The following is a 252,313-nucleotide window of genomic DNA, read 5'->3' as shown; positions in this document are numbered from 1 at the left end:
ACCGAGTTACTCGGGGCAGGCTTACAACACGGTAGAGTCCTGCGGGACCCGCCGCAAAGCAGTGCGGCGCGGGACAAATTTTGAAAGCTCATTGCGGGCGCGGGCGGGATCGGAAGTGCACATATGCGCGCGCGAGCGGGAGTGCACATATGCGGCGCGGGCGGGAGCGGTGATAAGCTGCAGTCCCGCTAACTAAAAACATGTTTGAAATAAAATTTATAAATTATTAATTTATGTCTATCATATATAATTTGTGCTGGATATTTTATTTGGCATTAATAAAAACATTTTAAGATGCCTAAATTTGCAGAGAGAGTCAGATTGCCAGATTGAGTGAGGAATGGCATCTTAAATTTGCCATTGATCACCCTAACGGGAAATCCTTTGATCACTCTAATGACTCGCAGTTCACACCCAGCTAGCAAGAGAACCATGAGTGAAGTGATTTACTGCTTGCATTAGTCTACAACTCTAATCAGAGAGACAGGTTACACAGTGACGGTAGGCTTGACTCAATGCTATCCCAGAAATCCTTCCTGTAATATGCAAATTTGGCTGTCCAATCAGAGGCGGCCAAATTTGCATATTACAGGAAGGATTTCTGGGATAGCATTGAGTCAAGCCTACCGTCACTGTGTAACCTGTCTCTCTGATTAGAGTTGTAGACTAACTCAAGCAGTAAATCAATTCACTTCTCTTACTAGCTCTGCTTTGCAATAAAAAATAAAAAAAAAAAAACACCATTGGTACAAAGCAAGCCCATTCACTTTTTTATGCTGATCAGAGAATTACAATGGTTTCTCATGTGATAAAAATGTGCGATTCGCGATTAAATATTTTAATGACTTGACAGCACTAATTATTATTATTATTATTAGAGACACTACATGCTGAATTCAGAAAAAAGGTAAATAATAACAAACGTGAACGTGAGCTGTAGATATTTATGCTCAAATCCACTCAAAGTAGGGGGCGGGGCACCATCACGCTGTGTCAAGACAAGAACTTTCCTGAGAAATAACGCGAACGTCTGCATCATGCGGGATTTGCGGGCGGGAGCGGGACAAAATCATAATTCTTTGCGGGCGGGAGCGGGACTGCACAATGCGTGCACGCGCGGGAGCGGGACTGAAAAATCCGACCCGCGCAGACCTCTACAACACGGTGCTGAATTGAACAGTTTACAAATAACATGAAAGGGAACGATCGATAGTGATTCAGGGAGCAGTTTGCTTTCTTCGTTCAACACGGAGCTCCCACTGTAAAGCCCCGTATCTGTAATATTTAATTTACATGCACGACACTTTCCACCTGAAACACATGATTTTTTAAAGGACTCAGTCTTCCCGTGGATGTACAATGAATCAAATTTAACTCTGATTCAGATTAGAAAACCAGATCGATCAGTGTGAAAGCGTTTTTGAAATAAATGAAGCTCTGAGAAAGACTTGTCTGAGATATGATTTTAATAATAATAATATATTTCCCGTGTGTGTGTGCAGAAACTCCTGAAGTGTTTGAGTTCGTTTCAGTTTGTTGTAACCTCTTCACCTTCTGGATGGTGGTGCTGAAGTGAACTCGGGAGCCGTGAGACGTAAAATGGGCGACGATCGACCTTTCGTGTGCTCCGCCCCCGGATGTGGACAGGTGAGACCTTTCATAAAGGTGTACTCTGGACAGCAGGACAGATGTTGTTGTGTGGATAAGCGTTTAAATTGCATGAACATAAAACTAGGAATTGTTCCTCCTGAGAAGGTAGTCCTGGTCACTATGTTTCCCTGAAGGTGTTCCTCCACCACTTGAGCCACACAACTACACGAGGAAGTAGTTCTGGTATCTTTATACCTTCCTGAAGGTTTTGTGTTCTTACGCCATCAGGGACACACATCTCCCACAGGTTCTTATCTCTGTTGCTGGTTCCTGAACAGCTTCCTGTTGTGTGTTTGTGTGTTAGCGGTTTACAAATGAAGATCACCTGGCGGTACATAAGCACAAACATGAGATGACGCTAAAGTTTGGACAGACTCGAACGGACACGGTGATTATTGCAGGTGTGTGATGATTCATGTGTCGTGACTTTATTTAACACACCACGCCCAGCTCCATGAGCAACCCAGGAGGAAATCCAGCTTGTGTGTGTGTGTGTGTTACAGATCAGACCCCGACTCCCACCCGTTTCCTGAAGAACTGTGAGGAGGTGGGCTTATTCAGTGAGCTCGATGGCTCCTTCGAACATGAGCTCCGTAAATCCCAGGAGGAAGAGGAGCAGCGGAGAACCAAAAGCACGGTGAGATGTGGTGCTGTGCATTAGTATTCGCCCTGTTGTGAAGTTCTTCACATTGTTCTCATGTTACAACCTGGAACTGAAACGGAGTGATGGAGGTGAAGGTCTGTCATTCCCACTGTGAAGGAAGGTGGTGGGAGCATCGTGATGTGGAGATGCTTTTCATCATCTGGGAAAGGGGTGGAGACGCAGACAGGACACTTATAGGGGGGAAAATCTATTCCAGAGACTGGGGGCAGAGCTTCTACTCCAAGAACCCTGAATGTGTTCAGATCAAAGCTCCGAGGTCTGATCTGATTCAGAATCTGCTGTAAGACTTTCACGTTACTGTTTAGCACCAACAGAGCTCAGTCAATTTTACTAGCAGGATGGACACACAAAAATCGGCATCCAGGTGTGCAAAGCTGATGGAGATGCATCTCAGAAGACCTGCAGCTGGAATACAGACAAAGGTGGTTCGTTAGAAATCACAATCCCAGTTTCAGTTCCGTGCTGTAATATGACAAAATGGCGAAAAGTCCAGTGGAGGTGAAAACTTATGCACAGCACCGTATAAAGTATAAAAGTCTTCACTCATCTGTCACATGACTCTCCTTGTTTAATAAATTTTATATAAAATGTTTTTAAATCATTAAAATTATATTAACACAATTTTAACCTTTATATATCCCTGTTTAAGGTGAAGTTTACAGAAAAAAATTTAAATAATATTTAAGAAAATAAACATAAAAAAAACCCTGGTTCTTTGTTGGTGTACAGCACTTTGATCAGCGTTGTAAGTTTATTATTAGTCATAATCCTGCACAAGATGCTTTTTAAATCCTGATTGTATTAATTTATTCGTTTTGGGGCGGAGCTTGAGCGTGATTCCATGCTGAAGCGTGTTTCTGATCCTTCAAATGTTTGATCGGACTGAATTGTGGGATTGATCTTCACTCTTACGGGTCAGCGTTGTCGTTCTTTGTTCTCATCCAGCTTTCTACTGCTCCTCCCTCTGAGATGAAGGAAAGAGACGGCCCTCTGGAGATCGACTCTTCTCCTCCGGACAGTCCTTCCTCTGCCTCCAGCATGACCGACTCCAAGGACTCGGAGACGCTGGTGAAGGAGCCTGTTCCCATCAGGAAGAACAAGGTGAGGCTGAGAGGCGGGGATATCCACAGGTGAGGGGTGTGACGTGTTCTCCATGTGTTCTCCTGGGCACTGCCGTATTCCCCAAATAGCACCTCTATACTAAACCCACGTCACATCGTGTGGGTGTGACAGTTTAATATTTAATTAAATAAATCTTTTGTGTTGAATAAAAGTATAATCAGTTCAGTTCTTGCTCATAAATCATGGAAGAACATTCTTCATTTGCTGCTGTTGTAGACCAGTGAAGCTAAACTCTCCTTTTAGAAGTTAAATAATTTTTTTTTCTTCTTTCTTGTAAACAGGAAGTGCCCCCAAGGACAGCAGCAGCAAGTGCCACGCCCACACCCACCATTGTACGCCCTGGGTCACTCCCTCTGCATTTAGGATACGATGCTATAAACCCCACTCAGCCATCACCCACATCCGTCATCACCCGGACTCCGCCTTCCAACAGACTCAGGTACGCTACACACTCATTTAACATCTCATGAGCATTTATTATTCATTTAGAAATATGGTAATTACCACGAGGTGCTTCTCTCTGCAGTTCTCCCTCGGCTTCCTTTCCCATGATGATGCAACTTCCTAACGGTCAGACCGTCCCTCTGCTCCCCAGTCCCGGGCAAACATCTGTAATATCGGTGCGTCTCACACACACCTGGGGTTTTTATTTTTTGCCTACCTGTGTGTTTTGAATCTGTGTGTGTGTGTGTGTGTGTGTGTGTGTGTGTGTGTGTGTGTGTGTAGGTGGCCAGGTCATCAAATCCAGTGCCCAATATTCCAGGAATTCCTGGTCCTCCCATTGGTGGAAGCAGCAGTGGCTCCTCCTCTCCATCTGGATACAACTCACATAATGATACCAAGATGGTGAGCAACACACACATCATCATCAGCGATCACTCGTAACGAGTATGATTGTCCTCCTGACGGTGGGTCTGGTCACTTGTGGGTCGTCAGGTGGCGGTTGAGGCCAATCCTCGATCCACGGTCTCTATTGCAATGGGGGCATATGTAGATTGTTGTCCTGGAGGTGGTAGTTTGGGTTTGGGGAGCCGTTTTGGTGGTGGTTCTCTCCTTCCTCAGTTGCCTTTTAGTTTCTGTGGCACGGTGGAGGTCCTCTTCTTGGTGTGCTGCACCCTCATGGACCATCCTTCTCCACTCATCTCTTTTGAGGGCAGCCTCCTCCCATTTATTGAGATTGAAGTGACACTTTCTGAGGTGTACTTTGATCATGTCTTTGTACCGCTTCTTCTGCCCCCCTTTAGTTGGCCATATAGAATCTGTTTTGGAAGGTGGTAATTGGGCATGCGTACTACATGACCTGTCCACCGTAGCTGGTGCCTAGTGATAGTTGAGGTGATGCTGGCGATGGTTGGCTTCCTTTAAGACACTGATATTAGTCCGTCTATCTTCCCAGCTGATCCTGAGAATCTTGCGTAGGCATCGCTGGTGATACTGCTCCAGGGCTTTCAGATGTCTACTGTAGGTAGTCCAGCTATCAGCTCCATAGAGCAGGGTGGGAAGAATGACGGCTTGATAGACCAGGAGTTTGGTTTTGGTCAGGATTTCGCAGTTGTCAAAGACCCTGTCTCTCAGCCTAGCAAAAGCTGCGCTGGCACACCCTATGCGGTGGTGGATTTCTGCATCAATGTCAGCTCTTGTGGATAGAAGACTGCCAAGATACATGAATCGGTCCACATTTTCCAGGGTGGTGTCGTCCACATGGATTGCTGGGGCCATGGAGGGTGTGTCAGGGGCTGGTTGGTACAGTATCTGAGTTTTCCTGATGTTAATATCAAGTCCCAGGAGTTGGTAGGCTCTGGCAAAGGCGTCCATGATGCTCTGGAGGTCCGCTTCAGAAAGAGCCACTAGGGCGTTATCGTCAGCATATTGGAGCTCCATGATGGAGGATGTGAGCACCTTGCTTTTTGCCCTGAACCTGTTGATGTTGAAGAGCCTGCTGTCTGTCCTGTATATGAACTTGAGACCCTCAGGTAGGTTTTGGCTGGTGAGGTGGAGGATGGTGGCAATGAAGATGGAGAAGAGGGTTGGTGCAATGATGCAGCCCTGCTTGACACCGGTGTGCACTTTGAAAGGGGCTGTTTCACAGCCACCATTTCCAACTACGGTTGCGGTCATGTCATCATGTAGTAGGCGCAAGATCTTCAGATACTTGTCTGGGCATCCGATCTTGGATAGAACACACCAGAGGGCAGGTCTGTTCACGGAATCAAAGGCCTTTGTAAGATCGATGAATGCCATGTACAGGGGTAGGTGTTGCTCTCGACATTTCTCCTGCAGCTTGCAAGCTGTGAAAATCATGTCGGAGGTTCCTCTGGCGGGGCGGAAGCCACACTGTGACTCTGGGAGGATCACTTCTGACAGTGGCAGTAGTCGGTTGGCCAAAATACGGGCCAGTACTTTGCCTGTGGTGGATAGGAGGGAGATGCCCCTGTAGTTGCCACAGTCTGCTTTATCTCCCTTCTTGAATATGGTGACAATCAGGGTGTCCCGGAGTTCGGCAGGGATTTTCTCCTCCTCCCAGATCTTAGAAAGGAGGCTGTGGATGTGACTGAGGAGTTTGGGCCGGCCTTGCTTGAGGATTTCTGCTGGAATCTCATCTGGTCCAGAGGCCTTGTTGTTACTCAATCTCCTGATGGCACCCAAGACCTCACTTTCAGTGGGAGGGTCATCCAAATGCTCCATGATGGGCTGCTGAGGAATTTGGTTGATGGTTTCTGAGTCAACTGTGGTGTTTCGGTTCAGGAGCTCCCGGAAGTGTTCTTCCCATCTGGAGCTGATCCCTTCCTCGTCCTTCAGCAGGGTTTGCCCATCTTTGGAGCGGAGGGGGATTGAGGCCTCGATAACTTGGGCCATACACAGCTTTGGTGGCATTGAAGAAGCCCCTGGTGTCACCCGAGTCAGCAAGCCTCTGGATCTCCAAGGCCTTCTCTGTCCACCACTGGTTCTTTAACTCTCGCACCCTGCGCTGGACAAGTGCCTTTGCCTTGGAGTGGGCCTGTCTTTTAGCCTTACAATTGATGTCATTCTGCCAGGAACAAAAGGCTTTCCTTTTGGCATCAATTAGCTGTCCTATTTCGGTGTCATTGTCGTCAAACCAGTCTTGATGTTTCCTGTTCTTGTAGCCAAGGGTGTCCATGCAGGTCTCGAGTAAGATGGTCTTAAGGGTCTTCCAGTGTTCTTCCACATCCTCAGGATATTCTTCAGGGAGTCGTTCAAGTAGGGTCTTCTGAAGTTGTTGCACTCTTTCTGTATCCCCCAAGCTGTCGATGTTGAATTTAGGACGTGTTTGCTTCCTTTGGGTCCTCCTTTTCTGATGTAGCTGGATGTTCATTGTGGAGCGGGTTAGGCAATGGTCTGTCCAACAATCATCCGCACAGGTCATGGCCCTGGTGATGTTAACATCCTTGCGATCTCTCGCCCTGACAATCACATAGTCATTGAGATGCCAGCACTTTGATCAAGGGTGCATCCAGGAGGTTTTGAACCTGTTTCTCTGGCGGAAAAGGGTGTTTGTTATGACCAGCTCATGTTCAGCACACTTTGACAGTAGGAGGGTTCCATTGGAGTTGATATTTCCAACACCCTCTTTGCCTAGGGTGCCTTTTCAGAGCTTGTGATCCTTGCCAACCCTGGCATTGAAATCCCCGAGTAGGAGGATCTTGTCTTCCTTCAGGATGTTCGATAGGACCTGGTCAAGGGATGCATAGAAGGCCTCCTTGTCTTCATCCTGTGAGTCCAAGGTTGGTGCGTAGGCACTCGCAGTGGTGGCCATCTGGTTGTTTGAGAGCCTCAGGCGCAGTGTCATGAGACATTCATTGATGCCTACTGGAGATTCAAAGAGTTGGGAGATGAGGCGGTTCTTGATGGCGAATCCCACTCTGTGGATTCTGGCTTCATCAGCTGGCTTTCCCTTCCAGAAGAAGGTGTATCCACCTTTCTCCTCCTTCAGTTGCCCCTCATCGGCCAGGCAGGTTTCAGACAGGGCAGCAATGTCGATGTTAAACCTTTTCAGCTCCCTAGCAATTATTGCAGATCTTTTTTCGGGGCGATCGTTGGGGGCCCTGTCCATAAGAGTCCTCACATTCCAGGCTCCAATGTTCATTGTTTTTTTGTTTTCAACCGCTATGAGGTGAACCCACTGGGTGCGGTATTCCAGCCAGGTTTGAGAGGCAGGCTATTTTTAGGGCACCTTTTCTAGCCCCTTCTCCATTGTGGGGTGAGCAGAGCAGATCCTTAATAGGGCTGCTCAGACGTGAGTGCTGCTACCGAGATGCTCTCTCTGCCTCAGTCCAAGAGCAAAACGACTGAATCAGACACCCACCGCCTATGTGCCAGTGCATGACTAGGAGCTCCCAGACTTCACTGTCCTGCTCCCGTTACCATTTCCTGATCGCCATAGGACTTGAAGGGGGGGGTCAGGAGAACACCTGTGCGTGGAATCGTTTAGAGTGGGGAGACTGGTGCACTGGCAGCCACCACACTGTTCTTGGCAGAGAGAGAGCCAGACTCCAATGGCATGAAGATCAAGACGATTGGTGGCCTCTCTTTGCTGCAGCCTTCTTCCGCCTTTGTGACCGTTGTGGTGCACTTCTGCCACCTTCCTCCGCCCACTCTGCTGTTGAAGGACTTGTTTGGGTCGCTCTTCGTCTGGAACCTCCCCTTTGACCTTGCTGCCATACGACTGAATCAGCTCCTACCAGGAGCTTAGGCTCCAGACGGCTTTGGCCTCAGGTTCATCGGAACACACAAGGCTCTCCACCACAGCAAGGTGGCGACCCAGGGAGAACAACACATATGCACACAAATATTGATAGAGTATATATAATGTATTGTAATATAAGATACATACATTGGGGTGTGTGCGTGTCCACTTCTAGAGGCTGAAAGCTGCACTGTCACCGCAGTGTGTTAGTGGACCAACACCAAGCCAGAAACCTGAACCCAGTGAGACTCTTTCACCTGCACAGCCACAGGTACATCTGCTCAGCCACAGGCACACCTGTACACCTGCACAGGCACATCTGCACAGCCACAGGCACACCTGTACACCTGCACAGCCACAGGCACATCTGCACAGCCACAGGCACACCTGTACACCTGCACAGCCACAGGCACATCTGCGCAGCCACAGGCACACCTGTACACCTGCACAGGCACATCTGCACAGCCACAGGCACACCTGCACAGGCACATCTGCACACATGCATATCTGTACACCTGCCCAGCCACAGGCACACCTGCGCATGCACATCTGCACACCTGCACAGGCACATCTGCACAGGCACACCTGTGACCACACCTGTACTCATAAAATAATCAACAGAAAGCGGAGGTGCTGCTCCCACACTCACTTATTTGGTCATTTTATTCCTCTTATACCACAGCAGTTTGCCAGTGATTACAGTGTTTTTATTAAAGCATGACCTCGTACTGTCGTTTTATAGTTCCACTGACGTGTTATTTCCTGTTCCTGTGTTATAGCAGCTATAAACAGTCATTCTCTCGTCACACTATGGTGTAATTTGTGTTAACACACGTCTCTCTGTCTCTTCCTGTCTTTCATGTTCTCTCTGTAGGTGTCTCCTGCAGCTCCGAGAGGTGGGCGTCGGCGTCGTGGGGCGGAGATCGAGCCTGACGAGCGTAGACGGCGTTTTCTGGAGCGGAACCGAGCAGCTGCATATCGCTGCAGACAGAAAAGGAAAGTGTGGGTCAACGCCCTGGAAAAGCGTGCAGAGGAACTTGCTACTGCTAACGTCACACTCACGGTAACACACACACACACACACACACACACACACACACACACACACACACACACACAGGTGGATGAGAGAGTATAGCCCCATGCATGGGGAATGTCTTTAATTGTGTGTGTGTGAGACAGAACGAAGTGTCTCTGCTCAGAGGTGAGGTGACGCGCCTGAAGGAGCTCCTGCTGGCCCATAAAGACTGTCCTGTTACTGCCATGCAGAAAAAAGCCTACCTGGGTAAGCGCTGATGTATTTACCTGTCAGAACACCACAATAAATACAGTTTCTGCTTCCCACATGGTGCCTCAGAAAGACATTGGTCCCGTTGTCTGGCAATTCAGAGTTCCTGTCCCACCCATGCCACACCCAAAAGTCCAGGACAGCAAAATTTGCCGTGCTCTCAGGAAGGAAGGGATGGCAGATGTTCACGTTCCTGTCAATCATAAAGACACGAGCCAATCCTGTGTATCTGTGTGCTCATGTCTGAGAAAGAGAGCAGATAGCGCGTTCCTCCTCGTGTGTTATGGCGCCCCCTGATGCAGCAGATCAGAAAGATGCGTTTGGCGGCTCAGAGGAAACGCGCATTAATGTAACTCCGGGGAGTCATGTGACAGGGAGAGCTGAGTGGCGGGTGGGACCTGGCCAAGACCTAAACTATAGAAAAGATCCAAATTAAATAAATAATTATAATTAGAAAGGGAGCTGCAAGCAGCCATGTCGGGGCCAAGCACTTTATCCATCTGTGCGCATTTCTGAGGAAATGTTCTACATCTGAAGGCGGAGATATTGCCACACTTCCTGTTTTTGAGTCCTGATTTCTGTTTCACATATTGGACAAGTTAATTCCTGTTTACTGAAAAACTCGTCATGCGTCTTTGTGCATTCTGGAAGAACTGTCTCTCATGTCAACAATCAGAGTAAAGACTGATCTGGCTGGTCTTCTGATGCTGCGATCCGAATTTCGTGATGATGATGATGATGATGATGATGATTTGGACAAATTGTTGACAAGAAGAAGCAAAAAGACAGATTTTGTTCATTCAGAATGGTGGAAAATCCACTATGGCAGAAACTTTTGGACCATAAACCCAAACTGTTTTGTCGTTGAGACGGTCCTCTGTCCTCGGTCACGGTCTCTCACGTGTCCTGTGGGATCCCCTGGACTATAACGTAGAAGTAAAGAAGAAGAAAAAGGAGCTTGGGTCCATAATTACAGGCTGAAATGTGTAACCGGAGAAGATGCAGAGAAATAGGAAATAATTTAATTAATGCATTAATTAATTAAGAAATTAGTGTTCCATAATGAAATTAAAGTGTGCAGGTGGTTGGTTGATTAGTTAGTTTGTTAGTTAGACTCCGCCCCCATGTCCCTGATGTCACCTCCCCCCTGTTTTGGGTCCCACAGGAACAGTTACTCTGTCTGCTTATAATTAATAATTGATGTATAAATTACTTTGATTTCTGAGCTGAGACGTGTAATCTGAAATAAAACGGGGAAAAAAAATAAAATTAGAAAATGTCTCATCAGAATCAGCAGAATATTCTGGGGGAAAGGGGCGGGGTTAGGTGTCATGGCGATGGAGTGGCGCTGCCCTCTGTTCCTGAAGTCACCCTCTGCGTTTTGGTGCTGCAGGAACGGTTCTAGATTGGGTTCTGTGATTTTTCTTAATGGGCTTTTATCTGTTATTAGAGGCAATTAATTAATTTTTTAAATTTTGATTTTAATCAATCTTTAATCACACAATTAATTAAATAATTTGGTCTTGGAATTTATGCAATCTAACTAATTAGTGAATTGGTTATATTAACTAATGAAATTAAATGCTTCACTGATTTAAAAAAAAAAAAAGTTTCATAATTAATCTCACCTAATTAATTAGAATTCCAGAATGAGTAAATACTTGAAACCTTTAGTTTAAATTCTGAGTGTGTTAGACTCTGCCCCACATCCCTGACACACACACCCCGTGTTTTGGTTCTGCATGTCTGGTTCTAGACCGGGTTCTGTGCTAGGCCTTTGCTCTGTCTGTGTGTGAAGCTGCAGGTGTGGATGAGAGCTCGGTGTCGGCGCTGGTTCTGCCCGTCTCGGTTCCGGCTCCGGTCTCCGTTAACGGACTGAGTGTGCGAGCAGCGGAGGCCGTAGCTGTGTTGGCAGGGATGGGGTCGGGCCAGTGGAGCGGCGCGGGAGCAGGTGGAGACACGCCTACTCAGTCACAGCCCACCTCCAGATGATGACCATGCGCTGAAGCCAATGGGAGGTGGGCGTGTCTCGATGGGAGGAGCACATTGTTGAACTGTTTAAACCACTCCCCGCTATTCACTCTCACGTTTTCTCCGGACTTTTAAGTGTGTGACGTGTCACGTGATGTCGCTGGCAGACTATACAGACTCGGACGCACTGCATGAGAAAACACACACACAGAGCTTATATCATGTACTTTCTTAGGTTGTGTTTGAATAACCCTGCTCTCCTTGGTGTTCGTGACTGCATGATTCATTCAGACCGGCTCACACTCGCAGGCAACAACTCGCTCATGTCACTAGTGGGCGACAACTCGCTCATGTCACTAGTGGGCGTGGCCGGTCCTGCATTCCAATGAGAAACAGTAGTAGCATATTTTAGACACACATTAAATAACCCACTGATCAGTGTGAAAATCGAAACGGTTGTGTGATTCACATGTTACGCGCTCGGATTCGTTCTCGGATTAGATTAGCAAAGCGAGCTCACTGTATTAGCAATGTACATATACACTCACCAGAGATACCAAAGCTCTCTGCTACTTCCTTCCAAGTTTTATTTTACTTCTTAATATCTCTGTCACACTTAGTGCAAAGTCATATATGACAGGAGGAGATGAAACGACATTAAACGCATTTCTCCTGCAGGTAGGAGCGAAAGTGTGCCTCAGGATTGGATTGAGGACGCGTTCAAGCTCATTAATTTACAGCATCGTGCGTAATTCCATAGAATTATTGAGAGAGATGTTGCTGAAATCTCCATACGCGGTAAAACAGACCTGTTGCTTTGTCACTCGCTAGTGTTAATGTAGGTTTAGACATTGGCTCCGCCTCTGAGACTCCGCCTCTCCTCTCTTTACACTTCCTTCCTATTGTCTGAAAAACTCTGAATAGTGACAGTGAAGTCGTTCCACAGAGAAACAGCCGTGTACTTTTATATCTGAGTGTTAATATCAGTGTGTGTGTGTGTGTGTGTGTGTACACACGGTGAGAATAAACCAGTCACGTGATCATGTTCATTTAGCCAATATATCCACTCCTGTCATTTGTGTGATGTACAGGTTTCAAAGTCATTTTAGAATCTCAGGACACACACACACACACACACGTGCACTTGATGCGCATATATATATATATGCACACACAGTATATATGCAGCAGTGCTTTTAATTTGTCACAGCTGGTTTTATACTCGTGCGCATTGTCGGATTATCATGCAGCCAAAAATCATGCTAATCATTAAAACTAGCATGAATTGCTATTGAACTGGTTTTTGTTCACCGAAGTGCTGTGTTTCAGCAGTTCATCACAGTGACGCGCTTTAAATGTGTAGGTGTGATTACAGTACAGTCGAGAATGAAATCTCACTCAGAGCGGAAGTGTAAGGAGCAGACGCCAAACGTATTCATCACACTTCGATAAAGTCTTCAGGTAAAGGTATTTTTGTAAATAAATGAAGCTGTAAATGTGTCGAATCGCTCCTTTCAGAGACGGAACTGCTTTTGTTCTGGCGTAGTGATACCACAAAACCTTCAGGAAAGTCTAAAGTTAAAAAATCAGAACTTGTTTTTACCGTATTGCTGCAACATTGGAAAGTTCTTGTCTGTACTAATCTCACACACACACACACACACACACACACACACACACACACACACACACACACACACGAGAAACCATATCCTCATATTCAATATTTATTAGGTCTGGAGTCTGTGAGGCCCTGCCCTGTTCTGCTCCGCCCTCATATCCAGGTGTGTGTGTGTGTGTTGTGCTTTATGAATATGAATGAAGAGTGTATCCTCTGTGTGTATCACTAACTGAGCGTGTGAAAGTGTTGCTCTTCAGCTGAACTCTTTACGGAGCTGTAAATATCAGTGGGTATATATAATAAAATAAGTGTCGCAGCATCGCTGTCTGTATATGAACTAAATGAAATGGTCCTGAAGATATATTGTAATAAATAAACATTCGATGGAACTCAAGAGTTGATGGTTTTCACTTTGCAGCACTGTTCTTTACTCACAGACAGCAATAATCACCATAATGATGTGATTTAAATCAGAATTTTGAAATATTAGTTCTAATTTTGAAATACCCAGTCAGAATTGTCAGAACTCTATATCGAACAATAGACATGGTTCTCATCATACACTGCATTTACACTTTTGTGTTGTGTGAATTTATATGATTTAATTCTCATTTATTATTAAAACAAGATTTTGGTTTCTTGTAGTAACTAGCCCAATTTGGCATTTAAAAAAAATAATCTAGCAACCCTGTTGTTAACTGTCCTGTCCGGTGCTCCTCCTCTGAACATGGGGCAGCAGGAGTCCCGCCCCAGTGGGTCAGTATTCGCACCTGATTGTTGCAGTTATAATAATAATCACCATCATCTTTATTTCTTAAGCTAAAGACACACCTATCTTAAGTTATAAACATTAAACAGCTAAAAACATTTAAAATATAGACAAAATGCAAAAAAAACCCTAAAAATATCCTGTTTACAATTTATACTTAAAAATTAGTCTACTGACAAAAGAATTCTTAAATCTATTGGAATTTATTTGTGAGTTATGTGATGTTTCGTTCCTTTTTGGTAAAATAGTGTGTAACATTTTACCAGTTCTCATTTTGACCACTGGGGGCAGTAATAAATCAGTGGACATGAAGGAGGCAGTCAGCAGACTGCGCTAAGCTTACACGACATCCAGAAAGGTGAGTAAAAAAACACAACCCTGAATTAAATTTTACTTTATAACAGTTTTAGCAATAGACATTGTCACAAGGCAGCTTTACAGAAATTTATAAATTTAAAATTATAGATTTCAAACAGGGCAGCACGGTGGTGTAGTGGTTAGCGCTGTCGCCTCACAGCAAGAAGGTCCTGGGTTCGAGCCCCGTGGCCGGCGAGGGCCTTTCTGTGCGGAGTTTGCATGTTCTCCCCGTGTCCGCGTGGGTTTCCTCCGGGTGCTCCGGTTTCCCCCACAGTCCAAAGACATGCAGGTTAGGTTAACTGGTGACTCTAAATTGAGCGTAGGTGTGAATGTGAATGTGAATGGTTGTCTGTGTCTATGTGTCAGCCCTGTGATGACCTGGCGACTTGTCCAGGGTGTACCCCGCCTTTCGCCCGTAGGCAGCTGGGATAGGCTCCAGCTTGCCTGCGACCCTGTAGAAGGATAAAGTGGCTACAGATAATGAGATGAGATGAGATTTCAAACACATGAATTAATCAATTTATCTCTAATGATGAAGCCTGTGGCGACAGTGGTGAGGAAAAACTCCCTCAGACAACACAAGGAAGAAACCTTGAGAGGAACCAGACTCAAAAGGGAACCCATCCTCATCTGGGTGATAACAGATAGCGTGATTATAAATGACTCGCTTCTGTAACTATCCTATAGAGTCACAGAGTACAGCTGTGGAACCAGGAAATTCATTATAGTTTAACAGGAAGTCTGTTTTGTTGCTTATAAACTGTTCATTGATGGAGACTTGAGTGTAAAACTGTTCATGATGACTGCAGTCCTAAAGTTACCGTAGTGATTTGTACATATGGGGTGCTCCTCAGCAGGAGTGAGATATAGAAACTCCAGCATCACTTGTATCTGTCAAATACCAACATATAAAAAAAATTTTTTATTGGATTTCATCTACTCACTTTACACAGTACAATAATAAAAACAAAAGACAGAGACATACAATAAATAACTAACAAAACTTAAATATGCGCATAGATGAGGGGCGAACTAACAGACTCAAGGTCCCATAAGGTAAGCCCCATTTACAAAACCCCCCCCAAAAAAACCAAAAATTATATACACTACAAAAAATACAACATAACAGCGTGACTCACGCGCAGCAATTCATTCTCTGTGTTGATCTGCAGTACGGGCATATGGTTTTCCAGGAGCGTACATGCTGGGGGTGAAAAACAGATTTTAATTTTTCAAGATAGTGAACTCTAACACGGTCTTTAAAAAGAAGATAGCTTCCAGATTGTCTAATTGGGAGAGGGAGATTATTCCAGATTGGTACAATCCTGTTAAAATAGGAATCTCTAAACAGTGAGGTGCGAAAAGGCATAGACTTGAGATTTAAATTTGTAGATGCACTTCTGGTTCGGCCGCTTGATAAGAGAAAATGGTTATTATGATGAAAACTCACTAGATTGTTTAGACATTTAAAGAAAAAACTAAGATCTCTGCATTCTAACCAGTAAGAAATTGGCAGCATATTCAGTTTAAGTAAGCGCGTTTCATAATCCGGCCTTAATTGATGGTAGGGATGGCACCCCAGGATGAAGCGGGTTGCGCGCCTCTGGATGCTCTCCAGTAACTTAAGATTAGTAATAGATGACTGGGGCACCCAGACTTTGCTAGCATAGCCAAGATTACTACGCACAAAACACAGGTAGAGCAGTTTCTTGCGGTCAGCCCCTATAAAACTATTACAATGACGATGCAAAAAACCAAGCACGCGATTAGCCTTTGTGACAATGATGGAAATGTGCAAGCTCCAAGTAAGCTTGCATGAGATTGTGACCCCAAGGTCCTTCTGGGAAGGCACAACTGTCAAGACGTGACCTCCCAGGGTATAGGGACTGGCCGCAATAGACGGAATGTTGCTGTAAGCTCTCTGAGGTGTGGGTGGACCACAGAGGATGGCAGGACAAAGCTTCAGGTACGAAATAGGCTTTTATTGCCAGACTTTTCAGTATAACAAAAAGCGTTATTCTCATAAACACACACACACGCTGTGTTCTTGTCCTGGGATGAGCTCTCCTCTGCTCTCCCTCTGCCTCCTTAAATAGGGCGCGGTTACTGGGAAGACACACAAACACAGGTTAATTACTGCCAGGTGTAGTGATTCTGCCACTCACCTTCCCTGGCTCCGCCCTCCTGTCACAAACCGGTGCTTGACCACGCCCCCGCTGCCACATACCCCCACCGCCCGACTCAGGCCGGGCGCCCGTCCGGCCCGCAGCCGACACCCCCCCCCCCCCTTGACGGGAGAGGAAGTCCGCCACGACCATCTGCGCCCCCGGCCTGTGGACCACCTTGAAATTGAATGGTTGGAGTGCCAGATACCAACGGGTGATCCGCGCGTTGGCATCTTTCATGCGGTGGAGCCACTGGAGGGGCGCGTGGTCCGAACAGAGGGTGAAAGGGCGCCCCAGCAGGTAGTAACGGAGGGCGAGGACCGCCCACTTGATCGCCAGGCATTCTTTCTCAATAGTGCTGTAGCGCCCCTCACGCACTGACAGCTTCCTGTTAATGTACAGGATGGGGCGGTCCTCCCCCTCCACCTCCTGGGACAACACCGCCCCCAGACCTCTGTCCAACGCGTCGGTCTGCAACACAAAAGGGAGAGAGAAGTCAGGGGAGTGTAATAGTGGCCCCCCACACAGTGCAGCCTTTACCTCAGAGAAAGCCCGCTGGCACTGCTCCGTCCACTGGACCGGATCTGGCGCCCCCTTTTTAGTGAGGTCAGTCAGCGGGCTGGTGACGTCCGAATAATTAGGTATAAACCTACGATAGTAGCCAGCCAGCCCCAGGAACTGTCTCACCCCCTTTTTGGTCTTGGGCCTCGGGCAGGCCACAATCGCTGCTGTCTTATTAATTTGGGGACGCACCTGCCCGTTGCCCAAGTGGAATCCCAGATACCGTACTTCCACCCGCCCAATCGCACACTTCTTCGGGTTGGCAGTGAGACCTGCCCGCCTCAGCGAACTAAGGACGGCCCTCAGGTGTTGCAGGTGCCGCTGCCAGTCGTTACTATAAATAATAATGTCATCAAGATATGCGGCCGCATAGGTGGCGTAGCGGGCGCCCCAAACAGCCCAAAAGGAAGCGTGACAAATTGGTGTAAGCCGAACGGTGTGGAAAAGGCCGTTTTTTCCCGGGATAATGGAGTCAAGGGGATCTGCCAATATCCCTTCGTCAAATCCAGTGTCGAGTAAAAGCGAGCCGTGCCTAGTCAATCGAGCAGCTCGTCAATACGAGGCATTGGGTACGCGTCGAATTTAGACACCGCGTTGACTTTTCTATAGTCCACACAGAACTGGACCGACCCGTCGGCCTTGGGTACCAAGACCACCGGGCTGCTCCAGTCACTGTGGGACTCCTCGATGATGCCCATTTCGAGCATGGCCTCGAGTTCTTCCTGAACCACCTTTTTCTTGTGTTCGGGTAACCTGTAAGGGCGGCTACGCACTACCACCCCCGGGGGCGTCTCTATGTGGTGTTCTATGAGGTTAGTGCGACCGGGCAGGGGCGAGAACACATCCGAAAACTTGGCCTGCAACTGGGCGACCTCCGTGAGTTGGGTCGGGGAGAGGTGGTTTCCACAGGGAACCGGAGAGGTACGTGATGCCAATGTCCCTTTTTGAACCTCCGGCCCCAGCTCCGCCTTCTCCGGAACTACCGACACCAATGCCACGGGGACCTCCTAGTTCCAGAGTTTAAGCAGATTGAAGTGGTAGATCTGTAGCGCCCCCTCCCTGTCCATTTGCCTTACCTCATAGTCGACGTCCCCGACTTGCCTTGTGACCTCAAAGGGTCCTTGCCACTTGGCGATTAATTTGGAGCTCGACGTGGGCAACAGTACGAGTACCTTCTCTCCCGGAGTGAACTCTCTAAGGCGCATGCCCTTGTTGTACAGGCGGGCTTGCCGTTCCTGGGCCTGCCGCAAATTCTCCTGAGTTAGGTGTGTGAGCGTGTGGAGTTTTGCGCGCAGGTCCATAACGTACTGAATTTTGTTTTTACTTTGTGAAGGTCCCTCCTTCCAATTTTCACGTAGCACATCTAAAATGCCGTGCGGCTTACGCCCGTATAACAATTCAAACGGGGAGAACCCCGTGGAGGCTTGGGGGACCTCTCGCACTGCAAACAACAAGGGTTCGAGCCATTTATCCCAGTTACGTGCGTCCTCACTTACGAATTTTTAAATTATATTCTTGAGGGTGCGATTGAACCGTTCGACTAAACCGTCCGTTTGTGGGTGATAAACACTGGTGCGGATCGGCTTAATACCTAATAGCCCATACAGTTCGCTCAGTGTTCGTGACATAAACGAGGTGCCTTGGTCAGTCAGAATCTCTTTCGGGATTCCAACCCGGGAGATGACGTGGAAGAGGGCCTCCGCAATACTGCGTGCTGAGATATTGCGAAGAGGCACCGCTTCCGGGTATCGCGTTGCATAGTCCACCAGAACCAATATAAAGCGGTACCCTCGTGTTGACCGATCTAATGGCCCGACGAGATCCATCCCAATTCTTTCGAATGGGGTCTCGATTAATGGTAGGGGGCGCAAAGGTGCTTTTGGAATGGCCGCTGGATTTACTAACTGGCATTCGCGGCATGCCGTACACCACTTATGGACATCGCCGCGAATCCCCGGCCAATAGAATCGGGCCATTATCCGGGCTAGTGTCTTATCCTGCCCTAGGTGTCCAGCCATGGGATTAAAGTAAGCCGCCTGAAATACCAATTCCCAGCGGCTCTTTGGAATTAACAGCTGTGTGACTCGCTCTTTCGTCTGAGTGTCCTGCGTCACTCGGTATAATCTATCCTTGATAATAGAAAAATAGGGGAAGGACGGGGTGGCGTTCGGCTGGAGCGTTTGACTATCAATTACTCTCACTTGGTCAAACGCATGTCGCAGAGTCTCGTCTCGCGATTGTTCTAATGGGAAATCCGCGAGGGATTCCCCAACAGAAAGAGGAGGAGCCGGCGGCTCCTCACTCTGTTGCGGAGATGACATAGACGGCTCTGCGACAGCAGCTCCAGCCAAAACGACACCGGGACCTCCCCCTGTCAAATGGCAGGACCCACTCTTTACTAGGCGTGTCATTAAACCCCGAAATCCCGGCCAATCAGTCCCCAAAATTAAAGAGTGGGTAAGGCGAGGATTAACCGCCGCCTTCACTATAGATTTTTCCCCTCTGAAATATATGTGGACTGACACCAAAGGGTAGCTGTGAACATCCCCGTGCACACACAACACCTTCACCCCCTGTGCTCCCCCCAATGCCTCGTCTTGCACCAGGCTTTGGCGGATCGAGGTCTGATTGCAACCAGAATCCACCAACGCCTGATATGTAGCCCCTTGGACACTCACCGGTATGCGATACACTCCGGCCCGATCGAGGGCAGCTTCTGGCGCGTCGGGGATCCGTACCACCGCGCCCACCTCCATTGCTGCGCACTGTTATTGCAGGTGGCCCGGCTCCCCGCAGCGCCATCAAACTGGCCCGGGCTTTCCCTCTGCACCTGTGCTCTGGGGCTCACTCACCTGAGGCGGGGGAGAGACAGACACAGAAGGGAGAAACAGGAGGGCACCACGGGTGCGGCGGGCCAGCTGGGGTGGAGCCGGCCCCCGCCTCCGTGGTGGGGTAATGGGGCGAGGATGGGACACAGAAGGGAGGGGAGAAGAGAAGACGTCGTCGGTTGTCCTGCTGCCGGAACAGCTGCCAAATGATCCTCCGCCAGTCCTACTGCCTGATCCAGCGACACCGGGTGGTGGCACTGGACCCACTCCGCGGTTCCGGCTGGTAAGCATGCAATGAACTGCTCCAGCACCACCTGATCAATGATTCCCTCGGCGTCGCGATCGTCGGCCCTCAGCCACCGCCAGCAGGCGTCCCGGAGCTGCTGGCCGAACGCGAACAGCCGGCCGACTTCCTCCAACCGCAGCGCGCGGAAGTGCTGGCGCTGTTGTTCTGGTGTGCGCCCCATGCGCTGGAGGACGGCCTGGCGAAGGTCTGCGTAGGCCAGCCGGCGGTCGGCGGGGAGCTGTAGCACGGCCAGCTGTGCCTCTCCCGTCAGGAGGGGGAGGAGGCGCGCCGCGCGCTGCTCCATCGGCCACCCCGAGGCTTCGGTGACCTGTTCGAACAATGTGAGGAACTCCTCGGGGTCATCCTGCGGGCCCATCTTGGTCACGGTGAGGGGAGACGGGCCCACGGCCGGGGCGCTGGTGGACCCCGCCGACGCGAGGAGATGCCGGAACGCCTCGCGATCTTCCTGCTGGGCCAGCACCAGGGCTTCGAAGCGCCGCTCTTGCTCCTTTTGGAGCATGACGAGTGCCTAGTGCTGGCTTTGCTGAGCTGTGGCAAGGGCGTGGACCAGGTCCGTGAATGGGGAGGATTCCATGGGGCTGCGGGGTTGGTGCTCCACTTTTTTCCTGGGGTTCGGCACCACTGTAAGCTCTCTGAGGTGTGGGTGGAGCACAGAGGACGGCAGGACAAAGCTTCAGGTACGAAATAGGCTTTTATTGCCAGACTTTTCAGTATAACAAAAGCGTTATTTTCATAAACACACACACGCTGTGTTCTTGTCCTGGGAAGAGCTCTCCTCTGCTCTCCCTCTGCCTCCTTAAATAGGGCACGGTTACTGGGAAGACACACAAACACAGGTTAATTACCGTCAGGTGTAGTGATTCTGCCACTCACCTTCCCTGGCTCCGCCCTCCTGTCACAAACCGGCGCTTGACCACGCCCCCGCTGCCACAGTTGCTTTTGCGTTTTCTTGAAATTCTAAGACATTCGCACTTATCTACATTAAATGAGACCCCCCAGAGCTCAGTCCATTTAAACATAAAACACAGGTCATGCTGCAACAATTCACAGTCGTTAGCTGTCCTTACAACCCTGTAGCACTTGGCATCATCAGCATAAAGAGCCATTTTGGTGTTGGTGCTTATCACTTCAGGGAGATCATTTATATAAAGAAGAAACAAGAACGGTGCTAGCAGGCTGCCTTGAGGAACCCCAGAGGTAACTCTCGCCCATGGTGAAAAAGCCCCATCCAAGAGAACACGCTGAATTCTACAACCAAGGTAGTCCGCAAACCAGCTATGTAGAGAGCCCGTGATACCAAACAAGGAAAGTTTGTGAAGAAGGCGACTGTGAGGGACTGAGTCGAATGCTTTACTGAAATCGAGATAGAGCAGATCGATTTCCTGTCCAGCATCCAACGCCGTCCCTAATTCGTGCAAGACCCCAAGAAGCTGTGTTACACAAGATCTTCCTTCAATAAAACCATGTTGCAGCAACGATAACAGATCAATAAGCTCTGGGACCAATTTGCATAAAACGCAACGTTCACAGAGCTTACTAATGATGGACAAAAGGGAGATCTGCCTATAGTTCGAAATGTCTGCTTTGTCACTTTTTTTGTATAGAGGACAGATGTGAGCACACTTCCACTTGCAAGGTAACCTTGCAGAGCTTAGTGACTGGTTGAAGAGCATACAAAGTGAAGGCGCGAGCTCGCAAGAACACTCCTTTAAGATCTTGGGATGGATATTGTCTGGTCCAGGAGTCTTAAATGGATCAAGGCGATTAAGTGCTGACAGTACGTCTTCCTCAGATAGAATAATGGACTCCAAACGTAAATCCGTGAAAGGCGTTGACGGCAGATTGTTGGGGATAGAAAAATCGTCATTGAACACGGACGAGAAGTAATTATTGAAAGCATTTGCCTTCTCTTTACCTTCGGTGAATGAACACCCATTCAGGTTGACTGTTTCCAGTATCGAAGAACTTTTAGATAGTGTAGGTGGAATTGGGATTAATTAAATTATAAATTATGTAATTGATAATTGAATTAATCAATTTATAAATAAAGATCAGTCTCATAAAATCTTAAATTATTAATCTTAATACTCACCGTGAATGGTTACATTCAAGATTAATGGTAGCTCTGCATTAGATGGGAAACCCAGTTGTATACAAAAGCTAAATTTTGAAGGAAAAAGGAGTTCTAAATAGTTGACCTTGTGAATAAACAACAGGAACAAGTAAAATGTAATTCAATTTGATTAGCTTTTATTTGTCTACTACTCACTAATAATAATCTCACAAAATACATTCAATGTCGGGCAAAGGTAATAACAAGACAAAACAATGGAACAATTACACCTGGGCCATAAATTTGAGGGAAAGAGAGAGAGAGAGAAAGAGATAGGAAAAGAGAATCCCTTGTGTGTGCGTGTGTGTAGGTGTGTGTGTGTATGTGTGTATGTGTGAGAGACTAGGGCAAGCCGATGCATGCGTGTGTGTAGGTGTGTATGTATCTGTGGGCAGATGCTAACGACTAGCCACTCTGGCAATGCTTAAACAAAATGGCGGTCAGTGCCTAGGTGTCGTATCACAGGTAACTCAATGAGGGAGGTACCAAAATGGCGTCGGGAAATATGGCGCCTGCAGGCCTAGTCGAGAACACAAGCCTACCAGCTAGCGTATCACCCTGAGGTAGCTAGCAATAAGTTGCTAAGGAGAATCTGACCACGTTACAGCTGGATCCAAACACTGTACTTAACAACAATTTCCAACAGACTATCTAGGCAAAGAACTCAACGCGAGAGAGAGAGAGAGAGAGAGAGTGTGTGTGTAATAGGTGTTGGATGGAGAGAACTAGGCCTTGTAGCGGTCCAGCCTCGGAGTTTAAAATAACAAACTTGTCGCTGCGCTGCTAATCAGATAGGGAAGCTAGCAATGGAGTTAAGGAAAGATATCATGCAAGATACCCTGTCTAACAAGTTCAAAGAAAAAAACAGAACCAAAACAAACAATAAAAAAAAAAAAAACACCTTCCGTGTCTGAGCGGGTATGCTAAACAGCTCAAAGCTTAAACATGACCCTAACAACCATCTGAATAAGCTACAAATTAAAATTTGCCCAAGTGCCTACTCAATGCGATGGAAGTTCGTTCTCCGATGTCCGCGCTGAGGGTCGTGGTCCGAGGAGAGGAGGTTAGCGGCGAGTTGCGTCCAACCGCGACTAACGAAGCAGGGAGATGGAGGCCTAGCTGGCCCACGGTGCTTCGGGAGAAACCTCCGGTGATGCGTCGACGAGAAAAAGGCTGAGAGGAGCGAAGCTGTCCGCAAATGCCTCTTAGCGTGGAAAACTACTTAACTGTAGTTAAACTTTGCAAAGGTTTAGAATCAAAACCACTATATCACTGAAACTTAGTGGGTCGTTCAAAAGTTCGACCGAAACTAATTTGAACAGGCTGTTCTCAGACAATAGCGGTTAGTCTCAACACTGTAGGCGAGTGTGCCAACAGTCTGTCTGACCACTCCAGTAGCCAGAACATGAGAGGACGAATCGAGGCGCTCTCGATACAGTTAAAGCAGTTCCACTTTACGTCACATCCGGGTGGAGCGCGCAAGGAATTGTGGGATCGTTATAGGGGGCACTGGCAAGTTACCAACATTCCCCCCCTTGGCCATAGGTGCTGAAAGGAGTGATATCCTATGGGCACATGGTGCTTAGTCCGCGACCCACGGTCCCTGGTAGTTCCACAAAGAGGTAGTTCCACAAAGAGGTAGTTCCACAATGAGGTAGTTCCAAGGGTCCTTTCTGTGAAAAGTCTTTCAGACACAGTTCAACAGTTCAATTCATTTCATACAGTCCATAAGATGCATAGGCTCTTGGGCATGAAAGCATAGGCACTTGGACATGAAAACAATTACACTATGGCTACTTAACTACTTTCTACATACAACATTTCACACAGCAAACAAAACAAAACAAAAAATAATCAAAACTCCATAAAAGAAAATGGAAAAGAGGGGTTAGTTAGCGTGTTAGCAAGCCTACTCTTCAAGAAAGTTAGTGGAGGCCTTAGGCCTGATGGAGAATTGGACAATGCCACGATCTAATTTCTCAGGTGCGTAAATCGTTTTGTCCAGTTTGCGGTGTAGTGTCAGTATGTATCTATGTAGAGTGATGGCTATGAAGACTGTGATAACCCAACCGCTAGCTAGAAATCCCAGCGCAATTCGGCTTATTAAAGATCCTTGTTCGGACGAGGGGTTTGCGCAGTTATTCAAGAAAGTGGTAGCGATGCCAGTGGGCTTAAGATTGAATTGCACGGTTTTGGTCCCTTCCAGCAGTAGTTGTGCTTGGAGGGTGGTGTTTATCTCAAGTTCGTGACCTGGGAAGGCATCGGGCATTTCTATCACGGTCTCATACTGGTCAGCGCTAAGGTGATGGAGGGTGATGTCACCCACGTGAACAGTGGCTCCTAGTGGGACACTTAGGAGAGAGGTTTCGTTAGGGATCTTCATTCTAGTGGCAGTGTTATGTTGATCATAGGATATCAGAATCTCAGTTTGGGGAGTGTTGATTAGCCACCGATTACCAGCTCTTTCTACTCTAGTTCCTATTCCTTCATCTTTAATAGACAATTTGCCTGCACACTTCTGATCGGGGACTTTTGTCAATCCACAGAGACGGTCTGTGGTGTCTCGGATAAAGGGATTGCTGGGGCAGACCCAGTGGATATCTTTGGTAGAGGTGCACATGTCTAAGTTAGGGATGAGGTAGATAGAGGGGTTGTCATCGTGATAGGCTATGGTGGGAGGTGTCTGCAAACGTACGTGTACGTCATTGTTCCAGAAACCTACATTAAGGACAGATTTGATTCTGTATATGTTTTGCCGTTCAATAACGGGGAGATTGAGGATGAAGCCTATTTCTAGGTTTTGAGGGTTCACAAAAATGGGAATAGCACTGCCAAGACTATAAGCCAGATGAATCTGTGATGAGTAAACGTTAGTCGTGGTAGTAGATCGGAGTATGCTGTCAACCATGCTGAGGGGTATCAAATATGGTGGGATTTTACCTCCACTCAGGGTGCTGAGAGAGCTACTTACTTCTCTCATCAGGTCCTGCATTAGGTCTCGGATTACTCGGACATACTTGACTTCGCTTCTCATGATTGTCGCTAGCCTGTCTACGGCATGTACTGTGTTCTTGATTAATGTAGAATGCATGTTAACGGTTAGTATGGTTCCCTGCAGGGTTTTGCCTAGGCCCTGCAGCTCCTCCTGTTGAGTTAGTAGTCTACCCTGGATTTCTGGCATTTCTTCCTTAAGAATGTTCATTTCTCGTTTGACTGCGGTCAGGCTAACGGTGTTAACGGCAGAGAGGCCCATTGAGAACAGAGAGCCGATGGCAGATGCAGCAGTAAGTAGTCCTCCGAGGAACCGTTTAGGGCGTGTTTTGCCACTGAGTTCCTCCTCAGTGACTATGAACTTCTGTAACTGTTTGAGCATGTGAGCTGTGGTACGCTTGGCGTGTTCGATGTTGGACCCAATCTCGGAGTCAGGCCCGGTTTCGAGGTTTGTTTGTGTGGGTGACCTAAAATGCTTACGATACACGTCCCAAGGATCAAGGCGGGTGTACACGCGCTGGGTGTGGACGCGGCAATTGGTGAGGAGCAGTCCTGGGGCATCTTGGAGAACGATGCCGCTCGGCGGACCTGGTTCCACTATGTTACCGGCCAATGTGGTCTGCAGGACTAGGAAGATGCCGAGGATCCAGAGAGGGGCCATTCTGCAACATACAGGAGTTTGTTATTCCGATTTGAGTGGTAACAAGGGTGGTTACTTATAGATGCACGCTTATGGATTGAGAGGCATGCAACTAAGTTGGGCAGGCTATAACTTATTGTTTGTCCACCCCCCTATGGAGTGTGGACTGCTCAAAGAGCTTTATTTAGTTGCTATGGACCCATCTATACGAAGGCGCCTGGCTGGGCTTCGAAGTTTTGTTGCGGTAGGCGACGGGGGACAATTTACCGACGATTTTGAAAGGACCGGACCAACGGGGTAAGAATTTTCTGGCTACTCCTACCGGTTTGGTGAAATTGAAGTATAGGACTCTGTCACCTACTTCGTACTCACGGTGTGTCGCCTTTCTGTCGTAGTAAGCTTTCTGGCCTTTTGCACTCTTTTCGAGGTGTTCCTGGGCCCACACAAATGTGGCCTGCAAGTGGCGTTGCAAGTCGGTGATGTACTGGTGTGCGGTTTACGCAGTGGCAACGCTTAGGTCCTCTGGTCGGTAGAGGGAGGTGTAAGGGAAGAACCATTTCACGGCCAGTCATCATTTCGAACGGGGTGACTCCGGTGGTGCGGTGAGGAGTGGACCTAATGGCCATCAGCACCAGAGGGAGTTTGATGTCCCAATCTTTGCCATGGTGGCTGACATACTTGCAAAGCATGCTCACGATGGTTTGGTTGGCACGTTCGACCTGACCGGAAGACTGAGGATGATACGCGATGTGGAATTTTGCCTCGACTCCGAGCATCTCCCACAACACTCTCATGACCTCTGCGGTGAAATGAGTACCTCGGTCGGAATCAATGGATAGGGGCAAGCCCCAACGGCTGAACACATGGTTCATAAGGAGGAGAGCGGTGGTCTCTGCGGTTTCGTTCGGGGCAGGCAAGCATTCCACCCACTTCGTGAACGCGCAAGTGACGGTCAGGAGGTACTTATTACCTCGAGCCGATTTCGGCACCGGTCCGACCCAATCTATCTGGAGATTAGACCAGGGGAATGAGATGCCTTTGCTTTGCAGTGGGGCACGGTTCAACGGTTGGGCTGGTCGGAATTGGCAGCAAATCAAGCACCCTTTGACATACTCGGTAACATCCTGAATCATGAAGGGCCAATAGACAATCTTTTGGAGTGTCTGGTAGGTCGCCTGAGCGTTCCTATGGCTCCCGCACGGGCTGTCGTGAGCGTACTGCAACATGACCCCCCTATGATCTGTGGGCACGACCCACCGGGGAGGTCCCTGGTTGCGTGGTGTGTACACCAGGAGTCCTTTCTCGAGTTTTAAGCCGTTTTTGAGATTGTGAAGGTGATTTAAGTCTCGGGACTGTTGCAACTCTTGTGGGGAAATTGGGAACGCCACGGGGTCCGCAAGGAACTTACGGATTTGGTGGATTACAGGATCCCTTTCCTGCATAGACACCAGGTCGGCATCCTGGGGCAGTCGGCCGAGTTGCACTGTTCCTGCTTGGGGTACTGCGTCAGTTTGACCTGCTCTAGCCTGTCGGCGAGTAATCGCGGTTACGTTATGGCGTGGCATCTCGGGAAGCCATGACGGCTGGAATTCCCAAAGGGGGCCGTCTACGGCTCCCGCTTTGGTGAGGCCATCTGCCTCATCGTTACCGACTTTGTCAGGTCCTGGGACTTGAGAATGTCCCTTCACCTTCTTCCAGTAGACGCACATTCCCTGTTCGGTTACGAGTCGATCGCATACTAGGAAAAGTTCGGAGTGTTTCACTTCCTTGCCCCTTGCGTTTTTCATGTCCTTCACCTTCCACGAGGGAAAGTGTGAGACGAAGCTATGCCTGGCATAGTTTGAATCAGAGCAGAGAACTAACCGCTTGATGTTCGCACGGGCAGCTTGTTGTAGGACGATGAGCACGGCTGCTACCTCCGCATATTGGCTAGTCTTAGCCCCGAGTCGATGTTGGTATTTCCCTAGTATAGGGCCGTTCGCCCATACGATACCGACACCGGCTTGGACTTTGCGTTCATGATGGAATGAGCATCCATCTATGTAAGCGGTGGGGAGGTCTTTGCAGACGTTCTCGTCATAGTAGTGGTGGTCGGAGGGGAGAGCAGGTACGGTTGTTAGTTCGGTTTGATCCGGACTATTCTCGCAGTCGCAATGCTGGCATTCCGCCAGGCCTCGGCCAAGCGCCATCTTGTGGTTCTGGGCGTACTTCACCTCGACATCGTAGCCCTGTAATGCCATCATCCAAGCTGCGATGCGACTGTTCAAAACTCTTCCCTCTCTCAGCCTCTGGCTGTTCAAGAACGAGACCGGTTGATGATTGGTCTCTATCACCACCTTCTGGCCACCAATGTAACTGCGAAAGTGTTCAACGGCCCAGACCGTGGCCAGCAGGGCTTTTTCGCAGTCTGAAAATTTCAACTCCACAGCACTGAGGGGCCGACTGGCGTATGCTACGACACGGCGATCTTTGTCATGCTGCTGTGACAGTGCGGCGCTCAGGCAGTGGGTGGAGAAACTAGCCTCCAAGAAGAACGGTTTGTCTTTGTCGGGATATGCGAGGCAGGGAGCGGAGCAGAGCTTCTGCTTCATGCTCTTGAACGCGAGTTCTTGAGGGTCACTCCACTGGAAGGGTTTATCTTTTCGGAGGAGCTCGGTGAGCGGTCGTGCTATCTCCGCGTAGTCCTCGATGAACTGTCGGGAGTAGTTGCAGACCCCTAAGAAGCTCCTGAGTTCGGTTACGTTGGATGGGGCTTTGATGTCTTGGATAGCCCGCACCCTCCCCGACTGGGGTTCAATGCCATCTGGCCTGACGCACAGTCCAACGTATTCGACTTTGGTGCGACACCACTGCCCTTTGGTGACAGAGAGCTTCGCTCCTGCTCTGGACAGCTGAGACAGAACATGGCGTATCTCTTCGAGGTGTGCATCAAAAGTCTGTGACCTAATGAGGATGTCATCGACATAGATCAAGTTGCCACGAGCTGCGGCATCGCTCATTGCCTTATGCAAGAAGATGTTGAATTCAGCGGGGGAGTTCGCGTAGCCGAACGGACATCGGTTGAAAGTTAGCTGGCGGTTCCCAAAGGAAAAGGCCAGCTTGAGCTGGTCAGCTGGATCCACGCGCATGGTCCAGAATCCGCTTGCCACGTCGGCGGTGGAGAAGAACTTTGCACCCTTCACCTTGGCAAGTTCTTGATCCAGATGGATCATGGGCCATCTTGACAAGGGCACTTGCTTGTTCAGCTGCCTATAGTCAATGGTGAGACGCCACTTGCCGTTCGGTTTCAGCACCGGCCACAAGGGGGAGTTGTAAGTCGAGTTACACTCGCGAATGATCTGCTTTTCCAGCAGAGTGTCCAGTGTTTCTTGTATCGAGTCGTGTGCGGCTAATGGGATTTTGTATTGCCGCACGAACGTCAGTGGAGCGTTCGGATCTGTTGGGATTCGGACGGTGTGGATGTCTGTGACTCCGCAATCATTGGAATCTCGCGCCCAGATCGCCTTGAAGTCATAGAACAGTTCACGGAGCTGTCGTCTCTGGGCGTCCGTGGTCAGGCTGTCAGCTTTCACCAGCTGTTGTTGAACTTCTCGTTCGAAGCCTGGGTACGGTTCACCTAAAGCTGAATCAACGACCTCAGTTGCAGGGGTGACGTTGCTCGATTGTGTGGCAAGAGCATACACCAGCATGTGTTTCGGGGTGTCAGTTTTGGTCATGACTATGCGCTTGTCGCGAAGCATGTCGTGAGGTTCGACGCGGATCATTTTGAAAGGAAGAGTAACCCAGAGAGGTTCCACTGGATCAGAATGAGTGTCCGGCGTTGGCAGCTCACCGATGACTGGAATGGTGAGTTCAAAGTCATGGAATGCCTGGTCTATCAGAAGGCCTAAAGGCCGACGGGCGGGGATCGTGATGGCATCCCGCGTGGAGTTTTGAACCAGGAGGTAAGCGGAACGATGACTCACTTCAAGCAGCAGAGTCCCACACACGGCTAAGTCGAGCTCCATGAAGAATCTGAGAGGCTGGAAGAATGCCTGGGAGCTACGAAACTGTTGGTCTTTCATGATGACCAGCTTAAGAGGGGAACCAGCAGTCCTAGCGGGAATGACAACGTCGAATTCGCTAGCGACATGGCAGGCTTGGGGAATCGTTTGTCCTGACCGCATTTGTTCCGGGTCAGCTTGGAACGGGTGCTTAGCGGTGTCAGCTTGGGTCCAGATGACCCGGTTGACTAGGTCCAGTTGGGCTCCCAGTCTGACCAAGATGTCTGCCCCGATGACCAGTGAGTCAGGAAGTCCGGGGACGACACTCAAGAAATGAAGAAATTCTCTCTGACCGATGGTGAGCGACATGGCGCAGACGCCCGTGGCTTTGGTGGGGCTCTGTGGTTGTTCGGCTGACAGTAGCCGGTGGCTCTTCTGCACAAAGACAGGGGAAGGAGTGCTCTGACGCACTATGTCGAACCACGTTTGGCTGATGGCTGACTTCTCTGACCAAAGCGCTAACCTGACGCCCGGTGCCGTGATGCTGTTTACAGTAATGTTGCCAGATATCCAGGGGTAGTACCTGGTTGGGGCAGATTCGCTAAGAAAGCAAAGGAAAGACGGGTGGCCATCAAGCGCGTTGCGGTTGAGAAGAGTGTCGGTTGAGTTTGGTGCTTCTTGACTCGGCTCAGGGTGGAGCGGAGTGGTCTCGAGGTTCTCAGGGACCTGCCCTGACTCAGCTATCAGTGGAGTAGCATCCACGCTAACTTCATCACAACGGGCTCGATCATGACGACGAGGATCTGGGGTCTGTGGGGACGCGACCTAGGCCCACAGTTGCCCACGACGACAGTCAATGAGGGGCGCTAGCCTATCTAGTAGGTCTTGGCCAATGAGGAACGGTTCTACCCCAACAGAGCAGATGTAAGTGGGGTGAGTGATGGACATGCCCTGGAACGTGAGTTCTAACCATGCAATGGTTGTTACTGGGGCTTGATTCTGGGTGAAGCTAACCAAGTTGACGTCACAACGTTCGGTTCTGATGGGTCTACCTTGCGCACGCCGCGCATCAGAAACCTCTGCGAAGACTTTGGAACACATCAGGGTGATTTCCGACCCGGTATCCAAGAGAGCTTGGAGGGAAACGTTGCCTTCTACCACCACTGGGGTATAGATACGCTTGGCGTTGCCTTTCCTAACCAAATCTCCAAGAAACTGCGTCAGGGGTGCATCCTGCGGGTCAGGCTTCACTACCGGGGGGGGGGGGGGTGGTTTCAACTCATCGCTGCCTATTGGGCAGGGGTCCTTTCCCCACCCCACGAGGTAGACACGTGGTGGTGGGGATGGGTCCCGGCCTAGTCATGCTGACGGTTCGTCCCTGTCCTTGCTCGGCTTACCCTTCCTGTTCTTATTGCTCAGCAGTTGTTTAATACGTGCTAGTTCGGTCCTCAGTTCTGCCATCCCAAGCGGCTCTTGGTTGGCTTGTTTAATCCGTGCTAGTTCGGCCCTCAGTTCTGCCATCCCAAGTGGCTCTTGGTTGGCTTGTTTAGCGGTAGCTAGCTTAGGGCTCTGCTCCCTTCGAGAGGAGTTGCGATGGGGCCTTGACTGTCCGCTATTCTGAGATTTAGGGCCGTGACTGCCAGGTTTGCGGTTACCTTGCCCTTTGGCGTTGGGGCCCTGTTCCCCCTTGGCTCCAGCTTGTCGAACTTTCCAGTTACCTTTGGGTTGACTCGACGTCTGGTGGCCGGGGTTTGGGTTCGCCCAAGGGGGTCCGCGGTTTGGGGCTTCACCCCCTTCTAGGCCTAAGGACTGACCTCCCTGCTCATATAGGCTGAGGACTCTGGGATCGTCCTCGTGGCGGTTCGTGGGTCGGACGAACGTCTCCCACGTTAGTTGTGCAGTGCAACGCATTTCTCTCATAGTATGGGGGCGCTGGCGACACGCGAGTGTTACTTGGTTACGGATGCACGGGTGAAGGTTATGGAGGAAGAGGGACTTGAAGTTGCGATCTCCCTCTAGCCCGGGCTCGCTTCTGCCCTGAAAGTATACCGCGCGGAGCCGACGATAGTACTCGCGAGGGTGTTCGCTTCGTGTCTGTCTGATTAGAATGGCACCCATCGTCACAGCAGTCTTGTCCTCGTACAACGAGTATTCCTCTTTCAAGTACTTACGTATTTTCTTGTAGTTGTCGAGGACTGACTGCGGTAGGGTCTCAACGAATGCTCGTACGCCACTACCTAAAGTTTTCCAGACTAGTCTGGCCTTTTCATGCGACGTAGCCTCTGGCAGGTCCAGGAGGCTACGTTCGATTTCCCGGAAATAATCATTAACGCTTCGGTGTCTATGATTTTCCAGCTCAAAACGCTCTATGTCTTTCGCAAGGACGTCGATTTGGCGGATCCTAGTTTTGCGTTCTGCGACGAGGCGTTTTGATTTTGACCCGTAGGGGTCCTCGCTGTCTTCGCTACTTGAGCTGCTCTCATATCGCCTATGTCTGCGTTTCGACTTGTAGGCGGCCTCTCCGTCAGAGGAGTCTGAGGGTACGTAGCGCGGCGTTTTCTGCAGGCTAGAGGCTGCAGCGATATTGAAGCACGAGGGGGTGTAGTGGGGAGTAAAGTAAAAACTCCCAGCGCCACGAGGTGGCGATCGCGCGGCTTTCACGCGAGTTGAGCTTGAGTGCGGTGTCTGATCTACCGTTCTAAGCTCAGGTTCTTCCTCCTCCAGAGCGGAACTCTGTTCTTGGGAGGGTTTGGCCGATCCCTCATCTGAGCGACGTGCTTGCGTCACTTCTTCTCTGAGGCATTCTATTTCGCGCTTTAGTTCAACTTGTGTGGCTCTCAGGCCCACGAGGCTACTCTCCGCACTTTCTGCTCTCCTTTGAGCTTCGGCCAGTTGTCGTTTTAGTGTTCTTTTCTCTTGTTCGAGGGTCATACACACATGTTCCATTTCCTTATAGTAGATCATGAACAATTTGGGTAGCCCTTCTGGGAGAGTCATAGCACGCTCCTTAAGTTCCCTAATGGCTATGTGTATTTCATCAAAGCGAGCCTTTTGGTCCAGATCACAGAAGTAATTTCTCCTATCCTCCGGGACTTGGCTTAAATCGCCTACAACGTCGAAGAGAGAGAGGAGGGGCCCTTCTGACTCACTTGATGGGGAATGCGACATTTTGTTCGAAATGTATTAATTAACTTAAAGGATATTAATACTAGGTGTTGATTAGGTTAGAATTTAATTTAATCCAAGTTGCTAAATAATTGATTTGTGGTTTCTTAGCTACTTTGTTTTTCACTAATGTTTCACTTGTATTAATTAGCTCAATTAATATTAGTTAACAATAATGATTATTATTAATAATATTAATTAAGTACTTGGATTAGATATTACTCTAATGTACTAATCAATTAAACCAGTTTATCAGCTAACTGTGGTTGACAGCTGAATTTCAGTTCTGTGATTAACACACTGTTAATGATTCACCATTAAAGTCACCTGTGTTATACCTTGGCAGTTGATTTTGGGTATACAGCAGTTTACAAGTTATTGTTGAGAAATTCACAAGGTCATTAAACTATTCCTCACACGGGCCACCACTTTAATGTAGGTGGAATTGGGATTAATTAAATTATAAATTATGTAATTGATAATTGAATTAATCAATTTATAAATAAAGATCAGTCTCATAAAATCTTAAATTATTAATCTTAATACTCACCGTGAATGGTTACATTCAAGATTAATGGTAGCTCTGCATTAGATGGGAAACCCAGTTGTATACAAAAGCTAAATTTTTGAAGGAAAAAGGAGTTCTAAATAGTTGACCTTGTGAATAAACAACAGGAACAAGTAAAATGTAATTCAATTTGATTAGCTTTTATTTGTCTACTACTCACTAATAATAATCTCACAAAATACATTCAATGTCGGGCAAAGGTAATAACAAGACAAAACAATGGAACAATTACACCTGGGCCATAAATTTGAGGGAAAGAGAGAGAGAGAAAGAGATAGGAAAAGAGAATCCCTTGTGTGTGCGTGTGTAGGGGTGTGTGTGTGAGAGAGAGACTAGGGCAAGCCGATGCGTGCGTGTGTGTGTAGGTGTGTATGTATCTGTGGGCAGATGCTAACGACTAGCCACTCTGGCAATGCTTAAACAAAATGGCGGTCAGTGCCTAGGTGTCGTATCACAGGTAACTCAATGAGGGAGGTACCAAAATGGTGTCGGGAAATATGGCGCCTGCAGGTCTAGTCGAGAACACAAGCCTACCAGCTAGCGTATCACCCTGAGGTAGCTAGCAATAAGTTGCTAAGGAGAATCTGACCACGTTACAGCTGGATCCAAACACTGTACTTAACAACAATTTCCAACAGACTATCTAGGCAAAGAACTCAATGCGAGAGAGAGAGAGAGAGTGTGTGTGTGTGTGTGTAAAATAGGTGTTGGATGGAGAGAACTAGGCCTTGTAGCGGTCCAGCCTCGGAGCTTAAAATAACAAACTTGTCGCTGCGCTGCTAATCAGATAGGGAAGCTAGCAATGGAGTTAAGGAAAGATATCATGCAAGATACCCTGTCTAACAAGTTCAAAGAAAAAAACAGAACCAAAACAAACAATAAAAAAAACCAAACACCTTCCGTGTCTGAGCGGGTATGCTAAACAGCTCAAAGCTTAAACATGACCCTAACAACCATCTGAATAAGCTACAAATTAAAATTTGCCCAAGTGCCTACTCAATGCGATGGAAGTTCGTTCTCCGATGTCCGCGCTGAGGGTCGCGGTCCGAGGAGAGGAGGTTAGCGGCGAGTTGCATCCAACCGCGGCTAACGAAGCAGGGAGATGGAGGCCTAGCTGGCCCACGGTGCTTCGGGAGAAACCTCCGGTGATGCGTCGACGAGAAAAAGGCTGAGAGGAGCGAAGCTGTCCGCAAATGCCTCTTAGCGTGGAAAACTACTTAACTGTAGTTAAACTTTGCAAAGGTTTAGAATCAAAACCACTATATCACTGAAACTTAGCGGGTCATTCAAAAGTTCGGCCGAAACTAATTTGAACAGGCTGTTCTCAGACAATAGCGGTTAGTCTCAACACTGTAGGCGAGTGTGCCAACAGTCCGTCTGACCACTCCAGTAGCCAGAACATGAGAGGACGAATCGAGGCGCTCTCGATACAGTTAAAGCAGTTCCACTTTACGTCACATCCGGGTGGAGTGCGCAAGGAATTGTGGGACCGTTATAGGGGGCGCTGGCAGGTTACCAACAATAGACGACTGAAATAACTCCAAAAATGCTTAGGCTGAGAAAAACACGAGTCCAAGATATCTTTCTAAGATGCACGTTTAACCCATACTAGATATTTAAGGTCTTTGCGTAACGAGCGAAATTTATCCCACAGGCTCAAGCTGTCCTTGCGAATGGCCTTTTTCCTTGCTGTATTCTTTTTGTGAAGCGTGTGAAGTACTTCTTCGTCGAACCAGGGCGGCATAACAAACTTCCTTATTTTCCGTTTTGGAAATTGTGGGTCACTAAAAGGAGGTGATTAGTATTTAAAATGAATTTAAAGATTAAATATGTTGAATGGCTGATATAAAGCAACGGGGATCTGAAGCAATTGACCCTGTGGACGAGCCGGCACTGGTTCTGTTGGTTCTGATTTGTTAAAGTCTCAAAACCATAGTTATGATTTATATATTTGTGGCAGCGGGGGAGTGGTCAAGTGTCAGTCTGTGAATGGAGGGCGGAGTTAGGGAAGGTAAGTGGCAGAATCACTACACCTGATGGGAATTAACCTGTGTTTGTGTGTCTTCCCCAGTGACCGCGCCCTATAAAGAGGAGAGGGAGAGCAGAGGAAGGGAGCTCTCCCCCAACCTGGACGCTTGTGTGCATGTATGTGAGAAAGTGAATATAAAAGCTGAAAAGCTAAAATAAGAGTTTTGAGAACTCAGTTCTGGCCTGCTGTGCTTCTGTGCCCCACCCACCTAGAACGCTTGCGACAATATTTTAAAAAGGAAATCTTTGCTACTGGAAGTTCAACCTGTGTCATATCAGATTACTGGATTTCCTTCAGGATCTATCTATCTACCCTACATTTCATATATACACAGCTCTGGAAAAAATTAAGAGACCACTTCAATTTTTTCTTAAATCAGCATCTCTATGTCTGGCAGCCGTTTTATTTCAGTGTCTGTGCTGGAATTCCAACACAAGCACACCTCATTTTACTTAATGAGGTACTGATTAGATGTCACCTGAACCAAATCTTATTTAACGAGGAAAAGTATAAAAAACACAGCTGTGGTCATCACTATCCTCTTGCAACAGGACCAGTTTGGATGGAAAAAACAGTGCTAGTCGTACCTTAAATTTAATTGGAATACAAAAATATCTATTCAAAGGAGTTAAAAAGAAAAGTTTTGAGTGAGAAAAAGAAGGGTTCAGTTCTGGCTTTAGTGACCAAGAGATACAGTGAGCATCAGGTTCCTTCCATCCTCAAAATTACAAAGACGGCAGTTCATAAGGTCAAGCAGCAGATGTTGGGGACAAAGTTACAGACTGGCAGAGGGTGAAAATGACTCTCCATTGACCGGGATGATCATCAACTCCTTTTAATGTCACTCAACAACCGTAGGATGACATCAAGTGACCAACAAAAAGAATGGCAAACGGCAGCTGGGGTTAAGTGTACAATAAGGACAGTTTGAAACTGGCTCCTCTGGGCAGGGTTGAAGTCCTGCAAATCTATTTTTTAAAAGCCCTTCATCAGTGAGAAACAAAGAAAAGTCAGGCTGAGGTTTGCTAAAAACCATAAGGATTGGACCGTAGAGGACTGAAGTAAGGTCATCTTCTCTGATGAGTCCAATTTTCAGGTTTTCCCATCATGTGGTCATCTAATGGTTAGATGGAGACCTGGAGAGGCCCAAAAGCCACAGTGTGTCACACCTGTTGTGAAATGTGGTGGTGGCTCAGTGATGATCTGGGGGTGTTTCAGCAAGGCTGGAATTGCATTACATTACAGGCATTTAGCAGATGCTCTTATCCAGAGCGACATACAAGTGGAAAAGTCAGGGACAAGAAGTGCTGAACTTCTAGACAAGAAAGTTCTAGTGCCAACTGAACAAGTGACAGAATAACACTTAGTGTAATATTCTGTTGAAATACCAATACTTAACAAACAGCCAAGGAAACCAAGCAACCATACAAATGAACTGACAAAGAGAAAAAAAAACCTCCAGCAGCTAACCCCAGGCTAGACATCACACAGCCTGGGTTGGTCTATACCGAAATGCAGTTACACAGTGGGTAGGGAAGAAGGGGAGAGGTGCAGCCTGAAGAGGTGAGTCTTCAGTCTGCACTTGAAGGTGGGCAAGGAGTTGGCAGTTCTGACCTCAATCGGAAAGTCATTCTACTAACGTGGAACCAGGACAGATAGCAACCTCGGGTGGGCTGGGCAGGAGCAGAGAGGAGGAGGGGCCAGGCGACCAATAGTAACAGAGTGTAGGGATCTGGATGGCATGTAGAGACAGATCAGACTCTGGAGGTATGCTGGTCCTAATCCCTTGAGAGCCTGGTAAGCTAGCACCAATGTCTTAAATTTGATGCAAGCTGCAACAGGTAGCCAGTGCAGGTCAGCAAGCAGAGGGGTGACATGGGAAGAACAAGGGAGGTTGTAGACCAGGCGAGCCACAGCATTCTGGATGAGCTGCAGGGATCTGATGGCAGAAGCTGGAAGGCCAGCAAGGAGAGAGTTGCAGTGGTCCAAGTGGGAAAGGATCAGTGCTTGAACCAGGAGCTGAATAGAGTAGGTGGTGAGGAATGGGCAGATCCTTCGGATGTTATAGAGGAGGAATCTATATGTCCGGGTCACTGCAGTGATGTTTGCTGAGGAGAAGGGTCTATCGTCAAACACAACTCCTAGGTTCTTTGCGCTGGATGAAGGAGACCTAGAGATGTCCCCTATGGAAAGGACAATGACCAGGAGTGGAGAGGATGGAGCAGGAATGTAGATGACCTCTGTCTTGCCTGAGCTGAGCTTCAGGTGATGGTTGTCCATCCAGCTCTGGATGTCATGCAGGCAAGCAGAGATGCAACCGGAGATCTGTGTGTCTGAAGGAGGAAAAGAGAGAAACAGTTGGGTGTCATCAGCATAGCAGTGGTAGGATAGACCATGAGCAGAGATAATTGGGCCAAGAGACTGGGTGTAGAGGAAGAAGAGAAATGGACCAACGACTGAACATTGAGGAACACCAGTGGTAAGTGGGTATGGTGCTGATACAGTACTAGACCAGGTAAACTGGAAGGAGTGACCAGAGAGGTAGGACTTGAACCAGTCTAGGGCTGTCCCACAGATCCCCAGAGCTGACAGGGATGATAGGAAGATGGGGTGATCAACAGTGTCAAATGCAGCAGAAAGGTCAAGGAGAATCAGGACAGAGGAGAGGGAGGCAGCACATTCTGCATGAAATGCCTCACTGACAGAGAGAAGCGTGGTCTCGGTTGAGTGTCCAGCTCGGAAGCCGAACTGGTGAGGATCCAGGAGATTGTTCTGTGAGAGAAAAGAGGAGAGTTGGTTAACAACAGCACATTCAAGCATCTTTAACAGGAAGGGGACGACAGAAACAGGGCAGTAGTTCTAGATGACAGAGAGATCTAGGGTGGGTTTTTTTTATCAGAGGGGTGGTGTGGGCCCGTTTGAAGCTGGAGGAAAAGTATCCAGAAGACAAGGAGGAGTTTACAAGGGAGACGATAAATGGGAGGATGTCAGGAGTGATAGACTGGAGGAGAGATGAGGGGGTAAGGTCAAGGACACAGGTAGTCGGACTGTGAGAGAGCAGGAGCTGGGAGACATCAGAAGTGGAAAGAGGGGGAAAAAGCAGAGAGCAGGGGGGAAGCTGGAGTTGTTGGAGGAGGAGGCAGGAGTGGTGAAGGAGTTGTGGATAGCCATGATCTTTTCCTCAAAAAAAGACCACGAAGTCCTCTACAGTGATTGAAGACTGAGGTGCAAATTTTTGTTTGTGAAGGACACATGAATCAGACCATGTACAAGGTTATCCTGGAAGAAAACTTGCTTCCTTCTGCTGTGACAATGTTCCCTAACTCTGAGGATTGGGTTTTCTGGCAGGAAAATGCTCCATGCCACACAGCCAGGCCAATCAAGGTGTGGATAGAGGACCACATGATCAAGACCCTGTCATGGCCAGCCCAATCTCCAGACCTGAGCCCCACTGAAAACCTCTGGAATGTGATCACGAGGAAGATGGATGATCACAAGCTATCAAACAAAGTTGAGGTGATTGAATTTTTGCACCAGAAGTGGCATAAAGTCACCCAAGAGCAACGTGAAAGACTGGTGCAAAGCATGGCAAGATGCAGGAAAGCTGTGATTAAATGTCAGAGTTATTCCACCAAATATTGATTTCTGAACTCGTCCTAAGTTCAAATATTAGTATTGTGTTGTTTAAAATGGAACGTGATCTTGATTTCTTTGAATTATTCAAGGTCTGAAAATACTTCATCTTTTTGTTATTTTGATCAGTTGTCATTTTCTGCAATTAAATGCTCTAAGTGACAATATTTTTTATGTGGAATTTGGGGGAAATATATTGCCTTCTCAATGAGTTTGAGATCAAACAGTAAATAATAAAAAGACAGTAAATAGCCCTGTTCCACAACTGTCAAATCAAAGTTCTTCCCATGCCACATCAGGTGGTCTCTGTTTCAGTGGCCCTTGGTCTCTCGCCTATTGCATAGCTAGGGTTACAGTGTGTGTGTGTGTGTGTGTGTGTGTGTGTGGGGTCCTCTGGGAGCTGCAAGGGTTTGATTCCCTACTCACATGTGTATTGTAGCGCCTTGGCAGATGGCAGTAGGTACCATTTTTATGATGGTCTTTGGTATGACCCAAGCACAAGGAGAATTCACGATCTCCCGGTGGAGAGGTGGACATGCTAAACACTTGGCCAACTCATGGTGCTCCACAGCTTTAGTAACCCAGATCATGTCAAGAACTGAACAATTACATCAAGAGAAACAACATCCATCATGACTAAGACATGAAGTGATTTTTAATGAATAAAATAAAGAAAAAACTCTGTGTCCAAACTTTTGATTGGTACTGAATATATATATTTTTTCTTGAATGTAATTTATTTCTGTTTCTTTACCTGTTTTAGAGATGTGGGATATAGTTCAGTTATAACCTTCAAAATTCATATTCAGTCATTTTTGTCAGTTTCCGAGCACCATACACAAAACTGACCATTGTTGGTGTTTGCTTGGGTCTTTGTTTTTGATGTTTCTTTTGGTGTTTTAGTGTTTTGGTGTTTTATTATTTGTGTTTTGGTGTTTTAGTGTTTGTGTTTTGGTGTTTGGTGTTTTAGTGTTTGGTGTTTTAGTGTTTGGTGTTTTAGTGTTTGTGTTTTGGTGTTTGGTGTTTTAGTGTTTGTGTTTTAGTGTTTGTGTTTTGGTGTTTGTGTTTTGGTGTTTTAGTGTTTGTGTTTTGGTGTTTGTGTTTTGGTGTTTTAGTGTTTTGGTGTTTTAGTGTTTGTGTTTTGGTGTTCTAGTGTTTGGTGTTTGTGTTTGGTGCTTTAGTGTTTGTGTTTTGGTGTTCTAGTGTTTGTGTTTTGGTGTTTTAGTGTTTGGTGTTTTAGTGTTTGTGTTTTAGTGTTTGGTATTTTAGTGCTTGTGTTTTGGTGTTTTAGTGTTTGGTGTTTTAGTGTTTTGGTGTTTTAGTGTTTTAATGTTTGGTGCTTTAGTGTTTGTGTTTTGGTGTTTTAGTGTTTGTGTTTTGGTGTTCTAGTGTTTGGTGTTTTAGTGTTTGGTGCTTTAGTGTTTGTGTTTTGGTGTTTTAGTGTTTGGTGTTTTAGTGTTTGGTGTTGTAGTGTCTGTGTTTTGGTGTTTTAGTGTTTGGTGCTTTAGTGTTTGTGTTTGGTGTTTTAGTGTTTGTGTTTTGATGTTTTAGTGTTTGTGTTTTGGTGTTCTAGTGTTTGGTGTTTTAGTGTTTGGTGCTTTAGTGTTTGTGTTTTGGTGTTCTAGTGTTTGGTGTTTTAGTGTTTGGTGCTTTAGTGTTTGTGTTTTGGTGTTTTAGTGTTTGGTGTTTTAGTGTTTGGTGTTGTAGTGTCTGTGTTTTGGTGTTTTAGTGTTTGGTGCTTTAGTGTTTGTGTTGTTTTAGTGTTTGTGTTTTGGTGTTTTAGTGTTTGGTGTTTTAGTGTTTGTGTTTTGGTGTATGTGTTTTGGTGTTTGTGTTTTGGTGTATTAGTGTTTGTGTTTTGGTGTTTTAGTGTTTGGTGCTTTAGTATTTGTGTTTTGGTGTTTTAGTGTTTGGTGTTTTAGTGTTTGGTGCTTTAGTGTTTGTGTTTTGGTGTTTTAGTGTTTGTGTTTTGGTGTTTGGTGTTTTAGTGTTCGTGTTTTGGTGTTTTAGTGTTTGTGTTGTTTTAGTGTTTGTGTTTTGGTGTTTTAGTGTTTGGTGTTTTAGTGTTTGTGTTTTGGTGTATGTGTTTTGGTGTTTGTGTTTTGGTGTATTAGTGTTTGTGTTTTGGTGTTTTAGTGTTTGGTGCTTTAGTATTTGTGTTTTGGTGTTTTAGTGTTTGGTGTTTTAGTGTTTGGTGCTTTAGTGTTTGTGTTTTGGTGTTTTAGTGTTTGTGTTTTGGTGTTTTAGTGTTTGGTGTTTTAGTGTTTGGTGTTTTAGTGTTTGGTGTTGTAGTGTCTGTGTTTTGGTGTTTTAGTGTTTGGTGCTTTAGTGTTTGGTGTTTTAGTGTTTGTGTTTTGATGTTTTAGTGTTTGTGTTTTGGTGTTTTAGTGTTTGTGTTTTGGTGTTTTAGTGTTTGTTGTTTTAGTGTTTGTGTTTTGGTGTTTGTGTTTTGGTGTTTTAGTGTTTGAGTTTTGGTGTTCTAGTGTTTGTGTTTTGATGTTTTAGTGTTTGGTGTTTTAGTTTGGGTGTTTTAGTGTTTGTGTTTTGGTGTTTTAGTGTTTGGTGTTTTAATGTTAGTGTTTTGGTGTTTGTGTTTTGGTGTTTGTGTTTTGGTGTTTTAGTGTTTGGTGCTTTAGTGTTTGTGTTTTGGTGTTTTAGTGTTTGTGTTTTGGTGTTTGGTGTTTTAGTGTTCGTGTTTTGGTGTTTTAGTGTTTGTGTTGTTTTAGTGTTTGTGTTTTGGTGTTTTAGTGTTTGGTGTTTTAGTGTTTGTGTTTTGGTGTATGTGTTTTGGTGTTTGTGTTTTGGTGTATTAGTGTTTGTGTTTTGGTGTTTTAGTGTTTGGTGCTTTAGTATTTGTGTTTTGGTGTTTTAGTGTTTGGTGTTTTAGTGTTTGGTGCTTTAGTGTTTGTGTTTTGGTGTTTTGGTGTTTTAGTGTTTGTGTTTTGGTGTTTTAGTGTTTGGTGTTTTAGTGTTTGGTGTTGTAGTGTCTGTGTTTTGGTGTTTTAGTGTTTGGTGCTTTAGTGTTTGTGTTTTGGTGTTCTAGTGTTTGTGTTTTAGTGTTTGTGTTTTGGTTTTTGTGTTTTGGTGTTTTAGTGTTTGGTGTTTTAGTGTTTGTGTTTTAGTGTTTGTGTTTTGGTGTTTGGTGCTTTAGTGTTTGTGTTTTGGTGTTCTAGTGTTTGTGTTTTGATGTTTTAGTGTTTGGTGTTTTAGTTTGGGTGTTTTAGTGTTTGTGTTTTGGTGTTTTAGTGTTTGGTGCTTTAGTATTTGTGTTTTGGTGTTTTAGTGTTTGGTGTTTTAGTGTTTGGTGCTTTAGTGTTTGTGTTTTGGTGTTTTAGTGTTTGTGTTTTGGTGTTTTAGTGTTTGGTGTTTTAGTGTTTGGTGTTGTAGTGTGTGTTTTGGTGTTTTAGTGTTTGGTGCTTTAGTGTTTGTGTTTGGTGTTTTAGTGTTTGTGTTTTGATGTTTTAGTGTTTGTGTTTTGGTGTTCTAGTGTTTGGTGTTTTAGTGTTTGGTGCTTTAGTGTTTGTGTTTTGGTGTTCTAGTGTTTGGTGTTTTAGTGTTTGGTGCTTTAGTGTTTGTGTTTTGGTGTTTTAGTGTTTGGTGTTTTAGTGTTTGGTGTTGTAGTGTCTGTGTTTTGGTGTTTTAGTGTTTGGTGCTTTAGTGTTTGTGTTTGGCGTTTTAGTGTTTGTGTTTTGATGTTTTAGTGTTTGTGTTTTGGTGTTTTAGTGTTTGTGTTTTGGTGTTTTAGTGTTTGTTGTTTTAGTGTTTGTGTTTTGGTGTTTTAGTGTTTGGTGTTTTAGTGTTTGGTGTTGTAGTGTCTGTGTTTTGGTGTTTTAGTGTTTGGTGCTTTAGTGTTTGTGTTTTGGTGTTCTAGTGTTTGTGTTTTAGTGTTTGTGTTTTGGTGTTTGTGTTTTGGTGTTTTAGTGTTTGGTGTTTTAGTGTTTGTGTTTTAGTGTTTGTGTTTTGGTGTTTGGTGCTTTAGTGTTTGTGTTTTGGTGTTCTAGTGTTTGTGTTTTGATGTTTTAGTGTTTGGTGTTTTAGTTTGGGTGTTTTAGTGTTTGTGTTTTGGTGTTTTAGTGTTTGGTGTTTTAATGTTTGTGTTTTAGTGTTTGTGTTTTGGTGTTTGGTGCTTTAGTGTTTGTGTTTTGGTGTTCTAGTGTTTGTGTTTTGATGTTTTAGTGTTTGGTGTTTTAGTTTGGGTGTTTTAGTGTTTGTGTTTTGGTGTTTTAATGTTTGTGTTTTGGTGTTTGTGTTTTGGTGTTTGTGTTTTGGTGTTTTAGTGTTTGTGTTTTGATGTTTTAGTGTTTGGTGTTTTAGTTTGGGTGTTTTAGTGTTTGTGTTTTGGTGTTCTAGTGTTTGTGTTTTGGTGTTTTAGTGTTTGTGTTTTAGTGTTTGGTGCTTTAGTGTTTGTGTTTTGGTGTTTTAGTGTTTGTGTTTTGGTGTTTGTGTTTTGGTGTTTTAGTGTTTGGTACTTTAGTGTTTTAGTGTTTGTGTTTTGATGTTTTAGTGTTTGGTGTTTTAGTTTGGGTGTTTGTGTTTGTGTTTTGGTGTTTTAGTGTTTGTGTTTTGGTGTTCTAGTGTTTGTGTTTTGGTGTTTTAGTGTTTGTGTTTTAGTGTTTGGTGCTTTAGTGTTTGTGTTTTGGTGTTCTAGTATTTTGGTGTTTGTGTTTTGGTGTTTTAGTGTTTGTGTTTGGTGTTTTAGTGTTTGTGTTTTGATGTTTTAGTGTTTGGTGTTTTAGTTTGGGTGTTTTAGTGTTTGTGTTTTGGTGCTTTAGTGTTTGTGTTTTGGTGTTCTAGTGTTTGGTGCTTTAGTGTTTGTGTTTTGGTGTTCTAGTGTTTGTGTTTTGATGTTTTAGTGTTTGGTGTTTTAGTTTGCGTGTTTTAGTGTTTGTGTTTTGGTGTTTGTGTTTTGGTGTTTTAGTGTTTGTGTTTTGGTGTTTTAGTGTTTGTGTTTTGGTGTTTGGTGCTTTAGTGTTTGTGTTTTGGTGTTCTAGTGTTTGTGTTTTGATGTTTTAGTGTTTGGTGTTTTAGTTTGGGTGTTTTAGTGTTTGGTGTTTTAATGTTTGTGTTTTGGTGTTTGTGTTTTGGTGTTTTAGTGTTTGGTGTTTTAGTGTTTGTGTTTTGGTGTTTTAGTGTTTGGTGTTTTAGTGTTTGGCGTTTGTGTTTTGGTGTTTTAGTGTTTGTGTTTTGGTGTTTTAGTGTTTGGTGTTTTACTGTTTGTGTTTTGGTGTTTTAGTGTTTGTGTTTTGGTGTTTTAGTGTTTGGTGTTTTAGTGTTTGTGTTTTGGTGTTTGGTGCTTTAGTGTTTGTGTTTTGGTGTTCTAGTGTTTGTGTTTTGATGTTTTAGTGTTTGGTGTTTTAGTTTGGGTGTTTTAGTGTTTGTGTTTTGGTGTTTTAGTGTTTGGTGTTTTAATGTTTGTGTTTTGGTGTTTGTGTTTTGGTGTTTTAGTGTTTGTGTTTTGGTGTTTTAGTGTTTGGTGTTTTAGTGTTTGTGTTTTGGTGTTTTAGTGTTTGGTGTTTTAGTGTTTGGTGTTTGTGTTTTGGTGTTTTATTGTTTGTGTTTTAGTTTTTGGTGTTTTAGCATTTGGTGTTTTAGTGTTTGTGTTTTGGTGTTTGTGTTTTGGTGTTTTAGTGTTTGGTGCTTTAGTGTTTGTGTTTTGGTGTTCTAGTGTTTGTGTTTTGGTGTTTTAGTGTTTGGTGTTTTAGTGTTTGTGTTTTGGTGTTCTAGTGTTTGTGTTTTGGTGTTTTAGTGTTTGGTGTTTTAGTGTTTGTGTTTTGGTGTTTTAGTGTTTGGTGTTTTAGTGTTTGTGTTTTGGTCCGTCCCCCCGATGATGAAGATGGAACTCTGTTCCTGATGTCCTGTCTGTAATCTGCCTTCAGATTGCCGGCTCTCCGGACTCCACTCTGTTACTCCGTTTACACGCAGCCGGGTATTTATGAAAACGGGTATCTTCTCCTCCCCGGACTAGAAAATAATTCCGTTTACACAATGCTCAAAAACAGCCAGGGAGGGCTGTCAGAAACATGTCAAACAAATAGAAAGCCAACCAGAGATCTGAAAGCCAGGGAGGAGGGGCCGTCAGATCACAGTGCGGAAACTCCGGTTCCACTGTTTACACGCAGCATGAAAACGGAGTTTCACAAATCCCCACTTCGCCCGGAGTTTCCGAAAGCAGCCGTTTTCAGTGACTGAAGCCTCTTTTCCGGGTAAATGACGGTGCAACCGCATAAATAAACCTCGGTTTCCATGGATACCCGGCTGCGTGTAGGCGGGGTCTGAGCAGCAGAGGGAGCGCCGACACTACAGGCGCGAGCCCCGGACTGTGTCACGTGACCCTCCCCACCGGTCCCGGGTCTCTCCCCCCTCCTCCCCCCCCATGGCGGAGCCGCTTCCCGGATGGAGCTCGCTGTTGTCGCGCTGCTGCTGAGCCGTTTACCGAGAGCAGCCGGAAGCGGATTATTGTTTGTCCGGTGCGGTTTCCGGGGAAGCCGCGGTTTGATCCCGGAGAGATGATGGCGGAGAGGCCCGTGGATGTGAGCGCTCTGCCGCCGGAGGTCCGGGAGCAGCTGGCTGAGCTCGACCTGGAGCTGTCTGAGGGTGAGAGCTCGCACACACACACACACACACACACACACACACACACCATCATCATCATCATCATCTGAACACACAGCATCATCATCATCATCTGAACACACACACACCATCATCATCATCATCATCTGAACACACACACCATCATCATCATCATCTGAACACACACAACATCATCATCATCTGAACACACACCATCATCATCATCTGAACACACAGCATCATCATCATCATCTGAACACACACCATCATCATCATCTGAACACACAGCATCATCATCATCATCTGAACACACACACACCATCATCATCATCATCATCTGAACACACACCATCATCATCATCATCATCATCTGAACACACACCATCATCATCATCATCATCTGAACACACACAGCATCATCATCATCATCTGAACACACACCATCATCATCATCATCATCTGAACACACACAGCATCATCATCATCATCATCATCTGAACACACACCATCATCATCATCATCATCTGAACACACACCATCATCATCATCATCATCATCTGAACACACACCATCATCATCATCATCATCTGAACACACACAGCATCATCATCATCATCTGAACACACACCATCATCATCATCATCATCTGAACACACAGCCTGCGCACCTTTCACACTCCAGGTTGTGTAACAGTGAGACTCCTCACACCGGGATTAATGTCACACTGACCTCCTTACCGTCTCCTCCTCATCCCCAGCACACACACACACACACAGCCAGGTTTATTTACATTGCTTTATTTTACATCACTGTCCCTCTCTCCTGCAGAAACAGGGTTTTCTCTTTTTGTTTTTTTAAAAAATATATCTCAGTAAACGGCCTTGTTTTTGACGCGCGCGGCCTGTCTCTGTGCACACGTGGGATCAGTTTGTTTGTTTATTTATTTATTTATTGATGGTGTTTATTTCCACATCTCGCTGCGCCCTGTGCTCATTACTGACTCATGATGAATAAATTAATTCTTGGTTCTGTTGAACATGACTCTCAGATCCACACCATCACACATTCAGGAATCATCTCTCTGACATTTACTCTCTACCTTCACACACACTATCACAATAACACTATCACACACACTATCACAATAACACTATCACACACACTATCACAATAACACTATCACACACACTATCACAATAACACTGTCACACACACTATCACAATAACACTATCACACACACTATCACAATAACACTATCACACACTATCACAATAACACTATCACACACTATCACAATAACACTATCACACACTATCACAATAACACTATCACACACTATCACAATAACACTATCACACACACTATCACAATAACACTATCACACACACTATCACAATAACACTATCACACACACTATTACAATAACACTATCACAATAACACTATCACACACTATCACAATAACACTATCACACACACTATCACAATAACACTATCACACACACTATCACAATAACACTATCACACACACTATTACAATAACACTATCACAATAACACTATCACACACACTATTACAATAACACTATCACAATAATACTATCACACACACTATCACAATAACACTATCACACACACTATCACACACTATCACAATAACACTATCACACACTATCACAATAACACTATCACACACACTATCACAATAACACTATCACAATAACACTATCACACACTATTATAATAACACTATCACACACACTATTACAATAACACTATCACACACTATCACAATAACACTATCACACACACTATTACAATAACACTATCACACACTATCACAATAACACTATCACACACTATTATAATAACACTATCTCACACACTATTACAATAACACTATCACACACACTATTACAATAACACTATCACACACACTATCACAATACCACTATCACAATACCACTATCACACACACTATCACAATAACACTATCACAATAACACTATCACAATACCACTATCACACACACTATTACAATAACACTATCACAATAACACTATCACACACACTATCACAATAGCACTATCACAAACTATTATAATAACACTATCACAATAACACTATCACACACACTATCACAATAACACTATCGCACACACTATCACAATAACACTATCACAATAACACTATCACACACACTATCACAATACCACAATCACAATACCACTATCACACACACTATCACAATAACACTATCACACACACTATCACAATACCACTATCACACACACTATCACAATAGCACTATCACACACACTATCACAATAACACTATCACACACACTATCACACACACTATCACAATACCACTATCACACACACTATCACACACTATCACAATAACACTATCACAATAACACTATCACACACTATTATAATAACACTATCACAATAACACTATCACACACACTATTACAATAACACTATCACACACACTATCACAATTACACTATCACAAACCCTATCACAATAACACTATCACAATAACACTATCACACACACTATCACAATAATACTATCACAAACCCTATCACAATAACACTATCACAATAACACTATCACACACACTATTACAATAACACTATCACAATAATACTATCACACACACTATCACAATAACACTATCACAATAACACTATCACAATAACACTATCACACACACTATCACAATAACACTATCACACACACTATCACAATAACACTATCACAATAACACTCACAATAATACTATCACACACACTATCACAATAACACTATCACAATAACACTATCACACACACTATTACAATAACACTATCACAATAATACTATCACACACACTATCACAATAACACTATCACAATAACACTATCACAATAACACTGTCACACACACTATCACAATAACACTATCACACACACTATCACAATAACACTATCACAATAACACTATCACAATAACACTCACAATAATACTATCACACACACTATCACAATAACACTATCACAATAACACTATCACAATAACACTCACAATAATACTATCACACACACTATCACAATAATACTATCACACACTATCACAATAACACTATCACAATAACACTATCACAATAACACTATCACAATAACACTCACAATAATACTATCACACACACTATCACAATAATACTATCACACACACTATCACAATAACACTATCACAATAACACTATCACAATAACACTCACAATAATACTATCACACACACTATCACAATAATACTATCACACACACTATCACAATAACACTATCACAATAACACTATCACAATAACACTATCACACACACTATCACAATAACACTATCACACACACTATCACAATAATACTATCACAAACCCTATCACAATAACACTATTACAATAACACTATCACACACACTATTACAATAACACTATCACAATAATACTATCACACACACTATCACAATAACACTATCACAATAACACTATCACAATAACACTATCACACACACTATTACAATAACACTATCACACACACTATCACAATAATACTATCACAAACCCTATCACAATAACACTATTACAATAACACTATCACACACACTATTACAATAACACTATCACAATAATACTATCACACACACTATCACAATAACACTATCACAATAACACTATCACAATAACACTATCACACACACTATCACAATAACACTATCACACACACTATCACAATAACACTATCAGACACACTATCACAATACCACTATCACACACTATTATAATAACACGATCACAATAACACTATCACACACACTATTACAATAACACTATCACAATAACACTATCACACACACTATCACAATAACATTATCACACACTATTATAATAACACTATCACAATAACACTATCACACACACTATTACAATAACACTATCACACAGACTATCACAATAACATTATCACACACTATTATAATAACACTATCACAATAACACTATCACACACACTATTACAATAACACTATCACAATAATACTATCACACACACTATCTCACACACTATCACAATAACACTGTCACACACACTATCACAATAACACTGTCACACACACTATCACACACACTATCACACACACTATCACACACACTATCACAATAACACTATCACAATAACACTATCACACACACTATCACAATAACATTATCACACACTATTATAATAACACTATCACAATAACACTATCACACACACTATTACAATAACACTATCACACACACTATTACAATAACACTATCACAATAATACTATCACACACACTATCACACACACTATCACACACACTATCACAATAACACTGTCACACACACACTATCACTAACACTATCACACACACTATCACAATAACACTATCACACACACTATCACACACACTATCACACACACTATCACAATAACACTCACAAACACTATCACAATAACACTATCACACACACTATCACAATAACACTATCACAATAACACTATCACACACACTATCACAATAACACTATCACACACACTATCACAATAACACTATCACAATACCACTATCACAATAACACTATCACACACACTATCACAATAACACTATCACACACACTGTCACAATAACACTATCACACACACTATCACAATAACACTATCACAATACCACTATCACACACACTATCACACACACTATCACAATAACACTATCACAATACCACTATCACAATAACACTATCACACACACTATTACAATACCACTATCACAATACCACTATCACACACACTATCACAATAACACTATCACACACACTATCACACACACTATCACAATTACACTATCACACACACTATCACAATAACACTATCACACACTATCACAATTACACTATCACACACACTATCACAATAACACTATCACACACACTATCACAATTACACTATCACACACACTATCACAATAACACTATCACACACTATCACAATTACACTATCACACACACTATCACAATAACACTATCACACACACTATCACAATAACACTTTCACAATAACACTATCACACACACTATCACACACTATCACAATACCACTATCACACACACTATCACAATTACACTATCACACACACTATCACAATAACACTATCACACACACTATCACAATAACACTGTCACACACACTATCACAATAACACTATCACACACACTATCACAATTACACTATCACACACACTATCACAATAACACTGTCACACACACTATCACAATAACACGATCACACACACTATCACAATACCACTGTTACACACACTATCACAATAACACTATCACAATAACACTATCACACACACTATCACACACTATCACAATACCACTATCACACACACTATCACAATTACACTATCACACACACTATCACAATAACACTATCACACACACTATCACACACACTATCACAATTACACTATCACACACACTATCACAATTACACTATCACACACACTATCACAATAACACTATCACACACACTATCACACACACTATCACAATAACACGATCACACACACTATCACAATACCACTGTCACACACACTATCACACACACTATCACAATACCACTATCACACACACTATTACAATAACACTATCACACACACTATCAAAATAACACTATCACAATAACACTATCACACACACTATCACACACACTATCACAATACCACTATCACACACACTATCACAATAACACTATCACACACACTATCACAATTACACTATCACACACACTATCACACACACTATCACAATACCACTGTCACACACACTATCACACACACTATCACAATAACACTATCACACACACTATCACACACACTATCACAATACCACTATCACACACACTATCACAATAACACTATCACACACACTATCACAATACCACTGTCACACACACTATCACACACACTATCACAATACCACTGTCACACACACTATCACACACACTATCACAATAACACTATCACACACACTATCACACACTATCACAATAACACTATCACAATACCACTATCACACACACTATCACAATAACACTATCACAATAATACTATCACAATAACACTATCACACACACTATCACAATAACACTATCACACACACTATCACAATAATACTATCACACACACTATCACACACTATCACAATAACACTATCACAATAACACTATCACACACACTATCACAATAACACTATCACAATAATACTATCACAATAACACTATCACACACACTATCACAATAACACTATCACACACACTATCACAATAACACTATCACAATAACACTATCACAATAACACTATCACAATAACACTATCAGAGTACCACTGTCACACACACAATCACACACACTATCACAATACCACTGTCACACACACTATCACACATTATCACAATAACACTATCACACACACTATCACAATAACACTATCACACACACTATCACAATAATACTATCACAAACCCTATCACAATAACACTATCACACACTATCACAATAATACTATCACAAACACTATCACAATACCACTGTCACAATAACACTGTCACACGCACTATCACAATAAAACTATCACAATAGCACTATCACACACACTATCACAATAATACTATCACGATAACACTATCACACACACTATCACAATAACACTATCACACACACTATCACAATAACACTATCACACACACTATCACAATAACACTATTACACACACTATCACAATACCACTATCACAATACCACTGTCACACATACTATCACACACACTATCACAATACCACTGTCACACACACTATCACACATTATCACAATAACACTATCACACACACTATCACAATACCACTGTCACACACACTATCACAATACCACTGTCACACACACTATCACACATTATCACAATAACACTATCACACACACTATCACAATACCACTGTCACACACACTATCACACACTATCACAATAACACTATCACAGACTATCACAATAACACTATCACAATAACACTATCGCACACACTATCACAATACCACTGTCACACACACTATCACACACACTATCACAATAACACTATCACACACACTATCACAATACCACTATCACAATACCACTGTCACACACACTATCACACATTATCACAATAACACTATCACACACACTATCACAATACCACTGTCACACACACTATCACACATTATCACAATAACACTATCTCACACACTATCACAATACCACTGTCACACACACTATCACACACACTATCACAATACCACTGTCACACACACTATCACACATTATCACAATAACACTATCACACACACTATCACAATACCACTGTCACACACACTATCACACACACTATCACAATACCACTGTCACACACACTATCACACATTATCACAATAACACTATCACACACACTATCACAATAACACTATCACACACACTATCACACACTATCACAATAACACTATCACAGACTATCACAATAACACTATCACAAACACTATCACAATAACACTATCACACACAGTATCACAATAACACTGTCACACACACTATCACAATAGCACTATTACACACACTATCACAATAACACTATCACACACACTATCACACACTATCACAATAACACTATCACAGACTATCACAATAACACTATCACACACACTATCACACACACTATCACAATAACACTATCACACACACTATCACAATAATACTATCACAATAACACTATCACACACACTATCACACACTATCACAATAACACTATCACAATAATACTATCACAATAACACTATCACACACTATCACACACACTATCACAATAATACTATCACAATAACACTATCACACACACTATCACAATAACACTATCACACACACTATCACAATAACACTATCACAAACACTATCACAATAACACTATCACACACTATCACAATAACACTATCACACACACTATCACACACTATCACAATAACACTATCACACACACTATCACACACACTTTCACAATAACACTATCACACACACTATCACAATAACACTATCACAATAACACTATCACAATAACACTATCACACACACTATCATAATAATACTATCACAATAACACTATCACACACACTATCACACACTATCACAATAACACTATCACACACACTATCACACACACTTTCACAATAACACTATCAGACACACTATCACAATAACACTATCACAGTAACACTATCACAGTACCACTGTCACACACACAATCACACACACTATCACAATACCACTGTCACACACACTATCACACATTATCACAATAACACTATCACACACACTATCACAATAATACTATCACAAACCCTATCACAATAACACTATCACACACTATCACAATAATACTATCACAAACACTATCACAATAACACTATCACAATAAAACTATCACAATAGCACTATCACACACACTATCACAATAATACTATCACGATAACACTATCACAATAATACTATCACAATAACACTATCACACACACTATCACAATAATACTATCACAATAACATTATCACACACACTATCACACACACTATCACAATAACACTATCACACACACTATCACAATAATACTATCACAATAACACTATCACACACACTATCACAATAATACTATCACAATAACACTATCACACACTATCACACACACTATCACAATAATACTATCACAATAACACTATCACACACACCTTCACAATAATACTATCACACACTATCACAATAACATTATCACACACACTATCACAATAACACTATCACACACACTATCACAATAATACTATCACAATAACACTATCACACACACTATCACAATAATACTATCACAATAACACTATCACACACACTATCACACACACTTTCACAATAACACTATCACACACACTATCACAATAACACTTTCACAATAACACTATCACAGTACCACTGTCACACACACAATCACACACACTATCACAATACCACTGTCACACACACTATCACACATTATCACAATACCACTATCACACACACTATCACAATAACACTATCACACACACTATCACAATAATACTATCACAAACCCTATCACAATAACACTATCACACACTATCACAATAATACTATCACAAACACTATCACAATAACACTATCACAATAACACTGTCACACGCACTATCACAATAAAACTATCACAATAGCACTATCACACACACTATCACAATAATACTATCACGATAACACTATCACACACACTATCACAATAATACTATCACACACACTATCACAATAGCACTATCACAATACCACTGTCACACACACTGTCACACACACTATCACACATTATCACAATAACACTATCACACACACTATCACACATTATCACAATAACACTATCACACACACTATCACACATTATCACAATAACACTATCACACACACTATCACAATAACACTATCACAAACACTATCACAATAACACTATCACAATAACACTATCACACACACTATCACAATAACACTATCACAAACACTATCACAATAACACTATCACAATAACACTGTCTCACACACTATCACAATAGCACTATCACACACACTATCACAATAACACTATCACACACTATCACAATAACACTATCACACACACTATCACAATAACACTATCACACACACTATCACAGTAATACTATCACAATAACACTATCACACACACCTTCACAATAATACTATCACACACTATCACAATAACACTATCACACACACTATCACACACACTATCACAATAACACTATCACACACACTATCACAATAATACTATCACAATAACACTATCACACACACTATCACACACTATCACAATAACACTATCACACACACTATCACACACACTTTCACAATAACACTATCACACACACTATCACAATAACACTATCACAATAACACTATCACAATACCACTGTCACACACACTGTCACACACACTATCACAATACCACTATCACACACACTATCACAATAACACTATCACAATACCACTATCACACACACTATCACAATAACACTATCACACACACTATCACAATAACACTATAACAATAACACTATCACACACACTATCACACACTATCACAATAACACTATCACAATAACACTATCACACACACTATCACAATTACACTATCACATACACTATCACAATAATACTATCACAATAACACTATCACACACACTTTCACAATAACACTATCACACACTATCACAATAACACTATCACACACAGTATCACAATCACACTATCACAATAACACTGTCACACACACTATCACAATAGCACTATCACACACACTATCACAATAACACTATCACACACACTATCACAATAACACTATCACAGACTATCACAATAACACTATCACACACACTATCACAATAACACTATCACACACTATCACAATAACACTATCACACACACTATCACAATAATACTATCACAATAACACTATCACACACACCTTCACAATAATACTATCACATACTATCACAATAACACTATCACACACACTATCACACACACTATCACAATAATACTATCACAATAACACTATCACACACACTATCACACACTATCACAATAACACTATCACACACACTATCACACACACTTTCACAATAACACTATCACACACACTATCACAATAACACTATCACAATAACACTATCACAATACCACTGTCACACACACTATCACACACACTATCACAATACCACTATCACACACACTATCACAATAACACTATCACAATACCACTCACACACTATCACAATAACACTATCACACACACTATCACAATAACACTATAACAATAACACTATCACACACACTATCACACACTATCACACACACTATCACAATAACACTATCACAATAACACTATCACACACACTATCACAATAACACTATCACACACACTTTCACAATAATACTATCACACACTATCACAATAACACTATCACACACACTATCACAATAACACTATCACAATAACACTATCACACACACTATCACACACACTTTCACAATAATACTATCACAAAAAACATTTGTGATAGTGTGTGAGTGTTATTGTGATAGTGTGTGTGATAACCAAGTCTTTAACACAAAATAATCTGCTGTAAATCTTCATCATGGCCTCAGTAGAATAATGTCAGTTTTAATCTTTATCATTAATGCGATCTTTAACAGCTCCCAAGATGTATATATACAGATTGAACATCTCTTATTGGTCTATCGCTTTACTTTCCTGCATTACCCACAATGACATTCTGATGGAGGTGCAGTGGGATTCGTCCGTACTTCATCTCTGCTGAAAGAGAGTGATGCAGCGGCGCTTTAGTCTGTACAGTCTGCTCAAACAGCTCAGCTTCCAAAGTTTCAGCTTTAAAGCTCATACCACCATCGACACCATGACACTCGTCATGTCGTACATCTTGAAGTAGCCGAGTCATAGAGCTGAGTTTCATTCTGGGACTTTGAGTCCAGCATTTGCTCCAATGTCTCCTCTGTTTCATGATGTCTCATTAATATGACGTTGGAAAATAAAAACTGAGTGAAAAAAGAGGAGCTAACAGACAAACCTGACTGTTTGAGATAATTGAAATGAGTCCAGAATTATTAAGTTTTATTGTAACTGCAAGAACAAGAACAATCAAAACGTACATCAGAGTGAAACACAACCTCTACCAGGAACACCACCACGTCACTGATCCTTCAGTATAAACATATTTAATGTGTTTGAGGGCGGAGCTTAACATCATCCCATGATCAATAGAATAACACTGAACCTGATCAGATAAACAGGGTGTGTGTAGCCTGAGCTCAGACTCTCATCACGTTCCTGTCCTCCGACTGAGTAGAATAGAGGCGGCACGGTGGTGTAATGGTTAGCACTGTTGCCTCACAGCAAGAAGGTCCTGGGTTCGCGGCCAACGGGGGCCTTTCTGTGCGGAGTTTGCATGTTCTCCCCTTGTCCACGTGGGTTTCCTCCAGGTGCTCCGGTTTCCCCCACAGTCCAAAGACATGCAGGTTAGGATAATGTGGCACGACCTTGGGCTGAAGTGCCCAAGAGTGGCGGTGTGCACGTACGCAGTGGCTTTGTTCTCACTGCAGAAAACTGAATTTGAGGAGAAAATTACTTCAAGGTCAGAGGCAATGGTCAGAGGTGAAATGTAGAATATCAACTTTATTGTCTAGAAGAACGACCCAAAAAGCAATTTCAATCTTCCTAGTGTCTAATTTGCACCCTAAAATTGAATAAAACGGTTAAAATATACTGTTTTGCCCAATTTCCGAAGGTTTGTTTACATCTCACTTATGTGCACTTTCACCGCGAGGGGACCGTCGTCGTAACGTCATTCAAGCCAAACAGACCAGGAGCAGCTCTTTGTTTACTTGCAAACCGAGCACACGTGTACGGACTTGGGTCGTGAGAGGTTGTGTAAAATGTCTGAAAGCGAGAGCGATTTTGAAGTAGGAACTCTCCAAATTAAATATCGAGAGGTGAAACCATATATGTATGAACCTATGGCCGTTGTGAAGCAATCGGTGAATGTGGCTCACTGGTTTGACCGTGCAGCCTCGGAATCGGACAGCGACTCGGCCGACTCTGATTGCGGCGACCCAGGACCTCAACATGACTCGCGCCCAAACGATTTATCCTGGTAGTTATGATAAATTCCTACTTTCATCGTAATACTAAATAAGAGCCCTTTTGAAGAATAATTAAACCGCCCTCCCTAGTGGATATAGGGAACGATTACTGGACAGTGCGCCGGTAGGCCACATTAGCCTGCCGTCCGCGGCATTATACTATTTATAGCCGACTCTAAGCGAGGAAATATCCCTTTGTCTCATTTCCACAATGATTGTACAGGATCCCTCAGGATTCTTGACTTGTCAATTGTACGCAAAAGTAAAAATGTTTACCTCCAATCTTCTCCTTTTTGCTTGAGCGTTGCTGCTCCGTTTCTTCTTTGACTGCTTGATTTTGTTTCACACGCACAATCCACTCTCTCCGCCTCTTCTCCTCTTTCAGAAAAAGCCAACCCACTCAATCCGCCTCTTTTCCTTTTTCGGAAAAAGCCAACCCACTTGATCCGCCTCTTCTCCTTTTTTGGAAAAAGCCAACCCTCTCGCTCCACCTCGTCTCCTTTTTCGGAAAAAGCCAACCCTCTCGCTCCGCCTCTTCTCCTTTTTCGGAAAAAGCCAACCCACTCGATCCGCCTCTTCTCCTTTTTCAGAAAAAGCCAACCCTCTCTTTCCGCCTTGTCTCCTTTCTCGGAAAAAGCCAACCCTCTCGCTCCGCCTCTTCTCCTCTTTCGGAAAAAGCCAACCCACTCGATCCGCCTCTTCTCCTTTTTCGGAAAAAGCCAACCCACTCGATCCGCCTCTTCTCCTCTTTCGGAAAAAGCCAACCCACTCGATCCGCCTCTTCTCCTCTTTCGGAAATAGCCAACCCTCTTGCTCCGCCTCTTCTCCTCTTTCGGAAAAAGCTAACCCTCTCGCTCCCCCTCTTCTCCTCTTTCGGAAAAAGCCAACCCACTCAATCCGCCTCTTCTCCTCTTTCAGAAAAAGCCAACCCTCTCGCTCCGCCTCTTCTCCTCTTTCGGAAAAAGCCAACCCTCTAGCTCCGCCTCTTCTCCTTTTTCGGAAAAAGCCAACCCACTCGATCCGCCTCTTCTCCTTTTTCAGAAAAAAGCCAACCCACTCTCTCCGCCTCTTCTCCTCTCTCGGAAAAAGGTAAAAGCTTCTTCCTGAACTGGTCCCGTTGTTACAGTTCACTGCACAACAATAAGGCATGGGGGTTTTCTTTGGAAATTCCTGAACGCACATCTGCACTCAAGCCGAACAGCAATGTAAGTAAACGGAAGTGGACTCAACTCAAGCGGTTTGTTTGTCTTGAATGACGTCACGCGCCGAGTGGTCACGAAAATCGCCGAACAGAAATTCGCTGCGATCCGCGCTAACTTATTTTAATTATTACTTATTAACAATATGTGACAGTTCAGTATGCGTGGGTGGAGCACAGAGGATGGCAGGACAGAGATCAGGTTCAAAATAGGCTTTATTGACACACTTTTCAGTGAACAATCTGAATGCCAAACATACAGACACACACACACAACCGGCGTCTAGTTCAGGGATGAGCTCCTCTGCTCTCGCTCTCCCTCCTTAAATAGGGCGTGGTCACTGGGTAGACACACACAAACACAGGTTAATTGCCGTCAGGTGTAGTGATTCTGCCACTTACCTTCCCTGACTCCGCCCTCCTGTCACAGACTGGCGCTTGACCACGCCCCCGCTGCCACATACCCCCACCGCCCGACTCAGGCCAGGTGGCCTTCCAGCCTGCAGCCAACTCCCCCCCTCCCCTTGACGGGAGAGGAAGTCCGCCACGACCATCTGCGCCCCCAGCCTGTGGACCACCTTAAAATTGAAGGGTTGGAGTGCCAGATACCAACGGGTGATCCGCGCGTTGGCATCTTTCATGTGGTGGAGCCACTGGAGGGGCGCGTGGTCCGAACAGAGGGTGAAAGGGCGCCCCAGCAGGTAGTAATGGAGGGCGAGGACCGCCCACTTGATCGCTAGACACTCTTTTTCTATGGTGCTGTAGTGCCCCTCACGCACCGACAGCTTCCTACTGATGTACAGGATGGGGCGGTCCTCCCCCTCCACCTCCTGGGACAAAACCGCCCCCAGCCCTCTGTCCGACGCATCGGTCTGCAACACAAAGGGGAGAGAAAAGTCAGGGGAGTGTAAAAGTGGCCCCCCACACAGTGCAGCCTTTACCTCAGAAAAAGCCCGCTGGCATTGCTCCGTCCACTGGACCGGATCTGGTGCCCCCTTTTTAGTGAGATCAGTCAGCGGGCTGGTGACGTCTGAATAATTAGGTATAAACCTACGGTAATAGCCAGCCAGCCCCAGGAACTGTCTCACCCCCTTTTTGGTCTTGGGCCTCGGGCAGGCCGCAATTGCTGCCATCTTATTAATTTGGGGACGCACCTGCCCGTTGCCCAAGTGGAAGCCCAGATACCGTACTTCCACCCGCCCAATCGCACACTTCTTTGGGTTGGCTGTGAGCCCCGCTTGCCTCAGCGACCTAAGGACGGCCCTCAGATGTTCGAGGTGCCTCGGCCAGTCATTACTATGGACAATGATATCATCTAGATAAGCAGCCGCATAAGTGGCGTGGGGGCGGAGGACTCTGTCCATCAGCCACTGAAACGTAGCGGGCGCCCCAAACAGCCCAAATGGAAGTGTGACGAATTGGTGTAAACCAAACGGTGTGGAAAAGGCCGTTTTTTCTCGGGATAATGGAGTCAAGGGGATCTGCCAGTATCCCTTCGTCAAATCCAGTGTTGAATAAAAGCGAGCAGTGCCGAGTCGATCGAGCAACTCATCAATACGAGGCATTGGGTACGTGTCGAATTTAGACACCGTGTTGACTTTTCTATAGTCCACACAGAACCGGACCGACCCGTCGGCCTTGGGTACCAAGACCACCGGGCTGCTCCAGTCACTGTGGGACTCCTCGATGATGCCCATTTTGAGCATGGCCTCGAGTTCTTCCCGAACCACTTTTTATTGTGTTTGGGTAGCCTGTAAGGGCGGCTACGCACTACCACCCCTGGGGCAGCGCTCGAAACTAACGGTATCCCGACGTCCCGGGGACCATAAAAAATGTCATCGGGACACAAAATTATCATATCTGGGACAATCCCGGGACAATGGAAAAAAATAGATCTAGAAAAAAAGTTCTACATTAATATTATTTACAAAGCCGTAACACATACATAGACATTCACCTAATTTGTCAATTTTAATTTTAAACCGTTAACAGCGAAAAATACATAGTAGCTACACTTTCGATGCACCTGCATCCATAGGCTACAGAGCAGCGCATTCTGTTCTAGAATCTTCGGCCGGAGTCCGCATTATATGGACTCGGAATGGAATTGCTACCGCACACGCTGCGCCGACTCTTGCCAGAACAAAAATGCTTAAGTGGTTGAAGCGGACCGACCGCGGGGAAGAAACTGAAAGTCCAGACATAACGTCTCCGGGACCTTCAGGATCCAAAGTGTCATCGCCTGGTCTGCAGGCAACGCTAGCAACTGAATGAACTTAATGAACACTGTTAGACACGTTATAAAATACAACAGGAATGATGTGGATGATATTGACGGAAGATACCATTCAACAGAATAAGTGCGTTTTCTTGGTGTCTTTCTAGTTCAGAAAGTTTAGTCAGTCAGCAGCACAACTAAGCTAGGACCTGGCACTATGCTGATGTTGCTAACATTTGCACCCGGCAGCGAAAGTTCATAAAATGGATAACGGAAAGTTCATAAAATGGATAACGGAAAGTTCATAAAAATGGATAACAGTAATGGATAACGGAAAGTTCATAAAAATGGATAACGGTAATGGTGAAAATTATAAGTTGGCCTTATAAGTGCCAACAGATATTCAAGGTATAAGTAGATGAAATGAACATAAAAGGGGTCTTATTTTCAACTAAAGTGTACTGCAGATGTAGGGAGTTGAAACATTTTCTGAATGAGCTAGTTGGCCCCTTTAAATAAACGGGTATCTATTCATACAGTGAGATCGCCAAAGTTTAATAAACTGAAAATGCAATAACTGTAATTTTGAAGTAGATGATGTATAGGACATGTGTCGCTTGTGTCTTGTGACTTATTGTAAAAATGATATAAAGGGTTCAAAATCGCATAGTTACAAATATAATAGTAACTTCATATGATGGGCGGCACGGTGGTGTAGTGGTTAGCGCTGTCGCCTCACAGCAAGAAGGTCCTGGGTTCGAGCCCCGGGGCCGGCGAGGGCCCTTCTGTGTGGAGTTTGCATGTTCTCCCCGTGTCTGCGTGGGTTTCCTCCGGGTGCTCCGGTTTCCCCCACAGTCCAAAGACATGCAGGTTAGGTTAACTGGTGACTCTAAATTGAGCGTAGGTGTGAATGTGAGTGTGAATGGTTGTCTGTGTCTATGTGTCAGCCCTGTGATGACCTGGCGACTTGTCCAGGGTGTACCCCGCCTTTCGCCCATGGTCGGCTGGGATAGGCTCCAGCTTGCCTGCGACCCTGTAGGGCAGGATAAAGCGGCTAGAGATAATGAGATGAGATGAGATGAGACTTCATATGATAATATTAACCACTGGTTATTTCAGAGAGGAAAAAAATGGGGACACTATTGCTTCCATTCGGGACAATACAACACAGAATTCGGGACCACTGGGGGACACAAAGAAAAAAAGTTAATTTCGAGCCCTGCCCTGGGGGCGTCTCAATGTGGTGCTCTATGAGGTCGGTGCGACCAGGCAGGGGCGAGAACACGTCCGAAAACTCGGTCTGCAACTGGGCGACCTCCGTGAGTTGGGTCGGGGAGAGGTGGACTCCACAGGGGACCGGAGAGGTACGTGATGCCAATGCCCCTTTTTGAACCTCTGGCCCCAGCTCCGCCTTCTCCGGAACCACCGACACCAACGCCACAGGGACCTCCTCATTCCAGAGTTTAAGCAGATTGAGGTGGTAAATCTGTAGCACCCCACCCCTGTCCGTTCGCCTCACCTCATAGTCGACATCCCCGACTCGCCGTGTGACCTCAAAGGGTCCTTGCCACTTGGCGAGCAATTTGGAGCTCGATGTGGGCAACAGTACGAGTACCTTCTCTCCCGGTGTGAACTCTCTAAGGCGTGTACCCTTGTTGTACAGGCGGGCTTGCCGTTCTTGGGCCTGCCGCAAATTCTCCTGGGTTAGGTGGGTGAGCATGTGGAGTTTTGCGCACAGGTCCATAACGTATTGAATCTCATTTTTACTTTGTGAAGGTCCCTCCTCCCAATTTTCCTGCAGCACGTCTAGAATGCCGCGCGGCTTACGCCCATATAATAATTCGAACGGGGAGAACCCCGTGGAGGCTTGGGGGACCTCTCGCACTGAAAACAACAAGGGCTCGAGCCACTTATCCCAATTACGTGCGTCCTCACTTACGAATTTTTTAATGATATTCTTGAGGATGCGATTGAACCGTTCCACTAAACCGTCCGTTTGTGGGTGATACACGCTGGTGCGGATCGGCTTAATCCCCAATAACCCATACAGTTCGCGCAGTGTCTGTGACATAAACGTGGTGCCTTGATCAGTCACAATCTCTTTCAGGATTCCAACTCGGGAGATAACGTGGAAGAGCGCCTCCGCAATACTGCGTGCTGAGATATTGCGCAGGGGCACTGCTTCCGAGTATCACGTTGCATAGTCCACCAGAACTAATATAAAGCGGTACCCTCGTGCTGACCGATCTAATGGCCCGACGAGATCCATCCCAATTCTTTCGAACAGGGTCTCGATTAATGGTAGAGGGCGCAAAGGCGCTTTTGGAATGGCCGCTGGATTTACTAACTGCCATTCGAGGCACGCCGTACACCACCTACGAACATCGCCGCGAATCCCCAGCCAATAGAATCGGGCCATTATTTGGGCTAGTGTCTTCTCCTGCCCCAAGTATCCAGCCATGGGATTAAAGTGAGCCGCCTGGAATACCAATTCCCGGTGGCTCTTCGGAATTAAAAGTTGTGTGACTCGCTCTTTGGTTTGAGTGTCCTGCGTCACTCGGTATAACCTATCCTTCATAATTGCGAAGTAGGGGAAGGACGGGGTGGCGTTCGGCTGGAGCGTTTGACCATTGATTACTCTCACTTGGTCAAATGCATGCCTCAGAGTCTCGTCTCACGACTGCTCTAATGGGAAATCTGCAAGGGATTCCCCAACAGAGAGAGGAGGGGCCGCCGGCTCCTCACTCTGACGCGGAGATGACGTAGACGGCTCTGTGACAGCTGCTCCCGCCAAAGCGACACCGGGACCTCCACCTGTTAAATGGCAGGACACACTCTTTACTAAGTGTGTCATTAAATCCCAAAATCCCGGCCAATCAGTCCCCAAAATTAAAGAGTGGGTAAGGCGAGGATTAACCGCCGCCTTCACTATAAATTTTTCCCCTCAGAAAAAAATGTGGACCGACACCAAAGGGTAGCTGTGAACGTCCCCGTGCACACACAACACCTTCACCCCCTGTGCTCCCCCCAGTGCCTCGTTTTGAACCAGGCTTTGGTGAATTGAGGTTTGATTACAACCAGAATCCACCAACGCCTGATATGTATCCCCTTGAATACTCACCGGTATACGATACGCTCCGGCTCGATCGAGGGCGGCTCCTGGCGCGTTGGGGATCCGAACCACCGCGCCCACCTCCATTGCCGTGCACTGCTGTTGAAGGTGGCCCGGTTCCCCGCAGTGCCAGCAAACCGGCCCAGGCTTCCTCTTTGCACCGGTGTTCTGGGGCTCACTCACCTGAGGGAGGGGAGAGACAGACACAGAAGGGAGAAACGGGAGGGCACCGCGGGTGTGGCGGGCCGGCTGGGGTGGTGCCGGCCCCTGCCTCCGCGGTGGGGGAATGGGGCGAGGACGGGACACAGGAGGAGGGGGAGAGAGAGAGAGAGAAGAGAAGAGGCTGTCTGCTGTCCTGCCACCGGAACAGTCGCAAATGGTCCTCCGCCAGCTCGATGGCCCGATCCAGCGACGCCGGGCGGTGGCACTGGACCCACTCCGCGGTTCCTATTGGCAGGCGCGCGATGAACTGCTCCAGTACCACCTGGTCGACGATTCCCTCGGCGTCGCAGTTGTCGGCCCTCAGCCACCGCCAACAGGCGTCCCGGAGTTGCTGGCCAAATGCGAACGGCCGGCCGACTTCCTCCAAGCGCAAAGCGTGGAAGCGCTGGCGCTGCTACTCCGGGGTGCACCCCACACGCTGGAGGACGGCTCGGCGGAGGTCTGCATAGGCCAGCCGGCGGTCGGCGGGGAGCTGTAGCGCGGCCAGCTGCGCCTCTCCCGTTAGCAGGGGGAGGAGGCGCGCTGTGCGCTGCTCCATCGGCCACCCCGAGGCCTCTGCTACTTGCTCGAAGAGTGTGATAAATGCCTCGGGGTCGTCCTGCAGACCCATCTTGGTTAGGGTGAGGGGGGACGGGGCCGTGGTGGGAGCGCTGGTGGACCCCGCCGATGCGAGGAGGTGCCGGAACACCTCTCGATCTTCTTGCTGGGCCAGCACCAGGGCCTCGAAGCGCTGTTCTTGTTCCTTTCGAAGGGTGACTAGCGCCTGGTGCTGGCTTTGCTGGGCCGTGGTGAGGGCGTGGACCAGGTCGGTGAACGGGGAGGACTCCATGGGGCTGATCGGCTGCTGCGCTCCAATTTTTCCCAGGTTTCAGCACCACTGTGATAGTTCAGTATGCGTGGGTGGAGCACAGAGGACGGCAGGACAGAGATCAGGTTCAAAATAGGCTTTATTGCCACACTTTTCAGTGAACAATCTGAACGCCAAACAGACAGACACACACACACAACCGGCGTCTAGTTTGGGGATGAGCTCCTCTGCTCTCGCTCTCCCTCCCTAAATAGGGCGCGGTCACTGGGAAGACACACACAAACACAGGTTAATTGCCGTCAGGTGTAGTGATTCTGCCACTGACTCTGCCCTCCTGTCACAGACCGGCGCTTGACCATGCCCCCGCTGCCACACAATACTTCTTGGGACCAGAAGAAAATTACAGAGGGTTTTTTTAACATATAATGTTTCAAATGTGCATAAAATTAAAACCATTGCCTATGAGCTTTAATACTAGTGAAATTATCTTGATGTATGGACGGATATTTTTACTTGATAAGACATCTTGGAATAAGTTGGTTACAATCTAGAACTAGGTTTAATAATCTCAGAATTCGTGTCTTGTATTCTTCGAATAGGAAATGCGAAATCGTTTCAACTACTTTCAAAATATTTTCACTTGCTAAGACATCATTTTTTTGCAGTGCTCCTATGATGAACTAAATTTCGTTGTACATTTGTTCAGTGACAATAAAGGCATTCTGTTCTATTCTATTCGGATCTCTGACCTGTGAGTAAGAAAATCTGCTGTTCCATGTGAAACCCAACACCGAAACAGAAGCTGTGTGTGTGTTATCAGGGAACCATGTCGCTAGGTCACTCAGTGATTCCTGCTGCTTCTGCACCACTCTTCACTTTATACACCTGAAAACTGCAGTGTGTGATTTTAGTGACATTTAAACAGATTTTCTGAATTCAGTGACTCTAAAGAAGCGACAAATCCAAGTGACCACCTCAGATGATTCCTCAGACTGATCCTCCAGCGCGTATGGTCCGATGTTTCTTCACTTCTTCTCACAGCTTTAGCTTCCACCTGCAAGTTCAGTAGTTCCTGATAAAATGGAAGAAAAACTTGTTAGGTTTCACGTTATTTTGTCATGAGATGTGTATCAAGACATTATGAAGAAACATAAAGCTTGGACTTAAAGCTCATAGGCAACGGTTTTAATTTTATGCACATTTGAAACTTTATATGTTAAGAAACCCTCTGTAATTTTCTTCTGGTCCCAAGAAGTATTGTTAATAAGTAATAATTGAAACAAGTTAGCGCGGATCACGGCGAATTTCTGTTCGGCAATTTTCGTGACCACTCGGCGCGTGACGTCATTCAGGACAAACAAACTGCTTGAGTTGAGTCCACTTCCGTTTACTTACATTACCGTTCGGCTTGAGTGCAGATGTGCGTTCAAGAATTTCCAAAGAAAACCCCCATGCCTTATTGTTGTGCAGTGAACTGTAACAACGGGACCGGTTCAGGAAGAAGCTTTTACCTTTTTCCGAGAGAGGACAAGAGGCGGAGAGAGCGGATTGGCTTTTTCCGGAAGAGGAGAAGAGGCGGAGAGAGTGGATTGGCTTTTTCCATAAGAGGAGAAGAGGCGGAGAGAGTGGATTGGCTTTTTCCGAAAGAGGAGAAGAGGCGGAGTGAGTGGGTTGGCTTTTTCCGAAAAAGGAGAAGAGGCGGATCGAGTGGATTGGCTTTTTCCAAAAGAGGAGACGAGGCGGAGCAAGAGGATTGGCTTTTTCCGGAAGAGGAGAAGAGGCGGAGAGAGTGGATTGGCTTTTTCCGGAAGAGGAGAAGAGGCGGAGCGAGTGGGTTGGCTTTTTCCGAAAAAGGAGAAGAGGCGGAGCGAGTGGATTGGCTTTTTCCAAAAGAGGAGAAGAGGCGGAGCGAGAGGGTTGGCTTTTTCTGAAAAAGGAGAAGAGGCGGAGCGAGAGGGTTGGCTTTTTCTGAAAAAGTAGAAGAGGCAGATCGAGTGGGTTGGCTTTTTCCGAAAGAGGAGACAAGGCAGAGAGAGTGGATTGCGCGCGTGAAACAAAATCAATCAGTCAAAGAAGAAACGGAGCAGCAACGCTCAAGCTAAAAGGAGAAGATTGGAGGTAAACATTTTTACTTTTGCTTACAATTGACAAGTCAAGAATCCTGAGGGATCCTGTACAATCATTGTGGAAATGAGACAAAGGGATATTTCCTCGCTTAGAGTCGGCTATAAATAGTATAATGCCGCGGATGGCAGGCTAATGTGGCCTACCGGCGCACTGTCCAGTAATCGTTCCCTATATCCACTAGGGAGGGCGGTTTAATTATTCTTCAAAAGGGCTCTTATTTAGTATTACGATGAAAGTAGGAATTTGTCATAACTACCAGGATAAATTGTTTGGGCGCGAGTCTTGTTGAGGTCCGGGGTCACCGCGATCAGAGTCGGCCGAGTCGCTGTCCGATTCCAAGGCCGCACAGTCAAACCAGTGAGCCACATTCACCGATTGCTTCACAACGGCCATAGGTTCATACATATATGGTTTCACCTCTCGATATTCAATTTGGAGAGTTCCTACTTCAAAATCGCTCTCGCTTTCAGACATTTTACACAACCTCTCATGACCAAAGTCCATACACGTGTGCTTGGTTCGCAGGTAAATGACGTCCCGACGACGGTCCCCTGGCGGTGAAAGTGCGCATAAGTGAGATGTAAACAAACCTTCGGAAATTGGGCAAAACAGTATATTTTAACCATTTTATTCAATTTTAGGGTGCAAATTAGACACTAGGAAGATTGAATTTGCTTTTTGGATTGTTCTTCTAGACAATAAAGATGATATTCTATGTTTCGCCTCCGACTGTTGCCTATGACCTTTAAGTAGTACAGCTTAAACTCTTAGAAGCTAAACAGGGGCTTCCACATGAAGCTCATCTCATCTCATTATCTCTAGCTGCTTTATCCTGTTCTACGGGGTCGCAGGCAAGCTGGAGCCTATCCCAGCTGACTACGGGCGAAAGGCGGGGTACACCCTGGACAAGTCGCCAGGTCATCACAGGGCTGACACATAGACACAGACAACCATTCACACTCACATTCACACCTACGGTCAATTTAGAGTAACCAGTTAACCTAACCTGCATGTCTTTGGACTGTGGGGGAAACCGGAGCACCCTCCACATGAAGCTTTTGGATAAATCAGAATCAGAATTACTTTATTAATCCCCGGAGGGAAATTCAAATTTGCTTCCAAGCTCCTGAATCAGAGAAGAAGTAAACATGTCTAAAAATAGAAGATAAAATTGTCTGAAAAAAGAATAAAAATAAAATCTGTGAGGATCAGGACAGTCTAAGATTGTTTTTATTTTGGACAGTGTCCTCTTCTCCAACACCACTGTCAGAGAGTCCAGTTCCACGCCTACAACATGGCCGGCCTTCCTGATGATCTTATTGAGTCCGTTAGTGTCCTTCACCTTCAAGCTGCTGCCCCAGCAGACGACAATGTACAGGATGGCGCTGGCCACCACAGACTCATAGAACATCCGCAGCATCGTTTGGCAGATGTTGAAGGACCTCAGCCGTCTCAGAAAATAGAGACGGCTCTAGCCTTTTTTGTATACAGTGTCCACGTTTTTGGACCAGTCCAGTTTATTATCCAAGTACACCCCCAGGTACTTATATTCCTCCACCACGTCCACACTGACCCCTTGGATGTTAACAGGGTTCACCAGAGCCCTGATTCTCTTCAGATCAACCACCAGTTCTTTCGTCTTCATCATGTTGAGCTGTTGGTGGTTCTTCCTGCTCCACGTGACAAAGTTGTCCACTACCGTCCTGTACTCGCTCTCATCACCACCAGTAATACGTCCAACCACTGCAGAGTCATCAGAAAATTTCTGGAGGTGGCAGGTCTCTGTGCAGTAGTTGAAATCAGTGGTGTAGCGAGTGAAAAGGAAAGGAGAAAGGACAGTTCCTTGCAGAGCCCCAGTGTTGCTGATCACTCTGTTCGAAGCACAGCACTGCAAGCGCACATACTGTGGTCTGCCAGTCAAATAATCCACAATCCAGGACACCAGTGGGGCATTCGCCTGCATCGCTGTCAACTTCTCACCCAGCAGAGCTGGCTGGATGGTGTCAAAAGCACTGGAGAAATCAAAAAACATGATCCTCACAGTGCTGGCTGGCTTGTCCAGGTGGCCGTAGACTTTGTTGAGCAGGTAGATGATTGCGTCCTCTACTCCAAGACGGAGCTGGTAAGCAAACTGAAGGGGGTCAAGAAGTGGTTGGCCCATAGGCCGGATCTGCTCCAGGATGAGTCTCTCTCAGGTCTTCATGATGTGTGACGTCAATGCCACGGGCCTGTAGTCTTTGAGGTCAGTGGGACACAGCTTCTTTGGTACAGGGACGAGGCATGATGTCTTCCACAGCACGGGGACCCTCTGAAAACCCAGGCTCATGTTGAAGACATGCTGAAGTACTCCACTTAGCTGGAGGGCACAGGTCTTCAGGGCCCTGGGGCTAACACCATCCGGGCCTGCTGATTTTCCTGCATGGAGTCTCGTCAGCTGTCTTCTCACTTGCTCCTCGCTGATGATCAGTGTGGAGGTGACGGGTGGGGAGGGATGAAGGTGTTTCTTGAGGGGATGTGCTCAGCCAGGGGGTCTGCTCAGCCAGGGGGTCTGTTGAGGAGGTGCGAGCGAGGTCCTGAAATAGGGATGAGGTTGAGCAAGAAGAGGTGGGGGAGGGAAAGAGAATGTGAAGTGTGTGGTTGTAGCCATCCCACAGAAGAGTGGTGGTGGTGGGTTGGGGTCACGCCATCGAATCTGTTGAAGTAAAGATTCAGCTCATTCATCCTTTCCACATTGCCATCCACTCCTTCACTGTTGGTTGGCTTGTAACCAGTGATGGTCTTCATTCCACTCCACACCTCTCTCATGTTGTTCTGTTGGAGTTTTCACTCCAATTTTCTCCTGTACTTTTCCTTGGCCTCCCTGATAATTGCTCTCAGTTCACGCTGTACTCCTCGCACCTCCTCCTTGTTGCCAGCTCTGAAAGCCCTCTTCTTCTCATTTAAGAGGGCTTTGATGTCCTTCGTTACCCACGGCTTGTTGTTGGGGTAACCGCTGACAATCCTAGCTGGGACAATGGTGTCCACACAGAAGTTGATGTATCCCGTGATGCACTCTGTGAGCCCATCAATGTCGTCTCCATGGGGCTTACACAGTGTCTGCCAGTCCGTCACCTCGAAGCATCCCTGCAGTGTCTCGTTGGCCTCGTCTGTCCATCTCCTCACTATCTTTGATGTGGTGGGCAGTCTCTTCACCAGAGGTACATAGCAGGGGGAGAGGTAAATCAGGTTGTGGTCTGACCTGCCCAGTGGGGGGGAGGGGGGAAGAACTGTAAGCCTCTTTAACATTGCATACAGCAGGTCTATTGTTCTTCCCTCTCTGGTCAGACAGTTCACAAATTGGGTGAAAGTGGAAAGTGTTTTGTCCAAATTAACATGATTAAAGTCACCTGAGATAGCAACGAATGCACTCGGGTGTTGAGTCTGTAGCCGGGCTATTGCAGAGTGAATAGTGTCACAAACAGTGTTTGGGTTTTCAGAGGGGGGGAACATAAACAGCCACCATGATAACATTAGAAAACTCCCTGGGCAGATAATATGGACGAAGTCCGACAGCACACAGTTCAACATCCGGGCTGCAGATGCGCTCCTTCATGGTGATGTGAGCTGGGTTACACTACCGGTTGTTCACGAGAACGGCAAGCCCTCCCCCTTTGCGCTTACCGCTCCTGGCGCAGTCTCTGTCCGCACGCACCATGTGAAAGCCCTTGATTTTAGCGTTGTCGTCGGGAACATCCCGGTGCAGCCATGTCTCCACGAAGCACATTAAAATACACTCCCGATACTCCGTCTGACTCTGGGCCAGTGCCGTCAGCTCGTCCACTTTATTCCTGAGGGACCTCACGTTCCCCATGATGATAGAGGGGAGACACGACTTATACAATTTTTCAATTAGCTTCCGTTGTCTCAAAGCCACCCTCTTCCTCCGTAGCTTCTTATTTCCTTTGTGTGTTTTCCGCCAAATTACTGTAGGGATCTCCTCCGGTCTTGTTGCTAGAGCGGCCGGCTTCAGTTCGATCAGCTGATCCCTGGTGTAAACAATGCGGGCGGCGTGGAGTTGTTGCGTCGCTGCACTGAAAAAAAGTTTTGCGACTGCGAGCAAAACACCAAAACTCTTGCAACCCTCATAGTGGCTTGATTACAGTGTTATGGTAACGGAGGAAAATAGCAGCAACAACAAAAGCAAAGATAAGACAAGTAGGAAAAATAGAGAAAAAGGATCAGGAGCGTTCGTCGCAGGGTGCATGCGAGCTGGCGCATGCGCACTAACCAAATCAAGGTTCTTCCAGGAATTCTCTGGAAATGAAAAATCCATTGAAGATGGAAGGCTTTCCTCTAAGAAATAAACTGAAGAACACTTTTGGGCTCTAAATATCATTGAGTTATGATAAAGCCTGAATCATATGAAGATTTTGTAGTTCAACTGCTTTTAATAGGAGGTAAAAACATACAACATATAAGTCATAAACACTGTGTGTGTTTCAGTAAAATACTGAGTGACGGGGTGGTGTGATGAAGTGGATTTACTGTTACCACCCCAAAGTTGATTATTTTTCTCTAACAGCATGTCAGCAAGTGTTTTATTCCTCTTACACCACAGCAATTTGCCAAGAGTTAGTTTTTATTCATTAAAGGTCGACACATCATACTTTTTATCTGTTTGAAGTTGCATAGAGTTTGCTGAAATAGCTCAGTAGGAAGCGCATTAGACTGAAGATCTAAAGGTCCATGGTTCAGTCCTGGGTTTCAACACTGAGGAGTGTGGTTTGAGTACGTCTTAGTCTGTGACCAGTGGGCTATTTGCTTTGTGGGTAGCATGGCCAAGCGATCTGTGGTGCTAGATTTACCGTAGGCTCCAGTCCCTTTGGAGGCATGGCTTCAAATCCCCTTGCTGCCAGAAGGACTTTCCATGGCCTAAAGGTTAGAGAAGCAGCTTTGGAACTAAAAGGTTGCTGGTTTGATTCCCTGGAATAAACAGCACTTTCTAATCCCTCTACATCCATGGCTGAAGTGGCCATGGCACCTAACCCCCAACTGCTCTCCAGGCGCTGCAGCTGCACACTGCTCTGGATATGTGTGTGTTCACTGCTTCAGAGGGGTTAAAAGTAAAGAAAATAATTTCACTGTGCTCTAATGTACATGTGAAGAATAAAGAACTGCTGTTATACCACCCTAAATAAAAAAAAAAAAATGTTGGGACGGGATATTGAAGTTAAAACTGAAAACGATTATTTACAAATCTTTGACCTGTATTGCACTCAAAACAACACAACAGCAAATTCTTTGATGTTTTACCTCATGAATTTTATTATTTATAAACTTATTTCAATTTTGATTCTTGCAGCACATTTCAAAAAAGTTGTTACAGTAAAGTATTTCCCACTTTTATAATGTTTATAATGTTCCCGTTCCTTCTCCCGACACTTAAAAGCTGTTTATGGACTGAAGACTCCAAGTGATGAAGTGTTTCAGGTGTTATTTTTGTCCCGCTCTTCCTGTAAACAGGTCTTAAGGTGTGGAACAGTTCGGGGTCGTCACTGTCATATTTATCATTTCTAAATTCTCCACACATTCTCTACTGGGGACAGAGGGGACACGCCCTCTTCTTCCACAGCCACGCCTTTGTAATGTGAGCAGAATGTGGTTTTGTGTTGTCTTGTTAATCTGCCTGGAAAAGACGTCGTCTTGAAGCCAGCAGATGTTATTTTTCATCATAACTACATGTTAAAGCCATTTTTGCTTCCAGTCTACACACCATACCAAATTTCAAAGTGTACTGTTACTATCTGAGCAAAAAATAATTGATAAGCTCTTATGGTTAGAGTGATATTACCTCTTGAAAAAAAAATGTCAAGTGGCTCAACTTACCCCATGCACGGGGTAAGATGAGCCACTGTGTGGGGTAAATTGAGCCAACACAAAACATGTTAGGTTAACAAAGTAAACAACTTTTATTATTAGAAATGCAATCAGTGAATCAAGTCAAGTCAATCAAGTGGGGGATAGGGCCGTTGCATAGAGAAGGGGAGATGAAGAGAGGTGATAGAACAAGATGGGATAGGGAGGGATAGATAGATGGATAGAGAGATATGCATAGATAGATAGAAAGAGGGATGGTTAGAGAGGGAATGAGAGATATACTATATTATAGAAATTACTAAAACAGTAGAGCAGTGCCAAAAAATATTATTTCTTTCAGTAGGTTAAAACATTGCTAAAACATGCAGCAATCATTCCATCAATCATTTCATCATTATTCAATGTTCCAAGCGTTCAAATTGCAAGGGAACACCATTTGCCTCTCCCTCCGTGCTGTCCCCCCAACAGTAAAGGGGTGGGGCAATTTTTTCACAATATCCTGTCTTGACGGGACAGCCTTATCTTTCTCTTTGAAGACAAAGGTCGGCTTTCTTGCAGAGCCATGGCATGACCGGCTTCTTTTGACAAATCTTGCCTCTATTTCGAAGACATCCAATTTGATTATCTGGCCAATGAAGAAATGCACTTTCTTCTTCCCCGTGAATTTTGCCACAACATAATCCCCCACATCTAACAACTGGTCTTCCTCATCTGATGTCATATATATATATAATATGTTGTTGTCATATATGACCAGTAAATGTGAAAACTTAAGTGTCATCCATATTGGGTAAGCTCAGCCACCAATGGGGTAAGTTGAGCCAGTGGCTCAACTTGCCCCACATCTAATGGCTCGTCTTACCCCGTGGCCACCATTTTGTAGAAAAATGCTAATAAAGGGGATTAGGCTAATCAAAATTATTTTTATTAGCATTCATATCATAGCTTAGAAAGCCACTAACTTAACCCTAATGTGTCTAAATATTATTCTACTTTTGTCTTCTCTAAATCATCTTCACTGTGGACAAACATGGAATTGACTTAGAAAGCACAAAAACACATTTTTATAAATATCTCCCTCACCTAGTTTGACATGTGGTGCTCCTCTCCACAAGTGTAAGTAAATGGTCCCGCCCCCCCTTGAATGTGGTCACATGGTCACATTTGTTTACTGTTTCTTAGAAACAGGGGGTGGCTCATCTTACCCTCTGGCTCATCTTACCCCGCTCTCCCCTATACTTTTCTGCATTAATGCTCCATCACAGAAGTGTAAGTTACATTTGCCAAGGGCACTGACCCAACCCCATACCATGACACATCCTGGCTTATGGACTTGTTCCTGCGAACAGTCTGGATGGTCCTTTTCCTCTTCAGAGCCCATCGCGTCCATTTCTTCCAAAAAAGACCTGGAACACTGATTCATCTGACCACAATACCTGTTCCCACTGTGTGATGGTCCATCCCAGATGCCTCCAAGCCCAGAGAAGTCAATGGCGCTTCTGGACACAGTTAACATAAGGCTTCCTTTTTGTACAGTAAAGTTTTAATTGGTGTTTGTGGATGTATTTCCGTATTGTAGCTTGATAAAGGTTTTCCAAAGTAATCCCGAGCCCATGTGGTTCTATCAGCTGTAGATGAATGAGGGTTCTTGATGCCGTCTGAGGGATTGGAGATCACGGGGGTTCAGATTAGGCTTGAGCCCTTGCCCTTTGCACACCAAAATTCCTCCAGATTCCTTGAATGGCTTAATGATATTCTGCACCATAGAGAGTGAAATATCCAAATCCCTTCCTATCTTTATTTGAGGAACATTGTGTTTAAACATTTCAATAAGTTTCTCATGCATTTGTTGACAAACTGGAGCTCCTTGGCCCATCTTTTCTCCGTAAAGACTAAGTCTTTCTTGGATGCTGATTTGATACCAAATCATTACTTTACATGGCATTTAGCAGATGTTTTTATCCAGAGTGACATACAACGAGTGCAAAAGTCATGTACATGAAGTGCTGAACTTCTAGTCAAGAAAGTTCTAGTGCCAACTGAACAAGTGACAACACCATCCATCCATCCATCCATTATCTGTAGTTGGTCCCATGCTACATGGTTGCAGGCAAGCTGGAGCCTAGTGACAACACTACCTAGTGTAATATTCTGTTGAAGTATCAATATTCAAACAGCCAAGGAAGCAAACCAACCATACAAAGTACAGCAAAATAGAGAACTCAAAACAGCTAACAACCAGGATAGACAGTACACACCCTGGGTTGGTCAGGACCAAAACGCAGTTACACAGTGGGCAGGGAAGCAGGGGAGGGGTGCAGCCTGAAGAGGTGAGTCTTCAATCTGTGCTTGAAGGTGGTCAGGGAGTCAGCAGTTCTGACCTCAATGGGAAGGTCATTCCACCAACGGGGAACCAGGACAGACAGCAGTCTTGAGCGGGCTGGGCAGGAGTGGAGAGGAGGAGGGGCCAGGCGACCAGTAGTAGCGGAACGTAGGGATCTGGCTGGCATGTAGGGGCAGACCAGACTCTGGAGGTATGCTAGCCCTAACCCCTTGATAGCCTGGTAAACAAGCACCAATGTCTTAAATTTGATGCGAACTGCAATAAGTAGCCAGTGCAGGTTGGTAAGCAGAAGGGTGACATGGGAAGAATGAGGGCGGTTGTAGACCAGGCAAGCTGCAGTATTCTGGATGAACTGTAGGGGTCTGATGGCAGATACACACACACACACACACACACACACACACACACGTGTGTGTGTGTTTATATATATGCATGTGTGTGTATATATATATATATATATATATATATATATATATATATATGCATGTGTGTGTGTGTGTGTGTATATATATATATATATATATATATATATATATATATATATATATATATATACACACACAGTGCCTTGAAAAAGGATTCATACCCCTTGAACTTTTTCACATTTTTCCACCTTACAACCACGAACTTAAAAGTTTTTTATTGAGATTTTATGTGATAGACCAACACAGAGTAGCACATAATTGTGAAGTGAAACGAAAATGATAAATGGTCTTCAAAATTTTAAACAAATAAAAATCTGAAAAATGTGGTGTGCATTAGTATTCAGCCTCCCTCCGTCAATACTTTGTAGAGCCACCTTTTGCTGCAATTACAGCTGCAAGTATTTTGTGGTATGTCTCTACCAGCTTTGCACATCTAGACACTGAAATTTTGCCCATTCTTCTTTGCAAAATAGCTCAAGCTCAGCCAGATTGGATGGAGAGCGTCTGTGAACAGCAATTTTCAAGTCTTGCCACAGACGCTCAATGGGATTTAGGTCTGGACTTTGACTGGGCCATTCTAACACACGAATATTCTTTGATCTAAACCATTCCATTGTAGCTCTGGCTGTATGTTTAGGGTCATTGTCTTGCTGGAAGGTGAATCTCCTTCCCAGTCTCAAGTCTTTTGCAGCCTCCAACAGGTTTTCTTCCAGGATTGCCCTGCATTTAGCTCCATCCATCTTCCCATCAACTCTGACCAGCTTCCCTGTCCCTGCTGAAGAAAAGCATCCCCATAGCATGATGCTGCCACCACCATGTTTCACAGTGGGGATGGTGTGTGCAGGGTGATGAGCAGCGTTAGTTTTCCGCCACATATAGTGCTTTGCATTTAGGCCAAAAAGTTCAACTTTGGTCTCATCTGACCAAAGCACCTTCTTCCACGTTTGCTGTGTCCCCTACATGGCTTCTGGCAAACTGCAAACGGGACTTCTTATGCCTGTCTTTCAACAATGGCTTTCTTCTTGCCACTCTTCCAAAAAGGCCAGATTTGTGGAGTGTACGACTTATAATTGTCCTGTGCACAGATTCTCCCACCTGAGCTGTGGATTTCTGCAGCTCCTCCAGAGTGATCATGGGCCTCTTGGCTGCTTCTCTGACCAGTGCTCTCCTTGCTCGCTCTGTCAGTTTAGGTGGACGGCCATGTCTTGGTAGGTTTGCAGTTGTGCCATACTTTTTCCATTTTTGAATGATGGATTGAACAGTGCTTCTTGAGATGTTCAGAGCTTGGGATATTTTTTTATAACCTAACCCTGCTTTAAACTTCTCCAGAACTTTATCCCTGACCTGTCTGGTGAGTTCTTTGGTCTTCATGATGCTGTTTGTTCTTCAGTGTTCTCTAACAAACCACTGAGGCCTTCACAGAACAAGTGTATTTATGCTGAGAGTAAATTACACACAGTAGGACTCTATTAACTAATTAGATGACTTCTGAAGGCAATTGATTGCACTGGATTGTATTTAGAGGTATCAGAGTACAGGGGGCTGAATACTAATGCACACCACATTTTTCAGATTTTTATTTGTTTAAAATTTTGAAGACCATTTATCATTTTCGTTTCACTTCACAATTATGTGCTACTCTGTGTTGGTCTATCACATAAAATCTCAATAAAAAACTTTTAAGTTCGTGGTTGTAAGGTGGAAAAATGTGAAAAAGTTCAAGGGGTATGAATCCTTTTTCAAGGCACTGTGTATATATATATATAATTATACGTGTGCGTGTGTGTGTGTGTGTGTGAAAAATACACTCTGAAATCAAATAATGTACAAAATAGCAGTAGTGCCAATACAGTACAATAACCGTAACGGAGAAGGTGCTAGAAGAGCAGCTTATGAGATGAATATGAACAGTAGTGCAAATGACCAATAGCAGCAGATACAACAGTAATGCAAATATTTCTAGTGTGATGTGCAAATGGATGAGAGAGAGTTTCTTGTGTGAATGAATGTGTTACAGACCAGGGGTAGTGGGTAGGTAGTGGACAGAGTTCAGCATCCTGACAGCCTGGTGGATGAAGCTGTTCAGCAGTCTTGTGGAGCGGGCCCGGAGGCTCCGGTACCTCTTCCCTGAGGGCAGGAGGCTGAAGAGTGAGTGTGAAGGGTGGGAGGTGTCACCAGCGATACTGATGGCTCTGCGGGTGAGACGGGAGTGATAAATGTCCGTAAGGGAGGGCTGAGGGGTACCAATGATCTTGCTGGCCGTGTTCACTATGCATTGCAGTCTTCCAGCAGGAGACATTGTAGCCTCCATACCACGCAGTGATGCAGCCAGTGAGGACACTCTCAGTGGTGCCCCTGTAGAAAGAGCACATGATGGGGGGTGGGACTCGTGCACTTGTGGAGGAAGTAGAGGCAAGTATCAGCCTTCTTGGCCAGCAATGCGATGTTGTTGGACCAGGAGAGGTCCTCAGCGATGTGCACCCCTAGGAATTTGGTGCTGCTCACCCTCTCCACTGCAGCACCATCGATGGTCAGAGGGGGATGCTGTGAGTGACCTCTTCTGAAGTCGACCACAATCTCTTTGGTCTTCTCCACGTTCAGGAAGAGATTGTTGTCTTTGCTCCACTGGACCAGTTGGCTCACCTCATTCCTGTAGTTGCTTCATCGTTGTTAGCAATGAGGCCCACCACATTCGTGTCATCCGCAAACTTGATGATGTGGTTGGTGCTGTAGATTGGTACACAGTCATGGGTCAGCAGGGTGAAGAGCAGCGGGCTGAGCACACACCCTTGTGGGGCCCCTGTGCTCAGCATAATGGTCCTGGAGGTGTTACTGCTGACCCACACATTCTGTGGCCTCCCTGTAAGAAAGTCCAGTACCCAGTTACAGAGAGAGGTGTTGAGTCCCAAATGTCCGAGTTTTTGTATTAGCTGCTGGGGAATGATTGTGTTGAATGCTGAACTGTAATCCAAGAACCGCATTTGCACATAGGTGTTCTTTGAGTCCAGGTGAGTGAGGGCTGGGTGTAGAGCAGCGGAGATAGTGTCCTCTATGGACCTGTTTGACCTATATGCAAACTGGAATGGGTCATGAGAGGGAGAGAGGATGGACTTGATGTTCTGCATGACGAGTCGCTCAAAGCACTTCATGATGATGGAAGTCAGTGCTAGGGGCCGATAGTCATTATAGCTGGATGGGAGGGGCTTCTTTGGCACTGGTATTATGGTTGTAGCTTTGAAACACGTGGGGACAACAGCTTGGTTCAGGGAGATGTTAAAGATGTCAGTGAGGACATCCTTGAGCTCCATGGCACAGTCCTTCAGAACACGACCAGGTATGTTGTCTGGTCCAGCTGCCTTACGTGGGTTGATCCTGGAGAGGGTCCTCTCCACGCTGATTGGAGCCAGACATACTGTACAGCCTGCTCGTCCGGGGGAGGAGTGGTCTTCTGAGCTGGTGTGTTTTGTGTTTCAACGCATCCAAAGAAGTTATTTAGGCAGTTTAGCAACATGATATCACTCTCACAGGTCTGTGGTGGGGGTTTGTAGTTTGTGAGGGTTTGAATACACACCAGAGAGACTGTGCATCTCTGGTGTTGCTGAAGTGTCCAGATATTTTCTTGCTGTACTGACGTTTTGCCTCCCTGATGCCGCGGGACAGGTTGGCTCTGGCTGTTGTTAGACCTGCGGTGTCACCGGCCCTAAAGGCTGCGTCCCGAGCCCGCAGGAGCCTGTGAACCCCTCCTGTCAGCCAAGGCTTCTGGTTAGCACGAACAGTGATTGTTTTGCAGTGAGTGACATCATCAGTGCATTTAGCGATGTATGCTGTGACGGCCTCGGTGTATTCCTCTATGTGGTCATCGTAAGTGGCTGCTTCTTTGAAAATGTCCCAGTGTGTAGTGTTAAAACAGTCTTTCAGAACATAGGAGGCCCCCTCTGGCCACACACCTCCTTTTGTGTTGGTCTGATGGCTCTCACTCTGGGTCTGCATGCTGGTCTCAGCATGATGGTAATGTGATCAGAGAGACCCAGGTGGGGGAGGGGGGAGGCCTTGTAAGCTCCTTTGTCGGTAGTCAAGTCAAGTCAACTTTATTGTCAAATATGCTATACATACTCGACATACAGCACAGATGAAATTTCAGTCCTCTCTGACCCATGGTGCAAACTGGCAATGCAATAAATAAAAATAAAAATATAATAATTAAAAAAAAACCCAAACAATATAACCAGTATAAACACTATAAACACTCTAGATAGGAACTAGACATAGACTAAATGCTCAGACAAACAATATAAACAGTATAAACAGTCTAGATTTGAACTAGATGTAGACTAAACACTCATATATACACTGGGTGCGATTTGCTGGGGGGGATCATCCCCCCCTCTGGTTTTTAATCTCTGCTGAAAAAAAATCCTCGGGGACAACCCCATCAATAAAACAAACAAACCAAAAAAAAAAAGTTGACATGACAGGCATGTTGTGACACAGTTTTCTATGGTCTACATTGGACTCACTTTCAAAATGACCCGAAGTGGCAGCTTTGATGTTCACGGACGTCCCCAGCAAATAGATACATTGTAGATAATAACAATATCTTTGCGTTCTATGCAGGGATGCAAACAACACGCCTTTTGGCGGATGCCGCCTTTTTCACAGCTGATTTTTTTTTTTTAGGGGGGACGTTGGAGTGTCTGATTATAATTTCAAAGTAAATTCTGTATTAAAATTACTAAATAAGCAAATCCGTTACAGTCCATGAAACAGGAAGTATAAGGATGAGAAAAAAACAGTTTAAATCGGAAAGCTGTGCACAATGTGAACTGCGCCATCAGAGCAAACTGTTCATTTAGTATTCATGTATTTTAGTGATTTTCGAGTCACTGTCCATTTAATCCGGAGGGAGAGAAACATCACAGCAACGCGACAAGCCATGCGAACTTTGTTGTGTTAGTGTTCGTGTATTTAGTCAGAGAGATAGGAAGATGAATTTACTATCTCTGGTTTAGTGTTCGTTTTCATTTAGTGTTATTCATTTGATATCATTGAGCTGTTAGCCTATTGTTACCTTAATTTTGTGACGTTTCATGATTAAAAAAAAAAAAACATCCCCCCTTCTGGTTTTTTGACAAATCGCACCCTGTGTATACATACATATATATACACATACACACACACACACACACACACACACACACAAAAATTGGTTCAAATAAACAAACAGTCAAGGGCACTGTATAGCAGGTAAACATTGAAATAAGCAGTATAAACAAACTAGCAGCTGTTAAGATGAGGTAGTGCGGAATAGTGCAAATGAGCGAGGTAAAGTGAGACAGGGGCGGCACGGTGGTGTAGTGGTTAGCACTGTCGCCTCACAGCAAGAAGGTTCCGGGTTCGAACCTCACGGCCGACAGGGGCCTTTCTGTGTGGAGTTTGCATGTTCTCCCCGTGTCCGTGTGGGTTTCCTCCGGGTGCTCCGGTTTCCCCCACAGTTTAAAGACATGCAGATTTCGGTACAATGGGGCCACTGTAATTGGCGCAAGCTGTTGTGGTTTCCCATGCCATGATGTATGTACATATATATAGATCTTCCTATGGCAAAAGCTAAATAAATAAAAAAAAATAAATAAATAAAGACACCAAGTCCAGTAAGTTGTCACCTCTTGTTGGAAAGTCCACGTGTTGATGTCGTTTGGGCACACTGAAAAAAGTAACCTATAGAATTTACCCAATAAATCTGAGGTAACAATTTGCATTGACTTGTTTGGGGTAGATTTAATTCCATATATTGAGTATAAAATAACTGAAATAAAAAGCTATGAAATACTTAAATAAATTGGGTAAAATTTACCTCACATTTATGTATCTATTCAACAGCTACTTTCTCATTGAAATTGGGTAAAATTATCTCTTGTTTGCTAGTAGGTAATACCTGATAATTACTAATCAAAGGTAATTAATATCACTTAGTAACCATTACTTATTCGGAGAAGGTAAGATGTACCCCCCCAAAAAAGACTTTCAGATGGTTCATCTTCTCAATGTTTTTAATCCATAAAATCATCAAAAAAAACAACCCCACAGAATAAAGTGCAGTACAACAGCTTCACACAACATTTCAAGTAATGAACCTGTTTTATTTTTTTGGGCTTTTTTCACCTTTATTGGATAGGACAGTGTAGAGACAGGAAATGAGCAGGAGAGAGAGACGGGGAGGGATCGGGAAATGACCTTGGGTCGGAATTGAACCCGGGTCCCCGGATTTATGGTATGGCGCCTTATCCACCTGAGCCATGATGCCCCCATAAACCTGTTTTATAACTCACTAACTAACAGCTTCAAATGTTGTTTCTGGACTGACCAAATCTGCAGTCCAGGTGCATCTATATGACAAATAACTGAACCGCCTTGTTTTTATGCAGCAATGATGCACCAAATGATCAAAAAACACAAAATAAAGTGCAGTACAACAGCTTCACACAACATTTCAAGTAATGAACCTGTTTTATAACTCAGCAGCCCTATGTAAATAGCTTACCTTCACTTCTGCGGTTCGATGGCAGCTGGAGAGAGGAAGATGGCAGTCCGAGAGTTCCCTGTCCCGCTCACTCAAACGCGCGCTCTGACGCATGTGCAATTTGGAGCACAGGGCTCACGGCTTTGGGGTATATTTTACCGTATTTTTCCATGTAACGGTTGTTACTGTTAACGAATAGGTAGCATATGTATAATTCACCCGTTACTTTATAATTCCTTGGCTGACTGCAAGATTATATTTGTTTAGATTATATTTACCACTCTCCAAAATCACTTCTTACAGTGCAGTAAAACCTTTAAATCTGCGTGATTGAAGTCTCCTGCTGTGATGAGGAATCCGTCTGGGTGCGCTGTCTGTTGTTCACTGATGACCTGGTAGAGTTCATTGAATGCCTCGCTCCTAACGTTGATGTTAGCAGTGGGAGGGATGTAAACAGCAACGAGCAGAATCGATGTAAACTCCCTCGGTAGATAGAAGGGTCGGCACTTGATGATGATAAACTCCGCCAGCGGAGAACAGTATTTGTGCACAACACTAGCATTCCGGCACCAAGCATCACTGAGGTAAACACACACTCCCCCGCTACGGGTCTTGTCTCCTTCCGTAAAGGCTCGGTCAGTGCGATACCATGTTAGCCCAGCTAGCTGGATAGCGGAGTCCGGGATGTTGTTATTCAGCCAGGATTCTGTAAAGATGAAAACACAGCAGTCCCCCACATCACGTAGCGCAGATCTCATGAGTTCTACGTTATCTATTTTGTTGTCCAGTGAGCGTACAGTGGCCAGAATGAGGGATGGTATTGCGGGTCTTTGTGGTCTAGCGGCTAGCCTAGCCCGGATGCCTCCACGCTTGCCACACTTCTGTTTTCTCTCAAACCGCTTCTGGCGCCTCCTCTCTGGGTGAGACACAGCAGGCGAGTCCGGTGATGTAGTAGTCCAGCGGAGAAGACCCAGGCCTCGAAGTTCCTCTATGACGTTCTAGTCCAAGACGAGATGTCTGGTCATATTACCTATAGCTAGAAGGCAGTGGCGACGATATCTTGTGACCAACATTGTCAGTGCACTACTCGCACATGTGCATAGACATAAAGCACAGAGACATACACTAGAACAGCTGAGACTTCAGCTGAGACTTAAACACTGAGACTGTGTCTGAGTCCCGAACACTACTTGGAACGCTGTTCCATAACTGTGGGGCTTTGTAAGAAAAGGCTCCGCCCCCTGATGTAGCCTTCACTATACGAGGTACCAGCAGATAGCCTGCACCTTTTGATCTAAGTAGGCGTAGCGAGTCATAGAGGAGCAGAAGTTCACTCAGGTACTGTGGTGCGAGACCATTCAGTGCTTTAAAGGTCAATAGTAGTATTTTATAATCAATATGAAATGTGATTGGGAGCCAATGCAGTGTGGATAAGACAGGGGTGATGGGGTCATATTTTCTAGTTCTAGTAAGGACTCTTGCTGCTGCATTTTGAACTAACTGGAGCTTGTTTATGCACTTATTGGAACATCCAGACAGTAAGGCATTACAATAATCCAACCTGGAGGGAACGAAAGCATGAACTAGTTTTTCCGCGTCATGTAGTGACATTAAATTTCTTATCTTAGCAATATTTCTGAGATGAAAGAAAGCTATCCGGGTAATGTTATCTACATGAGTAGGGAGACTAAGAGAGAGATTGGAGTCAATAATCACCCCGAGGCCTTTTACTGTTGCACGTGAAGAAACAGAAAGGCCATCCAGAGTTACTGTGGAATCAGAAAACTTACTTCTAGCTGCATGTGGTCCGAGTACAAGTATTTCAGTCTTGTCAGAGTTACGCAGAAGGAAGTTAATAAGCATCCAGTGTCTAATGTCATTTACACATTCGTCAATCAGCTAAATAAGACCTGAGCCAGGAGACGGCCGTTCGACTTGAACACTGGGTTGGATTGACTGGTAAAGTTATCAATTGGTTAAAATCATACTTAAAAGATAGAAGCTTCTTTGTTACCCTGGGAAATTGTTCCTCAACGTCAATGCCCTTGACCTGTGGTGTCCCCCAGGGGTCGATTCTTGGACCATTACTTTTCAACCTTTATATGCTCCCACTTGGGCAAATTATCAATAAAAATTCAATTTTGTATCACTGCTATGCAGATGATACCCAAATTTATTTTGCTCTATCACCTAATGACTATGCCCCCCTTGAATGTCTCTACCAGTGGATCGATCAAATCAATAGCTGGATGTCACAAAATTTTCTTCAGTTGAACACAGATAAAACAGAAGTAATTCTATTTGGAAAAAAAGATGAAAGACTCAGGATTACCACTATTCTTGACACAAAAGGGATTAAAACTAAAGAAATGGTTAAAAATCTTGGTGTTTTCATTGACTGCGAGCTAAACTTTGACAGTCACATGAAAGCAATCACTAAAACGGCATTTTATCACCTAAAAAACATTTCCAAACTAAGAGGACTTATGTCAAAAAATGATCTGGAAAAACTAATACATGCCTTCATCTCTAGTAGGGTTGATTACTGCAATGGCCTTTTCACAGGCCTGCCAAAAAAGACCATCAAACGACTTCAGCTGGTTCAAAATGCAGCGGCGAGGGTTCTCACATGAACAAAAAGAACAGAGCACATTACCCCAATTCTAAGGTCCCTTCACTGGCTTCCAGTAAGCTACAGAATTGACTTTAAAGCATTGCTGCTGGTGTACAAATCTCTAAATGGTACAGGGCCCAATTACCTCTCTGATATGTTGCAGCGGCCTAACCCAATCAGATGTACCAGATCGCAACAGAAAAATTTACTATTAAAACCAGTTGTTAAAACAAAGTATGGTGAAGCAGCTTTTAGCTACTATGCAGTACAGCTATGGAACCAACTGCCAGAGGACATTAAAAATGCTCCTGCTGTTGGCAGCTTCAAATCTAGGTTAAAGACCAAGCTGTTCTCAGATGCTTTCTGTTAAATAATTAATATTTTTACATTTTTTATAATCTTTACTTTCTCTGCATGTTTTAAATTTACTTTAATTTTATTCTATTTTATTCCGCTGGTTTCTTTTTCTTTTTCTCCTTTTTTCTTTTTGGCATTTTATTATTTTATTTCTACTATTGTTTAATTCTTATTATTTTCTTTTAATTCTTTTAATTAATTGTTTTAGATTAAAAATACAATTATTTTATGTAATTTTATTTCTCTATTGTTTACTGTTTTTGTTTTTGCTTCTGTAAAGCACATTGAACTGCCATTGTGTATGAAATGTGCTATATAAATAAACTTGCCTTGCCTTGCCTTAAAGCTCGACAGCTTTTCGATTTCATAAACTCGGTGAAATTTAGTTCCGTCTGAAATGTGGTGATTGTGATATCTGTTTATTTCTGTAATATCTCACAGAATATCAGGCCATTCTGTGGCTGGGAAGTTATTTAATTTGAGGGGATTAAAGCAAATAATGTGCATGAAATCGCTCGCTTCGCGCAGTCAAGCAGACAAAGAAAGTCTGTGTGTGCATGCGCAGGTTCACCTTTGACCGTGCACTGACCGTTACATCATTCTGTCGCTATAACGAACAGCTGAGAATTAACCTTTTTGACACGTGAAGCGGAGGGGAGTGGTGCTCCCGTGGGCAAGCCTCAGTGGTAGCTTTGGTCCTGCAGTTATGCTGCTGAGTCGGCACCCATTCGCCCTGCTGTGAGGGCTCTAGTCCCGGAGTTGGGGGATTGCTGACTCCACCTCGGGCATCCAGACTTTCCCTTGCAGAAACTACACTGCTCTCATTCTCACTAACCCTCTCTAGAGTCTGGCTGTGAACCTCTAAAGCTGCAATCTTCTCTGTCAGAGAGCTAACTAATCTGCACTTATCACAAATAAAGCGATCACTAACGACAGAGGAAGAATGATTAAACATCCTGCACTCAGCACACTGAACAAGCTGAAGGTGTGCCATGATGAATGATTTACATATGTTAGTTAAGGATTTGGGCGGCACGGTGGTGTAGTGGTTAGCGCTGTCGCCTCACAGCAAGAAGGTCCTGGGTTCGAGCCCCGTGGCCGGCGAGGGCCTTTCTGTGTGGAGTTTGCATGTTCTCCCCGTGTCCGCGTGGGTTTCCTCCGGGTGCTCCGGTTTCCCCCACAGTCCAAAGACATGCAGGTTAGGTTAACTGGTGACTCTAAATTGAGCGTAGGTGTGAATGTGAGTGTGAATGGTTGTCTGTGTCTATGTGTCAGCCCTGTGATGACCTGGCGACTTGTCCAGGGTGAACCCCGCCTTTCGCCCGTAGTCAGCTGGGATAGGCTCCAGCTTGCCTGCGACCCTGTAGAAGGATAAAGCGGCTAGAGATGATGAGATGAGATGAGTTAAGGATTTGTTGATATTAAGGCAGATATGACGTGGAAGGGCTCCGATTGCTCTCTCTGGACAGGAAAAAAGATGTTCTTTAAGAAAATGAAAATGTAGCAGAAAGGAAAGTGAAAAATACAACAAAAATAAAATGACTGTGGAATCTTATTGGTGAAAAACAGAAAAAAAATTGTCATTTAAACCCTGACACCGATAAGAGCTTCTCAGCAGACAACTGGAAAACAGGAACTACGTCAGAGTCGTATATCATAGTTCTTCGGCATTTAGATGTATCAGTGTTATACTACATCCATATATAGAGATTGAAGATTACTGCAGCTCTGATTGGGTGTGTCTTTGAGTCCTTATATGGAAGTGATAATAGTTCTTAGTGAGCATGTTTTTAAGACCGCAAATGGGAATGTGGGTGTGATTTTGAGTCAGTATATGGAAGTGTGGTCATGTTTTTAAGTCCATATATGGAAATGAGAACTGCTTTAAGACAGGAAGAGAGAGAAAGAGAGAGAGAGAAAGCGAGAGAGTGACAGGGAGGGAAGGAGAGAGAGGAACACATACATACACACACATATATATATATATATATATATATATATATATATATATATATATGCTCACACACTGCAGTCTCATGGTTGCCATGGTTACAGTGGGACTACTGGGAAGAAGTGTTGAAGGCAGTGAGTTTGTTGGTGTTTGTGTCTGTGGAGGTTAGTTAGAGCTGAGCACATAAACACTGACCACACACACACACACACACACACACACAGCTTCATGCACTCACTGTGTCATGGCAGGCGGTTGAATGCTGGAGAAAATTACATCATCCACAGAGAGAGAAAGTGTGTGTGTGTCTTTCCTTTGAGAAACTAAGAAGAGAGAATTCTCTCAGGAATAGAAGCTGCTTCAAAACAACTGAGCTCAAAAACAGTGTTTGAGTCATTTTCTGTTTAAAGCTGGGACTTTCTCAGGGCTTCTAAATAAAACTGACTTGGGGCGGAGCTACACAAGATTAGATGATGATGTCACTGAATGATTGCCTCAGTGGCTTTGAACCAATCACATCCAATATGCAAATGATTAAAGGAGGCCCATGTGATAGCTGGGAACTTTTAGCTGCAAAACCTACATGCTAAAATAATTTGCCCGCTAGTTTATCTAATGGGCGGCACGGTGGTGTAGTGGTTAGTGCTGTCGCCTCACAGCAAGAAGGTCCGGGTTCGAGCCCCGTGGCCGGCGAGGGCCTTTCTGTGCGGAGTTTGCATGTTCTCCCCGTGTCCGCGTGGGTTTCCTCCGGGTGCTCCGGTTTCCCCCACAGTCCAAAGACATGCAGGTTAGGTTAACTGGTGACTCTAAATTGAGCGTAGGTGTGAATGTGAGTGTGAATGGTTGTCTGTGTCTATGTGTCAGCCCTGTGATGACCTCGCGACTTGTCCAGGGTGAACCCCGCCTTTCGCCCGTAGTCAGCTGGGATAGGCTCCAGCTCGCCTGCGACCCTGTAGAACAGGATAAAGTGGCTACAGATAATGAGATGAGATGAGTTTAGCTAATGTTGACTAACTAAATTGTGGCTGTCATGGTAACAGATAAGTGTAATAGGATACATTGAAATCCCACTGACTAACATGATCTGGTTTACTCACAGTGTAAAACAGCTATGTATGTTAGCTCATGTTCGTGCTATTAGGCTAGGAGGACATGTGGGTGTTTTACAAATTTGTATATTCATAAATATTCATGAGTTCTGACTTGGTTTATGAGGATGAAGGAGTTGGTGTTCCACAGCTGGGTTAAATGCTCATTTGTCTGCAAAGTAATGGGCTTGGTTAAAGGCTGGGTGGGGGTTATGGGCTGGTTTAGGGGTGGAGCTAAGGGCTGGGTTTCATGCTTGATATGATGCTATGATTATTTCACATCATACTGTCTGTAAAATTCACTACTGCACCTTTATGAGTGTGTGTGTGCGTAATAGATTGCAGACACACAGATAAGACAGCACAGTGAACTAAAAGTTAGAGGAGTTAGGGAGTGAGATGTCGGCTGAGAGAAGAGAAATGGTTAGATGATTAAATCACACACATTCTCCTTTCAGCGTTTCTCTATTTTATTTCCTCTCCGTTAAAGAGCTCCGATTTCACTTCACGCTGTCTCTTTATCCACATAAACACCTTTACTGCAGCTACTATAAAAAAAAAGAGATGAGACATGGTTGGATTGGGGCGGAGCTAAAGGTAGGGTTTTGACTGGTGGGGTGGAGTTAAGGCCAATTTATGCTGACAACGCAGTCCTCGCAGATGGCGTCTGCGTAGCCCCCCCTTCGCAGACGCTCTGCACGCACCTCCCAAAAATTGTGACCACCGCAGAAGCCTCGCAGACAGCGTCGCAGACAAGAGGGCTCTGATTGGTCCACTCTACATCCGCTGTACACGCACTTCCGCTTCCCTACTTTCCTGGTTTGTTTTGTTTTCACGACCGCCATTTTTAAAAACACGAGCGAAGATGGAGCAGCACGAAGAGCGGTTGATCGAGGAAGTGAGGAAGTACGTACATCTATACGACTCCAGTTCTAGTCATTATAAGTAACTGGAGGATAAACACTCCACTAACCACACCCACCAACTACTCCTAGCGATTTCGCGACTTCGCGCCCCCTTGCGTTGTGCCGGTGAATAACATCGCGCACACCTATTACTCCCCGCTCAACGATAAATTACAACTGTCTGCGAAAAGCTATCTGCGAAAGCCTTGTCGCAAGAGTATGCAGAGGCCCTTAGATGCAAGACTAGGGATGTAGCTAACAGTAAAGATTGAGAAAGGCTAGAGGTGGAGTTATGGGTTCAGTTAAATGAGGTGGAAGAAGAGCAGAGTGGGTAGCTGGGAATGTGGTTAGGGGTGGGATTATGAGCTAGGTTAAAGGACAGGTAGGGGTGGAGTTATGGGCTGGTTCAGGTGCAAGGCTCAGGCTTGGGCTAAATGCTAGAGGCGGGGTTATAGACCAGGTTACAGCCTTGGTGGGGCGAGAGGCAGGGCTAGAGGCTAGAGATTAGGGGTTAGGTTAAAGGATGGGTGGGGTTAGAGGTGGCGTTAGAGGCAAGGTTAAAAGATGGGTGGGTTAGGGGAGGGGTTTCAGGTGAGGTTAAATGATGGGTAGAGTTAGGCAGCTGGGCCATAGAAGGTTCACGCTGCACGCTGCATGCTGCACGCTACACGCTACACGTTCACGTGAAGAACCGGACCCTGGGCCATTAAACTTCATGCTTGGATGTTCACGTGTTGCGTCTGTTCTACTTTGACCGAGTAACCAACAATACGGACTCTTCGGATGACGACGATTGCCTCATTCTGCTTTTACTGAGACAGAGGAAGAGAAAAAGGAACAGAATTTGGAGCCGAGAACACTTCCTTCTGAGAGAAACCCGTGGTGAATTTCACCGAACATTCTATAATCTGCTTGACAATCCCGATGAAGAACTATTTTTCAATTATACCATTCAATTATATTTTTTCTGAAGTTTTCCCCTGAAAGCATAGAGTTATCTCCCTAGACCCGTTCTGATTGGCTGGCGCGGCGGTGACCACATGCATTGACTGGAATTTCCATCTTCACGCCTAGAAAAAAGTGTGCATGTTCATTTCACGCTTCACGCGTGCAGCGTGCAGCGTGCAACGTGAACGCCGTTCTATGGCCCAGAGCAAGTCATGCTACGTTTGTCCACTTTTCTTTACACGCGTGTAGCGTGTAGTGTGCAGCATGCAGCGTGCAGCGTGAACCTTCTATGGCCCAGCAGCCTTAGAGGCAGGGTTAGGGGCTAGGTCAAACGCTGCATGGGCTAGAGGTGGGGTTAGGGGCTAGATTAAAAGATAGGTGGGTTAGAGGTGGGGTTAGAGGCTTGGTTAAAGACTAAACGGGTTAGAGGCAGGGTTAGGGGCTAGGTTAACCTTCATCCTACCAAGTGGGGTCCATCTGGACCCCGCACCTATATGTTTGTTTGCCATTTTAAAAATATGTGACATACTGCCTCACCGTTTTATGAATTTGTCGGAATTTATGTCTTAATTAAAACACTAAAGCACCGGAAGATCAGCTTTTTGCATTGTGAAGGTATAATGAATTTGTTACTGGGGTCCAACCGGACCCCAGAGTAAAGTTTATCTGTCTTTCATTTTATAATTGAATAGCACACTGAAAGTTAACTTCTTTTATTTTTTTTATGTTCCATAATGAAACTACCAAGGCATTCCTTCTTGGGGTCCGTGTGGACCCCACTGCTGCAATAAGCACAGGCTGCAAAACAAAAGCCCTAAATTATTTTACAATTACTTTTTTGTTTTAAATTCTGTAAGAAAAGACCTAAGTTGTAATCCAGAATGTTTTACAGCTGCATGAGCTGCAAAAATCATGTATATAATGCCAATTTTTTTTGTGGCGCTATAATTTGCTACATGTCTCATCTCATCTCATTATCTCTAGCCGCTTTATCCTTCTACAGGGTCGCAGGCAAGCTGGAGCCTATCCCAGCTGACTACGGGCGAAAGGCGGGGTACACCCTGGACAAGTCGCCAGGTCATCACAGGGCTGACACATAGACACAGACAACCATTCACACTCACATTCACACCTACGCTCAATTTAGAGTCACCAGTTAACCTAACCTGCATGTCTTTGGACTGTGGGGGAAACCGGAGCACCCGGAGGAAACCCACGCGGACACGGGGAGAACATGCAAACTCCACACAGAAAGGCCCTCGCCGGCCCCGGGGCTCGAACCCAGGACCTTCTTGCTGTGAGGCGACAGCGCTAACCACTACACCACCGTGCCGCCATTGCTACATGTATGCTAGTTATTGCAATATTATTGCAATGTTATTGCATTTATAATACATCATTGATATTCAGCCATAGTGGATTTTGTTCTTCAATAAAGTTATGTCTGTTTGCTGCATTGAATTGGTTCTTACTGCATTGATTTCAAGGTATTCCCTCCTGGGGTCCATACGGACCCCGCCTGGTAATTTGTGTATGTAAAATTGGCTGGTAGGATGAATGTTAAGTGTGTTCTTTATGCCTTGGGCCCTTTAGTGTATTGCTGTTATTAATACAAGATGTTCTGAACAAAACTTATCTGGTGATTTCGTCTTTATAAGCTTTAATTTTAAAGAAAAGTATTGGGGTCCAAACGGACCCCACATGGTAAGATTAAGGTGTAAAATAGCATGGTAGGATAAGGGTTAAAGGCTGAGTGGATTAGAGGCAGGGTTAGGGGCTAGGTTAAAGGCTGGGTGGGTTAGAGGCAGGGTTAGGGGCTAGGTTAAAGGCTGGGTGGGTTAGAGGCAGGGTTAGGGGCTAGGTTAAAGGCTGGGTGGGTTAGAGGCAGGGTTAGGGGCTAGGTTAAAGGCTGGGTGGGTTAGAGGCGGGGTTAGGGGCTAGGTTAAAGGCTGAGTGGATTAGAGGTGGGGTTGGGGCTAGGTTAAAGGCTGGGTGGGTTAGAGGCAGGGTTAGGGGCTAGGTTAAAGGCTGGGTGGGTTAGAGGCGGGGTTAGGGGCTAGGTTAAAGGCTGGGTGGGTTAGAGGTGGGGTTGGGGCTAGGTTAAAGGCTGAGTGGATTAGAGGCAGGGTTAGGGGCTAGGTTAAAGGCTGGGTGGGTTAGAGGCAGGGTTAGGGGCTAGGTTAAAGGCTGGGTGGGTTAGAGGCGGGGTTAGGGGCTAGGTTAAAGGCTGAGTGGATTAGAGGTGGGGTTAGGGGCTAGGTTAAAGGCTGGGTGGGTTAGAGGCGGGGTTAGGGGCTAGGTTAAAGGCTGAGTGGATTAGAGGTGGGGTTGGGCCTAGGTTAAAGGCTGGGTGGGTTAGAGGCAGGGTTAGGGGCTAGGTTAAAGGCTGGGTGGATTACAGGTGGGGTTAGGGGCTACGTTAAAGGCTGGGTGGATTACAGGTGGGGTTAGGGGCTAGGTTAAAGGCTGGGTGGGTTAGAGGTGGGGTTAGGGGCTAGGTTAAAGGCTGGGTGGGTTAGAGGCGGGGTTAGGGGCTAGATTAAAGGCTGGGTGGGTTAGAGGCGGGGTTGGAGCTAGGTTAAAGGCTGAGTGGATTAGAGGTGGGGTTAGGGGCTAGGTTAAAGGCTGGGTGGGTTAGAGGCGGGGTTAGGGGCTAGGTTAAAGGCTGGGTGGATTAGAGGTGGGGTTAGGGGCTAGGTTAAAGGCTGGGTGGATTAGAGGCGGGGTTAGGGGCTAGGTTAAAGGCTGGGTGGGTTAGAGGTGGGGTTAGGGGCTAGGTTAAAGGCTGAGTGGATTAGAGGCGGGGTTAGGGGCTAGGCTAAAGGCTGGGTGAGTTAGAGGTGGGGTTAGGGGCTAGGTTAAAGGCTGGGTGGGTTAGAGGCGGGGTTAGGGGCTAGGTTAAAGGCTGAGTGGATTAGAGGTGGGGTTAGGGGCTAGGTTAAAGGCTGAGTGGATTAGAGGCGGGGTTAGGGGCTAGGTTAAAGGCTGAGTGGATTAGAGGTGGGGTTAGGGGCTAGGTTAAAGGCTGGGTGGGTTAGAGGTGGGGTTAGGGGCTAGGTTAAAGGCTGGGTGGGTTAGAGGTGGGGTTAGGGGCTAGGTTAAAGGCTGGGTGGGTTAGAGGCGGGGTTAGGGGCTAGGTTAAAGGCTGGGTGGGTTAGAGGTGGGGTTAGGGGCTAGGTTAAAGGCTGGGTAGAGTTAGAGGCAGGATTAGGTGATATGTTAAAGAAAGGGTGGGGTTAGAGGCTAGGTTAAATGCTGGGTGTGGTTAGAAGCGGGATAAGAGGTTAAATTTAGACATATTATCCTTGTTTATTTAAATTCATATAACTTATTTCTGAGATTGGGTTCTGTTATTGTTCTGTGATGTTGAATGTGTGTGTTTTGTGGTGTGTGTATCAATCGGATGTATAGATCTGTTTAGAAATGTAAAGATCATAATAAAGCTGAAATCCAGCTGAGTGAATTAGATGTGACTCACGATGTTTGAGATTTGTAACAAATAAAATTCAGTTTTTCCTTTTCATTTATTAAATTATAATTATAATGTACAAACTCCTAATTTGACACGGATGTTGCTATAATAACTAATTTAACCAAGTGTGGGTGCAATTGGTCTTGAGTGATCAATCTCATTAAATCAGTCTCATTAAATCAGTCTCATTAAATCAGTCTCATTAAATAATACCTTTAATTTTGTTGTTTAATAATAAATTACCAAACAGCTAAATCATGGTATATTCCAAATTATTATGATCACTACCAATGCAGCAATAATGTATTACTTACCGTATTACATAGACAGCCAATAGCACTCATATACACCTTGGATAAAGGCAATTTGGAGGTCTTTTAGATTGTGTGACTTCCAGGATATATCAGCAAAAACAATCACAGTTACAGAATAATTGAATTTATTATAACAACGATAAAAATGAGTAATAGCAGTTGAATACATTCTATACAATATGGTCATATACTTGATGAGCGTGTGTGTGTGTGTGTGTGTGTGTGTGTGTTGTTATCTGAGGTGTGTGGGGGGGGAGGTGAGATCACCTTGTGGCTTCTCTCGGGACAAAAGAATTAGCACGTGGCTTGAGACAAATGGATTAGCCCAGATTGCTAATTCACTAGCTTATAACATTACTAAATCCACTGAAATCTTGATGAGGTCAAAATATGTGTAATAATGAAATTAAAAGTGTTAGAAAGGATAGAGAAAAGCATGCAACACCTATCTATTAAAAACAACTGAGAGAACAATGTAGAACACAAGATCAGTGTGCACAATTAAACAGTTCCTGAGTTTAAATTCACACTACTTCATAAAGCTAATTCCTAAGACTAGTTTTTGCCCAAAATGCCAGTCTTACTTCCAGTATCTTGCTTCTATGCAAGAATGCAGAGATGTTCCGAAACTTCTGGAGTTTACAGAGCTCGTGGAGGCTTCCGTGAAAGCGCAGAGAATTTCTTGGTCCGAACTTCAGCATTCGTGAGGAAAAGTCTCTGATCAAACAATGTGCACAGCGATTAAGTCAGAAGGAATCCGGTCGCTTCTAACTTTTAATTAACTGCTTTGGGCTGCAGTCGTAACGTTACTTATAATGAACAAATAAAAACCGGTTGTAACTCAATCTGAGTGAGATGGCGCGATTTAAGTAGTTTTACCGTGGCCAGTGGTAAACGAAAATGCGCTGAATCTTCTTTTCTTGCAAAGCAGACATCTTGATTTTAGATGTTCTGATGAACGGGTATCTCTTTATGTCTGGACGGCACGGAGGCCAGGACGAGAGAGAGCGAGCTGAGCGTTTCCGGGTCACTTATAGAGTCGTGGAGGAAGTGACGTAGTTAATCCCGCCCAGGCATGACGTAGGTCATCATGGAAGTTGGTTGATGGGATCTGTAGTTTCTAAAAGAGATGGGCTGTAACTACACAAGATTACTGAAATAATGTGTGTGTGTGAATTTGTCAAGTTTCATTGTTTGTATGTTAAATAATGGTGTGTTTTTTTTCCTTTTTTTTAGGTGACATCACACAAAAAGGATATGAGAAAAAGAAGGCCAAGTTACTCGCGCCGTACACAAACCAGACACAAAGTACGACATGCTGGATGTTTTACTCTTTCTTTGCACTCATGCACTTCCTGTTTCTTCTCTTTCTCTTCACGTCTCTGATGCTTTGTGTGTTTTTGTGTTGTGTAAATGATCTAGGTATAAAATATACCTCTGAAATGCTTCATTTGTGTTTTAATGCCTTATTAACACCTTCATCCTCACGAGAAACGCCAGGGTTCGGTACAAACTGACACAAAGCTCCACCCCCAGAACCTGGATCACAGAGTTCAACTAGACTTAGGCTGCATTCATGGAACCTTTTAAGTGGTAATGTACAGCTTGTAATGACATAATTTCCCACCCCGGTACGTTGACGGACACCTTGACGAAAGCGTGTCTTTTTTTTGCTCTGTCGGAGCATGTAAAGCTTATAAAAAGCTTTTTTATCTGCAGTTTTACAGCTATAGGCCTGAGTGGTTATTGGTTCTGTTCTATTGTCGTGAACTTCACACATTCATGCAACATTCTGAACTGAAACTGCAGCACAGCAACAGCGGACAAGAGCGAGGAGCTGAGCAGCAAGCTAGCTGGCTAACGTTAGTGATAACGCTAATGTCGATGATTACCTTCTCAAAAGAGTGATTAGTTTAGTCAGTGTTACAGATTTAACCGAGTTCTGTGTCTGTACATTAACAGGTCTAAACCCAGTACTGCTCTAAATGAATGTAAATGTTGAGACGTGGGACTTTGCACTGTTCACGTTTTCTGTGGGTTTTCCGGTTGTAGGTGGAGAATTACAGGTTACAACTTGGCCCCAAACACAGCATTTACACACTAACTGTACAGCCTCTTTCACACCTGGTATTAAAAGGGACATACACTGCAACTGCGTTATGACAAACTCTCTTACTACAAACTTTTGCATATAACGAACTCGGTTCGTGTCCCTGCTTTTAATAACAATGAGTTGGAGTCTTCCAAAAAAAAAATCACTGAGCCATGCATTCCTCTTCCTCCAGAGACAAACAATATGTAATCGAGTCCGCAGTCAGGTTAACAATACGTGTTCACACCACAAAAAAAGGCTTAATGAGCCTCGCTTAGGTGTCAATCACTAACAGTTATCAAGAACGGTGATCACTGACTTAAAAAAAATCCCTTAAAAGGACTTTATTTTATGAGCTAAAAGCAGTTTTACTCGAGTCCTTACTCTGTAAGCACTGTTGTCATGGCTAGTTATTGTCATGTTCATGTGTGCTGGCACTCTAATACTTCTTTTACACGTAGCCGGGTATTTATGAAAACGGGTATCTTCTCCTCCCCGTACGAGAAAATAATTCCGTTTACACAATGCTCAAAAACAGCCAGGGAAGGCTGTCAAAAACATGTCAAACAAATTGAAAGACAACCAGAGATCTGAAAGCCAAGGAGGAGGGACCGTCAGATCACAATGCTAGAACTCCGTTTTTTCCCCATAACACAGAGAAAACTCCGTTTTCCACTATTTACACGCAGGCATGAAAACGGAGTTTTCACAAATCTCTACTTTGCCCGGAGTTTTCAAAAGCAGCCGTTTTCAGTGACTGAAACCTCTGTTTACGTGTAAATGATGGGTGCAACCGCATAAATAAATATCTGTTTTTATAGATACCCGGCTACGTGTAAACAAGGTCTAAGTGTGCAGCACCATTAGGACTAATTACCATGCACCTGTTCCAGATTAGAGCACAGTCACAGCATGCATTTATCACGACTCTCTGAATACAGAGACTTGTGAAGTATACTCATACTACCGAGTGTCTCACGTTACCAAGCCTTAGTGCCATTTATTGCTTCACTGGTTTTGACTCACTTTTGTATTTTGGACTTTGCCTTTGTGATTATCTCTGATATTCTGTTTGTACCTCATGTGTCCATTGCCCGTTCCATGACCCTGCCTTTGTCTTAGGTTTTTGAACTGTTTGCCTGCCTGTTTGTAAATAAACAGACTTCCTGCAATTACATCCATTATCCAGCTCCATTACATGACACTCGTGAAATTAAGATCCTTTCCGTCGAAGACAAGCTTCATATCCTGGAGTGTCTAAAGCACGATGAGACAGCAACGAATTTGTCGACAGAATATGGTATTCCAAAAAATTCAATTTCAACTTTAAAAGTAAAAGAGTTCCGACACTTCACCCATAGTTGCAATCAACATGACGGGCTGAAAAGAAAGAAGATGCAGCAAGCAAACGATGGCGAGTGTGATTTATTTCCTTTACTTCATAAGCATGTAAGTGAATTAAGTGTAAATATAAATTAAACATAGTTGGTCTTGTTTTATGTAAGAGTGAATGTTTGGTGTGACCAGTGGCTCCATTTCAGTTTTACAAACATTCAATATAACAAACTATTTGGACGTCCCCAAGGAGTTTGTTATAGTGGGGTTGCAGTGTTTTATGAAAATCTCACTTTTTCAGTGCTGGTGCACATACATTTGGGTATCTGGAGCCGACTAATCCACACACTGAAAAACGACACATAGTCTGTTTCTTTTGTTCTGCCTATTTCGGAAAACACGAGCTTCAACAAACCGCTCAGCTTCGGCTCCACTTTCTATGTCACAAAGGGAAATCATTAGAATTATACTGCCCCTCATCAGTGTATCTCCAATCACGGCTTGAGAACTGCCTTTGTGAATGAATATTCATGATGAAAGTGCTACCTGATTGACTGGAGGAAGAGGGGGTGGGGTAATCAGGGGCCCATTATCATTTAAAGGAGCAGGTTCCAATGTACATTCGGGACACATTTGAGCCCCTTCACACCTGTGCTTGGACCTGTCCACTTCACCCAGGACACATGTTAATACCAGGTGTGAAGGGGCCTGTGATGTTATGAAAAAAATATCTGTTTGATTAAAATATGTAAAAGCGTTATGCAGATTGCATTTCCAGACCTTTCCAAGTACAATGTCACTAATTGTGTGTCCAGCTCGATCCCTTTCACCAGTAATAAATTACTCCATCAGGGAAAAGCACTGAGTGTTGATGCTCCTTTTTCAAAAAATTGGTGGAGAATTATCTGGCTGTGCTGAGTGCTTTCTGAATTCAGCCATGTTGTTCTCACTAAATACACTGAGATACGGGTGGAGTTAGGGAGTGTCTATAAAATCACGGACAGGAGACCCATGTAAACACAGACAAGCGCTCCAGGATGTGGCACAGTTTTCCAAACAGGATTTCTTCAGGCAGGGTTTAAACAATTATTATTTAATAATCATTAATCATTTTATGGCTGTCGTTTTTCAGTGTAATATATTTCCTGTAGTTTAGATATATATTTTAATGACAGATGAGAGATAAAAGGTAATACAAAATAAGGATTGTGTTTTACATGAAATTTGTGACTCAGTTGATCACGTTTATATTTGTATTTCTTTTGTGCCAGTACTCGCTCATTAGTTTCCTCACGCAGTAAATTTAGTAATTAATCTCACTGTACTATTTTTATTATGTCTATAAACATGATTGCAGTGAACATTTACACTCAAACTCGATAGTTACGATAGACTTTACTGGTGTGACGAAGTGCAGGATTTCAAAATGAAGATGCGTATGCAAATTTGGAAACATCACTAATATCACTAACAGAGCCAGTTATTTATCTAACTGCTACTACACTTGGTCATATTCATCACCGAGTCAATATGAACGAGTGTTATTTTGAGTTTTGAGCTCAAACCTGTCACAGTTTATTGTTTCACTGTTACCATGACAGCCACCCTGTTTTCATCTCTAAAACAGCTAGCTATGTAGCTAAGCTACAGGTTCTGTAGATAAAGGTTTCCATGTACTGTGTTATGATGTAATAATTTGCATATGAGTTGTGATTGGTCTGAAGCTTGTAATTTAGTGGCATCACAAACTGAGCTCATACATAGCTCCGCCCTTGAATAAGATTTACACAAGTACTGAGAAAATCACTGATTTAAGTACAATTTAGTTTAAAAAAAAGTTGAGACACATCTACAGAATGAAACCTTTAAACAGTTTGTCTTTTTAATGTTTTTTTAATTTTACAGATTTGACTCCGCCCCCACAGTATGATGACCAGGAACCTGGTCCAAGCTCTGCTACTGTGCCTAGCAATACCTCGTCAAGCTCCTCCTCCTCTCGGCATCGTCGTGCACGCAGATCTCACAGGGGCGGAGGCACTCGGGATGAGCGTTACAGATCCGGTAAGAACACACAGCAGTTATGATCAGATCCTTATGAGTGTTTATGCAGAGTTTATATTCAGTAACAAGAATCAGCTTCATAGAAATCTGGTACATTTCTGTTTGACCCTGAGAACAGTACAATATAAAATATCTGGAAATAAAACGTGATATAAAGAAATAAAAGTGACACGAGTCACACACATGGAGCTTTTCAGAGCAAACAGAAATTTCCACACTGCTGTTCTTTTGTTCCTCTGTTTATAGAGAAATCTCCTGTGCGTGATCTGGAAATAAATTATTCAGATTATTCAGACTGAGAGCGAGATGAAGTACGAATAATCAAAACTGAACTACAGGTGCATTCAGGGGGTGGAGTTTAGAAGGAAAGGGGGCGTGTATCATTTATCTGCAGTTTTAAGCTTGAACACAAGTCAAATTTTATTGATCAATTCTCTCACTATCTGTCTGTCTTTCTGTCTCATCCTCTCTCTGTTTCTATCTGTCTGTCTCCCTTCTGTCTGCCTCTCTCTCTGTTTTTGTCTGTCCATCTGTCTCTCTCTCTCTCTCTCTCTCTCTCTCTCTCTCACTGTCTGTCTGTCTCTGTCCCTGTCTGTCTGTCTCTCTAACTGTCTGTCTGTCTGTCTGTCTCTCTCTCTCTCTCTCTCTCTCTCTCTCTCTCTCACTGTCTGCCTCTGTCTGTCTCTCTCCCTGTGTGTGTGCGTGTGTGTGAGACAGATATACACACTGAAGCTGTTCAGGCTGCTTTGGCCAAACATAAAGAGGAGAAAATGGCGTTGCCGATGCCGACCAAACGCCGCTCAGCGTACATGCAGTCACCCATCGACAACCACAGTCCACCAGGTACACACACACACACACACACACACACACACACACACACACACAGTTTATGATATATTAACTTGGTGGTTCTCCTCACTGTCCCTTTGTTCCTTCCTGTCAGACTCGTCCTCGTCCTCGGATGATGAAAGTGGTCCGGGATTCAGTGGAGGTCAGCAGCCATCTCCAGACTCATGGATGAACAGCTCCATCCCAAGTTCCTCCACCTCGTCCTCCTCGGCGTCCTCCACAATGTCTCATGGAGATTCTCGTCCTCCTCAGGCCCCTCAGCCGCAAAGTCATCAAACACACACACAGCCGCCACACTCACACTCGCAACCATCTGCCCTCGCCGAGGCCTTTGCCCACGCCTGCATCGGTGACTCCTGTCTCACCAGTGTTTCTGTGTCATAAAGCTCTTTGTGAAAAATAGATGCTCATTTCGAATTTGATGTCAACAACACCTTTCAAAAAAGTTGGGATGGGGCGTGTTTATCACTTTGTTGCATCACCTCTACTTTTAATAACACTCTGTAAACATTTGGGAACTGAGGAGACCAACTGCTGTAGTTTTGAAAGAGAAATGTTGTCCCATTCTTGCCTGATATACAATTTCAGTTTCTCAGTAGTTCGGGGTCTCCTTTGTCATATTTTGTGTTTCATAATGCACCGAATGTTTTCAATGGGAGACAGGGCTGGACTGCAGCAGGCCAGTTTAGCACCTGGACTCTTTTACTACAGAGCCATGCAGTTTTAATATGTGCAGAAAGCAGTTTGGTGTTGTCTTATTCTAAAATAAACAAGGCCTTCCCTGAAAAAGACATCTTTTTTAGAATTGGGGTTGTAATAGATGTAGATGAAGTTAACATGGTGTGTGTGTGTGTGTGTGTGTGTGTGTGTGTGTGTGTGTGTGTGTGTGTGTATGAGACAGATCCAGCAGGACTCAGTGGTTTGGGTGCTGATGGTGATTCTCAAATTCAGACACGAAATCGAGGCTCACGTGTGGATCTGCCATCTAATGCCATCGTGAGAGGAATGAGTCGTGGACAGAGCAGATCCAGCATGATGGAGACGGCAGACGGTACTGAGACTGTGTGTGTGTCCGAGTCTCAGTCTGGGTGTGTGTCTGGGTTTCTGTGCCACTTATAGCTCTTCTCCACTGAACAGTGCCCCCCCCCCAAAAAAAAAAAAAAAAAAAAATTCTGAATAGTATCTGCCTTTTGGCCCAAATATAAGGGTGCCAATACTTTAATGTTTCATGGAAAGAAAAGAACAGTTTGAGGACACAGGGCACTTATGTTATACTCTATATAGGGGACAAAATGAAGTGAGTAGGAAGTCATTTGATATTTGGCCTAACTGGATTTTACCTGGATCACAGGGAAGAAAGTTAAATAACGACAAGAAAACATTCCTGTGGGCCTAAAAATGAAAATAAATCAGAAACTTTAATTTACAGTTTAACATTCTGACTCCAATCAGAGATTATAATCAGGACAATTCAGTATGACTTTTGGACCAATCGATGGTCAGGGCTGGGTTTCCCGAAAGCCTCTTAAAGCTAAGAGCATCTTTAACTGCCTCTTAAGAGCCATTGTTCAGCTAACGCGGTTTTTCTGAACAACACTATAGCCAAAGTAGTCCTTTAGTTTGCTCGTAACTCTGTGTGTGTGTGTGTGTGTGTGTGTGTTTATTTATATATATATATATATATATATATATATATATATATATATATATATAAGGGAGAACATTGCCAACCTGGCATTGTGGATAACAGTTGAAATAATCATAACTGTCTGATTGGGTCACAGTGAAATGAGCGGCACGGGGAACACATTTAGTTTATTATTTAGCTTATTATTTGCTCATTCTTTCATGTGAAGAGTCCCTTTTTTGGGGACCAAAAAAAAAAAGGACTCTCTCGACCTAAGAAACCGTACCTCATTGGTACAATAAATTGCCTCTCTCTTACATCACATTTCTCTAGAGAGGAGCTGAACAAACATATTAACACCTTTAATTTATCATCAGTGTGCATTCAAGAACATCGACAAGTACACCAAGAAAACGATCCTGATATTATTGCCCACAATCTTGGTACAAACACTCTTTTCACTGCATCTGACTAGAAAAATGACATCGGTGCTGATATTGGTGGCGTAGGGATTGTAGTACAAACACATCATCTCCACCTGCTGACAAAAGTTACTAAAATCAGTAACCGATTTATTACTGCCGTATTCAAAGGAAATCCGAAAACTGTCATCATATCATGCTATAGTCCACATAATCACCTCTCAGAAGAGGAAGTAGAGGAATTCTATCACCAGTTGAGTGAAGCAGTAGCTTTGATTCCACCTCATGCTATGCTTATCATTAGTGGTGACTTTAAAGTGCATATCACGGGTAAATTCAGGAGCAAGATCAATGTAATTCTCCTGTTTTATATTAAACTTTGGTCAAATATCTGTCACAATTTGCATTTTTGTGCAATTTTTTTACCTTGCGCAATACCAGGAAAATTCAGTTGAAATCAAGCCGTTTGAGGCGAATTGGTCCGCCTCTGAAAAAACTGGCGTTTGGATTTCCCGGCAAACATTGATTTTCATGACGTCGCGTGCGGGACTCCTCCCTCTGAATCCTACGTCAGCGCTGGTTTGTTTATGAGAAAACGACCTGGTGGTTTTCTGCAAATTTCTTCAATGTTATCACGTAATTATTAAAATGGTTAACAGATGTGTCGTAGGAGGGTGTAGCAACACCAATCATGATGGGATTAGTACTCGTCGTTTCCCAAAAGACCGGACAATGAGAGAGAAATGGGAGCGCTTGGTCTACACAGGCTGTGCACTGAAACCGTGCAAAGCTCGCGCAGCCTGCTGGCGCTTCCGCAGGTGACGTCACCAATCTGGCTCCAGACTCCCTTGGGATTTTTCCAGACACGTTTTATTTTATTTTTTTCTGCTGTAGACAGATGGCCTTGTGCAAAATTACCCTTCTGGATGAGTGTGTAAAGGGACAAACTTTCATATAAAAAAAAAATGAAATTGGTCCAGAATATGCACTTTAACGCACATTTAGTTGGAAAATTTTCGTACCACCAATCAACAGACAGAAATGTCTCTTTTCTCAAAGATTTCCCATTACAACACAGTCTAATAGAAGGAAACGTCGCATTTCAAAAACCTGCACATAAACTTTGGACATGGAGACACCCAACTAGTCACCTATCCCAAATCGACTACATCTTATACTGGAAAAGATGGAGGAATAGTATACATAATTGTCAAGCTCACTCTTCCTCCAACTCGATTGGCAGTGATCATAGGATAGTAACTGCCATGATACAAATCCGTGTCCGCACACAAAGGAAAATGAAAAACAAACGTCTTAATTGGCATGCATTGATAGAGAATAAAGCACTAGTGGATATAGTAGATAAAAGTATTGTTGAGAAGTTCAATTCTTTACCTGCCTCAACTAGAAATTACACCTCATTTGTTTCAACCTGCATTATGGTAGGAGAAGAACAGCTTCCAAAAAGTTCTCCACCCGCTATTGCTACGATTAACAGTTCTCCCATGAGGACAGAGAGGGGAAAAACACTTGGGGCCACCACTGAAACTGTCCAGAATTACCAAAATAGACTACACGCTATTTTTGACAAACTAGAAGATGACCGGATAAATACCACTCTCTCTAAATTTGACAACCCAAATGGAAGTAGTTCCAAGACTGCCTGGAAAATCGTCAAAGAACTCTCCGGCAAAAAGTAGAACATTGTCTTTATCCAAGGTGATGATAGGCTAATGATTTGGAAGAATCACTTCCAAAAGCTTCTAAACGCAGACAATCCTAGCAACAGTGACGGCGTCATCAACCCAGTATTTGGCATTCACCCTGACATCAAGACTGATCTTCTCTCTCAAGTTGAAGTAGATGAAGCCCTAAATTCCATGAAACCAGGAAAGGCTTCCGGACTAGATGGTCTCACCGTGGACCTTTGGAAACTCCCAAAAGTTCAGAAAGTGCTTAGATTTTTCTGTAATGAGACCTTTGAAGGCCATAGACCAGATGAGTGGGGAATTTCGGGAATAGTTCCAGTATCAAAGAAAGGTGACCTCACTATATGTGACAACTACCGAGGTATCAGCTTAACTGCTGTTGCAGCCAAAATATACAACCGGATGATCCTGAACAGAATTAGACTGGTTGCATATGAACTTCTCTGTCCTGGTCAGAATGTTTTCAGAAAATCCTGATCTACAACATCTCACATTATGGCTCTAAGAAGAATTGTAGAGGAACTCTTCAATCACAAGAAAGAGGCAGTTTTGATTTTCATCGACTTTAAGAAAGCCTTTGACTCAATAGACAGAAGAAAATGCTGTGAATCCTTCTGGCTTATGGCATCCCTCTTGTAATCGTTGAAGTGATAAAAACTATGTATATCAACACATCTGCTTTAGTTATAACACCAGAAGGCAATACGGATCCCTTTAACATTGATACTGGAGTCCTGCAAGGAGATCTGCTAGCCCCATTCTTATTTATCATCTGTCTAGACTATGCACTGAGGAAAGCTTGCACTTCCTCTGATGGTCTAACACTAAAACAGCGACTAAGCAGAAGATATCCGGCAGAGGTCCTTCCGGAACTCGCTTATGCTGATGACATTGCTCTTCTTGAAGACACAATCAAGAAAGCAGAAGAATTGCTTCACCATGTAGAGGAACAATCCCAAAACATTGGTCTCTACCTAAATGCCAAAAAGACGAAATCCATTCACCTAAATCCGTCATTGCAGGAGTCAATTAATTCACTAGATGGGCAGGAAATCAAGAAGGTAGATGATTTCCTATATCTTGGGGGCCACATCAATACAGCCCATGACATTGACACTAAGATCAGCAAAGCATGGGGTGCGCTGCACTCATTGTCAAAAGTCTGGCTCTCACCAATTAGAAAATCAACCAAAATGACACCTTTCAATGCAACCGTAGAGTCAATTCTTCTTTATGGTGCAGAATCCTGGACATTAACCAAGTCTCTAAGGAGAAAGCTTGATGGAACATACACTCGCATGTTGAGAAAGGTCCAAAATGTCTCTTGGCAATCGCATACCACCAACAACTCACTATACAGTGGGGCAAAAAAGTATTTAGTCAGTCACCAATTGTGCAAGTTCACCAACTTAAAAAGATGAGAGAGGCCTGTAATTTTCATCATAGGTACACTTCAACTATGAGAGACAAAATGAGAAAAAAAATCCAGAAAAATCACAGTCTGATTTTTAAAGAATTTATTTGCAAATTATGGTGGAAAATAAGTATTTGGTCAATAACAAAAGTTCAGCTCAATACTTTATGATATACCCTTTGTTGGCAATGACAGAGGTCAAACGTTTTCTGTAAGTCTTCACAAGGTTTTCACACACTGTTGCTGGTATTTTGGCCCATTCCTCCATGCAGATCTCCTCTAGAGCAGTGATGTTTTGGGGCTGTTGCTGGGCAACACGGACTTTCAAGTCCTTCCAAAGATTTTCTATGGGGTTGAGATCTGGAGACTGGCTAGGCCACTCCAGGACCTCGAAATGCTTCTTACGAAGCCACTCCTTCATTGCCCGGGCGGTGTGTTTGGGATCATTGTCATGCTGAAAGACCCAGCCACGTTTCATCTTCAATGCCCTTGCTGATGGAAGGAGGTTTTCACTCAAACTCTCACGATACATGGCCCCATTCATTCTTTCCTTTACACGGATCAGTCGTCCTGGTCCCTTTGCAGAAAAACAACCCCAAAGCATGATGTTTCCACCCCCATGCTTCACAGTAGGTATGGTGTTCTTTGGATGCAACTCAGCATTCTTTCTCCTCCAAACACGACAAGTTGAGTTTTTACCAAAAAGTTCTATTTTGGTTTCATCTGACCATATGACATTCTCCCAGTCCTCTTCTGGATCATCCAAATGCTCTCTAGCAAACTTCAGACGGGCCTGGACATGTACTGGCTTAAGCAGGGGGACACGTCTGGCACTGCAGGATTTGAGTCCCTGGCAGCGTAGTGTGTTACTGATGGTAGCCTTTGTTACTTTGGTCCCAGCTCTCTGCAGGTCATTCACTAGGTCCCCCTGTGTGGTTCTGGGATTTTTGCTCACCGTTCTTGTGATCATTTTGACCCCACGGGGTGAGATCTTGCGTGGAGCCCCAGATCGAGGGAGATTATCAGTGGTCTTGTATGTCTTCCATTTTCTAATAATTGCTCCCACAGTTGATTTCTTCAAGCCAAGCTGCTTACCTATTGCAGATTCAGTCTTCCCAGCCTGGAGCAGGTCTACAATTTTGTTTCTGGTGTCCTTTGACAGCTCTTTGTTCTTGGCCATAGTAGAGTTTGGAGTGTGACTGTTTGAGGTTGTGGACAGGTGTCTTTTATACTGCTAACGAGTTCAAACAGGTGCCATTAATACAGGTAATGAGTGGAGGACAGAGGAGCCTCTTAAAGAAGAAGTTACAGGTCTGTGAGAGCCAGAAAACTTGCTTGTTTGTAGGTGACCAAATACTTACAGTGGTGCTTGAAAGTTTGTGAACCCTTTAGAATTTTCTATATTTCTGCATAAATATGACCGAAAACATCATCAGATTTTCACACAAGTCCTAAAAGTAGATAAAGAGAACCCAGTTAAGCAAATGAGACAAAAAATATTATACTTGGTCATTTATTTATTGAGGAAAATGATCCAATATTACATATCTGTGAGTGGCAAAAGTATGTGAACCTCTAGGATTAGCAGTTAATTTGAAGGTGAAATTAGAGTCAGGTGTTTTCAATCAGTGGGATGACAATCAGATGTGAGTGGGCACCCTGTTTTATTTAAAGAACAGGGATCTATCAAAGTCTGATCTTCACAACACATGTTTGTGGAAGTGTATCATGGCACGAACAAAGGAGATTTCTTAGGACCTCAGAAAAAGCGTTGTTGATGCTCATCAGGCTGGAAAAGGTTACAAAACCATCTCTAAAGAGTTTGGACTCCACCAATCCACAGTCAGACAGATTGTGTACAAATGGAGGAAATTCAAGACCGTTGTTACCCTCCCCAGGAGTGGTTGACCAACAAAGATCACTCTAAGAGCAAGGCATGCAATAGTCTGCAAGGTCACAAAGGACCCCAGGGTAACTTCTAAGCAACTGAAGGCCTCTCTCACATTGGCTAATGTTAATGTTCATGAGTCCACCATCAGGAAAACACTGAACAACAATGGTGTGCTTGGCAGGGTTGCGAGGAGAAAGCCACCGCTCTCCAAAAAGAACATTGCTGCTCGTCTGCAGTTTGCTAAAGATCACGTGGACAAGCCAGAAGGCTATTGGAAAAATGTTTTGTGGACAGATGAGACCAAAATAGAACTTTTTGGTTTAAATGAGAAGCGTTATGTTTGGAGAAAGGAAAACACTGCATTCCAGCATAAGAACCTTATCCCATCTGTGAAACATGGTGGTGGTAGTATCATGGTTTGGGCCTGTTTTGCTGCATCTGGGCCAGGACGGCTTGCCATCATTAATGGAACAATGAATTCTGAATTATACCAGCGAATTCTAAAGGAAAATGTCAGGACATCTGTCCATGAACTGAATCTCAAGAGAAGGTGGGTCATGCAGCAAGACAACGACCCTAAGCACACAAGTCGTTCTACCAAAGAATGGTTAAAGAAGAATAAAGTTAATGTTTTGGAATGGCCAAGTCAAAGTCCTGACCTTAATCCAATCAAAATGTTGTGGAAGGACCTGAAGCGAGCAGTTCATGTGAGGAAACCCACCAACATCCCAGAGTTGAAGCTGTTCTGTACGGAGGAACGGGCTAAAATTCCTCCAAGCCGGTGTGCAGGACTGATCAACAGTTACCGCAAACGTTTAGTTGCAGTTATTGCTGCACAAGGGGGTCACACCAGATACTGAAAGCAAAGGTTCACATACTTTTGCCCCTCACATATATGTAATATTGGATCATTTTCCTCAATAAATAAATGACCAAGTATAATATTTTTGTCTCATTTGTTTAACTGGGTTCTCTTTATCTACTTTTAGGACTTGTGTGAAAATCTGATGATGTTTTCAGTCATATTTATGCAGAAATATAGAAAATTCTAAAGGGTTCACAAACTTTCAAGCACCACTGTATTTTACTGAGGAATTTACCAATTAATTCATTAAAAATCCTACAATGTGATTTCCTGGATTCTTTCCCCCCATTCTGTCTCTCATAGTTGAAGTGTACCTATGATGAAAATTACAGGCCTCTCTCATCTTTTTAAGTGGGAGAACTTGCACAATTGGTGACTGACTAAATACTTTTTTGCCCCACTGTATGGTAACTATCCTCGCCTTTCTGCCATCATTCGACAACGCAGACTAACATTAGCTGGTCATGTGGCAAGACATGAAGAAGCTGCCAGTCGTGTTTTTTTATGGACTCCAGATGCAAAAAGAAACGTTGGGAGATCCAAAACAACTCTAATCAATGTTTTGGAAAAAGACACTGGTCTCAGAGGGGATGAGTTATTGACTGCGATGTTGGATGGAGAGAACTGGAGGAAGAATTTTGTTCATGTCACCGATCACGTTGGATGCGGTTAAAAGTCATGTGAACATTTGTTCATTTAATTAAAAAACACACTTGGAATAAAAAATGTTGTTGTCCAAAAATGTCAACTCATTTCAATTATTAATTACCACACAATATATGTAATGCTTAATGATGATTCAATATATTAACATATTTTAACACTTTATATTCCATTGGTTTTTGGTTAAAAATGAACGCCATGTGACCTCATCGACTGGATTTATCAACTACTAATGTCTCTAATGAGGACGCGCGCTGCAGTGTTGCTCTTAAGAGTCCTTCTTACGAGTGAGTTCAGGAAAACCATGTACAGAGACAACATTCATTGCTCAAGTCTTTCAACTTGCTCTTTAGCCCTAACCTTATCAGGAAACCCACCCCTGCACTGTTTTTAGCCCCGCCCACACATCCCAGCTCTGCTCTCCCAGTTCCTGGGTGAAAAGCAGCACCAGCTTCAGCGCAACTTGTATGTCAGTGGAAATAGTGAAAGAATTTTGGGTAATATTCTGAGGCGAGCGACAGGGTTCAGTGGAAAGCAGTTTAAAAAAAAAAAACGCTGTTATAGTTACAGGAATGGAATTTTTGGCAGCATGATGGATGATGATGCAACTGATTTTACTGTTGTCATGGTGACCATTCAGTTAGGTGCATAAGGAACTGGAAGTACAGCTTATGTTTGCTTACGATGTGTACAATAAATTTACATTGTTTATGTCTGACAGTGATGTAAGTTGGTTAATTGAACACACACGGTAACATTTCATTTATATTTATTAATTAGTAATATATTGTTTTCTTTTTCCTTTTCACTCTTTCTCCACATGTGTCATGCTGCTTTTCATTGCTTTTCTCTGGTTAGTGGGAAGAGTGGGGAAAGGTAATGCTTAGCTGTAACCACGCCCTGCAGTTAGGTCTTGTCCCTCGGCCTGCTTTCAGTGTGTGTGTGTGTGTGTGTGTGTGCTGATGTGAAGGTGTGTGTTGAAGCACTCCTGTAGAGTCGCTCCCTCCTCTTATTCCCTTTATCGTCCGGGTCCAGGGTCCTCATTTATCAGTGATACACACACTCTGATCTGTACAAGTGTTTTAAAGAACAGTGTGGGATTTATCAGAGTGTGTGTGTGCTTATGGTTGTGCATGGCTTAAAAATAACATCTCAGCATGTGAAAATATCGTAAATATTGGAAAATGTCCAAAAACCCACTGCACTGCCTGGAGTTCCAAGTATATTTGTATTTATCTCTGATTTTAAGAATGAATAGGATCTCTGTGTCTAACTGACTTTCTCCTGTCAACTACTGTGACGTTCTCTACACAGGAAATTCACCAACCGATGATTCACAGAGAATGTGTACAACTAATACAGACATATCAATAAAAATCGTGGCATTACTTGTTCATGTTAGTAACTAAACATATAATCTTCTAAATGTGTCACTGCTCACACTCGTGAATACCTTTTTAGTGAATTTTAAACAACCACGCTTGTTGATGTCACTGTGCACGCTCAGGTTGGCTGTCCTCGCACTCTGTTAAAGATGGAATATTTTAAAGATATTAGATGAATAATTAGCAGAAAGTTGTTATAAAGATATAAATGGAGAATAATAGCGGATCTAAAACTGGGCCTAGTGGGACACCGTAATTCAATTTTTAATCTCAGTTAACCCTTACAAACTTGTTACAGAATAAAAACCAGACAAGAACATGTCTAAACCGATCGTAACTCACTAGTGTGTAAAATCTCAGTGTTATACATGAAATAAATGAGGTCCCTGGTCTTTAGCCACCTGATTGGAGATGTTCTGAAGGTATGAACTCCTCTGGAGCAGGTCTGCAACAGTGAGGAGTGTGTGCGCGCTATGGTCATGCCCTGCTTGGCTGGGTCAGGATTGTGTTTGTGTACATGTGCTTGTCTGTCTCACCCCCTCACCTGCCTGGTCCTGGTCTAGGTGTTCCTGTGTCCACTCGTGTGTCCACTAAGATCCAGCAGCTTCTCAACACACTGAAACGACCCAAACGACCTCCACTCAGCGAGTTTTTCATGGACGACCAAGAAGAGATTGTAGAAGGTGTGTGACTTCACGTACACAGCGCTCCTGTACCAGAGTGCCTCCTAATTCCCTTTCTGAAACACAGTGAACTTCATGACACACACACACACACACACACACACACACACACAGAGGTAAATATACAACACACAGATGCCTGGTGTCATGTTTTACAAACATGTTTATCTGCTTGAATACTTTTCTTACAGTCCCTCGGCCAGATCCGAACACCCCGAGGCCGGAGGGCCGTCAGATAATCCCAGTGAAGGGTGAGCCGCTGGGCGTGGTCAGTAACTGGCCCCCTGCCCTGCAGGCAGCGCTGGCCCGATGGGGTGCCACTCAGGGCAAAAGCCCCGCCCTCACAACCCTGGACATTACAGGAAAACCACTTTACACTCTCACATATGGTAAAAGGAAATAATTAAATTTTATATAAACCTGCAAATAGTATATTTAAAGCTTTTATTTATCTATCTATCTATCTATCTATCTATCTATCTATCTATCTATCTATCTATCTATCTATCTATCTGTTTAGAATTAGTGTGTCGGTGTTTTTCCCCCATGTTTGTTGAAGTTTCTTTTGGAGGAGAAATTTAAGATTTTAAATCTTTGTCTATAATTCTTTAAAGCTACTTCCTGACCACGTCTGTTTGTTAAAAGTATGATATAAATACAATTTAATTGGTTTGAATATGACATCTGCTTGTCATATTGGGCTACTGATTTTTCCACTCATGGCAAGATTCTTGGTCACACATTAAGTGATAATTTGGTGTGTGTTTTCCAGGGAAACTGTGGAGTCGTAGTGTTAAACTGGCCTACACCCTTCTGAACAAACTTGGAACCAAGAACGAACAGGTGCTCAAGCCTGGAGACCGGGTGAGCAAAAGCACAGCATCATTTCAAAAAAATCTTTTTGTCAGACAGATTGGAAAATCAATTTAGAAATTTCTGAGGAACTAGAAATGGATGGATTAAAGTTCTCTTTCATCATGATGGATTTTAAAAGTTATTTTTTAGATTAACACATTTATATAAATTTTTTTCTCGAGAGTGGATGGTGAAAAGTTAGAATTGAGCTGTCATTAATATTATATAATATGGTATAATAAAAATTCATGTTGTTTTTACTTTAAACACTGAAAATGTTTAAATGTGAATGTTGAGCTGTTGGTGAATTGCTATTACCCCCAGGTGGCACTCGTGTACCCGAACAGTGACCCTGGGATGTTTTGGGTGGCATTTTATGGCTGTTTGCTTGCAGAGGTCATTCCTGTGCCAATAGAGGTGCCACTTTCTCGCAAGGTAACTACAGCATTACCCACATGGCCTTATTCCCCTCCCAACATCCCACCTGACAGCCCGCCTGACAGTCTACACATTCTGCCCGACAGCCCGCCCGACAGTCTACACATTCCCCCCCTACAGCCCCCCCAACATCCCACCTGTCAGCCCACTCTACAGCCCACCTTACAATTTACACATTCCCCCTATGGCCCTCCCAACACTGTGCCCAACAGCCCCCATGACAGCCCACCCTACAGCTCATCCAACAGCCCACCCAACAGTCTACACATTTCCCCCGACAGCCCACTCTACAGCCCACTCTACAGTCTACACATTCCGCTCTACAGCTGTTGTGAAGTCTGTAACTCAAAAGTAGCCAAAAAAATATATTTACACAAAAGAAGTTGCCTTAAATGTTTTCATTGTACAGACCCAATACAAGCATGAGTGAATCCCGGGAGAACACTGAGCTCTGAGTTACTTCCATTAGTTTTTAAGTAGGGTCCCTTTTTTAGGAGACCCACCCTAGGACCACCCCAGGACCACTCCCAATCAAAATGGCGGCTCCTATTAAAATCATTGTAAGAGGACTTTGTTTGAAACACAGACTTCTGATTGGCTAAAACACTTCCTGCTGTTTTTCAAAAGAAAACAGACATACTAGAGTTTTTCTTTAAAACGCTGATGTCCATAATTATAACACGAGTAAAGAACAATATTCATATCATGAAAAACTCAAAATCAGAACACAGGACTTTTGCTTTTTCAGCTGCCATGTTATATAATTCTCTGCCTGACTATGTAACCCTCTGGGGTCTGAGGGTATTTTCTGGCACTCTAATGATTTTGGTATATTCTGATTTTGTTGTCAATTTCAACAAATCTAAGCAGTATTTTCAAAGTCATATGGCTTTTTTGTATTCAGCACAAGTTCAGCTACAATAATATCTCTGTAGTCTGTGTGTCATGATTGAACTTGAAAAAATAACAGATAAATAAAGATGTAAAAATTAGTTTTAGGACTGTGTTGGAATGTGTGAAGAAACCTGACCGTACCCATTGTGTCGAACTGTTTTGGTCACTTGAGGTGATTCTGTTCAGTCTGAGGAAAGGATCAAACACAAAAACTTAAATCTGCTCCACTGATTTGGACAATTAACAGGCCATCAAAAAAATTATATCCTATTGTTTTGGAATAAAGGGTTGGCAGTAGGAGGGGTATTCAATGAGAAGTGTAAAAAATTCCATTCCATTCAATGAGAAGAGTGAAAACCCCTCCCACTGCCAACTCTTAATCCCATCAGGTCAAGTGATCAAAACGGTTCGTCACAATGGGTAAGGTCAGGTTTTTTCACACATTCCAACACGGTTCTAAAACTGCTTTTTACAACACCTTCATTGATCTGTTATTTTTTTTTTAAGTACAATCATGACATACAGACTACAGAGATATTATTGTAGCTGAACTTGTGCTGAATACAAAAAAGCCATATGACTCTGAACATACTGCTTAGATTTGTTGAAATTGACAACAACATCAGAGCATACCAAAATCACTAGAGTGCCAGAAAAAGACAAAGAAGAAAAGAGAGCAAACAAGCGCCGGTGCACATTTAGATGACTCAAGCACGCAAAGATTATGCACTATAGCGCACGCATATCAACCGATCTGCTCATAAGAAATAGAATACATATTTACACTTAGTCGAGCTGATCTTCAACTGGATTGAGTCGAAGTTTAAAATGACACCAGTCATCATCAGTGTCGCAGTTCTCAAGATTGAATTGAATCACTGTCCTGAATCATGAATTGAATCGCTGTCCTGAATCATCCGAAGTGCCTCCTGAGCATAAAATCTGTGTGCCATCTCACAACAAGTTTTACCTCTAAACAGGGAGCCTGAACTATGTGTGACAGATTTTATCCTGCTTACGGTGGGCGTTCCCACCGCGAAAGAGAAACCAATCGAAAGCGAAAGAGTGAAAGTGATTATCATAGCGTTACCATGGGAACAGTCTTTTATGAATGTGTAAGTGGACTCTCAGGCTCCAACTCCAGTGTGACTGAGGAAGGGGACAAGTTTTATGTTTCATCTTATTTAGGTCATTTACAAAGTATAATATTATTTGTCAGTGGGCGCATAGGAAAGTGTAAAGTATAAAGTTTCTGTCAATATGTTTATCTTGCTTGTATGATAAACACTCGCAAAAACATTTATCTAAATCCATGACCTACTCATTCTAAACCTGCCGAGCTTCACCGGAGAATCTCTCGACCCCAGAGGGTTAACTATTGGAAACACTTTTCTGGTATTTAGATGCAAACTTTATTCATTATTAATCATAATTATATGTTTGCCTCACTATATTGTACATTACTTACTTTAGATTAGTTATATATTTAACAAATTTAATAATGTAGATATAGATTATTCTCATAACTTTATACCCATCTCCAGTGGAAGCCAACGTCAGCTGAGTGGATCTTGTGTTTAATAAATCTATCTATCTATCTATCTATCTATCTATCTATCTATCTATCTATCTATCTATCTATCTATCTATCTATCTATCATTTACTATATGGCCTTCTAAGGGATTTGCTACTTAATGACGAGTCTGTGTTTGTCACGTGAAATGCCTTTACAGTGATAATCAGTGGTGGAGAACACAAGGTGATCACATGTACATGAGGTCCTCTAAACATTTAAACTCTGTGTACTTGGGCTCAGCTGAAAGGAGCTTGATGTTAAAATACCTCCCGAGTTTATGAATCACAAATTCATGCAAAATAATACAACAATTTCACCATGCTCTCAAAAAATAATTGTAGCAAGCTAAAACAGTGTGTGTGTGTGTGTGTGTGTGTGTGGTGGGGGTGGGGTGTGTGTGTAGAGGTGTGTGTGTGTCCAGGGTGTGAGGTAGAGGTCTGCGCGGGTCGGATTTTTCAGTCCCGCTCCCGTCCGCGCCCGCATTGTGCAGTCCCTCTTCCGCCCGCGCCCGCAAAGAATTATGATTTTTCAGTCCCGCTCCCGCCCGCACCCACAAAGAATTATGATTTTCAGTCCCGCTCCCGCCCGCACCTGCCATATTTTGTCCCGCTCCCGCCCGCAAATCCCGCATGATGCAGACGTTCGCGTTATTTCTCAGGAAAGTTCTTGTCTTGACACAGCGTGATGGTGCCCCGCCCCCTACTTTGAGTGGATTTGAGCATAAATATCTACAGCTCACGTTCACGTTTGTGATTATTTACCTTGTTTCTGAATTCAGCATGTAGTGTCTCTAATAATAATAATTAGTGCTGTCAAGCGATTAAAATATTTAATCGCAAATCGCACATTTTTGTCACATGAGAAACCATTGTAATTCTCTGATCAGCATAAAAAAGTGAATGGGCTTGCTTTGTACCAATGTGTGGGTTTTTTTTTTATTTTATTTTTTTTATTGCAAAGCAGAGCTAGCAAGAGAACCATGAAGTGATTTACTGCTTGAGTTAGTCTACAACTCTAATCAGAGAGACAGGTTACACAGTGACGGTAGGCTTGACTCAATGCTATCCCAGAAATCCTTCCTGTAATATGCAAATTTGGCCGCCTCTGATTGGACAGCCAAATTTGCATATTACAGGAAGGATTTCTGGAATAGCATTGAGTCAAGCCTACCGTCACTGTGTAACCTGTTTAAAACACGTTTTTAGTTAGCGGGACTGCAGCTTATCACCGCTCCCGCCCGCGCCTGCATATGTGCACTTCCGGTCCCGCCCGCGCCCGCAATGATCTTTCAAAATTTGTCCCGCCCCGCACTGCTTTGCGGCGGGTCCCGCGAGTCCCGCGGGACTCCCGCGGGAGTGCAGGGCTCTAGTATGAGGTCCATAAAATATTGAAATGGGAAAGCCGTCTTTCTAACCTAGTCAACAATGGCTCAAAAAGATAATCGTAGCCACAGGGACATAGATCTTCACATCTTTTGATGCCTCCAGAGACAGAAAGACTACAGATATCCCAACACATTCTGAAGATTTAAACCAAAAGCTAGAGACAAAATTCTCTCACACAGCCCCCCCCAACAGACGATACATTCCCCCCACAGCCCACTCGACAGACGACACATTCCCCCCTCCAGCCCACTCTACAGACTACACATTCCTCCCTACAGTCCACTTTACAGACTACACATTCCCCTTTACAGCCCACTCTACAGACTACACATTTCCCCCTACAGCCCCCCTACAGACTACACATTCCCCTCTACAGCCCCCCTTCAGACTACACATTTCCCCTATCACCCCCATGCAGACTACACATTCCCCCCTACAGTCCACTTTACAGACTACACATTCCCCTTTACAGCCCACTCTACAGACTACACATTCCCCCCTCCAGCCCACTCTACAGACTACACATTCCCCCCTCCAGCCCACTCTACAGACTACACATTCCCCCCTCCAGCCCACTCTACAGACTACACATTCCCCCCTACAGTCCACTTTACAGACTACACATTCCCCTTTACAGCCCACTCTACAGACTACACATTCCCCCCTATAGTCCACTTTACAGACTACACATTCCCCCCATAGCCCCCCCTACAGACTACACATTCCCCACTACAGCCCCCCTTCAGACTACACATTCCCCCCTATAGCCCCCTACAGACTACACATTCCCCTCTACAGCCCCCCTTCAGACTACACATTCCCCCACATAGCCCCCCTACAGACTACACGTTCCCCCCTACAGTTCACTTTACAGACTACACATTCTCCCCTATAGCCCCCCCTACAGACTACACATTCCCCTCTACAGCCCCCCTTCAGACTACACATTTCCCCCTATAGCCCCCCTACAGACTACACATTCCCCCCTATAGCCCCCCTACAGACTACACATTTCCCCCTACAGCCCCCATACAGACTACACATTCCCCTCTACAGCCCCCCTTCAGACTACATATTTCCCCCTACAGCCCCCCTACAGACTACACATTTCCCCCTACAGCCCCCCTACAGACTACACATTCCCCTCTACAGCCCCCTTCAGACTACACATTCCCCCCTATAGCCCCCCTACAGACTACACATTTCCCCCTATAGCCCCCCTACAGACTACACATTCCCCCCTATAGCCCCCCTACAGACTACACATTTCCCCCTACAGCCCCCCTACAGACTACACATTCCCCTCTACAGTCCCCCTTCAGACTACACATTTTCCCCTATAGCCCCCCTACAGACTACACATTCCCCCCTATAGCCCCCCTACAGACTACACATTTCCCCCTATAGCCCCCCTACAGACTACACATTCCCCCCTATAGCCCCCCTACAGACTACACATTTCCCCCTACAGCCCCCCTACAGACTACACATTTCCCTCTACAGCCCCCATACAGACTACACATTCCCCTCTACAGCCCCCCTACAGACTACACATTCCCCTCTACAGCCCCCCTACAGACTATACATTTCCCCCTACAGCCCCCATACAGACTACACATTCCCCCTACAGACTACACATTCCCCCCTATAGCCCCCCTACAGACTACACATTTCCCCCTACAGCCCCCCTACAGACTACACATTTCCCTCAACAGCCCCCATACAGACTACACATTCCCCTCTACAGCCCCCCTACAGACTACACATTCCCCTCTACAGCCCCCCTACAGACTACACATTTCCCCCTACAGCCCCCATACAGACTACACATTCCCCCCTACAGCCCCCCTAGAGACTACACATTCCCCCCTACAGTCCACTTTACAGACTACACATTCCCCCCTACAGCCCCCCTACAGACTACACATTCCCCCTACAGACTACACATTCCCCCCTATAGCCCCCCTACAGACTACACATTTCCCCCTACAGCCCCCCTACAGACTACACATTCCCCTCTACAGCCCCCCTACAGACTACACATTTCCCCCTACAGCCCCCATACAGACTACACATTCCCCCCTACAGCCCCCCTAGAGACTACACATTCCCCCCTACAGTCCACTTTACAGACTACACATTCCCCCCTACAGCCCCCCTACAGACTACACATTCCCCCTACAGACTACACATTCCCCCCTATAGCCCCCCTACAGAATACACATTCCCCCCCTACAGACTACACATTCTCCTCTACATCCCCCCTTCAGACTACACATTTCCCCATATAGCCCCCCTACAGACTACACATTCCCCTCTACAGCCCCCCTTCAGACTACACATTTCCCCCTACAGCCCCCTACAGACTACACATTCCCCTCTACAGCCCCCCTTCAGACTACACATTTCCCCCTACAGCCCCCCTACAGACTACACATTCCCCTCTACAGCCCCGCTTCAGACTACACATTTCCCCCAACAGCCCCCCTACAGACTACACATTCTCCTCTACATCCCCCCTACAGACTACACATATTCCTCTACATCCCCCCTTCAGACTACACATTTCCCCATATAGCCCCCCTACAGACTACACATTCCCCTCTACAGCCCCCCTTCAGACTACACATTTCCCGTATCGCCCCCATGCAGACTACACATTCCCCCCTACAGCCCACTCTACAGACTACACATTCCCCCCTCCAGCCCACTCTACAGACTACACATTCCCCCCTATAGCCCCCCTACAGACTACACATTTCCCCCTACAGCCCCCCTTCAGACTACACATTCCCCTCTACAGCCCCCCTTCAGACTAAACATTTTCCCCTATAGCCCCCCTACAGACTACACATTCCCCCCTATAGCCCCCCTACAGACTACACATTTCCCCCTACAGCCCCCCTACAGACTACACATTCCCCTCTACAGCCCCGCTTCAGACTACACATTTCCCCCAACAGCCCCCCTACAGACTACACATTCCCCTCTACAGCCCCCATACAGACTACACATTCGTCCCTATAGCCCCCCTACAGACTACACATTTCCCCCTACAGCCCCCCTACAGACTACACATTCCCCTCTACAGCCCCCCTTCAGACTACACATTTCCCCCTACAGCCCCCCTACAGACTACACATTCTCCTCTACATCCCCCCTTCAGACTACACATTTCCCCCTACAGCCCCCCTACAGACTACACATTCTCCTCTACATCCCCCCTTCCGACTACACATTTCCCCCTATAGCCCCCCTACAGATTACACATTCCCCTCTACAGCCCCCATGCAGACTACACATTCCCCGCTACAGTCCACTCTACTGACTACACATTCCCCCCTCCAGCCCACTCTACAGACTACACATTCCCCCCTCCAGCCCACTCTACAGACTACACATTCCCCCCTATAGCCCCCCTACAGACTACACATTTCCCCCTACAGCCCCCCTTCAGACTACACATTCCCCTCTACAGCCCCCCTTCAGACTACACATTTTCCCCTATAGCCCCCCTATAGACTACACATTCCCCGCTATAGCCCCCCTACAGACTACACATTTCCCCCTACAGCCCCCCTACAGACTACACATTCCCCCCTATAGCCCCCCTACAGACTACACATTCCCCCCTATAGCCCCCCTACAGACTACACATTCCCCTCTACAGCCCCCCTTCAGACTACACATTTCCCCCCACAGCCCCCCTACAGACTACACATTCCCCTCTACAGCCCCCATACAGACTACACATTCCTCCCTATAGCCCCCCTACAGACTACACATTTCCCCCTACAGCCCCCCTACAGACTACACATTCCCCTCTACAGCCCCCCTTCAGACTACACATTTCCCCCTACAGCCCCCCTACAGACTACACATTCTCCTCTACATCCCCCCGTCAGACTACACATTTCCCCCTACAGCCCCCCGACAGACTACACATTCTCCTCTACATCCCCCATGCAGACTACACATTCCCCCCTACAGCCCCCCTACAGACTACACATTCCCCTCTACAGCCCCCCTTCAGACTACACATTTCCCCCCACAGCCCCCCTACAGACTACACATTCCCCTCTACAGCCCCCATACAGACTACACATTCGTCCCTATAGCCCCCCTACAGACTACACATTCGTCCCTATAGCCCCCCTACAGACTACACATTTCCCCCTACAGCCCCCCTACAGACTACACATTCCCCTCTACAGCCCCCCTTCAGACTACACATTTCCCCCCACAGCCCCCCTACAGACTACACATTCCCCTCTACAGCCCCCATACAGACTACACATTCCTCCCTATAGCCCCCCTACAGACTACACATTTCCCCCTACAGCCCCCCTACAGACTACACATTCCCCTCTACAGCCCCCCTTCAGACTACACATTTCCCCCTACAGCCCCCCTACAGACTACACATTCTCCTCTACATCCCCCCGTCAGACTACACATTTCCCCCTATAGCCCCCCTACAGACTACACATTCCCCTCTACAGCCCCCATGCAGACTACACATTCCCCCCTACAGTCCACTCTACAGACTACACATTCCCCCCTCCAGCCCACTCTACAGACTACACATTCCCCCCTCCAGCCCACTCTACATACTACACATTCCCCCCTATAGCCCCCCTACAGACTACACATTTCCCCCTACAGCCCCCCTACAGACTACACATTCCCCTCTACAGCCCCCCTACAGACTACACATTCCCCCCTATAGCCCCCCTACAGACTACACATTTCCCCCTACAGCCCCCCTACAGACTACACATTCCCCTCTACAGCCCCCCTTCAGACTACACATTTCCCCAACAGCCCCCCTACAGACTACACATTCCCCTCTACAGCCCCCATACAGACTACACATTCGTCCCTATAGCCCCCCTACAGACTACACATTTCCCCCTACAGCCCCCCTACAGACTACACATTCCCCTCTACAGCCCCCCTTCAGACTACACATTTCCCCCTACAGCCCCCCTACAGACTACACATTCTCCTCTACATCCCCCCTTCAGACTACACATTTCCCCCTACAGCCCCCCTACAGACTACACATTCTCCTCTACATCCCCCCTTCCGACTACACATTTCCCCCTATAGCCCCCCTACAGACTACACATTCCCCTCTACAGCCCCCATGCAGACTACACATTCCCCGCTACAGTCCACTCTACAGACTACACATTCCCCCCTCCAGCCCACTCTACAGACTACACATTCCCCCCTCCAGCCCACTCTACAGACTACACATTCCCCCCTATAGCCCCCCTACAGACTACACATTTCCCCCTACAGCCCCCCTTCAGACTACACATTCCCCTCTACAGCCCCCCTTCAGACTACACATTTTCCCCTATAGCCCCCCTATAGACTACACATTCCCCGCTATAGCCCCCCTACAGACTACACATTTCCCCCTACAGCCCCCCTACAGACTACACATTCCCCCCTATAGCCCCCCTACAGACTACACATTCCCCCCTATAGCCCCCCTACAGACTACACATTCCCCTCTACAGCCCCCCTTCAGACTACACATTTCCCCCCACAGCCCCCCTACAGACTACACATTCCCCTCTACAGCCCCCATACAGACTACACATTCCTCCCTATAGCCCCCCTACAGACTACACATTTCCCCCTACAGCCCCCCTACAGACTACACATTCCCCTCTACAGCCCCCCTTCAGACTACACATTTCCCCCTACAGCCCCCCTACAGACTACACATTCTCCTCTACATCCCCCCGTCAGACTACACATTTCCCCCTACAGCCCCCCTACAGACTACACATTCTCCTCTACATCCCCCCTTCAGACTACACATTTCCCCCTATAGCCCCCCTACAGACTACACATTCCCCTCTACAGCCCCCATGCAGACTACACATTCCCCCCTACAGTCCACTCTACAGACTACACATTCCCCCCTCCAGCCCACTCTACAGACTACACATTCCCCCCTCCAGCCCACTCTACATACTACACATTCCCCCCTATAGCCCCCCTACAGACTACACATTTCCCCCTACAGCCCCCCTACAGACTACACATTCCCCTCTACAGCCCCCCTACAGACTACACATTCCCCCCTATAGCCCCCCTACAGACTACACATTTCCCCCTACAGCCCCCCTACAGACTACACATTCCCCTCTACAGCCTCCGTTCAGACTACACATTTTCCCCAATAGCCCCCATACAGACTACACATTCCCCCCTATAGCCCCCCTAGAGACTACACATTTCCCCCTATAGCCCCCCTACAGACTACACATTCCCCCCATAGCCCCCCTACAGACTACACATTTCCCCCTACAGCCCCCCTACAGACTACACATTTCCCTCTACAGCCCCCATACAGACTACACATTCCCCTCTACAGCCCCCCTACAGACTACACATTCCCCTCTACAGCCCCCCTACAGACTACACATTTCCCCCTACAGCCCCCATACAGACTACACATTCCCCCCTACAGCCCCCCTAGAGACTGCACATTCCCCCCTACAGACTACACATTCCCCCTACAGACTGCACATTCCCCCCTATCGCCCCCCTACAGACTACACATTTCCCCCTACAGCCCCCCTTCAGACTACACATTTTCCTCTATAGCCCCCCTACAGACTACACATTCCCCCCTATAGCCCCCCTACAGACTACACATTTCCCCCTACAGCCCCCCTACAGACTACTCATTCCCCCCTATAGCCCCCCTACAGACTACACATTCCCCTCTACAGCCCCCCTTCAGACTACACATTTCCCCCTACAGCCCCCTACAGACTACACATTCCCCTCTACAGCCCCCCTTCAGACTACACATTTCCCCCCACAGCCCCCCTACAGACTACACATTCCCCTCTACAGCCCCCCTACAGACTACACATTCCCCCCATAGCCCCCCTACAGACTACACATTTCCCCCCACAGCCCCCCTACAGACTACACATTCCCCTCTCCAGCCCCCCTTCAGACTACACATTCCTCCATAGCCCCCCTACAGACTACACATTTCCCCCTATAGCCCCTATACAGACTACACATTCCCCCCATAGCCCCCCTACAGACTATACATTCCCCTCTACAGCCCCCCTTCAGACTACACATTCCCTTCTACAGCCCCCCTACAGACTACACATTTCCCCCTACAGCCTCCCTACAGACTACACATTCCCCTCTACAGCTCCCCTTCAGACTACACATTCCCCTCTACAGCCCCCCTACAGACTACACATTCCCCTCTACAGCCCCCCTACAGACTACACATTTCCCCCTACAGCCCCCATACAGACTACACATTCCCCCCTACAGCCCCCCTAGAGACTACACATTCCCCCCTACAGTCCACTTTACAGACTACACATTCCCCCCTACAGCCCCCCTACAGACTACACATTCCCCCTACAGACTACACATTCCCCCCTATAGCCCCCCTACAGACTACACATTCCCCCCTACAGCCCCCCCTACAGACTACACATTCTCCTCTACATCCCCCCTTCAGACTACACATTTCCCCATATAGCCCCCCTACAGACTACACATTCCCCTCTACAGCCCCCCTTCAGACTACACATTTCCCCCTACAGCCCCCTACAGACTACACATTCCCCTCTACAGCCCCCCTTCAGACTACACATTTCCCCCTACAGCCCCCCCTACAGACTACACATTCTCCTCTACATCCCCCCTACAGACTACACATTCTCCTCTACATCCCCCCTTCAGACTACACATTCCTCCCTATAGCCCCCCTACAGACTACACATTCTCCTCTACATCCCCCCTACAGACTACACATTCTCCTCTACATCCCCCCTTCAGACTACACATTTCCCCATATAGCCCCCCTACAGACTACACATTCCCCTCAACAGCCCCCCTTCAGACTACACATTTCCCCTATCGCCCCCATGCAGACTACACATTCCCCCCTACAGTCCACTCTACAGACTACACATTCCCCCCTCCAGCCCACTCTACAGACTACACATTCCCCCCTCCAGCCCACTCTACAGACTACACATTCCCCCCTATAGCCCCCCTACAGACTACACATTTCCCCTGACAGCCCCCCTTCAGACTACACATTCCCCTCTACAGCCCCCATGCAGACTACACATTTTCCCCTATAGCCCCCCTACAGACTACACATTCCCGCCTATAGCCCCCCTACAGACTACACATTTCCCCCTACAGCCCCCCTACAGACTACACATTCCCCCCATAGCCCCCCTACAGACTACACATTCCCCCCATAGCCCCCCTACAGACTACACATTCCCGCCTATAGCCCCCCTACAGACTACACATTTCCTCCTACAGCCCCCCTACAGACTACACATTCCCCTCTACAGCCCCCCTTCAGACTACACATTTTCCCCTATAGCCCCCCTACAGACTACACATTCCCGCCTATAGCCCCCCTACAGACTACACATTTCCCCCTACAGCCCCCCTACAGACTACACATTCCCCCCATAGCCCCCCTTCAGACTACACATTTTCCCCTATAGCCCCCCTACAGACTACACATTCCCGCCTATAGCCCCCCTACAGACTACACATTTCCTCCTACAGCCCCCCTACAGACTACACATTCCCCTCTACAGCCCCCCTTCAGACTACACATTCTCCTCTACATCCCCCCTTTAGACTACACATTTCCCCCTATAGCCCCCCTACAGACTACACATTCCCCTCTACAGCCCCCATGCAGACTACACATTCCCCCCTACAGTCCACTCTACAGACTACACATTCCCCCCTCCAGCCCACTCTACAGACTACACATTCCCCCCTCCAGCCCACTCTACAGACTACACATTCCCCCCTATAGCCCCCCTACAGACTACACATTTCCCCCTACAGCCCCCCTTCAGACTACACATTCCCCTCTACAGCCCCCCTTCAGACTACACATTTTCCCCTATAGCCCCCCTATAGACTACACATTCCCCGCTATAGCCCCCCTACAGACTACACATTTCCCCCTACAGCCCCCCTACAGACTACACATTCCCCCCATAGCCCCCCTACAGACTACACATTCCCCCCATAGCCCCCCTACAGACTACACATTCCCCTCTACAGCCCCCCTTCAGACTACCCATTTCCCCCCACAGCCCCCCTACAGACTACCCATTCCCCTCTACAGCCCCCATACAGACTACACATTCCTCCCTATAGCCCCCCTACAGACTACACATTTCCCCCTACAGCCCCCCTACAGACTACACATTCCCCTCTACAGCCCCCCTTCAGACTACACATTTCCCCCTACAGCCCCCCTACAGACTACACATTCTCCTCTACATCCCCTCGTCAGACTACACATTTCCCCCTACAGCCCCCCTACAGACTACACATTCTCCTCTACATCCCCCCTTCAGACTACACATTTCCCCCTATAGCCCCCCTACAGACTACACATTCCCCTCTACAGCCCCCATGCAGACTACACATTCCCCCCTACAGTCCACTCTACAGACTACACATTTCCCCCTACAACCCCCCCAACAGACTATACATTTCCCCCTACAGCCCCCATACAGACTACACATTCCCCCCTACAGCCCCCCTACAGACTATACATTCTCCTCTACATCCCCCCTTCAGACTACACATTTCCCCCTACAGCCCCCCTACAGACTACACATTCCCTTCTACAGACCCCCTACAGACTACACATGTCCCCCTACAGCTCCCCTACAGTCTACACATTCCCCCTATAGCTCCCCTACAGACTACACATTCCCCTCTACAGCCCCCCTTCAGACTACACATTCCCCCCTACAGCCCCCCGACAGACTACACATTCCCCTTCACAGCCTCCATACAGACTACACATTCCTCCCTATAGCCCCCCTACAGACTACACATTTCCCCCTACAGCCCCCCTACAGACTACACATTCCCCTCTACAGCCCCCCTTCAGACTACACATTTCCCCCTACAGCCCCCCTACAGACTACACATTCTCCTCTACATCCCCCCTTCAGACTATACATTTCCCCATACAGCCCCCCTACAGACTACACATTCCCCTCTACATCCCCCCTTCAGACTACACATTTCCCCCTATAGCCCCCCTACAGACTACACATTCCCCTCTACAGCCCCCATGCAGACTACACATTCCCCCCTACAGTCCACTCTACAGACTACACATTCCCCCCTCCAGCCCACTCTACAGACTACACATTCCCCCCTCCAGCCCACTCTACAGACTACACATTCCCCCCTACAATCCACTCTACAGACTACACATTCCCCCCTCCAGCCCACTCTACAGACTACACATTCCCCTCTCCAGCCCTCTCTACAGGCTACACATTCCCCTCTCCAGCCCACTCTACAGGCTACACATTCCCCTCTCCTGCCCACTCTACAGGCTACACATTCCCCTCTACAGCCCCCCTTCAGACTACACATTTCCCCCTACAGCCCCCCCCTACAGACTACACATTCTCCTCTACAGCCCCCCTTCAGACTACACATTCCTCCCTTTAGCGCCCCTACAGACTACACATTTCCCCCTACAGCCCCCTACAGACTACACATTCCCCTCTACAGCCCCCCTTCAGACTACACATTCCCCCCTACAGCCCCCCTACAGACTACACATTCCCCTCTCGAGCCCCCATACAGACTACACATTCCTCCCTATAGCCCCCCTACAGACTACACATTTCCCCCTACAGCCCCCCTACAGACTACACATTCCCCTCTACAGCCCCCCTTCAGACTACACATTTCCCCCTACAGCCCCCCTACAGACTACACATTCTCCTCTACATCCCCCCTTCAGACTACACATTTCCCCCTACAGCCCCCCTACAGACTACACATTCTCCTCTACATCCCCCCTTCAGACTACACATTTCCCCCTATAGCCCCCCTACAGACTACACATTCCCCTCTACAGCCCCCATGCAGACTACACATTCCCCCCTACAGTCCACTCTACAGACTACACATTCCCCCCTCCAGCCCACTCTACAGACTACACATTCCCCCCTCCAGCCCACTCTACAGACTACACATTCCCCCCTACAGTCCACTTTACAGACTACACATTCCCCTCTCCAGCCCACTCTACAGACTACACATTCCCCCCTACAATCCACTCTACAGACTACACATTCCCCCCTCCAGCCCACTCTACAGACTACACATTCCCCCCTCCAGCCCACTCTACAGACTACACATTCCCCTCTCCAGCCCACTCTACAGGCTACACATTCCCCTCTCCAGCCCACTCTACAGGCTTCACATTCCCCTCTCCTGCCCACTCTACAGGCTACACATTCCCCTCTCCAGCCCACTCTACAGACTACACATTCCACTCTACAGCCCCAAGGTGCAACATGCCCAGGACTGTCTGCAGTTTGCATACCGGGCAGGTGTTGGAGTGGAAGACGCCATCCTCTATCTGCTACACCGAGCCCACTCACATCTGGATAAGGGAAATGGTACAGTGAGGATCCTCTTCTTGGACTTCTTGAGTGCCTTCAACACCATCCAGCCCCTTATGCTTCAGGACAAACTGAACAGGATGCGAGTGGACCCTTGCCTGGTCACTTGGATCTCCAGCTACATCACCGACAGGCCGCAGTACATCAGGCTGAAGGACATCACGTCTGACACTGATTAGCAGCACCGGAGCACCCCAGGGCACAGTGCTGGCCCCTCTTTTCTTCACCCTGTACACCGCGGACTTCTGCTACAACTCAGAGATATGTCACTTTCAGAAGTTCGCCGATGACACAGCCATCATGGGGTGTATCAGGGACGCTCTACAGACAACACATTCCCCCCTACACTCCCTCTACAGCCCCCCTACAGACTACACATTCCCAACAATGGCCCACTGTACAGTCTAAACTACAGTCTACCCAAACCCCATCCTTAATGTGATCATTTAATAAAAACTGAGAAAAATGTAAGACAACAGCATAACATTCATCATCTGCTTCACATCAGCTAGTTTTGCTCATCAAAGTTAGTAAGCTCGCTGAAAATGTTGCTGTGCGCTAGCATTGAATTCTCTATCTCTTTCGTACACACTGTCAGGAATAATAGTGATAACTCACAAAATTCTGTTCTACAAACATTGTGTGTGTGTTTTTTTACAGGATGCAGGGAGCAGTCAGGTGGGCTTCCTGTTAGGGAGTTGTAGTGTGAGTCTCGCTCTGACCAGTGAGATTTGTTTGAAGGGTCTCCCGAAGACCCCCACTGGGGAAATCCTGCAGTTCAAAGGTCAGATCCTCGATCAGAGCTCTGTCTTTTTCAGGAGTGTTTCCATCGTGGAGAAAGGGAAATCTTCCTGTTCTACCTGTGAGGGAAAAAGGATTTTCTGAAAATACCAAGGCCTGGACCTTGTTGTAGCTGGTTACTGTGATGGTTACGGGGTTTACTTCATCGACATTTTGCTCATGTTTATTAAAGATGTTGATTCAGAAATGTGTACCACTTCATCTCTTTGGATGTTTCTATGGAAAAATATGTAGCTCATAGTGTAGTTAGCAAAAACCAACATTTTTACATCCTTCACTGTTTGTTGTTAGCGTTGCTATGTTTTGATGTTTTTTCCACAGGCTGGCCAAGACTGAAATGGGTGATTACTGACTCCAAATATCTCACCAAACCTTCAAAAGACTGGCAGCCGCATATCCCCACTGCTAACACTGACACGGCGTATATCGAGGTACAGCTCCGTTTCTGTGTGAAACATAAAGACTTTTATTCTGTATGTGGAAATAAGAGCGTTTGGGCCGGCCTGGGCCTTTCAGATGTAAAATTCCTATATGCTAATATATTAGCCATAGTGCTAACATTTACTGACAGGACTTCTGAGAGTCATATTCATGAACGTTGATAATCCTCATTGTTAACAGTAGCTAGCTAGCTAACATCAGCTAACGTGTCAGGAGAATTTTTTTTTAAATTTGTGTTCATTAATGTTCATAATCTTCACTGCTAATGCTAGTGAGTTGACATGAGCTAACCTGGCAGGATTTCTGAAAGGATGTGATATTCAGAAATATTTGTAATCATTACTGTTAAAGGTAGTGAGCTAACATCAGCTAACCTGGCACGATTTGAGAGGATTTTGAAGTAATTCATAAATGTTAATAAACTAATTGAGTGTCTTGATTTCTGAATGAATTTTAAGTCATTGCTCTCTCTGTCTGTCTCTCTCTCTCAGTATAAGGCGAGTAAGGAGGGGACAGTAGTGGGCGTGGCTGTGTCGAAGATAGCCATGCTAACGCACTGTCAGGCGCTCTCACAGGCCTGTAACTACTGCGAGGGTGAGTCACTGAGGCACTCATTCACTGTGTAGTGTCTGAACTCAAACAGCTTCACTAGGAGCACTGTGTGTGTGTGTGTGTGTGTGTGTGTGTGTGTGTGTGTGTGTGTGTGTGTGTGTGTGCACTCAGGTGAAACACTGGTGAACGTTTTGGACTTTAAGAAGGACATGGGTCTTTGGCACGGTGTCCTCACAGTGAGTTCTGGGGTTTAAATCCTTAATATTCAAACACAATGTATTTAAATAAATGTGAATATTAATGAGTGAGTAAAGTTACAGTATAACACAGAGTGAACTTTAGGAGCAGCTACACTGTTATAACAGTTCTCTAGACCTGGTGTAGTGCGCACTATACGCTCACTACATGGGGTTTAAGATATTAGTATGTTTATGGTGTGTGTGTGTGTGTGTGTGTGTGTGTGTGTGTGTGTGTGTGTGTGTGTGTAAAACAGAGTGTGATGAACCGGATTCACACAATCAGTGTCCCATATGCAGTAATGAAGGCGTGTCCTCTGTCCTGGGTCCAGCGTGTTCACATACACAAAGGTATACACACACACACGCACACACACACTACACTCTGAGAGCTTCAGTTTGAGATGTGTGTGTGTGTGTGTGTGTGCAGCACGTGTTGCCTTGGTGAAGTGTCGTGACCTGCACTGGGCGATGATGGCACACAAGGAGCAGCGAGACATCAGTCTGTCCTCACTGCGTATGCTGATCGTCGCTGATGGAGCCAATCCCTGTGAGACAACACACACACACACACACACACACACACACACACACACTCATAAACTCACACACACACACACACACACACACACACACACACACACATCTCAAACTGAAGCTCTCTCTCTCTCTCTCACACACACACACACACACACACACACACACACACACACACACACACACACACACTCATAAACTCTCTCTCTCTCTCTCTCTCTCTCTCTCTCTCTCACACACACACACACACACTCATAAACTCTCTCTCACACACACACACACACACACACACACACACACACACACACACACACACACACACACAAACTCTCTTTCTCTCTCTCTCTCTCTCTCACACACACACACACACACACACACACACACACACACACACACAAACACTCATAAACTCTCTCTCTTTCTCTCTCTCTCTCTCACACACACACACACACACACACACACACACACACACACACACACACACACATAAACTCTCTTTCTCTCTCTCTCTCTCTCTCACACACACACACACACACACACACACACACACTCATAAACTCTCTCTCTTTCTCTCTCTCTCTCACACACACACACACACACACACACACACACACACACACACACACACACACACAAGTGTTGTTCATATCAGGAAATTAACTAAAAAATCCCATTAAACACTGTTACACCACCTGGAGAGGCTTTAATACAGTTATTACACTCCTCTCTCTCTAATGCCCTCTCTCTCTCTCTCTCTCTCTCTCTAAAATGCCCTCTCTCTCTCTCTCTCTCTCTCTCTCTCTGTTGCATGCTGGGAGTGTGTGTGTGAGTGAGTGTGTGAGGATTCACAGTGAGAGCACGATTGTTTGGGGTTTATCCCTTTCTTTTTTTCATACTTTATTTTTTGCTTTTTCTTGCTTTAAGTATTAAAATAACTTTCAGTTTCGCGTTATCTAAGAATTTGTTAATTGTTGATTTAGTTTTGTGAGGAGGAAAGTGGTGAGGTGGCGGGGTGTAGGAGTGGCGTCTCACCCGGTCGGGTGTGGCCCTTCCCTCTTGCACCGCCACAGAATCAGGTGTGTCCCTGAAGCGGGATCGAGTGTGGCGGATGTGCTGCTTGCAATCAGTAAGCAGGTTGGATATGAAAATATCGCTTCGGTGTCTAGGATGAATAAAGCAGTGGTAATATTTTTTAAAGAAGAACGGCTGGTGAGTCGTCTTGTTGAGACCGGGGTGTGGATAAATGAAGTGTTTGTGTCAATTACACCACGAGTTTCACCCACAGTTAAAGTCGCCATCTCTAACGTTCCCCCTTTTATCCCGAACAGTGACATCGAGTGCGAGCTCTCAAGGTTCGGGAAATTCACCAGCACAATATGGGTGATTCCACTGGGCTGTAAGAACGAGGCCCTGAAGCATGTGCTGTCTTTCCAGCGGCAGGTCTTCATGTTCCTTGAGTCTCCAATATTAGATGTTTCTTTTCGTGTTTTACACGGAAATAAATCTGACATGCTGTATGTGACTACGGGGAGCATGCGGTGTTTTGAATGCGGTGATATCGGCCATAAAAAGTTTGCATGCCCTCATAAAGCTCAGGCCAATGAGGGCGAAGGGATCAGCACTGGTTCGGTTGTGGTCCAAAAGGGACCCAAAGAAACAGAGAAACAAATGGAGATTTCTGACTCGAGCGTCCCGGCTGTGGAAGAACCAGCGGGACAAAAAAATCAATGATGATAACGTTTCAATGGGAAACACGGCGGATAAAACAGAAACTGATACACTAACGGAGGCAGTCAGTGTATCAGAACCCTGCAGTGCTGAATGATGGGGAAGGCACTGATCTGGGGTCAGATAGCGGGGCAGAGACCATCACTCCAGAGCCCGAGCCCGTTACTGACCCACCTGTCACAGACATCACTGTACTGAACACCGGAGAGCCACCGGCAGAAGAAGGGGGTGATGAGGTCACGGGGAATGAGGATGCTCTGTCTGATATCTCCAGCCTGTCTGATCTGGGCTCGCAGGCGATGGATGAACAGCTCGACTCTCGAGAGGAAATTAACACGCTTTTAGATCAAACATTTGGGAAAACAGTAGAGGTGAGTGATTACTTCTCCGATTTTGATAAGTTTATTGTGTCAGTGGTTATGTTACAGTGGACAGTCGGTTATGATGTACTGTGCAGGAAAAAGAGATTCAGACTTAAGGAAATGTTGGCAAAATTGCGGAGGGGCAAGACCCCCATCACTCGGGGAAAAAGTGATCGTCATGTGGTGAAGTCTATCCTCCTGTTTTCCTCTCTGTTACTTCTGATCCTGCCCTTTTTCTCATTTCCTAATGCAGTCTTTCCGTTTAGGGTCTCTAAATATTAATGGGGCTAGAGATAGTAATAAAAGAGCTGTATTCTGTGCTACGCATGGCGCATTCTGTTACGCACTTCCTGGTTCCTTAGTTGTTTGCGACGAGTCCTTTTTTCCCGCGAGTGTTGGCGTTAATTACTAATCTTTTAAAAATTTTTTCCACAAATAATTTTCCAGTATCATCTTCATTTTTATTGTACTGTTGCTTTCCTTTTTGTACTTTCCACTTTCGCTTTCCTTTTTCCTTTTTTTTTTCTTTTTTCGGAAGAACGCAGAGACCGGAAGCTTTCTTTTTTTTCCTCCTCCTGCGTAAAGACCACAAGCGGAGGCCATCCACATCGGATCTGCTTTAATATCAACAAATCTTTGATTAAGGTACGTGAATCCTTTCATCATGGCACACCTTCAGCCTGTTCAGTGTGCGGAGTGCAGGATGTTTAATCATTCTTCCTCCGTCACTAGTGATGGCTTTATTTGTGATAAGTGCAGATTAGTTAGCTCTCTGACGGAGAAGATTACAGTGCTAGAAGCGCGTGTCCAGGCTTTAGAGAAGGTCAGTGAGAATGAGAACAGTGTAGTTTCTGTAGAGGAAAGTCTGGATGCCCTAGGTGGAGTTAGTAATCCCCCAACTCCGGCATTAGAGCCCTTACAGCGGGGTGAATGGGTGACGACTCGGCGGCATAAGCGTAGAGCCAAAGCTACCGCTGAGGCTCGCCCACGGGAGCACCACTCTTCTCCGCGTCACATGTTGAACAGGTTTGCTCTCCTTAGTGATGCACCCGCTGAGAAACCTGAAAGAGCTCTGGTTATAGGGGACTCTATCATACGGCACATGAAATTAGCTCAGCCTTTAGGGGCACCAGCAGCTTTAGTCAGGTGTATACCGGGAGCCAGGGCGCAGATAATCTTAGGGTCCGAGGCAAGCACAGGTTCTCAAAGATAGTTATCCATGCAGGAGCTAATGATATACGCCTTCGTCAGTCTGAGGTTACTAAGAATAACTTTGTAGAGGTGTTTAAATTAGTGAAGGTGATGTCCGATGCTGTAGAATGCTCTGGCCCCATCCCAATGCGGCATGGCGATGGAGCTTACAGCAGGTTATGGTCGCTGAACTGCTGGTTGTCCAGGTGGTGCTCTGAAAACAGTGTGGGCTTTATAGATAATTGGGCTAATTTTGAGGGCACTGCTGGCCTGTTCGGGCGGAACGGTATCCATCCCACTCGGGAAGGTGCTGCTCTCATTTCTTGCAGCATAGCTCGTAGTCTCAGAACAGGCCTAGTTAATTTCTGACAGTCCAGAGCCAAGGCCAGGGAGCAGACAAACAGGCTAAACCGACTGTCTGCTAGCTGCACAGAGTCGTCACTCAGGGTCCACTACATCGAGACTGTGTCTGTTCCCCGAGCTCAACAAAAAGGTAGAAATACTCAGAGAGTTTATTCCAGTAACCTAATCAATATAAAATTAGATCATACTGACTGTACAGCTGCTGCCAGCACCTTTGATCTAAAGGTGGGGCTATTAAATATTAGATCTCTTACATCTAAAGCGCTAATGGTTAATGAACTCATTACTGATCAGGAGTTTAATGTACTGTGTTTAACAGAAACATGGATTAAGCCAAATGAATATATAGCATTAAATGAAGCGAGTCCTCCTGGATACAGTTATATACACCAGCCTCGTCTAACTGGCAGAGGAGGAGGCATCGCGGTTATTTATAATGATTATCTAGGTGTAACACAAAAACCTGGTTATAAATTTAATACATTTGAAGTTCTTCATACTCATATAATGTATGTAGCCTCGAAAAATGAGTCTACCCAGTTAATTCCATTACTTATTATTTACAGGCCCCCGGGGCCATATTCTGAGTTTCTTTCTGAATTTGCAGATTTTATCTCACATCTGGTTATTTCCTTAGACAAAGCTTTAGTTGTCGGAGATTTTAATATTCACTTCGATAACCCAGAAGACCCTTTAAAAACAGCGTTTGTGTCCATTTTAGATTCAGTAGGGATTAATCAGAATGTCATAGGACCGACCCATAATGGTGGTCACGCCCTTGATCTAATGCTAACATTCAGATTAAACGTAGACAATATAGTCATACTTCCACAGTCTGAAGTTCTCAGATCATTATCTCATCTCATTCAAAATATGTCTGAGTAATAATATATGCACCTCACCACGCTACTGTATTAAACGTACATTCACGTCAACTACTGCACAGAGCTTTATAAATGATCTCCCAGAGTTATCAACTTTGATTGGGTCACTGTCAGCCCCTGCAGAACTTGATCAGGCAACTGAATGCTTAGAGTCAACATTCCGCTATACTTTAATGTAGCTCCTCTTAAAAGGAAAATTGTCAGAGACAAAAAATTAGCACCCTGGTATAATGATGACACTCGCACTTTAAAACAGACCACTCGATAATTGGAACGTAAATGGCGTTAAACAAAATTGGTAGCGTTCAAATTAGCGTGGAAGGAGAGCTTCCTGAAGTATAGAAAAGCTCTTAGTGCCGCGAGATCAACATCTCTCTCCTCCCTAATAGAAGATAACAAAAATAATCCTAGATTCCTATTTAATACTGTAGCAAAATTAACCAGGAATAAGTCCACTATAGACACATGCACACCTGCAGTATGTCGTAGCAACGACTTCATGAATTATTTTAATGACAAAATTGAGAATATCCGACAAAAAATTCAAACTACTAATTTAAGGTCAGACAATGTAAGTGACCCTGTAGTTAACAATATAACTGTATCAGATCAGCAATTAGAATGTTTTACTCCCCTTAGAGAAACTGAATTACTTTCATTAATCTCGGCATCAAAAGCCTCAACTTGTGTTCTAGATCCCTTACCTACACGTCTATTCAAACAGATAATACCTGAAGTAATTGAACCACTTCTAAAAATAATAAATTCTTCTCTTATGATTGGCTATGTACCCAAATCCTTTAAACTAGCAGTTATCAAACCCCTGATTAAAAAACCTGACCTTGGTCCCTGTCAGCTGTCCAATTATCGGCCAATATCAAACCTCCCCTTTATCTCCAAGATCCTTGAAAAAGCTGTGGCACAGCAGTTATGCTCATATTTACATAGGAATAACATCCATGAAATGTATCAGTCAGGATTTAGACCTCATCATAGCACAGAGACAGCACTGGTTAAAGTAGTAAACGACCTACTGTTGGCGTCTGATCAGGGCTGTGTCTCGCTGCTTGTGTTGCTTGACCTTAGTGCAGCATTTGATACCACTGATCATTCCATTCTTCTGGATAGACTAGAAAATGTTGTGGGAGTTAAGGGAACGGCCCTCTCCTGGCTCAGCTCTTATTTAACTGATTGCTATCAGTATGTTGATGTAAATGGTGATATTTCTAGACGTACTGAGGTAAAGTTTGGTGTTCCACAAGGTTCTGTCTTGGGTCCACTGCTTTTTTCTTTATATATGTTCCCTCTGGGTGATATTATTCATAAACATTGTATTAGTTTCCACTGTTATGCTGATGACACACAGTTGTATGTTTCTGCAAAACCTGATGAGAGACACCAGATTAATAGAATTGAGGAATGTGTGAAGGACATTAGACACTGGATGCTTATTAACTTCCTTCTGCTTAACTCTGACAAGACTGAAGTACTTGTACTCGGACCACATACAGCTAGAAGTAAGTTTTCTGATTCCACAGTAACTCTGGATGGCCTTTCTGTTTCTTCACGTGCAGCAGTAAAAGACCTCGGGGTGATTATTGACCCCAGTCTTTCATTTGAAACTCACATTGTTAACATTACCTGGATAGCTTTCTTTCATCTCAGAAATATTGCTAAGATAAGAAATTTAATGTCATTGCATGATGCAGAAAAACTAGTTCATGCTTTCGTTCCCTCCAGGTTGGATTATTGTAATGCCTTACTGTCTGGATGTTCCAATAAGTGCATAAACAAGCTCCAGTTAGTTCAAAATGCAGCAGCAAGAGTCCTTACTAGAACTAGAAAATATGACCCCATCACGCCTGTCTTATCCACACTGCATTGGCTCCCAATCAAATTTCGTATTGATTATAAAATACTACTATTGACCTTTAAAGCACTGAATGGTCTCGCACCACAGTACCTGAGTGAACTTCTGGTCCTCTATGACCCGCCACGCCTACTTAGATCAAAAGGTGCAGGCTATCTGCTGGTACCTCGTATAATGAAGGCTACATCAGGGGGCGGAGCCTTTTCTTACAAAGCCCCACAGTTATGGAACAGCCTCCCAAGTAGTGTTCGGGAATCAGACACAGTCTCAGTGTTTAAGTCTCAGCTGAAAACAGATCTGTTTAGTCAAGCCTTGTGTTAATGGTGTTTATGAGGTAAAGGTGTAGATCTGGAGGATCCTCAGACAGAGTGTTTTGGTAAACTGGGATGTATGGATGCTGTCAGTCCCCACTCGCTCGCTCACTCGAGTTTGTTGATGGTGTAGTGGCTGCTGCTTTATGTCCCGGGGCCCCTCATGCCTGTGTTACCTTCTGGCTCTCCCCTTTTAGTTATGCTGTCAGAGTTAGTTGCCGGAGTCCCTGCTTGTACTCAGTGCAATATGTATACTGTTCCTACTTATTCAGGTGACATTAGGCATACTTAACAACCTGTGTTTTCTCTCCCTCTGTCTCCCCCCCCCCCCCCCCCCCCCCAAATCTGACCCTCTGAGTTACATGTTGGTCCTGAGATCGAGATGCTGAACCTCTTCTGCTCCTCAGACCTGCCTGATCCATCCTGGTGCTGTGTGTCTGGTTGGAGTCTCATCGCATCGCTCCTGTGGAGGACGGCCCCATGAGGACAGTTGAAAGTCACACTTGGAAGACGCTCTGGACTCTTGCAGTAATGCTTTTATGGCTGAGGACTACAGTTGACTTGCTAACTTTAGGACTGCAGTTGTCATGAACAGTTTTGCACTCAAGTTTCCATCAATGAAGAGTTTATAGCATCAACGAAACTGACTTCATGTTAAAGCTGTTAATGTTATAGTCATGCTGTCTGTTGTTGCCCAAATGAGGATGGGTTCCCTTTTGAGTCTGGTTCCTCTCGAGGTTTCTTCCTCATGTCGTCTGAGGGAGTTTTTCCTTGCCACCGTTGCCTCGGGCGTGCTCATTGGGGATAGATTAGGGATAAAATTCGCTCATGTTTTAAGTCGTTCAAATTCTGTAAAGCTGCTTTGCGACAATGTTTATTGTTAAAAGTGCTATACAAATAAACTTGACTTGACTATTGGCAGAATACTTACAAATTAAAAAAGTTGAGGTTATATTCTTACAAGAGATGCATTCTGACAGCACTAATGAGGTGGAGTGGGGTGTTTGGTGGGAAGGGAACCATATTTTAAGTCATGGCTCGAACATTAGTTATTAGGAGTAGCAGGAGCAGCAATTCTCTTCGCAAGAAATATTAATGTCACAGTGATCTCAGTAACCGAGCTTGTAAAGGGGAGGGTTTTAGTTGTTGAAGCCAAAATTCAGGGCACCTTGTTTCTTTTTATAAATGTTTATCTTTTCAACTTTATTGGGTATCAGTGAAAGGAAAATTACAGAATACGTAGGACTACCCAAAGAGGAAAATGTGAACGGGACTCTTAAGTCCTATGCTAGGCATTTCCTTTTGACTAACTTAAAATAAATAGAACAATTGACTTGAAGAATTAAATAAAATTCAGTTATGATAAAAAATTGATAACTAGTGAACTAAGATCCTGTGATGACCTGGCGACTTGTCCAGGGTGTACCCCGCCTTTCGCCCATAGTCAGCTGGGATAGGCTCCAGCTTGCCTGCGACCCTGTAGAAGGATAAAGCGGCTAGAGATAATGAGATGAGATGAACTAAAATCTATGAATAACAATCAAAAATAATCATTAGAGTTCAGACAAATAAAATCAAATAAAGTCACTAAGATTCGGTTATTATCGAGTATGATGACAAGGACACTTACGAACTAGTGACCAAGTACATGTCAGATCAACATCAAATGTGTCCTCAAGCAAAGAGAAGTATTTATGCTTTAGAAACAATTTAAATTGAAAATGGCTAGAAAAAATACTAGTTGGTGCCCCTTTACAGATGGCATTCCAGAGGCAAACTATCCTATTCAAGTAAGATGCTTGAAATGTAGTGGTTTTACAAAGAGATGTTTCAAGAACGATACCGGGGTTCTGAGTAAGACGAGTACGTCTATGTTTGGTGAATTTGACAAAATCATGAACATTAAGGTTTGTTTGTCCATATAAAGATTTATAAAAGAACATCAAGTCCTTAATCTCTCTATCGTAGCAGAGAGGGAGTAAGTCCAAGTTCTTTAGTCTTTTTTTATAAGTGGTTTCCCCAATCTTGGTCCTGAGGATCCATCTGGTGGCACGTCGCTGGACTCTTTTGATCTGTTCTTTGAGTTTAAACAGGCTGGGTGACCAAACTCAGAAGCAGTCACTAGCTGAGATTTTACATGTGCTAGGTATAGTGTTCTTCTGCATCTTGCATCGGTCAGTTGAGGGCATGTCCTCTTGAACATACCAAGAAGTTTGTTAGTGTGGCAGCGGGGGCATGGTCAAGCGCCGGTCTGTGACAGGAGGGCGGAGTCAGGGAAGGTAAGTGGCAGAATCACTACACCTGATGTCAATTAACCTGTGTTTGTGTGTCTTCCCAGTGACCGCGCCCTATATAAAGAGAGAGAGAGCAGAGGAAGGGGGCTCTCTCCTGAACCAGCCAACTTGTGTGTTCTGTGTGATTGGGAGTATATTTGGCCGAATCCCATTTCACCCCTTGGACCAACCCCTTGGCCCTTCCCCTCCATTTTGCGCGTTCACGTGAAGGGGTAGGGGTATCCCAATCCCAGTTAACGCGGAGGGGTAGGGGAAGGGGTAGGGCTTCTGTACCCCTCCAAACGGAGATTTTCCTGGAGCTGACTCCGAACGAAGGGGTTTGAGTGATTTCCCACAATGCCATGCGGATTTCAGCGAGATTTCATGCGGATTTCAGAAAGATGGCGGTTCCCGCGGCGAAAGATTGTCATAAATGTATTTTCTCCATTATTTACGTGTTTTAAGTTGTTATCCAGAGGAAACACGCCGCTTGATTCGCTTTCGAGCTGAGAATGAGCAGCGATTTCTGAAATCCAAGCTGCTGCTAAAAAGCTTTGGGAGTGAGTATTGTTTTCGGTTGCTTGACTGCGTACGTTTTGTTCTGTTATTCTCGCTTTTATTGTTTACATGAGTGTTCTGACATCTCATTCTGTCGGATGTGGTGCACGAAGCGCCAAAGATATCCCATTCAGTGGTGTTAGTTAACAAATCACACCCTGCCAGCAGAGATTTCTGGTTCTGCCTCTGGCTCTGACTGTAGCGGCTGGTCGCAGCCAATGATGCATTTGGTCGCGTTTTGCTAACGTAAACGCTGACCGAGGTACGCGATGACGTATGCGATCGTTGAAGGGCTATCCCAATACGTAAGGGTTGAATTTCAAGCCCTATCCCTTGTAGCTCAGTTTCAAGGGGAAGGGCCAAGGGGAAGGGGAAGGGGGAGGGGGAGGGGTAGAAATTAGAATTGGGATTGGGCCTTTGTCTCTGAAAAGAACAAATAAATTGAATTATGGAACTTTATTCTGGCCTGCCGTCTTTCTGTGCTCCTCCCCCTCCTATGAACTGCCACAGTGGTGCTGAAACCCAGGACGGAGCACAGAAAGACGGCAGGCCAGAATAAAGTTCCATAATTCAATTTATTTGTTCTTTTCAGAGACAAATATACTCCCAGTCACACAGAACACACAAGTTGGCTGGTTCAGGAGAGAGCCCCCTTCCTCTGCTCTCTCTCTCTTTATATAGGGCACGGTCACTGGGAAGACACACAAACACAGGTTAATTGACATCAGGTGTAGTGATTCTGCCACTTACCTTCCCTGACTCCGCCCTCCTGTCACAGACCGGCGCTTGACCACGCCCCCGCTGCCACAGTTAGCTTTGGCTGTGATGGTTCTAATATGCTCGTCCCAGTTAAGGTTGTTTGTGATGGTGACTCCGAGATCTTTTTCCTTTTGTACGCGTTGGATTACGTCTGCGCCAAGGTGGTAATCATACAGGTTTGGACTTTTCTTGCGTGTCACTGTCAGCAGCTTACACTTGGAGCCATTGAATTTGATGTTGTTGCTAAAGCTCCAAGCGTTAAGCCTTGACAGTGCATTCTGAAGATCTTCACAATCGCCATGGGAAGCAACTTTATGGAATATCTTGGTGTCGTCAGCGTACATAGCAGCCGTGGTTTTCTTGGGAATGACATCAGGAAGATCGTTAATGAACATGACAAAAAGAAGAGGACCCAAGATGCTGCCTTGAGGTACTCCAGAGGTGCATGGAGCCCAGGAAGATGCAACACCGTCGACAACAACTCTTTGAGAACGACCATTTAAGTAGTCCTCAAACCAGTTCAGGAGCATCCCACCGATGCCGTACAATCTTAGCTTACTTAAGAGGATCTTATGGTCTACTTTGTCGAATGCTTTGGCAAAATCTAGGTAGATAATATCTACTTGAGTGTTCTTGTCAAGGGATTCTCCAATAGTGTGGAGTACGGAGAGTAGCTGAGTAACACAAGAGCGATGTCTGAGGAATCCATGCTGTGCACTGGTAATCAGGTTCAACGTATGGTTGTAGATTCTGTTGTAGACACAGCGTTCAAATACCTTGCTTATGATGGGCAGAAGCGAAATAGGTCTGTAGTTTTCAACTAGTTTCTTGGAGTCTCTCTTGTGGATGGGTGTGACATCAGCAGATTTCCACTCAGGAGGCAGACGACCAGTGCTCAATGAATGGTTAAAAAGAGCACAAATGCTAGGTGCAATTTCTTGACTGCATTCTTTTAGAAGGAGTGGAGGAATACCGTCAGGGCTGCAAGCCTTCGTAACATCCAAAGCACTCAAACAGTTCAGTACTTCATTCTCTGTGAGTGAGAGTTCACGTAGTTCCTCGTTAACCTTTATAGGTAATGATGGCGTTCCTACATCTGTGTTGGAATTCTTAGGAAGAAATACAGAGGAGAAGTAAGAATTGAAGAGTTGAGCTTTTCCATATGGAGTCTTGGAATATTCCTGCTGGTAGGATATTATAGCGTTCTGATTTGTTCGATGACGAAGAATGGCTTTATGATAGCTCCAGAACACCTTGGAGTTGGTACTGAGTGAGATCTCAATTTTCTCCAAGTACTCTCGATGCTTCTGTCTGATCAAGTACTCGGTGCTTCTGTCTGATCAAGTACTTGATGTTCTGGCTCAGAGCGCATAATTTCAGCTTACGGGATTCAATTTTGTTTGAGCGATATTTCCTCAGTGCTTGATATTTCTTTCTTATCAGATGTCAAACTTTGCTATCAATCCAGGGAGGAGAGTGCACATCCTTTATTGTTTAACGGAAATATGTTCAGCCACAGCAGATGTGAACCAGTTCTTCCAGCATGCCCAGTGGTTGTCGACTTCAGGAATAGGAGTAGTGTTGAACGGGGCATTGAGCAAGGAGCTACGTAGGTCTTTAAAGCTACCATGTTTGTAGTCATAAATTCGTCGCTTAACTTGTCTGGGTCTTGAAAACTTCAATTTTAACTGAAATTCCACAAGGTGGTGATCAGTTGGAAAACCATGTTTTGCTCAGCAGATGTTGTGCGGACTCCCTGGACAATTTCAGGACAATTACAGAGCGGTAGATCAAGTTTGTTTCCAGCGATGTGGGTAGGTCCTTGGATGAACTGATGGAGAAAATTGTCCCCAACAAGATGGCAGAAAGTATCCTCGTCTGCACGTCCCCTGGCGGTTACGGGGGCCAATGAGTCAGTCCAATCAATGGCAGGCAGGTTAAAGTCTCCAACAAGGATAATTTGGCTGGATTCCAGTGTGCTTTGAAGTGCAGAGTTCAAGTAATGTAGGACATCAAGGGTGGAATCAGGAAGATGGTAAAAGGTGCAAAGCATCACAGATTTACAACTAGGCCTAACAAGTTCAACAACAACTAGTTCAGTGCCATCTCGTTCAAGATCTTGATGGCAAACAGACTGTATGTTGTCCTTGACTGCGATTAGAACACCTCCACCGGTTCTTCCATTCCTGTCACGGCGGTAGATATTATACCCCGGTAGAAGTTCGCTGTTCATTACGGTACTGTTCAACCATGTTTCACTGATGCAAAGAGTGTCATAGTCATTGCCGTACACAAGGTGCTGCAGTAAAGTGATCTTGCACACTTTCAGTAAGCTGTTTTTGTCCAGCGTTGAAAAGGGCTTCAGGCTTCTGGTGTTCAAGTAGGCGATGTACATGGTGATAAGCACAGTACTGAGTAATGTTAGGCCAGAATTGTATTGTATAGCATTACAATAAACAAGCTCTCACAAACTAGCATTGCAATAAACAAGCTAACCTACAAACTAGCATTACAATCGGGCTTACACGAGCTGTAATTGTCCCGTAATAATGTACAGTAGTAGGAAGTAGAGTTGACAGTGATGAGGTAAAAGCGGAGAGACAATATTCAGATCTGGTGTACTAGTGGAGTGTGCGGTTTATTTAAAATGTAGATTACTAAGTTTAACAAAAACACTGTGAAAAATGTGTTGTTGCCAAATGCGTCATGTTGGACTCCTCATGACTCTCCTCGTACTGTACCTTATTGTAGTGAACCTCGGGCTGAGTGTTCGGTGCAAAAATTGCTGCAGCGGAAAACCTGCACACAGATACGGGAGAAACGCGGGACAGCTCGTGTAAGCCCGATGCGGATGTGACGTCACGAGACATTTACGCACCTAATAGCGGCCCAGAGCGCTTGAGTGTTTTAGGAAAGATAGACACCACCCTGCAATAGTGCAGTAAAGATTGTTTTATGGTAATGGGGGGACTGGAACTGCACTACTGATTTTATTTTCAACAGAAATGGGGAGGAGCCGCATCCCCAGTCTAGTCAGCTGCTTCACAGCCTCATAAAAAAAAGCCAATTTAGTAGCTGTATGGAGAAGCAGAAATGTAAAATCAAGACAGTACACATGGGTAAAGGTGTCTGATGCTGTTTTTCTGCTGCTAGATGAGACAGAATGTATATGAGCAGTTCATATAATAATAGAATAATCAATGCTTTTATATTCCCCAATGGTTTTACTGATCATCACATGATGACTGTTGACATAAACATGATTAAACTACCACGCCCACATTATTATTGGCATTTTAATGTAAAACTGTTACTCAATACAGTGTTTTGTGAAAAAGTTTATTTTATTTTGGAATCACTGGAAACAGAAGAAAAATGAATTTGAGAATCTGAGTCAGAGGTGGGGAAAACTCAGATAAAAACTTTTTGCCAGAACTCTACTGCATGTGCTACTGCGAACATAAAAACAACTATTAAGAGGTTGGAGAAGGAGATTTTGTACATTGAAAGCAACTTAGAAAACCAAAATGCTCCGGAGGTGAGCAGGGCATTGCAGGAAAAGAAGCAGGACTTGAGTTTCCTTCTTCGGGAACGGGTGAAGGGGGCTCTGGTGAGAGCCAGAATGGCTGCAGTGACAGACATGGACGCCCCCAGTGCTTTCTTCTTCAAACTTGAGCAGAAGACGGCACAACAGAGACAAATGCTGCATCTTCATCGACCTGATGGGTCCCTGACAATGGACCCAGCTGAAATGAGGAAGCTGGCAGTATCATTCTACGCTGAGCTCTATGCAGCTGGTAACAGTGATGAGAGCACAGCCCAGCTTCTTCAGGGACTACCACAACTCAGCCCAAGGCAGAAGGAGACCCTGGACACCAACATCACATTCAGGGAACTTACACAAGCTGTTCAGCAGCAATCAGCAGGACATGCACCTGGAATAGACGGACTGCCGGCTGAGTTCTACAAGCACTGATGGGGAGTGCTGGGGGAGGACTATCACAACATGATGAAGGACTGTGCTATGAGGAGGCTACTGCCTAGTAGCAGCCAGAGTGCTGTTCTGTCACTGCTGCCAAAGGAAAGACACCTGGGCTCACTCAAGAACTGGTGGCCTGTTTCCCTTCTCTGTCTGGACTATAAGATTTTAGTAAAGTGTCTGGCAAAAAGACTGAAAGGGTTTTTTTTAAGCATACGGGTTCATAAGGATCAGTCATACTGTGTTCCTGACAGATCTATCATGGACAAATTGTTTTTAATCAGAGACATTATAGACATTGGAATCACAGGGAAATATAATGTGGGCCTTCTGTCACTAGATCAGGAAAAAGCTTTTGACCAGGTAGGACATGACTACCTTTTTAATGTTCTTAAAATATTTGGGTTTGGGTTTGGGTTATCTTAAAATATTTGGCTTTTATCTCTTGGATTAAGCTCCTGTATGCTGATGCTTCAGTCATGGTGAAGGTGGGGGGTGGACTGAGCTGTCTGGTTCTAGTACAGAGGGGTATCAGACAGGGCTGTCTGCTCTCTGGACAGCTTTATAGTCTCGCTATTGAACCTCTCCTCAGCAGGCTGAGGAGAGAACTCAGTGGTTTTGGTATTCCAGGTGACCCCACAGGAGAAAAATGTATATTGTCTGCATATGCAGATGATGTTACAGTTTTATTACGAAGCAGGAGGCTGTACCAGGACTTAATGCCAGTCTGGCAATATATGAGAGCTCGTCTTCAGCCAAAGTCAACTGGGGAAAGAGTGAGGGACTCCTCATAGCTGGGTGGGAGAACACTGGACCAGGGGGCTTACAATGGGGAAAGGATGGGATAAAGTTCCTGGGCGTGTTTTTAGGGACAGATAATTTTAAGATAAAGAATTGGGAGGGCATGCTGGAGAAGGTGGTTGCCAAATTGTCAAAATGGAATTGGGTATCGTCTCAGTTGTCCTACAGAGGGAAGGTCTTGGTGACAAACAACCTGGCTGCCTCCACCTTGTGGCACAAACTTGCCGTCCTGGAGCCACCTGCGGATCTCATACGTGAATCCCTGCGAGCTGTCCAGATCAATAAAGCCTCTGGTCCAGATGGAATACCCAACTTGATTCTGAAGAGCTTCGCCTTTGAACTCTCTCCTGTGGTAGCTGATATTTACAAAATGTCACTGCGAGAAGGGTTCCTGCCTAGTCTGTTGAGGAGTGCGATAGTGCGTCCTCTGCCAAAATGGAATCCCCCACGTTGTATTGAGAGTGACATTAGACCAATCTCTCTAACATATGAAACCGCCAAGATAATGGAAGGATTCACTCTATCTCGTATTTTGCCTGGTATCAATAAACAGCTAGATACCAAGCAGTTTGCAGTGGCTGGGAAATCCACCGAACAAGCTATAGTGTTCCTTCTTCATCTTACCACTGAGGCCTTGGACAGAAGCAATTGCTGGACCAGGTGGTTTTTTGCAGACTTTAAGAAAGGATTTGACTTGATAGACCATAACATCTTATTGAATAAACTCTCGAATTTTGATATTCACCCCTGTATGCTACGCTGGGTGGCATCGTTTTTAGAGGGTAAGATTCAATCTGTTATTATAAACCCTTCATCTTCTCCACCCATGAAATTATTTGGAGGGATACCGCAAGGAACAAAGTTAGGCCCAATCCTTTTTTCTGTAATGGTCAATGATCTACTGTGTAGCTGGTTCCCCCGCGCTAAATTTGTAGACGACCTGACGGTCCTCAAAATAATGCCAAGAAATGCACCTTCTATCTTACCTTACGTAGTTTCTGAGGTGCAATCTTTCGCAGTTAATAACATGTGCCTAAATCCAGCGAAATGCAAGGTAATGTCGGTTGACTTTCTTCACTATAATAGTTATCAGTGCCCGCCTATTGCCACATGTGGTTCTTTTTTGGAATGAGTCGAGTCATTTAAATTTCTTGGAGTATATATTTCACATGACTTGACTTGGGCGGTTCACTGTGATTATATAGTGAGGAAAGCAAATCGTAGGCTTTATGCCATTAGACAGCTTAAGCGCTGCGGAGTGCCTCCCTCTGATATTATTAAAGTGTACTGCTCACTCGTAAGATCGACATTAGAATACGCTTCTGTTGTTTTTGCCGGCCTTCCACAGTACCTTTCTGACGCTATAGAGAAGATTCAGAAGCATGCACTTTCTATCATATTCCCAGGCGTTGATTATAGCGAAGCCTTAACTAAAGCTAATTTAGTTACATTATATGATCGCAGAATTACAGCATGTAAGAAGTTTGTCTAAACTAAAGCCAGAAAACCCAGTATATAGCCTTGTGTCAAGTCGCTTGGTTGTAACAAGCTCGCACTACGCATTAAGATCGGTGAACAAAGTTTCTGTACGAACTGTAGCAACTAATAGATTTAAGAACTTTGTTACCCACAAATTTGCGCAAGATTTATCCTATGTTGCTTGACGTTTTATACATTGCGTATATATAACTGTTTATTCATATTGTATTGTCTGGTATTTATTGTTTCTGACCTAAACCTGTACTGTAATTCAGTTATTTTACTGCAGAAGGTTTAAATAAACATATTATTATTATTGAAATGCACAGGAGACTGGTGAATTTTTTCTGGTCGGGCCAACACTGGACTAGGGCACCAGTGCTTTATCTACCAGTACAAGAAGGGGGACAGGGCCTGATCAACATACACAGCTGGATCTCCACTTTCCAGCTGCAGGCAGTGCAGAAGCTGCTATACAACAAAGATGCAGTATGGAAAAAAAACAGCAAACACATTCCTGAGGAAAGTGGAGGGCCTTGGCTACACCCAGCAGCTGCTCCTGTTGAACACACAGCAGATGGAGTTGGGGAGCATTCCCAACTTCTACCAGTCAATGCTGCGAACATGGCAGCGGGTGTTTATGGTTCACAGGAGCCTCTGTCAGCCAGAGAAGTGGATCCTCAGAGAGCCTCTGTTGTACAATCCATGGATCTCATCAAGGCTGCTGAACTCCACAAATGTACAGGCATCTCTGCGGACGAGCAGGTGCATGACACTCGCTCAGCTGAGAAAGAGTGATGGGTGGAAATCGGCAGTCTTCATACAAAATGTCACTGGCTTACGGTCCCCTCGCTTAGTAGAAAAATTCATCAGTGAACTCTAAGAGGCGCTGCCTGAGAGCTGTGGAGGAACATCAAGGAGGCCTGACACAGAGACGAGTGAGCACAACAATGATTGCCCACCCTTCACTGTTTCAGCAGCTGTGGAACAACCACAAGAAAAGGATGGGGACATGCTCCTCTCTTTTCGAACTCCAGTGCTGGGGAACTTCAAGAGCCTCTCCAAGAAAGCAATCTAAACTACTTGTGTAAAAGTGACACACCAGGCAGCACTGAGAGGGCTGAAGGCCTCGGGGTGGTCAGGTTTGTTTGGCCCAGACTTCTCCATGAAAGGACGCTGGTGAGCCCTCTACAAACCCCCCATAGAGAAGCGAACTGCCGATCTACAGTGGAGAGTGATCCACAAAGCCATAGCTACAAACAGACACGTGGCACACCTGAATCCAGCAGTAGCGAGGGAATGTTCCTTCTTTGGTCAAGATGCAGATGTAGAGCACCTGTTCCTGAACTGCAGTTGGGTAGACAACTTGTTTAGACTGTTGAAGGTGTGGTTTAGGGACCTAGGGGAGGAGTTCTCACCTGAAACATTTATAGGAGGGCCTAAATATAGTGTCGCCTAGAAGGGAAAAGTTTGTTTATTGAATTTTCTATCAGGCTTGGCAAAAATGGCTATCTGGAAAACAAGAAAAAATAATAACCTTGGGGCTGGTCTAACAAGGGTTAGATGTGGTGGGTGTGGTGAGGGGGATGTTGGGAGCATGGCTGAAGCTCGAATAGTCTTATTATAGTTTGATTAATGATGTTGAAAAGTTTTGTGCAATACGGGGAATATCTGATGTCCTTTGTTGGATAAATGAGGATGGTCAGCTGATTTTTAATTTGTAATGATTGGTAATTATTTTAATGACTTACTGCTCTTTTAGTTTTTACTTTGTTTTACTATTTATGGAAATGTACAGTGCTCAGCGTAAATGAGTACACCCCCTTTGAAAAGTAACATTTTAAACAATATCTCAATGAACACAAACAATTTCCAAAATGTTGACAAGACAAAGTTTAATATAACATCTGTTTAACTTATAACAGGAAAAAGTAAGGTTAATAATATAACTTAGATTACTCATTTTTTCAGTTTTACTCAAATTAGGGTGGTGCAAAAATGAGTACACCCCACAACAAAAACTACTACATCTAGTACTTTGTATGGCCTCCATGATTTTTAATGACAGGACTAAGTCTTCTAGGCATGGAATGAACAAGTTGGCGACATTTTGCAACATCAATCTTTTTCCATTCTTCAACAATGACCTCGGGCGGCACGGTGGTGTAGTGGTTAGCGCTGTCGCCTCACAGCAAGAAGGTCTGGGTTCGAGCCCCGTGGCCGGCGAGGGCCTTTCTGTGCGGAGTTTGCATGTTCTCCCCGTGTCCGCGTGGGTTTCCTCCGGGTGCTCCGGTTTCCCCCACAGTCCAAAGACATGCAGGTTAGGTTAACTGGTGACTCTAAATTGACTGTAGGTGTGAGTGTGAATGGTTGTCTGTGTCTATGTGTCAGCCCTGTGATGACCTGGTGACTTGTCCAGGGTGTAACCCGCCTTTCGTCCGTAGTCAGCTGGGATAGGCTCCAGCTTGCCTGCGACCCTGTAGAACAGGATAAAGCGGCTAGAGATAATGAGATGAGATGAACAATGACCTCTTTTAGTGGCTGGATGCTGGATGGAGAGTGATGCTCAATTTGTCTCTTTAGAATTCCCCAAAGAAAATAATTTCTTTCCACCACAAAGGTGAAGACTACAAGAAGATCAGCAAAACTTTACTTATCAGTCAGAATACTGTAGCAAAAGTGGTACAAAAATTTAAGAAAGATGGAACTGCAACCATCTCACAGAGACGTCCAGGTTGTCCACGGAAGTTAACACCTCGACAGGAGCATCTTCTGATGAAAAGGGTTGAAGAAAATCGGCATGGAAGTTCACTGCAGTTATCTAAAGAAGTAGAAAGCCAAACTGGGGTGACTATTTCCCGTGACACAATACGGCATACACTGCAGAGGAATGGCATGCATGGATGCCGTCCACGAAAGAAGCCTCACCTAAAGCCCAGGCACAAAAAAGCCCGCCTAGAGTTTGCCAGGGCCCATGCTGACAAAGATGAAGACTACTGGGACTCTATGTACTCTGGAGTGATGAGACCAAGATAAATGTTTTTGGAACTGATGGCTTCAAAACTGTATGGCGTCGCAAAGGTGAGGAATACAAAGAAAAATGCCTGGTGCCTACAGTGAAACATGGTGGTGGCAGTGTCCTTATGTGGGGCTGCATGAGTGCTACTAGTGTTGGGGAGCTGCATTTCATTGATGGCATCATGAATTCACAGATGTATTGCTCTATACTGAAAGAGAAGATGCTACAATCACTCCGTGCCTGTTGCATCTTCATAAAAAAAAGAAAGAATGTCCACACAGCAGGAATATAGTTGTGGCAGCGGGGGCGTGGCCAAGCAGCAGTCTGTGAATGGAGGGCGGGGTCAGGGAAGGTAAGTGGCTAGGTCATTACACCTGATGGCAATTTGTGTGTGTGTGTGTGTGTGTGTGTGTTGCAGGGATGGAGTATAAAGGGAGGGGGAGAGGAGAGAAGAGGAATTCGCTCCCCAACCACAACACATGTGTGCGTGCGTGCATGAATGAATGAATGAATGAAAGCTGAAAAGCTCAATAAAGTGCGTGTGTGTGAACACGAACTCTCGCCTGCCGTGCTTCTGTGCTCCACCCACATTGGGGATTATTACAGTGGTGCTGAAACCCAGGAGCGCACAGAAGGGAACCACTCCATGGAGTCCTCCCCGTTCAAAGAGCTCATCCTTGCCCTTGCTACCGCCCAGCAGAACCAGCATCAAGAGCTGATCACCCTCTGGAAGGAGCAGCAGCAGCGCTTCGAAGCCTTGATGCTGGTCCATCAGGAAGATCGCCAGGCGTTCCGGCACCGGCTCACGTCAGCAGGACCGCCGGCCACCGCTGCCGCCACCCTCACGAAGATGGGACCGCAGGACGATCCAGAAGTGTTCCTCACTCTCTTTGAGCAAGCAGCCGAGGCGTGGGGGTGGCCGCTGGAGCAGCGTGCGGCACGCCTCCTCCCGCTCCTGACTGGCGAGGCGCAGCTCGCAGCGCAGCAGCTCCCTGCTGACAGCCGGCTGGTCTATGCCGACCTGAGGAAAGCTATCCTGCAGCGGCTCGGCCGCTCCCCGGAGCAACACCGTCAGCGCTTCCGGACGCTGACACTGGAGGAGGTCGGCCGGCCGTTTGCATTCGGCCAGCAACTCCGGGACGCCTGCCGGCGGTGGCTGAGGGCAGAAGACCGTGACGCCGAGAAGATCATCGATCTGGTGGCACTGGAGCAGTTCATCTCTCAACTTCCGGAAGGAACGGCGGAATGGGTCCAGTGTCACCGCCCGGCGTCGCTGGAACGAGCCATCGAGCTGGTGGAGGACCATCTGGAGGTGGCTCCGACGGCAGGCAGACGAGGCGTCTCCCCTCGATTCTCTTCTCTCTCTTCCCCCCCATCTCTTGTCCCCCTCCCCACCCTGTTCCCCTGCCACGGAGGCGGCAGCTCGCTCCTCCCCAGCCGGCCCGTCGCACCTGTGGTGTCCTCCCATCTCCCTCTTCTGTGTCTGTGTTGTCTCCCCCTCAGGTGAGTGACACCCATAACACCAGTGCAGAGGGAAAGCCTGGGCTGGTGTGCTGGCGCGGTGGGGAATCAGAGCGTCTCCAGAGTCAGAGCCCCGCAAGGGAGGTGGGGGCTGTCATCCGGATCCCCGACGCGCCAGAAACCGCCCCCGATCGGGCCAGAACGTATCGCGTACCGGTGCGTATTCAAGGGGATACATATCACGCTTTGGTAGATTCCGGTTGCAATCAGACCTCAATTCAACAACGCCTGGTGCAAGGCAAGGCATTGGGGGGAGCACAAGCGGTGAAGGTGTTGTGTGTGCATGGGGATGTTCAACATTACCCTCTAGTGTCGGTCCAGATTCTATTCCGGGGCCAAACGCATAAAATGAAGGCGGCAGTTAATCCTCGCCTTACCCACTCGTTGATCTTGGGTACTCATTGGCTGGGATTTAAAGAATTAATGGAGTATTTAACACGTAGTGGGTCCTGCCCTAGTAGGTCACGGGAAGATCCTGGTGTGGCATTGGCTGGAGAAGCTGTCACAGAGCCGTCTGTGTCAACACCGCGTCAGAGTGAGGAGCAACCCGCTCCTCCTCCCTCTCTCGGGGAGTCCCTTGGGGATTTCCCGTTAGAGCAGTCGCGAGACGAGACTCTGCGGCATGCGTTTGACCAAGTGAGAATAATCGATGGTCAAACTCTTCAGCCAAGCGCGGCACCAACCTTCCCCTATTTTGCCATTATTAAAGATAGATTGTACCAAGTGGCGCAGGACACTCAAACTAAGGAACGAATAACCCAGTTGTTAATCCCAAAGAGCCGTAGGGAACTCGTATTCCATGCGGCTCACTTTAATCCCATGGCTGGACACTTGGGGCAAGACAAAACACTAGCCCGAATAATGGCCCGGTTCTATTGGCCAGGGATTCGCGAGGATGTCCATCGGTGGTGTGCGGCGTGCCGTGAATGCCAATTAGTAAATCCCGCGGCCACTCCAAAAGCGCTGTTGCGCCCTCTTCCTCTAATCGAGACCCCATTTGAGCGAATTGAGATGGATCTCATCGGGCCATTAGATCGGTCAGCACAGGGATATCGCTTTATTTTAGTTCTAGTGGACTATGCAATGCGATATCCGGAGGCAGTATCTCTCCGCAATATCTCAGCACACAGTATTGTGGAAGCGCTCTTCCGCATTATCTCCCGGGTCGGGATTCTGAAAGAAATCCTGACAGACCAAGGCACCTCATTTATGTCACGCACACTGCGCGAGCTGTATGGGTTACTGGGGATTAAGTCTATCCGCACCAGTGTCTATCACCCACAAACGGATGGATTAGTAGAACGATTCAACCAGACACTCAAAAACATAATCCGGAAATTTGTTAGTGAAGATGCGCGTAATTGGGATAAGTGGCTCGAACCCCTGTTGTTCACAGTACGAGAGGTCCCGCAAGCCTCCACAGGGTTTTCTCCCTTTGAATTATTATATGGGCGTAAGCCGCGTGGCATTCTGGATGTGCTGCGGGAAAACTGGGAGGAGGGACCTTCACCGAGTAAAAATGAAATCCAGTACGTTCTTGACCTGCGCGCAAAACTCCACACCCTCACGCAATTAACCCAGGAGAATTTACGGCAGGCACAAGAACGTCAAAGCCGGCTGTATGACAGGGGCATGTGCCTTAGAAAATTCACGCCGGGAGAAAAACTACTCGTATTATTACCCACATCGAGTTCTAAATTAGTCGCCAAGTGGCAAGGGCCCTTCGAGGTCACATGGCGAGTCGGGGACGTCGACTATGAGGTAAAGCGAACGGATAGGGGCGGGGCACTGCGAGTCTACCACCTCAACCTTATAAAACACTGGAATGAGGGGGTCCCTGTGGCGTTGGTGTCGGTAGTCCCCGAGAAGGTGGAGCTGGGGCTGGAGGTAAAAAAGATAACATCTTAGGCCACTCTGGTCCCTTGTGGAGACCACCTCTCGCCGACCCAACTCACGGAGGTAGCCAAGTTGCAGAAGGAATTTTCCGACATGTTCTCGCCCCTTCCGGGTCATACCCACCTCATAGAACACCACATTGAAACGCCCCCGGGGGTGGTAGTGCATAGCCGCCCTTACCGCTTGCCCAAACACAAGAAAAAGGTGGTTCAGGATGAACTCAAGGCCATGCTCGAAATGGGCATAATCGAGGAGTCCCACAGTGACTGGAGCAGCCCAGTGGTCCTGGTTCCCAAGACTGATGGGTCGGTCCAGTTCTGTGTGGACTATAGAAAGGTCAACGCAGTGTCTAAATTTGACGCGTACCCAATGCCTCGCATTGATGAGTTGCTTGATCGGTTAGGCACTGCTCGCTTTTATTCGACACTGGATCTAATCAAGGGATATTGGCAGATTCCCTTGACTCCTCTATCCCGAGAGAAAATGGCCTTTTCCACACCGTTTGGTTTACACCAATTTGTCACGCTCCCCTTTGGGTTATTTGGGGCACCCACTACGTTCCACCGGCTTATGGACAGGGTCCTCCGCCCTCATGCTGCCTACGCGGCCGCCTATCTAGATGACATAATAATCTACAGTCATGATTGGCCGCGGCACTTGGAACACCTGAGGGCTGTTCTAAAGTCGCTGAGGCGAGTGGGCCTCACAGCTAACCCGAAAAAGTGTGCAATTGGGCGGGTGGAAGTACGGTATCTGGGGTTCCACTTGGGTCATGTGCAGGTGCGTCCCCAAATCAACAAGACTGCAGCGATTGCGGCCTGCCCGAGGCCCAAGACCAAAAAGGAGGTGAGGTGGTTCTTGGGGCTGGCTGGCTATTATCGTAGGTTTATGCCTAACTATTCGGACGTCACCAGCCCTCTAACCGACCTCACTAAAAAGGGGGCTCCAGATCCGGTCCAGTGGACGGAGCAATGCCAACAGGCCTTCTCTGAGGTAAAAGCTGCACTGTGTGGGGGGCCACTTTTACACTCCCCTGACTTCTCTCTCCCCTTTATTTTGCAGACTGGTGCATCGGACAGGGGGCTGGGGGCCATTCTGTCCCAGGAGGTGGAGGGTGAGGAGCACCCGGTGCTGTACATCAGCCGAAAGCTGTCCGTGCGCAAAAGCAAGTACAGCACAATTGAAAAAGAGTGTCTTGCCATCAAGTGGGCGGTCCTCGCCCTCTGATACTACTTGCTGGGACGCCCTTTCACTCTCTGTTCGGACCACGCGCCCCTCCACTGGCTCCACCGCATGAAGGATGCCAATGCACGGATCACCCGTTGATATCTCGCTCTCCAGCCATTTAAGTTTGAGGTGATCCACAAGCCGGGGGCGCAGATGGTGGTGGCAGACTTCCTGTCCCATTGGGGGGGGAGTCAGCTTCAGGCCAGATGGCTCCCCGGCCTGAGTCGGGCGGTGGGGGTATGTGGCAGCGGGGGCGTGTCCAAGCAGCAGTCTGTGAATGGAGGGCAGGGTCAGGGAAGGTAAGTGGCTAGGTCATTACACCTGATGTCAATTTGTGTGTGTGTGTGTGTGTGTGTGTGTGTGTGTGTGTGTGTGTGTGTGTGTGTGCGTGTGTGTGTTGCAGGGATGGAGTATAAAGGGAGGGGGAGAGGAGAGAAGAGGAATTCGCTCCCCGACCACAACACATGTGTGCGTGCATGCGTGAATGAATGAATGAATGAATGAAAGCTGAAAAGCTCAATAAAGTGCATGTGTGTGAACACGAACTCTCACCTGCCGTGCTTCTGTGCTCCACCCACATCAGGGATTATTACAATAGTTTAGCAGGTTTTTTACTGGACCATAAACAGCATGGCAGGATAACAACAACAACCTGGACCCCACTTCCGGTTACACTTCTTGCACATTCAACACCAACCTTGACCTCTGCTAAGTCACATACGCTCCCTACTGGACTCTCAGGTACTACATGTAAACTACCTGTAACTGCAACTGTTACTCTGTGAGGAACAAACAATAATTTTCCGGCTATACCACATCTCCTCCCCCTTAGGTTAACAGCTCCTATATGTAAATGAACACTGTATCATACACACAACAAGCATTAACATATGATAGTGGAACTTTCTTTTTTTTTTTTAAACCTAAACTAGGAAGGTACGTCCTTCCAGTGAGATCAGAGCGCATTGCTGCTCTATTCCTGGAAAGATCTCACTCTATCTAACAAAGTCCTTGAGATGCACATGTGGACGTCTCTCTCTCTGGGAACGTCGCACCACTGGGGCAACCGAGCCTGGTTGAACCTGAATCTCTGGAGCAGGCTGGAAGTCCTATGGCTCAGACGATGAACGTTGTGGTGTTATGTCCATCATTGAAGGCAAGAAGCCCTCAGTGTCCACTTTTCCCTCAGGCAGTGGCTCCAACGCGATGTCCGGTTTGCTGGGAACAGTGTCTGCCAATCCTGCTCTAACCTGATCCACGTGCCGTTTCCAGATGTGACCATTCCCGATGGTGACGGTGTATGACACTGGACCTGATGAGCTTGTGACGACAGCTGGGCTCCACTTTGGACCGTAGGAGTAGTTTCTGACAAACACATTGTCCCCTGGTGCAAAACTTCTCAGTCTTTTCTTGGTGTCATGATTTTCTTTCTGTTTCAGTTGACTTTGCTGCACTTTTGTTTTCACATCAGGCATGAGAATGTCTAAAGCTGATCTAAGTCTCCGTGACATCATCAACTCTGCAGGTCACAAGCCTGTTGTTGTATGCGGTGTGATGTGATAACTGAACAGAAATCTTGACAGTCTGGTTTGTAGTGTGTCACCTTTTATTTTCTTCATCCCCTCCTTGAAGGTTTGGACCGCCCTCTCGGCCAGACCATTGGAGGAAGGGTGGAAAGGTGCTGACCTCACATGATCAATGCCATTTTGTTTCATGAAAGTCTCAAATTCAGCACTGGTGAAACACGTTCCATTGTCTGAGACTAACATTTTAGGCAGACCAAACACACTAAAACTCTGTCACAGTTTCTCAATTGTAGCCTGTGATGTAGCCGATTTCACAGGGTAAACGTCCATCCACTTAGAATGAGCATCGACAATGAGCAGAAACATCTCCCCAAGGAAAGGCCCTGCATAGTCCACATGGATCCTGGACCATGGCGACTCCAGCCACTCCCAGGGGTGTAATGGTGCAGTGGGTGATGACTTGTGGTATTTTTGACACTCCTCACATGACTACATTTCTCTCAATGTTCTCATCCATACCTGGCCACCATACATATGACCTCACCAAACCTTTCATTTTTGACATGCCTGTATGAGTCTGGTGCAGGAGTTTCAGTATTTTGTCTCTGCCTTTAGTGGGAATAATTACTCTGGCTCCCCAGAGCACACACCCATTCCTCACACTCGGTTCCATTTTCCTTTGTTGATATGGCTTGAAGCGCATGTCTGTCTGTGCAGGCCAGCCTTTTAAGGTGGACTTTCATGGACTTGGGACAAGATGACATCCTTAGCGGTCCAGCATTTGATTTGTGTGGTGTCAACTAGTGTGTCATCCAGTACATCCATCATCAATACTTGTTCAGTCATTTCTTTTTCAGGTGCTATTTCTGACACCGGCAATCTGCTGAGTGCATCTGCATTTGCATGTTGTTTGCCTGGCTTGTACACAATGTTGTACTCATAGGCGCTCAGTGTCACAGCCCATCGTTGAACTCTCGGTGAGCCCATCTGAGGTATAGGCTTTTTTACATTGAAGAGAGAGATCAGCGGTTTATGATCTGTATAAATAGTGAAAACTCTGCCATACAGGTATTTGTGAAATTTCTTGATGCCAAATATGACAGCTAAGCCTTCCTTGTCAAGCTGAGAATACCTCTTCTCAGTAGGTGAGAGTGTGCGTGACATGAACCCCAAGGGTCTTTCAGTGCCATCATCCATTTTGTGTGACATACGGAGCCCACACAGTATGGGGATGCATCACATGAGAGAACTGTCGGTCAGCAGAGTAATGAACTAACACATCTGCGGAGTTCAGCAGATTCTTTGATTTCTGGAAAGCTTCCTCTTGTTTCTTTTTCCATATCCAGCTCACATCATGTCTTAAAAGTTCATGCAGGGGAGCTAACAGGGTTGCCAGGTTGGGAAGGAATTTGTTGTAGTAGTTTAATAAACCCAAGTATGCTTTGAGTTCTGTAACATTTTGTGGGAGTAGGGGCCTTCATGATGGCTTTAACTTTCTTCTCCACAGGATGGAGCCCCTGTGCGTCCACTATGTGCCCCAAGTATTCCACTTCTTTTTGCATGAAGGCACACTTATGGCCTTTTCCACTACCCTTTTTCAGCTCACTTCAGCTCGCTTCAGCTCACTTCAGCCCGACATGGCTCGCGTTTCGACTATCTCAAAACAGCACGACTCAGCTCGCTTCAGCCCTGCTTAGCACCCAAAACTCGCACGGTTTTGGAGTGGGGCTGAAGCGAGCCAAACCGAGCTGAGTGAGGCTGGGGGCGTGAGCAGACACTCCCCTGTGCACTGATTGGTGAGGAGGAGTGTCCTCACATGCCCACACACGCCCCGCGAGCACGCTGGGATCTGTAAACACCGTAAACCCGGAAGAAGAATAATTATGAATTACGAGAATTTTTGGAGCCTTATGCGCCTCGCCTCATCTATACGCTCTTGCCAGTATCTGTTGGCGTTGTCGGTGACAACAAGCCACAGCACCAAGACCAGCAACACTAACGACTCCATGTCCTCCATGTTTATTGTTTACTATCCGGGTCGTGAGACTACCGCTTAAAAGATCACTGATGTCACTGTTTGCGCTGCTTAACGACATCACGTGACGTCCACCCACTTTCGCTAACTCCACCCAATGTGTCCACCCACTTCCAGCCAGCACGGTTCAGCGCGGTGGTAGTCGAAATGCAACTCCAATAGCCCCGCTCAGCTCGACTCAGCCCAACTCAGCACGGCACGGCTCAGCCCAACTCAGCCGCGTTTGTAGTGGAAAAGCGGCATTAGTTCTTTTCAACCGCAAACCAGCCTCCTCCAACCTTGACAACACCTCATCCAGATTCCGCAGGTGGTCTGCCTCATCCATCCCGCTCACCAAAATGTCATCTAAGTACACCACTACAAGAGGTATCCCTTTTAAGAGGCCTTCCATTGTCCTCTGAAATATGGCTGGCGCAGATGCCACTCCAAAAGGCAGTCTGTTGTACGTGAACAGCCCCCGGTGTGTGCTCACTGTCACATACTTTTTGGATTCATCATTCAGAAGTATTTGTTGGTAGGCGTGGCTCATGTCCAATTTGGAGAACTGCTTTCCTCCAGAAAGTGCTGCAAACAGGTCCTCCATTCTGGGTATTGGATACTGTTCCAGGGAAGCCACTGTATTTACAGTAAGCTTGTAATCTCCACACAGCCTTATAGTCCCTGTTGGCTTCAGAATTGGTACAACTGGCGCCGCCCATTCAGCGTATTTCATTGGCGAGATGATGCCTTCTTTCAACAGTCTGTCTATTTCCTCGTCTACTTTTGCTCGCATGGCAAAGAGAACAGATTGTGGATGGAAGAAACGTGGGGGGGCATCATGTTTTACATGAATGGTAGCTTTGGTGCCTTTCAGGGTGCCCAACTCGTCTTTGAATACATCCTCATGTTTATTTAACATTTGCTGTAGTGGATTTTCTATTGTCTTGACCTGGTGCACTTTTCTGGCTTTACGACTGTTTTTTATTTCTCTCCAGTCCAGACATATTTCCTCTAGCCAGCCCCATCCTAGCAAGGTGGGGCCGTCTCCTTCGACCACCACAAGGGGCAGATTCCTTTCCTGCTGCTTGTATCTGACTCTGACAAGCGTTGCACCAATCACCTTAACAGGCTCCCCTGTGTAAGTTTCCAGCTTAATTTTCATGAGCCTCAGACTAGGGGGTTTGGTGTGTTTCCATGTCCCTTTGAATGTCTCTTCATTCATTACTGTTAAGCAACATCCAGTATCAATTTCGAAATTGACATCTTTTCCATCAAGTTGCATATCTACAGTGTAGGGGTCTACTTTTCTCAAGTACCCCACACTCCGGCGCCCTAATCTGTACAGCTTGCTCTGATACTCTTGTTTGCACTTGATGCAGTTCAGCGTGAAGGGGTCCGCTTCTGAACTATCACTCTTTGTTACATCCTCTGCATCATGTACTTTGCGAGAACGATAATGTGAACTCTGCTTTGTCTCCTTTATTTTTACAAATCCACTCTATTTAGCTTTGCTCCGACAAGCTCTTGCTAAGTGTCCCACTTTACCACAAGCATGACATTTTTCTTGTTTGTACTTACAGTCAGCTGCTGTGTGCCTGGTTCCGTTGCATCGATAACACTCTCTACTTTCTCCTTTAAAGGTGCGAGTCTCCCGCTGCCCCTTGGTTATGCTGAAGCATTTTGCTGTCGCGCCCGAGGTCTGCAGATCTTGGGCATTTTTATTTGCAGTCTCCAGTGACACGGCAATTGACAGAGCCTTGTCAAAAGTGAGCTACGCTTCTGACAGGAGACGTTTCTGGATTCTGTCATCATTGATTCCACAGACGATCCTGTCTCTCAACATCTGTTGCAACGTGTTACCATAGTTACAATCCTGAGCCAGGCGATGCAGCTCCACCACGTATTCCATGACTGTTTCATTGGGCTTGCGGGTGTGGGAATCAAATTTGTACCTTTGCACAATTTCACTGAGTTTTGGATCAAAATGATTTTTCATCAGGAGAACCAGCTCTTGGAAGGTTTTGTTTTTGGGCTTGGCCGGGCTGAGCAAGTTACGCATCAGGCTGTAGGTTGCTGCTCTGACGACACTTATCAGTATAGCTCTTTGTTTTTCCGCCTCGTTAATTCCATTGGCTGCGAAAAACTGTTCGAGTATTTCAGTATACTCATCCCACGTCTGATTCTTGGGATCAAATGCTACTAGCGTGCCAATTGTAGCCATCTTTACCTTCGGCTTTATTTTCTCCTCTTCCTAGCTGGCGTTTCTCTCTCTTTTTTCTTTTTTTAACGTCTGTACGATGGCTTCCTTCCCCCAAACTACACCTCATCGCCAAAAAGATATTGCATTTTCATAAAAAAAAGAATGAATGTCCACACAGCAGGAATATAGTTTAGCGGGTTTTTTACTGGACCATGGACAGCATGGCAGGATAACAACAACAACCTGGACCCCACTTCCGGTTACACTTCTTGTACATTCAACACCAACCTTGACCTCTGCTAATCCACATATGCCCCCTACTGGACTCTCAGGTACTACAGCAGGGGTGGGCAATTATTTTTTCCATGGGGCCACATGAGAAACAGAAAATTTTGTGGAGGGCCGGACCAAAAGGCTGAACTAAATTCTGCATAATATTAATTGTATTTCTTTATATAAAGCAGTAAATAACATTGTTTTTACAAGCTGCTAAGACTGGTAAGAGTATGGAAAAAACGAGGTTGCCTTACAAAAATGTCATTTATTCAATCAAATTTCCCAAAACAATGGTTAACAAAATGTGAACGTTTGTACCATTTTTTTTTTCAGTCACATTCACCCCCAAAACACAATAAAGGCATCACAATATTGTCTTTCTACTCCAAATATCAAGCAAGATACATCATATTATAATAATGATGCTGTGTCGATTCGGTGTAGGTATCAGATCGGCTTGGGCTCCGGCGCCTGCTGCTGACGTCACACTATGTGATTGGCTGGACCGTTTGAAGGATGACGTACAAGTTTGTGGTTGGTCTGGACAAATTACGAAAGTAGTTATCGCGGGATTAGGTTTCATGGGATTTCATGTCTTGTTCCTGTCGCGTGCATTGCGTTTTTGTTGAACACAACTTCAAAATAAAAGCAATGCACATTCAGTCCATGCATGAGGTAAAATTAGAAAATACTAGTGCTGTCAAGCGATTAAAATATTTAATTGCGATGAATATCGCGACTGTCATAGTTAACTCGCGATTAATCGCAATTTAATCGCACATTTTTGTCACATGAAAAACCATTGTAATTCTCTTATCAGCATAAAAAAGTGAATGGGCTTGCTCACCGTTCGAACTACGGGGGTACTCGGGGGATCCGAGATCCCCTGAAACAGACATGAGATCCCTTGAAAAACATGATTTGGGAAATGTTGGGGGGTCTCTAAAATATTGGCAAAATGATGTTTATTGACATAGCAATCATGTGTAACGAGAAGCATTTGCATATCCGAAGTGAGCGCACGATGGAGATCCGCGCTCTGAGACAAGCGCAAGCACCCCCCCAAGGGAAAAAAAGGGACCCCCCGAAAATATCGGCATAGTTCGAACACTGGTTGTACCAATGGTTTTTTTTTTTATTGCAGAGCATAACACGTCTTGTCACAGCCACTGCAAAGTGGGGCTGGAGCCGCCGATGGGAAAACGAAACCTAAGCCGAGCACCGTGGCTCTTCGGGGGAGGGCAGAGGACTCTGGCTGTGCGGGGTGTGGCATCATGTCACAGAGCGTTAATCTCGCGATAAAAAAATTATCGCCGTTAAAATTGAGTTCAAGTTAACGCGTTAATAACGCGACATTTTTGACAGCACTAGAAAATACGTTTATTTTGTAATTTCTAATTAACCTTACGCGGGCCGGTCAGAATGAACCAAAGGGCCGGATGCGGCCCGCGGGCCGTAAAATGCCCAGGTCTGTACTACAGCCTCAAAAAGGGTGAATGACATGTAAACTACGGTACCTGTAACTGCAACTGTTACTCTGTGAGGAACAAATAATAATTTTCCAGCTATACCACAGTGCCCTTGGTCGTTGTGCACTTTTCCAACATGACTAAACACACATCTAAGGCCACTGTTGGATTTCTGAAGAAGAACAGGGTGAAAGTGATTCAGTAGCCAAGTATGTCTCCTGATCTGAACCCAATCGAACACCTATGGGGAATTCTGAAGAGACAAGTTGAGCATCACTCTCCATCCAGCATCCAGTCACTAAAAGAGGTCGTTATTGAAGAATGGAAAAAGATTGATGTTGCAAAATGTCGCCAACTTGTTCATTCCATGCCTAGAAGACTTCGTGCTGTCATTAAAAATCATGGAGGCCATACAAAGTACTAGATGTAGTAGTTTTTGTTGTGGGGTGTACTCATTTTTGCACCACCTTAATTTGAGTAAAACTGAAAAATGTGTAATCTAAGTTTATATTATTAACCTTACTTTCACGTTATAAGTTAAACAGATGTTATATTAAACTTTGTCTTGTCAACATTTTGGAAATTGTTTGTGTTCATTGAGATATTGTTGGGCGGCATGGTGGTGTAGTGGTTAGCGCTGTTGCCTCACAGCAAGAAGGTCCTGGGTTCGAGCCCCGGGGCCGGCGAGGGCCTTTCTGTGTGGAGTTTGCATGTTCTCCCCGTGTCCGCGTGGGTTTCCTCCGGGTGCTCCGGTTTCCCCCACAGTCCAAAGACATGCAGGTTAGGTTAACTGGTGACTCTAAATTGAGCGTAGGTGTGAATGTGAGTGTGAATGGTTGTCTGTGTCTATGTGTCAGCCCTGTGATGACCTGGCGACTTGTCCAGGGTGAACCCCGCCTTTCGCCCATAGTCAGCTGGGATAGGCTCCAGCTCGCCTGCAACCCTGTAGAACAGGATAAAGCAGCTACAGATAATGGATGGATATTTGCACATTATTTCAGTGATATTTATATATTGTTTCTGAAGTAGAGCTGTCTTCAATGATTGAATAAAGGGGACATACCGTAAAATCTCAAATCTCTCCCTTTCCCTCTCTCTCTCTCTCTCTCTCTCTCTCTGATGCCCTCTCTCTCTCTCTGCACTGCATGCTGGGAGATTGGTGGTGGAGGGTGTGGTGGGTGTTGGCTGAGAGCTTGCAATTTTCTTTTCTAAACTTTTCTCTTGTTTTTTCTTGTGATATTTAATTTCTGAGAATTTTGTAGTTGTTGGTAGTGTGGTTTAGTGTGTGTGTGTGTGTGTGTGTGTGTGTGTGTGTGTGTGTGTGTGTTTGTTTGTTGGCTGTTTGGCAGGGATGGCGTCCCACAGGATGCTGCCCCTGTCCTTGAAACATGGAGTAAGGGTGGTACCACGACCTATGGCTCCGGTGGAGCAGGTGTTGCTCGCGGTCGGAGAACAAGTGGGTTATGGAAACATCGTGTGTGCTTCCTGCATGAATAAAGTGGTGGTTGTGTTTATGAAACAACAGGAGCTTGTTAATCAGCTCCTATATATATAAATAATGAATTTGTCCAAGTTTTCCTGCTGGCGGTGCCCTCTGTCCGGGTAACTGTGTCCGGAGTCCCTCCGTTTATTCCTAACAAGGCGCTGGAGCGAGAACTGAAGCACTTCGGGAAGTTTGTGAGCGGATTCCGGACGGTGAGTTTGGGCTGTAGGAATGATAAATTGAAGCATGTTCAGTCTCTACAGAGACAAGTGTTCATGTTTTTGGACTCCCCGATTCAAACACTGGAAGTTTCCTTCCGTGTTAAACATGAGGAAGGGTATTACATGGTGTATGTGAGTTCAGGGAGCATGAAATGTTTTGAATGTGGGGAGGGGGCAGTGGTGTGGATGTTGTAACTGATGGTGGGGAGGGGGCAGTGGTGTGGATGTTGTGACTGATGGTGGGGAGGGGGGCAGTGGTGTGGATGTTGTAACTGATGGTGGGGAGGGGGCAGTGGTGTGGATGTTGTGACTGATGGTGGGGAGGGGGCAGTGGTGTGGATGTTGTAACTGATGGTGGGGAGGGTGGCAGTGGTGTGGATGTTGTGACTGATGGTGGGGAGGGGGCAGTGGTGTGGATGTTGTGACTGATGGTGGGGGGGCAGTGGTGTGGATATTGTGACTGATGGTGGGGAGGGGGGCAGTGGTGTGGATATTGTGACTGATGGTGGGGAGGGGGCAGTGGTGTGGATATTGTGACTGATGGTGGGGAGGGGGCAGTGGTGTGGATATTGTGACTGATGGTGGGGAGGGGGGCAGTGGTGTGGATGTTGTGACTCATGGTGGGGAGGGGGCAGTGGTGTGGATGTTGTGACTGATGGTGGGGAGGGGGGCAGTGGTGTGGATGTTGTGACTCATAGTGGGGAGGGGGGCAGTGGTGTGGATGTTGTGACTGATGGTGGGGAGGGGGGCAGTGGTGTGGATGTTGTGACTGATGGTGGGGAGGGGGCAGTGGTGTGGATATTGTGACTGATGGTGGGGAGGGGGGCAGTGGTGTGGATGTTGTGACTGATGGTGGGGGGGCAGTGGTGTGGATATTGTGACTGATGGTGGGGAGGGGGGCAGTGGTGTGGATATTGTGACTGATGGTGGGGAGGGGGCAGTGGTGTGGATATTGTGACTGATGGTGGGGAGGGGGCAGTGGTGTGGATATTGTGACTGATGGTGGGGAGGGGGCAGTGGTGTGGATATTGTGACTGATGGTGGGGAGGGGGGCAGTGGTGTGGATATTGTGGCTGATGGTGGGGAGGGGGCAGTGGTGTGGATGTTGTGACTGATGGTGGGGTGGGGGGCAATGGTGTGGATATTGTGACTGATGGTGGGGAGGGGGCAGTGGTGTGGATGTTGTGACTGATGGTGGGGGGCAGTGGTGTGGATGTTGTGACTGATGGTGGGGAGGGGGCAGTGGTGTGGATATTGTGACTGATGGTGGGGAGGGGGGCAGTGGTGTGGATGTTGTGACTGATGGTGGGGAGGGGGCAGTGGTGTGGATATTGTGACTGATGGTGGGGAGGGGGGCAGTGGTGTGGATGTTGTGACTGATGGTGGGGAGGGGGCAGTGGTGTGGATATTGTGACTGATGGTGGGGAGGGGGGCAGTGGTGTGGATGTTGTGACTGATGGTGGGGAGGGGGGCAGTGGTGTGGATGTTGTAACTGATGGTGGGGAGGGGGGCAGTGGTGTGGATGTTGTGACTGATGGTGGGGAGGGGGGCAGTGGTGTGGATGTTGTAACTGATGGTGGGGAGGGGGCAGTGGTGTGGATGTTGTGACTGATGGTGTGGAGGGGGGCAGTGGTGTGGATGTTGTGACTGATGGTGGGGAGGGGGCAGTGGTGTGGATATTGTGACTGATGGTGGGGAGGGGGGCAGTGATGTGGATGTTGTGACTGATGGTGGGGAGGGGGCAGTGGTGTGGATGTTGTAACTGATGGTGGGGTGGGGGGCAATGGTGTGGATATTGTGACTGATGGTGGGGAGGGGGCAGTGGTGTGGATGTTGTAACTGATGGTGGGGAGGGGGCAGTGGTGTGGATGTTGTGACTGATGGTGGGGAGGGGGGCAGTGGTGTGGATGTTGTAACTGATGGTGGGGAGGGGGCAGTGGTGTGGATGTTGTGACTGATGGTGGGGAGGGGGCAGTGGTGTGGATGTTGTGACTGATGGTGGGGAGGGGGCAGTGGTGTGGATGTTGTGACTGATGGTGGGGGGGCAGTGGTGTGGATATTGTGACTGATGGTGGGGAGGGGGGCAGTGGTGTGGATATTGTGACTGATGGTGGGGAGGGGGCAGTGGTGTGGATATTGTGACTGATGGTGGGGAGGGGGCAGTGGTGTGGATATTGTGACTGATGGTGGGGAGGGGGGCAGTGGTGTGGATGTTGTGACTGATGGTGGGGAGGGGGCAGTGGTGTGGATGTTGTGACTGATGGTGGGGAGGGGGGCAGTGGTGTGGATGTTGTGACTCATAGTGGGGAGGGGGGCAGTGGTGTGGATGTTGTGACTGATGGTGGGGAGGGGGGCAGTGGTGTGGATGTTGTGACTGATGGTGGGGAGGGGGCAGTGGTGTGGATATTGTGACTGATGGTGGGGAGGGGGGCAGTGGTGTGGATGTTGTGACTGATGGTGGGGGGGCAGTGGTGTGGATATTGTGACTGATGGTGGGGAGGGGGGCAGTGGTGTGGATATTGTGACTGATGGTGGGGAGGGGGCAGTGGTGTGGATATTGTGACTGATGGTGGGGAGGGGGCAGTGGTGTGGATATTGTGACTGATGGTGGGGAGGGGGCAGTGGTGTGGATATTGTGACTGATGGTGGGGAGGGGGGCAGTGGTGTGGATATTGTGGCTGATGGTGGGGAGGGGGCAGTGGTGTGGATGTTGTGACTGATGGTGGGGTGGGGGGCAATGGTGTGGATATTGTGACTGATGGTGGGGAGGGGGCAGTGGTGTGGATGTTGTGACTGATGGTGGGGGGCAGTGGTGTGGATGTTGTGACTGATGGTGGGGAGGGGGCAGTGGTGTGGATATTGTGACTGATGGTGGGGAGGGGGGCAGTGGTGTGGATGTTGTGACTGATGGTGGGGAGGGGGCAGTGGTGTGGATATTGTGACTGATGGTGGGGAGGGGGGCAGTGGTGTGGATGTTGTGACTGATGGTGGGGAGGGGGCAGTGGTGTGGATATTGTGACTGATGGTGGGGAGGGGGGCAGTGGTGTGGATGTTGTGACTGATGGTGGGGAGGGGGGCAGTGGTGTGGATGTTGTAACTGATGGTGGGGAGGGGGGCAGTGGTGTGGATGTTGTGACTGATGGTGGGGAGGGGGGCAGTGGTGTGGATGTTGTAACTGATGGTGGGGAGGGGGCAGTGGTGTGGATGTTGTGACTGATGGTGTGGAGGGGGGCAGTGGTGTGGATGTTGTGACTGATGGTGGGGAGGGGGCAGTGGTGTGGATATTGTGACTGATGGTGGGGAGGGGGGCAGTGATGTGGATGTTGTGACTGATGGTGGGGAGGGGGCAGTGGTGTGGATGTTGTAACTGATGGTGGGGTGGGGGGCAATGGTGTGGATATTGTGACTGATGGTGGGGAGGGGGCAGTGGTGTGGATGTTGTGACTGATGGTGGGGGGGCAGTGGTGTGGATGTTGTGACTGATGGTGGGGAGGGGGCAGTGGTGTGGATATTGTGACTGATGGTGGGGAGGGGGGCAGTGGTGTGGATGTTGTGACTGATGGTGGGGAGGGGGGCAGTGGTGTGGATGTTGTAACTGATGGTGGGGAGGGTGGCAGTGGTGTGGATGTTGTGACTGATGGTGGGGAGGGGGGCAGTGGTGTGGATGTTGTAACTGATGGTGGGGAGGGGGCAGTGGTGTGGATGTTGTGACTGATGGTGGGGAGGGGGCAGTGGTGTGGATATTGTGACTGATGGTGGGGAGGGGGCAGTGGTGTGGATATTGTGACTGATGGTGGGGAGGGGGGCAGTGGTGTGGATGTTGTGACTGATGGTGGGGAGGGGGGCAGTGGTGTGGATGTTGTAACTGATGGTGGGGAGGGGGCAGTGGTGTGGATGTTGTGACTGATGGTGGGGAGGGGGCAGTGGTGTGGATGTTGTAACTGATGGTGGGGAGGGGGCAGTGGTGTGGATGTTGTAACTGATGGTGGGGAGGGGGCAGTGGTGTGGATGTTGTGACTGATGGTGGGGAGGGGGCAGTGGTGTGGATGTTGTGACTGATGGTGGGGAGGGGGCAGTGGTGTGGATATTGTGACTGATGGTGAGGAGGGGGCAGTGGTGTGGATGTTGTGACTGATGGTGGGGAGGGGGGCAGTGGTGTGGATGTTGTGACTGACAGCGGGAAGTTGAACAGCGGTTGGATAATGTCATCTGAATCTGCTCTGCCTGCTCAAATTGAGTCCGGAAGCTCCGCGCCTGATGCTACGGACGTTGGTGGCAGTGTTTCAGCGGAGTTGATGGAAGCTGAACGGAGCAGGACGGAGCAGGGGGAGGGTGGTGTGGGGAGATCTCAGCAAGATACAAAGTGTCTGGTTTTACAAAGGCTGATTTCTTAAACGTTAGACCCGACAGTGGGGCAGAGATGATGAAGTCGGATGGTTGCTATGGTAACAGTGTGACTGATATGGAGTGTAACTCTGACTGACAGCGCCTCTGTAGCAGACAGCATTTCACAACTGTATTCGTTAGAAGAGATCAATAGCTTTCTGGACGAGACTTTCGGTAAAAAAGTGAACACTAAAGATTATTTCCCTGATGTTGAAAAGTTTATTAAATCAGTTGCTACTCTTCATAGAGCTGCTGACATAGATTTTCTAGATGAAAAGAAGCGGCTTTGTTTAAAGAAACATCTCACTGGTCTGAGGAAAGGTCTAAAAGTAGAATGGTAAAGAAAATGAAACTTATAAAATAAAAGTTTTCAACACCAGGTGTTTCATCTCTGCTGGTTCTTTCTGTCTGATTCTTTACTGCTCTGTCTCTCATTTTCCAACATGCAGGGTTTGAGTAGCTTCTTTCAATATAAATGGAGGAAGAGATGCACAGAAAAGAGCTTTATTAACTGAAGTCATTAGGCAAAAAAGATTAGATGTTATTTTACTCAAGGAAACACAGCGATGATTTAAATGAAGTGGATTGGGATTGGGGGGGTGGGGGGGCAGTATGTTCTTAGCCACGGGACGAATTTGAGTGCAGGAGTTGCTATTTTATTTTCTCCTTTTTTAGATATAAACATTATGTCAAGCACAGAGTTGGTGAAAGTCAGAGTTCTCATGGTGAAGGCTGAAATACAGGACTTTACCTTTAGTTTTATTAATGTTTATGCACCAAACCGAGGCTCGGCGCGTGATGGGGTGTTTAACTTATTAAAGGGAAAATTAAATTGCAGTGATCCAGGGGGGTGTGTTTTAATGGGGGGAGACTGGAACTGTTGCACAGATTTTACTTTAGACAGAGCTGGAGACGAGCCGCACATTCAGTCCTCCTCCATTTTATCGAATGTTTTAAAGAAAGCTGATGTGGTCGATGCATGGAGGATGAAGCACCCTTCAGTCCAACAGTACACTTGGGTTAAGATATCTGATGGCAGAGCTTTTTTTTTTTATCTCCCACTGGAAAACCAAAGCCCTTTTGGCATTTTAATGTTAAATTATTACACGACTTTAATTTTTGTGAAAATTTTAAACTATTTTGGGCCTACTGGAGATCTGAGAAAAACACCTTTCCTTCACTTACTGAGTGGTGGGAGGAAGGAAAGGCTCAAATTAGAGTTTTCTGTCAGCAGTACTCATCTCATTCCACAACAAAAAACAAGAGAGCTGTCCAGAAACTAGAAAAAGAAATAAGGGACTTGGAAAATCTCTCCATTTCACAGACAGAGCTAAAGGAGCATTAGTCTGAGCACATTTTACCAAGCTTCAAGACATGGATGCACCAACATCTTTCTTCTTTAACTTGGAGAAATCTGTGGTTCAGAAGAAACAAATGGTCTGTCTTCATCCCCCTGATGGAAACATCACCACAGACTCAGCTGAGATGAGGAAGCTTGCAGTGGACTTTTATACAGAACTGTTCAGAGCAGACAGCTGCGATATGGAATCTGCTGCAGAGCTTCTGCAGGGGCTTCCTCAACTGAGCTCAGAGGACCAAGACCAACTGAACACAGATATCACCTTGGATGAACTGACTGCTGCGGTATCTCAGATGGCACCAGGCAGGGCTCCAGGACCAGATGGTCTTCCTTCAGACTTTTTTAAACACTTCTGGGCAATACTAGGACGGGACCTTTTAGACGTTTTTAAAGAGTGTTTTAAAAAAGGAAGACTTCCGGTTTCCTGTAGGCGAGCGTTTCTCTCACTGCTGCCTAAGAAGGGAGACCTGGCCCTGCTAAAGAACTGGAGACCCGTAGCACTTTTATGCTCAGACTATAAAATCCTTTCAAAGGTTTTATCAAACAGATTAAAAAAAATTTATTGAGTTTTTAATTAGTGCAGATCAATCTTATTGCATCCCGGACAGATCAATGTTTGATAATTTATTTTTAATGTGACATGTTTTTGATGTCTGTAAATTATACAATGTTAATGTTGGTATTATATATATATATAAGAGCATGTCGGTATTTTTTCTTTCCTTGTGACTTTCAAAGACAATCCAGAATTGTTCTGGAGTTACCACAGGTGATTTTTGTATTAATTTAGGTGATTGTGTCATCTTATGCAGACGACATCAATGTTTTTATCCAAGATCAGAGAGATACACAGGAACTTAAAGAAAGCCTGGCAGTATATGAAAACGCTTCCTCCCCCAAAGTAAATTGGGACAAATGTGAAGCCTGTTTGATAGGTCAGTGGAGCGTAAGAGACATCCCTGATCTTCCTGGGAACCTAAGATGGGGGAAAAGAGGTATTAAAGTTCTAGGAGTGTACCTAAGGTGTGAGGACTTCCAAAAGCAGAACTGGGAGGAAGTGCTGGAGAAAGTGGTTGCCAGGTTGTCTAAATGGAAATGGTTGCTTCCCCAGCTGTCCTACAGGGGAAGAGTTCTGATAGCTAATAACCTGGTCGCCTCTTCTCTTTGGCATAGACTGATCGTCTTAGTGCCATCACCAGGCCTCGTGAAGGACGTACAGCGGCTCTTGGTGAACAACTTCTCATCGGGTCAACAGTGGCTGAAGGCACCAGTTCTCTACCTCCGTGTAGCAGAGGGAGGACACAGTCTCATGGACATCCTCTCAAGAATTGCTGCTTTCAGACTGCAGATGGCATGGCGGCTACTATATTGCTCTGGCTATTGCTGGTTGACTTCTGCTCAGGTGGTTCTGAGGAAGGCTGGCCGGCTGGGACTGGACAAACAGCTGTTTTTCTTAATATCCTCTGAAGTTGATCTGACTGGAATAACACCTTTCTACAACTCAGTGCTTGAAGCATGGAGGACGTTCAAGTTCACAAGGATCGCTGACCCCAGACCTGGAACATGGATCTTTGAGGAGCCACTGTTCCACGGTGACTTCTTCACATCCACCACACTTTCCTCCACATCATTAAGAGCCAAGTTTGTCAAGGCTGGCATTGTTAAACTTGGTCATCTTATAAGAACATCTCCAGAAAGCCTTGGCAGAGTCACTAACATCAGGTCCTCCAGGATGCTGAGGAAGATAGTGGAGGAGGTCTGGGAGTCCCTGACTGTACCGCTGAGGGTATACGCCCAAAACCGTACCCTAATTGACCAATGGCATGAGGTTCAGGACTACGTCTTTCTCGCACTAAGCATCAGGCCTGCTGTTGAGGAGTGGCGAGAGGAGAGCGGGCTGCTTCTGTCCCTGAAAACACCAGCGCTGGGCAACTTCAGATAGATTAGATTAGATTAGATTAGATTAGATTAGATTAGATTAGATTAGATTAGATTAGATTAGATTAGATTAGATTAGATTAGATAAAACTTTATTGATCCCTTTGGGAGGGTTCCCTCAGGGAAATTAAGATTCCAGCAGCATCATTACAGATAAACAGAGAAAAGAAATAGAGAAAACTTCTAGATAAATTAAAATAAATTAAGTATTTACATATACAAATATATAAAAAGAATAAGATGTGGGGAAGAGAGGAAGGGGGGAGGGGGGAGGGAGGGGGGAAAGGTGGGGGGGGCAGCGGTAGGAGAGGTATTGCACTTTATATTGCACATTGTCCGGTATTGCTTATTGTTAGGCTAGGCTACTGCTCCTTCCCGTCCTCTGTCCTCCTGTTCCCCCTCCTCCCCCCCAGAGAGGAGTTGTACAGTCTGATGGCGTGAGGGACAAAGGAGTTTTTGACTCTGTTCATCCTGCACTTGGGAAGGAGCATTCTGTCACTGAACAGGCTCCTCTGGTTGCTGATGACGGTGTGCAGAGGGTGACTGGCATCATCCATGATGTTCAGTAGTTTGTCCATAGACCTCTTCTCTGCCACCGTCACCAGAGAGTCCAGCTTCATGCCGACCACAGAGCCGGCCCGCCTGATCAGTTTGTCCAGCCTGGATGTGTCCTTCTTGGATGTGCTGCCCCCCAAGCACACCACGGTGTAAAACAGGACACTGGTGACCACAGACTGATAGAACATCCACAGGAGTTTCCTGCAGATGTTAAAGGACCGCAGCCTCCTAAGGACGTATAGCCTGCTCTGTCCCTTCCTGTATAAGTGTTTGGTGTTGCAAGTCCAGTCCAGCTTGCTGTCCAGCCACAGCCCAAGGTACTTGTAGGAATCCACAGCCTCCACCTCCACTCCCTCGATCAGAACTGGTCTGGACCTTGGTCTGGACCTCCCAAAGTCAATGACCAGCTCCTTGGTCTTTGAGGTGTTGAGCTGCAGATGGTTCCTGTTGCAAAGATAAACAAAGGAACAGAAAATTTCTCCTCCAGCTTTTCCACCCACTCTTTCAGTATCCTAAGCAGACCCACTAAACGAGGACAAAGAGACACTAAATGTTCTAATGTTTCTGGCTGGTTACAAAAGTGACATCCCTCCCCAGTGCTGGGATCCAGGTGAGCCTTGTGTCTGTTTGTAGCTATCACTCCATGGATGATCCTCCACTGGAGGCCAGCTGTCCGTTTTTCAACAGGCGGCTTGTATAGAGCTCTTGCAGGAAGAAGCAGCTCTACCACAGCTGTGTGAAAATACTGAACTTCCGTTCTCTGGCCGAAGTCAGGGAGTCGAGGTGGACTCAGGTTTTTACTTCAGACTGCACCCCTAAAGGCTGCTGGCGGATTTTATACAAGCCGCCTGTTGAAAAACGGACAGCTGGCCTCCAGTGGAGGATCATCCATGGAGCGATAGCTACAAACAGACACAAGGCTCACCTGGATCCCAGCACTGGGGAGGGATGTCACTTTTGTAGCCAGCCAGAAGCATTAGAACATTTAGTGTCTCTTTGTTCTCGTTTAGTGGGTCTGTTTGGGATACTGAAAGAGTGGGTGGAAAAGCTGGGGGAGAAATTTTCTGTTCCTTTGTTTATCTTTGGACAATTAAAAAAGACAGACTCTGGTTTTAATTAACTTTTTACTTGGAAGTGCAAAATTGGCAATATGGAAGACCAGAATAAACCAGATACAGGGCCGAGGTTGGACTGATGTGGTGCAGAGCTTGAAAGGGTTAGTTACAGCTTGTCTCTGAGTAGAACATGCTTTTTACAAACTGACCAATGACCTGGACACTTTTATAGATTTGTGGGGTATTAGACAGGTTTTATGTTCACTTGAAGGGGACGGCTCACTGGCTCTTAATTTGTAACTTTTTTAGTTTTTTAATTTAATTTTTAATTTTTTAAATTTTTTTATTACATATGGTGTTTGTGTGCATAACTTTTATAAAGAAAGGTCCTTGTGTAATGGATTTGATGAGTTGTAGTAATGTTTACAAATGCACCGTTTCTTCTATATTTTTATTAAGTTTTACTTTCAGTAGATAAAAACACAAATGGAACATTGAAGTAATTATAGATGTTTTTAAAAGTCAAGTCTCTCTCTCTCTCTCTCTCTCTCAGGGTCTGTGTCGTCATGTGATGCATTCCTGAATGTGTTCCAGACTCACGGTCTGAAGCCGGAGGTGATTTGTCCCTGTGCCACGTCCCCTGAGGCCATGACTGTGGCCATACGCAGGTGTGTCCTGAGAAACCACATGACAACATGCTGCTCTAAAGGAGACGGCGTTTTCACGTTACTGAACTAAGATGGTTTTCGAGTCACTTCCTGTGTGTTTAAAAATGAAAAGGAAAAAGATTCTAGAGTGACGCTGAGATATCGCCAATCAAAAGGCTCGATGAAGATTCAAGTAACAAATAAAATCAGAATTATTCGTTCACACTAGTGAGCAGCTTTCACTGAAAGTCTTCCTTGCTGATTAGGCTGATTCTATCAGTAACAGAGGTGGAAAAACTGGATTGACAAAGTAAAAGTCCTGCTTAGGTTTTCCTTCTGCCTGTGCTCTCAACACAGGTGATTTCACCAATGAGCTCATCAACCTGGCTTAGGGGATGTGGTAATTAGGATCAGCTGGTTCATTGAATTGGCTGGAGCAAAAATGTGGCAGGGTTTTTACTTTCTGCACCCGGGTTTTTCCACCTCTGATCAGTAATTATAATTATATAAAGAGACACGTGGAAGTGCTTTCAGCATCTTGCAAAAATTAAACACACTGCAGAAACGACGCATTAAAGTGTAAATGTCGCAATAGAAAAGTGTTCAGGAGTTAGATATCTGCGAAAGCCACAGCTGTCCCTGGCCGAGTGTCGAACAGGAGGTGATCGGCTCTGTTCTCCAGCAGAGAGGGGCGTTACTGTCTCGTCCCTCCCACTCACAGTGGTACGAACCAATCAGATCATGTGTGAGCTCCTGAATGATGAAGAGGGCCGTTAGTGCCTTCCTCTACAGCATGAGATTCAGATTAAAGATCCAGTGGCTTCATGTGCTTCGGAGGAAAGGAAGCAGAACCGGCAAAAACAAAATCATCAACTGTGAAGACAAACCTGTGATGATGTGAACCTCGACTGAGGACGATATTGATGTTATGAGACAAACTTGTGTGTATGTGTGCAGACCTGGAGTTCCTGGTGCCCCGCTTCCTGCCCGGGCTGTGCTCTCCATGACGGGGCTGAGTCACGGGGTCATCAGGGTCAACACGGAGGACAAGAATTCCGCCCTCACTGTGCAGGATGTGGGTCATGTGATGCCTGGGGGTGAGTGACCATTTCTGTGAACGTTCTGGATGCAGAACACCAAGAGTTTGGTTTTTGGTTGCCAGATTTTTGAAAATAGTTTGAAACTATGGGGGTACAAACTTTTGCACTGTGTATTGTGTGTCAGCACTGATGTGTATCGTAAAGCCTGATGGGCCGCCGATGCTCTGCAAGACGGATGAGATTGGAGAGATTGTGGTAAACTCTCGTGCTGGAGGAACCATGTACTACGGCCTGGTGGGAGTCACCAAGAACACGTTTGAGGTCTGATTACAGAGAGAGATGCAGTCACACACACACACACACACACACACACACACGCACACACACACACACACACACCACCAAATTTAATTCATCTAATTTCCTTGAAACCTGCAGGTGATCCCTGTGAACGCAAGTGGAGCTCCAATCGGTGAAATCCCGTTTGTACGCTCCGGACTGCTTGGGTTTGTCGGACCAGTAAGAGAAAAATTGTGAAATTCACATCTTTCCATTAAAAAAACACAGACTTTGTCTTTTTTTTCAGGGGGCGGGGCTACATACGAGTTCAGTTTATAATCTCACTAAATTACAAGTTTAAATACATTAAACAAGGACAATGCGCACTTTTTTTAAAACACATCAAACACACTGGTGGTTGTCATGGTAACACTGAGATGCATTTTGGCACCTGTTAAATCTTTTTTTTTTTATAGGACCTGTTTTTTTGTAATGAAGATATTCGTCACGTAATTAAACAACCATCATATTTATAAACAATGTTGTATGTAAAAGCGGTGTAACGGAGTTTGCTGTCTGCTCCTGTGTTTCAGGGGAGTCTGATATTTGTCGTTGGGAAGAACGAGGGCTTGCTGATGGTCAGTGGGCGTCGCCACAATGCTGACGACCTCGTGGCTACAGCTCTCGCTGTGGAGCCGGTCAAGACCGTGTACAGGGGCAGGTGTGTGGATTATACTGACACCCAGTGGCCAGTAGTGTGAAATTCACACATGAAAGTTTGAAGCCGGGCGGCACGGTGGTGTAGTGGTTAGCGCTGTCGCCTCACAGCAGGAAGGTTCCGGGTTCGAGCCCTGTGGGCGGCGAGGGCTTTTCTGTGCGGAGTTTGCATGTTCTCCCCGTGTCCGCGTGGGTTTCCTCCGGGTGCTCCGGTTTCCCCCACAGTCCAAAGACATGCAGGTTAGGTTAACTGGTGACTCTAAATTGAGCGTAGGTGTGAATGTGAGTGTGAATGGTTGTCTGTGTCTATGTGTCAGCCCTGTGATGACCTGGCGACTTGTTCAGGGTTTACCAGTTTTCAAAATAATTTTTGTCCACATTAACACTTTAAAAAAATCCCAACACTGCAGAAAGATTTTATATCACTCACACAATTACTCCAGCCCAGTAGGTGGCAATGTTTAAAAAAAATTAACAAAAAAACCCCACACATTTTTGTGAAATCTGTTTTAAGAAATACCCTTATACATGAGTGTGACCTTCTTTAGGTTTGTGTCATATCATGAAACAGGTGTGTGTGTGTGTTTCAGGATTGCAGTGTTCTCAGTGACAGTGTTCTATGATGAGCGGATTGTGATTGTAGCGGAACAGAGGCCTGATGCGAGTGAAGAGGACAGCTTCCAGTGGATGAGCAGAGTACTGCAGGTGAAGCCCCGCCCACTCTCTCTTCATCAGCTTTAATGTGCATCCTAATTTACTTTAACCACACCTCCTAATTTACTTTAACCACGCCTGAATTCATTTAACCATACCTCCTAATTTACTTTAACCACGCCTGAATTTATTTAACCACACCTTCTAATTTACTTTAACCACACCTCCTAATTTACTTTAACCACGCCTGAATGTATTTAACCACACCTCCTAATTTACTTTAACCACACATCATAATTGACTTTAATCACACCTCCTAATTTACTTTAGCCACACCTCCTCAACTAATTTAATCACACCTCATAATTTACTTTAATCACACTTCCTAATTTACTTTAACCACACCTCCTCGACTAATTTACTTTAACGACACTTCCTAATTTACTTTAATCACACCTCCTAATTTACTTTAACCACACCTCCTCAACTAATTTAATCACACCTCATAATTTACTTTAATCACACCTTCTAATTTACTTTAACCGCACCTCCTTGACTAATTTACTTTAACCACACCTGAACTAATTTAACCGTGTCTCCTAATGTACTTTAATCACACCTCGTAATTTAATTTAACCATACTTCCCTGACTAATTTGCTTTAACCACACCTCCTAATTTACTTTAACCACACCTGCTCAACTAATTTGCTTTAATCACACCTGCTCAACTAATTTGCTTTAATCACACCTCCTCGACTAATTTCACCACACCTACTTGACTAATTTAACCACACCTTGACTAATTTAACCACACCTCCTTGACTAATTTACTTTAACCACACCTCCTAATTTACTTTAATTACACATTGTGTTTAACCACGCCTCCTTATTTAATTTGTTCCTACCTCCTAATTTCCTTTGATCATGCCTCCTCGTTTCTTTAATGTTTTTAAATCCCGCCTCCTCATTTACTTTCTTTTTAAACCCTGCCTCCTCATTTACTTTAATCATGCTTCCTTGTTTACTTTAATCTTTACTTTTTAATCCCGCCTCCTCTTTTATTTTCTTTGCTTCTTCAGTAAAGATCATTCGTCTCATCACCTGACTTTATTTATTATTTTAAACAAGGCATATACATTGACTTTCTTCCAATAATTTATACCCGCTGTTTCTTTTTTAATTTTCATTAATTTTGTATTTGTGGTTTTTATTATTGTGTCTTTTTTGGGGCGGGGCAGGGCTAGTAGGTTTATAGCATAGCTTATAAGGTCCCTTGTAAAATAAAACAGACTTTGGAATCAGTGTATTTATGATCCAGAACCCTCTTATCTCCTCATTCCTCGATTCCTCGAAGTGTTTTCCTAAAGAATTGGGACATCCTTATAGCTGATGCCTTTCAGTCAGTTTCCGGGTCACGGGCTGAAACAGATGAAGGAATCGAGGAGGTGTTGAAGTTGATATCGCGTAAAACTGGATAAAGCTGAAAGGTCTCCAGTGCCCTCTGGTGGCTGCAGGATCATTTGGCCGCCTGCCCGCAATGTTCCCTTCCAGAATGACACCTGAAACACGTTTAACACACACTACAGCACTTTCACACTCGAGCAAACACGGCAAACTCAGTGTACAGGAAAATAATGTCCACAAAAACTCCCTTTGAGCCTCGTTTTAAACCTGATGACTCGATTTTCTGTGCTTCAGGCGATAGACAGCATCCATCAGGTGGGTCTGTACTGCCTGGCGCTGGTTCCTGCGAACACACTGCCCAAAACTCCTCTGGGTGGCATTCACATCTCAGACACGAAGCAGCTCTTCCTGGAGGGGGCGCTGCATCCCTGCAACATCCTCATGTGCCCTCACACGTGTGTAACCAACATGCCCAAACCTCGCCAGAAACAGCCAGGTGTGTGTGTGTGTGTGTAAATAAACATGGACACATCATCCGAAAGTTTGTGCGCCATTACACGGAGAGACACTGTGTTGTTGTTGTTGTTGTTGTTGTTGTTTTAAACAAATGAATAAAAACTAGATTTTTTCAGAAATATCTGTTCACACATGGATGAGGCTTGAGAGTGTCGGGTTTTTGTAGAAGTTCCTTCTCCATGTTTGTTGTGTCCAGTGGGTGTAGGTCCTGCCTCCATCCTGGTTGGGAACCTGGTTGCTGGAAAGAGAATCGCTCAGGCAGCAGGAAGAGATCTGGGAATGATCGAGGACCAGGATCTGGTTAGAAAGGTACGAACAGAGCCCACACTCCATCTCTAAAGCCTATTAAAGATGTTCTCCAATCTACTGTTCTTCATGTTAACCCTCATCCTACCATGCTATTTTACACCTTAATCTTACCATGTGGGGTCCGTTTGGACCCCAATACTTTTCTTTAAAATTAAAGCTTATAAAGACAAAATCACCAGATAAGTTTTGTTCAGAACATCTTGTATTAATAACAGCAATACACTAAAGGGCCCAAGGCATAAAGAACACACTTAACCTTCATCCTACCAGCCAATTTTACATACACAAACTACCAGGCGGGGTCCGTATGGACCCCAGGAGGGAATACCTTGAAATCAATGCAGTAAGAACCAATTCAATGCAGCAAACAGACATAACTTTATTGGAGAACAAAATCCACTATGGCTGAATATCAATGATGTATTATAAATGCAATAATATTGCAATAACTAGCATACATGTAGCAAATTATAGCGCCACAAAAAAAAATTGGCATTATATACATGATTTTTGCAGCTCATGCAGCTGTAAAACATTCTGGATTACAACTTAGGTCTTTTCTTACAGAATTTAAAACAAAAAAGTAATTGTAAAATAATTTAGGGCTTTTGTTTTGCAGCCTGTGCTTATTGCAGCAGTGGGGTCCACACGGACCCCAAGAAGGAATGCCTTGGTAGTTTCATTATGGAACATAAAAGAAATAAAAGAAGTTAACTTTCAGTGTGCTATTCAATTATAAAATGAAAGACAGATAAACTTTACTCTGGGGTCCGGTTGGACCCCAGTAACAAATTCATTATACCTTCACAATGCAAAAAGCTGATCTTCCGGTGCTTTAGTGTTTTAATTAAGACATAAATTCCGACAAATTCATAAAACGGTGAGGCAGTATGTCACATATTTTTAAAATGGCAAACAGACATATAGGTGCGGGGTCCAGATGGACCCCACTTGGTAGGATGAAGGTTAATGTGTCGTGTGTGTGTGAGTGTGTGATTCCGACATGGAGGAGGATTCCTGTGCACTGAGAGAACAGAAATTCACTCAGAGTGGAAGAGGCAGGGCAGCTGTTTTGTGGTTAATTGTTGAGATCGATATTATATCGTTATATCGTGCAGCTCTACCACCACCAGGGCTTCACAAATCCCACAGGTTCTTCTCTCTGATAAAGTAGTCGCACCTATAAAAGGAATGATGAATGATAAATGAGTCGTGTGTTGTGTTTTAATGCCTTCCTGTGGATGTAGCTGTGCATGTGGCCCACGATGATGGTAAGAAACATTTATTGTTTTCCTTTTCTGTGTATGTGTGTAAAACTCTACTTGTGTTATTCTCCACTGTGACATCGCCACGTGTTTACTCTGCATTGCATGCGTTTGTGTCATGCTTACGGCAGTCTTATAACAGACTTATGTCACTCTTATGACACCTTAGAACTCTTATTCAATTCAACCGTATATTGTTTTAATGGTGAACATTTCTGAATTCATTATAGTTTTACCTTGAAGTCTAATTTGTTGAATTTAGGAACTATTCAATAGTGGAGACTTGGAGGGGTCAGTATCACTGGTATCTCATGTGTAGCTCAACACAGAGAGAGAGAGAAAACACAGGTTGTTACGTATGCTCAGTGTCACCTAATAGTTAAAAACAGTGTACAAGATGAACTCTGGCGAGACCAACTATGACAGCATAACTAAAAGGAGAAAGCCAGAAGGTAACACAGGCATGAGGGGCCCCGGGACATAAAGCAGCAGCCACTACACCGTCAACAAACTCGAGTGGGCGAGTGAGAGTGGGGGAGTGACAGCATCCATACATCCCAGTTTACCAAAACACTCTGTCTGAGGATCCTCCAGATCTACACCTTTACCTCATAAACACCATTAACAAAAGGCTTGACTAAACAGAGATGTTTTCAGCCGAGACTTAAACACTGAGACTGTGTCTGATTCCCGAACACTACTTGGAAGGCTGTTCCATAACAGTGGGGCTTTGTAAGAAAAGGCTCCGCCCCCTGATGTAGCCTTCACTATACGAGGTACCAGCAGATAGCCTGCACCTTTTGATCTAAGTAGGCGTGGCGGGTCATAGAGGAGCAGAAGTTCACTCAGGTACTGTGGTGCGAGACCATTCAGTGCTTTAAAGGTCAATAGTAGTATTTTATAATCAATATGAAATTTGATTGGGAGCCAATGCAGTGTGGATAAGACAGGGGTGATGGGGTCATATTTTCTAGTTCTAGTAAGGACTCTTGCTGCTGCATTTTGAACTAACTGGAGCTTGTTTATGCACTTATTGGAACATCCAGACAGTAAGGCATTACAATAATCCAACCTGGAGGGAATGAAAACATGGACTAGTTTTTCTGCATTTTTTCAGTACTCAGGGAAGAACTGATTATATTTAGACGAGGTTTGATTGCCTCTGGTGTTCTCTGTTTAAATATGTAGGAAAGAGATCCAGTGCACAAGTTGATGATTTTGATGAGGAATTTAGTGAAATTAGTTCAGTCCCTTGAAGAGGAATAAAACACTTGACTCACTGAGCTGATACAGTTATCACGGGGATAAATTAGGGATAAAATTAGCTGATGTTTAAAGTCTATAATTTTCTGTAAAGCTGCTTTGTGACAATGTCTGTTGTTAAAAGCGCTATACAAATAAACTTGACTTGATATTGTTATCTACAGGGTTAGTTATTAAATTTATAGTCTGAATCTTTTTGCCTGATATTTTCAGTTTTGTCTTTGAATAAAAATTCAGAAAGTCGTTGCTCCTGTATATCAGTGGTGTTTGTGTTTCTGTGGTGGTTTTATTCCTAGTTAATTTTGCTCCAGTATTAAATAAGAATCTCGGATTATTTTTGTTCTCCTCTATGAGGGTGGAGAGATTTTCGTGGTCTCGGAGCACTAAGAGCTTTTCTGTACTTCAGGAGACTCTCCTTTCATGCTGATTGGAACACTACCAATTAATTTTGACACTATTAACATTCTAATAAAACTCTGAGCAGTAGCTGGTGAGAATGTATGAGTCATTTTTGACATTTTTATGATTCTTATGACAGTTCATTAACAGTTTTTTGTCACATTTATGACATTCTAATGGCATTCTGATGACTTATCACTCTTATTGAGTCTTAAGACAGTCTTATGCTACTATAATGCACTTATGATGCTCTTATGACAGTCTTATATCACTCTTATGACAGTTTCATGATGCTTTTATGTCACTCTATAATGGTCATAAGAGCATCATAAGAGTGACATAATGCTCTTATGATGCGTTTGTCATTCTTATGAGTCTTATGTCACTTGTGACGCTTTTAAAATGCTCTTATGACGCCCTTATGACAGTTTTGTGTCACTCTTGATGCTTTATGACAGTTTTATGATGCTGTTATGACAGTCTGTCACGCTTATGACAGTGTTATGTCACAGTTATGTAACTCTGACAGTCTTATGACACTCTTGTAGTAGTTTTATTTCATTATTATCACACTCTTATGTTTATGTCGCTCTTATGATACGACAGCAGGCTGCTGTATGACTGAAACACAGTCTGTTATATCAAAGTCAATATGTTGTGATGAAATGGTGACTGTTGCCACCCAGCGGTTGATTATTTCCCTGTAACAGCATGTCCTGAGTTTTATTCCTTTAAACCACAACAATGTACCAGTTACATGTTTCAGTGTGCCACTCTGAATATGTGGTTACTATGGAAACGATAACATATTCAAATGAGTGAATAATTAAACTGCTGTCCTCACTGATCACTGTTTATTTTCACCATCGTGTTTCAGCATCAGTACCTGACGGAGGCTCTGCAGTGGAGAGCACAGACAGACCCGGACCATGTGCTCTATGTACTGCTGAATGCAAAGGTAACACACACACACACACACACACACAGAGCACCTGCAGCACAATGTATATAATCACACAGATTCAGCTAACGTTCACACCAAACATCAGAATGAAGAAAAACTCTGATCTCTCTGCCAAGAATAAGAATCATGGGCTCGGACTCGTCCACACCGGACAGCTGAAGACTGGAAAACCATCAGGTGATATTTTTTTTCTAATCCAGTTTGGGCGAGTCCGTGCCCATGATGGCCTCAGGATCTTGTTCTGGACCGACTGATGTTTGATGTGAACGTTACCTGAAGCTCTTGTCCTGAATCTGCGTGACCTTTTTACACTGTGCTGCTGCCACGTGATTGGCTGATGAGATAACTGCATGAATGTACAAGTGTTTCTAATAATATGGATGGTGATTGTATATATAATTTTTAAATTATTATTTGTGTGTGTGTACAGGGCGTGGCAGTTTGCACAGCTACATGTGTACAACTTCACAAAAGAGCTGAGAAGATCGCTGCTGCTCTCATGGAGAGAAGTGGAATTAGCATTGGAGAGAACGTTGTGCTGTTATACCCACCAGGTGAACACACACACACACACACACACACAAATGTTTTCATCTATTAAGTTGTAACTAGATCCTAATCAGACCTGGTATTGACATCCATCACCCATGTAAAAGTAAAAAAAAAAAGAAAGAATAAATATGTTAATATGTGATGAATATTAATGAGTGTGTAATGAATATTAATGTTGTGTACTGTTATAGAGCGGACATCAGCCATCATAGCTGTTTGTTTATCACAGAAAACACAGCATGTTAAAAATCTGTCACTTTATTAAGCAGAGAAAATTACAAAGAGTCAAAAATTAGTTATTTTATCATCAGTTTCAGTATTTTAAATGTTTTTAGATGTTTACTCGTACTAAAAGGTGTGTGTGTGTGTGTGTGTGTGTGTGTGTGTGTGTGTGTGTGTTTGCAGGTATTGATCTGATTGCAGCGTTTTATGGCTGTCTGTATGCTGGTTGTATTCCCGTCACCGTGAGGCCGCCACACCCACAGAACCTCTCAGCCACACTGCCTACAGTCCGCATGATCATCGACGTAAGTGTGTGTGTGTGTGTGTGTGTGTGTGTGTGTGTGAGATATTGGGTTAGAATGTTAGTTAGTCAGTCATAAAACGGGTATTATCTGTCAATCAAAAACTGTATTTCTCAATCAACAATGTGATGTCCGTTGTTTGATGCATTAGCCTGAATACATTTTTTTGAAAATCCATGACATAGTGCTGTGCTGTTGTAGGAAAATAATCAGCGTCAGAGAGGTAACAGTAACTGCTTCATCATGCTTTGGTCTATTCCTGATAAAGCTCTGAATATGAGTGGAGTTGAGTCTGTTGAAATGGTACAGCCTGCTGTGGGGTGACTGGGGGACAGTCAGTGTGTGTTCCGTCTCTTCCAGGTGAGTAAAGCCGCCTGCATCCTCACCACTCAGATTCTCACCAAGATCCTCAGATCCAAAGAAGCTGCTGCTTCAGTCAACATCAAAACGTGGCCCATCATCATAGACACAGGTACGAAAACCCCCCTCCCCCCCCAACGTGGACTCTTCCATAAACTCCATACGAATGTGGGGAATCTGCTGAACACAGACTGCAAATGAACTCGCCACTGAATGGTGTGTGGAACGGTTCTAAATCCGGCACCGGAACCGTGTCTGTGGAAACAGATCTGTCAGAGCTCTTGTCTTTTTTAAAGAAGAAGAACCCTTTATTCGTCACATGCACACTTCAAGCACAGTGAAATTCATCCTCTGCATTTAACCCATCTGAAGCAGTGAACACACACACACACCCAGAGCAGTGGGCAGCCCCACCAGAGCGCCCGGGGAGCAGTCAGGGGTTCGGTACCTCGCTCAAGGCCACCTCAGCCCAAGGCCGCCCCACGTCAACCTAACTGCATGTCTTTGGACTGTGGGGGAAACCGGAGCACCCGGAGGAAACCCACGCAGACACGGGGAGAACATGCAAACTCCGCACAGAAAGGCCCTCGCCGGCCGCTGGGTTCAAACCCGGAACCTTCTTGCTGTGAGGCGACAGCGCTAACCACTACACCACCGTGCCGCCACATTCTGGAAAATTATAAGCTTTCACTGTAAATATAAACGTCCCAAAATGCCCTTTTCACTTTTCACTCTTATCTTTTTTTTTAAAGTTTTCATATTATTTTCTCACACTTTTGCATCTTTCTTTACCTTTTCCACCCCTTTTCATGTGTTTAAACATTCCACCTCCTTTCACCAGCATGAGTACTGAGAACTGAGTACTGATTAAGTATTGAGTATTGTAGAGCTGTATTGTAGAATTAATCATGGTTATTTCTCACACTCTGCTTTTATTTCTCAGATGATCTTCCTCGTAAACGTCCTCCAAACCTTTACAAGCCTCCGTCTGCTGACGTGATCGCGTACCTGGACTTCAGTGTGTCCACCACAGGCATGCTCACAGGAGTCAAGGTGAGAACACACACTCCGCCGTCTTACAAACCACGACACATCATCAGCACGCAATAACAAACTGCTAGATGTAATTAACTGAAAAGAAACAACTGAACCTGTAATTAAAATACCAGAAGTTATGCATGTGCATTCATATGCAAATTAGAGACCCTGATCTGAGTGTCTGATTGGTTGTTTATCAGATCTCTCACTCGGCGGTCAGCGCTCTGTGTCGTTCCATAAAGCTGCAGTGTGAGCTGTACTCCTCTCGCCAACTCGCCATCTGCCTCGACCCGTACTGCGGACTCGGCTTCGTGCTCTGGTGTCTCGCCAGGTAGTAAAAGACACACACACACACACACACACTCATCATGTTCTTCAGTACTAACCACTTCTACAAACAACACACTCACAACCTGCTGTAAACATCGAGTGGCTGACTGAGATTATCATTACACACACACACATGCACGCGCACACACACACAGTATACACATGCACACAATACACACACACACACACACACACACACACACACACACACAAATACACACAAATACATGCACACACACACAGTACACACACACACACACACACACACACACAGTATACACACGCGCACACACACACACACACACACACACACAGTATACACACGCACACAATACACACACACACACACACACACACAGTATACACACGCACACAATACACACACACACACACACACACACACACACACACACACACACACACACACACAGTATACACACGCACACAATACACACACACACACGCAATATACACACACAGTAAACACACATTTACACATACACATTTTAATAGTTTCATTTGGATCTAAACACAGGGAAATTTCTTATTACAGATCCAAATACTGATGGAAGTAATTTCATAGGATTAGTAAGAACAGGTCAATCACAAAATGTCATGTGCCATCCATTGCTATGCATTAACTAGGACAAGTCAATCACAAAGCGTCCCATACTATACATTACACTGTATTGATAGTTAGGGGTAAACATGTAAAAATAGGCGTGGTTAAGGGTACACATGGCATCTCCTTCTCCAGATTGATATGCTGCCTATTACGGCAGAGATTGAACAATACTTGGCAAGTTTTTTTGAATTGTCCTTATTCAGTCCACAGAATTGCAGCCCATGCAGGGCAAATCTATGTCCATGTCCCAGGCTGCCAAACACGAGAACAACAAGTTTACACCTCTAGCCCTGGTTTGTGACTGCATCCAAAAGTGGCTGGTATTTTAAACGCTTGGAGTGGTAACAAGTGTCCCTGTATAAATCAAAACAATAACCTACAGTGGGGCAAAAAAGTATTTAGTCAGTCATCAATTGTGCAAGTTCTCCCACTTAAAAAGATGAGAGAGGCCTGTAATTTTCATCATAGGTACACTTCAACTATGAGAGACAGAATGGGGGGAAAGAATCCAGGAAATCACATTGTAGGATTTTTAAAGAATTTATTTGCAAATTATGGTGGAAAATAAGTATTTGGTCAATAACGAAAGTTCATCTCAATACTTTGTTATATACCCTTTGTTGGCAATGACAGAGGTCAAACGTTTTCTGTAAGTCTTCACAAGGTTTTCACACACTGTTGCTGGTATTTTGGCCCATTCCTCCATGCAGATCTCCTCTAGAGCAGTGATGTTTTGGGGCTGTCGCTGGGCAACACGGACTTTCAACTCCCTCCAAAGATTTTCTATGGGGTTGAGATCTGGAGACTGGCTAGGCCACTCCAGGACCTTGAAATGCTTCTTACGAAGCCACTCCTTCGTTGCTCGGGCGGTGTGTTTGGGATCATTGTCATGCTGAAAGACCCAGCCACGTTTCATCTTCAATGCCCTTGCTGATGGAAGGAGGTTTTCACTCAAAATCTCACGATACATGGCCCCATTCATTCTTTCCTTTACACGGATCAGTCGTCCTGGTCCCTTTGCAGAAAAACAGCCCCAAAGCATGATGTTTCCACCCCCATGCTTCACAGTAGGTATGGTGTTCTTTGGATGCAACTCAGCATTCTTTCTCCTCCAAACACGACAAGTTGAGTTTTTACCAAAAAGTTCTATTTTGGTTTCATCTGACCATATGACATTCTCCCAGTCCTCTTCTGGATCATCCAAATGCTCTCTAGCAAACTTCAGACGGGCCTGGACGTGTACTGGCTTAAGCAGGGGGACACGTCTGGCACTGCAGGATTTGAGTCCCTGGCGGCGTAGTGTGTTACTGATGGTAGCCTTTGTTACTTTGGTCCCAGCTCTCTGCAGGTCATTCACTAGGTCCCCCCGTGTGGTTCTGGGATTTTTGCTCACCGTTCTTGTGATCATTTTGACCCCACGGGGTGAGATCTTGCGTAGAGCCCCAGATCGAGGGAGATTATCAGTGGTCTTGTGTGTCTTCCATTTTCTAATAATTGCTCCCACAGTTGATTTCTTCACACCAAGCTGCTTACCTATTGCAGATTCAGTCTTCCCAGCCTGGTGCAGGTCTACAATTTTGTTTCTGGTGTCCTTTGGCAGCTCTTTGGTCTTGGCCATAGTGGAGTTTGGAGTGTGACTGTTTGAGGTTGTGGACAGGTGTCTTTTATACTGATAACGAGTTCAAACAGGTGCCATTAATACAGGTAACGAGTGGAGGACAGAGGAGCCTCTTAAAGAAAAAGTTACAGGTCTGTGAGAGCCAGAAATCTTGCTTGTTTGTAGGTGACCAAATACTTGTTACCGAGGAATTTACCAATTAATTCATTAAAAATCCTACAATGTGATTTCCTGGATTCTTTCCCCCATTCTGTCTCTCATAGTTGAAGTGTACCTATGATGAAAATTACAGGCCTCTCTCATCTTTTTAAGTGGGAGAACTTGCACAATTGGTGGCTGACTAAATACTTTTTTGCCCCACTGTATTTCCACAACAATAATATTCTTATTGTCAGCAGCTATAATGGTGATGTCAGGGGTGTTTGGAATGTTACTAAAGGGGGCGTCTTCATGATTAGCGCTAAACCAGTCCATTTTTACTGCACAGTGGTTATGGATTTTTATTGAAAGTCTGTGCACCTCTTTGATGTCTTTTGTTACCAGGTCCACCAACCTGTCATGCCGTGCTATATAGAGACCTTTATAAAAGTTGCATCCATTTAAAATGTGTGCAGCTGTCTCATTATGATGGGTAGTGAGATGGAGAATGCAATGTGGATGATGTCTAGATGGATACCAGATGACCAGATTAGATTTAGTCGGTAGCACTTGAAGACGGGCTTTGATGGTAAAAATGAGGATCTCCTCACCGACTGAGGTGTTGGAGTATACAGTATGAGGCAGGGAGTGATTTGCGTATGGTAAACACGCCAGTTTCCCTTGTAGCCTGAGGCCTGTCCAATGTTCTGCGCTCTGAGATCGCCAAATTTTGAGTATGGCTGCTCTCGCGCTTTCAATTGATAGCTCTTGTAACGTGTCGTGGAGTTTGTAAGTGACGTGGGGGTAGGTGAGCGGGTCTGTTACAACGTTTTGAAGCGCCACTGGTGCGCTGTCTGGTCTCGCCCACTTCAGGTTTAATCCCTTACGATTGCATAAATCGTTTAGATCAAGCCAATCAGATCTCACCCCGAATCCCGCAGCTTTGATGTTTAGTTTGCCATTGTTTTTAATTTGAAACCCCAAAAAACTGCTCTTCACCCTCCCTGGCGACTGGAACTTTGCACCTGTTAAGATGTTGTATAAGAGATGCACGAGCCGTCTGTCTCACTGTCAGGTCGCTGTTATGTAGCATGTTCAGGAGGTGGCTGGTTCTCGTGGCCGTGTATACCCACTCAATGTTCGCAATACCCAGACCACCATCCTTTCGTGACTGAAAGATGATGTCTCTAGTTGAGTGCGTATTAAGGCCAAGCCACTTCCTTACCAGTTGCACCATTTTATTATTTAAATCTATGAGTGTCTTCTGTGGAATATGGACATTGGCGAATAAATGCTGAATTTTCACCAGGGCGATTTCTCTGATGGCCTGAAGCTTCATGATGATGGGTAAGGGGCTGGAGGCAATGAGATCCAGCCTATTTGAATATTCGCTGGTAAGCTCCACCAGTTGTTCTTGCCAGTCACCTGCCACATTAAACTTGTGACCGAGGTATGGATATGTTTCGTAGCGTGAATAAACTTGTATTGGTTTTTGAAATATTGTAAATGTTGGTGGCTTGTCTGATTTTGCTGAGTACCAGCGGTTGCCTCCACTGCGCCTTTCGTAAAAGACAGCACACTTGGCTTGTTTCACCTCCAGTTTGGACCACTGCAGAAAAGTCTCTGTGTGGTTAAGCATCTGGTTGATAACGGCCTCGTCTCTCGATGCTAGCTGCACATCATCTGCATATCCTTGAACCGGGTTTGGAGAGCGCACCCCCGCAGGCGCGCACTGCTGTATCCATTTTAGCCAGTTGTTTAAGGCCAGGATGAAGTTAACCGCACTCCATGGACAGCCTGTCTTAATTCTGATTTTCAGCGGAATCGGATCAGTTAAGATGTTGTTACAGATAATTTGAATGAACGAGTTTTTATATACATCCACAATGATATTAATCTAAATTTGAGGAAGATTTATTTCTTGAAGTGCATGCAGCATTACTGCATGGGATAAGGCAAGGCAAGTTTATTTATATAGCGCATTTCATACACAGTGGTAGTTCAATGTGCTTTACAGAAGTAAAAGCAAAACAGTAAACAATAGAAAATAAAATTACATAAAATAAATGGGGAAGAAAAATAATAAGAATTAAACAATAGTAGAAATAAAATAATAAAATGAAGTAAAAATTCAGTTTAAAAAAACAGCAGAATAAAATAGAATAAAAGTTAAGTAAAGTTTAAAACATGCAGAGACTGTAAAAGTTAAGTAAAGTTTAAAACATGCAGAGACTGTAAAAGTTAAGTAAAGTTTAAAACATGTAAAGATGACAATATTAATCAGTTAGCAGAAAGCATCTGAGAACAGCCTGGTTTTTAATCTAGATTTGAAGCTGCCAACAGCAGGAGCATTTTTAATGTCCTCTGGCAGTTGGTTCCATAGCTGCACTGCATAGTAGCTAAAAGCTGCTTCACCACACTTTGTTTTAACAACAGGTTTTAATAGTAAATTTTTCTGTTGCGATCTGGTAGATCTGATTGGGTTAGGCCGCTGCAACATATCAGAGAGGTAATTGGGCCCTGTACCATTTAGAGATTTGTACACCAGCGGCAATGCTTTAAAGTCAATTCTGTAGCTTACTGGAAGCCAGTGAAGGGACCTTAGAACTGGAGTAATGTGCTCTGTTCTTTTTGTTCGTGTGAGAACCCTCGCCGCTGCATTTTGAACCAGCTGAAGTCGTTTGATGGTCTTTTTTGGCAGGCCTGTGAAAGGCCATTGCAGTAATCAACCCTACTAGAGATGAAGGCATGGATAAGTTTTTCCAGATCATTTTTTGACATAAGTCCTCTTAGTTTGGAAATGTTTTTTAGGTGATAAAATGCCGATTTAGTGATTGCTTTCATGTGACTGTCAAAGTTTAGCTCACTGTCAATGAAAACACCAAGATTTTTAACCATATCTTTTGTTTTAATCCCCTTTGTGTCAAGAATAGTGGTAATCCTGAGTCTTTCATCTTTTTTCCCCAAATAGAATTACTTCTGTTTTATCTGTGTTCAGCTGAAGAAAATTTTGTGACATCCAGTTGTTGATTTGGTCGATACACTGGTAGAGACATTCAAGGGGGGCATAGTCATTAGGTGATAGAGCAAAATAAATTTGGGTGTCATCTGCATAGCAGTGATACAAAATTGAGTTGTTCTTGATAATTTGTCCAAGTGGGAGCATATAAAGGTTGAATAGTAATGGTCCAAGAATCGACCCCTGGGGGACACCACAGGTCAAGGACATTGATGTTGAGGTACAATTTCCCATGGTAACAAAGAAGCTTCTATCTTTTAAGTATGATTTTAACCAATCGATAACTTTACCAGTCAACCCAACCCAGTGTTCAAGTCGATATAGCAGTATGTTGTGATCAACAGTATCAAAAGCTGCACTGAGGTCCAGTAACACCAGGACCGATGTTTTGCCTGCATCAGTATTAAGACGTATGTCATTTATAACTTTAATCAGCGCTGTTTCAGTGCTGTGATTGGCACGAAATCCTGACTGAAAGTTATCAAAACAGCTGTTTGATATCAAGAAGGCAGTTAATTGATTGAAGACAATTTTCAAGGATTTTCCCGATGAATGGTAGATTTGATATTGGCCTGTAGTTGTTCAATACTGAAGCATCCAGATTATTCTTTTTAAGTAGGGGCTTTACAACGGCTTTTTTCAGGGACGCAGGAACAACGCCAGTCTCTAGGGATGTATTTATGATCTGAAGCACATCTGTAATTATAAGGTGAAGAACAGACTTAAAAAAGTTGGTGGGCAGAATGTCCAATTCAGATGCTGAGGAACTGAGATTTTGAACAGTTTTTTCAAGAGTCTCGTAATCAAACAAAATTCTGACATTGTGTTGAAATTGTCTGTCTGTGCCACTGGTGATTGCAGCTTTTCAGTTATTTGCAACTGAGATATATTATGAGCAATATTCTGCCATATTTTATCAATTTTACCTTTGAAGAAGGATGCAAACTCATTGCATTTATTAACTGAGAGAAGTTCAGGTGCTAATTGTGGTGGGGGATTAGTTAGCTTCTCTACTGTTGAAAATAGCACACGGGCATTGTTCATATTCCTGCTGATGATGTTGGAGAAGAAAGACTGTCTTGCTTTACGAATTTCATAATTATATTTACAAAGCAGGCGGCACGGTGGTGTAGTGGTTAGCGCTGTCGCCTCACAGCAAGAAGGTCTGGGTTCGAGCCCCGGGGCCGGCGAGGGCCTTTCTGTGTGGAGTTTGCATGTTCTCCCCGTGTCCGCGTGGGTTTCCTCCGGGTGCTCCGGTTTCCCCCACAGTCCAAAGACATGCAGGTTAGGTTAACTGGTGACTCTAAATTGACCGTAGGTGTGAATGTGAGTGTGAATGGTTGTCTGTGTCTATGTGTCAGCCCTGTGATGACCTGGCGACTTGTCCAGGGTGTACCCCGCCTTTCGCCCGTAGTCAGCTGGGATAGGCTCCAGCTTGCCTGCGACCCTGTAGAAGGATAAAGCGGCTAGAGATAATGAGATGAGATGAGATATTTACAAAGCATCTCTTTATGGATTTGATAATGGATGTGAAGTTTAGATTTACACCATTTTCTTTCAGTCTTTCTACATTCTCTCTTTAGTAGTTTAACAGCCGGGTACTGCTTCCATGGTGCTTTCTGCTTATCATTGACTCTTTTTATTTTGAATGGAGCAATGTCATCCATAAGGTGCCGAACGCATCTCTAAAGTCCAAGAAAACTGCGTAAAACTTGCACGAATCGTGCTTAAAGTCGTCTATTCCAGTCTTTAGGCAGGTGTGTTCATTCATCCCCTGTCTGCTGATGTAAGCCTTTTGACTGGTAGATAAGATTTCATTTTTTATAAGCCAAGGCGGAATACGGGCAAGTAAACACTTCATGAACACTTTATAGACCGTCGGCAACAATGAAATGTCTCTCCATGTGGAGGGATCATCGGGGATGTTGTCTTTTTTTGGGACACGGTGTATTAAAGCTCCTTTCCAGGAATCAGGAACTTTACCGTTTAACAGGCATGCATTGAAGATGTGGGTGAGAGTCGGACATGATATTTGCTTTGTGGCTTTTAACGTCTCATAAGTGACTCCATCGGAGCCACTCGCTTTATTATTTGGTAGAGCACACATGACTTTTTCTGCCTCTGCCACTGTGAAGGCTTGTACTGAAGTTCACAGTCTGCACGGTCAGAGGTGAATTGGTGTTGCCACGGTGCGTCTTGTATTGGGGCGTGTTCATCTTTACCATATTTATCAGCAGAATATGTTTGAACAAATTCAATATTATTGGCTACTACGGGTAAATTTGGGTGTGCGCTGTTGTTTAAAATTATGTCAATTGCTTTCGATCTCCGGTGTTGCCACAGATAAGAAAGTTTGTTTCTTCCCACCTGTTTCGGGTGCTGACGTTCAGTTCTCCTACTGGTGACCTGTGGTTGAATGACATCCTGAATGAAGCGCAGTTGCGCCTCAATGCAACCTCGGAGACGATCCGGCAGCCTGGGGTCAGGAAGAATTTGGTTGCAGCGTGGAAACTTTTGTAATATCCTTTGGGTATACTTCAGTAATGGCAATCCAAATGGCCTTCCATCACCGTGGCAAGTTGTAAATGTGCCGTTCTTGAAGTAAATCCCATTCAGAATGCGGATGATCTTAATCCATTTTTTGGATGCTTCACTGCTGGAGACAAAACGCTGTCTCTCCTCCAGGCGCTTCGTATCCAAAGTTCTCCTAAAGACCCTCTGCTCATGCTGGAATAGTATCCACTCATCTGGGGAGAGAGAGGACGGGTGTACACGGAGAAATCGGGCCATGGGCCTCCTCCAGCGATCTGCGTCTTCGGTTTCGGGTCATGAACGCTCCAACTCCGTTGCCTTGTGGATTTCTTGTGGAAACAGTCGTACAGAAGATTTACACATTCATCTGTTTGTGTTCAGCCTGATAAATGAAGATTGTTGTTATTTTGCTGTTTTTGTTCTGTTTTGAATCTTAAATCCGCGTCGTGTTGTAGTTCATATTAAATGTGACACTTATCATAAGAAATCTTTAAATCCCCTTCTGCCTTTATTCTATAAAATATTTTCTTCTCTTCTGTTCGCACATCTTTTCATTTCTGTCAGATATTTTTCCACATCTTTTTCACCCTTTTGTCTCTTTTCCTCTTTTCACTTCCTTTTTTAATTAAAATGCGTTCACTTTTTCTTTGTCATTTTTCATGTCTTTCACTTTTTTCTTTATCTTTCTTCATTATTGTTCTTTTTTTCTGTCTTTCTCTTCCCCACATCTTTTCCACTTATTTGCTTTTATTTAGCTGTTTCTTCTTTTTTCTGCATCTTTTTCATTTCAATATTTTTCATTTCTATCACCTTTTTAAACTTTTTTTAAAACTTATGTTGAATCTATTTTCTTTTTTCCCACCTCTCTCCATCCCCAATTAGAATAGATCTGTGGGGTTCAGGTGGAGAGTTTAATGTTAGAAATAAAGACATTTACAGTGAACTGTTCATTATTTGGACATTAAATTGTATCTGATGCTCGGTGTGTAACAATGCATTGACTGTGTTGGTGTGTGTGTGTGTGTGTGTGTGTGTGTGTGTGTGTGTGTGTGTGTGTGTGTAGCGTGTACTCAGGCCATCAGTCCATCCTGATTCCTCCTCTGGAGTTGGAAAGTTCGTTGTCTCTGTGGTTGAGCACGCTGAGTCAGTACCGCATCAGAGACACATTCTGCTCCTACTCCGTCATGGAGCTGTGTACGAAAGGACTCGGGGGACAGACCGATATGCTGAAGGTACGTGCACACACACACACACACACACACACACACACACACACACACACACACACACTTGTATTTCTATCATTGTGGGGACTCTCCCCTTACCCTAATCCGAACCTAAACCTCATTCTAACCTGAACCCTAAAACTGGGTCTTAACCCTCAAACAGCTCTGAACAAGTGAGGACCAGACAAAATGTCCTCGCTTCACACCAGCATCCAAACTCTGTTGGTAAAAAAACATCTTTCAGTCCTCAATATGTAGCAAACACACACACACACACACGGTCTGGATCCCACACTCTTTTCCTCTCGGCTCCATCGTCTCTGTGCCTGCTGGAAGCGAGTCTTTCTCTCTGCAGGTTTTAGTTGGCAACTCGTATGATAAGAATGTGAAGAAAAGTATTTTGATTTGTTTGTTCACACAAAGTTAAAAAAAAAAAACAGTTTTAACTCTTTACCCCTTAATGACGACATATGACGACCCCGTGTATATCCCTTAATGACGACATATGATGCCTTGTCTAAAACCTTGTCAAAACCTTGTCTTTAGACTTTTTTTCTTGTAAATATGTTCTCAGGGTGAACAGTATATCAAGTCAAGTCAACTTTATTGTCAAATATGCTCTACATGCTCGACACACAGCACAGATGAAATTTCAGTCCTCTCTGACCCACGGTGCAAACAAGCAATGCAATAAATAAAAATAGAATAGCTGAAATATACAATATAAACAGTATAAACACTCTAGATAAGAACTAGACATAAACACTCATATGCATATACAAGGGTGGCTGTAGCAAATGCTTTAAGGGGTAAAGAGTTAAACAAATTAAACAGTAAAGGTTTTAATGACATGACGTCACCCAGCACCCCATTAACATTAATAACTGAAGAAATAATGATGCACACATGTTTATTTTGTATGCACAAACAAATCAAATACTTTTATATTCAGGTTCTTGGGTTTAGTTCACTGTGTGTGTGTGTGTGTGTGTGTGTGTGTGTGTGTGTGTGTGTGTGTGTGTGTGTTTGTGCGCACATGGCGAAATGGGGTGAGCTGGTACTCATGTACGTTTTAATTTCATGAACATGACGAGTGTGCAGAGAAACACAGCACAGTGGCTCAGTGCATGGAGAGAAGAACCTCATCTCATCTCATTTCATTATCTGTAGCCGCTTTATCCTGTTCTACAGGGTCGCAGGCGAGCTGGAGCCTATCCCAGCTGACTACGGGTGAAAGGCGGGGTTCACCCTGGACAAGTCGCCAGGTCATCACAGGGCTGACACATAGACACAGACAACCATTCACACTCACATTCACACCTACGCTCAATTTAGAGTCACCAGTTAACCTAACCTGCATGTCTTTGGACTGTGGGGGAAACCGGAGCACCCGGAGGAAACCCACGCGGACACGGGGAGAACATGCAAACTCCGCACAGAAAGGCCCTCGCCGGCCACGGGGCTCGAACCCGGACCTTCTTGCTGTGAGGTGACAGCGCTAACCACTACACCACCGTGCCGCCCAGAGAAGAACCTACTAATGATAATCAGGAGATGTTCCTTCACCCAGAGCTCATCCACACACTGAGGAACTTCAGTGGAGAAAAAATGACGCATGCAGCTTGTCTTGTTTAACACCTTCGAAAGTAAATGAAGTTTGTAAGTTTGCTGTGTGCGCGCGCAGGACAAAGCACTGTGCACCACCATTTGCATGAGAGTCATTAGTCCCGCCCTGACTGCTAGCAGCCCAGGTGGTGCCTTTGACATTGACCCTTGTCTGACCCGAGTCCAAAGCCGAGTCGGATAATGTGGGTTAACCCTTTCAGATACAAATCAGTACACAAATAACACACAAATAACCCGGGTTCTCCTCTCAGTATGAAAGGGGTCACTGTGTATTTGTGTGTCACTAGTGCGTTTACATGCACATAGAGAAAATCGAATTTCTGCCGTAGCTCGTCTGAAATCGAAGCTCTAAATGGCATGTAAACACCTTAGCTCGGCTGAAATTGAATCGAACTTGATTTCTCGAAATCGAGCTACGCGACCTAGATTATGCGATTGTAGCCGAGCTACTTAGTGCATGTAAACCCTATCGAGCCACGCAGTCCAGCTACTTACTTCAGCACTGCCCCTTCCGGAAGTGACGAGTGACGAGACCACAAGCGGGAAACACAACAGCCTCGGTCGGGGAAAAAAAAAAAACAGCCTTGGTCGGCATGACACTTCACCTTAGCCGCCCACTTTATTAGGAACACTTCTGTTCGTACATACAAACTACAAACACTCTTCTTAGAGTTTATTTTATTTTTAAAAGGGACAGTGCACAAATTAAACATTATCCTTGTGGTAAGGACAGATGTCTGTCCCAGGTTATAGCAGTACATGCTAATTTCCACCTGTATTCACTTTGTTTATACTCTTGAATAGCTCTTCTTCATGACGACAACCGGAAGTGTACCAACACGATGGGGCGTGTAGCGCCACCTGTGGCTCGGGTGCACAATGCACCTCATAACAATAGCTCGATTTAAACACTGTGCATGTAGGATTGGATTTCTCTGGCACCCTGCTGGGACCCTTTGCTCGATTACTGACAGTAGCTCGATTTGGATGTGCATGTAAACGTAGTGGTCTGATGAACAACTGGATTTTTGGCCCATCAACGCTCGTAGACATCATTAATTCCCGGCAGTGATCAGTGTTTACAGCCTGTGAACTCTGCGTTTGCCTGGGCCATAAATTGTCAAGAACAAATCGTTTGCAGGGGGCGGGGGTAGATGGAAAACTAGCGGAGGTGGGAATAACTCTAATTAGCATCTGAATAGCAGTGAAACCACCTGACTGGACCTCATCTCCCTCTAGCATTGGATGAAACAACAAAGGAAAATCACTTGTGATTGGTTGGTAGATCTGTTGCTGTTAGTCACCCTGGATAAACATCTCCTTTACTACAACAACAATAATAATAATAATAATAATAATAACCATTATTGATAAAGGCTTACTAATTATACACATTAATAATAATATAATCAATTACAAATACAGTTAGGTCCATAAATATTTGGACAGAGACATTTTTCTAATTTTGGTTCTGTACATTACCACAATGAATTTTGAACAAAACAATTCAGATGCAGTTGAAGTTCAGACTTTCAGCTTTAATTCAGTGGGTTGAACAAAATGTTTGCATAAAAATGTGAGGAACTAAAGCATTTTTTAAACACAATCCCTTCATTTCAGGGGCTCAAAAGTAATTGGACAAATTAAATAATTGTAAATAAAATGTTCATTTCTAATACTTGGTTGAAAACCCTTTGTTGGCAATGACTGCCTGAAGTCTTGAACTCATGGACATCACCAGACGCTGTGTTTCCTCCTTTTTAATGCTCTGCCAGGCCTTTACTGCAGCGGTTTTCAGTTGCTGTTTGTTTGTGGGCCTTTCTGTCTGATGTTTAGTCTTTAACAAGTGAAATGCTGCTCAATTGGGTTGAGATCAGGTGACTGACTTGGCCATTCAAGAATATTCCACTTCTTTGCTTTAATAAACTCCTGGGTTGCTTTGGCTTTATGTTTTGGGTCATTGTCCATCTGTATTATGAAACGCCGACCGATCAGTTTGGCTGGATTTGAGCACACGGTATGTCTCTGAATACCTCAGAATTCATCCGGCTGCTTCTGTCCTGTGTCACATCATCAATAAACACTAGTGACCCAGTGCCACTGGCAGCCATGCATGCCCAAGCCATCACACTGCCTCCGCCGTGTTTTACAGATGATGTGGTATGCTTTGGATCATGAGCTGTACCACGCCTTCGCCATACTTTTTTCTTTCCATCATTCTGGTAGAGGTTGATCTTGGTTTCATCTGTCCAAAGAATGTTCTTCCAGAACTGTGCTGGCTTTTTTAGATGTTTTTTAGCAAAGTCCAATCTAGCCTTTTTATTCTTGAGGCTTATGAGTAGCTTGCACCGTGCAGTGAACCCTCTGTATTTACTTTCATGCAGTCTTCTCTTTATGGTAGATTTGGATATTGATACGCCGACCTCCTGGAGAGTGTTGTTCACTTGGTTGGCTGTTGTGAAGGGGTTTCTCTTCACCATGGAAATTATTCTGCGATCATCCACCACTGTTGTCTTCTGTGGGCGTCCAGGTCTTTTTGCATTGATGAGTTCACCAGTGCTTTCTTTCTTTCTCAGGATGTACCAAACTGTAGATTTTGCCACTCCTAATATTGTAGCAATTTCTCGGATGGGTTTTTTCTGTTTTCGCAGTTTAAGGATGGCTTGTTTCACCTGCATGGAGAGCTCCTTTGACCGCATGTTTTCTTTTTTTTTGTCATTAAAATTTTTATTTTGCTTTTATAATACAATTACAAAAAAGAACAAACACACATTTAAGAACAAAAACGCACACATCGGCAGCAACACAGAACATGACAACTCTCCTCAATGACCTATTCACAGACATATTAATGCACATACATATACATACAGTATACAACACACCCCAAATCCCCTAAGAATTTAAACCAACACTGTAATCAAAATACACCCATGCTTGGCTAGCTTTACTTGGTTCCTTCTGCACCCTTGAAATCATGACTTCAAAAACAGCTGTCTCTGACACAAGTTGAAGCCATTCCTTAATTTCAGGTCTATGTGGGCTCTTCCATTTACGGAGAATAATTCTAGCCGCTACCAGAAAACCTGTCATCATTAGTCTACCTTCAGCTTTTGAAAGACCCTCTGGCATAAATGACTTATCTCCTAACAGGCAAAATTGTGCAGACTCTGCTAAAGGTTGACTAAGCCAGTCCTCAAATTTTTTCAAAACTGCCTTCCAAAAGGGCATTATCAAGGGGCAATCCCATAGTGCATGCAGAAGTGTGCCCACCTCTTTATTACACTTCCAACATTTATTATCCTTTATTAAACCCATTCGAAATAGCTTACTTGGTGTAAAATAATACCTATGCACAATTTTGTAGTGAATAAATGTATTTCTAGCATCCCTTGTAGCCCTTCCCACATTTGAAATAATATTTTCCCACGTAACCTCATCAATGTCCGTATCAAGATCTTTCTGCCACATAATCCTTAAGTTTTCACACAGTTTTGTTTGGATTTTTGACATTTTGTTTTAAAATACAGAGGCAGAGTGTGCATGTGAGATAGGTGGAGCGTTAAAAAACTCCTGCACCACATTGTCTTCTTTATTCTCTCTTTTCAAACCAAGAACAGACCCCACAGAACTTCTCAACTGTAGATACCTCCAAAAATCCCCTTTGTCAGTTAAGTTAAACTTTTGTTTAAGATCCTCAAAAGACATAAATGTCTGATCTCTATACAGATCTTGAACAATACGTATGCCCTTCCCCATCCAAGTTGGCCATAAGAATACCTTTTTACCTATACAAATGAAAGGGTTATTCCATATAGAAGAGTAGCTTTGCTTATATTGTGAAATCCCCAACATTTTATGCACCCTTGCCCATGCCCATCGTGAATGATTCAGAATTAAATTAGCCTCTCCTGCCTGAGTTTTCTGTGACATAAATTCTACCACACCAGATGGGCACACAAGCCCTTCTTCAATTTTGACCCACCCAGGCTTGGGATCACCTATACCCCAATGCCTTGCCAACTTATTCATCTCAAAGGCAATATTATATAATTCCACGTTTGGAAGGGCCAATCCACCAATATCCCGTGAGGCAAACATTTTTTGAAGCTTAATTCTGGGCTTTTTCCCATTCCACAAAAACTCAGTGATTAATTTGTTATATTGCTTGAAAACGGCATTAGAAATCTGTACTGGTATCATCATAGAGATGTAATTAAATTGTGTGGACACTATCATTTTAATTACATTAATTTTCCCCCATAATGTGAGGTTAATCATCCTCCACTTTTCCAAATTCAACTTAATCATCTTAAGCAGAGGGGACATATTCATGTCAAGTATACTTGCCAAATCTGGGCACAGTCTAACACCTAAATATTTCATTCCAGTTTGGACCCACTTAAACTTGAATGTTGTCATTATGATTTGACTGCATCCTTTAGATATCGGCATACACTCAAACTTTTCCCAATTTATTTTGTAGCCTGATAATGCTGAGAAAAACTCTATTGTGGACAAAACATTAGGAACTGACAACAAAGGGTCCTCCAGAAGTAACAAAATATCATCTGCATAAAGAAACATTTTATGCTCTCCGCCATGCATAATCCCTTTAATACCACTCTCACTCCTTATTGCAGTAGCCAAAGGTTCCAAAAATAGTGTGAAGAGCAGGGGACTGAGGGGATCTCCTTGCTTTGTTCCCCGTGATAAATTGAAGAAAGATGATATTATTCCATTTGTTATCACCGCAGCTCTTGGATCTGAATAAATAATATTTACCCATTTGATAAAGCCCTCTCCACACCCAAATTTTCTAAGAGTGTAATGTAGAAAGCCCCATTCCACCCTATCGAATGCCTTCTGGGCATCTAACGATATAGCGGCTATTGCATTGCTATTGTTATGATTAAGTTGCATCAGGTGCAATAGGCGTCTAACATTATCAGAGGATGCTCTCCCTTTAATAAAGCCTACCTGATCAGAATGTATTAAATGTGGCAAAAGATTCTCTAACCTGGTTGCCAGTACTTTTGTCAAGATTTTACAATCCACATTAATAAGACTGACTGGTCTATAACTAGCTGGATCAGCAGGGTCTTTATCTTTTTTAACATTTAAGGAGATTAAAGCTTCATTAAATGTATTTGGTAATTTACCCACTAAAAAAGACTCTTCACAGACCTCTGTCAGAATAGGCGCAAGAATGCCACTAAATCTCTTATAATACTCAGAAGGAAAACCATCCAAACCAGGTGATTTTCCAGCCCTCATTGATTTAATTGCATTTTTAACTTCCTCCACTGATATAGGACAGTCTAGTAATTCCTTTTCATCATCCAATATTTGTGGTAGATTAATCCTAGAGAAAAAGGCATCATATTTCTTTAATTCAGGGTTAATCTCTGATGTATATAACTGGCTATAGAAACTCGCAAAAACTTTATTGATATCACTTGTATTAGTCATCAGTTCCCCTTTCTTGTTTTTAACCGCTGATATAGCATAACTTGCTTCTTTTTGCCGCAGCTGTCTAGCTAACAACTTGCCAGCTTTTTCTCCACTTTCATAGTAAGTAGTTTTAAGCTTGAATAGAGCATATTCTACTTTTCTATTGTAAATATCATTTATTTGAAATTTGAGGTCACAGATTTCCTTTAGCAGTACATCATTATATTTCTCAGCCAGTTTCTTCTCTAAATCTTTAAGTTGAGTTTCTAAGTCCTTAAGTCTTCTTATTTGCTCTCTTTTCTTCGCACTACACTGAGCTATAATCTTTCCCCTAATATAAGCTTTAGAAGCTTCCCACACTGTACCTATTCTATCTGTTGAGCCTATATTTTCCAAGAAAAAAAATACTAATATCCTTTTCAAGCTGGCTACAGAACACTGGGTCCTGAAACACAGAAACATTCAATCTCCACCTACCTCCTCTACTGCCCTCTAATCCAATCAATACTCCCAAATGTACTGCTGCATGGTCAGTCAGTGCTATTGGACCTATTGAGCAATCTGTGACATTATTCACAAGTTCTTTGCTAATTAAAAAATAATCTATCCTGGACTGTGATTTATGTTTATGGGAATAAAATGTATATTCTTTATCCCTGGGATTAACAAGCCTCCATATATCTGTCAGACCCATATCCTCCATCAGCAGACCAATAGCCATTCTGTCTTTTGGAACAATATTAGAGAAGGTAGTTTTGTCCAAAACTCCATCCAAAACCTGGTTGAAATCCCCACCTACTATCATCGGCCCCCCACCATCATTACCCATTAATTTATTAATTTTATGAAAGAAACCTGGATTTTCTTCATTTGGAGCATATATATTGCATAGAGTAACCTGTACCCCATTGATTTTAGCTTGTAAGTATATAACCCTCCCCTCATCATCCTTTTGCTGTTTTATAACAATAAAATTTAGATTTTTATGTATCAAAATGGCAACTCCATGTTTTTTACTACTATATGAGCTATGGAATATTTGGCCCACCCAATCTCTCTTCAATTTAACCGCCTCTGACTCAATCATATGTGTCTCCTGAATAAAGGCTATGTGAGCTTGCTGTGACTTCAGGTATGATAAACACTTCTTTCTTTTTATGGGGTTATGTAACCCGTTCACATTCCAAGATACTATCCTAACACAGTTATTCATTAGTATTCTTATTTAACAAATAAACTGGCCACAAAAGGCCTTGTTGAGGTGTATGCAAGCTGTATGTGCCATAAGAAGTAATACAAACCAAAAAATGGAAAAATGAAAAAAAAAAAAGGGGGGAGCGCTGCCCAGCTGCCGATCCACACACACAAACAAACAAACAAACAAACAAACATTCTTTCAAAAACCCTTCAAAACAAGGAACATAAAATATAAACCCCAGACCACCCTTTCCTTTCCCTTTCTCTATCTTGAGATACCCCCCACAAAACAGGCCCATGAGGCACGCTAAGATGGCCATCATTAATCCCCTCCCCTCCCATCACCCTCCAAAACCATCATTTATAACATTGTTACTCTAAATATATCCCTTTGATGTTGACCTTGTCACCGGTAATTTGCCTACTGAGAACACGTTTTCAGACCAATATAATGATATACGATAGAAATAGGCATCTCAATTGTCCAATATCGGGTACTACTCTCACTCGACAGTCTTTTATGCCTTTAAATGCCCAGCGGCGAGAGCACAAAAAGTATAGAACACTGTCCTTACGGTGTTGTCGGAATTTCAAAGTTATTCATCTGCTGACTCACGAACATGAGACCCCTCCTCTGCACTCTGTTGTTCCATCTGGCTGTCGAGAAAGTCCATCGCCTTTTTGTCATCCGTGAACTTCATTCTTTTCCCTCGCCAAGTAAAGCGCAGCGCCGCTGGAAAGCCCAGTGTAAACCGCACGTCCATTGTGTGTAGCCGACTTTTAACATCCTTAAACTTTCTCCTCTTCACCGCCGTTTCCTTTGTCATGTCAGGGGAAAAAAGACAACTTGCAGCCTTTCCAGGTTACGCCCTCCTTATTTTTATATTTCTGTTTTGCAGCCATCAACACTCTCTCCCTCTCCAAGTAACTCAAAAAGCGAATGATTATTGGTCTTGGTGGGAGATCTTCGGCGTCCTCGGGCAACGTAGTCGGGGCTCGGTGCACTCGTTGCAGCTGGGATCTGTCCAATTCAATCCCCAGAGCCTCGGAGATAATAGTTCTCACACATTCAGACGGCCTGTTACCTTCCAGCTTTTCTTTCAAACCAATAAGTCGTAGATTTTGGCGTCTGTCTCGATTGGCTGCATCTTCCACAGCATAACGCAATTCCTCACACTTTTTAGAGTTCTTACTTGCTTCTTGGCGTAACTGAACATTCTCGTCAAGTTGAGAGATGCGGCTCTCTGCTTCGTTCAGTCGCTGCATAACACTGTCCATATCTGTACGAAGCCCGACGTTGGTTTCTTTTATATCCGATATTTCAGCTTGAAGGGTCGTCAGAAGTTTCCCAACTCTTCCCATTTCTTTCATAGCTTTCTCCAGTGACTGCTGCATGGAAGCTAACACACTTTCACCGTCTCCCTTACTAGTTCCAGACATTGCTGTTAGCTTACTAGCTGCCGGTGTAGTAGGATTTTGTTTGGCTGTTCTCGTCATCATTATACACTAAATCCCGAATTTAAACAGTCTATAACTGGTCAGAGTTACTTTATCAGTAACTGCACAACGATGAAGCGCACTAAAATAGCGAATTTAAGGGTAACTTTGGTGGGTCTATGGGAGAGCTCCTACTATGCGACCATCTTGCTCAGTGATCCCACGTGACTCGACCGCATGTTTTCTTCACAGCAAAATGTTCCAAATGCAAGCACCACACCTCAAATCAACTCCAGGCCTTTTATCTGCTTAATTGAGAATGACATAACGAAGGAATTGCCCACACCTGCCCATGAAATAGCCTTTGAGTCAATTGTCCGATTACTTTTGGTCCCTTTAAAAACAGGGTGGCACATGTTAAGGAGCTGAAACTCCTAAACCCTTCATCCAATTTTAATGTGGATCCCCTCAAATGAAAGCTGAAAGTCTGGACTTTATGTCCATGTCCATTATATAACTATAACTTGAATATGTTTCAGTAAACAGGTTAAAAAAAGAACATTTGTGTCAGTGTCCAAATATATATGGACCTAACTGTATATTAATTTATTGGGAAAAGAAAAAAAATATTTGTGAGGAACATGTTGATTAAAAGTAAGAGCTTTACTGATACAGAGCAGAAATAGCAAATGCATAAACACCATCTGAGTCACGATACCCCTCCAGAAGTCCATTCATCTGAAGCGCACTCTGCCTCACTTCCAGCAGCCGTGAACCAGATCAGTACTCAGAAAGTCAGCACTGCGCGTGGGACACGATCCATCTACTACTGTCACTGAAAATACTGCTGAATCAAATCCACTGAGTCTAATCTAATAAACAACCCTCTTCCTTCTCTTCAGCTCAGAGCTGAGCTCCTCGTTCTGCCCCGCTTCTGGACCGTCTGGACCTGTGTCCTGCCTCATCGCAGGTCTGACAGACACCTGGAAAAGAATTAAAAGAATGTTTTATACAGTGGCAGTGTTTCCCACAGACCAGGTAGCAATGTGTGGTGCTCCACTGTGCCGATGAGGGAATCGTGCGCGGTGGTGTCGTGGCAGTCGGTGGAGTCGGTCATTGGGGTGTATGCAAAGTGTTTACAGCGGGCGGTGTTCAAACACACAGTATTTTTCTTCAGAGTCACCTGCTGGGATTATTTTAAAGCTACAAGAAGCATTTGAGATTATTCAGTTCAATCTAAATTCTTTTAAGTTCTTTAAGAGAAGACAGCTAAAACAATTTTTCCCAGAACCCTGCCTGGTTTCATTCCTCGACCCAACTTTACATTACAGGGCAGGCCATTAGTTTGCTGGGCTTGATGTTGGTGGAAAACCTGTCTTTAAATTTATGAAAATTACTCACCAAAATTGAAGTTAAAGTTTAGTTTTTACTAGAGATGCACCGATTGCAATTTTTTGGGCCGATTCCGATTTCTGATTTTCCATGGAGTGTGACCTGCCGATACCGATTTTGGCCGATTCTGATTTCATTTTTTTTCACTATTTTCTTTTTATCTTTTCTTTAATAAAACATTCTGCCAGATTTTCAGTAATAAATTTTCAACACCTAAAAGGTTGAAAACAAACAAAAAGACATTGTTCTTTGTAAAATCTTTCTTCATGTTTGGTATTAACATATTAATTCCTGAAATAGGAAATTCACACAAACATTTTTTCTTTTCTCATCCAATACCTGGCACAAAAACAACTTCCCCCTCATATATTATTTGCCTACTGCTGTGGAACACACTTTCATAAGCCTATTTACATCTGAAAACTTATGCCTTATGGCAGGGGTTCCCAAACTTTTCCATGCCAAGGCCCCCCAAACAGCATTAGCTTCTGGCCGGGGACCCCCTTTGCAAACCCGCAGACAATGCTATGAAATATGTAAAGAAACATCAACTTTTAGAATGTTTTCTCTTACTTTTATTCAATATTCAATAATTGTTATATTTGTTTAGCATAAGAATATTATTAACTAACATGTTTTCAACACAAATATTTTCGCACTGAACAATAAACTTTTCAACAAACTGTTGATAAGAACAGCACAAAAGAAATCAAACCACTCTCAATTGTGTGTGTGTGTGAGTGAGTGACAGACGGTTTACACTAGTGGGAGGGATGGGCTTGGTGGCTCCTACATAGTTTGTCAACCCTGGGCTTAATCTCCGTCAGTGCCATCCGCATGTCGTTGTCCACATGTAGACGTGCTCCGTGTTTGGTTTTGAGTGCCTTTAAAGTTGAAAAGCCAAACTCACACAAGTAGGTTGTTGCAAAAGGGAGAAGGCATTTCAATGCCCTGTCAGCCAAGCTGGGATCGTCCTTTCTTACATGTAGCCAGTAGTTAGACAGGGGAAGAGCCTCAAAGTCCATTTTTAAATCCCCTGAGTTTGTCATCTCAATCAGCTCCTCCTGTGACTTTAAGCCCAGACTAGAACCGACCCCGGGGGCAAAGGGGTTCCTAACCCAGTTTAAATGTGTGTTTTCGAGGTCAGGGAAATAGTCTTTGAAATCTCCTTGGAGGTTCTCCAGGTGGGACTGGATCAATGGAGAGACGGAGCCCAAATCATCACATGACAGCAGCGCCTGGTGAAGTAGTGGGAACATTTCTGTAACTCCCTCCTGGAGCTTGTTTGACCACAGCATGGTCTTTTTGGAAAAAGCGCGCACTTTGTCTTGCACCTGGAGTATGTACGGTACGTGTCACGTCCTTGCATGCTTTGATTCAGTACGTTTAGATGCTGGAAAATGTCTGACATGTATGCAAGTTTGCGGATCCAGGTTGCATCAGTGAACCGATCTGCCAGCTGATGCTTTTCAGATGAGAGGAACTCTGCAGCCTCGCTCCGCAGCTCATAGACACGGTTCAAAACTGCGCCCCGTGACAGCCAGCACACGTTCGAGTGAAGCAGCAGCCCCTCAAAACGAGCACCCATCTCATTACAAAGCAGAGTAAACAGTCTGTGTTTCATGGGACTTTGGGGCTTTAATCAAATTCACTACTTGTATAACCTCCTGTAGTACCTGATTCAACTCGTTATCCATCCTTTTTGCTACCAGTGCCTCGCGATGGAGCGTGCAGTGTGTGGCCACTACATGCGGGGCCTTCTGCTTAATGAGAGCGGTCACTCCACTGATCTTCCCGGTCATTGCCGCGGGTCCGTCCGAACACACCCCCACACAACGGGTCCAGTCCAATCCGTTAGACTCGATGTAATCATCCAAAACTTGAAAAATGTCTTTCCCAGTAGTTCTTCTTTCAAGTGCTTTACAAAATAGTATTTCCTCCACAATACGCTAGCTTGAGGAGCGAAGCAGCTTGATAAATGGTGCAAACCGCAACGTCACAGGCGATCGGAGAGATGAGCATGGCAAACAACGTTTCGATATGATGCATTATTATTAATAATTATATTTTATAATAATGATTAAAAAACTAATTACAATATATTTAATAATAATTATTAAAAAAAAAATTTTTCGCAATTTTTTTGTTATCGTTCCTCCAACTTTCTGAGGCCCCCCTAGCGCCCCCTGGCGCCCCCCACTTTGAAAACCACTGCCTTATGGAACAACCCATTTCTCCATTCAGTATCAAAATACAAAAATAATTTCCAGTCATACTTATACCATAGCCATTCTATCATCTTTGTCATGTGTATTTGTAGAGTAATTTCCAATGGAATCAAGTGCAACCAAGGCTGTAAAACAAACAAAAAGACATTTTTTCTCTCTCTTTGTACAAATCTAACTAGATGTTTGGTAATAGGCTAACGGATTAATTCTTGTAATGGGAAATTCACACAACCACAAACATTTTCTTTTCACATCCAATATCTGGCACAAAAAAAAAATTCACTATATTTGGATATATAATATATATATATTTGGATATCTACGTATAGTGAATTTGTTTTTTTGTTGTTGTTGTTAACGGCGCGTGCGCCGGAGCTCGTTCGGCGCACCGGACTGACACTGTTCTGCGCAACACAATCGCACTAGAAAGCATGTTGAAGCTGCCAGTGTAGCTGCAGTCTTTTTAGTTGCGAATTACGAGTATTTCCACTTTCATCTCTATGTGATACACAAGTTTTGATCGGTAGAAAATCGGCATATTTTAATTTTGCCCGGCCGGTCGCCGGTCATGGCCGATCACGTGAAAATCGGCCGATTCCGATCAGCAGCCGGTCAATCATTGAAAAAAAAGCATTTACCCCATCTGAAGCAGTGAATAAATACACACACACACACACACACACACACACACACACACACACACACACACACAGCAGTGAGCAGTTTGTTTGTTTGTTTGTTTCATTAGGATCCCCATTAGCTGCAGCAAAACTGCAGCTATTCTTCCTGGGGTCCGACACATAGCATACAGTACATTACAACAGAAAATTAAAAACAGACCAATAAAGGTACCATAATAGAAAAAGAAATGAAACTAACAAAATTATACCACAAAATATACTTTTACTGATAATACATTCAATACAATGCATATCCAGACATTCTACAACTAGCATCAAAGTATTCTCGATTTATTACTTACTAGTTATTATTCCTTGCTGTACGATTATATTTTTAGCATTCTATATTTATTTAATAATTCAATTAATAATTCAAATAGTTTTATATGTATCCATTTAAGAGATGTTTCTTCACTAACAATTTGAAATCTTTTTTTCCTAATAATTTGCCCAAAGTATTTGAGGAGTAAGTTCCGTGCATACATGCCTCTGTACATCACCGTTCTTTTACTGTAGTTTGTTTTTATTTTTGGCAGTGAAAAGTTTCCTCTTGCCGCATGTCTCGTAGCGTAGTTATGATTGTCTGAACTATAATATAGTTTCCTGTGTAGAACTTGCAGGATTTTGGATGTGGATACATTTCTTACAAATATTAATAACGAGTAAAATAGTCTGTCTCTCACCATTAACCAGCTGAGATTTTTATGCATTTTAAATACATTTGTTCTGAAATCACAACCAAGGACGATGCGTGCTGCTCTGTTTTGCACTTTTTGAAGTTCATTAACCATGTCTGCTGTGGCGTTTGTCCAGACCACTGGACAGTAGTCAAGATTTGACAAAATTAAAGCTTCTATTACCCGTTTAGTTGATTTTGGAGACAGACATGCCTTGCACCTTCTAATAACAGAAATGCCACTCCTCATTTTATTAACAATTTTATTTATATGTGTTTTCCAAGAAAGTTTGTCATCGATCACTACTCCCAGCAGCTTGGTCTCCTGCACTTGGTTGATACACACCTCTTTAATTTTCAGATTTAACTGAGGGTTTCTACTAATTTTGTGGTGCTATGCCCAGGGAGCAGTTGGGGGTTTGGTGCTGTGCTCAAGAGGGACACTGTTCATTCACTAACCCCACATTTTTCCTTGCTGTTCCAGGGAATCAAGCCAGCAACCCTTTGGGCCCAAGGCTTCTTCTCTAACCTTTAGGCTATGGCTGCCCCGCCCTTCATCCCTTACTCTGGCAATTAGCAAGAATTAAATAATCATGAGCAAAACCCATGGAGCCTGCAGTCAGAGTTATGATGAACAGCTGGTAAAATAATCACAGTATCAGTTCACACTGACTGCTGTTGAGATCAATAAATTCTGTACATTTTATTTTTTACACTTGCGTTTATAGAAACAAGTTAGATATGATAAAGGTTTCGAAAGTCTCGAATTTTTTGCTTTAGGCTCCTTGAAAGTGTTTAAATTTTACTTTTAAAAATGAATAACGCCTGGATAAAATAAATTGTTGACTGAATTGTACTGGTTTTTTTGTATTTTTAATAACATGATTGATCAGTGTTAGTGGTATAAAAGGTAATTAATAAGAATATTTACTGATATAAGACAGATTTATTCAAGCTATGATTTATGAGTCTATAATTATATAAAACCTGATCTGTTTCAACCAGAGATTTTCTTCAAACGGTGTTAGAACCTTTTCTCTGTGGCAAGTCCAAATCCTCCCACTGTCCTGATCTGCATTTGTGTCGCTCACAGTGTTTTCATTTCCATGTGAAAGAATGAAAGTCCTGAGATCTGGCAGCTGTGGGCTCGACTCTCGAGCTTCTCCACATCAGTTCCTGACAGTTTTCTGTGCTGCCTACAAATTCCCATGAACAGCCGCTAACCTGCACTTCCACGGCAGTTTACAGTGCTGCTTACTGACACAAATCTCACTGTGTGTGTGTAAAGGCTCGGGGAGTGAACCTGGCATGTGTGAGGAGTTGTGTGGTCGTAGCTGAAGAACGTCCACGTCTGGCTCTCACTCAGTCCTTCTCCAAGTTGTTTAAAGACCTTGGGCTCTCCACCCGGGCCGTCAGCACTGCCTTCGGCTCCAGAGTCAACCTCGCCATCTGTCTACAGGTAAAGGGCGCTCTGTGTGTCATCTCTGTGTCATCTGTAGTGACGTCCCTGTATGGTCTGTTGTGAAGTCCCTGTATCTTCTGTAGTGATGTCTCTGTATCTTCTGTAGTGACGTCCCAGTGTCGTCTGTAGTGACGTCCCAGTGTCGTCTGTAGTGACGTCCCAGTGTCATCTGTAGTGACGTCCCTGTGTCGTCTGTAGTGACATCCCAGTGTTGTCTGTACTGTCGTCCCTGTGTTGTCCCTGTGTCGTCTGTAGTGTCATCCCTGTGTCGTCATTGTGTCGTCTGTAGTGACATCCCTGTGTGGTCTGCAGTGTCATCTGTAGTGTTGTCCCTGTGTCGTCCCTATCATCCCTGTGTCGTCTGCAGTGTTGTCCCTGTGTCATCTGTTGTGCCGTCCCTGTGGCTCTGTGTCATCTGTAGTGTTGTCCCTGTGTTGTCTGTAGTGACATCCTTGTGTTGTCAGTAGTGTTGTCCCTGTGTCTCTGTGTTGTCTGTAGTGACATCCTTGTGTTGTCAGTAGTGTTGGCCCTGTGTCTCTGTGTTGTCTGTAGTGTCATCCCTGTGTCGTCTCTGTGTTATCTCTGTGTCGTTTGTAGTGTTGTCTGTAGTGATGTCCCTGTGTCGTCTGTAGTGTCGTCCCTGTGTCGTCTGTAGTGTCGTCCCTGTGTCGTCTGTAGTGTCGTCCCTGTGTCGTCTGTAGTGACGTCTCTGTGTCGTCTGTAGTGTCGTCCCTGTGGCGTCTGTAGTGGCGTCCCTGTGTCTGTGTTGTCTGTAGTGTCATCTCTGTGTCGTCTGTAGCGTCATCCCTGTGTCTCTCTGTCATCTTTAGTGACATCCCTGTCGTCTGCAGTGACGTCTGTAGTGTCATCCCTGTGTCATCTCTGTGTCGTTTGTAGTATCGTCTGTAGTGATGTCCCTGTGTTGTCTGTAGTGTTGTCCCTGTGTCGTCTGTAGTGACGTCCCTGTATCTTCTGTAGTGATGTCCCAGTGTCATCTGTAGTGACGTCCCAGTGTCGTCTGTAGTGACATCCCTGTGTCGTCTGTAGTGACTGTTGTGTCGTCTGTTGTGACGTCCCAGTGATGTCTGTAGTGTCGTCCCTGTGTTGTCCCTGTGTCGTCTGTAGTGTTGTCCCTGTGTCGTCATTGTGTCGCCTGTAGTGACATCCCTGTTTGGTTTGCAGTGTCATCTGTAGTGTTGTCCCTGTGTCGTCCCTGTCAACCCTGTGTCGTCTGCAGTGTTGTCCCTGTGTCATCTGTTGTGCCGTCCCTGTGGCTCTGTGTCATCTGTAGTGTTGTCCCTGTGTCTCTGTGTTGTCTGAAGTGACATCCTTGTGTTGTCAGTAGTGTTGGCCCTGTGTCTCTGTGTTGTCTGTAGTGTCATCCCTGTGTCATCTCCCTGTCATCTCTGTGTCGTCTATAGTGTTATACTTATGTCGTCTGTAGCATCGTCCCTGTGTCTGTGCCGTCTGTAGCATCATCCCTGTGTCATCTGTAGTGACGTCCCTCTGTCATCTGTAGTATTGTTCCTGTTTCTGTCATCTGTAGCATAGTCCCTGTGTCTCTGTGTTGTCTGTCATGATGTGTAGTGTCATCCCTGTGTCTGTGTCGTCTGTAGTGACGTCCCTGTGTCGTCTGTAGTGACGTCCCTGTGTTGTCTGTAGTGATGTCTCTGTGTAGTCTGTAGTGTTATCCCTGTGTTTCTGTGTCATCTGTAGTGCCGTCCCTGTATCTGTGTCGTCTGTAGTGACGTCCCTGTGTCTGTATCGTCTGTAGTGACGTCCCTGTGTCTGTGTCGTCTGTAGTGATGTCCCTGTGTCTGTGCCGTCTGTAGTGTCGTCCCTAGTGACGTCCCTGTGTCTGTGTCATCTGTAGTGAGGTCCCTGTATCGTCTGTAGTGATGTCTCTGTGTAGTCTGTAGTGTCATCCCTGTGTTGTCTGTAGTGACGTCCCTGTGTTATCTGTAGTGTCGTCCCTCTGTCTGTTTCGTCTGTAGTGTCGTCCCTCTGTCATCTGTAGTGTCGTCCCTGTGTTGTGTGTAGTTCCATCTCTGTGTTGTCTGGAGTGTCATCTCTGTGTCATCTGTAGTGACATCTGTAGTGTTGTCCCTGTGTCATCTGTACTGTTGTCCCTGTCTTGTCTGTAGTGTCACCCTTGGGTCATCTGTCGTGTCCTCTGTAGTGCCGTTCCTGTGTCATCTGTAGTGCCATCCCTGTGGCTCTGTGCCGTCTGTAGTGTCCCTGTGTCTCTGTGTTGTCTGTAGTGCCGTCCCTGTGTCTCTATGTTGCCTGTAGTGACATCCCTGTGTTGTCAGTAGTGTCATCCCTGTGTCTGTGTTGTCTGTAGTGTCATCTCTGTGTCGTCTGTAGTGTCATCCCTGTGTCTCTATGTCGTCTGTAGTGACATCTCTGTCGTCTGTAGTGACATCCCTGTCGTCTGCAGTGACGTCTCTGTGTCGTCTGCAGTGACATCTGTAGTGTCATCCCTGTGTCGTCTGTAGGGATGTCCCTGTGTTGTCTGTAGTGTTGTCACTGTGTCGTCTGCAGTGATGTCCCTGTGTCGTCTGCAGTGACGTCTGTAGTGTCATCCCTGTGTCCTCTGTAGGGACGTCCCTGTGTTCTCTGTAGGGACGTCCCTGTGTTCTCTGTAGGGACATCCCGGTGTCGTCTGCAGTGACGTCTCTGTGTCGTCTGCAGTGACGTCTCTGTGTCGTCTGTAGTGTCATCCCTGTGTCATCTGTAGTGTGGTCCCTGTGTCTGTGTCGTCTGTAGTGCCGTCCCTGTATTGTCTGTAGTGCTGTCCCTGTGTCTCTGTGTTGTCTGTAGTGCCGTCCCTGTATTGTCTGTAGTGCTGCCTCTGTGTTGTCTGTAGAGACATCCCTGTGTCGTCAGTAGTGTCATCCCTGTGTCTGTGTCATCTGTAGTGACATCTCTGTGTTGTCTGTAGTGCCATCCCTGTGTCTGTCGTCTGTAGTGACATCTCTGTTGTCTGTAGTGACATCCCTGTCGTCTACAGTGACGTCTCTGTGTCATCTGCAGTGATGTCTCTGTGTCGTCTGCAGTGACGTCTGTAGTGTCATCCCTGTGTTGTCTGTAGGGATGTCCCTGTGTTGTCTGTAGTGATATCCCAGTGTCGTCCCTGTGTCATCTGTAGTGTCGTCCCTGTGTTGTCTGTAGTGTCGTCCCTGTGCTGTCTGTAGGGTCGTCCCTGTGTTGTCTGTAGTGCCATCCCTGTATTGTCTGTAGTGCCGTCCCTGTGGCTCTGTGTTGTCTGTAGTGACATCCCTGTGTCGTCAGTAGTGTCATCCCTGTGTCTCTATGTCATCTGTAGTGACATCTCTGTCGTCTGCAGTGACGTCTCTGTGTCGTCTGCAGTGACGTCTGTAGTGTCATCCCTGTGTCGTCTGTAGGGATGTCCCTGTGTCGTCTGTAGTGTTGTCACTGTGTCATCTGCAGTGATGTCCCTGTGTCGTTTGCAGTGATGTCCCTGTGTCGTCTGCAGTGACGTCTGTAGTGTCATCCCTGGGTCGTCTGTAGTGTCATCCCTGTGTCCTCTGTATGGACGTCCCTGTGTCCTCTGTAGGGACATCCCTGTGTCGTCTGCAGTGACGTCCCTGTGTCATCTCTGTGTCGTCTGTAGTGATATCCCTGTGTCATCTGTAGTGTCGTCCCTGTGTCTTCCATAGTGTCGTCCCTGTGTCTGTGTCGTCTGTAGTGCCGTCCCTGTATTGTCTGTAGTGCTGTCCCTGTGGCTATGTCTTGTCTGTAGTGCCGTCCCTGTATTATCTATAGTGCTGCCTCTGTGTTGTCTGTAGAGACATCCCTGTGTCGTCAGTAGTGTCATCCCTGTGTCTGTGTCGTCTGTAGTGACATCTCTGTTGTCTGTAGTGACATCCCTGTCGTCTGCAGTGACGTCTCTGTGTCATCCGCAGTGATGTCTCTGTGTTGTCTGCAGTGATGTTTTTTTTTTTTAATTAAGGACTTCATCGGTACACACAAACTGGATTTTATGCTTCTTACTGAAACTTGGCTTGAACAATCAAGTAGCTCTATTACTCTTATTGAAGCAACTCCCCCACTCTTTGATTTCATGAGTGTTGGAAGAGCCAATAAACGGGGAGGAGGAATAGCAAATATATACAAGGCATGTTTTCAGTACAAACAGACAACTCTTGGTGATTTTACAGCTTTTGAATACCTAAGTGCAATCCTAAAATGTTCTTCTAACATATTAGTGTTGACTATTTACAGACCACCAAGACTTTCTGCACCACTGTTCCTAGAGGAGTTTGGGGAACTGTTGTCAAATATTTGTTTAGAGTTTGACAATCTTATTATTTCTGGGGATTTTAATTTCCATGTTGATAATCCAGATAACACGTATGCAAATGAATTTCTTACACTGATTGATGCCTTCAACCTAACACAACATGTACAAGGGCCAACACACTCCCATGGCCACACCCTCGACCTTGTCATCGCTAAGGGTCTTAATGTATCTACTAGTGTCATGGACCTGGGTATATCTGATTATTTCTGTGTTTTCTTTGATGTTTCCATTTCCCCTCACTTTCAAAACAAGTCTGTGACTGTAAAAAAGAGGGTAATTACCAATGGCACAGCAGCTCTTTTTGAGCAGGCACTCTCAGAACTCCCATGTCAATCTTCAGATTGTGCAGATGATCTAATGGAAATTTTTAATTCCAGAATGAATCATATTATGGATGCTATTGCTCCTTTTAAAACCAAAAGAGTCATAGACAAAGGAAAAGCACCCTGGAAACTAAATCCAGCAGTTAAAATGTTAAAGAGGGAATGTAGAAAGTCTGAAAGAAAATGGCGTAAATCTAAACTCCAGATTCATTATCAAATCTACAAAGGGATGTTATGTAAATACAACTTAGAAATTTCTAAAGCAAGACAGTCTTTTTTTGCTGACATTATTAATAAGAATATCAACAATGCCCGTGTGCTATTTTCTACAGTTGAAAAGCTAACAAACCCATCAAAACAAATGCCTTCTGAATTTCTCTCAGTTAATACATGCAACAACTTTGCATCTTTTTTCAAAGGAAAGATTGATAAAATACGTATGAATATAGCCACACAGGTGCAAACACTTCAAAATCTGGAACCATTGGATAACGAGAGAGGGGGTCGTAATACAATGTCAACATTTAGTTTAATTGATGTTGAGACTCTGAGAAAAACAGTACAAAGTCTCAGCTCCTCCACATCTGAACTGGACATTTTACCTACAGTCTTTTTCAAATCTGTTCTCACCTAATATCAGACGAGGTACTTCAGATTATCAACACCTCCTTACGAACTGGCATGTTTCCCTCATCTCTGAAAAAAGCGGTTGTAAAACCCCTACTGAAAAAGAATAACCTGGATGTCTCAGTACTCAACAACTACAGGCCCATATCCAATTTGCCATTCGTTGGTAAAATAATTGAAAAAATTGTTTTTAATCAATTAACTGCCTTCCTGACATTAAACGGATGTTTTGATAAGTTTCAGTCAGGTTTTCGTGCCAATCATAGCACTGAAACAGCTCTTACTAAAGTCATGAATGACCTACGTCTTAATTCTGATGCTGGTAAAACATCAGTCTTGGTGCTTTTAGACTTAAGTGCTGCATTTGACACGGTAGATCATTCCATACTGTTACATCGACTGGAGCATTGGGTTGGATTTACTGGTATAGTAATCAACTGGTTAAAATCCTACCTACAACAAAGATTTTTTTTATGTGGCCATTGGAGGCCACAGTTCATCACCTGTGTCCTTGAACTGTGGGGTTCCCCAGGGCTCAATCCTGGGACCATTACTATTCAACCTTTATATGCTCCCACTTGGACAAATTATTAAGAATAACTCAATAAACTTCCATAGCTATGCAGATGACACTCAGCTTTACTTAGCTATGTCACCTAATGACTATGCCCCTCTTGAGTCTCTTCATAGATGCATTGACCAAATTAACAAATGGATGTCTCACAATTTTCTTCAGCTGAACACAGATAAAACTGAAGCAATTATATTTGGCAAAAAGGAGGAAAGGCTTAGGATTGCCACTGTTCTTGAAACTAAGGGGCTTAAAGCAAAGGATACTGTCAAAAACCTTGGTGTCCTTATTGACAGCGAACTTAACTTCAACAGTCATATGAAAGTGGTAAAAAAGTCTGCATTCTTTCACCTAAAAACATTTCTAAACTCAGGGGTTTCATGTCAAAACATGATCTAGAAAAACTTATTCATGCTTTCATCTCCAGTAGGGTTGATTACTGCAATAGCCTTTTCACAGGTCTTCCAAAAAAGACCATTAAAGAGCTTCAACTAATCCAAAATGCAGCAGCAAGGGTTCTTACAAGAACAAAAAGGGTCGTCCATATCACTCCAATCCTAAGGTCTCTGCACTGGCTCCCAGTGAGCTATAGAATTGACTTTAAAGCACTACTTCTTCTATTTAAAACATTAAATGGGATGGGACCCAGCTACCTACTGGATATGTTTCAATTATATGCACCAACTAGGTCTCTAAGATCACAGGAGAAAAACTTGCTAGTAATACCAGCTGTCAAAACGAAGTGTGGTGAAGCAGCCTTTAGTTGCTATGCTGCTAAGCTTTGGAACCGACTTCCAGATGAGATCAAAAATGCTCCTACTGTTGTTAGTTTTAAATCCAGGCTCAAGACAAAGCTGTTTTCAGATGCTTTCACTTGATTAATTTTTACCTAAGTAATTAATTTCCTTTAACATAATTTCTTTTAATTTTGATTTTAATGATTTTACTTTCTTTATTTTAATTTCTTTTTAATCTTGGATTTTAATGATTTTACTTTTACTTTAATTCTTTGTTACTGTGATCCTCGTAGATTTTGTCTGCGGGACGATTTTATTTGGTGATCCTCGTAGATTGTGTCTGCGGGACGATTTTTGTTGATCCTCGTGGAAGAGCCACGGGAAGAGCGCGCTTTATGTGATCCTCGTAGATTTTGTCTGCAGGACGATTTTTGGTGATCCTCGTAGATTTTGTCTGCGGGACGATTTTTGGTGATCCTCGTAGATTTTGTCTGCGGGACGATTTTTGGTGATCCTCGTAGATTTTGTCTGCAGGACGATTTTTGGTGATCCTCGTAGATTTTGTCTGCGGGACGATTTTTAGTGATCCTCGTGGAAGAGCCACGGGAAGAGCGCGCTTTATGAGTTAAACCCATAATAATTAATCTCGAGGCTGATTCCTTTTTTGAACTTTATTTCATTTTATTATTTTATTTCTACTATTGTTTAATTCTTATTATTTTTCTTCCCCAATTATTTTATGTAATTTTATTTTCTATTGTTTACTGTTCTGCTTTTACTTCTGTAAAGCACATTGAACTGCCACTGTGTATGAAATGTGCTATATAAATAAACTTGCCTTGCCTTGCGTTGTCTGCAGTGACGTCTGTAGTGTCATCCCTGTGTTGTCTGTAGGGATGTCCCTGTTTCGTCTGTAGTGATATCCCAGTGTCGTCCCTGTGTCATCTGTAGTGTCGTCCCTGTGCTGTCTGTAGTTTCGTCCCTGTGCTGTCTGTAGTGTCGTCCCTGTGTCATCTGTAGTGTCATCCCTGTGTCGTCTGTAGTGTCGTCCCTGTGTCGTCTGTAGTGTCGTCCCTGTGTCATCTATGTTGTCTGTAGTGCCGTCCCTGTATTGTCTGTAGTGCCGTCCCTGTGGCTCTGTGTTGTCTGTAGTGACATCCCTGTGTCGTCAGTAGTGTCATCCCTGTGTCTCTATGTCATCTGTAGTGACATCTCTGTCGTCTGCAGTGACGTCTGTAGTGTCATCCCTGTGTCGTCTGTAGGGATGTCCCTGTGTCGTCTGTAGTGTTGTCACTGTGTCATCTGCAGTGATGTCCCTGTGTCGTCTGCAGTGATGTCCCTGTGTCGTCTGCAGTGACGTCTGTAGTGTCATCCCTGGGTCATCTGTAGTGTCATCCCTGGGTCGTCTGTAGTGTCATCCCTGTGTCCTCTGTATGGACGTCCCTGTGTCCTCTGTAGGGACATCCCTGTGTCGTCTGCAGTGACGTCCCTGTGTCGTCTGCAGTGACGTCCCTGTGTTGTCTCTGTGTCGTCTGTAGTATCATCCCTGTGCCGTCCGTAGTGTCGTCCCTGTGTCTGTGTCGTCTGTAGTGTCGTCCCTGTATTGTCTGTAGTGCTGTCCCTGTGGCTATGTCTTGTCTGTAGTGCCGTCCCTGTATTATCTGTAGTGCTGCCTCTGTGTTGTCTGTAGAGACATCCCTGTGTCATCAGTAGTGTCATCCCTGTGTCTGTGTCATCTGTAGTGACATCCCTGTCGTCTGCAGTGACGTCTCTGTGTCATCCGCAGTGATGTCTCTGTGTCATCTGTAGTGTCATCCCTGTGTTGTCTGTAGGGATGTCCCTGTGTCATCTGTAGTGATATCCCAGTGTCGTCCCTGTGTCGTCTGTAGTGTCGTCCCTGTGCTGTCTGTAGTGTCATCCCTGTGTCGTCTGTAGTGCCATCCCTGTATTGTCTGTAGTGCCGTCCCTGTGGCTCTGTGTTGTCTGTAGTGACATCCCTGTGTCGTCAGTAGTGTCATCCCTGTGTCTGTGTTGTGTGTAGTGACATCCCTGTGTCTCTGTGTCATCTGTAGTGACATCCCTGTCTGTAGGGATGTCCCTGTGTTGTCTGTAGGGATGTCCCTGTGTCGTCTGTAGCGTTGTCCCTGTATCGTCTGTAGTGCCGTCCCTGTGGCTCTGTGTTGTCTGTAGTGACGTCTCTGTGTTGTCTGTAGTGACGTCTCTGTGTTGTCTGTAGTGACGTCTCTGTGTTGTCTGTAGTGACATCCCTGTGTTGTCAGTAGTGTCGTCCGTGTCTGCGTCTTTATGTTGCCTGTAGCGACATCCCTTTGTCATCAGTAGTGTCATCCCTGTGTCTGTGTTGTCTGTGTCTCTGTGTCATCTGTAGTGACGTCTCTGTGTCGTCTGCAGTGACGTTTCTGTGTCGTCTGCAGTGATGTCCCTGTGTCGTCTGCAGTGACGTCTGTAGTGTCATCCCTGTGTCGTCTGTAGGGATGTCCGTGTCGTCTATAGTGATATCCCGGTGTCATCCCTGTGTTGTCTGTAGGGATGTCCCTGTGTTGTCTGTAGTGATATCCCAGTGTCGTCCCTGTGTCGTCTGTAGTGTCGTCCCTGTGTCGTCTGTAGTGTCGTCCCTGTGCTGTCTGTAGGGTCGTCCCTGTGTCGTCTGTAGTGCCGTGCCTGTATTGTCTGTAGTGCCATCCCTGTGGCTGTGTTGTCTGTAGTGACATCCCTGTGTCATCAGTAGTGTCATCCCTGCTGTGTCTGTGTCGTCTGTAGTGACATCTCTGTGTCTCTGTGTCATCTGTAGTGACATTTCTGTCGTCTGTAGTGACATCCCTGTCGTCTGCAGTGACGTCTCTGTGTCATCCGCAGTGATGTCTCTGTGTCGTCTGCAGTGACGTCTGTAGTGTCATCCCTGTGTCGTCTGTAGGGATGTCCCTGTGTCGTCTGTAGTGATATCCCAGTGCCGTCCCTGTGTCGTCTGTAGTGTCGTCCCTGTGCTGTCTGTAGTGTCATCCCTGTGCCGTCTGTAGTGCCGTCCCTGTATTGTCTGTAGTGCCGTCCCTGTGGCTCTGTGTTGTCGTTGTGACATCCCTGTCGTCAGTAGTGTCATCCCTGTGTCTGTGTTGTGTGTAGTGACATCCCTGTGTCTCTGTGTCACCTGTAGTGACATCCCTGTCGTCTGCAGTGACATCTCTGTGTCGTCTGCAGTGACGTCTGTAGTGTCATCCCTGTGTCGTCTGTAGGGATGTCCCTGTGTTGTCTGTAGGGATGTCCCTGTGTCGTCTGTAGCGTTGTCCCTGTATTGTCTGTAGTGCCGTCCCTGTGGCTCTGTGTTGTCTGTAGTGACGTCTCTGTGTCTCTGTGTTGTCTGTAGTGACGTCTCTGTGTTGTCTGTAGTGACATCCCTGTGTTGTCAGTAGTGTCGTCTCTGTGTCTTTATGTTGCCTGTAGCGACATCCCTTTGTCATCAGTAGTGTCATCCCTGTGTCTGTGTTGTCTGTGTCTCTGTGTCGTCTGTATTGACGTCTCTGTATCGTCTGCAGTGACGTCTCTGTGTCATCTGCAGTGACGTCTGTAGTGTCATCCCTGTGTCGTCTGTAGGGATGTCCCTGTGTCGTCTGCAGTGACGTCCCTGTGTCGTCTACAGTGACGTCCCTGTGACGTCTGCAGTGACGTCCCTGTGCCGTCTGCAGTGACGTCCCTGTGCCGTCTGCAGTGACGTCCCTGTGCCGTCTGCAGTGACGTCCCTGTGCCGTCTGCAGTGACGTCCCTGTGCCGTCTGCAGTGACGTCCCTGTGCCGTCTGCAGTGACGTCCCTGTGCCGTCTGCAGTGACGTCCCTGTGCCGTCTGCAGTGACGTCCCTGTGCCGTCTGCAGTGACGTCCCTGTGCCGTCTGCAGTGACGTCCCTGTGCCGTCTGTAGTGATGTCTCTATGTTGTCTGCAGTGATGTCTCTATGTTGTCTGCAGTAATGTCTGTAGTGTCATCCCTGTGTCGTCTGCAGTGTCGTCTGTAGTGACGTCTCTGTGCCGTCTGTAGTGTCGTCCCTGTGTCCAGATGTTGTCTGTAGTGATGTCTCTGTGTCATCTGTAGTGTCGTCCCTGTCTCTGTGTCGTGTGTAGTGTTATCCTTATGTCGTCTGTAGCATCGTCCCTGTGTCTGTGTCGTCTGTAGCATCATCCCTGTGTCGTCTGTAGTGACGTCCCTCTGTCATCTGTAGTATTGTTCCTGTCTCTGTCATCTGTAGCATGGTCCCTGTGTCTCTGTGTTGTCTGTACTGACGTCTCTGTGTCATCTGTGGTGTTGTCTCTGTGTCCTCTGTAGTGACGTGTAGTGTCATCCCTGTGTCTGTGTCGTCTGTAGTGACATCCCTGTGTTGTCTGTAGTGACGTCCCCGTGTCTATGTTGTCTGTAGTGACGTCCCTGTGTCGTCTGTAATGACACCCCTGTGTTGTCTGTAGTGTCGTCCCTCTGTCTGTGTCGTCTGTACTGTCGTCCCTCTGTCATCTGTAGTGTCGTCCCTGTGTTGTCTGTAGTTCCGTCCCTGTGTTGTCTGGAGTGTCATCTCTGTGTCGTCTGTAGTGACATCTGTAGTGTTGTCCCTGTGTCGTCTGTACTGTTGTCCCTGTCTCGTCTGTAGTGTTGCCCTTGTGTCATCTGTGGTGTCCTCTGTAGTGTCGTCCCTGTGTCGTCTGTAGTGTCGTTCCTCTGTCTCTGTCATCTGTAGTGTCGTCCCTGTTTCGTCTGTAGTGTCATCCATGTTTCATCTGTAGTGTCGTCCCTGTGTCGTCTGTAGTGTCGTCCCTGTGTCGTCTGTAGTGTCGTCCCTGTGTCGTCTGTAGTTCCGTCCCTGTGTTGTCTGGAGTATCATCTCTGTGTCATCTGTAGTGACATCTGTAGTGTTGTCCCTGTGTCGTCTGTACTGTTGTCCCTGTCTCGTCTGTACTGTTGTCCCTGTCTCGTCTGTAGTGTCGCCCTTGTGTCATCTGTGGTGTCCTCTGTAGTGTCGTCCCTGTGTCGTCTGTAGTGTCGTCCCTCTGTCTGTGTCATCTGTAGTGTTGTCCCTGTGTCGTCTGTAGTGTCATCCATATGTTGTCTGTAGTGTCATCCCTGTGTTGTCTGTAGTGCCGTCTCTGTGTTGTCTGGAGTGATGTCTCTGCGTCGTCTGTAGTGTCATCCCTGTGTCATTTGTCGGGACATCTGTAGTGTTGTCCCTGTCTCGTCTGTAGTGTCGTCCCTGTGTTGTCTGTAGTGTCGTCTGCAGTGATGTCCCTGTGTCATCTGTATTTTCGTCTCTGTCTTGTCTGTGCATGAACCTTGACACATTTATTAAAAGTATTTTTATTGCAGGTCTTTAGAATAATATGTGTGCGTGTGTGTGTGTGTGTGTGTGTCTGTCTGTCAGGGTACAACTGGACCAGATCCCTCTACTGTGTATGTTGACATGAAGTCCCTCCGACATGACCGGTACAACACACACACACACACTGTTATAACCTACACTTGATTTTATATCTGACTGTATTATTTTATACACACACATACACAGTACCAGTGAAAAGTTTGTACACACCTTCTAATCCAATGTTTTTTATTTATTTTTATGAATTAAAAGTCACTTCATGTCTTAAAGTAATGATGGATGTCGTTTCTCTTTACTCAGTTGTTCAGTTCTTGACATGATATGGATTACTGCAGTTGTGGAATCGGGCTATTTACTGTATTTTTATTATTTACTGTTTGATCTCAAACACATTCAGAAGGTAAGAAACTCGTCTGCTAATGACCTTTTGACGAGACACACCTGTTAATTGAAAAGCATTCCAGGTGACTCCCTCATGAAGCTGGTTAAGAGAATGCCAATAGTGTGTAAAGCGTCATCAAGGTAAACGCTGGATACGCTGAAGGATCTAAAATAACAAACTTTTTTTGTTTTTTTAACACTTTGTTTACCACATAATTCCAGATGTTATTTCATAGTTTTGATGCCTTCAGTTTTGTTCTCCAGTGTAGAGAATCGTCACAATACAGAAATACCTGTGAATGAGTAGAGTGGGGGTGTACAAACTTTTGACTGGTACTGTAGAGCTTTAGTTTCTGTATTCTCTACAGTTTTGTGCTGCTTTGTTATTTTCTTGAAAGTATATTTTATGATTCGTTTGTGTGTATATTGTTTTTTGTCTCTTGTTCTGCTGCTGTAACTCTGGGATTTATAAAGCGTAATCTTGAAATCAGATGTCACGTACTGATGGATGCAAAAGTTTGTGCACTCCATCAAATCACATATTTTCTTTTCATTGAAAAGAAATAAACGCAATCTACAAAATTCAGGGATTTTATATTGGTGTAGCAACTCGGATGGGTGGGTGGAGCACAGAAGGACGGCAGGCCAGAACTGAGTTCACAAACACGTTCATTATAGCTTTTCAGCCTTAACTATACTTTGGTATACACACATACACACACTAGTCGTCTGGTTGGGGAGTGAGCCCTTTCTGCTCTTGCTCTCTTCCTTAAATAGGGCGCGGTCACTGGGGAAGACACACAAGCACATTAATCAACCTCAGGTGTAGTGATTCTGCCACTTACCTTCCCCGACTCCACCCTCCGGTCACAGACTGACGCTTGACCATGCCCCCACTGCCACATACCCCCACCACCCGACTCAGGCCGGGCAGCCGTCCGGCCCGCAGCCAACTCCCCCCCTCCCCCCCCGATGGGAGAGGAAGTCCGCCACGACCATCTGCGCCCCTGGCCTGTGGACCACCTTGAAGTTAAAGGGTTGGAGTGCCAGATACCAACGGGTGATCCGCGCGTTGGCATCCTTCATGCGGTGGAGCCACTGGAGGGGCGCGTGGTCCAAACAGAGGGTGAAAGGGCATCCTAGCAGGTAGTAACGGAGGGTAAGGACCACCCACTTGATGGCCAGGCACTCCTTCTCTATGGTGCTGTAGCGCCCCTCACGCACCGACAGCTTTCGACTAATATACAGCACTGGGCGATCCTCCCCCTCCACCTCCTGGGACAAAACAGCCCCCAGCCCTCTGTCCGACGCGTCCATCTGCAATATAAAAGGGAGAGAAAAGTCAGGGGAGTGTAACAGTGGCCCCCCACATAGTGCAGCCTTTACCTCAGAAAAAGCCCGCTGGCATTGCTCCGTCCACTGCACCGGATCTGGTGCCCCCTTTTTAGTGAGATCAGTCAGCGGGCTGGTGACGTCCGAATAATTAGGTATAAACCTACGATAATAGCCGGCCAGCCCCAGGAACTGTCTCACCCCCTTTTGGTCTTGGGCCTCGGGCAGGCCGCAATCGCTGCAGTCTTGTTAATTTGGGGACGCACCTGCCTATTGCCCAAGTGGAAGCCCAGATACCGTACTTCCACCCGCCCAATCGCACATTTCTTCAGGTTGGCTGTGAGACCCGCCCGCCTGAGCGACCTAAGGACGGCCCTCAGGTGTTGTAGGTGCCGCAGCCAGTCATTACTATAAATAATGATGTCGTCGAGGTACACGGCAGCATAGGTGGCGTAGGGGCGGAGGACCCTATCCATCAGCTGCTGAAACGTAGCGGGCGCCCCAAACAGCCCAAAAGGAAGTGTGACGAACTGGTGTAAGCCAAATGGTGTGGAAAAGGCCATTTTTTCTTGGGATAATGGGGTCAAGGGGATCTGCCAATAACCCTTTGTTAAATCCAGTGTCGAGTAAAAGCGTGCTGTGCCTAGCCGATCGAGCAACTCATCAATACGAGGCATTGGGTACGCATCAAATTTAGACACCGCGTTGACTTTCCTATAGTCTACACAGAATCGGACCGACCCGTCGGCCTTGGGTACCAAGACCACCGGGCTGCTCCAGTCACTGTGGGACTCCTCGACGATGCCCATTTCGAGCATGGCGTCGAGTTCTTCCTGAACCACTTTTTTCTTGTGTTCGGGTAGCCTGTAAGGGCGGCTACGCACTACCACCCCCGGGGGCGTCTCAATGTGGTGTTCTATGAGGTTGGTGCGGCCGGGCAGGGACGAGAATACGTCCGAAAACTCGGTCTGCAACTGGGCAACCTCCGCGAGTTGTGTCGGGGAGAAGTGGTCTCCACAGGGGACCGGAGAGGTACGCGATGCCAATGTTCCCTTTTGAACCTCCGGCCCCAGCTCCGCCTTCTCCGGAACCACCGACACCAATGCCACGGGGACCTCCTTGTTCCAGAGTTTGAGCAGATTGAGGTGGTAAACTTGTAACGCCCCACCCCTGTCCGTTTGCCTCACCTCATAGTCAACGTCCCTGACTCGCCATGTGACCTCACAGGGTCCTTGCCACTTGGCGACTAATTTGGAGCTCAATGTGGGCAACAGTACGAGCACTTTATCTCCCGGTGCGAACTCCCTGAGGCGCGTACCCTTGTTGTACAGGCAGGTTTGTCGTTCTTGGGCCTGCCGCAAATTCTCCTGGGTTAGTTGCGTGAGTGTGTGGAGTTTTGCACGCAGGTCAATAACGTATTGGATTTCATTTTTACTTTGTGAAGGTCCCTCCTCCCAATTTTCCCACAGCACATCTAGAATGCTGCGCGGCTTATGCCCGTATAACAATTAAAACGGGGAGAACCCCGTGGAGGCTTGGGGGACCTCTCGCACTGAAAACAACAAGGGTTCGAGCCACTTATCCCAATTACGTGCGTCCTCACTTACGAATTTTTTAATTATATTTTTGAGGGTGCGATTGAACCGTTCCACTAAACCGTCCATTTGTGGGTGATAAACACTGGTGCGGATCGGCTTAATACCCAACAGCCCATACAGTTCCTTCAGTGTTCGTGACATAAACGCGGTGCCTTGGTCAGTCAGAATCTCTTTCAGGATTCCAACTCGGGAGATGACGCGGAACAGCGCCTCCGCAATACTGCGTGCTGAGATATTGCGAAGAGGCACTGCTTCCGGGTATCACGTTGCATAGTCCACCAGAACTAATATAAAGCGGTACCCTCGTGCTGACCGATCTAATGGCCCGACGAGATCCATCCCAATTCTTTCGAACGGGGTCTCAATTAATGGTAGGGGGCGCAAAGGCGCTTTTGGAATGGCTGCTGGATTTACTAACTGGCATTGGCACGCCGTACACCACCTACGGACATCGCCGCGAATCCCTCGCCAATAGAACCGGGCCATTATTCGGGCTAGTGTTTTATCCTGCCCTAAGTGTTCAGCCATGGGATTAAAGTGAGCCGCCTGGAATACCAATTCCCGGTGGCTTTTCGGAATCAAAAGCTGCGTGACTCGCTCTTTGGTTTGAGTGTCCTGCATCACTCGGTATAATCTATCCTTCATAATCGCGAAGTAGGGGAAGGACGGGGTGGCGTTTGACCATCGATGACTCTCACTTGGTCAAATGCATGCTGCAGAGTCTCGTCTCGCGACTGCTCTAATGGAAAATCCGCGAGGGATTCCCCAACAGAGAGAGGAGGAGCCAGCGGCTCCTCACTCTGACGCGGAGCTGACGTCGACGACTCTGTGACAGCTGCTCCCGCCAACGTGACACCGGGACCACCCCTTATTAAACTATGGCAGGACCCACTCTTTACTAGGTGCCTCATTAATTCCCCAAATCCCAGCCAATCCGTCCCCAAAATTATAGAGTGGGTAAGGTGAGGATTAACCGCCGCCTTCACTATAAATTTTTCCCCTTGGAAAAAAATGTGGACTGACACTAAAGGGTAGCTGTGAACATTCCCGTGCACACACAACACCTTCACCAATTGTGCTCCCCCCAATGCCTCGTCTTGCACCAGGTTTTGGTGGATTGAGGTCTGATTACAACCAGAATCTACCAACACCTGATATGTATCCCCTTGGATACTCACCGGTCTGCGATACGCTCCGGCCCGATCAAGGGCGGCTCCTGGCGCATCGGGGATCCGAACCACCGCGCCCACCTCCATTATCGAGCACTGCGGTTGGAAGTGGCCCGGCTCCCCGCAGCGCCAGCAAACCAGCCCGGGCTTCCTCTCTGCACTGGTGCTCTGGGGCTCACTCACCTGAGGGGGGGAGAGACAGACACAGACGGGAGAAACAGGAGGGCACCGCGGGTGCGGCGGGCCAGCTGGGGTGGGGCCGGCCCCCGCCTCCGCGGTGGGGGAACGGGGCGAGGACGAGACACAGGAGGAGAGGGGGAGAGAGAGAGAGAGGAGAGGGGAGAAGAGGTTGTCTGCTGTCCTGCCGTCGGGACAGCCGCCAAATGGTCCTCCGCCAGCTCGATTGCCTGATCCAGCGATGCCGGGCAGTGACACTGGACCCACTCTGCAGCTCCGGCTGGTAGACGCGCGATGAACTGCTCCAGCGCCACCTGGTCGATGATCCCCTCGGCGTCGCGGTTGTCGGCCCTCAACCACCGCCCGCAGGCGTCCTGGAGTTGCTGGCCAAACGCGAACGGCTGGCTGACTTCCTCCAAGCGCAAAGCGCGGAAGCGCTGCCGTTATTGCTCGGGGGTGCGTCCCACACGCTGGAGGACGGCCCGGCGAAGGTCCGCGTAGGCCAGCCGGCAGTCGGCGGGGAGCTGTGGCGTGGCCAGCTGCGCCTCTCCTGTTAGCAGGGGGAGGAGGCGCGCCGCGCGCTGTTCCATCGGCCACCCCGAGGTCTCTGCAACCTGTTCAAAGAGCGTGAGGAAGGCCTTGGGGTCGTCCTGTGGGCCCATTTTCGTCAGGGTGAAGGGGGACGGTCCCGCGTCGGCGGGGTCCGCCGACGCAAGGAGGTGCCGGAATACCTGTCGCTCTTCCTGCTGAGCCCGCACCAGGGCCTCGAACCGCTGTTCCTGATCCCTCCGGAGGGCGACTAGTGCCTGGTGCTGGCTTTGCTGGGCCGTGGCGAGGGCGTGGACCAGCTCGGTGAAAGGGGAGGACTCCATGGGGCTGTTTTCTCCTGCGCTCCGTCCCGGGTTTCGGCACCACTGTAGCAACTCGGATGGGTGGGTGGAGCACAGAAGGACAGCAGACCAGAACTGAGTTCACAAACACGTTTATTATAGCTTTTCAGCCTTAACTATACTTTGGTATACACACATACACACACTAGTCGTCTGGTTGGGGAGTGAGCCCTTTCTGCTCTCGCTCTCTTCCTTAAATAGGGCGCGGTCACTGGGGTAGACACACAAGCACATTAATCAACCTCAGGTGTAGTGATTCTGCCACTTACCTTCCCCGACTCCACCCTCCGATCACAGACCGACGCTTGGCCACGCCCCCACTGCCACAATTGGATTCACTTAAAAATTAGAGAAAAAAAATCGTAATTGTGTCATGTGAAAAAGTTTGTACACCCCACAATCAGTACTCAGTAATGCCCTGTTTGGCACAAAGTTTGAAGAGTCGGAGGATTTATTATGCTCTGGAATTTTTGCACCAAATAGCAGCTGCTTAATGAGTCAGTTATATTCTGTGACTTTATAACTGGAAGGGTGTTCAAACATTTACAGGTCATAAAATATGTAATTTGGCCAGGGGTGCACAAAGTTTTGCATAGAGCCATAGCTTCCAAATAAGTGGAGTCATTGTTGTGAATATGGTTTATATAATATAGTGATTGTTGATTCTGTGTGTGTGTGTGTGTGTGTCAGGGTGAGGCTGGTGGAGAGAGGAGCGCCTCAGTCTCTTCCTCTGATGGAGTCTGGAACAGTGAGTCAAGGTCCTCCCACTTTATATCACATGTGATCAAATCATCAACATCTACAAACATGTTCTTTCTTTAGATCCTCCCTGGTGTGAGGGTGGTGATCGTCAACCCCGAGACTCGGGGACCGCTGGGAGACTCTCATCTGGGGGAGGTGTGTGTGTGTGTGTGTGTGTGTGTGTGAGAGAGAGAGAGAATGCAGAAACAACCCTCTTTTTATACCTAACATGAGCTTGTGAGCTTAGCTTGTGTGTTCTGTAAGTAAACACTTTCTATTGGCCCTGAATCAGTTTCATACACACTGATTGACTGAGAAAGGGTTTTAACTGTGACCTTTGACCCCACTTTCTCTGGGTGTGTGTGTCAGATTTGGGTGAACAGTCCTCACACAGCATCAGGTTACTACACCATCTACGGAGAGGAGAGTCTGCAGGCAGACCACTTCAACACCAAACTCAGCTTCGGAGATCCACACACGCTGTGGGCCCGGACCGGGTACCTCGGCTTCGTCAAGAGAACCGAGCTCACGGACTCCAGCGGCGGTGAGGCGGAGATACTGATAAGCACGCTCCGATTCTTACGTCTGATACCACGTGATGCTGTGTGATATGCTGTGTGCTCTGATTTGGAGCGTCATGGTGGTGTTTGTGTTCCTGTGATAGAGAGACATGATGCTCTGTTCATCGTTGGTTCCCTGGATGAGACTCTGGAGCTGAGAGGACTGCGCTATCACCCCATTGATATTGAGACCAGCGTGCAGCGAGCTCACCGCAGCATCGGAGAGAGGTATGAGTCCTGAGTCCGATTTCTGAGTCTGAGTCCCAAGTTTTGAGTCCGGAGTCCAAGTCCTGAGTCCAAGTTCTGAGTCTGAATCCCAAGTCTAAGTCCTGAGTCCAAGTTCTGAGTTCGAGTCCCGAGTCCTGAATCCAAGTTTTGAGTCCAAGTTCCGAGTCCTGAGTTCGAGTTTTGAGTTCCGAGTCCGAGTCCCAGACACGAGAGACGAGACTTCACCACATCAACTCGAGCAAACCTTTTAAAAATATCTCAAGGCTGTAAGATGATAAGGACGTGTAAAGAGAAACTAGCTGTTTTCTGTCAAATAATGCTGTCAATCAACTCATTAACCACACCCTGATATTTGAAAAATAATAACCTCAATCTGTTGTTGTTCTGGTGAAATATTAAGTAATGAGTGTTTTCCTCTAACAGCACTTCCTCCAATGTTTTATTCCTCTTACACTACACCCACTTACCAATGATTACCTTTTTATTTACTAAACAACATCAGACTTTTTATCTGTTTATAGTTACAAATTAGTTCCTGTTGTTGCTTACGTTATAGCAGCTGTAAACACTCAGTCCCTCACCAGCCTCTCTTTATTCTCTCTCTTTATGTCAGTAAACCTGCTGAGACTGACCAAACTATAAACATGGACACTTTGAACTACAGTTCCCAAGAACCACAGTGCCCCATGTCACCAGTCTATTGATTACAGCTGCTACTCATCTCCCTAATTACCTGTCTCTCTATTTAAGCTTCCCACTCACTCCACTCCAATGCGAAGTATTGTTCTGTCTTCAGTTCATACCAAGCCTTGTATTTTCTGTCTGCCTCTCGATAGGCTGACCTTTGCTGTCTCTCCACATTTACGGTCTTTGTCTTTCCTCTACTATGCTGATTGCCCAACCCTCACTAGTTTCCTGACTTTGATTCTTGTCTCACGTCTTGACTTTGTTTACAGTTTGCACCCTGATATCCTCTGCACATACATCCATAAGTGCCTGCATTCTGACTCTTTAAAAAAAATCTGTAAAAAGTGTAAACTCCTCTGTACTTAAAATTCCAGCTTCACCTCTGACTGTTCTGCAGCGCTCACACTGGAGACTCCTTCCAGAAACTATACATAAATAAACATCTCATTACTTTTTTAAAAAATGTGGAGCGTCTGCTGGACACACCCCTGTGAATGAGCTGTTGCTATGGAAACAATAACCTATCAGAATGAGTGCATTAGTATAAACCTGCACTACTGTCAGAGCTGCTGTTAGAGAGAATTAATCAACACCTTTTGACCAATCAGAGTGCAGAACTCAATGAAAAGGGTGTGTGTGAGAGGTGTGGTGGTGTGGATGGTGTTGTTGTTGACGGTGTTGTCCATGGTGGTGTTGACGGTGTTGTCTGTGATGGTATGGATGGTGTGGATGTTTGGTGTTGATGGTGTTGTCTGTGATGGTGTGGATGGTGTTGACGGGGTGTTGACGGTGTTGTCTGTGGTGGTGTGGATGGTGTTGCTGGGGGTGTTGACAGTGTTGTCTGTAGTGGTGTTGATGACAGTGTTGTCTATGATGGTGTGGATGGTGTTGCTGGGGGTGTTGATGATGGTGTTGTCTGTGGTGGTGTTCCCTCTCAGTGCCGTGTTCACCTGGACTAACCTGCTGGTGGTGGTATCAGAGCTGTGCGGCTCGGAACAGGACGCGCTGGACCTGGTGCCTCTGATCACCAACGTGGTTCTGGAGGAACATCACCTGATCGTGGGTGTGGTGGTGATCGTGGACCCTGGTGTCATCCCCATTAACTCCCGCGGAGAGAAGCAGAGGATGCACCTGAGAGACTCCTTCCTGGCCGATCAGTTAGACCCCATATACGTGGCCTACAATATGTGAGGAGAACATCTCCAGATCTTTACACACTTCATGCTCAGCTTGAGTTCTCATCATGGGCTGTGAGTAAAATAAATAAAATAAAAATATCAGGTCCAGTCACTATAATTTATTATTTATAAGCACATTATTGTTCTCTTCGTTGTATTTTAAAAGACTGATTGAAGCTGTTCCTCTCACTGAGATCAGTTTCAGCACTTTTAAAAAGATATACTGTACAAACAACTGTTTCAATTAAAGAACTTTTCCGCATGTAGAAGCAGCTCGGAACGTTTATTTACACAGAAACGCCATGATTTTAAATTATTTGTTTTTGGTACAAACACTGAATTAAATAAAATTGTATTTATTATTTAAAGCACATTTCATTGAACGTGAACTCCATTCTCATGTTTTACACACACTCCCGTGTGTGTGTGTGTGTGTGTGTGTGTGTGTGTGCGTGACATGTTTATTATTTATTTTGATGCAGACTCTTTATTAAAGCTGCGAGGATGACGGTTAAAATTGGATCAAAAAGTGACATTTTATTTATTTTCTTCTTATTATTATTATTAATTAGGAATATGTTATATATAAACATGGTAGCAAAGCTTGGTAGCAAATTTGAATTTCCCTCCGGGGATTAATAAAGTAATTCTGATCGTGTAAACTCAAATAAAACACAGAGAAGGAAAGAAAGAGGAAATAATTAAAATGTACTTTACAAGACAGTTTTTGGAAACTGAATGAAAATGACAACAGAATTAAAATATTTTAAATTCTATTTTAATTGTTTTATTTATTGCTAACTTCATAAAGCATTTAAAAAAAGAGTTTGTCCTTTGTATAAATTCGGCAGTAATTCTGAAGTCATTAAATGACATAATAAACAATGTTACACTTTATTAAAATTTTATTACTTATTTTTTTTCGGTCCAGAATTTTTATTTTAAATTTTGCTCCATCAAAACTAATCGAATATAGAAACATAACAGAAAAGTAAACCGGATGTGTAAATAAATAAATAATCAATCAATCAATCAAGCAAACAAACCTGCACTGAGATTTAAAACACACACACACACACACACTAAGGTGCTTCTATAAAAATCAGGATGTGTTTGTATGATTTCTAACCTGCAGGAATGAATCTGTACATTTTATTGCTGTAAACTAACAAACTGTACAAAGGCAGAGATTTTACACACACAGAGGCAGAACGTGTGTGTGTGTGTTCCTTTCTTCTCTTGTTTGGTTATGGATCTGATTATAAACTGCTCGAATCACTGAGACTATAAATAACCACTTCCTGTTTCTCTTCCTTTATTTCCTTGTGGACACTCGGCTTCACTCTTTCAGTGTTTGTGAACAGAAACATTGCGGTGTTCCTTCAGTCTTTATTCTGTCTGCATGAGAGAGTGTTGTGCTGCGAGATGAGGGGAAACCGTGCTGTAATAATTTACTCCTGTGCTTCTTACAGATAGTTTCCTCGTGTGTGTGTGTGTGTGTGAGTGACCTGCATAGTGAGTACACAAGTCATTTATAATCAGGGATTCGAAACATTTACAGGGAACAGCAGACTTTCCAGTGAATAAAATTCTCTGAATTTGTTTGAAAGTGAAAGTAATTTTTTAAAAAAAGTGTTTAAAGAGTTAAAGTGTTAGTTTTGAGTTCAGGAACGTACAGCTCACACTTAAACATTTCCCCATACGCCCGACTTCCTGTCTAGAACTCAAACTGGTCACTTCCTGCCTGGTGACAGGAATATCTCAGGTTCAAAATAAAACTCAAACAAACGAACCCTTATTTGTGTTTAAATGCAGCATTTGGTTTGTAGTTTGTCTGAACAGCTACAGCTTCCTGTAAGCAGAGTAGAATATTACATCACATCCTGTGGAAAGAACATTATTAATTGTGCTTTTATTTAATTTCCAAATAAAGCTTCAGGGTGTGGTGGGGGCGTGGCCAGGGTGTGGCACAGGAACAGTAAAAATATCGTTTCTCTTCCAAATGAACCAAAAGGAAAAGGGATGGCTTCTGATCCCAATTTCTGCTCGAGCTTCCGTTCTCAGCACTGCTCCCTGAATGATGGTGTTGGATCGGTCTCGGTGTCGGACCTGAAGGGGACGAGCCGATTTTGCACTGTTTAGGGGATGAGTAACGCATGCACTGATGAATTCATACTGACATCATACACATCTCTGTTCACGACTAAACCCTGATGAATTATAGAGTTTCACTAAAATCAAACGCGTCTCAGTTCAGCACAGGTCCAGTCTGAGGAGTGTGTCGGACTGTTTCTAATCCCAGTCCCACTCACTCTGTTATTTGAGAGAGAATTATGGCTGCTTTCACACGATCAGCATTTTGCACTTTGCTCACAGCTAACTGCACAGCTAACCGCATGGCTAACTACATGACTAACTGCACAGCTAACCGCATGGCTAACTACATGACTAACTGCACAGCTAACCGCATGGCTAACTGCACGGCTAACCGCATGGCTAACTGCATGACTAACTGCACAGCTAACCGCATGGCTAACTACATGACTAACTGCACAGCTAACCGCATGGCTAACTGCACAGCTAACCGCATGGCTAACTACATGACTAACTGCACAGCTAACCGCATGGCTAACTGTATACCTAACCGCGTGGCTAACTGCACAGCTAACCATGTATCTAACTGCATGGGTAACTGTACAGCTAACTGTGTGGCTAACAATACGGCTAACGACTGTGAGGTTTAAGCGGCGCTACATGAAGACACGCTGAGAGCTCATCCATTCTGCATGTTTGTAAATCTGAAACGGAGAACGGTTCTGTCTTTAATCATCTTTTGGAGAAGACAAGAGAAAACCCACGCCCCTGCTGCCGTCTTACAGGTCGCAGTTTGAAACATCAGCGTAAACTGTGTCAGAGGTGAATCTGACTGAACTTTGCCAGCCCAAGGCGTGTTGTTGTGGTTCTGTTTCCCAAAATATGCAGAGTGCTAAAGGTTCAGCTGGTTCCTGAAGATGAGCAGGGAAACTCGTTACTGACTGACTGAGAACTCGTTCAGATCAACGTTCAACACAAACACTGGTGTTATTTTATAAACTCTATAAATCAGCTCCTGTGATAAAACCCCTCACAGACTTTACGGTTTCAGGAGCTCCCTTTAGCATCTCCTGACTTCATCACGCTGTGCACGAGGAGCTGTCGGGATACGAAACAATAAAAAGTCAAATAACAGCATGCGCTGGATCAAGTGCTATTTTATTAACTGCTAAATGGTGTGTGTGTGGAAGGCCAAAAGGGTCTCGGAGCACAAAATACCATGATTTAGTTTGATTCTGATGAGCTGTTTTTATACCACAGATCACACCGTCGCATTCTTCAGCAACGCAATCAAACGTTTTCTGGAATCACCAACTGATTACAAACAAAACCGTTTGGATTATTTTTGAACTTTTATTAACTTACACAGTCTGTGGAATTACCCGTGTGTGTGCGTGTGTGTGTGTGTGTGTGTGTGTGTGTGTAACTGATCTGGATCGATCGTGTTGCATTGTGAAATACGGTAACGCACGCGCGCGCACACACACACAGCACTCAATCAGGAATCAGAGCTGCGTCTCAAATTCTGTATTCTATATTACCGGAGCGGATTGTTTATTTGTAACCCAGTAACGTCTCGATCACTTTATAAATAAAGGTTTGTTTGTTGACTTACTAAACAACAGAACATGTGTCACATTTGAACAGTTTTATTCCATCATGTGATCACACTATTCACACTAAAATACATAATTTGAGACACAGCCCGTGACCTGATAGGATTCTCCTCTTGTGTTTCTCTTTAATAATAATAATAATAATAATAATACCTGGCCTTGATGATTTTGTGCCACTTTATTTCCATGTCTGAATGTGAATGTGGGTGTCCTGATGATGATGATGATGATGATACAGCCCCTCCTCCCTGTTCACGTCCTCCTCTTTCATTTTGTACATGAATTTATTTCCTGTTTTATATTTAAATGGAAATAAAGAATAAAAGGCGTTTATTTTGCAGCACTGATGTGTTCCAGACTGGTGAATAATAAGCGCAGGAGTTATACTGGGGGAATACTGCAGAAAAGAAAACCAACAAACACCAAACATCATCAAGACTGAGAGAAGTGATTACCCAGGCTGCACTACACTGCATTGACTACCCTGTTGTAGCGCCCCCTAGTGGCTTGGTGTCATTTCTATCACTTGAGCTGAGTTCCTTTGAGTAAACTTTAACAGCATTTTAACATTTTAAAGCTGTGCTGCCTTTCAGATTTTTCAAGTGTAGGTCATAAAAAGAATTTTCTCGACACCCAATTATTTTTGTTTAGTGACCAAAAGCTACTGAATTCGAACCACAGGCTTCCAATTTTATTAGGTTTTTAAAAATAGAACAATTAATGAATTTATCTCCACATGGCCCTAAATTCTCCGCTATTTTTTCCTGCGTCACCATGACACAATACAAGTTACTACATCATGCATCACGTGGTGGGCTTTCCCCGTTCACGCAAGGCATTGTGGGATACAAATTTGAAACAGGAGAGAAAAATGGAGGACGCGAGTGTGCAAATGAAATGTGAAAGAGCGACTACAGTAACGGAAAGAAAGCAAGAAGAAAAGACGTTATGTTCTATATGAAGGAAAGGAAACGCAGGACCAAACTAATAAATATTGGCGCTCAGCGAGCGCCTCGGTGTGATCAGCTGTTCGTTTAGCGACAGAATGATGGAACTGTCAGTGCACACTCAAAGGGAAACCTGTAGATGGCAGTAATGCAACACTGTGGATGCCAGCTGCTGTAAAACCCAAAAGAAGAAGAAGGTAAACCTGCGCATGCGCACACGGACTTCCTCTGTCTGCTTGACTGCGTGAAGCGAGCGATTTCATGCACATTATTTGCTTTAATCCCCTCAAATTAAATAACTTCCCAGCCACAGAATGGCCGATATTTTGTCAGATATTACAGAAATAAACAGATATCACAATCACCACATTTCAGACGGAACTAAATTTCACCGGTTTTATGAAATTGAAAGGCCGTACAGCTTTAAGTCTGTTTCTCATCCCAAATTCACATCATTGGCCCCGTTTACATTTTACATCATCATGCTTTCTGAACAAACAGGTTAGAGGCTAATTTCAATTATTAACACATCATAAAATTCACTGAAAATCATTCCACCATTGTAGAATTGTGGAGATCATACGACAACCGTTTTCCCTCGTTCACATTAGAACACAAAAACTTTCAGATTTACCCACTGTGGAGACCCGATTCAAGCACCGCCAGCATGTTAGTGTGAGTGGAAAAGGGAAACGGATCAGAAAAGATCAGGTATCTGGGGGGTTAGTGGGGACTCGGTCTTGGAGCCTCACTATGTACCTGGGCGTCAGGTTTGGTACGGATCAGAGGATAAGCAGAACATTTATTATTCATTATTCGTGTTAGTATATGTAGCGAATCCAGCCACTGGGGGTGCATAAGCGTACTCTTGGTGCCGGTCCCAAGCCCGGATAAATTGGAGAGGGTTGCGTCAGGAAGGGCATCCGGCATAAAACTGTGCCAAATCTAACATGTGGAATGAAAAGAGAAATACCATACCGGATCGGTCGGGGCTCGGGTTAACAACGACTGTCTCTGGTACCGTTGGTCAACAGGGTGCCGGTGGAAAGTGTGCTACTGTTGCACCAAAACGGAGAAGGAGAAAGAGAGGGGGGAGGCGTGTTAGGAGAGAGCATGAAAGATGGAAGGGAAGGAGCTTAGGATTGAGGGTAGGAACACTGAATGTGGGAACATTGACTGGCAGAGCGAGAGAGTTAGCAGGTATGATGGAAAGAACGAAGTTGGATATTTTGTGTGTGCAGGAGACGAGGTGGAAAGGAAGCAAGGCCAAGAACATTGGAGGTGGATGCAAGTTGTTTTATTATGGAGTCGATGGAAAGAGAAATGGTGTTGGGATTGTTTTGAGGGGAGAGTTGGTCAACAGTGTGATTGATGTTAAGAGGGTGTCAGATAGAGTGATGGGCATGAAGTTGGAGATTCAAGAAGTGGTAATCAATGTTGTGTGCACGTGTACGCCCCACAGGTTGGATGTGAGAATGAAGAGAAAGAGTCTTTCTGGGAAAAGATGGATGAAGTGGTAGAAAGTATACCGAGAAAGAGTGCGTGCTGATAAGAGCAGATTTCAGTGGACATGTTGGCGAGGGAAACAGAGATGAGGACGTGATGGGCAGATATGGTGTAAGAGAGAGAAATGTGGAAGGGCAAATGGTGGTTGATTTTTCAAAGAGGGTGAATTTGGCAATAGTCAATACATACTTCGAGAAGAAAGAGCAGCACAGGGTGATGTTTAAGAGTGGAGGAAGATCTACACAGGTGGACTACATACTCTGCAGAAGGGGTAACCTGAAGGAGATTGGAGACTGTAAAGTGATGGCAGGGGAGAGTGTAGCTAGACAACATCAAGTGGTCGTGTGCAGGATGAGCTTGAAAGTGAAAAAGAGGAAGCGTGAAATAGTGGAGCCGAAGATTAAGTGGTGGAAACTAAAAGAGGTTGAACATCAGAAGGAGTTTAGGGAAGAAATGAGACGAGCATTGAGTGGTCATGGAAGTGTGCCAGAATATTGGAATACTACTGCTGTACTAGTAAGAGAGGCAGCAAGGAAGGTGCTAGGTGGTCATCGGGAAGGAGGAAGGAAGACAAGGAGACATGGTGGTGGAACAAAAGTGCAGGAAATTATAAAAGAGAAGAGGCTAACAAAGAAGAATTGGGACGATCAGAGAGACGAGGAAAGCAGGCAGTTATACAGAGACAAGACAGAAGGCAAAAAGATCGGTAGCGAAGGCGAAAGCAGATGCATACCAGGAGTTGTACGAAAGACTGGAGACCAAAGAAGGAGAGAAAGACCTGTACAGACTAGCTAGGCAGAGAACCAGGGAAGCGAGGGATGTACAGCAGGTAAGAGTGATGAAAGATGGAAATGTGCTGAAAACAAAGAGAGTGTATTAAGAAGGTGGAAAGAATACTTTGAGGATTTATTAAATGAGGAGAATCTAAGAGAAAAAAGGTCAGATTCATTGGAGACAGCAAATCAGGAAGCAGAGTTGGTTAGTAAGGATGAGGTGAGGGCAGCCATGAAAAGAATGAAGACTGGGAAAGCAGTCGGACCAGATGGTATCCCGATTGAGGCTTGGAGATGTTTGGGTGAGACGGCTGTGGAGTTCCTAACGAGATTGTTTAATAAGATCCTAGAGAATGAGAAAATGCCAAATGAATGGAGAAAGTGTGTGCTAGTTCCAATATACAAGAATAAGGGAGATGTACAGAGCTGCAGTAATTACAGAGGGATAAAATTGATGAGCTGCACCATGAAGCTATGGGAAAGGGTATTGGAGGTGAGATTGAGAAGAGAGGTAGCAATCTGTGAACAGCAGTACGGGTTTATGCCAAGGAAGAGCACATCGGATGCAATTTTTGCTTTAAGAATGTTAATGGAGAAGCACAGGGAAGGCCAGAGAAAGCTACATTGTGTGTTTGTAGACCTGGAGAAGGCATACGATAGAGTGCCGAGAGATGAGTTATGGTATTGAATGAGAAGTATATTAGAGTGGTGCAAGACATGTATGAGAACAGTGAAACAGCAGTGAGGTGTGCAGTTGGAACGACTGAATGGTTCAGGGTGAAGGTGGGACTCCATCAAGGATCTGCTTTGAGTCCTTCCTTGTTTGCCATAGTGATGGATAGCTTGACGGACGAAGTGAGGCAAGAGTCACCATGGAACATGATGTTTGCGGATGATATTGTGATATGTGGTGAAAGTAGAAAGGAGGTTGAGCTGGGTTTGGAGAGATGGAGGGATGCATTGGAACGAAGAGGAATGAAGGTGAGCAGTAGCAAAACAGAATACATATGCATCAATGAGAATGGGGATGAGAGTGTAGTGAAGATGCAAGGAGTAGACGGAAAGAAAGTTGGTGAATTCAAGTACCTGGGGTCAACTGTGCAGGAAAATGGGGGCTGCAATAGTGAGGTGAGAAAGAGAGTGCAGGCAGGGTGGAGCAGTTGGAGAAGGATTTCGGGAGTCATTTGTGATGGGAAAGTCCCAGCAAAAGTGAAAGGTAAGATGTATAAGACAGTAGTGAGACCAGCTGTGATGTATGGATTGGAGACCGTACCCTTAACGAAGAGACAGGAGGCAAAGTTGGAGGAGGCGGAGTTGAGGATGTTAAGGTTTGCGATGGGAGTGACGAGGTTGGACAGGATAAGGAACGAGCACATCAGAGGGACAGCACATGTGGAGAGCTTGGGAATGAAGCTAAGAGAGATGAGACTGAGATGGTATGGGCACATCCTGAGAAGAGATGCAGAGCATGTGGGAAGGAGAATGTTGAGGATGGAGCTGCCAGGCACACAAAAATGAGGAAGGCCAAAGAGGAGATACATGGATGTGGTGAGAGAGGACATGAAAGTGGCAGGTGTGGTAGAGAAGGATGCGGAAGACAGGGGGCAATGGAGACAAAAGATCCGCTGTGGCGACCCCTAATCGGGAGCAGCCAAAAGAAGAAGTGTTAGTATATGTAGCCACACCCACTAACAGCTTCAGGGTTATGAAAGTGGTGTTGCAGGAAAACACAATTCTAATTATTGTGAAATACAGTCTCCTGAGTACTGTAACCTCAAATTTGTCAAGATTGTAAGAAAAATATCCATTGTTTTTGTGTCCTGATGCCTGAAACTGAAATAAAGATAAAGTCGGATTCTGAGTTTAATGGTTCAGAAAAAGCTGTGCAAAAATTGTACACCACAGCGCCCCCTAGAGATTGATCAGAATTTAACTTCCCTGATTTGGACTACTTTTATTTAAACACCTACTCTCAAGTTGATATTAACACCCCCCCACCCCCCGCAAAAAAACAAAATAAAACAAAAATAAAATAAACCAACATATCGGGTGCCAATATTTTTCAGTCATGCACATGGTGACACATTAAATGCAGTGTGAATATCTGACCACATGTGGCGCTGTAGTTCAGCGCAGGTTGGTGTGTATCCAGGCCGAGGCGATTCCGCACCACACCGTCACAAGACGCAGATCTCCAAACAATTTCTCAGCAATTAGGAAAAAAAAACAACTTGGTTGTTGATGAGTTCTTTAATGAGTTAATAAATTAAAGATGTAACTTTATTTTTAATAATTTAAAAAGTGATGCAAACTAAAACAAAGCAGGTTAATTTAATCAAAACTAAAATAATCTGACTTAAAAATAAATAAATAAATAAATAAATAAATAAACTAAAAGATTCCAGGTTGAAAATGATTGAGATGAATATAATGTGTGAAAAAAATCCATTTAAATTTAAAATAAATTTGTTAAAAATGAATGAATAAAATAATTGTTTGTATTTTAAAAAGAACAATTTAAAAATTATTAAAAATAGCTTCCGCTTGTAATTATTAAAAAAATGTAAAATTTAATAAACGATATCACGCTATCTCAGAATGGTTTATTGTGAAATAATTTATCATGATATCAGTGCGATGTGGTCGTATCACCAAGCCCTAATATGTATCAGATATTGTGTTCCGTGAGCATGAGGCAGCGCGTATACACACATCTTTACATGAAGAGGACTGGAGGAGGGCAGGGCTTCTTCAGAAACGTTACAAGATCGATGACGGACGAGACGAGTGTCATCAGGACCAGTTTTCCCCCAAAATCTGAGGGATTTTCAGATGCTGAACATCAGACAGGAATCTCAGAGATGCTGCGGTTTTTACGTGACAGGTAAGTGTGGGTGTGTTACACAGATGGGCGGGGCTAAACACAACACAGACTGGAAGAAGAATCGTAGAGTTTCACCAGCTGTTGTTCCTCAATGCTCATGTCATCACTGTTTTAATCAAATTATTTGTAATTGATTATTTTATTCCCTCAGTCACAGATTCTCTCGATATTTCACTTTAATGTATTAATGAGACACTATCTCACATTCTGTAGCAGCTTCGTGTTTTGATTGGAAAGCGTCTGTTAATGACACCAGTATACATGAGAACGCACTTTACCATACAGCTTCCTTTAACATGCAAGTATTTTCAGTTTGTAACGTTGAAAAACACTTTCACCATTTTTAACTGAAACCATTTCACAGACTGAAGAATCTTCCTTCATTTATCAAATGCAATTCCAGAAAGTCACAGAACAAATTATGTTTAGAGTTTGAGTCAACTAATGAGAGATACTTTAGTGGGGGTTTTTTCCAGTCTCGCTAAATCCTCTTGAAAATAGAATTTCAAGATTAAAACCTCAATTAAAACTGTTACGAATTTCTATCTTCACGACTACAGAGCATCGCAATAAGCATTTCACTGCATGTTGTCCTCTGTATGATCATCCATCCATTATCCATAACCGCTTGTCCTGTGCAGGGTTGCGGACGGGCTGGAGTCTATCCCAGCTGACTCTGGGTGAGAGGCAGGGTTCACCCTGGACAAGTCGCCAGGTCATCACAGGGCTGACACACAGAGACAAACAACCATTCACACTTACATTCACACCTACGGTCAATTTAGAGCCACCAATTATCCTAACCTGCATGTCTTTGGACTGTGGGGGAAACCGGAGCACCCGGAGGAAACCCACACCGACACGAGGAGAACATGCAAACTCCACACAGAAAGGCCCTCGCCGGCCACGGGGCTCGAACCCGGACCCTCTTGCTGTGAGGCGACAGTACTAACCACTACACCACCGTGCCGCCTCTCACCAAATAATGTGCTGTTGTATTGTTTTGAGTACAATACAGGTCCATCCATCTTCTACTGCTTGTGTGGATTCGGGTCACAGGGGTAGCAGCCTAAGCAGAGCAGCCCAGACTCCCCTGTCCCTGGCCACCTCCACCAGCTCTTCCGGAGGAATACCGAGGCGATCCCAGGCCAGCCGAGAGATGTAATCTCTCCAGTGTGTCCTGGGTCTGCCCTGGGGTCTCCTCCCAGTGGGGCATGCCCAGGGCAGACCCAGGACACACTGGAGAGATTACATCTCTCGGCTGGCCTGGGAACGCCTCGGTATTCCTCCGGGTATTCCTCAGGGAGAGCCCAACCACCCTGCAGAGAAAACTCATTTCTACCGCTTGTATCCGTGATCTCATTCTTTCGGTCACTACCCATAGCTCGTGACCATAGGTGAGAGTGGGAACGTAGATGGACCAGTAAATTGAGAGCTTTGCCTTTTGGTTCAGCTCTCTCTTTACCACAACAGACCAGTTTAGCGTCCACATCACTGCTGACACTGCCCCGATCCATCTGTCCAACTCCAGCTCCCCCTTACCCTCGCTCGTGAACAAAACCCTGAGATACTTAAACTCCTCCACTTTAGGTAGCAACTCCCCCCTGACCCAGAGTAGGCACTCCACCCATTTCCACCTAAGTATCATGGCCACAGACTTGGAGGTGCTGATCCTCATCCCAGCTGCTTCGCACTCGGCTGCAAACCATCCCAGCTCATGCTGTAGGTCACAGAGTGATGAAGCCAACAGAACCACATCATCCGCAAAAAGCAGAGACATGGTCCTGCTGCCACCAAACTGGACACCCTCCACCCCTTGGCTGCGCCTAGAAATTCTGTCCATAAAAGTTATGAACAAAACCGGTGACAAAGGGCAGCCCTGGCGAAGTCCCACATGCACCGGGAATGAGTCCGAATTCCTGCCGTCAATATGACCAAAACTCCTGCTCCGGTCATACAGGGTCCGAATCACCCGCAGTAGTGGGCCCTGAACCCCATACTCCTGAAGCACCCCCCACAGGGCACCATGAGGGACACGGTCGTAAGCCTTCTCCAGGTCCACAAAACACATGTAGACCGATTGGGCAAACTCCCATGCACCCTCCAGCAAGGGTAAAGAGCTGGTCCAGTGTTCCATGACCAGGATGCAAACCGCATTGTTCCTCCTGAATCCGAGGTTCAACTAATCGACCGGACTCTCCTCTCCAGCACCCCAGCATAGGCTTTCCCAGGGAAGCTGAGAAGTGTGATCCCCCTATAGTTGGAACACACTCTCCGGTCCCCCTTTTTAAAACAGGGTACCACCACCCCAGTCTGCCAATCCAGAGGCACTGTCCCTGACCTCCACGCAATGTTGAAGAGGCACGTCAGCCAAGACAGCCCAACAACATCCACTGCCTTCAGGAATTCAGGCCGAATCTCATCTACCCCTGGAGCCCAGCCACCGAGGAGCTTTTTAACCACCTCGGCAACCTCAGCCCCTGTGATGGGCGAGTCCTCCTAAGCACCCTCAGACTCTGCATCCTCCTCGGACAACATGAAGGTGGGATTGAGGAGATCCTCAAAGTATTCCTTCCACTGTCGGACGATGTCCCCAGTTGAGGTCAACAGCACTCCATCCTCACTGTAAACAGTAGGGACAGAGCACTGCTTCCCCTTCCTGAGCCACTGGACAGTTTGCCAGAATCTCTTTGAGGCCGACTGAAAGTCACTTTCCATGGCCTCACCGAACTCCTCCCACACCCGAGTTTTTGCTTCAGTGACCGCCAGAGCCACGTTCTGCTTGGCCCATCAGTGTCTGTCAGCTGCCTCTGGAGACCCACAGGCTAACCAAGCCCAATAGGACTCCTCCTTCAGCTTGACGGCTCCCCTCACCACAGGTGTCCACCACCGGGTTCAGGGATTACCAGCACGACAGGCACCAACATTCTTGCAGCCGCAGCTCTGCACGGCTGCCTCAGCAATGGAGGTGCAGAACATGGTCCACTCTGACTCAGTGTCCCCATCTTCCCCCAGTATGCAGTTGAAGCTCTGCCGGATGTGGCAGTTGAAGATCTGACGGATGGGAGCCTCCTCCAGACGTTCCCAGCACACCCTCACTACATGTTTGGGCCTGCCAGGTCTGTCCGGCTTCCTCCCCCGCCATCTGATCCAGCTTGCCACCAGGTAGCAATCAGTTGATAACTCTGCTCCTCTCTTCACCCGAGTGTCCAAGACATATAGTTGTAGATCAGATGAAACAACTACAAAGTCAATCATCGATCTACGGCCTAGGGTGACCTGGTGCCACGTGCACTTATGGACACCCTTATGCTCAAACATGGTGTTCGTTATGGCCAAACCGTGCATGCACAGAAGTCCAACAACTGAACACCGCTCGGGTTCAGATCGGGCAGGCCGTTCCTCCCAATCACACTCCTCCAGGTCTCACTGCCCATGTAAGCATTGAAGTCCCCCAGTAAAACAATGGAGTCCCCTCGTGGTGCACTGTCTAGCACCCCACTCAAGGACTCCAAGAAGGCCGGGTACTCTGAACTACCATTTGGCACATAAGCGCAAATGACAGTCAGAGACCATTCCCCAACCCGAAGGCACAGGGAAATGACCCTCTCGTTCACTGGGGAGAACTCCAATGTGCAATACAGGTCAGAGATTATTTACAAATCATTTTCAGTTTTAATTTCAACTCAACACACCGTCCCGACTTTCTCTGATTTGAGGTTGTAACACGTTATTTCTATAGTAACAGGGACTTGTGTGGTGGATGAATGTGTGTAATTGTTTTGTCATTCAGAGTTTTTCATTTTGAATTTTTAAAAATTTGTTAATTTTTTTGAATGTTTTTTAATTTTTAATTCTGAGTTTTTTAATAGTTTTAAAATTTTGAGCGAAGATGTTTCTGTAATGTTTCTGGAAGGAGTCTCCAGTCTGAGCGCTTTGTCACAGTAACTTTAAATACAGGAGTTAACACTTCTTTGTGCTTGACACAGCCACTGCACTGCAAAACGTGATCTCTTATTCAGAGAAAATATCTTTAATATGGGTGAATTTATTCAGTATTTCTTATTAGATTGTTAGAGCTCAAATATAAGATTTTTATCCCCCGCCCAAATGAAGTTTAGCAGGGGATATAGAAACGGGTTCTGTCCGTCTGGTCACGTTTTCGTTTCCAAGCCACATCTTTAAAACTACTTAAGATATCTTTATGAAACTTTGTATACATATCAAGCAACATGTGAAGTGGTGCCTTTTGCTATTTTGGATTTTTGAAAAAAGTATTTTTCAAATTTTTACATTAAAAATAGATTTTGACTTCATTTCTAAGAACAATGTTCGTTTCTGGAGCATACAGTGTCTTGCAAAAGTATTCATCCCCCTTGGTGTTTGTCCTGTTTTGTCGCATTACAAGCTGAAATTAAAATGGATTGTTGGAGGGTTAGCACCATTTGATTTACACAACATGCCGACCACTTTAAAGGTACACATTGTTTTTGTATTGTGCGACAAACAAAAATTAAGATGGGGAAAAAAAAAGAAATCTGGAGTGTGCATAAGTATTCACCCCCCTCAAAGTCAATACTTTATAGAGCCACCTTTGGCTACAATTACAGCTGCAAGTCTTGGGGTATGTCTCTATTAGCTTAGCACATCTAGCCATTGGGATTTTTGCCCATTCCTCAAGGCAAAACTGTTGCAACTCCTTCAAGTTAGATGGGTTGCATTGGTGTACAGCAATCTTCAAGTTATGCCACAGATTCTCGATTGGATTGAGGTCTGGGCTTTGATTAGGCCATTCCAAGACATTTAAATGTTTCCCTTTAAACCACTCCAGTGTAGCTTTAGCAGGATGTTTAGGGTGATTGTCCTGCTGGAACGTGAACCTTCATCCCAGTCTCAAACCTCTGGCCGAATCAAACAGGTTTTCCTCCAGAATTGCCCTGTATTTAGTGCCATCCATCTTTCCTGACCAGCCTTCCTGTCCCTGCAGATGAAAAACATCCCCACAGCATGATGATGTCACCACCATGCTTCACTGTAGGGATGGTGATCTCAGGGTGTTGGGTTTGCACCACACTTGGCGTTTCCCATGATGACCAAAAAGTTCAATTTTTGTCTCATTTGACCAGAGAATCTTCTTCCATGTGTTTGGGGAGTCTGCCACATGCTGTTGGGCAAACTCCAAACATGTTTTCTTAAGCAATTACTTTTTTCTGGCCACTCTTCCATAAAGCCCCGCCCACTCTGTGGAGTGTACAGCTTAAAGTGTTCCTATGGACAGATACTCCCATCTCCACTGTGGATCTTTGCAGCTCCTTCAGTGCTATCGTTGGTGTCTTTGTTGCATCTCTGATTAATGCCCTCCTTGCCTGGTCTGTGAGTTTTGGTGGGCGGGGCCTTCTCTTGTCAGGTTTGTAGTGGTGCCATATTCTTTCCATTTTGCTATAATGAATTCAATGGAGCTATGTGGGATATTCAAAGTTTGGGATGTTATTTATGACCCAACCCTGATCTATACTTCTTCTCTACAACTTTGTCTCTGACCTGTTTGGAAGCTCCTTGGTTTTCATGTTGCTTGGTTAGTCGTGTTGCAGAGTCAGGGTCCTTCCAGAACAGGTTGATTTATACAGACATCATGTGAAAGATCATGTGACACTTTGATTGCACACAGGTGGATCTTAATCAACTAATTATGTGACTTATGAAGTGAATTGGTTGGACCAGCTCTTATTTAGGGGTTTCATATGAAAGGGGGCAAATACTTATGCACACTCCAGATTTCTGTTTTTTCATCTTAATTATTGTTTGCGTCACAATAATAAAAAAAACCAATGTGCACCTTTAAAGTGGTCGGCATGTTGTGTAAATCAAATGGTACTAACCCTCCAAAAATCCATTTTAATTCCAGCTTGTAATGCGACAAAACAGGACAAACACCAAGGGGGATGAATACTCTTACAAGGCATCGTATATCCAAAACTATTCATGATACGGATTTGAAACTTGGTATACATGTTAACAAGCTGATGTAGATGTGCCTTTTCATACGAAGAAATTTGAGAAATTTTAATTTTTCATGTTTCCATGGAAACAATTTCAGACTTAGTCTCTCAGGTTAGTCTTAGGAGTAGGTTTTGTTTCTGGAGCAGAACTTGAAAGCTATGAGTGGTTTGGTCTTGAAAGTTGGTACATGTGTTGATTAAATAATGTATATGTGCCTTTTGATACTAAGAAATATGAGAAATGTTAATTTTTAGCTCCCCTGGAACAAAGGTCCGGTGGGTTTATGCCATGGGCTGCTGAGGTCAGTGTAAAGAGGTCGGATTGGTTTCCTGCAGCAGAACTTGAAAAATGTGACAAATAATATCTTGAAACTTGGTATATAGTTGGTATATAGGGCGGGGGATATAGAGGACTCCGTCTTCTTGTTTACCTTACTTTTAGATGCTTTTACTCATTTCAAGCTTTAAATTTTCTTATTCTCTTGGCAGATAATTTTGCTAATTTTAAGCATTTAATTCTAGAAAGAAGCAAAATTATCTGCCAATAAAATAAGAAAATTTAAAGCTTGAAATGAGTAAAAGTGTCTAAAAATAAGGTAAATAATCTTATATTTGAGCTCTAATAATCTTCTAATTAACAGTTATTCCATAAAATCGAGTTATGCATGAGCTGATAGCTGATGAGGCGAGTAGCACACTAGACGAAGCACACTTATCGGATTAATCAGAATGCTAATCTTCTAAGTGTATGAGGAAAGACTGGTGGGGAAACAAGCAATTCACTCGGACCTTAAAAACAAATCATGAATAAACCCACATTTCAGAATTATACTGATTACACAAGCTTGGAAAACATAAAGAGAAAGGCAGAAGATTAAATACACATGCTATGCTGACGAGGGGTACCGTTAGAAACAGGTGGAGACTCATTAAAGGGGTACCAAATATAATATATACAGTTGCTGATGTGACAAAGTAACGTATTCTTAAGTATTCTATCAAATTTATATACTAGAAAACAACGAAATATCTTGGTAATTGTAAATAATACTTTATACGCTAAACCGCACAAGAGTCGCCATTTTTTAAAGACCGTGACGTCAGCGCTACCCACTGCACTAGCGGAACTCTCCGAAATAGAGGAGATAAGCGTGTAATCATGGCGTCGGGCGCATCAAGTGAAAGCGACAGCTCTGTCGAATCATACGAAGAGATCCCGCAAGACACACTGCAAGCAAGCTATGGCTTAGAAGGGTACCAGTTTGAACCTAGGAGAGGTACTATGTAGTGGAAGTTCATTATGTCTAACTATTAAAGCTATTTTAAGTTCGTTTCTTAAGACAAGGATTTTTTAAAGATGTTACCTTGTTGACAGTTTCAGCGAGAATCTTCCGCCTTCTTCAAAACAGTCACCAGATGTCGAGTGGTGACGTGCCTTATCAGCTGATGTTACGCTACGGAGGTGTGAATGTTCCGCCCAATTTGACAGGTAGTTCACGCCTCCTGCTGTCAGGTCGCTCCCCCAGGACACATCTAGTGACTGTTTTGAAGAAGGCGGAAGATTCTCGCCGAAACTGTCAACAAGGTAACATCTTAAAAAATCCTTGTCTTAAGAAACGAACTTAAAATAGCTAGGAGAGGTACTCTCGACTCCGGTGATGAAATAAGAGAAGAAAGCTCGGATGACGGCGAGGATGAGACTGATGCTGACCATGGGCATGACGAGCGTGGGGCAGAGTGTCTGCGTGCAGGTGACACGGCGTGGTGCTCGTGCGGAAAATGTAACGTAGAGTTGCTCACGAGTCCAGCAGAATTTATTTGCTGCAATGAGATAGGCGCCACCCGTGGACTTGCGAAATCGTCGCAAGAGGCAGAAACAGGTATTTCACACGTGCTATTCCCAACCTCAATGAGCCAACACAACTGGGCACATACATACGTCATGAGTGTTACGCAGAGAAAATGAACGTGCATTCTGATTGGATAAAATTAATATCATGGCGGGCTGTTCAAACTGCGGAAATAGTTTGCTCGAGCTACTTTCAAAACACTATAACTTTCCAACCTTAGAACAAAAAACTTTTGTAAGTCTTGAATAAGGTTCGTTAATGTGTGTTTTATTGTTATATTTACTCTATATATTGCCCTCTGTTCCCCTTTAACAAGCATGTGAACAGAAAACAAGAACAGGAAACAATGACCATATAAGGAAAATGGTGCAGGAAAAAATTGGGACATTTTGTTTGATGAAATAAAATACAGTTTTCATTTCAAGTACAGTATGACGGATCATACTATAGCTGTTTAGCTCTAAACATAATGCACAAAAAATACTCAGGTAGCTGGTGATCATATATAATATAGTTATTCCACGAATTCAAGTTGTACATGAGCTGATAGGCGACGAGGTGCGTAGCACCGAGTTGTCTATAATCCATGCACGATGAGATTGAGGGGAATAACTTTTATTCTATCCACATTCACTGGATTTGGAGAAACGGAGCATTTTTATTTTTAGCAAATTTGATAAATAAAAACTTTATACAAAACATCCAACAAAATCATTTCCACTTAGAATGTAAACAAGCTGGCGAAATGACAGGAGCAATTTGTGAAAGATGCGATGATGATAATAATAATAATTATTATTATTATTCTTGAAAAATAAAAAAGATACACTCTTACCATCAAATACTTTTATTCCATATTTTGGGGTTTTTTTGGTTGTATTTTTTGGAGTTTGTTTTCGAGTAGAGTTTTTATTTCATCCTCGGTTGGTTCAGCAACACGCTCCGCCATTTTGTTTTTCTCTACTCATGGTATATGAGCTGATATCCTAGTAGTAGAGTAGCCAATCATAGAGCGCAATTGCTCATATCCAGTGAATGTGGATAGAATAATAAGAATTATTATCCATACAGGACACTTTTTCAATAGAATAAAAACGTGTTCTATTCCCTTGTAGCGGGTTTCATTCATTTGGTTTGACAGCATGCAATATTGCTTATCCTATGTGTATTATGTCACTCTACCCAGTGGAGAATGAGCGTTGAATATGGCTTGATATTGCACGGTTGTCAAGACAACATGACGATGTCACACATCGGAGCTGATGTTAATATTTAATGAGAGAGTTTTCTGCTGCGAATGCGCACAAGCAGTTCTTTATTCGCTGCCGGTGCCCGCAGTAAACTATCGCAGTGAACTGAAAATGCCATAAGATACGTAGTACATGTAAATCTTTAATGCTAGCGTGTGACTGTGACAATTTGTAAACAAACATGGCTGCCAGGTTTGTTTTGTTAAATATGGAAGATTTTGAGAGAATTTTGAAAGAGAAAGAAGCGTTGAACACCTGCAGGGAATGTGTATGTCTCATCTCATTATCTGTAGCTGCTTTATCCTGTTCTACAGGGTCGCAGGCAAGCTGGAGCCTATCCCAGCTGACTACGGGCGAAAGGCGGGGTACACCCTGGACAAGTTGCCAGGTCATCACAGGGCTGACACACAGACACAGACAACCATTCACACTCACATTCACACCTACGCTCAATTTAGAGTCACCAGTTAACCTAACCTGCATGTCTTTGGACTGTGGGGGAAACCGGAGCACCCGGAGGAAACCCACGCGGACACGGGGAGAACATGCAAACTCCACACAGAAAGGCCCTCGCCGGCCACGGGGCTCGAACCCGGACCTTCTTGCTGTGAGGCGACAGTGCTAACCACTACACCACCGTGCAGCCCGGAATGTGTATGTGTAATAATATAATATAATAATAATATTGTCTGCGGTTTTTTTCATGGTCTATCAGATATATTCCATTCAGCTACTTGCCTTTGACTTGTTCAGTATCATGTTCGCTGAATGGAATCTATCTGATAGACAAAGGGAAAAAGCCAGACGATATTATTTAAATATTTAATAAATTCACCCATATTAAAGATATTTTCTCTTTGTTATTTTTTTGCAGTGTGATGAGACCTGATGAGAACCGGAAGTAACAACATATTTAAATTTCACTATCACAGATAAAAAGGTATGACATCATAGTTGACTAAGCGAGCCA

At 45.0% G+C, this 252,313-nt stretch overlaps 2 protein-coding genes across 14 annotated transcripts in view; both read left to right on the top strand.

Annotated features, from left to right (window-relative positions):
• The window catches only part of atf7b (activating transcription factor 7b), an 18,862-nt gene extending 5,452 nt beyond the window's left edge, over window positions 1-13,410 (top strand). For 7 of the 9 annotated variants that reach the window (XM_060920279.1, XM_060920280.1, XM_060920282.1 and 4 more), the window contains exons 2-12: window positions 1,503-1,647; window positions 1,955-2,051; window positions 2,154-2,287; window positions 3,260-3,415; window positions 3,718-3,875; window positions 3,963-4,056; window positions 4,163-4,282; window positions 8,317-8,412; window positions 9,016-9,204; window positions 9,324-9,426; window positions 11,228-13,410. In XM_060920279.1, coding sequence (XP_060776262.1) covers window positions 1,600-1,647; window positions 1,955-2,051; window positions 2,154-2,287; window positions 3,260-3,415; window positions 3,718-3,875; window positions 3,963-4,056; window positions 4,163-4,282; window positions 8,317-8,412; window positions 9,016-9,204; window positions 9,324-9,426; window positions 11,228-11,421 — 1,389 coding nt within the window. In that variant the 5' untranslated portion in view covers window positions 1,503-1,599 and the 3' untranslated portion in view covers window positions 11,422-13,410. Of the gene's footprint in view, window positions 1-713; window positions 1,648-1,954; window positions 2,052-2,153; window positions 2,288-3,259; window positions 3,416-3,717; window positions 3,876-3,962; window positions 4,057-4,162; window positions 4,283-8,316; window positions 8,413-9,015; window positions 9,205-9,323; window positions 9,427-11,227 lie in introns of those variants that run through there. The other 2 variants (XM_060920286.1, XM_060920288.1) reach the window with 2 other exon arrangements.
• Window positions 13,411-45,251: 31,841 nt separating this feature from the next.
• dip2bb (disco-interacting protein 2 homolog Bb) lies at window positions 45,252-233,167 on the top strand. Of its 5 annotated transcripts, XM_060920259.1 has the most exons (40): window positions 45,252-45,724; window positions 96,278-96,349; window positions 100,374-100,529; window positions 101,247-101,372; window positions 101,476-101,730; window positions 102,283-102,432; window positions 110,831-110,848; window positions 111,921-112,040; window positions 112,232-112,429; window positions 112,813-112,904; window positions 113,220-113,330; window positions 129,345-129,468; window positions 129,807-129,916; window positions 130,418-130,520; window positions 130,650-130,714; window positions 130,972-131,065; window positions 131,145-131,264; window positions 174,512-174,626; window positions 175,563-175,702; window positions 175,830-175,966; window positions 176,084-176,164; window positions 176,518-176,645; window positions 177,232-177,346; window positions 178,995-179,196; window positions 179,413-179,525; window positions 180,773-180,796; window positions 183,330-183,410; window positions 183,847-183,970; window positions 184,374-184,495; window positions 184,853-184,964; window positions 185,796-185,905; window positions 186,091-186,221; window positions 195,216-195,384; window positions 211,357-211,527; window positions 223,526-223,587; window positions 229,721-229,778; window positions 229,853-229,927; window positions 230,141-230,315; window positions 230,436-230,559; window positions 232,185-233,167. In XM_060920259.1, the coding sequence occupies exons 1-40, from the start codon at window positions 45,637-45,639 to the stop codon at window positions 232,435-232,437; spliced, it is 4,824 nt and encodes a 1,607-aa protein (XP_060776242.1). In that variant the 5' UTR covers window positions 45,252-45,636; the 3' UTR covers window positions 232,438-233,167. The 5 variants fall into 5 exon arrangements, with proteins under 5 accessions (XP_060776242.1, XP_060776243.1, XP_060776247.1 ...); XM_060920260.1 differs by lacking the exon at window positions 110,831-110,848; XM_060920264.1 differs by lacking the exon at window positions 176,084-176,164.
• Window positions 233,168-252,313: the final 19,146 nt, after the last annotated feature.

This window comes from Neoarius graeffei, chromosome 4 (assembly GCF_027579695.1).
Source record: "Neoarius graeffei isolate fNeoGra1 chromosome 4, fNeoGra1.pri, whole genome shotgun sequence".
Classification (NCBI taxonomy): domain Eukaryota; kingdom Metazoa; phylum Chordata; class Actinopteri; order Siluriformes; family Ariidae; genus Neoarius; species Neoarius graeffei.
Note: the sequence above shows the minus strand (reverse complement) of the source record. Positions and strands in the feature narration are given on the sequence as shown.

Excerpts from the sequence above, each read along its gene's own strand:
- dip2bb (XM_060920259.1), top strand. The coding sequence starts at position 45,637 with ATGATGGCGGAGAGGCCCGTGGATGTGAGCGCTCTGCCGCCGGAGGTC. Across the intron at positions 176,165-176,517 it reads TGCTTGGGTTTGTCGGACCA|GGGAGTCTGATATTTGTCGT; the intron begins GTAAGAGAAAAA and ends CCTGTGTTTCAG. Across the intron at positions 186,222-195,215 it reads GTGCTCTGGTGTCTCGCCAG|CGTGTACTCAGGCCATCAGT; the intron begins GTAGTAAAAGAC and ends GTGTGTGTGTAG.